Source organism: Carassius carassius, chromosome 45 (genome assembly GCF_963082965.1).
Source record: "Carassius carassius chromosome 45, fCarCar2.1, whole genome shotgun sequence".
Lineage (NCBI taxonomy): Eukaryota > Metazoa > Chordata > Actinopteri > Cypriniformes > Cyprinidae > Carassius > Carassius carassius.
The window spans coordinates 12,732,903-13,014,478 of record NC_081799.1 but is presented as its reverse complement, the minus strand read 5'-3'; the positions used below and the strand labels follow the sequence as shown (position 1 = coordinate 13,014,478).

At 38.8% G+C, this 281,576-nt stretch overlaps 5 protein-coding genes across 6 annotated transcripts in view; 2 read left to right on the top strand and 3 right to left on the bottom strand.

Moving 5' to 3' along the window:
• Window positions 1-7,229, top strand: part of LOC132127359 (phosphatidylinositol transfer protein alpha isoform) — a 19,588-nt gene extending 12,359 nt beyond the window's left edge. Inside the window, exons 4-13 of the mRNA XM_059539188.1 lie at window positions 3-94; window positions 1,588-1,595; window positions 1,838-1,912; window positions 2,021-2,104; window positions 2,178-2,255; window positions 2,401-2,511; window positions 3,423-3,545; window positions 4,140-4,224; window positions 4,701-5,063; window positions 5,098-7,229. Of these exons, the coding sequence (XP_059395171.1) occupies window positions 3-94; window positions 1,588-1,595; window positions 1,838-1,912; window positions 2,021-2,104; window positions 2,178-2,255; window positions 2,401-2,511; window positions 3,423-3,545; window positions 4,140-4,187 (619 nt within the window). The 3' untranslated portion in view covers window positions 4,188-4,224; window positions 4,701-5,063; window positions 5,098-7,229. The remainder of the gene's footprint in view (window positions 1-2; window positions 95-1,587; window positions 1,596-1,837; window positions 1,913-2,020; window positions 2,105-2,177; window positions 2,256-2,400; window positions 2,512-3,422; window positions 3,546-4,139; window positions 4,225-4,700; window positions 5,064-5,097) is intronic.
• A 3,246-nt stretch (window positions 7,230-10,475) lies between these two features.
• On the top strand, window positions 10,476-32,505 carry inpp5kb (inositol polyphosphate-5-phosphatase Kb). Of its 2 annotated transcripts, XM_059539186.1 has the most exons (14): window positions 10,476-10,597; window positions 11,170-11,224; window positions 22,566-22,670; window positions 23,484-23,592; window positions 28,419-28,535; window positions 28,900-29,075; window positions 29,170-29,281; window positions 29,484-29,593; window positions 29,740-29,766; window positions 31,303-31,510; window positions 31,680-31,817; window positions 31,941-32,024; window positions 32,197-32,301; window positions 32,377-32,505. In XM_059539186.1, the coding sequence occupies exons 2-14, from the start codon at window positions 11,178-11,180 to the stop codon at window positions 32,443-32,445; spliced, it is 1,407 nt and encodes a 468-aa protein (XP_059395169.1). In that variant the 5' UTR covers window positions 10,476-10,597; window positions 11,170-11,177; the 3' UTR covers window positions 32,446-32,505. The 2 variants fall into 2 exon arrangements, with proteins under 2 accessions (XP_059395169.1, XP_059395170.1); XM_059539187.1 differs by lacking the exon at window positions 29,740-29,766.
• A 5,682-nt stretch (window positions 32,506-38,187) lies between these two features.
• Window positions 38,188-190,639, bottom strand: gbe1a (glucan (1,4-alpha-), branching enzyme 1a). The gene is made up of 16 exons (XM_059538936.1): window positions 190,497-190,639; window positions 179,517-179,686; window positions 163,809-163,924; window positions 156,270-156,395; window positions 147,253-147,388; window positions 141,900-141,990; window positions 139,031-139,240; window positions 114,085-114,200; window positions 112,953-113,080; window positions 110,967-111,065; window positions 96,928-97,038; window positions 96,643-96,814; window positions 82,757-82,941; window positions 77,887-78,017; window positions 64,572-64,689; window positions 38,188-39,252 (listed from the first exon to the last, which is right to left on the bottom strand). Exons 1-16 carry the CDS (start codon window positions 190,598-190,600, stop codon window positions 39,190-39,192), a joined length of 2,076 nt encoding a protein of 691 aa, XP_059394919.1. The 5' UTR covers window positions 190,601-190,639; the 3' UTR covers window positions 38,188-39,189.
• A 34,200-nt stretch (window positions 190,640-224,839) lies between these two features.
• Window positions 224,840-234,591, bottom strand: LOC132127709 (C-type lectin domain family 17, member A-like). The gene is made up of 4 exons (XM_059539751.1): window positions 234,393-234,591; window positions 234,038-234,307; window positions 225,221-225,348; window positions 224,840-225,014 (listed from the first exon to the last, which is right to left on the bottom strand). Exons 1-4 carry the CDS (start codon window positions 234,535-234,537, stop codon window positions 224,901-224,903), a joined length of 657 nt encoding a protein of 218 aa, XP_059395734.1. The 5' UTR covers window positions 234,538-234,591; the 3' UTR covers window positions 224,840-224,900.
• A 10,098-nt stretch (window positions 234,592-244,689) lies between these two features.
• Window positions 244,690-246,253, bottom strand: LOC132127642 (CD209 antigen-like protein E). Its single transcript, XM_059539620.1, has 5 exons — window positions 245,986-246,253; window positions 245,588-245,902; window positions 245,342-245,469; window positions 245,030-245,139; window positions 244,690-244,919 (listed from the first exon to the last, which is right to left on the bottom strand). Exons 1-5 carry the CDS (start codon window positions 246,128-246,130, stop codon window positions 244,751-244,753), a joined length of 867 nt encoding a protein of 288 aa, XP_059395603.1. The 5' UTR covers window positions 246,131-246,253; the 3' UTR covers window positions 244,690-244,750.
• Between the last annotated feature and the right edge of the window lie 35,323 nt (window positions 246,254-281,576).

Sequence of the window (281,576 nt, the reverse complement as noted above, 5' to 3'; positions counted from 1 at the left end):
AGTAAAGTCCCGTCATTTGTACGGATGCTTGCACCAGCGTCAGCACTGAACATTCATGAGAAAGCTTGGAACGCCTACCCATACTGCCGTACAGGTAACACACACACACACACACACACACACACACACACACACACACACACACACACACACACACACACACACACACACACACACACACACACACACACACAGCAGCTAAATTTCTTCTCATGTGCTCTTTCTTCTACTTGCTTTCATATTATTATGTCTTCCTATCTGTTTCTCCTCTTCTCTTTTCTGTCACTGCATTTGCGGGCACTGAATAATTCACTGTTTGAGCTGAGCAGGAGTGGAGTTACAGCACAGGAAACTGAGATTATATTGACACATTCACTTCACATCATTCTCATAGATGACAGACTCCCCATTCGCTAAAGTCTGCTATCAAGAGATTTCTAAATCTCACTACAGTGCTTAAAACAAACTGAAGTCTACAGTTTTGTTTTTGAATAAGTGTAAAAAGCTGATAAGACAATTATTGAGCTATACTGAATTTGTTGAATGATTTAATAATATAAATACTGTAATAAATTACAATACAATTATTGCAATTAATTACAATTATAGATTTAATAGTATAAATATATAACAAAATTATTTGTCTGAGATTATTGGCCAACTGTTAGCAAAGCTGCTAGAAGAAAGAAATGTGTTTCCCACTAGTTGTTCAAGTCAGGGTGTCTAGATACTGTTACATTGTAGACCATTAGAGGTATTCAATTAAGAGCCAAGAGCTTTACCTTCTACAGTTCCTTCACAGGAAAAGCTCCAAACATCTGTTTTAGGAGTCAATATGGATTTTTTTTTTGTATTCATTACAAATTACAAAAGTCAGCGACCTAATTTTACCTTACCTTGTAAAATTTCAAAATTATAGATCTCAAAGTTGCAATAAAATGGAAGTATAGATAGATTTTTCCGTATTGTGTTGTACATATAAGTGTTACAGATAATTGAAAAATAAAATAATCCATCGGTTGCTGATTTTGTGGAGTTTGTGGGGTTGATTGAGGAGAGACCGGGTTTAGTAAACTTCTAAAGACTGAATCATTGGAGTCGAGATTAAGTTATGACATTTTGATTAAAAATGACACTGTCATATTTAAATAATAAGAATAATAAAGCATGCATAGACTAATCGTTCACAATAAGATAAATAACATGCATTTGAGAAATAGATTAATTCTAATTTTCATTTTATTTCATGCTAATAGCATCAGGTTAAAAAGCATTTAATGTGAAGTTAAGTTGCATGAAGTGAACGGAATTACTGAGCTTTTTGACTGAGACTATGAAACCTACAAAGCTTATCATTGTATTATGAGAATTTATGAGTAATGATTCATGGTCTGAATAGAACTGATGTTGAGTTTGAATATGGATATTATTTCAGTATGTTTACTTCCAGACTAATATGGGCTAAAATGAGATTAAATCAAATTAGAAACGGTCTCAAATGACATTTGGTGTATTCTTAAACATAAATTATCTAATTCATACTTTATTTTCCTTTCCCCCCATTGTCTGTCCTGCATCACCCTTCAGTAATTACTGTAAGTATACAATCTTTGCAAGTACACACATAAGTCATATTCATTTATATGAATGAACAAACTTGTTGAATATACAGATGTACATCACAAGCACATACAAACACTCTGAAAGAGTGACTGAAAGAGGAGACAGCAACTTTAGCTGGACTGAAAGCAGAGAGCACAGATGCCTGTATGTCACTGCAGATTCTGTCCTTCAGGTATGGCTTATCAATTTGTTCATTGATTATCTGTGTTTTTAGAATGAGTATATGAAAGAGAACTTCCTCATCAAGATCGAGACGTGGCACAAACCCGACATGGGACAGCAGGAAAATGTGAGTATAGGTCAAGTAGTAGATTATTTGTGTGTGAACTCCACAATTTTATGCCAAACTTAACAATGATGTTCTCAAGTATGATAGTTCTGTTCTTCTTCTTTACAGGTTCACGGTCTAGACCCAGACACCTGGAAGAAGGTGGAGGTGGTGTACATAGACATCGCAGACCGAAGTCAGGTGGAGCCAAAGGTGAGCTTTACTTAGCTAAAATAGCTACCTTTTCCAGTTAGTTTCTAATCCGATCAGTGCTGTCTCTCTTTAGGACTATAAACCAGATGAAGACCCCACTAAGTTTAAGTCTGTAAAGACTGGAAGAGGGCCGCTCGGTCCGGATTGGAAGGTGATACATTTTAAACCACCTCTAATAGCTGTGTGCTTGTATAAAATTTGTGTAAATGTAGTAAGTGCATGCTTGATGTATGAGTGGGAAGCTTATTAATGGCAAATTATATTCAAATGTTTAAATGGATTTTGGGTGTGTGTAGAAAGAGCTACCTAAAAGGACCGACTGCCCACACATGTGTGCCTACAAACTGGTTACTATCAAGTTCAAGTGGTGGGGCCTGCAAAACAAAGTGGAAAACTTTATTCAAAAGGTCAGTGTGATTTATTAAACTGTTTTTTTTAAAGTTATTATCATATTACATTTTTGGCCATATTTAGTGCATGTTCCTGGACTGATTGTCTGTGATTTATCTGTGCAATATAAAGGTTTACTGAGAGGACTTCTTTTTTTTTTTGGCCACCTGTCATAAAGGCTTTGTTGGGAAAGGTTGCAATTTTTGACTTTTGTGATTCAAACTTTTTTATAGTCAAAAAACTAAATCTATGATTTACCTATGTAAATGAATTCATATTTTTATTTGACAAGGACACAGTAAAAGATTTATATTCATATTTTAAAAAAAGATTTATATTTTAAAACGAGAGATCTTCTTGTGAACTTTATATTTATTAAAGAATAAAATAAAAATAAATTGTAACACGGTTTCCACATAAATATTAAGCAGCCCAACCGTTTTCAACATTGAGAATAATTAAAAATGTTTCTTGAGCACCAAATCAGAAGGATCTTCCTTCAGATATTCTGAAGGATCATGTGACACTGAAGAATGGAGTGATAGCTGCATAAAACTGCGACTTTGCCATCACAGGAATAAATGATACATTTAGACATATTGAAACAGTTATTTGAAATGTTAATATTTCAGAATAGTACTGTTTTTACTGTATTTTAAACAAATAAATGCAGTCTTGAAACTTTAAATTTTATTAACCCCCAAATTTTAAATGGTTTGAAGTCTGACTAAATTCTTTTTTTTTTTTACTTTATTATTTTCTACACATACACAAATGCCATCAGAAAGTTAGTTACCATTAACTGATATAAACTGTATGTCGTCCAATTCCTGATAAAATAAAGATCCATCCTAAGTTTTATGTGAATAAAATCAGTTCAAAATTCACCTTCCCAAACGAATTTTGGACCTCTTTCTCTCTTTAACAGCAAGAGAAGCGCTTGTTCACTAATTTCCACCGGCAGCTGTTCTGTTGGATTGATAAATGGATCGAGCTGAACATGGACGACATCCGCAGAATGGAGGAAGAGACCAGGAGGGAACTGGATGAGGTCAGATGAGATGCCCTCAAATTTACATTTCAGTTATTCCTCAGAACTGTTGTTCAGTTTGAACCAGCCTTTATATGATAATGATACATTTAGTCAGTTAGACAAACAAGCAAACTTCTCTGAGATACTTTCTTGTAGAATTCACAAACAGCTGAATTCATTTGGTGCGAGATTAAGTTGCTGTTTGTGTTTGTCTGGTGTTTTGAGTGTCACCACAAAATGACAAAATTACGCGTATAACACAAAGACAGTTACGCGTATCAAGGCAGATTAATAGTTGAATGTAGCCTATAATGAGGTCCAGTCGCTGCGAACAAAAGGGGCAGCAGAGTGGAGCAGGTCACAGTTCAGCACTCTCAGGTGCTGTTCGGGGAATGAGTGACGTCATGTACTGGCGGGATCCCCAGTTTCACATGCTTTGCAGGACTATCCCAGAAATCAGTGTCTCCTCCTTGACTCCCTCAAATGATATGTAGATGATATGTTTTTCAGATATCCTGAAAAATCAGGATAAGTACTTCTTGAACCACATTTGTAGGCTATTGTTCTTCCACAAGGAGCTATTCACTTTCTGTACGCATGCATGTCTTTCAGATGAGAGTGAAGGATCCAGTGAAAGGCATGGTGGCTCTTGAAGACTGAAGCTGCTGTGTGTTCCTGGATGCTGTGGTTCAGAAAGGTAATTCACAATCTTTAGCTCCCCCTAACGTCATTTATCTAAAACAGCAAATGATAAAAAAAAAAATAAGTATGTGGATGCAATATATGGGCTGTGTTTGGGATAGCATATTCACATTAACAATGTTGGGAGTACAGAATACATAGAATACTAAACTTGAATTTCAGTGCCAGACTGCCAAAAATAAAAATAATTTTAAAAAGAAAATGTGATAAAATTGTATTTTCAAGATGATAACTGTACGCCACGACTGTTTGCAAAATAAGGTAATGCGACAGTTCCTTTCTGACTACAAGTATTAATAATAAAAAATATATAATAATAATAATAACTGACCCCAAACCAATGAATAGCAGTATGTACTGGACAGTATTCAATCAGTAGCATGTTATCATAACTGTGGTGTTTAACCTTTAAAGTAATTGAATATTCTTGTTCTCTCTCTCTGTTATGTCATTTCCTGTGACTCTTCTCAGATCAGACCTGAACTACTGGAGACCGGCAGCATCACTCCCCTCAATCAAATCAAAGCAACATGTCTTTTTAATCGTAATCGAAGTCCTTCATCCAGCTCTTTTGGTGCAGTTTGTCCTGAGCAACCTTCATATCCTCCTTTCAGTCTGACAGTGGAGCACACTGACTAGTTAAATAAGCTATTATTCCAGTTCTAATATCATGCCCAGTTTATGAAGTCTACCTATTTAAACAAATACAGGGACGATCAGCAGTTCGTCATTTATGATGTCAGATCATTACCTTAATAAGTGGAGCTCGGCAGAATTGTGTTTTAAGATGAGTTTAATGTAAAGCAGATGATATTTGTGTGTGTGTGTGTGTGTGTATATATATATATATATATATATATATATTCAGAATATCTACTGGCAGTGGAATTATTGTGACAGATGTATAAACAGGGTTAAGTAATTATTCTCTTTTTTTTTTTTTTGTGGACCAAGCCAGTTTTCCTTGTTTTGCTTCAATCTGTAGTGATTTGTTTTAATTTAATTTTAACCATTTTTTAACCTATTTACCAGCTGATCCAAGGTGTAAGTGTGTCTTTATAGTGTAGTACTGTACAATCACAGTCGTGTCATCCTGGCCATTAATTTATTTGTAACATGGATTATGGACTGCAAGTACAGTTCATATTTAAATGCAAAACACAGTTTATTATAATCAGCTGATCGAACAGTATCACATGCTTGAAATAAGCTGAAGTTAAAAGTATTCTTGTTTGTTAATCAGTCAATATGAATGGTTTCATTGACATTTATTCCAGTTTCCTTGTGTGTGCTATTTTAGTCAAGTTATTATTATTATTTCTTTTTATAAAAAAGACAGGTGTACAGTAGCTGTAGCTCGCCCTCCCTTGGTTGTTTTTGATTGGTTTACAAGATCAGGCCCCTCCCTTTTCTTTAGTCAGCAACTGACTGACTGTCTTTGAAAGAACTTGAAGAGGCGACACTAAACCTTTTTTAGTCTCTTCATAAAAGGTATATTACTAATATAGAAAAGTTTTTTTTTTTCCTGACTATTTTGTCGCTACCAGATTAGGTGCTCAAGGAGGATATTTTACGTTATGCACATATTTTATAAATGTATAATTATTTTCATCTCACCTCCTTTCCATTTTCAGGATCAATTATCGTACTTCCCCTTTTATAACATGTCTTGAGGATAAAGACACATTTATCCAGATATTAGCAATAATACCTCCTTTGAAAAAACCTTCCAATCAACATGATGTGAGATAGTGACTTTATAAGTGTATAATCCATTCCCTCTCCCAATGTTGCGTCATTAGTACTTTAATACAAATATATTCTCACTTCCAAACGCTCCTAGTTTTATTGATTTGGAATCGGGTAAGGAAGGTGAAATGGATGGAGTATGGGTTTTTAAATCAGTCTTTTCTTAGTAAAGTGATGTGTGTATGGATGTATGTTCGTCTGAAGTTCTCAGTGTTTCTTGTTTTCGCGTGAGGGACATTCGACATGTAATTACAATGGAGGTTTACACCCTTGTGTTTCTTTACGCCAATGCTCAGGACCCATTAATGCACACCTAAATTCACTCTGCCGAGAGTTAAATTATTCTTGTAGAATTACATCGAATTCTTTGAAATTCGTAGCAATTCCATTGAATTCTTAAGAGATGAATGCAAGTTTTATGGTGTAGATTGCGCGTGGTAAAACATCTATACCATCATAATACAACCATCGTTACACCAGAATTGTGTTGGTCCTGAGTCTAATCAAAGTGATGTATGGATGTATGTATTGAATTGTATATAGTATATAAATATATGTAGATGAACACATAAATATATATATATAACTATATAAATATAGCTCAGACTATCCTGCCAGGCTATCAGCATAAAGCCTTCCATCAACCCAACCAGAGTAATTATATCTAGTGGTTTAGTAATGGCTGGGTTTTATCTGTGGGGAAAAGTGACCGGATGGTGGTGGATAATGGTGGTTTACGAAATATAAACTAGATTTGAACTATTGATTTGAACAATCCATAAGGGAACCTTCAGATAACTCCGCCCATCTCTGTCACTGGCCCCGCCCCTCATCCCTGGCCGCTCCTCTTTGGCAGGATGGTGTCTAAATATGTTTTCATTCATCGATTGTTGTTGTATTTTTGCTGTGAGCCATAGAAATCTCTCACTTTTAAATTCCTTTCAAAGCTTACACTGTGAACGAAGCCATGACCTTTGAACTTGAGAAAAAGACCCTTTCAGGGGGTTTTGGACTAGGTTGCCATTCTTCTCTCAGGAGACTCGATTGAAACTTGTCCAAGCTGGTGTTTGAATGACAGACAGGTGGCTTATAAAAGGGAACTATACACATGAACTCATCATCCACAGTTTGTGTTACCATTATGTGAGACAGATCATGGTAAACAGGACTTTCTCATAGATATGGTGTTGTTAGATTTCATGATTTGTTGTCAAAATTAAAACCCAATGATTCTAGAAATACATAAAAAAAGGTTTTATGAATTTGTTTCACCCCAACCGGTCATGTCATGGTTTTTTTTTTCTTTCTTTTACTGTGAATTTGTGCCTTTTGTCATCTTATCTTCCAATAAAACTACATTGGAGATGTGAAAAAATAAATAAACTTTTAAAAAGTAGTGTTTTAAATCTTTAAGTTCTAAAAATACTTATTCAGTATTGTTTTTTCAGTAATTTGTACTCCATTTTCTTTTATGATCAAACACATTTTTCAGTTGTAAAGGGATAGTTACTTGCCCTCATGTTGTTTCAAACCCGCAAGACCTTCGTTCATCTTCGGAACACGAATTAAGATATTTTTGATGAAATACGAGAACCCTCCATAGACAACAACGTAACTGACACATTCAAGGACATCGTTAAAATAGTCCATGTGACATCAGTGGATCAACCTTAATGTTATGAAAAAAAAAAAACCTTTACTGTCATCAACACACACCGAAGACTGGCACGAAAGTAACTAAATTGTAGATTAAAGTCCTTATTTTGGTTTTCTTCATGCACAAAAAGTATTTTCATCATTTCATAAAATCAGGACCACTGATGTTACATGAACTATTATAACGATGTCCTTACTACGTTTCTGGGCCTTGATCGTGGTAATTGTGTTGCTGTCTACAGCTGCATCTAAAATAATTCGAATATCATGGAAAAGTTCTTCATTTTTTGTAATTTAATTAAAAAGCTACATTTCTTATATTCTAGATTCATTGCACACAAACTGAAATATTTGTTGGTTTTTTGTTTCAATTCTTATGGTTATGACTTACAGCTTAGGAAAATTAGAAATTCAGTATCTCATAAATGTTTTATATTTTCTCAAAGATCAATCAAAAAAAGATTTACAAGACAGTAATGTTCAAGATCTCCAAAGCAGGTTTAATTATGCACTCAATGGTATTGGTTGGGGCTCCTTTTGCATGAATTACTGTTTTAATGCAGTGTGGCATGGAGATCGCACTGCTGAGGCGTTATTGAAGCCCAGGTTGCTTTGGTAGTGGCCTTCAGTTCCTCTTTGTTTTTTTTCAAATGTTACTTATCTTACTCTTCACAATACCCTGTAGATTCTCTGTGAGGTTCAGGTCAGGTGAGTAAATATCAAGCACAGTAATGTCATGGTCATCAAACCACTTAGAACTGGTTTTAGCAATGTGAGCAGGTGCTTAAGTCTTGCTGCAAAATGAAATCAGTATCTCCATAAAGCTTGTCAGCAGATGGAAGCATAAAGTGCTCCAAAATTTCCTGGTAGATGGCTGCATTGACTTTGAACTTGACAAAACACAATGGACCAACGTCACAGAACCCAAATCATCACTGACTTCAGAAACTTCACACTGGACTTTGGATTCTGTGCCTCCAGACCTTGATTTTCAAACTAAATGCTAAATTTACTTCCATCTGAAAAGAGGACTTTGGAACACAGCAACAATCCAGTTCTTTTTCTCCTTAGCCCAGGAAAGATGCTTTCAGAAGTGGGTTGGTAGTTCTTTTCCTGAAGACGTCTGAGAGTGGTGACTTGATGCACTGACTTGATCCACTCCTTGTGAAGCTCTCCCAAGTTCTTGAATCGGCTTTTCCTGACAATGTTTCCAAGGCTGTGGTCATCCCTGTTGCTTGTGCACCTTTTCCTACCACACTTTTTCCTTCCAGTCAACTTTCTATGAATATATTTTGATACAACACTCTGTGAACAGCCAGCTCTTTCAGTAATGACCTTCTGTGGCTTACCCTCCTTATTGTGGAGGGTGTTGATGATTGTCTTCTGGACAACTGTCAAGTCAGTGGTCTTTCCCATAATTGTGGTTGCATGTTCTAAACAAGCCCAAGAGGTACACATTATTTACACTCAAAATTAATCAAACTAATCAAGCTCAAAATGAGACATTTTTGAGATACTGGATTTTTTATTTTCCTAAGCTGTATGTTGTAACCATCAGAATTAAAACAAACAAACAAACAAAAAAAACTCTTGAAATATTTCAGTTTGTGTGCAATGAATCTAGAATATAAGAAAGTTAGCTTTTTTAATTAAATGACAAAAAATAAAGACCTTTTCCATGATATTATAATTTTTTGAGCTGCACCTGTATGCAGGGTCAAAAAGCTCTTGGATTTCATCAGAAATATCTTAGTTTGTGTTCTGAAGATGAACGCAGATCTTGCTTGTTTGAAATGACATGAGTGTGAGTAATTAATGATAGAATTTTCATTTTTGGGTGAACTATGACTTTAACATCAGAGTTATTCCTCTAGAGGGCAACACTGACATGTTGATTATGGTGCTCATGACAATGAAATATGTTTGAGTCTGGCATGCGACATTTTTAGACCTCTCCTTTTCTCCATTTATTGTTCTCTCTTTATTATGCAAATAAAACCCATTTCTTAATCTAATTTCCACAGTAAACATGTCCTTACTTAAAGCTAACCAATTCAACCCCACACAGGACAAACACACATAAACAAGCATAAATAATCAAGTAAAAGGATCACTGCAACCCCCAGCTCCCCCCCTTCATTAAATGAAACTTTCATCCTAATCAGGATTTGAAGAGATGAAGCCAGATTAAACTAACCCCTTCTTATAAGGCCTTCAGAAAGGGGCATGTGTTTGATTCAGACATTTGGATTTCATTTTCATTTGCAGTTGTATGTGACGTGTTTAATTGTTTATTACATGTATTTATTAATTCAGTAGCAATTATATATATTTATTAATTCCGTAGCAATTATATATATATATATATATATATATATATATATATATATATATATATATATATATATAAGGGTAAGGTAAATTGATTTGAATTGATCTGATTAAAGAAAGCAATACCATGGGTGAATTTTAGCCTTAATCTCTGGTCCTAGAGGTCCTCTTTTAGATCAGCTATAATAGGCTGGCATGTTTACGGCAAAGAAATAGTCAAGATTACTCTTTACTCTAACAAAAAGACCTTATGTGTCCTTTACTAAAATCACTGCATCTGCATAAACCACATTATTGCCATAATGATATAGTGACCAGAAACAAGTTTAAAAATCAAGTCTTTAAATGTAGAGAACTCAGTTTCTTGCCCTAATCAAAATGGTTTGCGACATATAACAAATCGTTTAGACACAGTCAAGTCTTTCATAACTGAGCTAAAGCTTTCAGGCGTTTATGTGATGAAACAATAAAGTAGCCTACTGCGGCTTTAAGAGGTTTCTGAGGATTTGCCGGACATTGAGGAAGTAAAGGGGTGTAAACACAAACCCCAAACTCTCTCACTGCCATACCTGGTAAGTACGGAGTAGATATTCAAGACACCTGCAAAATCTCCACATCACCAAGACTGAAAGGTAAGATTTTTTCTTGTGACTGAGTTTATTTAGCTTGTCTTAGGCTATTCTTCAGATTTAGTAAGGACTTTGATTAGATAAGTCAATTATGCAGTAGAATACATTTAATTTTGCTTTCGTTACGGTAGCTTTAGAGGAGCTTAGTTTAGTTTGGTAATGTTTTAACCTGAACATCTCTAAATATTTGAAGTTTATTCGATGGCTGTTTTTTTTTTCATTTTTGAACGCTGTCACAAACAGCACTCGTTACATAAAACAAAGGATAAATTAGATTAGACTGTTATGCTTTTTGGAAAAACGTTTATACATTTACAACCCCGTCTTGAACAAGTATTTAAGTCAAAACAAAAGTATTTTTAGTATCAAACAACAGAAAAGTTATAGCTAGTCAGAGCACTATACATTGTGAACACAAGTCACTTTCGCCCGTATCCATAGCAACAGAGCGTTTTATTTTATTTCATCATTTTAAAAAGCTTTTCAGATCAAAACGAGATAGGATTAACTCTTTTAGATTAGATTAATGTTTGAATTACCATGCATGCTTGTTGACATGATGTTTGTGTGCACAGGTCTGAGTATGAGCGCACAAAATGTTGGATCCAGGGATGGACATCAGGCTTTCAGGTAACATGCTAAATCACTGAAAGGAACCCCTCTTCACTTCAAAATAACAAGAATGACAAGAGTGTGGTGAAAGAAATAGGACTCAGAGAACTGAGATTTGAGAAGTGAAAGGCGTTCCATGTGTTCAGTTTGGTTTATTGTCCAGCATTACTGAGTTTCTTCTTGCACGGTAACCAAATTGTGAATGTTTGCGTTTCTCTTAAAAGTTGTACAATTTGTCACAAGACCAGCTGCCTGTCTTTATGCACCTGCTCTTTTTCTTTCTCTCTACTGCTGAATGCTTTCTAAGAATTTGCATGTGACTGTATTATTTAGCAACAGGATGGAAAGATAGTTATCCTGCATTTCAGAATTATTGTTATTTTAGACTTATTTATTAGTTTTTGTTTAATTAGTAAACATTTTCTGAATTAAAAGAAAAAAGTAGCACAAATTGGCAAAAAAATACAAATGTTGGTAAATGAACACTGAACAGACTTTTACAAATATTTAGTTTTATAATGAAACATTTTACTTAAAATTAAAGTAATTTGTTAATAAATATATTTAAACAATTCTAAATAACATAAACATTAATACTATGATTAAGAATCTGTTTATTTTGCTATGACAGAGAACGTACTCGGTTACTAACGTAACCTCGGTTCCCTGAGATGAGGGAACGAGTACTGCGTAAGCTAGCTTACGCTATGGGAAAAGGTCCCCTTTTCTCGAGAATTTGAAGCCAAAAATTATCCTTAATTTTTAAATAATGTAAAACGCAGTGCTGCAGCACAGCAGACCTGAGCGAAGCGGCTCGCGCGCTTATTGGCTGTGCTGTGGCAACTGCAGCAACCTATGGTGAGGCGGCGGAGAGGAACGAACCAATGGGGGCGCTTCGCGCCCATTGGACGTCAGAGCGCGCCAAAATAGGCGTGGCTGGAACTATATAAGCCACCGCTTCGCCATAGGGATCAGGTTTTAAATCGACCGAAGCGATCACCCGGTCCGAGCACATAGCATGGCAGGTTACGCAGTACTCGTTCCCTCATCTCAGGGAACCGAGGTTACGTTAGTAACCGAGTACGTTCCCTTTCGAGAGTACTCTCGTACTGCGTAAGCTAGCTTACGCTATGGGAACACAATGTAAAACGCCGTGCGTGCTCGGGAACTTCGACCTGTCACAGCCCGAGGCGAGAGCCCGGGGCTTTATAGCAGGAGAAATCCCAGTCCCAACAGCCAACCTTAGTGAGCTTTATATAGGGAACGAAAAAAGGGGGACGTGATAAGGCTTAGCACGTCTATATAGAAAGTACCCTGGCCTGCAGGGCAGGGACTTGCAGATTATAGAATCTAATAAATGTGGACAGAGAGGCCCAGCCTGCCGCCGCACAGATATCATCCAGTGGTATCCCGCAGGACCACGCCCATGACGAGGCCATACCTCGGGTGGAATGGACTCTGATGCCGAACGGGCAGTGAAGGCCTTTAGATTTGTAAGCCAGCGAGATAGTGTCTACTATCCATCGCGATAGGCTCTGCTTCGTGGTGGCGAGACCTCGGGTGCGCCCACCAAAGCATATGAAGAGCTGGTCCGACCTCCTGAATGAGGCGGAGCGCGCAATATAGGTTTTGAGAGCCCTGACGGGGCAGATGAAGCTCGCGTTGCTTTCGTCGCTTTGCGAGGAAAGGGCTGACAGCGAGATGACCTGTGCTCTGAACGGTGTTGAGAGCACCTTGGGGACATAGCCGTGTCTTGGTCTGAGAATGACTCTGGAGTCATTAGGCCCAAACTCGAGACAGTCAGCGCTTACAGATAGCGCATGTAAATCCCCCACTCGCTTGACTGAGGCCAGAGCCAGTAGAAAAGCGGTTTTGAACGAAAGAAGCTTCATATCGACAGACTGAAGCGGTTCAAAAGGGGGGCCCTTTAAGGCCTCTAGGACCGTAGACAGGTCCCAGGAAGGGATTGAAGGGGGTCGGGGAGGGTTCATCCGACGAGCTCCCTTAAGGAAACGAATGACCAGTTCGTTTTTTCCCAGTGATAGGCCGGCCACCGGAGCATGAGAAGCTGCAATGGCTGCCACATACACTTTGAGCGTAGACGGGGATCTGCCCGCATCTAAACGCTCCTGTAGGAAGGAGAGTATCTCCGTCACGTCACATAAGTGAGGGTCTAGGTTCCGTGTCCCGCACCAGGTGGAGAACTGGGCCAATCGAGGGCCAGCGCGTCCCTGCTCTTTGAAAAATATATTGGGCAATGAGCGTTGTCTTCTGAGGCGAAGAGGTCGACCTCTGCCCTGCCGAAGATGCTCCACATCAACTGAACCGTTTGTGGGTGAAGAGACCACTCCCCAGGGGGAACATTCGCCCTGGAAAGCATGTCCGGGCCCCGGTTCAGGATGCCAGGTACATGCGCTGCCTTTAGCGAGCGCAGATTGTAATGTGCCCATGTCAGAAGACGTTCGGTCAGGGTGTGCAAGGTTTTTGACCTGACACCACCCTGGCGATTTATGTAGGCCACCACTGACATGCTGTCTGATCTGACCAGAATGTGGTGGCCCTTTAAAAATGGGAGGAAAGCTTTCAGGGATAGTTCGACCGCTATCATCTCCAGACAGTTTATGTGTAACAGTCGCTCCGGGCTCGACCAGAGGCCGGAGGCAGACCTGCCCTTGTACAGGGCGCCCCAACCGAGGTTGGATGCATCTGTCGAGACTACTTTCCATTTCGAGACAGCGCCCGTGCTTACGCCTAACTGATACCAGTTGGCTATTTTCCAAGGGGCCAGAGCTGTGATGCAGCCGTGGGTCACCTTGATGCGCGTGCGGCCGGAAATCCAGGCGCGCGCTGGAACACGGTCTCTCAGCCAGCGTTGTAGTCGGCGCATGCGCAGCAGGCCCAGTTTGAGAACCGCAGAGGCTGATGCCATCAGACCTAGCATTTCTTGAAATCGTTTGAGCGGGTAAAGAGACCCGGCTTTGAACGACACGGCTAGATGCTGAATAGTGAGAGCGCGCTGTGACGTCAGACGCGCTGTACACGTCACAGAGTCTATGTCTATCCCCAAAAAGGAAATCCTCTGGCTGGGAGACAGAGCGCTCTTGACAGTGTTGATCGTGAGACCCAGGCATTCTAAATGGCTGAGGATCCAGGATCTGTGTGTCGTCAGTAGTTCCTCGGAATGGGCTAAAACTAGCCAGTCGTCGAGGTAGTTCAATACTCGCACTCCCCGCATTCTCAGGGGTGCGAGAGCGGCATCCATGCACCGTGTAAACGTACGGGGCGCTACGGAGAGGCCGAATGGAAGAACCATGTACTGATAAGTCTGCCCCTCGAAGGCGAATCTCAAGAATGGCCTGTGATGAGGTGCTATTTGAATGTGAAAGTAAGCGTCTTTCAGATCCACTGAGAAAAACCAATCCCTCGGGCGAATTTGCGCGAGTATTTGTTTGGTAGTTAACATTTTGAACGATCGCACCATAAGCGCTTTGTTCAAACGTCTGAGATCTAGGATGGGTCTGAGACCGCCATCCTTTTTTGGTACGAGGAAGTAGCGGCTGTAAAAGCCTGACTCGCGCTGCGCAGGGGGGACAGTTTCTATCGCCCCTTTTGCAAGAAGGTTTATCAGTTCGGCGCGAAGGACGTGTGTCATTTCGCTTTTCACTTTCGTTTCGACCACGGCGCGAAAGCGCGGCGGTCTGCGAGCGAACTGGAGCGAGTAACCTCGTTTTATTATATTCAAAACCCAATTTGATATGCCGGGGATGGCCTGCCATGCAGCGGCTCGTGCGGCTATGGGTTGAATGTGCTTCGGGCACTGGCCGCCTGTTATGAGGGGACCTGTAGCTCGAGTATGCTGTGCTTGGGACACTGTGGTGACAGCGCTTATTTGTAGGGTTGCGCACTGAGAAGTGGGCACGCGCGCTACATTTAGAGCACCTCCGGCGCGAGCAAGAAGGTGGGCATGAAAGGGGACCCGAGTGTGTTTTTGTGACACTTGGGGGAGTGTGTATACATGTAGGGGTGCGTACTGTGTAGTGGGCACACTGCCTACATAGAAAAAGCTCTTTTTGTGCTTTATTGAGGTCGCCGTGAAAACAGCGTTTGTGTGCAGGCGTGCGTGCATTGTAACAGGCTCGTTTACTGCAGTATAGACATCTCCAACCGCCTTTAGTGAGGGGATTGGAGGAAGTATGTGAGGTTTCTTGTGTGGTGGTCCGGCCGCAGCGGGACTTAACCACGGTCTTTTCAGCACGAAGGTCAGGAGGGCTTCGGAGGCTCGAGGTTCAGCACAATCCTGGGCCGAGGTCCCCGTCTCTCTGGCGGTTTGCGGCTCGTAGAGCGAGAGCGGTGCTGGGTTTTGGTCGCTGGGCGAGACTGTAAGTCTGGCTGCGATGGCTTCGAGGTCTGAGGGGGCGGCGCATTTCTACGGCGTCCCGCAGCAGAGCTAGAGCGTTTCGGCAGGAAGTGTCTCATTGCTTGTGACGTCTTCTGAGCCTCTGTGAAGCGTTCAGCGAAACCATTAACCGACTGGCCAAAGAGGCCGGAAGGCGAGATAGGAGAGTCAAGAAAGGCGGATTTGTCGGCGTCTTTCATCTCCGTGAGCGTGAGCCAGAGGTGTCTGCGAGACACCTCTGGCTCGCTGTCTTCTCCGGAGAAGACAGCGAAGTGCAGGTGAGATCGCTGAAGGAGATGAAATCTGATCCCTATGGCGAAGCGGTGGCTTATATAGTTCCAGCCACGCCTATTTTGGCACGCTCTGACGTCCAATGGGCGCGAAGCGCCCCCATTGGTTCGTTCCTCTCCGCCGCCTCACCATAGGTTGCTGCAGTTGCCACAGCACAGCCAATAAGCGCGCGAGCCGCTTCGCTTAGGTCTGCTGTGCTGCAGCACTGCGTTTTACATTATTTAAAAATGAAGGCCACCACTGACATGCTGTCTGATCTGACCAGAATGTGGTGGCCCTTTAAAAATGGGAGGAAAGCTTTCAGGGATAGTTCGACCGCTATCATCTCCAGACAGTTTATGTGTAACAGTCGCTCCGGGCTCGACCAGAGGCCGGAGGCAGACCTGCCCTTGTACAGGGCGCCCCAACCGAGGTTGGATGCATCTGTCGAGACTACTTTCCATTTCGAGACAGCGCCCGTGCTTACGCCTAACTGATACCAGTTGGCTATTTTCCAAGGGGCCAGAGCTGTGATGCAGCCGTGGGTCACCTTGATGCGCGTGCGGCCGGAAATCCAGGCGCGCGCTGGAACACGGTCTCTCAGCCAGCGTTGTAGTCGGCGCATGCGCAGCAGGCCCAGTTTGAGAACCGCAGAGGCTGATGCCATCAGACCTAGCATTTCTTGAAATCGTTTGAGCGGGTAAAGAGACCCGGCTTTGAACGACACGGCTAGATGCTGAATAGTGAGAGCGCGCTGTGACGTCAGACGCGCTGTACACGTCACAGAGTCTATGTCTATCCCCAAAAAGGAAATCCTCTGGCTGGGAGACAGAGCGCTCTTGACAGTGTTGATCGTGAGACCCAGGCATTCTAAATGGCTGAGGATCCAGGATCTGTGTGTCGTCAGTAGTTCCTCGGAATGGGCTAAAACTAGCCAGTCGTCGAGGTAGTTCAATACTCGCACTCCCCGCATTCTCAGGGGTGCGAGAGCGGCATCCATGCACCGTGTAAACGTACGGGGCGCTACGGAGAGGCCGAATGGAAGAACCATGTACTGATAAGTCTGCCCCTCGAAGGCGAATCTCAAGAATGGCCTGTGATGAGGTGCTATTTGAATGTGAAAGTAAGCGTCTTTCAGATCCACTGAGAAAAACCAATCCCTCGGGCGAATTTGCGCGAGTATTTGTTTGGTAGTTAACATTTTGAACGATCGCGCCATAAGCGCTTTGTTCAAACGTCTGAGATCTAGGATGGGTCTGAGACCGCCATCCTTTTTTGGTACGAGGAAGTAGCGGCTGTAAAAGCCTGACTCGCGCTGCGCAGGGGGGACAGTTTCTATCGCCCCTTTTGCAAGAAGGTTTATCAGTTCGGCGCGAAGGACGTGTGTCATTTCGCTTTTCACTTTCGTTTCGACCACGGCGCGAAAGCGCGGCGGTCTGCGAGCGAACTGGAGCGAGTAACCTCGTTTTATTATATTCAAAACCCAATTTGATATGCCGGGGATGGCCTGCCATGCAGCGGCTCGTGCGGCTATGGGTTGAATGTGCTTCGGGCACTGGCCGCCTGTTATGAGGGGACCAGTAGCTCGAGTATGCTGTGCTTGGGACACTGTGGTGACAGCGCTTATTTGTAGGGTTGCGCACTGAGAAGTGGGCACGCGCGCTACATTTAGAGCACCTCCGGCGCGAGCAAGAAGGTGGGCATGAAAGGGGACCCGAGTGTGTTTTTGTGACACTTGGGGGAGTGTGTATACATGTAGGGGTGCGTACTGTGTAGTGGGCACACTGCCTACATAGAAAAAGCTCTTTTTGTGCTTTATTGAGGTCGCCGTGAAAACAGCGTTTGTGTGCAGGCGTGCGTGCATTGTAACAGGCTCGTTTACTGCAGTATAGACATCTCCAACCGCCTTTAGTGAGGGGATTGGAGGAAGTATGTGAGGTTTCTTGTGTGGTGGTCCGGCCGCAGCGGGACTTAACCACGGTCTTTTCAGCACGAAGGTCAGGAGGGCTTCGGAGGCTCGAGGTTCAGCACAATCCTGGGCCGAGGTCCCCGTCTCTCTGGCGGTTTGCGGCTCGTAGAGCGAGAGCGGTGCTGGGTTTTGGTCGCTGGGCGAGACTGTAAGTCTGGCTGCGATGGCTTCGAGGTCTGAGGGGGCGGCGCATTTCTACGGCGTCCCGCAGCAGAGCTAGAGCGTTTCGGCAGGAAGTGTCTCATTGCTTGTGACGTCTTCTGAGCCTCTGTGAAGCGTTCAGCGAAACCATTAACCGACTGGCCAAAGAGGCCGGAAGGCGAGATAGGAGAGTCAAGAAAGGCGGATTTGTCGGCGTCTTTCATCTCCGTGAGCGTGAGCCAGAGGTGTCGCTCTAAAACAGCGAGGCTTGCCATGCTTCGGCCGATCGCTTGTGCTGTGGTCTTTGTCGCACGCAGGGCTAGATCAGTAGCGCTGCGGAGATCTTTAAAGTCATAGGTATCTGGGGCAGACTCGTCCAGGTTACGGAGAAGTCTGGCCTGAAAAACCTGCAGCACAGCCATGGTGTGTAGAGCCGAAGCAGCTTGACCAGCGGAGGTGTATGCTCGGCCAGCGAGAGCTGAGGTGGTGCGGCACGGTTTGGATGGATGCACAGGCTTCGACCGCCATCCTGCGGCTGAGGGCGGGCAGAGGTGTGCAGCAATTGCCTCCTCGAGAGGGGGGAGGCTCTCGTAACCCTGGTCTCGGGCACCGTCGACAGAGGAGAGCGCTGACGAGACAGAAGTTTTCAAGTGTGCGGAGAATGGGGCTTTCCACGACTTCGTGAGTTCATCGTGAACTTCCGGGAAGAAGGGGGCGTTTCTTTGCGGAGGGGCCGAAGGGCGCCCCTGCAAGAACCATTCGTCCAGCCTGCTTTTAGCAGGCTCGTCTGGAGGAGACCAGTCGAGCTGAAGGTCGCTGACAGCCCTTGTAAGCACGCGAGTAAGCTCCGCGTCGATATCAGCGCGTTGTCCGGTGCAGCTGGGGGCTGTAGAGGGGGGGGGGTCCGCAATGGAGCCCGACCATTCCTCACTACTGGACGCGGCGAGAGAAAGGCTGTCGTGTCTGTCCTCTTCCGCCTCAGGCGCTCCGAAGGAGAAGGGGGCGCTGGTGAGCAGAGACTGGCGCTGCTCGTCCACGAAGAGGACAGGCGAAGGAGAGAGAGCGGGCGAGGCACGCGGGGAGTGTTCCGGCGTGAGCTCGCGTGTAGCAGTGTGCTCAGGCATTCTCTGATCGCGGCGTTTCTTACGCGGCACTTGAGAGAGAAGAGGCGGAGCGGGTGGAGCATCGTGGCTGGTTTGAGCTAATCGAGCCCGCAGGGTCGATATAGCCATGTTGTCGCACTCAGGGCAGCCGCCCTTGGAGAGTGCGTTTTCAGCATGCTCGCGGCCCAGGCAGGAGACACAGAGGATGTGGCGGTCCTCGCTGGGCAGAGGGCCTCGGCAGGAAGCGCAGGCCCGAGGCATTTGAAACAACGCCTCGAATTTTGGAGAAAAAAGTGTGATGCAGCGGCAAACACACTAGCTTTATAAAGGATATAGTCACGCCGGATGGCGCAGCAGGAAGCGAGTGCTGAAGGCGGCGTCGAGATGAAGCACGAGCCGACGTCCTCAGATCTGCGTTGCAGTGCTATCCCGCTGAGAGGCTTTTCGACGGCGTGTAGAGGCTTCTCCGGAGAAGACAGCGAAGTGCAGGTGAGATCGCTGAAGGAGATGAAATCTGATCCCTATGGCGAAGCGGTGGCTTATATAGTTCCAGCCACGCCTATTTTGGCACGCTCTGACGTCCAATGGGCGCGAAGCGCCCCCATTGGTTCGTTCCTCTCCGCCGCCTCACCATAGGTTGCTGCAGTTGCCACAGCACAGCCAATAAGCGCGCGAGCCGCTTCGCTTAGGTCTGCTGTGCTGCAGCACTGCGTTTTACATTATTTAAAAATGAAGGATAATTTTTGGCTTCATATTCTCGAGAAAAGGGGACCTTTTCCCATAGCGTAAGCTAGCTTACGCAGTACGAGAGTACTCTCGAAAGGGAACCACAGTTGATAACTCTGTTCAATGGAATGCAACCTCCCACATTGTAGTTTAATTTAAAAATAGGAGGTTAATTCAACTCCGATATAGTTGCATTTGCCTTCAAGGTAGTAAAATTGTACTCTCTTTTAGAGTTAACTTAATGCAAGTTTGTTTTCAAAGTTTGGCATATGCTCTCACATCTTTAAAAAATGATTGACCTTATTGATTGATTGATTTTCGAGTCCAAGAAATATTCAAAGTGTTGAGGCCAGTTCTTACATAAAGCAGATTAACATCGGCCAACATTTACTTGTGTCGCTCAAGACCTGCAACAATACATGCAGTGATTTGGAGATCAGGGCTGATAGTGATTTTTGCATTTTGTATTTCCGGCATCATTCACATGGCTCTGTACTGCTCCAGATTACACTTCATAATCTCCTTAACACATGCTTTTACTCACACATCCATTCAGGCAACAAGATGCAATGAGAACATGTAGATCAACAAAAAGGGAATGATAAACTTCTGTTTCTGAGTAGATCTGAGAAATATGAGTCTTGGAGCATGTAGGCGTGCCTTGAACAAAACCTGGAATATCTGCCTCTGCTGAACCTAAACCAGCTCTTGGACACCTACAGTCATGGCCAAAAGTTTTGAAAATTACATAAATATAAGTTTTCAAAAAGTTTGCTGCTAAACTGCTTTTAGATCTTTGTTTCAGTTGTTTCTGTGATGTACTGAAATATAATTACAAGCACTTCATATGTTTCAAAGGCTTTTATCGACAATTACATGACATTTATGCAAAGAGTCAGTATTTGCAGTGTTGGCCCTTCTTTTTCAGGACCTCTGCAATTCGACTGGGCATGCTCTCAATCAACTTCTGGGCCAAATACTGACTGATAGCAACCCATTCTTTCATAATCCCTTCTTGGAGTTTGTCAGAATTAGTGGGTTTTTGTTTGTCCACCCGCCTCTTGAGGATTGACCGCAAGTTCTCAATGGGATTAAGATCTGGGGAGTTTCCAGGCCATGGACCCAAAATTTCAACATTCTGGTCCCCGAGCCACTTAGTTATCACTTTTGCCTTATGGCACGGTGCTCCATCGTGCTGGAAAATGCATTGTTCTTCACCAAACTGTTGTTGGATTGTTGGAAGAAGTAGCTGTTGGAGGGTGTTTTGGTACCATTCTTTATTCATGGCTGTGTTTTTGGGCAGAATTGTGAGTGAGCCCACTCCTTTGGATGAGAAGCAACCCCACACATGAATGGTGTCAGGATGCTTTACTGTTGGCATGACATGGGACTGATGGTAGCGCTCACCTTTTCTTCTCCGGACAAGCCTTTTTCCAGATGCCCCAAACAATCGGAAAGGGGCTTCACCGGAGAATATGACTTTGCCCCAGTCCTCAGCAGTCCATTCACTATACTCTCTGCAGAAGATCAATCTGTCCCTGATGTTTTTTTTTGGAGAGAACTGGCTTCTTTGCTGCCCTTCTTGACACCAGGCCATCTTCCAAAAGTCTTCGCCTCACTGTGCGTGCAGATGCGCTCACACCTGCCTGCTGCCATTCCTGAGCAAGCTCTGCACTGGTGGCACTCCGATCCCGCAGCTGAATCCTCTTTAGGAGACTATCCTGGCGCTTGCTGGACTTTCTTGGACACCCTGAAGCCTTCTTTACAAGAATTGAACCTCTTTCCTTGAAGTTCTTGATGATCCTATAAATTGTTGATTTAGGTGCAATCTTAGTAGCCACAATATCTTTGCCTGTGAAGCCATTTTTATGCAACGCAATGATGGCTGCACGCGTTTCTTTGCAGGTCACCATGGTTAACAATGGAAGAACAATGATTTCAAGCATCACCCTCATTTTAACATGTCAAGTCTGCCATTCTAACCCATCAGCCTGACATAATGATCTCCAGCCTTGTGCTCGTCAACATTCTCACCTGAGTTAACAAGACGATTACTGAAATTATCTCTTTAATGACAGCAATGAAATGCAGTGGAAAGGTTTTTTTGGGATTAAGTTAATTTTCATGGCAAAGAAGAACTATGCAATTCTTCTGATCACTCTTCATAACATTCTGGAGTATATGCAAATTGCTATTATAAAAACCTAAGCAGCAACTTTTCCAATTTCCAATATTTATGTAATTCTCAAAACTTTTGGCCACGACTGTAGACATCTGAAGCCAATACAATAGAGAATCAAATAATAAATCTACTCACCTCAGCTGATCTCTTGGATGAATCAGGCTTCAGATGATCAGTTGTTTTGGGAGAACAGCAAAAAGATGTCGGACACATTTGATGTTCCATGTGTGCACTCTGACAGTACGTCCACCACGACGTCTTCTTCATCTCGGGTGGTCCTACACCAGAGGCTCGCTCAGTTGCTCGTCTGCTTGGAGGATCTCAGCTCAGATGATGAGGCAAATGAGGAAGTGTCCTGTACGCTAGACGAAGCCTTCTACCTCTGTGGAAAATACACCTGCAGAGAGTCCTTCAGGTGTACCGAGTCATTTAGACTTGTGTTGAAGTGAAAGAAAATGTGGATTTTGTTGGTGGTTTGCCAGCAAGTTCTTTGCATTTTTATCTTTAATTTTATAATTTTCTCAAATGTTTTTCTCAGATATTCAAATCATAGTTTATTCACTCTTGTTCAGGCTGCACATGGTCACATGGAATGTTGGCACAGCAGAGCCACCAGCTGATGTGAGGTCATTACTGCAGCTTGACTTGCAGCCGGCTGTTGACCTCTTTGTGATTGGGTGAGTTAACGTCACCTGAATCACATGATCAGCAGATTTACGCTATAAAAAAAACTAAAAAAACTAAACAATGGGTTGTCAATTTAACATGTAACCTGATACACTACCTTTTAAAAGTTTTGGTTTGGCAAGAGTTTAAAAATGTTTTTGAAAGTAAAAAATACAGTAAAAACAATAATAGGCCTACTTTGAAACATCATTAAGATTTAAAATAACTGTTTTCTATCTTCAGGGTCACATGATCCTTCAGAAACCATTCTAATTGATGATTTGCTGATTTGGTGCTCAAGAAAGATCTTGTTGTTATAAATGTTGTACACAAAAATCTTTTTTTAATGATTTTCTAATGATTAATGGTTTTGATCATTTTAATGTACCCTTACTGAATAAAAATTGAATATTGAAAATATTGAATAACATTTTTTAAAAACATACTGTATGTTCTTTCTAGTAAAAAAAAAAAATCACATTACTTTACTTGTTACCGTACTTCTCGTTATTTTTGTGTGTGACATTTACTAAATTGTATTTATTTCTGAGTGAAAAAAAATACATATACACACATAAATGTGTATATATAAATAAGTATATATGTGTGTGTCATGTTCTTTCTACTTAAACAGTTCACATTACTTATCACTTGTTGTTACTTTTCATTTTATATATTTTTTCTGTGAAATTTACTAGCATTTTCTAAATTAAAATTATTTCAAAGTAAATCCTACACCAAATATTTTTTCAGAATATATATTCTATGTATGAGACGGAATTAATTTATTCAGTTGGTAAGTTTGCATTGTGTTTGTGCTCTAGTCTACAGGAAGTGAATGCCACTCCAGTGCAGTATATCTCTGATCTAATTTATGAGGACTCATGGAGTCACCTTCTCATGGATACTCTGGCACCAATGGGATATATCAAGGTAGAGAATAAAAAAAAACTTCCCTACATATGTTTATATGCAGTTGTAACTGTTACAAAAGAATAGAGAGACAAAATCAGGATGAGCCATCTCCTCATTAAGCTTGTTAAGCTCCATTGTTCGCTGCAGACCATTGAAAACACTAGAGGCATTGTTTGACACCAGCACATTTGTTTACCATAACCACAGATTTGATGTGAGCCCGTCCCATTCTGGCTTTCATGACTAATTAGCTCTGATTAAAAAAAAAAAATGAATTATACTTTGCCAAAAAAACTAAGGAATTTCCAAGACCGATCTCCTTATTTTCTTACATCGACGTACCAAGGACTCTTATCCATTCCAAGCTCAAATAACATGTTCCCTATCAAAAGCTACTCTCGCTGCTGCGCTCAATAGCGCTAATGAGAACATTCTTTGTTCGACCGGTTGTGAAGCATGTGTCAAACACGCCAAGAATTGGCTTAAATAACCTCGGCAGGTGACGTCACTGATAACGTGCACCTGCAGGTTATAAATAGACGTGAAACGGAAACATCCTCAGGTTTCTTTGTCTTTAGAGACCGCATTGTGTGTGTGTGTCACGCTGATGAAAGTATTAGTTTAAAAGGAAGCATGTTGAGAGTAAAAAAAAAAGGGAAAAAGAAAGTTCTACTATTCTTGCTGATTCTATAAGAGATGCGTGCCTCGCTCTCCATGGCCGATCTATGAAGAGAAATCACATGTTTATTGTTTGAAAAAAAAAGAAAAGAAAAAAGGCTGCTTTCGCGTTCTAGAGCAGCAGTTGTAAGCACCGCAGTTCACTTCCTATCCACGCTATGCTCTTTGCTCTCACGAGGAACGAGCTGCTTCTCGCTCATTAAGATCGCGCTCCGATCTGGAAGATTGGACGGTTCTCGCGCCCACCTCCGAAGCTGACCAGGCACTTCTTCGGATTGGGCAGAGGCTGCTGTAGCTCTAGCTTCTGCTGAAATGGACATTGAGAGTGCTCTCTCCTAGCACTCCTCTCGCGATTATAAGCACATGAGGAGTTACTAGGTGGTGACTAGTGCAGTGACCAGATTAAAGCCTTAAAATTAGATTTTGTACATTATGATTTCATAGGTGAGAGAGACACTATCTCTCCCCTATTGGAGCAACATCATTTAAATAAAAAATGAATAAAAATATAAATAAAGAAATTATGATGAAATGATGATGATGAATAAAATAAATATATATAATATATATACGACAACAATTACTCCCTGCCAAGCCACGTACTGTAGCAACATCTACACTTGGATGGAACGCATTTCATGCTGTGGGTCAGACTAGTGCTGCCCTGCACACCATGGGTTCTGCAGGCGTATCAGGCTGATCTAAAAAAAAAAATTTGAGTGCCAGGAGGAGACTTTTAATATGTTTCTCACTCACTGTGCTCAAGTGTCGGTGCTGTCAAAAAATAAATAAATAAAACAGTCCACACCTGATCCAGCTCCTCTGGGGTAGAGAGAGAGAGAGTGTGGCGAGTTGTGCGCCCCCTCATAAGACTGGGGAGCAGCTTGTAGCACTTGGCAGCCGCAGATGGAGCTGGACTAAGGTACGGTCATCACGACCAAAGCAAGGGCCTTAAGCTGTGCCCAGGACAAAGGGTGTGTCCCCTCAGGGAGGGCCCTGGAAAATTCCATCAGAATTGTAAGGCTCCTTCCGGTGGTGGTGGAGGTTGTTCAGTGATCTCCTAAGGGTGCCATTAGGAGATCACTGAACAACCTCCGCCACCACCGGTGTTTCGGAGGGCAGTGGCCTCCAGTGAAATGATATATGCTCTGTTGCTTCCTGCCACGTTTCAGGACACCAGACATCTAACCCCCCCCCCCCCCCCCCCAACAAACAAAGTGTCAAAACTAGTGCCCCTTTCGGAGAAGCTGGCAGCGTGGAAGCTACTGCCAAATATCTCCCCATGAGTCGAAAGAACTGTACTGAAGGGCTACAGGATTCAGTTTGCACATCTTCCTCTGCGTTTCAACAGCGTGGTCTCCACCTCTGTGAAACCAGCATGTGCATATCTGTTGACACAGGAATCACAGACTCTGCTGGTCAAAGGGGCCATAGAATGTGTTCCCCTGCCAGACAGAGAGTCAGGCTATTACAGTCGGTATTTCTTGATTCCCTAGAAAGACGGGGGGGCTGCATCCAATCATAGATCTAATGGACATGTATTTTCATTTTGAAATATTGCCACAACTCAGGAGGTTCCTGAGGTTCGCTTTCGGGGGCGAAGCTCATCAGTATCAGGTTCTTCCATCTGGCCTAGCTTTGTTATCCCGCACTTACACAAAATTCATGGATGCAGCTCTGGCTCCTCTACGACTCCAGGGCATCCACATTTAAAATGTATATAAACGACTGGCTGAATCTGACCCAGTCTCAAGAGCTTGCGCTTCGACATCAACATGTCGTCCTAGCTCATCTCGAATCTCTGGGGTTGAGACTCGACGCCAAGAAAAGCGTTCTCTCTCCTGCTCAGAGGACAATGTATTTGGGTGTGGTATGGGATTCGATCACAATGCGGGCACAGCTGTCTCCTGCATGTGTCGAATCCATTCTAAACACCTTAAAGAACATCAAGCTAGGCCAGAAAGTCACTGTTCATCACTTTCAGAAGGTTTTAGGTCTCATGGCAGCTGCATCCACGGTGATACCTTTGGGCCTCCTGCACATGAGATCGTTTCAGTTGTGGCTCAGAGCCAGGGGATTTCATCCAAGGGCCAATCCCCAGAGGCAAATATGTGCCAGGGGCTTCGTACCCTATCTATGTGGTTCAGACCCCAGTTTCTGACTTTGGGTCCCACTCTAGGTCCGTCTTGTCATCGCAAGATGCTAATGAAATACGCTTCCCTCATGGGCTGGGGAGCGGCCTTAGTTGGCTGTCCAGCCCAAGGGATCTGGAGAGGTCATCTTCTCGAATTGGCACATCATTTGCCTCAATGAAGACTGTATTTCTGGCCCTGAAATACTTCCTCCAGCAGTTGAGAGGCTACCATGTCCCAATGCGGGTGGACAACACATCTGTAGTCTCTAACATAAATCGCCAGGGCGGACTGCAGTCGCGCCGCTCGAACGAGTTAGCACACCAGGTTCTGCTTTGTGCACAGGACAAGTTCCTGTCCCTCAGGGTGATTTACATTCCTGGGCATATGAATGTGGGAGCGGACTTGCTGTCCAGACAAGCTGTGAAACACGGGAAATGGAAACTCCACCCCGAAGTAGTGAGTCAAATCTGGGAAAGATTTTAAGTAGCAGAAGTGGACCTCTGTGCTTCACAGGAGATGGCACAACGTCCTCTCTACATCTCTCTGACTCATTCAGCTCCCCTGGGTCTGGACGCTATGGCCCATGCGTGGCCCAGACTGCATCTTTACGCCTTTCCTCCGATTCCTCTGCTCCCGGGAGTCCTGGCCAAGGTCCGTCAACAGGGGTCTCGCCTCTTACTGATAGCGCCCCGTTGGCCGACCGGAGTTTGGTTCTCAGATCTAATATCCCTCCTCGATGGCTCGCCATGGGCGATTCCAGTCAGGAGAGATCTTCTCTCTCAGGCACAGGGGACATTATTTCATCCCCGGCCTGAGCTCTGGAACCTTCACGTCTGGCCCCTGGCCTCCAGGCAAACAGTTTCACATTGGGTGAGGGATGCTCCTGCTCAAGTGTGTGATGCGGCAGGTTGGTCCTCTCCGCACACATTTGTCAGGTTCTATAGTTTGGATGTCCATACTACTCATTTTCAAATACTTCTGTCCTCCGGCATTTACAACACCGGAGCGGGAAAGACTTCACTTACAGTACGTGCTCTTCTATATTTACTCCCACCGCACTAGCCAGTGGCGTAAGTCAGAGCAGCTTTTCATAAGCCGTGGGGGCCGCAGTCAGGGGTGCGGCTGCCACCAGGCAAACAGTTTTACATTGGGTAAAGGTTGCTATTGCCCTAGCCTATGAGGCGCGTGTTCAAACTTCGCCTCTAGGAGTTAGTGCCCATTCAACCAGTGGGGTTGCATCTTCAATGGCTTGAGCAAGAGGTGCGCCCTTGCAGCAAGTGTGTGTTGCGGCAGGTTGGTCCTCTCCGCACACATTAGTCAGATTCTATAGTTTGGATGTGGATGCTACTCTGGGCCCTTGAGTCCACATCCCAGAGTCATGTCTGAGACCTCTTCGATGTTTGTGCGCACACACTACACAACCTTGGGGGTCCAGACACTTACAGTGCGGCGGCGTTGGTATTCTCGTTCCCATTAGCTCTATTGAGCGCAGCATCGAGAGTAGCTTTTGATAGGGAATGTCTCGGGTTACTTGACTGTAACCCTGTTCCCTGAAAAAGCGGGAACGAGATGCTGCACCTCAATGCCGCACTGTCGACGTGTCTGGACGTCTTTTCCGACAGAGAGGTTACCTGAGGATGTTTCCGTTTCACGTCTATTTATAACCTGCAGGTGCACGTTATCAGTGACGTCACCTGCCGAGGTTATTTAAGCCAATTCTTGGCGTGTTTGACACACATGCTTCACAACCGGTCGAACAAAGAATGTTCTCATTAACGCTATTGAGCGCAGCATCTCGTTCCCACTTTTTCAGGGAACAGGGTTACAGTCAAGTAACCCGAGACATTTCCTCTTGTTTTCTTTCACTGTGTAAGGCCTAATATAGCTCTCTTGCAGAGAAACCTCCTAAAATCCTCTTTCTGTGATGCTGTCGGTTTTGATGTGGAGGTCAGAGCGGCGTGTGACATTTGTTTTGAGAAATGCACTGAAGCTTTGACATATAAAAAAGGCTTTTATTTTTGCTGTCCTCAGGTGACTTCAGTGAGGATGCAGGGTTTGCTGCTGATACTGTTTGCAAAGCAGGTCCACCTGCCTTTCATCAGAGACATCCAAAGTACATACACCCGCACAGGCCTGTTTGGATACTGGGTATGGTATAGCCTTTACATCTTTACATTTACACTTACCGTTATACACTAATTTCATTGAAAGCATTTTCCTGCAAAACTGACATATTTATTCTGCTGTTCAAAGGTTTACATTTTATAATATTTTTTAAGTCTCACACACATATATATATATTCCTGTGATGGCATAATAGCATAGTCTTCAACGTCATATTGATCAGTTTAATGCATTCTAGCTAAATAAAGGTATTAATTTCTTAAAAAAAGGTAAAAATAGGTAAACATAAAACACCTATCCTTGAAGAGGTATGAATATGTGAGTATGACACGGGGGTTTACTGTAAGAAGTTTCAGCTGGACTAATGCATTTTTATTTATTATCACAGGGAAATAAAGGTGGTGTGTCTGTGCGTTTCTCATTCTATGGTCACATGCTGTGTTTTCTGAACTGTCATCTGGCAGCTCATATGAACTACGCCCTGCAACGCATGGACGAATTTGAATATATACTTGACAGACAAGACTTCGATATGTACAACACACCACAAGTGCTTGACCACAAGTGAGTGCTACTGTATGTTGGATGAAGTTTGCTCATGTTCAGGCTTTCTCACATACTTCATGGTTCCCACATTGCTGTTGTTCCCGCATATCAGACTCGTTTTCTGGTTCGGTGATCTGAACTTTCGTATCGCTGACCATGGGATGCACTTTCTCCGCTCCTCAGTCAACAATAGCCGATTTAACCTGCTGTGGAACAGAGATCAGGTCAGACAAACACACAAACAAAGATAGCACATATACTGTACACACTCTTATGAAGACAATGGCTCTTTAGCATGCTGATTATAAATTATATATATTTTATTCCAATAAAGTAAAAAAAGTGCATTAATATTCTATTCTATTCTATTCTATTCTATTCTATTCTATTCTATTCTATTCTATTCCACTGATTTCTGGCTCTTAGTTGACCATGATGAAGAAAAAAGAACCTATTCTGCAGGAGTTTGAGGAGGGACCGTTGTGTTTTAAACCTACGTATAAGTTTGACCGTTTCTCTGAGACTTACGATACAAGGTACATTCGCACACTTTACATGTTATAACACAATAGAAATGCACTATTTTCAATGCATGAAAGTGGAAACAGTCTTAGATCTCAACTTCCTGAAAGTCTATTGTGTTTTCTTAGAAGAAATTCATGGTCGTTCTTTCTGCACACAGAGCACCGAGGACATGGTTTGGCTTTGTGTAAGAAATGCTAAGAAATATTTGTGTTTGTTGCATAACCTTATCTCCACCTTAAGCACTATCACCCAGAATTCTTGTCACTCATCATCACATCCCTGTAAAACACTGCACTCTTCTCACTCAGCTTTCAATCTTTGCATAATCTCCTGTCAGGTGCTCCAGTAAGCATTTCTGTCATGTCTACACAAATGTAATGCTGTGATCTGTGTTTTTTTCTGTGTGCCAGCTGCCATCAGCTTTGAAGACATGTATGTTGTCGTAGTATGTCTGCTTTGAAGATGAGCTGACCATGTAGGATGTTTGTAAGAAGGGAATTGTATTTCCCAACAAACATAAATGGCTGAATATAGGAGGTCTGCCGCACAACAGAGTATTTGAAACTGTGTCTGTGTACTAAAGTGTCTTCAGCACAGATCTTTTTCTCATTTAGCTGTCACCTGTTGTCTGAATTGTTATATGGGTAGTGAAATATGTTTGGGAAATGGTGTTTTGCTGTCTCCAATAGAAAGATCAGCTCAAACTTTGAATTTCATTTCAAGATTACTAATCAAGGTGGAAAAAGTGAAATAGGGATTTTCTGAAAAATGCAGGAAATCATGTATAAACCAATCACTCCATTCGTCCGTCCAGCCCTTCCATCATATTTAATACATGACCACACATCCATGAAATGCTGTCAGTGTGTCATTGGGCTTTTAACAGCTGTCACGGAGAACTGCTTTGCACCTGTCACATAACATGTACCATATCCGAGTGTAGAAAGCATGTTTCACTCTGATATGCTGGTGTTTGATGCATTTGCATGTTTCATATTGTAGAAGTAGATCACAGCATATCAGTTGCATGCCTGCAAGAAAATGGGAATTTCAAATGGAATTCTCATCATACAACTACAGCACATCTATCTATCTATCTATCTATCTATCTATCTATCTATCTATCTATCTATCTATCTATAGAAATATCTAGAAAAGTTGGGGTAGGCAAGGTTTTATATGTTTTTAAAAGAAGACTTTTAAACTTAACAAGGTTGCTTTTATTTAGTAAAAAAAGAAAGTACAAACAGTAAAATTGTTAACAAATATATATTTTCGGTTTTAACATTTTTAAAATGTAATTTATTCCTGTGATGGCTAAGCAGAATTTTCAGCATCATTACTCCAGTCTTCAGTGTCACATGATCCTTCTGAAATCACTCTAGTATGCTGATATGTTGAAACTAATAGACTTTTTATCAGGATTCTTGATGAATAGTGAATTACATCAATAATGAATAGAAATAGCAGCAAAGAAGAACAGCAATTTTAATTTAATTTAACCAATTTAATGCATCCTTGCTGAATAATTAGTATTAAGTTCTTAATAAAAAGTATTAATTTCTTTAAAATAAAATTACCCCTTACTGACCCCAAACTTTTTTAGAGTATATAAACCAATATAATATAATAAGTTTAAGTTCTCCAAGACTACAATCTCACTCTTCAGTATTATTTTACATTGCTTCACTTTTTTTTTTTTCCATGGGTCAATGATTAGTGGTAAAAAGCGGAAGCCTGCTTGGACGGATCGTATCTTGTGGAGGATAAAACCCAAAGCTATAGAGACTGTGGATGAGTATAATTCGACATCATCATCAGCTGACGATGATGAGTATCCTATTAAGGTGACGCAGGACATGTACACTTGCGATGTCTCGTATGGGGTCAGTGACCACAAACCCGTCATTGCAACCTTCGATCTGGAGGTTTGAATTATGTATTCCAAGAACATTTAATCAATCATTTAACAAAGAGCTAATCAAATTGAAGTAAATGTGCTTAAACTATAATCATTAATAATTATAATTTTAAATATATCTACCTTTCAGTCTACATGAAATTTTAGTCCAAATTGGTCTTGAACTCTTCATGCAGATGAGAAAAAAGGTGGAGACGCCTCTAGTCACACTAACCGTGGAGGGACACTGGAGTGCAGATGAAGATGCCACATTCACCTACACCATTCTGGAAAAATTTGAGTCTTCAACCTGGGATTGGATCGGATTGTACAAGGTGAGAGGGAGACAGTCAAAAAAAGAAGTTGATGGATGAACAAAAACACCGAAAGAGACAAAAAGGAGATCTGCATCACAAAGCGGGTCACTAAATAGTGGTGATTTATATCTCTGTGTGCAGATTGGCTTCAGAAGTGCCTCCCATTACTCCACCTTCGCTTGGGTCAAAGATGATGAAGTGGCTGCCAACGGCGAAGTCGTGACGGTATGGCAGACTAAAAGTTTTGGTGCATATAGAGAAAATAATAAATATTAATAGAAATGTATATTCTGTTACATCTAAAATTACATTTGAAACTGTTGTGTGTATTTAAGTTGCATGATGCCAAAAAGTTGCCATACAAGCACTAACATGAGTGATGCACTTCCTGTTCAAGGTCCAGATGAATAAAAATGAGCTCCCCCTGCTGGCTGGGGATTATGTTCTTGGCTATTTCAGCACCAACATGCAAACCCTCATTGCCTTTAGTCCTACTTTCCTGGTGAGCTAATGCAAACTTACCTCTGTGTTAGCATTCGGCTGTACCTCTTTGTTCATCTGGTTTTTCTGGATCCAGATTCTCGAGTCTCGACTAGCTGTAATGGAGGGTCTGCTTCCTGAGAAAATCAACGGACATGAGAAGTAGCTGGATATCTTCTAACCTCGTGTGTAAAAATCACAACAGGATCTGATTTGAGATCATATTACATACATACATACATACATCTTCTTCCGCTTATCCGGGGCCGGGTCGCGGGGGCAGCAGTCTAAGCAGAGAACCCCAGACTTCCCTCTCCCTAGACACTTCCTCCAGCTCTTCTGGGGGGACACCGAGGCGTTCCCAGGCCAGCCGGGAGACATAGTCTCTCCAGCGTGTCCTAGGTCTTCCCCGTGGTCTCCTCCCAGTGGGACGCGCCCGGTACACCTTCCCGGGAAGGCGTCCAGGAGGCATCCGGAACAGATGCCCGAGCCACCTCAGCTGACCCCTCTCGATGTGGAGGAGCAGCGGCTCTACTCTGAGCTCCTCCCGGGTGACTGAGCTTCTCACCCTATCTCTAAGGGATCGCCCAGCCACCCTGCGGAGAAAGCTCATTTCGGCCGCCTGTATCCGGGATCTTGTTCTTTCGGTCATGACCCAAAGCTCATGACCATAGGTGAGAGTAGGAACGTAGATTGACCGGTAAATCGAGAGCTTCGCCTTGCGGCTCAGCTCTTTCTTCACCACGACAGACCGGTACATCGACCGCATTACTGCAGAAGCTGCATCGATCCATCTGTCAATCTCCCGTTCCATCCTTCCCTCACTCGTGAACAAGACCCCAAGATACTTAAACTCCTCCACTTGAGGCAGGAACTCTCCACCAACCTGAAGAGGGCAAGCCACCCTTTTCCGACTGAGGACCATGGCCTCGGATTTGGAGGTGCTGATTCTCATCCCAGCTGCTTCACACTCGGCTGCAAACCGTCCCAGTGCATGCTGAAGGTCCTGGCTTGATGAGGCCAACACGACAACATCGTCCGCAAAGAGCAGAGATGAAATCGTGTTGTCACCAAACCTGACCCCCTCCTGCCCCTGGCTGCGCCTAGAAATTCTGTCCATAGAAATCATGAATCATATTTGCCTGTGTAAACAGACCTTGCTCAGTTTGATTTTAAAAAGTGAAAACTGATTCTGTGAAACAGTCTGATATAATGAGTGTGATTTAAAATCTAAGGCTTTAAAATTTCTGTCTGTTCGCTAAATACGCCATATTTCTCCTTTTCATTCTCTCTTTATCCGTGGTTCTTCTCAAATGGTTGAGTCTGTTGTGAGCTTCTGTAAACACACATTGTACACTGTGCTTTTCTACTGTATTATGTAGTACCTGTATCTTCCTCTAGAGGTTTATGAAGCAATCACTGACTTTATTAGAGACACATCCTAACTCAGAATCTTATCCCATCTGTTTAGTAACCATGGTAATCCGACAGAGAACTGAGATTTTTATTTTTTTTTCTAATAAAATAAGAAGACAGGAAATTTCTGTAATACAGCCCATGGATTCTGTGGCTGCTAACTTCAAAGCTCTTTTGATTTATGTAGAAACTGATTGCACAAAGACCTTTCATGTTTTTGTTTTTGTATCAAATTTAATACTTATTAGACCGTAAAACTTATAAGAGTGTAGAAATCTCAGATTTTTAAAATAGGCCTGTATTTCATGCCAAATCGACACATAAATTGTGATAAAAAAGTGCTCAGTATTATTTTACATTAAGTTCTAAAAAACAATTTTAAATTTTTATTTTTATATGATATATTAAATAAATGATGTTGCATTTATTTTGCCTATTTGAAAGTGATGACATGATCTTTTAATGCACGTTGGTGCTGTGCTTCTTACAGTATTTCACTGTGTGTGTTTTATATGTCAGTGCCTGATACTATATAAAAGTATGCGGCTTTTCATTATTTATAACAATGGTTCGCCATCTGATTGTTAAAATGCCATTTAGTTTACACGCTGTCACTCTTTTTAGTGCTAAATTTATCTTTTATATGAGCAAGAGGCAGTTTTACTTCTTATTGTCTGCATTTGTTCATTGTGACATGCCTGGCCTATCTTTTTCATTGAATATATATATTATACTCTCTTTATCTTAGTTCATGTTAAATTTATCGTAACTGTCTTCTTGGAACAGTTGATTTGATGCTTTATGATTTGTGAGATGTATTAAAATCACGCAGTTGAGCACATTGGGATCGTAAGCAGTTTCATTAAAATATTAACATCTGCACATCTGTTTGTACTGTCAATGCATATTTATCTGTATACTTTCATATATAACTGTGAGATGAGTTGAAATGCTATTTTGAAGTAACTTGTAATTAACCTAAAATATTCCTTTAAGGTCTATCACACACATTTGAAGGTTAATTACATAGCTGGCATTAATTAGTGTGACACGAAGCGTGATTTTTCATCCAACAAAATCCAATCTCCAGAGTGACAATCAAACAAATGTTCTCCTCGATCTTTCTCACCATCATTATTTTCCTTTCCAGCTGTAGGTTTGCATGTTTTCGTAGCTCACTCCAGGGGGCGCTGTTTACTTGCTTATTGCTTGTTCATAACACACTGCTTTTGTGAAATACACGCATGCATACTCACTCACTCACTCACTCACAGAATATTACAGCATTACTATTGTTAGGAACACAGTACTCAGCACTAGATATATATTGTGGTTTTACCTCCAGGAGCATTTTCATGGATAATTACAGCAGCTATAAATCTGTCTGAGGCACCTGCAGAGCTCTTTGAGGAGGAGGTCATCAGCACATCAGAGAGAGAACAAGAACTCGCTAAAAACACACTGTGAGTCAGCCATTGATCATGAGCTATGAGACCGTGACACTAGAACAATTCTTTCTCGGTAAGACAGTAAATCTATATTTGGGACGGCAAACCCAGAAACATATTTTTTTTAAGGCACACAACTCTCTGAGATTAAGAAAAGGTGTAACAGGCCTGTCTAAACTCTGAAGATAACTGACCGATGGAGTTGGCTTTATATCAACTTCAAGTTATAAAAGATGTAGTTATGTATGAGTGTGCAGTTCTTATATCAGTTCAGTAAAAATAAAGACATTTTAGAAACCATATTGCCAGTCTGTTTTTGCACTGAATTTCCTGAACAAATTAGTGTTCAATTCGCTCTGATAAAGATGCGTGCTGATTGCAGTGTCCCTACATACAGGGTGCATCTCAATAAATTAGAATGTTTGAAACTTTAAATTCAATGAACACAGACTGAAGTAGTTTAAGTCTTTGGTTCTTTTAATTGTGATGATTTTGGCTCACATTAAAAAAAGAACACCAATTCACTATCTCAACAAATTAGAATATGGTGACATGCCAATCAGCGAATCAACTCAAAACACCTGCAAAGGTTTCCTGAGCCTTCGAAACGGACCCTCAAGTTTGTTTCACTAGGCTATACAATCATGGGGAAGACTGTTGATCTGACAGTTGTCTATAAGAATCATTGACACCCTTCACAAGGAGGGTAAGCCACAAACATTCATTGCCAAAGAAGCTTGCTGTTCACAGAGTGCTGTATCCAAGCATGTTAACAGAAAGTTGAGTGGAAGGAAAAAGTGTGGAAGAAACTTGTGAACATCACAAGGAATGGACTGAGGCTGGGGTCAAGGCATCAAGAGCCACCACACACAGAAGTGTCAAGGAATTTGGATACAGTTGTCGTACTCCTCTTGTTAAGCCTTTTGATTTATAGGATCATCAAGAACTTCAAGGAAAGAGGTTCAATTCTTGTAAAGAAGGCTTCAGGGCGTTCAAGAAAGTCCAGCAAGCGCCAGGATTGTCTCCTAAAGAGGATTCAGCTGCGGGATCGGAGTGCCACCAGTGCAGAGCTTGCTCAGGAATGGCAGCAGGCAGGTGTGAGCGCATCTGCACGCACAGTGAGGCGAAGACTTTTGGAAGATGGCCTGGTGTCAAGAAGGGCAGCAAAGAAGCCACTTCTCTCCAAAAAAAAAAACATCAGGGACAGATTGATCTTCTGCAGAAAGTATAGTGAATGGACTGCTGAGGACTGGGGCAAAGTCATATTCTCCGGTGAAGCCCCTTTCCGATTGTTTGGGGCATCTGGAAAAAGGCTTGTCCGGAGAAGAAAAGGTGAGCGCTACCATCAGTCCCGTGTCATGCCAACAGTAAAGCATCCTAACACCATTCATGTGTGGGGTTGCTTCTCATCCAAGGGAGTGGGCTCACTCACAATTCTGCCCAAAAACACAGCCATGAATAAAGAATGGTACCAAAACACCCTCCAACAGCAACTTCTTCCAACAATCCAACAACAGTTTGGTGAAGAACAATGCATTTTCCAGCACGATGGAGCACCGTGCCATAAGGCAAAAGTGATAACTAAGTGGCTCAGGGACCAGAATGTTGAAATTTTGGGTCCATGGCCTGGAAACTCCCCAGATCTTAATCCCATTGAGAACTTGTGGTCAATCCTCAAGAGGCGGGTGGACAAACAAAAACCCACTAATTCTGACAAACTCCAAGAAGTGATTTTGAACGAATGGGTTGCTATCAGTCAGGATTTGGCCCAGAAGTTGATTGAGAGCATGCCCAGTCGAATTGCAGAGGTCCTGAAAAAGAAGGGCCAACACTGCCATTACTGACTCTTTGCATAAATGTCATGTAATTGTCGATAAAAGCCTTTGAAACGTATGAAGTGCTTGTAATTATATTTCAGTACATCACAGAAACAAAGATCTAAAAGCAGTTTAGCAGCAAACTTTTTGAAAACTAATATTTATGTAATTCTCAAAACTTTTGGCCATGACTGTACTTGACTGGCCAGCAAACGCACCAGACCTGAACCCCAGAGGGAATCTATGGGGTAGTGTCAAGAGGAAAATGAGAATCACAAAACCAAACAATGCAGATGAGCTAAAGGCCACTGTCAAAAAAACCTGGGCTTCCATATGACCTCAGCAGTGCCACAAACTGATCACCTCTATACCACACCGAATTGAGGAAGTAATTAAAGCAAAAGGAACCCATACCAAGTATTGAGTATATGTACAGTAAATGAACATACTTTCCAGAAGGCCAACAATTCACTAAAAATGTTTTTTTTTTCTTATTAAGTATTCTAATTTGTTGAGATAGTGAATTGGTGGGTTTTTGTGGAATGTGAGCCTAAATCATCACAATTAAAAGAACCAAAGACTTAAACTACTTCAGTCTGTGTGCATTGAATTTATTTAATACACGAGTTTCACAATTTGAGTTGAATTACTGAAATAAATGAACTTTTCCTTTCCATGACATTCTAATTTATTGAGATTCACCTGTAGTGTTCACTGCTACGTATTCTTTGAGCTCTACTCGTTGAAGTTCACATGACAAAATGCGTTTATTTGGAACACACGCAGACAAAACTGAGAAGTTTGAGGTAGGCTACGATGAATACATATACTTCAGTAAATAAATACAATATAAACTAGGCTACCAAGGCCTACATACACCTGTGACTAATTAAACTATTAAACTCAATAAAAACAATAGAGTCTTAATGATTTTACTTTAGCTCTTTAACTTCAATGCTATGTCCTGAATGAACTGAGTGTTTTAAACAAATCAGTTCAGTGAATGATTCAAATGACTCACTCACACAGGCAGTTAACTGTGTCCTTCCACACAATGTTTCTGTAATTTATTTTTGGAACATTACAAGGAAAGGTGACCTTAATCAAAATTTTGATTTTAAGCTAGCTTTATTTCTGAAGGAAAAACTGGACCAGTATTAAAACTGAAAATTAATTACAGCATAAAAAATGAGTGTATACATGCACACAATTGTCCCCCCCCCCCGCCCCCTTATATATTTGACCACTCTGGCTAGTGTTTGCGGTAGCAATAAACTCCACTATAAGAACATGAATGACTTCAATATTGCTATACTGTCTTATTAAAGTTTAAAGGCTTGAGCTGAGTGCTCTGGCAAAATTAAAGTGCTGTGATAGATTAAACCAAAGCAATTTAATTAAATGCATTAAGGCAAAAAAAGTGTTAATTAGAGTAATTAGGTGAGATTTTGGTCTCCTGTTGAGTCAGAACAGCTGCTGAGACCTCACACCCAAGGGAACGGTTACAAGGGAATTATTCGTCTTCCCTGGAGAGGACACTAGATTCTCTGCAAGGCCCAGGAGATTCATATTCCCCAGCACATCCAACTGGCCTATGATGTCACCCAGTGCTATACAACTTTTTAATGGCCCACTAAATCAGAATCATGGATTGGAGGCATTTAAGGCTAAGTGAAGACAGGAAAAGGTTATGGGGTGAAAGAGGGAAAACAGGATGAATAGAGACATGAAGGGAGAGCGAGCGAAATGACCTTGCCGATGTCATAACGAAAGCAATATCCAATCAGAATGCTCCTAGCATGAACGTTCACAACAGCAGACTAAAAGCAATTTTTTGTGCTTTTGTAATGTAAAATTACAATAACCTTCGGTAAATTATCATTTTCCCCTCTTATAACAAATTATAAAAAAAAAAAGAAGCCTTGAACGGAATAAAAAGTAATCATTTACTCATCCTCATGTCATTCCAAACATGCATGTCTTATTCTGGAGAACACAAAACTAGAAAATTTAGCAGACTGCCAATGAAACGTAAGCAGATGGGGACCAGTGACAGCAAACTTTCATTATGTTGAGAAGAGCAGTTTAAATATTCTGTTAAAACTAAAAATGGGAAAACATTGTGAGGCAATAACAGCGTTTGCAAGGGAACATAAGCAAATGTACTGTAAGGTTGCACAGAATTCTGGTATATGATGCAAGAATCAGCTCCATTCATCCGCACGGTCCTCAGTGTCTGAAATCAATGTCCTCATTTGCCAGGATCAGAGCAGTTCTGCAAGGAATGTAGATCTAGAAAGAAGGAGAAAAGATTTCATTCACACTAATTCATATTTATATAAAGAAATATCTTAAAAAACATATCTATCTATCTATCTATCTATCTATCTATCTATCTATCTATTGTATCTTGTTTTGGTTTATTTGTTGATGATAGACTGATGAGAACACCCAAGATGTAACAACCAGGTATAAATGTGTTCTTCAGATTTGAAGTTTCAATTGTAGGTAAGGCCATGAATAAATTAAACCATGTTTTAAAATGTTAAGGATAGTGGCTGCTCTGATAAACGTGCCATATATAAAACAATTCACATGGCTATACACTGACCGAAGCTCAGAGAAGGCAAAACAATATTTCTCTTGGGAGAAAAGCTTGAAAGCAAGTTATTGCGCTGTTAAAAGGAGCTCTAATCTTCGGAGTGAAAACAATTCTTTATGTAACCTGGGAACAACTAGCAATACAGTTTATATTAGTGAAATCACTGTTCTTTGACCTCACTTCACACAGCAGGACATGAGACTACAGGTCTGGGATCAGTCCAGAGGGACCTTAGAAGTGATTGGGTCCGGGCATCTACGTACCGACAAGAAAGACTTGTTTCTCTCAAAGGAAAAAAGGAAATCAGAGACTATATCTAGTGAAAATTCTCATGAATAAAACATTGTGTGTAGGGAGAGAAAACAGTCATTCTTGTAGGTCAGGTTGTGGTTGATTTCCACAGGGAGCAGACGTGCGCTTTATTAACTGGGCCTGCACTCACCTGCTGGAACTGGACCTGAGCGCCAAGAAGATTCTGCTGCGATTACAAATAGAAAACCACTGTTTTAACACTAGAAGCCTCTCTATGTTCCTGTGTGTGGCCTTGCATGAATGGTTTATATATTGTGTTTTCAGTGGGTTTTTATTGTTTAAGAAATAATAAGATTGAACTTGTTGAGCATCACTGACAGCATCTAGCTCAAGTATACAGTATGTTTGGACTTAACCAGGTGCGTTTCCACCAAAGAGGAAACTGAGGCAGTGTCTCGTCAAAATATTGGATGAGAAAAAAAAATTGTTGTACAAAAATAAAGAGCCAAAGGAGTTTTAACAGACCCCCTAAAGTGTGGCATTAGTTTACTAGGGGGTAATTGAGAATGAATGGGGGAAAGTCAAATGAGGGGAGGCAATGATATGGATATGAAAGGATATGATTGGATATGTGTGGTTATGAACAGCTGTTATTGGTTGATGCGATAAATTCCACTTCTTGTGTTTGTGCCAAGCGGCATCCTTCCGCTCTCTCCCATGAAGCCCATACGGAAGTGACTTAAACTGTAATTCATCAACTTGCCGCTAGAGGCCTGCTACAAAACAAAGTCAATCCCATAGACTCCCCGTGTTAAAATGGGCTTCAAAAACGCTCTTCGGAAACCTATGGTTGATGTCACGGACACTAAGGCCCAATCCCAATTCTACCCCTTAGCCCTTCCCCGTACCCCTCCGTTTTGCGCGTTCACGTGAAGGGGTAGGGGTGTCTCGATTCTCTTTTGGTTGGAGGGGTAGGGGTAAGGTTAAGGGCCAGATAGCCCTTCAAACGAAGATTTTTCGGGACCACACTTCAGATGAAGGGTTATGAATTATCTCGGCAAAATGGCTGCTACAGCGAACAAAAAGACACATAAATGTAAGCTTTTTTGGCATAAATAAAGATTTTAACAAAAATGTATCATTTGTTTTATGTTATATTCAATTGTGAGTTCATATTAACGGTCATGTTACTCAAAGAAATGTTTGCAAAAAATCGCTAATATTTGCTAACGTCATTACAGACTCCATGATAGTGCCACAGCATATGTCTGATCAGGGCGATAACTGCCGTAGACATTAATGGGGGCTAATCCCCCCAATAATTAGAAATCGCTAAACCATTTTCTCAAATATTGCCTATTCGAGAGAGAAAGAGAGAGAGAGAGAGAGAGAGAGAGAGAGAGAGAGAGAGAGAGAGAGAGAGAGAGAGAGAGAGAGAGAGAATGGAAGTATCTGTGTGTTTATCTTTTAAGAGTGAGTTTACTTAAAAACAGCGATTTGTATCCTCATGTGACAGCATAGTAGTGGTGTCCCAATCCTTAGGGGAATATTTTCTCCCCTACCCCTTGACACTCTGTTTCAAGGGACAAGGGTAGGGGAAGGGGTATAAAATAGAATTGGGATTGGGCCTAAGCCCATGGTTTTATACAGTCTATGGTTTGTGTGCATTCTGTGTTCGCGAATCAGTCTGAATAAACAATATAATAGTGTTAATGTGAAGACTAATTAAAGTAAAGCCTACTAAAGTAAAGCCTTGTACACACTGCACAATTTTAGCCATCCTATAAGATCATTGCTGATCACAGTGTGTGACATGGATCTAATCAACTTGGGTACGACGTGCATGTAGACTGTACGATAATGACCTATTGACTCGTATGCTTTGACGCATGTTACTATATAGGAATAAAACGTCATCAGCATGTTCTAGTGGTAAAAAAGTGGGTCGTAGCAGCAAACACACTGTGAGAGGATCAAGCTGTATTTCTGACACTGTCAGAAAACTATGGTAGGCGATCTTTCATTGCATGACTGTGACAACAGCTACCTTTGAACCTCTCTCACTGTCTGACATAGGACCACTGATTAAAAACCGTGATCACAGAAATTGCCATGATTGTTTCCCGATATCAGTCTTTTGTCAGAGACAGACAGTCTAAGGCTTATTTAAACAACTCACATACTTAGATATAACCACTTTTTTTTTACATCAAAATAAGACTTCAAATACTGAGCTTTGAAAGAAACAGACTTAAACTACTTCAGTCTGTGTGCATTGAATTTATTTAATACATGAGTTACACAATTTGAGTTGAATTACTGAAATAAATGAGCTTTTCCATGACATTCTAATTTATTGAGATGCACCTGTATATATATATATATATATATATATATATATATATATATATATATATATATATATATATATATATATATATATATATATATATACACACATATATACCTACGGATGAATGAATGATGCATTTATGTAGTGCTTTACTGTGTATTGTTGTACACCTAAAGCACTTTACAATCATGTGTGTGTGTGTGTGTGTGTGTGGGGTGAGGGTGGTCTCCCCTCAACCACCACCAGTGTGCAGCATCCACCTGGGTGATGCAAGGTACCAGTGCGCTCACCATTCACTAGCTACAGGTGGAGAGGAGAGAGAGTCATAGGTTTACACTTGACATTAACATACTTTACCATGATCCGATCAAGCATTTCGGATCATCATCAATCAGAACACATTTACACTTGGCAACATCAGCTGACTCCTTTCTATCTGGATAACCATTTGGATCTGTCTTTCCTGTGAAATATTTAAAATAAGTCTACAGACCTGAAGTCTTGGGTTTTCTGCTGAAAAGCATTTTCAGTCCTGGGACATTTTACAAATCAAAGACAAGTGTAGGAGTGTAACTAGCGCTCCACATGGGTGTTCTACATCTCTCTTCAGACAGTTCACAAGAGAGGGGGCGGGGTTTTGTGTGACGTCCACCTGTGAATGCAGACACGATGGCTGGATCGCATTTACATTACACTGAGATCCGATCACAATGCGTCCTCGACCACCTCTGGACCAGGACATTCTGATCGGATAACATCAGATTGCGCAGGGTTATCCAGATAGAGAAATCCTTTGATGTTGGCAAGTGTAAACGCGCTGTGTTCTGATTGACTGATGATCTGCTTAATCGAATCATGTTGATCTGTATGTGGACAATATCTGGATACAGGTGGCATGTTAATGCCAAGTAAAACACAGCCATAGAGCCAATCAAGTGGTTGAGGATTAATAGGAGGTCATTTTCAAGGGCTAGGGGGGCAATTTGGCCAGGACATGGGATTTCAGTGTAACATCTCATCCAAAAGATGGTGCTTTTTGGCTGTACAGTGTCCCCCATCTCTATACTGGGGTATTAGGACCCAGACAGACTATAGGGTGAAAACCCCTTGCTGGCCTCACTAACACCAGGGGGTCTCCCATCCATGTACTGAGCAGGTTCAACCCTTAGCTTCATTGGAAAACCAGTCTTGGGCTGTATGGTGATATGGCTGAGGCTATATAATACTAACTAAATTTCAACCAATAATAATATCTATAATAATACAGTTATTAAAAATAAATAATTTTAATTGTATTAATAATTAATTGATAAAAGTTAACTTCCACAAAATGCATGTTATTATTGGTCAGGGTTATAACCCAACAACACACAGTTTGATTTAATATGAAACTTGGGGCCCTGTTGCATCTTTACATCCATCAAGGTTGAAGACCCTTGCTTTAGAATAACTTTCTTTTAATATCAGTGATTAACATTACTACATTATCAGTATCTGTGCTGATTCAAATAGTTACTAACTACTAAATAGTTACTAAATAGTTACACTTCTACCACAAAAGACTGCTTTTTAAATTATCTTCCTGATGTATCCAAATTCCTTAGCATATCCAAAACCTCAGAACAACTTGATGATGTAACAAAAACTATGGACTCTCTCTTTTCTAGCACTTTAAATACAGTGGCTCCTTTACGCTTAAGGAAGGTTAAGGAAAACAGTTTGACACCATGGTATAATGAGCATACTCGTACCCTAAAGAGAGCAGCCCGAAAAATGGAGCGCAGCTGGAGGAAAACAAAACTAGAGTTATTTCGTATTGTTTGGCGGGAAAGTAACCTATCCTACAGAAAAGCATTAAAAACTGCTAGATCCGATTACTTTTCTTCTCTTTTAGAAGAAAACAAACATAACCCCAGGTATTTATTCAATACAGTGGCTAAATTAACGAAAAATAAAGCCTCAACAAGTGTTGACATTTCCCAACACCACAGCAGTAATGACTTTATGAACTACTTTACTTCTAAAATCGATACTATTAGAGATAAAATTGCAACCATTCAGCCATCAGCTACAGTATCGCATCAGACAGTGCACTATAAACCCCATGAGGAACAGCTCCACTCATTCTCTACTATAGGAGAGGAAGAATTGTATAAACTTGTTAAATCATCTAAACCAACAACATGTATGTTAGACCCTATACCATCTAAGCTCCTAAAAGAGGTGCTTCCAGAAGTCATAGATCCTCTTCTGACTATTATAAATTCCACATTGTCATTAGGATATGTCCCCAAAACCTTTAAACTGGCTGTTATTAAGCCAAAAACCACAACTTGACCCCAAAGAACTAGTTAATTATAGACAAATCTCGAATCTCCCTTTTCTGTCCAAGATACTAGAAAAGGTGGTATCCTAACAAATTATATTTCTTCTTAGAGAAAAATGGTATATGTGAGGATTTCCAGTCAGGATTTAGACCGTATCATAGTACTGAGTCTGCTCTCCTTAGAGTTACAAATGATCTGCTCTTATCATCTGATCGTGGGTGTATCTCTCTATTAGTTTTATTGGATCTTAGTGCTGCGTTTGACACAATTGACAACAACATTCTTTTGCATAGACTTGAACACTTTGTTGGCATTAATGGAAGTGCATTAGCATGGTTTAAATTGTACTTATATGACCGCCATCAGTTCGTAGCAGTGAATGAAGATGTATCATATTGATCACAAGTGCAGTAAGGTGTACCTCAAGGCTCAGTACTAGGGCCGCTACTCTTCACGCTTTATATGTTACCCTTGGGAGATCTCATCAGGAAACATGGTGTTAGCTTTCACTGTTATGCTGATGATACTCAGCTCTATATTTCTTTGCGGCCCGGTGAAACACACCAATTTGAAAAACTAATGGAATGCATAGTCGATATAAAAAACTGGATGATGAGTAATTTTTTACTGCTAAATTCTGAAAAAAACAGAGGTGTTAATTATAGGACCTAAAAACTCTGCTTGTAATAACCTAGAACACTGTCTAAGACTTGATGGTTGCTCTGTCAATTCTTCGTCATCAGTTAGGAACCTAGGTGTGCTATTTGATCGCAATCTTTCCTTAGAAAGCCACGTATAGCATTTGTAAAACTGAATTTTTCCATCTCAAAAATATATCTAAATTATGGCCTATGCTCTCAATGTCAAATGCAGAAATGTTAATCCATGCATTTATGACCTCAAGGTTAGATTATTGTAATGCTTTATTGGGTGGTTGTTCTGCACGCTTAGTAAACAAATTACAGCTAGTCCAAAATGCAGCAGCAAGAGTCCTTACTAGAACCAGGAAGTATGACCATATTAGCCCGGTCCTGTCAACACTGCACTGGCTCCCTATCAAACATTGTATAGATTTTAAAATATTGCTTATTACTTATAAAGCCCTGAATGGTTTAGCACCTCAGTATTTGAATGAGCTCCTTTTACATTATAATCCTCTATGTCCGCTATGTTCTCAAAACTCAGGCAATTTGATAATACCTAGAATATCAAAATCAACTACGGGCGTCAGATCCTTTTCCTATTTGGCGCCTAAACTCTGGAATAACCTACCTAACATTGTTCGGGAGGCAGACACACTCTTGCAGTTTAAATCTAGATTAAAGACCCATCTCTTTAACCTGGCTTACACATAACATATTAATATCCAAATCCGTTAAAGGGATTTTTAGGCTGCATTAATTAGGTAAACCGGAACTGGGAACACTTCCCATAACACCCTATGTACTTGCTACATCATTAGAAGAATGGCATCTACGCTAATATTTGTCTGTTTCTCTCTTATTCCGAGGTCACCGTAGCCACCAGATCCAGTCTGTATCCAGATCAGAGGGTCACTGCAGTCACCCGGATCCAGTACGTATCCAGACCAGATGGTGGATCAGCACCTAGAAAGGACCTCTACTGCCCTGAAAGACAGCGGAGCCCAGGACAACTAGAGCCCCAGATACAGATCCCCTGTAAAGACCTTGTCTCAGAGGAGCACCAGGACAAGACCACAGGAAACAGATGATTCTTCTGCACAATCTGACTTTGCTGCAGCCTGAAATTGAACTACTGCTTTCGTCTGGTCAGAGGAGAACTGGACCCCCAACTGAACCTGGTTTCTCCCAAGGTTTTTTTCTCCATTCTGTCACCGATGGAGTTTCGGTTCCTTGCCGCTGTCGCCTCTGGCTTGCTTAGTTGGGGTCACTTCATCTACAGCGATATCGTTGACTTGATTGCAAATAAATGCACCGACACTATTTAACTGAACAGAGATGACATTACTGAATTCAATGATGAACTGCCTTTAACTATCATTTAGCATTATTTTTTTATTATGTTTTCCTAATGAATGTTCAGTTGCTTTGACGCAATGTATTTTGTTTAAAGCGCTATATAAATAAAGGTGACTTGACTTGACTTGACTAATGTTTTTAAAAAATCAAGAAAGTTCTTCACTGACCCCCTGCAGCACCATTATGGAGCCCCAGGGGAAACCTTGGATTTATATTATAAGCCTGCTGCAAAGGATTATATTGAGATGCATCTAGTCTCATGACTCTCTGTCTTCTGAGATTTACATCAGATTTCATTATGAAGCAGACACAGCAATAACTATTGATTCATGAGTCACTGAAGTTAATCTCAGAGCACAGCCCTGTGTACGTGCAGTTCTGCACCTGACCACTAGATGTCACTCCTGCAGTCTGGAAACAGGAAATGGGATTCTGGAATTAATGGAGGCTATAGGCAGCTCGAGCTATTCTTCTGGTAAACTGCAAACTCTTAAGTACTGAATTTTGACTAAAGTGTACTCTATAATCTTTCCACAAATAGGTATTAACTTCCAAGCTTGTTTTGGGTGTTTTCTTAAAGCCAGTTTACATTATGCTGTATAAAAATATAACTAGTTAAGAAAAAACTTAAATCCCTCTCTAATGTAAAATGTAAAATGATCTGACTAAGAAAGTCTCAGTCTATGTGACTGAGAAGAAGAATGAGTAAAAAAGAAGCCAATATTGCTTTGTTTGCATTCAGACCTGATGTTAGCAGAACGCCTACGTCTATACAGACACCTGATTTACCTCAAGAGAAGCACTGAACTGAAACTCACCCTTAAGAAAGCTTAGACATGAGAGAAGAGAAGAAAAATTGATAAAATCTCACTTTCTGTCCAAAGTCACAGACAGACAGACGTTTGAATGAATGTTTTTGTGAGAGCTCTGTCTGAGTTACACCGGTATCTTTGCTCAATTAAATTGCCTGCTGCGATTAGCTGGATCTCTTAAAAGGCACTTTGAGCCAAAACGGTATTAACAGGCTCATTGATTCCTGGCATAACCATCTTTCAGTCAACTCATCAGCACCGGTAATCACGCAACTCTGGCCATTACAAACTACATGGCTGCCAGTGACCCCTGACCAGCTGGCTAATCCATCACTGACATTTAAAACAAAAACACTGTCTTCAGGTACAACAGTCCTGGAAAAAGCAGGGCAGGAAAGGGGACATAATGTGATTATCACTCTAGAAAATTTTGTAAGTTTAGATGAATATTGACATGACACACAGCTAAGTATGGTAATCCATACTCAGAATTCATGTTCTGCATTAAACCCATCCAAAGTGCACACACACAGCAGTGAACACACACACACCCAGAGCAGTGGGCAGCCATTTATGCTGCGGTGCCCAGGGAACAGTCAGTGGTTTGGTGCCTTGCCCAAGGCTACCTCAGTCATGGTACCAAAGGTGGAGAGAGCACTGTACATTCACTTCCCCCACCTACAATTCCTGCCAGCCCAAGACTCGAACTCGCAACCTTTGTATTACAAGTCCAGATCTCTAACCATTAGGCTACAACTTCCCTTTAAAGATGTCCTTAAAGGCTCAATTCTGTCAATGCTTACTCACACTTTTTTAATACAAAAAGGATACAAAAGCCCTAGAAGTATCTTTGAGTGAGGAAAAGGTCAAAATTCTAATTTAAGCTAAACTTGAAATCAAGCCTTCCCTGTGCGTTCATAAGAAATGTTCTATAGCAATTTCAGAACCAGTTGTTTTGAGTCAGATCTTTTCATTAAATCAGATGATTCAGTTCACAAAACTGGTGTTTTGTTTCACAGAGTTCAATTCAATGTTAGAATTAATGTTAAATAGGAAATACAAAATAGTGCACAAGGGCTACTTGTATGGTGCTTTTGAATCCTTTTTCAGAATTGACTTAACAGAGAATCTTCAGAATGTGTCTCTTTTGTTCTGTAAAAGTCACTCATATGGTTTTGTAATGACATGAGACTGAGTAAAAGATGACAGACTGTCATTGTGGATAATCCTTTTAATATCCCATTTTTATGTTCCTTTAAAAGATTAATTTCTAGATTATTATAACTTGTTTATGAAGGCGGTAATACTACTTTATTTCATGGTTAATGAAAAAACAGCAACCCCCCCCCCCCCCCCCCCAAAAAAAAAACCTATATCTAAAGCATTTTTTAAGAAGTAGATCAATGTATGCTTTATTCAGAACTTGGTTTGTGCCTCAGGCTAGAATGCAAAGTGAGTCAACGTTAACATTGGAAATGTAAAGGCAGTGATGTGATTCATTAAAGGCTGCTGAATCAGGACTCATGCTAATACAGGAAGACAGAGCAGAAACATGATGAGGTTGAGCTCCAGACTGTCTGCTCTGCATCTGCACACACAGGTAAATCACAGCTGCAATAATCTAAGGCTGATTTATACTTCTGCCTCAGACCTACGGCGTAGCATACACATAGATGCACTACCTTACATCGTAGCCTGACATGCACCTCTCCAAAAATCTAAAAGCGTATCAATTCTACGTGGACCACAAACACTGTGATTGGTCTGCTAGAATCCCCCCCCCCCCCTCCTATACTTGAGTTTTGTGTGTGTTTGTGAAAAAAACTGTGGTGATGTTAGTCGAAAACTAAAGTCTTTCATGATGGATGACTGAGACAGTCTCACTTGCTAAGCTTAACAGCCTGCTGAGGAGCAAAACAGCATACCAGCAACCAAAACACAACATGCTGCTGACTAGCTAAGCTAATCTTTCTAGCAGTGATAAAAGAGCGGTACTTAGAGCGAGGAGAATAAGACCAAACGACGAGAGGTGTCAAGTGTTTCATGCATTAGTTTTTGATTGAAGCCACCTCAGTGAGAGTGAGACTTTGCAGATGTAGCAGCAGCTTTGGGCTTAGTAGGGACAGGATGAACTCCCCGAAACTTGCTGCAAGTGCCCCAGCTGGTTTACTTTGTCACCCACACCGTCTCGACTTCTCACAAATTAGTGCTCTATACTAGTTTGTGCTGAATAGTAATTGCAGGTAGACCTATGAGCTTGTGGATGTTTTAATGTGTTTCTTTAAGCTTCAGTGTCAATCCATGTTTAAAATATAATATGCTCTCATTTTGCCATTTACATATAATTTTAAAGGATTAGTTCACAAAAAAATAAAAATAAAAATCCAGTCAATTACTCACCCTCATGTCATTCCACATAAGATAATTTTTCATTCAATTTTGCTAAATTTTCGAATGACATCTGAGAGCTTTCTGACCCTCTTTTGACAGCAATGTGACTACCACGTTCAAGGACCAGAAAGGTAGAAAGGACATTGTGTGGAATCATGTGAGTAGCTAAATATCACTAGATGATGTTATATGCCATTTAGCATATTCATTACCTGCATTGCATTCAAGCTAGTGTCAGCATTTTATTGTTACTTCTTCTACTACTCTCTGTGCTCACATAGTGGGTTAATACAGCACATTGCATAAACCATTCATATATTCCGTTGCCGTCAGACAGTCTGAAATGGTAACCAAAATGCTCTGTTAAATTCAGATTTATAATCCAGATGTTGTTTGACAAATCTCTATACATAAGTCATTGCTTGTCACTAGGTGCTTGGAAAAGTCGTTAAGGGTCTGAAAGTCGTTATCTAGCAATGAGTTGCATATTTGTTAACACTAATGGGAGGAAGTGCAGCATGCAGAGTGGCCAATAGGTCCCGCCTTCTAAGTTATGAGCCAGTTGTGATGGATTAAGTTGCTTCGGCTGCATTTAGAGGATCCAGTTGCCGTGGAGGCGGTCGGTGCTCTGAGATGCACATTTAGGCCAGCGCATAAGTATTGACTGGTCAACCTGAGAAACGCAAGTTTGTGATCTTGTGTTTAGAAACCACTATGAGACAGTCATTGTCAGATTTATTGGTGATTTTATTGGTGATATTGGAGACTTGGTAATAACCTTTGTGAAGTGGTACATCCCTGTTCATAGATAAAGGAGCTGAGCTGCTTATCTGAGAGGCATTTCAAGGACTGATTTGCGTGAACTTGCCAAGAAGGGACTTTGATGACATGGAAATTTCACTGGCTAAATGTGAATTAATTTCAACTGTGCTATAGTTTGATTCAAGAGGGTTCACATTAACACAGCTATTTAGCCTATTAATTATTAACACTATTTCTCTAGGGCTGCAGGTGGCATAGCTACATTTGTAATTATTCTTTTAACAATAGTGTGATAATGCTATTCATGTTAGCACATAATTTTCAGTCTCTCAATGCTTACGTTTAAGGAGACAATGCTTACCTAGTTCCTGCAAAGCTACTTCATTTTGCTGGGGGGATATTAACTCAAGCATTATTTCTTCCGCTCAAGGAGTTATTCAACGTTTTGTCCGGTATACATCAATTTCTAGTTTTATCCTCACCAGCTGTCTTACCAGAGAACAGCATTCCTCATCATTCTTTAAATATACCATCTCCACCAGCTGAGATGTTCATATTCACTAAAGTGACAATCAGCCTGAATGCAGAGGCTGGGATGTTGATCAGAGAAGACCAATCATTGAGAGTGGGAGGTACACGGACCACGTCCACTGGTGGTTCGAGGTGAGCTGATTGAGGAAGTTTAGCAGTTTATCACCCTTCTGAGCATAGTGGCCACTGATGGAGGGACATAAGCTGAATCAACAACCGAATAAGGAAGATCAATGAAGACATAGCGACAGGCTTTCCAAGAAGACCCGGAAGACATTTGCATCCAATGGGAAGATGTGGATAATGTGGCCATGGAACATATTTTGCCCAACATACCAACACGAGACATGATCTGATAATGGTGAAATCTCTGCAGAGTAAGAAGCTACTCTTTAAATGTTAAGGCATGCAACCTCTTCGAACTATTCAGAGAGTGCACTCCCTGAATGATCTTAGAACTGTACTTAGTATGTCTTTGTGTTGGAGGGGTTCAAACCTCAATGAGGCTTGCCTGAGGAAAGCTCAGAATCTGAACCCTTTAGAGCAAAGCCTGCTGCCAAATATAAAGTTCAGGACCTCTGCAATATTCTAACCCGAACATAGTGGTCCTGAGTGAAATGTAGTTTGAGTGACGAATGGAGCTCAAACATTGTTCAGGCAGACCACGGCATGACTGAAGCATCATCTGACGCTCAGATGATCATAACTCCTCCCACTACAATTAATAAGTATATATAAGATCATCTGTACTCACGCTTGCCATAGTCTGTCGCACAGACACGCACTTACCCTCCTCCATCCCCAACTCCTCCTATGTAGATACATGATCACTTAAAGGGTCGAGAGCTCTCAGTCCCTCCATTGAAACTGTGTGTACGGTATACTGTCCATGTCCAGGAAGGTAAGAAAAACATAATCAAAGTAGTCCATGTGACATCAGAGGGTCAGTTAGAATTTTTTGAAGCATCGAAAATACATTTTGGTCCAAAAATAGCAAAAACTACGACTTTATTCAGCATTGTCTTTTCTTCCGTGTCTGTTGAGAGAGAGAGTTCAAAACAAAGCATTCCGTGTCTGTTGAGAGAGTTCAAAACAAAGCAGTTTGTGATATCCGGTTCGCGAACGAATCATTAATTACAATTCTCAATTACATGAGTTGAAACAAAATGTGATAGAGCCTGCTGCCAATGAAGAAACTGTAAAGAAGAGACGCTGAAGAATGGGAATTTAAATAGACCGCAGGTGATAGGTGTCAAGACTGGATTGGTACACGTCAGGAACAGCTGACTGTCAGCTGATGCAAGCGTGACTAACGTGACCTGACTGAACTAACGCGATGCTCAATTTAAATGCCTGTTACACTTTGTATATTGTAAAAATGGTTATGTTTAAGATTATAGGGTGGAGTAGGGAGATTAAAATGATATTTTTTATACAATAGTATACTGTATTAACTAAGATAATAGTCTCTGTCAATATATCTATAATGCGTTTTTATTTTTGTGAAGTGGCTAAAAAGTTGTGTATAAGGAGAGAGTTAGAGGCTCAAAGATATCTATATAATTGTAAAATATATTTGCATAAAAATATTTATAATTTAAATATAATATAAAGGATTTGTATAGATTTGTATGTCCTGTAACTGAAAGGTATACCAGAACCTTTGCATATGGCAAATACATGGTAAATTTACAAACTGCAGTTTGTACATAATTTATAAAGATCTGCAAATGATATGTAAAATATTTAGAAGTGATGAATAGTTTACACTTTAGATTAGGGGATGCAGAAAGTGTCATAAATGTATTGTGTGCATATACAAATAATTTGAAACGGGTAACAAAGATCTACAAGTGATATGTAACACATTTAGAAGAGATGAAAAGTTTACACTTTAAATTAGGGGATGCAGAAAGTGTTATAAATGACTTGTGTACATATACAAATCATTTGAAACAGGTAAGAAAGGTCTACAAGTGATATGCAACACATTTACAAGTGATGAATAGTTTACACTTTAGATTAGGGGATGCAGAAAGCTTTGTAAATGATTTATTCATGCATTTACACATCTATAACAGGTGTTGAACACTTTGTAGTGTGTACTAAGTACTGACTGGTGAGGATATAGACAGCTGTCTTTTCTGACACACATGGAGTCTTTAACTCTGTGCACCTGATGTGAGCTTCAGTGGAAGGTGAAAGCGGTTGAGAGGTTCACTTCATCACTAGATCCCACACACTCCACACAGAACACAAGTCTGTGCTGATGAGTGAAAGGATTTAACACAAGCCACTGGAATCACTTGAATGGGGTATTTATAAATGTTTATCCACTTCAAAACAAATGAGTTACTCTTAAAAATAGTGCTTTAGCATACCTGCATGTTTGTGCTTTGGAACACAGACCAGCTAACAAATTTGCCAATAAATCATATACTGATCATTTACTAATGGTTTGTTTATCATTTGTTCATGATTCACAATTGTTTATTGAGATAATCATACAAAACGATTTTGACATAAATTCTTCAGTTATTTATAAGGGATAAAAAAATGTTATCAACTAATAAGTTATAAACCATCTACTAATGACCAATTTGATTTATTTCATGATTTCAACTTTAAGATAACTTACAGCACATTTGTAAATCGTTAGCTTACCACTCATTAATCATTTATGAACATATAGTCATGTTTTGTAAATTATTCACTCATCATTAACTAATAACTTATAACTGACTTATAACTGAATTAATAAAACATTACAAAAATGTTAACTTATTACTAATTAATCATTTATAAATGTATAGTCATGTTTTGTAAATGATTAGTTCACCATTAACTAATAATTTATAAATGACTTATAACAGACCGTTAGCATCACCCTAAAAACTGTAGCATCTACTCAGCAATGCAATGCCCTAAGCTTAAGTGTGGGTGGTTTGTATCCCAGGCAAGACTCCAAGAGATGTGGACACAGTGCTTGAGGGCTGCAGGTTCAAAGGTCCCTAGACTTCTTTTGATTACAGCAGCGCCTTACCCCAAAATGCTCCAGGGTGTGCCTGTGTGTAAATATGAACTTGCTCTTCATGCAAAACCATAACTTCAGATACTCTTATGAGATTTTTTCCCCCCAATTCGTGCTTTTGAATAGTAGAGGAACAAAGCTGTCAAATAACTGCAAACCATCAGATATTCGCTTCACGTTCGATGCTCGTATCACCCACAGTGAAGGTTTGTGGCTTGCAGTGCCTTTCTTTTAAAAGGTGTGCAATGCTTTTGGGTAGTTAATATATTTAAACACTATGATCAACATTTTATAAACATATAAAGCAGATAGAATAAGGAGAGTTGTTTCTCCCCTTGAGTGTCCCAGTCTATCCTCTAAGGATCCTGTTTTTCTCTTTGCCTTTTCCTTGTTCTGCTTACCGCTCGATTTATCTTACCCCAGAGTCAATCTTCCTGTTAATAAAGGCTATTTCCTCATGTGGAATGAGAAGTTACTAAGTCACCAGACCCATAAAACTGTGATGCCCTGTAGAGTGTTCAATAGCAAGGTGTCCTTCCAAGAACTGTCACTCACTCAACCTGGTCACTGGGACCTGATGAATGTGGGTCAGAGGAAAGGTTCTAAATTAGTATGAAAACACCCACTGTTCTTCCCGCCTCCATCCCAGTCTGCTTCCTTATCTGTAAAGTGTGTGAACATGGAAGATTCATATTGCTTTAGACAGAGAGTGAAATGTTAGGGAGCTTTTTGGTTCCTTTGATCACAGAGCTTCACACTTCTGTATCTTTCCTCTGTTCTTTTCTTCAGGAATCGTCAGAAGAGCTGCGTGGCCCATCATGAGCTGCAAGGATCTCATCAAGACAACATATAAGGGCTGTAATTATTCAATCCTGATGCTCATTAAGAAACCTTTTATTGCCGTTCTTCAGAGAGACAAAGACGGAAAGAGGGAGAGAAGAAAAGAAGAACAACTGTAAAGTATGGCCTGTGCTCTTTCAGACCTCCTTTAAAATGATGAAAAGCTGGTACAGAGACTATTTAGCCACAGCTTTCTTCACTTTGGAAACACACAATGCACAAAGAACATTGTGAGTGGAAGGTTAACACAATGGCTGATTCAGCACTGAATGAGTCTTAAAATTGTCAGAAACTACTTTGAAATGAAACTAGCTCACCTGCTATCGAGCCGAAATTGGAGGGGAGCAAAAACCTTTTTCCTGATCCGACAAATTGGAGCTTTTTGCAGCGAGCACTACTGTGTATAAAGTACTTCTTCTTGTACCAAAATGAAAACTACGAGGGATAAAGTGAGTAATTCATGCAGAACGACTGTGGAAGGGGCTGTTCAGGGTAATGGGTGATGCTTCCTACAAGCGGGCCTGATGGAAACCAGCGTGATGTTTATTTATGTCCGAGTGCTGAGGGTACCATGTGAAACCTGCAATATTGAACAAACACCCTAGCTGTCCAGCACAGCTCATCCTTTTAAACTGCGATAGCTGTGAGCAAAGAAGTACAAATTCAGAGGGCATTGTTGGCTTGTTTCTGAGAAAGAGAATAGAATGAGCAAAACAACAAGAGTGAGATAAGTCCGAGAGAGATGGGTCCTATTAAAGAGAAATGCAGAGAAAAGACAAACTTTAAACTGACTTTGAAGCAACAGTCCTTTAAATAAAACATGTTGTGAGTCTCCTAAAAATGGAAGCTGCATCCGGCACCTGTGTCTCCTTTTAATAATTCATTTTCTGTCACAATCAGACATTCCTCTAAAGTGTGTGTGTGTGTGGTGTAAACTTGTTTTTTACGAGAGAAGGATGGTGTTTATGTTTTTATATCAGGTCTTTAAAATGTAAACATTAGATGAGAGAGAAAAATACTGCTAGCTAGATTTGCATGGGATAGATAGCTTGCACTTAGTGAAATACTGTGAACTGAAAGAAACGATGAGTTGGGTTCTGCAGTTTAAAGAAATAAAAGAGGAATTAAAAACTGAGAACATATTTAATTTCATTGGTTTAAAAAAATGGCAAGGATTCTTAGCAACATACATTGTGATTGTTACACTAAGAAAAGTACAGAAATAAGAAAGTTAAGATTCAAATAGAACTGAGGGTGAACAAATGATGACAGAATTAAATTCAGTGTTATAAACAAATCTTTTGCATTATGGGTTTATATTACATTGTAGACATATAAAGACAGATTTATGCAAAAAGATGTAGGTACCTGTAGATTTGTAGCATTTTGAAAGTTATGAAGGATTATTGCAGGCTACAGTTGCATCTGCACTGGATGAATCATGTTTCATCCATTCATCCATCTATACAAGCTTTCAATATCTAATATGGCCAAGAATGTGCGGTTACATTGAAAATGTTTGTTTTGCTTTCCACCTATTCATCCATCTTTTTTATTCATCTATATACCTTTAATAAGCTGCCTAGCCAGCCGACCATGAAAAGGAAGGTGAGGCGGACCGTAAAGGATAAAAATGAGGAAGACGTTGTGAAACTAATAGGCTGAGTTTCCTTTCTATAGCACAGACAACAAATGATACATTTATCAGTCTATAAATAAGGGGCAGTCAAAGATCAATAGCAATATGAAACAAGGGGGTGTGTTTATGGACCTGTCCAGAGAGAGTGAGAGGGAGAGCTAAACAAAAAGCTTATGTTATGAACAGAAAGTTACCCAGGCTTCCACAGGCTAACTGATTGGAGACGGCTCTTTCAACTGTTCGTTACAGGCCTACCTTATTCCTTGGCTGGAGTGCTCAATCAGAAAACAGCCTGGGGAAATGACTGAATGGGCAGTTACTAGCAGTAGAGAAAAGGGAGAAAAGAGGGAAAGATAGAGACAGATTGAAAACTCTGAAAATAAATCAGGTATAGGGGAACAGTTTGAAGTTCGGCCTAAAACATCCCCAAGGGTTCATCTCCATCTCCAGAGCTGTGTTTGGAGTCTCCTGCTGTATCCAGGCTAGCGCTGCTCACTCAAAGGACACCATACACATCTTTGTGAGACAAACACATCCTTATCCCTCTATGGGGGTAATTGTGAATTCACAGCCTGAAAAAATAACTGACTTTATATTTTACATATATTTAGGAGAAAAAAATTATTTTCCAAAATTTGTTTTCTACATCTAGCATTTGACCTTTTTTAAGGCTTCTGTCATTTATAAATGACTTTGTCCCATTAGGGTTAATTATTTTAATTTGAATTATCTAAAAAACATTAAAAATCTTTATGAACATTAAATTTCTTCTTGTGATGCTATATTTGATCTAGAACTCACGTGTGAAAATGTCTAAAACCTGAATCAAATGTGGATGCATTTTTACTGCCTGAAAAGCATAACTTTGTGTTTCAAAAAGCATCAAAACAACTTTAAGATTGTATTTAATCTTGAAATTTCAATTGAATTATCATAGCACAAGTGAAAGTCAACAAGACGTCTTTTTCAGTGTACTCAACACATCCCACATTTAAGTAGATGTTGATTTGTGCAGTCATCATTGGAGCATCACTGCCTGTCAGAGTACTAATGCAAATAGACATTGACATCTTTCCTGACCTCTGGTTCTTGTATGGACCACAGCTTTCAAACTGGCATACAATAATGTACCCAAATGCTAGACTTGCACAACCTATTCTTCATCACTGCCCTTACCCTCAATTACTTCTATCCTCCTTGGTCCACAACAACAACTTTTTTCTGATGCACTCCTATCACTGTCATCAATGCCTTCTGAAATAAGTACAGATTTGTCTCTCCATGTCCCAGAAATCTTACAAAAATGAAGCTAAAACACATGCATAAAGGCCATTATACTGCCTGCCGATACTGGTCAAAAGTGCCATCTACACAAAATATGCATCCCATAATAGGACTTTGTCATTTCTGAATGACGCTCAGATTTTTTGGTCTCTGAGTTATTGTTTTTATAAAAGTGCATTAAAAATGAAAAAAAAATGTGGATGTACAATTATATATATTTTTTAATTTGAATGTATATGTATTTTCTAGTCTAAAATTAGCTCACTATGGAGCCTTGAGAATATGTGACCTAACATATGTGACCTAACATGTTACTACTTTGTTACCAAAAATATGAAGCACATGGCAAATACATTTTTATTTTACTGCTTGAAGGGGATGTCATATAACATCACTAAAATTACATTTTGTTGGTTGAACATTAATATTGTATTTTAAATATAATTTTCTTAGCGCTATTTATAAATAATGAGAGTATGTAATATTGACTGCTAGTAGTTGAAATGGGTACTGGAGTCCAGATTCAAAATATTGGAGAGGGTTGTGTTCTCCTCAGACTTGACACTTATGTAGGTTGCCAGATTGAGGATATGCAACAGGAACGAATGCACTTGACAACAGAAGGCGAAGAGACAAGATGATGCAATGATTTATCCACGTAATATGCCACTGGCCATAGAGCATTAGATGGATGCTGAGGCTTCTTAGGTTGGGAAGAATCTGCAATCTCTGACCTAATTCGTTTGCTGGAGTCCATTGCTGCGCTACTCTGTGTTTTCCGACAACTGGCAACCCAGGATGTATTGGGTAAATTGTTAGTGAAGTGAAATGACGTGTGGCCAAGTATGGTGACCCATACTTGGAATTTGTGCTCTGCATTTAACCCATCCAAGTGCACACACAGCAGTGAACTTACACACCTGGAGCAGTGGTCAGACATATTTCTGTGGCACCTGGAAGCAGTTGGGGATTTGGTGACTTGCTTAAAGGTCTCACCTCAGTCATGGTATTGAGGGTGGAACCCCCCACCTACAATCCCTGCCAGACCTGAGACTCGAACCTGCAAACTCTGGTGTTACAAGTCTGACTTTCTAACCATTAGGCAATGATTGCCCCACACAGTCATGTGCAGAATGACAAAGACTAAAACTAAAACAGATATCCCGACAAGGAATGCACACTTTAGTTGAATAACTGGTTGTATCATTGCTTTTTTGGAGAAACAAGTATGCAAACTTAACGTGATTCCTAAATATCTGCAAACACATTAGTAATTTTATGCATTTGCACAGTCAAAAAAATGACATACAGCACATTTAAATCAGCAAAGAGCTCCTATCATAGAAATACATTGCACACATAATACACAGCTTCTTCACTAGATGCAGAAACGTTACACTGTATAAAGAAGCTTAACACTACATGAACTATATTTATACTACATTAGGAAACCTTAAAAAGGCTCAAAACCCTTACACTGTATAAAGATATACTGTATTTAGAACCTTTAAACCTTCCCACTATATAAACAACCTCTGAACCTTCAAACTGCAGAAGTATCCTTTACACTGGACTAAGAAAACAGCACAAAGTTCCTTTACACTGCATGATGAAACTTCACATGGGCACTTGGATCCTTTATACCAGCCGTTCTCAATTCCAGTCCTCGTTGCCCCCATATTTTGCATGTCTCTCTTTGTTAACACACATGATTCATATAATCAGATTGTTAGAAGTGAGCTCCGAGCATGAATTGTGTTATGATTGACATGCTCTATACACAGTGTTCATTGCTCCCTACCCCCGAAGCAGGGGAAATCTGTTGAAGTTTACCTCACTTCGGAACATTTATTCACGGATTTGCACTGCAGATTTGCACTGCAGATTTGCACTGCGTCTTCACACACAGACAAGTGTGACATCATATAACTTAATCTACCAATTTAAATACAATTTAAATTCACTTCAATGCACTTTGAATGGAACATATTCGTTTGCTGCGAACTGGAATCTTGGCAGAATATGCATTGATGTCCACTTCGAAGGGCACTTACGTTCAAATATGACAAATGTCTGAAGCAATAAGAGAAACATACAAAATTTGCAGAGCTGGGGGGCGTGAGGATTGGAATTAAGAACCGCTGCTTTATACTGAGAGGAACCTTTAAAATGCATGCAAAGAATCTTTACGCAAACAACCTTACATTGCACATCAAATTTATATGTTATGTACTCAACAAAGAAACTTTACACTGCAAAAATAAACTATACATTAAAGCAGAAGCTAGAGATGATGGTATATAAAGGTTTTTTTTTTCTTACACAATGCATCGATTGACTTCAGAAGGACATTATTAACCCCCTGGAGCTGTGGGGAGCACTTTTTTATGAAGAGAGAGTCCATAGTTTCTGTTATAGCGATATCAGAAGAAACCAAAACTCCATCTGTGACAGAATGGAGAAAAAACCTTGGGAGAAACCAGGCTCAGTCGGGGGGGCAGTTCTACTTGAAGCCTGCCGTCTAAGAAACACGGAAAATATTTATATTAATTGTAGCAACATTTCACCCTTTACCTCTTGGACACAGCTCATGTTTATAACAGTGATCTTAGGGGAAGACTTATTTAAAATACGTCTATAGGCTATATTGCATCTGAGGATGCTGCAGGTGGCGGATCGTTTATAGCCGTTTCTCACAGCAGCTGGAATAATTACATTTATTATTTTGATGGTGGATTGTAATCCAGAAAGGTCCATATGACAATCATCAGTGACAAACGTATATTTACCGTCAGTCACCAGTAGTTTACAGGTAATGCTAATACAAACTAAATATACAGAGTCACACAATACTTAATGTTGTTAACCTTCACACTTTGAGAACAAAAGTGGCAGACTTGTTACTGACTTGTTCAGTTCTGGTGAAAATTCTTATTTGGGTCATACTTCCAAGATGGTAAAAGTAAAAGTAAAAGTACTTATAGAAATATTTACTCAAGTAAAAGTAAAAGTACTAGTCTGAATAGTTACTTGAGTATGAGTAAAAAAGTATCGGATAAAAAATCTACTCAAGTAGTCAGTTACTAGTTACTTTGGGTCATATATACTGAGTCTATTTTTATTTAGATATATAGATAAAATGTATGTAATGTATGTGTGTGTGTGTGTATATATATATATATATATATATATATATTTCATCAGCCTTTACTCCAGTCTTCAATGTCACATAATCCTTCAGAAATCATTCCAATATGTTGATTTACTATCAATGATGTTCTTTTTATCTTTCTATTCATCAAATAATCCTAAACAAAATCTCACAGGTTCCAAAAAAATATTAAGCAGCAAAACGGTTTCCAGCACTGGTAATAAATCAATATATTAGATTTATATTTTGAAGGAACATAACGCTGAAAACTGGAGTAACAGCTGATAAAAATTCAGATTTGCATCACGAAATAAATTATATAAGTATGTATTATATATGTATAAATAACCTCTGACACAAAGAATAGTGAAAACTCCTAACATAACCGCTAAGTTACTGAACATCTGAACATAACGAACCAAATGCACATTGACGGATCTTCTTTCATCTGTTCTGCAAAATGTAAACAAATGTATATTTCTGCAAGCGTAAATATTGTGGAAAATCATTATTAATTGTGTCTAGGCATAGGCACGTGTCGTCATGTGACACACAGCAGCCACAGCATATTGGCAAATTATTATTAAGCATTATTATTATTATTTTTTTTTTTTTATTAGAAACATTCCCAGAAGCATGAACTATATAATGAAATATCTTGATTCTCACTTTTCATAAATTGTTAATAATGATAATATGTGATGGTCAAAGTAGCCTAATTATGTAATTTATTATAAAAACCTGTCCGTTTACTTAAGTAATATAGGTGTCATGCCATAACATATTTTTAAAACGACTTACTTTATATTAAATGTGAATTAAAAATTTAAAGTCAATGTGATATAAAAACTGTTACTAATCTTTCATTGTTCAGAAAAAGAGCAAATAACATTTACATTATCAAAGATCATTTTCACTGACAGTCTATCAATCACTCTCAGAAACTCCCATTAAAATCACTGAACCTGTTAACACTGTGAAATCAATATCTTATTTACAGATTCGTACACACACATCTGCACTTTGTTGTTTCTGAAGAGAGAATTCGCCAGAAAGAGGTATTCAGTCAGTGAGCGAGTGAAGGAAGCACCGACATTTCAGCGATGACTCATCGGAACACCTCTGATTGGCCAATGCTTTAATAAGCTCAACAGAATCTTGTGTGATTGGTTATAATGCGCACTGCTGTAAAAACGCGTCTGTCTCTGGCTCACCGCCAGATCTGAATTTAGCAGCTAATGATATGACTCGCTGAGTTATAGAAAATATTAATCGGCAATTTTTTATCTTTTGGAAGCTGCATTCAACTTGGTTCCCCTCTGTTATAAGTTACACGTACAACAAACTAATGTCATAGTGGTATCGTGTACTGTAATCGAGTGTAGCCCAAGTTATACCTGTTGAACCGTAGACTGCGCACGTGGTGTTCATCCAATACAGATCTTCATCGCAAGCAAATAATAGCCTTTGCAGATTTGCTTTCAATTCAGTGCAGATCGAACCACGTCTTCAACTCTCTTTCTGTTCTTAAACGTTACAACTCTGAGTGAAGTGAACCGTTTCAATTGCTTAGTGCGCGCGGCAGGATACTGAACAAATCATTCAAACTGATTCACGAACCAATTCACTAGCCAACTGGTTTGAACAATCCTTTGAACAGAATTGACTCAAAAGAATGAATCATTCGCTAATGGGCATCGCTCATTGCCCAGAGAAAAGTAGACGGCGTTTGGATCTAACTGAAGCATTTATAACATTTATTGCATTAAGATAAAGTAACGAGAGGAGCGTAGCCCACAGTAATGAAGTAAAAGTACAGATTTTTCCCCAGAAAATTACTCAAGTAAGAGTAAAATTACCCAGCTTTAAATGTACTCCAAAAAGTATTATTTACCCAAAAAATTTACTCAAGTAAATGTAACGAAGTAAATGTAACTCGTTACTACCCACCTCTGGATGTAGAATCTGTGATTCTGAAGTACAGTGAATATCTACACTGGTGCATTGACTGGCAGCCACACATACACCTCAAAACATTAGATTTTGCCTGAAAGAAGAAAGTCATGTGCATGGTTTGAGGTTGAGTAAATCATGGGGTCATTTATATTATTGGGTGAACTATCCCTTTAACACAGAATTAAGTAAAATTACACAGCACAATCAACTAACAGTGCATAACCAATCTTCACATTACATGAAGAAATGTTATACTGCATAGAAAAAAAAACCTTCACACTGCATTCAAAGAATCTTTACAGTAGACATAGAAACTGTAAATTACACAACACACTTCTAGATCTTCACACTCCACAAAATAACTTTACATAAAATAAAGAACCTTTTACATGGCATTAAGACAAGGAACTGAACAGCATGATATACAATAACTTCATGAAGAACTCTCCAAACCAACCTTAACTAAGCAAAAAGAAGGTTTGCATAACCGAAGAATCCTCACAATGTCTAAAGAGCCTATACACCTCAAACAACAGTTTGGGCTGCTCTGCAAAAAATTACTTAAAAATCTTCAGCTGATTTATGGGAAGGGCAGCAGTGCTCACCTTCAGAGTTCAGACTTCATAGACTATATAAAGTGGATTGTCATAAAATTCAACACGCTGTAATGAGGCCGGAATGAGATCATGATTTATTCAATCTCTTGCTCTACTTTAAAGCTGTATTTTTCAATAAACGCCATACTCTCTGAAGCTTACTATTGCATAATGAAAAACGACTGTGCTAACCTCTTTAAAACCACTGCTGTTTTGAGCTAGTTCGGGTAACATGTTTTTATACAGGTAACTGTAGCATTTTACCGGGGTCAGAATCAAGGTTCTGTTTACAGCGCACCCAGTGTGCTTTAATTCAAAGCTTTGGACACAAGAGACCAAAAGGATCCTTTTTTAGATGCAAGTATATCTCAAACACACACATACTTACACAACCTTGAAGTACTACACATACAGCAATCTAAGCTAAAATGAAATAAGCAAAGATTTCTGTGGCTCATTGCATATTGCAGCACAGCATGGAAAAGATAGATGCTGTACAAGCCAAGGTCAGTTAATGAAAACAATGTGTAGGTAACAAATCTTTTCACAATACAGTGATTAAGGGAAGCAATCAATTCTCAAACGAGTGGATATATGATTTTTCTAATTTCATTTCTACATCTGTTACTTTTGGATAGAGGATAAATGCATTAAACATGTTGAATTATTTGTCTAGCTGTAAATTTTTGCTTCGAGTTACACATTCATGGACACATTTGTTTGCATTTTGTTTTGTGGTTTCACTAGACTAGAAAGAAAAGCAAGTAATTGAACGTGGGTCTGAGATAACAAATTCCAATGTCAGATCGCCACTCATTATAACGAACTAAATAAAGTCTCCTCCTTGAACAATGGAGATCCTTATTCTGCATCAGATACATGCCTGCTACAAGTAATTTCATAAAGTGGTGAAGAAAAAAAATGGGCGATGGAAAAATATTATAATGTGATTTCTATGGATCGAGTGCTTTGTTAAAGGGCAAACTTGAGGTCATGGACCAGCCCATAGTGTTGCCCACTACTACAACATCCAATTTTTGTCAACAGTTTAGGAGTGGAAGGTTGTAATAGGAATGAAACTTACCAGAAATGACTGGGCACGGCCATTGAAAGGCATGGGCTCTGTGAAAAACTCTGTGTCCTGCACAAGCCTCCCATGACCCCCGTACTGAAGCTCGTCCGAGTTCAATTTGATCTTATATCTGATACAAAACATGATCAAGGAACTGTAAAGAGACTCCAGTCAAACGCTCTTTGGTGTGACATTTATCTCTCTCTTATTCTTTCCCTCTATGTTGTCGGGAGTAGCTCAGGGCCAAATGGTTGGTTGGATAATGATAAACGCATGAGATGTGATGGATGGATGGCTGCATGTTGAGTAACAGCTCAAGACAAGAGGGAAGCCACCAGACAAATGACACACAAGACATTGATCTCTATCTACATCTCTGAGGTGAGACACATGCACATTTGCAGTCATAAGAGACTTCTAATCAATGATACTTGTTTGAGTGAGAAATCAAAAGAAAAACGAATTATTTATTTAAAAAAATAAAAAAATGTCTTATTTTAAAAAAATATATATATATATTTAATTAAATAATAATAATAATAATAAACCGCACTGATGCATTAAATCCAAATGAATTTTTTTTTTTTTTTTAACAGATTAAGAATATACTTGCATTTTCAATTTATGAAAATTCACATGAATGCAAAAAAAAATGACACCTGAAGCATATTAGTCATGGTGCGTTATGGAGCAGTTTGGATGATAAATACCAGCTTGTGACCCTGCAGTCATGTTTCAATTGAATCATCAGTTTCCCAATGTTTAGAGGATCAAGACCCCTGCTAGTGCCCAAATTTATGTTCACCACATACTGATTCACATCGCAGGGAAATGGCAGGCAGATGATTGCCAGTAAGTATATGCTATATGTCACAGGGACATTTATAATTATAATGACTAATCCATCTTCTTTAGTCAAGAGTTTGTGTCTAAGGAACATATCTCACCCTTGCCTTCCTGTGGAGGCCCTCAGGCAATCCTCTACGCCCCCCCCCCCGCTAGCAAACGTAATCATTAGTTACAACATAATTTACCCCATCAGAGGCGTGTTAGTGTGTATGTGTGTGTGTGTTCACAGCCAGACGAGTGAACAGGCTCCATGGTGTGGAAATGCATGGTGAGGAAAGAAGCCGGGGAGACCTCAGTTACTCTAAACTATGGCATTATGAAAAAAAAAAACGAATTAAAATACTGGGTTTTTCTATAGGTGGATTCTTTATTATCAAACGTTTCAAATGTAACAGTCACACAAAATGCAGTTAAAACACTGCATCATGAAAACTAAGTAACACTTCAGACTAGTAAGTGCAAAATTTTTGGTGCGAAAAAATTTCACTTAAACATGTGATGAAAATGAATGAATATATTTGAACAGAATAATCCTGGACAAAGTGGAAACAAATTAATTGGCGTTTCTTACATTAATATTATATATCTAATGCTATATCTATATATATATATATATTTTTTTTTTTTCTGCATAATTTCAAATATTTCTGCATATATTTTCATTGCCTTCAAGGGTAATGCATAAAACATATTTTTGCAGCTTTTTGGCTCGCAATTAGCATACAGTCAACTTTTTACGGTCATAAGGTTCCCTGAAGGTCAGCGTCAAAAAAAGAAAGAGAAAATTAATTTCTCGGTCACTAAATGTTAACAATTAGCATGCATAATCTAATCAGAATCGATACTGTGAAATGTGAGTCATTGAATGGCTGCAGTGATCCTGTGAAACACTACAACTGAAAAAATATTTCTGACATTTGCTGCTGAAGAGGTTAAACATCTTTTAACTGTGGAAAATAACTCTTGTTATATAATAAAGAAAACATTTTTACAACTGGATGGAAATATTCTGTCTAGGGCTGTCAAATCGATTAATCAAGATTAATCGCATTCAAAATAAAAGTTTGTGTTTACATATGTGTGTGTACTGTGTATATTTATATGTATATATAAATACACACACAAACACAAACATTTATTTTGGATGCGATTACTCACGATTAATCGATTTGACAGTACTAATTCTCTCCTTTAACAGACTTACATTACCAATGTTTAAATGAGTGGTTCTCAACTGGTGAGTTTCATATGATGATGCTTGTAAAAGCTGCCAGCTGCTGTAGGGATTAGAGAAAGTCAAACATGTTTTTTAATTGTGAGCTGGATAAGAAGGGCAGGTGGCAACCTTATTCTCATTAAACCAGAAAATCTCTACTTCCAAAAATTGTGGAGCTGATCCAGATCCGCCTTCCTGCTTCCCAAGAGGCGTATTCCTTTACTCCTTCATCAAACAAACAAAACCTCACAAAGAAGGGAAAAAAACATCAGGTTAAGGAATTGCCAAGCACATCATTTTGAAGAGAGATTATATCCGCCGACTTGCCGTGATAGTTTTAAAATCGGCAATAAAAACGCCATGGCTCAGTGTAAAATTGGGGATTTGAGAGGGATTGGGGTTGAATCTAGTAAACAGACAACAATGGCGTGTGCACAAGCAGAACCGCAACCTTGATTTCCAGAGAATTTCTGCATCTTAGGGGAGGCTGGTGGGAAAGCAATCTCTTCTTTTTAGATTTCAGTCTTGTTTATTGCATGCCATCATGCATTTCCAAATCCATTCCCATTAAGTCTGTTTTTCCCTTTTTCTTCTTTTCCCCAGGTTGTTTGGAAGGTGGCCGATTTATCTTAGAGCTACTCCCCACTAGCTCTGAACAGAGCAGAACAGTTTCCACCAGGCTCCTCCACTTTTCACAGAAGGGCTGGATGACTCTTGGGGAAGGAATCGGATCTCCGCACTACAGGAATCACTTTGGGAATCAACACCGCTGTGGGTCATTCACCTAAACTTCTTGAACTGTCAAAATCTAATATCCTAAATCTAAAATCTATGCCCGCATGACCTTTCCGCGCTCTCTGTCTTTATCTGCTTTGAAAGTTTTCTCTCATTTCAAACACACGTTATCATTCTCTCTAGCCAATTCGCCCTTTTTATTTCACTTCTAAAAGCTTTTTTTCCCCTACTTTAATGCTGCCCTTAAATTGCCTCTGTTGAAATGCAGGAAAATGTCCAGACTATAACGCATCGCTTTAACAGCCCTAGAAGCTCTCGTTTCAGAAGAATTATGCTTGTTTCTTCTCAGTGTAGATAAACAATTTAGTTACCTTCATTCTTTGGCTACACAAATTATGTCTGTGTGCCCACTGTGTGAATGAGATTAATGTCTGAATCTTATGATGGTAACTACAGCTTTAATCAATCACCATTAAATCAACATTAGACAATCCAGTCGATGTCTCCCATTTGTTTTGAGTCCAATTGTTGTTTATCAAAGGCTATGTTTAGAACGGAATACAAGTTTACTGCTACACACAGTATACTGACTACTGTTAGTATTTGAATTATGTGTTTTAAAACATTACCGATCACCAAAGGGGATATGATGATAGGAAAAATATATGAGATGGGTGGAAAAATTATATTAAAACACTTTTTCATTCACTTGCAAAACTTCTGCATTCCTTCACAAAAACTTGTGTTCCCCAAGAAACTTTGAATTTGCTTGCAAAACATTTGTGTTGTCTCATTATTTTTATTATTAGTAAAACAATTTTTTTTAAACAATCATGTAATATGGTGATAGTAAAAAAAGATAGAAAATATTTTAATATTTCAACGCTTTACTTTTCCTTAAGAAACATTTTTCATATATATTAAAAAATATTCAAAAACACCTCTTATCACCACATATGGGCAAAAAAGTACTTATGAGCATTTTACACTCTGAAATTTATTACATCAACAGAAAAATATTTACGATTTGATTCTCTTAGCATGCCAGGGTCACGGAACATACTCACTTGTCTACTGGCACCATGTTTGACTGTTATTAATTGTAGCCCAAAAACTGAATAATTGTAGAACTGCATGAAATGTAGAAATCTTCCCAATATTTAAAATTAATATTCAGTCTAACTTACATTATTTTGTCTTTTTTTTTTACGTATCATATTAAGAGATAGAAACTTTCTAAATGCTGTGTAAATACAATAGAGGATCTTGGTGGTCAAATATGTTTCATTATTCACAACAGACCTTATTTAGTAAATTTGAAAAAAAGAAAAAGATAACAATGCTAAACGATTCTAAATTAAACGGCTGATTCATGAGTGCTGCTTCGAACTGAACAAACTGAAGTTCCATCCTTTGAAAGAGAGTCAGAGTACTGCTCTGGGATGAATTTAGTCTCAGCTTGCTGGAAAAGAGTCTAAAGAAAGTGAAAACGTGCTCATATACAGTACTAAACTGAATTAAAACTGTATATTTCCAAAATGCATCCCAAAACATAATATAAAAAAAAGAAACACTATTTTCTATATAATTAATTAATATTTAAAACATATGAGCTGGAAAAAAGACAATACCGATGTTTGTGTCTCAAGGGGCTCATCTTATTTTGTGTCTTGTCTTTGTGTTTTATTTCTTGACTTTATAATAAGGAGTTAAAAATACAGACAAAAATACAGCAAGAGAATGAGACTGAGCCCAAGGCACTAAAAAGCAGAGATTACAGCAAGTATTTGTCAAAGTAATTAATGTTATTGTTTCGGCTTACTGCCTGTAAACTGCTTTGAGTGGCAGTCATTAAAAGTCCCTCATGCGTGCCCTAAGAATATGTAACATTATAAAATCAGTAGCCTTTCACCTCAACTTGGTGCATTATTCTTCATGAATAATGCAGAGAAAAGTTTCCAAAGTGTACACTATGTCCCACCATCCTGGATATACAGCTCTCTGAAACTTCGCTGAAGTTGGTCCTTTCTCTCAGCACCCCAGCCGATCTGAAGATAACTTGCCCCCGGACACGTTTTAACTGGGGAACCCTTAAGTCTGATATACTGTAGACCTGACTGCACTCTCTAGACTTCTCGAGGGATAAAGTCTGGAGGACTTCATTTGTTTCTCTGAGAGTGGACACACTCACATAACCAAACAAAGTTTACTAAAAAGTCACAAACAAAGCATGTATGTGAACCCAAAAGGAACACTGCAAAGTATTAAAAGAAATATGAATAAATTAAAAAATTTCTTAACTTTCTTAATTTTTTTTTTTTTTACAATAATATTAATATTAATAAAACATTATTTTAAGTAACTCAATTTCATCTTGGTGTCCAGTAAAAATAAATAAAATAAAAATATATGTAAATAATTAATCAACTAAACAAAAAATAAATAATAAAGAACAAAACAAAAAATAATAAATACAAATTAATTAATTAATAATAAATACATTATTTTTTATTTTAAATTCATTATTTTATTTAAATAACAGTATATTTTCTTGGTGTCCAGTACAATATCAAGTAAATAACAACTAATTTTTTTTTTTTCATAATTAGAATTATGCTTAAAATGTAAAAATATATTAGCCTATGAGTTAAGGGAAAAAAAAAAACAGTTGTAGTAACATGGCCTTAACTAGTGGAATGAGTTGGGGCGATATCTGTCCAAATAATGAAAGATACTTCTTTTTTGAAAACAAATATTATTTTGCCATTCTTTTTGGTGTCACCAGTGGAGCAAAAAAAGTTTATCTCTGGTCTTTCTGAGAGGCTTTGTTGGTTTTATCTCTCCTACGGGAAAACCACCATCCCCACATACCCTTCCAGTTATTGTGACCATTCCGCCCCGTCCAGCATCAGAACGCGTGGCTGTGATCACCTATCAGAAGCCAGGGTGAGCCAGTCACGTTCTTATCGACCTACCCAATCGGCTGAACGTGCCCTCTGCACTTCATGGCCCTGGAGACCGGAAGGATCAATATTCTCCCACGAGGAGAAATGATTGATCGTCCTCCAAGACCCCGTCCCTGCCTCCCCCAAAACAAAACACTCCAGCAGAGGAGAAATCTGGCATAATGATCAGCTTTAAGCGATTAGTAACGGTTCCAGCCAGTCAGCGGCACAGCTATGGGAACGAGGCACGGCAGATATGAAATAATACCAGACCTTCATATCATATCAGGGGTGTGTGTGTGTCGCTGCATTACGCATGAGATATAATGAGGATGTGACTCACAGCGAAATGCATTTTTCAAAGACAGATCAAGCCAATGTCCTGGTGGGATTCACACTTCAACATCTACAGTATCAGCTCTGAGAGGGAAGACACGGGACAGGCCACCGAGAGAAAGAGAACCGTACAAATCTACTGGCAGGGTAAAAAAAGCAAAATGCCACTTGAATATCAACGAGTGTCATTTCAAATTCTACATTTAGGTTTATGGCTTCAGGGTGGGAACGGAGGAAATGTTTTTTTACAAAGCCCACACGGGCTCTGGTTAAAGGCGATGTTTTAATGAGAAGAATAACACTGGCAAACACAAAACGATTAGGTGTTCAGGGAGGCTCAAACGGCCATATTTACTGCTCTATCTGCCGGTCCTGCACTTCTATCAACCTCGCCTGTCATCTTCAAAGCCTGACGGCTGGTGGCATGGGAAGAGGGCTCCCCCCTCGTGAGCAAGACACAGAAAGGGCAGCGGCAGGGGCTGGAGGAAGCCAAAGTGGCCCTGGCTGAAGGGTGTCTTTATTCCCCGCCAAGTGGGCTCGCTGCCTGGGCCGTGATTAAATAGAGGCCCTGGTGGGAGGCCTTCAGCTGGTGGAGCTCATCTCCGGCAGCTCCCCGCAGCCCTGGCTCTCTGAAGAGGAGGCTAGGGGGTTAGAGCGGAGCTGGGGGGTGGGCAAGGGCCATTGCTCTGGGTTTGCTATAATGAGAGGATGATCGCTCGAGCCTGGAGCTGCTGAAGAGTGCATTAGTGACACAGTTCAAACTAGCCGCTCAGTGCGTGTAGCTCTGTCCCTTGCAGAGGTGATTATTACTTGACAGTGGGGGCATTTATAATTGAGTTTGAAAGTTTTCTGGAAGGCGAGTGCAAGGCTGATTATATATATATATATATATATATATATATATATATATATATATATATATATATATATATATATATATATATAGTATATATACACTGTAAACCTGGATAAGTTGAATTTACTTAAAAAAACTGAGGTAACTCGTTGCCTTAAAAATTTTAAGTAATGAAGCATTAGTTGAATAAGTGAAGTGGACTACGTTCAATGTACTTAAGCCCATAATGGAATGGAATAGAACATTTAAGTTTAATGTACTTATAACTGAGTTACAGTAATTGAAGATACTTAGTTTAAACAATCATTCCCCACCCATTTATTTAACTCAGCTTGTTAAGTTAGCATTACTCCATTACCAATTCAGCTAAATTGTATATTGTAACTGACCCAACTTAACTTTTAGTTCCTGAAATTCAAAATATCTTTCAATCAATAGAGCCATGTAAAATATATACATACAACTGCAACATTACACTGATCCAATTTTATTTTTATTGAACATGTTTTTTTTTAGCAACAAAAGAAACAAAGCCATGGCCTAATAGGTTTCTAGTGTGTAGTTTCCTCAGTGATGGCACACTACAAATTTGAAAACGGAAATCTAACACCAATAGTTAAATTTAACACTTTCTCAGTGTATATATGGATACCACCACACGAGTGTTAAATCAACACTTTCAAAAGTGTTGACACTTACAACACCAATACGGTGTTAAAATGTAACACTATTGGAGTTAAATAACAACACTGCAATAAGTAGTTGATATTGCCAACACTATTATGGTGTTAAAATGTAACACTAAATATTAAATAACAACACTGTAATAAGTGTTTTAAACACAACAACAAAAAAACATTGTTTGTGTGTGTATATATATATACAGTACAGATATACTGCGCCAGATGACCTGGCCTCCACAGTCACCGGACCTGAACCCAATCGAGATGGTTTAGGGGTGAGCTGGACCGCAGACTGAAGGCAAAAGGGCCAACAAGTGCTAAGCATCTCTCGGGGAACTCCTTCAAGACTGTTGGAAGACCATTTCAGGTGACTACCTCTTGAAACTAATCAAGAGAATACCAAGAGTGTGCAAAGCAGTAATCAAAGCAAAAGGTGGCTACTTTGAAGAACCTAGAATATGACATATTTTCAGTTGTTTCACAATTTTTTGTTATGTATATAATTCCATATATAATTCCACATGTGTTAATTCATAGTTTTGATGCCTTTAGTGTGAATCTACAATTTTCATAGTCATGAAAATAAAGAAAAATCTTTGAATGAGAAGGACTTAAGTAATACAAACTGAATTTGTTTGAGTAGAAACTACTGATTGGACTATAAGAAAGGTACAATAAGAAAGGACATGAAAAAGTTCAGCTTACTCAGAATTAACAAGTAATGTCAATAAATTAGAAACATTTAAGTAATATGAACTCAATTTCTTGAGTTGAATTAAAATCTGGGTTTACAGTGTATATATATATATATATATATATATATATATATTGGCTAAGATCTGACGAGACAAAAATACCGATTAAGACTTTATGCTCACCATGGCTGGATTAATTGAATAATAATTATAATAATAATAACAAAACAGTAAAAACTGAAATAATAATAATACAAAATATACAAAATAATACAAATTATTTAGTTTGTCTTTTACTACACTTTTTACTATGCATGTATATAAACTACAATATATTGTTTTACATTTTTTGGAATCTCCACTGTATGTTCAATAACATAATTCTGAAAATGTTTTCTAGATTAAAAAACAAAAACAAAAAACAGTAATATTGTAAAATATCATAACAAATTTAAAACAACCGCTGTCAATTTTTATATATTTAACATTTTAATTAATTCCTGTAATGTAAAAGCTGAATTTTCAGCATCATTACTCCAGTCTTCAGTTTCACATGATCCTTCAGAAATCATTCTAATATGCTGATTTTTATTATTATTAATGTTGAACAGTTTTTGAAGCTGAATATTAACACGGAAACCATAAAAATGTACATCAAATACAGTTTAAGTTGATCAAAAGTGACCGTAAACACATTTATTATGTTAGGTTTTCTATTTCAAACAAATGCTGTTCTTACTGAACGTTCTATTTTTGAAAAACCTGAAAGAAAAACATTAACTCTTTCAACAAAAATATTTGCCATTAAAGAAATAAATTATGTTATAATAATACAAATATATTAATAAAAATAATAAAAATGTAAAAATACATAAAATTAGAAAACAGTTGTTTAAAATTGTAATAATATAATATTATAGTGTATTACTGTGAATTAACTTTATGAGCTAATTCATAAATTTACAATAACAACAAAAATACTGATTAAGGTCTTTTTTTACCTTGTTGAATCAAAATTCTTGAAAAAACACAAAAACCACCCACTAAAGAACTTGTTTAACTGATCCAATTCCAAACTTTTCCATTTTGTAAAAATAAATAAATAAATAAATAAAAAATTGTTGGATTTCATCATGTACAAAACTGACAAAGGATATTGTCGTTACCTCTCTCACTTGGCTTTAAGCACCAAGATTCTCTTAGCATCAGCTGCAACCTTGTAATGCACACGTACTGTTTGTCTTTTTAATTATTTATCAAACCCTTGCCTGGCAAAGTGTGCCTCCTAAGCAATTGTTGACTATCACAGACGAGTAGGATCCCTGTCCGCTTCCCTTGACTTCGAAAAGAGGTAAACTACTGTAAGGGCAAAAACACATTGAATGAAATGTAAAAGTGGAAAGAGGTAGGGGGAAAGGTCTGGAGATATACTCCTACTGCACCTTATCGATCTCATTCTATTTCCCTGAAGCATGGAGGCTGCAGAAAACCCCTAGCAGAAACTCAAACCTCCCCCAACATAGAGCTCCGTTCTTGTGGGGCAAAATAAATGGATCCCACCCCATTTGAGGCAGGCTGCCCGGGTCTGTTTGCCACCACAATTTGCTGTTTTATTGATCTGAGGCATAGGCACATCCATTTCGATGGGCTCACAAACAAGATTCTGATGCTTTCAGCGACTCACGCACAAGCACAGACTCATGACAAGACAAAAACAAAAGACTTGAAAATGAATGAAGTGTTGAATTAAACTAATTATGCAGATTTATGCAGTTAAATGGGGTCCATAAGTCTGAGACCATAAGTGAAAATCCATTTGTGCTGCATTTTCATTATGTTTTATATTGTCAGCAACATAATAATCTGAGTGAAAAGATGAACTTCTAAATAAACATGAATTTCACAATATATAATATTTAGTAACAAAACATTTAGTTTGGGCAACATTTCCTTTTATTAATTAGTATTATTAAAGTAAAATGGGGATAAAATAATATACTACTAAGCCAAATACTATATAAAAATGTAAAACAATATTCTATATAATAAGAAGAAGAATAGAAAATACTGTTTTTAATTTTTAAATACTGTTTGGCTTAGTATTTATTTACAGGTGCTGGACATATAATTAGAATATCATCAAAAAGTTGATTTATTTCACTAATTCCATTCAAAAAGTGAAACTTGTATATTATATTCATTCATTACACACAGACTGATATATTTCAAATGTTTATTTCTTTTAATTTTGATGATTATAACTGACAACTAAGGAAAATCCCAAATTCAGTATCTCAGAAAATTAGAATATTACTTAAGACCAATACAAAGAAAGGATTTTTAGAAATCTTGGCCAACTGAAACGTATGAGCATCTACAGCACTCAATACTTAGTTGGGGCTCCTTTTGCCAGAATTACTGCAGCAATGTGGCGTTGCATGGAGTCGATCAGTCTGTGGCACTGCTCTGGTGTTATGAGAGCCCAGGTTGCTCTGATAGTGGCCTTCAGCTCTTCTGCATTCTTGGGTCTGGCATATCGCATCTTCCTCTTCACAATACCCCATAGATTTTCTATGGGGTTAAGGTCAGGTAAGTTTGCTGGCCAATTAAGAACAGGGATACCATGGTCCTTAAACCAGGTACTGGTAGCTTTGGCACTGTGTGCAGGTGCCAAGTTCTGTTGGAAAATGAAATCTGCATCTCCATAAAGTTGGTCAGCAGCAGGAAGCATGAAGAGCTCTAAAACTTCCTGGTATACAGCTGCGTTGACCTTGGACCTCACAGTGGACCAACACCAGTAGATGACATGGCAAACCAAACCATCACTCACTGTGGAAACTTTACACTGGACCTCAAGCAACGTGGATTATGTGCTTCTTCTCTCTTCCTCCAGACTCTGGGAACCTGATTTCCAAAGGAAATGCAAAATTTACTTCCATCAGAGAACATAACTTTGGACCACTCAGCAGCAGTCTAGTCCTTTTTGTCTTTAGACGCTTCTGACGCTGAATGTTGTTCAAGAGTGGCTTGACACAAGGAATGCGACAGCTGAAACCCATGTCTTGTATACGGACCTTTTCACAATATTCTAATTTTCTGAGATAATGAATTTGGGATTTTCCTTAGTTGTCAGTTATAATCATCAAAATTAATAGAAATAAACATTTTAAATATATATTTTAGTCTGTGTGTAATGAATGAATATGATGTACAAGTTTCACATTTTGAACGGAATTAGTGAAATAAACAAACTTTTTGATGATATTCTAATTATATGACCAGCACCTGTAGTTTGTACTATCCCTTTTGATTTAAGTATTGTTATTTTTACTGTTGTTATTATTATTATTATTATTATTTAATATTTTGTAGAATAATAATAAATAAACAACAATACAAAATATTGTTCATTTTTGACTGTATTTGGCTTAGTATTTGGTTTGTCCCCCATTTGCTTTGATTATTAATATTAGTAAAAGTAGTAGTAATTTGTGTATTTTTATCCTTTTAATAATAATAATAATAATAATAATAATAATAATTCAAAATACTGTTTACATTTTAAACAGAATTTGGCTCATTAGTATATAGGGTTATTCCCATTTTACTTTAATAATAATAATAATGGTAACACTTTATTTTAGTGGCCAATTCTCACTATTACCTATTTGCTTATTAGCATGTCTATTATTAACACATAGGTTGTTTATTAGTACTTATAAGTCACTTATTCTGCATGACCATATTCTACATTCCTAATCCTACCCCAAACCTAAATTTAACAACTACCTTACTAACTATTAATAAGCAGCAAATTGGGAGTTTATTGACGCAAAATCATAGTTAATGGTTTGTTAATAGCGAGAATTGGTCCATAAAATAAAATGTGACCATAATGATAATACTGATACAAAATCTTTGTTTACATTTTAAACAGAAGTTGGCTCAGTAGTATATACTGTAGGTTTATTCCCATTTTAATAATAATACAAAATCTTATTGACATTTTAAATTGAATTTGGCTTAGTATTTGGTTTGTCCGTCTGTAACGTTGATTATTACTATTATTATTATTATATTTGTATTATATATTCATAGTATTTTTATATTGATAAACTTCTTTCCTCTAAAACGTCCTTAGCACTTAAAGTTTACATTTAATTAATTAGATTTGGAATCTCAGATTTTGAATCTCCACTGTATGTTCAAATACATAAATCTGAAACATTTTTTACAGTTCTTCTAAGTTTCAACAAACCCTCTGCCTTTAATTGACCTGATTTCTGGCTTAAGGTAATGCTGTCTTCCATATGCTAAAAGCATAATCAGTCAAAAACAACAACGGCACTTGTTTCATCTTTGTGGATTTGAACCGGGCTAAGGCCTTCTCTTTCGATGAGTGTGGATATTTGTGTGCGCAAATATATGCGAGTGGGTGATGTTTGATGAGCCGTAGTTTCACTCGTCGTAGGGTGTCTCGTTCTCTCCTCCTAATTGGAGTCTCCATACAAACACAAATTCCCATTGGTGCAACCCGAATGCCCCAACACAGCATCACATGCACACACCCACGCACAAACACACACATACAAAGGCACGAACAGCTCGTTTTGTGTGATGACAGTCAACTCTAGCATCTCTGCAGCCAATTAAATGTGTTTTCAAGACTTGTCAGATCGTTTTTCCCTCCCCCTTCCTCCCTAGTGTACAAGCTCGTCGTTACACATCAATGGGAATGTGTCACAACCAATGGCAGGCTGGCCTCTAAAGAGTCATGAAGGGTTGAAGGACACACACGGAGGTCTTTAAATTGCAAAACATTGTAAATACACACTCAGTCTCATCATGCGTGTATTATATGTGGATAATGCATTTATAATAAATGACCTAGCCTCTTCCCACATACTTGCTGTAAATTTCACAGCTCATATGCACATCACTCCCACACATATAGAAACACTCTCCATTACTATAATGTGCTAGTCTTCTGGAGATCTCTGGTGAAAGGATACTTCCCAGCATGCTCCACTGCCACCCTGTAGTCGATGTAGCTGTTGCAGGGATGGAAGTTGAATATGAACAGCAGGTTTGAGCGTTCAAACACGATCACCTTGTCAGTTTGATTCAAAGTCGTGACTGCTGCCTGTTAGAAACAAAAGCAAGATGCAAATTAAGTGTATGATTGTCAAACATGAAGGAACCGTCTCTAAATCCAGCACTTTTAGGAAACTACAGACCGGTATCCCTTCTACCAATCATTGCAAAGACACTTTTGCGAGTTGTGTTCAACCAAATCTCTATGTTTCTGGTACAGTACAACCTCCTGGCTTCAAAAGCGGCCACTCAACTGAGACTGGCCTGCTCTCGGGTACTGAAGCCCTGCGACTGGCAAGAGCAGCTTCCAAATCCTCAGTGCTCATCTTGCTGGCTCTGTCTGCTGCTTTTGACACAGTTAACCACCAGCTTCTCCTGTCCACCCTCAGAAATATGGGCATCTCTGGAACCGCACTCTTGTGGTTCAAATTCTACCTCTCAGGTAGGACATCCAGGGTGTTTTGAAGGGGTGAGGTTTCTAAGTCACAACTTTTTTTTTCACTGGGGTTCCTCAAAGCTCAATGCTTGGACCACTTCTCTTCTCCATCTACATGATGTCACTAGGATATGTCATTCAGAAGCATAGCTTTTCTTATCACTACTATGCTGATGACACTCAACTCTCCTTCTCATTCTAACCTGATGATCCGACGGTCCAACCTAATGATCTGCTCGCATCCCAGCCTGTCTGAGACACATTTTTAGCTGGATAAAGGACCATCACCTTCAGCTCAACCTTACTAAGACAGAACTGCTTGTGGTTCCAGCTAACCCATCGTTTCATCACAACTACTCTATACAGCTGGCTTCATCAACCATAACTCCTTCCAAGACAGCCAGAAACCTTGGAGTTTTGATTGATCATCAGTTGAGCTTCACAGACCATACTGCTACAACAACCCGGTCCTGGAGATTTGCCTTACACAACATTAGGAAGATTAGACCCTTCCTGTCAGAGCAAGCCACACAACTTCTTGTACAAGCTCTTGTTATCTCCAGACTGGACTATTGAAATGCTCTCCTGGCGGGCCTTCCTGCATATTCTATCAAGCCTCTGCAACTGATCCAGAATGCAGCAGCGAGAGCTGTCTTCAATGAGCCCCAAAAAAAGCTCACACTACTCCTCTCCTCATCAGGTTACACTGGCTACCAGTAGTTGCGCACATCAAATTCAAGGTACAAATGCTTGTCTGCAAGACGACCACTAGCGCTGCACCAATATACCTAAATTCACTAGTTCAAACTTAAGAATGTGTTCTGCAAGTGAACGGCGCCTTGTGGTGCCGTCTCAAAGAGGTTCAAAATCACTCTCACTGACCTTTTCCTGGACTGTGCCCAGCTGGTGGAATAACCTCCCAATCTCAATTCGAACAACTGAATCTTTGGTCATTTTCAAAAAACATCTAAAGACACATCTTTTTTTGCCAGCACTTGACCAACTGATACTAGCACTTACCTTTTCTTTTCTATTCTATTTTATTATATATATATATCATAGCTATGTGTACTGCCCTAGACTAACTGAGACTTATCATGGCACATGTATAGTGTTGTAGTTCTCTCATTGGTCTGATTGCTTCTATTGTTCTCATTTGTAAGTCGCTTTGGATAAAACGGATGTTAACGGATTCCAGCGTTCACGCGGTTGTGGTCCATCAGTGCATTCCACGAGCGGTCCGTCTGCAGTAGTGCAGCGATCGTTCACGTACCGAGTAGCAGTCTGCAAACGCTTTCTGTGTAAAAGCTCAATGAGTATGAGTCCGTGCTGCTTCAGCACCACATAGGAAATGCACACGGACTGCATACACACTGCAGATGGAGTATGTGTGAAACAGGCATGTGTCTTGTCAAGGTTTCCATTGGGAAGCTTCTTTAAAAAAAATAAAATAATTACCTGAAGCAAACCCGGCGGCATTCAAGCTGCATCCATGTTGGCACGTCAAGTTTGATGTGGTAATTTCACAGTAGGCACAGACACAGGTTTAAAGACTTGTTCTCGCCCCCTACAGATTCGGCTAGGTATACATCCGTGCTAAAATGTCAAGGTGAAAGTCATCATAGCTCGCCTAGTATAGACCCAGCTCCCAACCCAACCCAATATTTTTTTTATCGCCCGATAAGAGTCTCACGTTAACGCAGCACGTTAACGCCAATAACGGCCCACCAATAATATATATACAGTATATATATATATATATATATATATATATATATATATATATATGTTTGTAGTTTATTTAGAATATATTTAACTATCACACAAAATAACTTGAGATTCACCTGCGAGTGCAGTTAAACAGTTTATTGTGAACAATAAAAGCTGAATTTTTAGCATCATTACTCCAGTCACATGTTCCTTCAGAAATCATAATATTATGATTTGCTATTATTATACATATACATTTATAGATATACATTTATTATTATTATTATTATTATTATGGAGTAGAATTTTTCCAGGTTTCTTTCAGGGTCAGACGTGCTCAATCACGGTTAAGATTGCCTAGTGTGATACACCCTTATCCCGCAAAACCTGCTACAGCACTTGCCCATCACGTATTGTCCAGCGCCGCACTGTGCTGTATTGGGCCCAGTGATAGTGCAGGTTTTCTTACTCGGAAGGTGCCTGTTACAATGTTATGATCGAGGCTCTGGACTTTGAGCATAACTTGTTTTTCTATGACAAACTATAAAATATTGTCTATAAAAACGTTAATGCCCTGGCAGTGACAGTAAGTTTTATATCAAATTTGATGACATTAATGTTAAAAGTTGACATAAGAAACATTTTAACAACTACCATGTAAAAGGAATAATGCTGTAAAAAAAGAACCTTATTTGTTTAAAGTGTTTGCAAAACAAATGTTATTGTACTTTTGTTCATATAGCAGTACTTTTAAATGAAAAAGTGCACAATAAACTACTTTTGAATTCATTATTTAATTTTGTACATAATGCGATTAATTTTGATAAAAAATGGAATCATTGATATATACGTGTATATATACACACTGACTCCAAGCTTTTGCATGGGAATTTATATTGTTACACTTGGAGTAATGATGCTGAAAATTTAGCTTTGATCACAGGAACATATTAAATTTTAAAATATATTCAGATAGAAAGCAGTTATTTTAAATAGTAAAAATATTTCACAATATTACTGCTTTTGCTGTATTTCGGTCAAATAAATGCAGGCTTGGTGAGCAGAAGAAAATTCTTTAATCTAATCTAAAACTAGTTCAAATCTTCTTGGCCAATTTTGGTGGACCAGCTAAAACCACTGAACCAGCTTAGTCTGGTCTATGTTCAAAAGAGGAGTAAAAAGTGGTATAAAACAAAACAAAACAAAACAAAACTAAAACGTTTTGATACAAAGAAGTGGCACAAACTTGGTGAAGTTAAATGTAGAAACATTACAAAAAAAAGCAAATAAATAAACAAACAAATAAACTAATAAATCCTACAACTACATATAAGAACAAGAATAATGAAATAAAACTAAAAAACGAAAATAAAAATTATACGTTTTGACACAAAGAATCACTTATACTTGACTGAAGCGGCAGGATTGTGTTGCTGTATCAGTGAGTGAAAGTGACATTCAGCCAAGTATGGTGACCCATACTCAGAATTCGTGCTCTGCTTTTAACCCATCCAAAGTGCACACACAGAGCAGTGAACACACACACACTGTGAACACACACCCGGAGCAGTGGGCAGCCATTTATGCTGCGGCGCCCGGGGAGCAGTTGGGGGTTCGATGCCTTGCTCAAGGGCACCTAAGTCGTGGTATTGAGGGTGGAGAGAGAACTGTACATGCACTCCCCCCACCCACAATTCCTGCCGGCCCAAGAGTCAAACTCACAACCTTTCGATTGAGAGTCCGACTCTCTAACCATTAGACCACGACTTCCCCTAAAATCATTATCATGTAGGAACGTAAAAAAAACAAATAAATGAGCAAATCAATCAATCAATCAATCAATCCTTCTACTATTACATATAAGAATAAGAAAAACAACATTATACATAAAATAATATAAATATATAAATTATTTAAATAAATAAATTTTAACTAAAACAATTATACTTTATATAATGATTATATAATGATTTATATTATTAGATGAATTCTAATAATAACTAAAATGAATACAATAATATTAATATGACTAAATAAATGAATTATAAAACTTTTTGTACAGGTTACGAGACCAGCTTAAACCAACTAAAACAATTGAGCCAGCTGGTTTAAGATTTTTCTTTCTCAAAATGGTATAAAGCTATTTTTGAACGGAGTAGCTTAGATAATTTGCTCTTGGAAGAGTACAATAATATATATTTGAATATATATATATATATATGTGAATATATATTTGAATTCATATTGAGATTTTTGACAATGTCAGACTGCGACATCCATCTCTTTGATTGTTTATTAAATTTAAATCTCTGTCTATATTGGACAGAAACTGTGGTTTGACAGGGTTTTATACAGTTTAATGCAGTTGTAATCTTATTTCTGCTGTCTTCAGTGCAAGGTGTTTGTGTGTGAAATAGACTTCCTGCTATGGAGAGTCATGCCTGGTTGGCTGTATTATGCAATTTCATTATCATATGGCCCATGCATTTCACATCCCATTTATTATGGCAGATAAATAGCTCCCCACAGTTTAACAGATGGCAAGGAGAGATTCAGCAAGGAGATTTACACTGGATTTGTTCTGTAGGTTAAAGCCAGTATGAGACATGCACATTTAGAAAATGTGTGTATGTGCATCTCACCTGACCGGCAGCTAGCCAGCCGTATTTGTCTTCTGTAAGATTCATGTCACGGTCGAAAGCATATAGTTGTCGGTATCGCAAATGCTCAGTGTCCACAAGGTTGAACTGACGACGGGCATAATAGTAGCTCTCATTGTTTCCTTTCCTGGGAAAGTCAAGCCATTCCGGATGGCCAAACTCGTTACCTGGAGAAAGAAAAGTTTGAAAAATGAAGATTGCAAAAGCTGGTGAAAGCTTTTTTCACCAACAAGAAAACCCACCCCAGAGCATTTTAAGGTAATTTTGTGTGTTATGAAAATTTTATAACTTACATCCCCTACGGGTCCCTTTCTCATGAGATTTTCTTACGCTGCACTGTTTTTTAACTAAATAAGATTTATTTTTAATTTTACCACCATTACAATATATGCTTGGCCATCATCAGGCAGAAAATCAGCCTTATCTAAAGATCTCCAAGCAAGGTTCTCTTTCTTTCTTTCTTTCTTTCTTTCTTTCTTTCTTTCTTTCTTTCTTTCTTTGATATAAGTGACAGAAACTGTAGTCTTGTTGATAGATGTATTGTAAGAGTTTATGACAATAAATGATTTTACAGTAAGGAACAAGTAATAATGGTAAGTAAACAAATAAATAAATAATTGGATTTAATACTTTTAGCTATGTAAATATTACTACAAATTACATATAAATAAATAAATAAATTTGCTACGTAAATGCTACTACACATTACACACACACACACACACACACACACACACACACACACACACACACACACACACACACACACACACACACACTAATTAAATAATTATATAATAATATGATAGAATGACAATTATATAAAGTACAAATAATAATAATAAGAATATAAGGGTTACAGAAGGGTTAAAATAATTGTATTTTCAACAAAATAAATATTTTCTTTTTAATTTAGAGCCACAGCTTTCTTCTCTTCTTGATCCAGACGGCATTTCTTTCTCAATTAAAGCATCTAGCAAAATTTCTACTCAGGAGTCCTTTCATAGGCATTCACTGGTTAACAAGAAATGAAAAAGAGCATCAGCAGAAAAGGACACTGAGACAGTGAATGATCCATGGCAGGAAGAAGAAATAAAAAGAGAGAAATAGGGAGAGTATCAGAGCGATCAAACCCCTTAGCATCCACTTGAACTTTACTTAATGTGCACAGGGACCTTCTGCAGCAAATAATTCTGATAGAGTCATATCATGTGTCAACCGGAGAGAGACAGAGCATAGGCAAGCAGTGGTGGACACTTGCACAAAGAACCATGACAGCTCAGACTCCATAATTAAACGAAGAGAGTGAAGATGACGAGACACTTTGTCTCTCTTATGGCCCCTGTCGCCTCTGTCATGCGCCTTATCCTGCCGCCCCATGCGCTGAATACAGACATAGTGATAAGGGACGTCCACTGCTCTCCACCTGCATATATATTAAGATAAACTTAAATTATTCAATGCTTGCACTGACACCGTACTTCTGAAAGTTATGGGACAGCACTGAAAAGAGCAGTTTAAGCCCAACACATCTGCTGTTTTTCGGCAGTATGGTTCTCCTGAGTGAAGGTTTAGCTCGAGTGAACTGCGGATGCTCCATAGATTCAGTGCCTGTGCAAAATCCTGCAGTTGTATGCAAAGCTCACTTCATAACACCGGTTGATTGACAGGTAACAGTGGTCGAACTGTATCTTTCACAGTTTAGATCAATATGGGAGCTATGACTTGGCAGGATATAGAGGAGATGGATTTCATCCAGGCCAGAAGGACTGCTGCTGTCCAGGTGCAGGTTAACAGCTACATTATCTTTTTTCTGACAGCCGGTAGCAGATGCTACAATCTATAGATTGAAAAGTTACAGAAGCAAAAGTAGAATTGTATACTCTCTGAAGAAAACACCCATGCAAAACTCAACCGTGCAGCAGTAAGTTTTTGTGCGACATTGCCAGGTGTTCTGACTATTTTTATGTGTATTGCAATGTGGTTGCCAAGTAGGTTGAAGAATTGAACTGAGAATGTCTTTTAAATTCCAGTTTCAGTTGAGGTGACAAACAGGATGAAGTATTGCAATACAAATTCATATTGCTCAATTTTTACTAAAAGCAAAGACTGTCAGTACAAACATTGAATGTTGGTTTGACAATACCTTGAAAGTTTTGGAAAAGTTTAAAATCCATTAAGTTTGAATGTTTTTACACTACCAATTAAAAGTTTGGGGCTGGTAAGAAGTCTCTCTCTCTCTTACACAAAAATAAAGTAAAAACAGCAATATTGTGTATTAATAAAAAAAATATATATAAATAAATAAATAAATATATATATATATATATATTTTAAATGTAATTTATTCCTGTAACATCTCGGTTACGTACGTAACCCTCGTTCCCTGATGGAGGGAATGGAGACATTATGTCGAACGACATATGGGGTCTCTCTTGGGAGGCCAATCATCTCTGAGTTTAAGAGAAAACGCCAATGAAAATTGGCTTGTGGATTTAACATACTTGAGCCACTTCCCGTGCCAACGGGTATAAAAAGGGCGACAGGTGCATCCACTCATTTTACGCTGAGGAGCCGAGAACGTGTCCCGGCAACAGCGACCGGTTCAAGGTTGTGGCATGGGGACATAACGTCTCTGTTCCCTCCATCAGGGAACGAGGGTTACGTACGTAACTGAGACGTTCCCTATCTGTCGGTCACTACGAGTTATGTCGAACGACATATGGGGTCCTATGGAAAACGCCACAACCTGAACACCGTCACAACCCTGTGGCGCTGCAATTGCCGGCAAGCCGCGGCGTGCCACAAAAGCTACGCTTAAGGTCGTAACCTTCCCAAAGCCCCAGTGCAAATTCACTGACCTTGGTACCGAAGGGGCCAAAGGGTGAGTACATCGCTGCTGGAGAAGGTTCTGTTCCGCCCACATAAAGTTAATGGAAGGGATTTAAACCTTCAGAGAAAGATTGCTTCAAATCTTCCCTATTTGTTCTTTCAGCTTGGCAAGACAATGGGGAAGCAAGCCTTAGGAAAAGGTCGCTTCGGAGACCACATCCTACCCGTAGGGAGGTGACATGTGGAGATACTGATATGGACTGACCCAGGGGGCAGTACTACATATTGAAGGGGTCTTTGAGGCAGGTCCTACCTTAGAGTAGGGATGGAACGACTGCCAGAAGAGACTGACAGAACTGGTCTGTCAAGGGAAGGCACAAGTTTGCCAAGAGGGAAACCTTACCGTGGAAAAATACACATATGGTATTACCTGTAGGTAATCAAGACATATGGACACCTAGCCCAGTACAGGGGCTGACCAGAGCTCCGGGCATGCTAACACCAGTACTGGGCCTGGCGACAGACTGCTCCACCAAGTCTGACTGCCGAGGGTGCTGGAGGATGCTCAACCAGGGTGCGCCAACCGGGGGAACTCTACTGGGAGAAGAATGGCACTTTGCATCCCTGTGTTAGGGGGAATGGCGCAGCAAGCGTGACACCCAGCTAGCCCTTCCCGCCAATTTACCTGTTACCCAACACACGGGAAGAAACTGGCTCTACACGAAGGTTGTAAAACCTCACGAAGGTGTTAGGTGTTGCCCAGCCCACAGCTTGACAGATGTCTGCCAGAGAGGCGCCGTGCGCCAGCGCATAGGAGGAGGCCACACTCCGTGTGGAGTAGGGATGGCCGTTTTCCGCAAATATCACATTCGAATATTTGAGCTCACAAAAAAGACTATTCGAATATTCGTTTATTTAAATTAAGTTTAATGAGACAGACGTTATTTTTCAGCAACATTTATTGTTTCCGTCATTTTGAACAAGCTTACACACAATAAGCTTGAACATTACACATCGTGTTTTGTAGCTGAAAACTTTTAACAATGTGTGCAAACAAACAAAAGTACAGATTAAAAGCAAAAAAAAAAAAAAAAGTGAACCATGACGTAAAACAGCATGCAGCAATTAGGCTATTGTAGAACGTAGCCTACACTTAACTTTGAAACTTTTAAACTGTCAGCAAATCTTTTTTTTTTTTTTTTTTTTTCTATTGTTTTACATGTTCTTGTTAAGAAATACGGGCATGTAAACATGATCGGGGGAAAGTTGGCTTGATCGGCACAGACGTTGGCGGGACTCACAAATAACGGTGTGCTAAGCGAATAAGTTTTGTGAAGCGCTTCGTGTTTTCGTTTCACCACTGATTGGAATCCTCATCTGGTGGAATACATGGCTCCAGTAAGAACTGTTCCCACTCGTCTCGGCTGGACTCTCTGTAATCATCGCTGAAGAACTGGCTCAACCTTTTCTGATGAGTGGGCATTGCATCATCTTCATCGTTGGTGACGCACCACTCGCATCAAGGAAAATGTTCTGATAATTTCCAATGTAGGCGCGTGGTATCCGCGCTCATAATGGAAGCGGCACGGTCGCGATGCGCACGCGGTGCGACGCGCCCGTTTTTTCCAGGTGCGTCCACACTGCATCGAGTTAAAAACATCTCAACTTTTCAGAGAACTGCAAGCGCACCGCAGGTCATGTGACAAGAACTAAACATTCAGCTTCATCCTTTCCCGTAACAACGTTGCTCAGCTAAGATGAAGGAACAGCTGATCATAGCTGTATATGGATTGCCATTTTGAAATAAATGTAATAGCACTGAAAGTAGCTACTGAAAGTGATTTTTTGTGCTGCAAATCCATTTATACTTTGCTGAAATTTCTGCGTCTTCATGGAGAGAGCGCGTCATTGGCAAACGCCTCAGGAGCGCTTCTGCTCGAGCGTTTTTAGGCGCAATATGTGGATGGCCCCTTATGTGGTGCGGTCCACGTATATGCGAAGCGCTCTTACGGGACACAGCAACGCCAAGGCTGGATCTGCCTCCTCCAGGGGCAGCGCTTGCAGGTTCACCACCTGGTCTCGGAAGGGAGTGGTGGGAACCTTGGGCACGTATCCCGGCCGGGGTCTCAGGACAACGTGAGAGTATGCCGGCCCGAACACAAGGCACTCTTCACTTACAAAAAATGCTTGGAGGTCCCCGACCCTCTTGATGGAAGTGAGCGCGATCAGGAGCGCTGTCTTGAGAGACAGAAACTTAAGCTTAACTGAATCCAGCGGCTCAAAGGGACCCCTCTGAAGTCCTGTCAGGAAAATAGAGAGGTCCCAGGAAGGAATCAGGGGTGTCCTAGGAGGATGTAACCTTCTGGCACCCCTCAGGAACCTAACGATCAGGTCATGTCTCCCCAGGGACCGGCCGTCCACTGCATCGTGATGGGCTGAAATGGCACCCACATACACTTTCAGGGTGGAGGGTGACAGCCCACGCTCCAGCCTTTCCTGCAGGAAAGAAAGCACAACTCTGACCGGGCATCTCTGGGGTTCTTTTTGGTGAGAAGAACACCAATTCATGAACAGACTCCACTTCAGAGCATAGGCCTGCCTCGTAGAGGGGGCTCTAGCCTGAGTTATAGTGTCTACCACCGCTGGTGTCAGACCACTTAGGTCTGCTGCGTCCCATCCAGAAGCCATACATGGATGTTCCAAAGATCTGGACGCGGGTGCCAAATGGTGCCAAGCCAGGGGGATGCGCCAGGGAGGGGCTGTCACAAGGAGCATGAGTTCCGAAAACCAGGTCCGTGTGGGCCAGTAAGGCGCAACCAACAGGACCTGTTCCTCGTCCTCCCTGACCTTGCACAGCATCTGTGCGAGCAGGCTCACTGGGGGAAACGCATACTTGCGTAATGCCCGAGGCCAGCTGTGTGCCAGTGTATCCGTGCCCAGGGGGGCCTGGGGCAGGGAATAGTACAGCTGGCAGTGGGAGGACTCGTGGGAAGTGAACAGGTTTACCTGGGCTTCCCCGAATCGACTCCAGATCAGCTGGACCATCTGGGGATGGAGTCACCATTCCCCGGGAAAGGTGAGCTGTCGTGAGAGCCTGTCGGCTGCACGATTGAGCTCCCCCGGGATGTGGGTAGTGCGCAGCAACTTGAGCCAAGTCTGACTCCAGAGGAGGAGATGGCGGGCGAGTTGAGACATGCGACGTGATTGTAGACCGCCCTGTCGGTTGATGTACGAAACAGCCGCAGTGTTGTCCGTGTGGACCAACATGTGCCTGTCTAGCAACAGCGGCCAAAACTGCCATAAGGCTAGATGCACTGCCAGCAACTCCAGACAGTTGATGTGCCAAAGCAGTTGAGGTCCTGTCCAGGACCCTGAAGCTGCCTGCTCGTTGCATGTCGCGCCCCAGCCCATGTTGGAGGCATCTGTTGTGACAACAACATGCCGGGACACTTGTTCTAAGGGCACGCCGGCCCGTAGAAAGGCAAGGTCCGACCAGGGGCTGAATCGGTGGTGACACATCGGTGTGATGGTGACAGGTATGACAGATGGTGGTGGCTCAGGTATGTTAAATCCACTAGCCAATTTTCATTGGTGTTTTCTCTTAAACTCATAGATGATTGGCCTCCCAAGTGAGACCCCATATGTCGTTCGACATAACTGTGACCGACAGATAGGGAACTGAATTTTAGCAGACAATATTACAGTCTTAAGTCTCACAATTCTTCTAGAAATTATACTTATATTGATTTGCAGTTAAAGAAACATTTCTTCTAATTACTTTTATCATTTTTGAAAATGGCTGCTTAATATTTTTGTGGAAACCGTATTACAATTTTTATTTTAAGATTATTTGATGAGTAGAAAGGATTTTATTATTTATTTATTTATTATTTATTAGAAAAGATTTTATTAGGAAAATTAATTGTAAAAAAAAAAAAAAATAGGAATAGGACATTTTGTAACAACGTAAATGAGTATAAATAAATTATTTCCCCAAACTTTTGAACTTTAAGGCCTTATGCACTGAATCAAAGATAAAACAATAGAATATAATTGTACAACAACAACAACAGACAGACAAATAGCAAATCATTACTCTTTTTGGCTGTTTAGGTGAAAAGTATTAGCATTTCCTTAAGAATTCAAACAAATTCAGGTATTATTCATGTTTATAGCACAAACAGTCCAAGAAGTCGAAGTCAAAGTCCTGTAAGTATGAGCGATAGTAAGGTAAGGTAAGGTAAGGTAAGGTAAACTTTTATTGTCCACAGTAGGGAAATTTGTCTTGGGCCATCACCCATGCTGCAACCATACAATACAAACATTAGACAAATACAATTCTCAAAATACAAAAAATATTAATACATGAAATTACAGCTCCATAGTTCCTCTATTTAATAACTTCACAGACACTGGGATAAAAGAGTTTTTAAATCTATTTAATCTGCAGCGAGGAACCCTGAACCTCCTGCCAGAAGGCAACAACTCACACTCTGTATTCAAAACATGGGAAAAATCACAAACAATCCTCTCAGCGTGTTTTACAGTGTCATGTTCGTACATAGTTTGCAGTGGTGTCCATTCATTCACTCCTATAATTTTCCAAGCAGTATGTATCATTCGTATCATCTTTGATCTCGATTGCACAGATAGGTTCCCAAACCATACTGTGATACAGTATCTGATTAAACTCTCAATTACTGCCTGTTAAAAAATTACCATAATGTGTGTTTACCTTAGCAAACACCACAAAAATGCTAATTTTGCCACTTTACAAAATGCTGATGCATATAAAATGCACATTTTGCATTTGTTTGTGTGAGTCACAAGAGTGCATTAAGACAACAAAAGAGCTTGATCAGAAGCATCGGGACCCAACTATGCGGCTTCCCAGTGAGACCTTCTGAACAGGACCAAGTCCGATTTATCAATTAGTGTAAGCATACTATTTTCATTTTTGATTAGGCAGTCCACACTCAAGTAACCACACAAAGAGCATGCATGACACACATACACAGAAACACACACACACACACACACACACACACACACACACACACACACACACACACACACACACACACACACACACACTTCCCTTTTAAGATTTCACTAAGCCCATAATCTGATTTGACGTGCAGTGATGTTTGAAGTCAAGTTTCTCTTTGGTATACTAAAGCATGAGGCCAAAGATCCTGGTGAGCAGCAATGGGATTTAAATAGTTTGCATGAAAAGCCCTCCAAATGAACCCATAAATAAGAAATGGACTTCTTTTTAGCTCTCCATCTCTTTCATGTGTAACAAGCTGCAAGGTGGAGATTAGATGGTCTTTGAGTTCAGTGTCAATTTGAAGTCAAAGAAAGAAGCTCTTTCCTTCACTGTTAAAGATAATGTGACTTGTATGCAGCCTCTGTAGAACCGAGACTAACAGATGAGGCTAGCGGTGGCTCAGTCTGGATTATGGCCAGAGAATAAAAAACACAGGCATATAGTGTTCTAACAGTACAACAAGCTTTTTGAGAATGATGTGCATTTTCAGTGCATAATAGGTGAGGAACATTAAAAGTATGTATTAATAAATTAAGTGTGACTTGATGAGAAATTACATTTTCAGATGTAATTATCCTCATTCAAGGCTACCTGTTACTTTTGAATTACCTTACCAAACAACAGGTAATTAATTGTACGCTTCCAACTTCCTCCACACATCTAATTGGCTTTGTAGGATATTATGATTAATCAAGTGCATCTGGAAACCAAATTCAGATATATACTGTATACTGTATATCTAAAAATTACATTTTATCTATTTAAAAAAAACTGTCACATAAATTTCTATCTCTTAACTCTTACCCTTCTGACTTTTTTATGTTAATGATTTAAAGGGGTTGTTTACAAGAAAGAAATGAATACAGGTTTTCTTTCAGTGCATTATCACAGCAGAAGATTGTCAACCATAGTAAAGTGCTTTAGTTTATGCCACATCGTATTTCAAAAGAGTTCACTCTTCACTGATGCTGGATTTTATGATATTTTTCAGAGAATCTTATCCTCTATCAGGCAAAAATATTACTGTATGTCCAGTTTGAAATGTCATAGCAAAATAATAATAATAATAATCTGAGGTACAATTTAAGACAAATTATGCACTGTAGTCCAAAGCAATAATAAAAGCTTTTGCCTTGGCAAGCACCACTGAATATGCTAATTTCATACATTATACAAAATTTTGCTTGTGCATACAAAAAGTTACTTTTTGCATTATGTTAGTGACAGTCACAAGAGGCACATTTAGACAACAAAACATTAAGATCAAGACTCTTTTGCATCACAAAGGCCACAACCTTGTGGTTTCTCTGCTGGGTATAAGTCTTCTGCCAAAATAACACTCCAAAGTTCTGTCTTAATAACCAGGAGCCAACTGTGGCTGGATGCTTATAAACATAGTCTGTGTGTCTGGATGCTTTTGTTTAGTGTGCAATTTGGCCTGCTGTCTGCTCTTCCTGTCTTAATTAGGGGGAGTAGGAGTCTGTTTAATGGGAGGAATAACTCCCTTTCTATTCCAGTAGGAGCAAACATATGCCTTCACTTCACCACAAAACTAATAACACACACACAAATACACATACACACCAGCCCCAAAATGTATATAGCTACTTAAGCCACCATTAAAAAGCACAAATGTCATTGCAGTAGATAAGATAAAACACAAGTGCCATTTATGTAAGGAACAATTGCAAAGCACACTTTTCAAGCGAAATATTTCACACTGCTTGGAAACTTTCTGCTCAACAGCTAATGTCCAGTTCAGGATCATCTTCAAGTTCATGAATAATACAGCTGGGTTCCATAGTCAGCTCATTCAGAGGTCTGACATTCCTCTGTAGAAACAATACAATTATTATGCAAAGTGACCAACCAGTTTATAAACAAATTGGTCATTGGTCATAGCCTTATAAATGAAAACACCATAAGAAAACTTCCAGAAAAAGAACCAGAATCTAAAAGGATACTGTGATCTTTAATACTTCTTGAGCAAACCTTGGAAGAAAATTATTTTGCCACTCAGACAGGTATGTCCTATGCAAATGTTTTGATATACCTTTCTAATTTCATTTTCTCTTTAGACATTCCTCTTCAAAATAAAGAGGTATGAGCTATATGCAAAACGACCCACATCTATTTTTTTTGTCCACTGAAACTGTGCACAGTTTAACAAATAACTCACAGATTCGTATTGAAAGCATCTCTAAGACTATATCAAATAGGGCCATTAAATGAAGGTGACAAAATAAAAGTTTGTTAAGAACCAGTATGTAAAAGGCTATTAAGATAACATTTATACTTCTTAAGTGACAAGCATGCAAACATTGGGGGTGGTTAACTTTCACCACTGGCACAAGTCAACAGATTTTACTAATATACCTTAAATTATAAATGATGCAGCCATTTTCCTTCCTATCACTTTCCCCCCCTGTAATTTGGCTCCAAATCTCAAGTGAAAATTGTCATTTTGGCTTCCCTTGACAAAATATTGAATTGTTCCCTAAATATGCATCCACGACATGGCTTTTAGCACTATTTATGCTTGTCTTATTTCAGAAAAATTTAAGCAAAAATAATAAAAATAATAAAATTTAACTCCATGTTTCAACTGCAAAAGAACTTCCTAATGAACCAGCAGGAACGGAATGTAATGTTCGTAAAACAAATGGACAACTGCTAGAGCAGTCAGACTAACAAGAGATATCCAAGAACAGAACGGAAACAAAAAGAAGAGGGGAATGGCATGTTTTGTTCCTTGTTTCAGAGTTCTCAACCTTCCCTATGCCACTGAAGAAGACTGGAGAGATACTTAAAACAGAAAGTAAATAAATAGAGGCCAACACTTCCCGCCCACAAACGAAACTCTTTCACTGCATGAAGAAAATGGCACCCCTTTCAAATTCAATTAAAGCCTCTTCAGGCACATTGCCTTCCTGTGTGCTTCTCAGGCCTTGTCTGGCAGCCTCCGCGCTGTCAAGTTAATGCTTCTCTGATCTCCCGCTGAAATTTCTATTAATCAGGACTGGTGTTTTCCTGCTTCCACTTCCACATACTCCAGTGACAGGCTGATTTGTTCTTGTATTTATTTAACCTCCTTTTTATTTGAAACTTTCATAATTTTTTCTTCTTATTTCTCCCACGCTAACCCCGAATCCTTGGATGTGCACAGATAGTGGGTTTAAATTGGTGGATTATTTGCTCTGCTGGCATGTTGGGAAAAAGAAAAAGTTGTTTAAGATTCCTGGAGTCTTTTTGTGTTAATATATTTTTTATTTCAAGAAAAATGTTTATATATCAAACATATTTATTTATAATATATGGATATAAATAAAGACATGTAAATACATTTTTTTAATGTGGATTTAAATATACATAATAAATATACACAGAACACACACATACTGTATATGTTATGCATACAAAAAGTTTTTTTTGGATGCTATTAATTACGATTAATCGTTTGACAGCACTAATATTTACTATTTCTTATTATGCTTTTAAATCTGTATTTAAACTCAATTTCAAAGTAAAAAGAGGTGCTTGATTTTGTGGTGACTTTGCTTTAAAATGAAAAGATTATGAACTTGATTCAAGAGATGAAGAATTTTGAAAGTCAATGACAGTAATTGGTGTCAGGAATCAAATGCGATCCATTACATTACTTTAAAAAGTAGCTGAAATAGTTATTCTACTTATTACATTTAAAACTGATAACTTGTAACCTGCATCTATCCATCCATCCATCCATCCATCCATCAGGAGTCAGGGCACAAGGATCAACATCAGATTTGAATGTTCTCCCATCTTCTGAATACCAATTGAGCCCCTCTATTTACATGCACAGCTTTAATAACAGCAACCTGCGATGATGGTTGTAATAACAAACAGCAGAGGCAGACAGGCATAGCAATTTTTTGATCAGTTCTCTAGTTCCCTTGGAGAGGAGCCAAAGTCAATGAGAGAGAACTACTAATCAGAGGAGGAACACTGCTAACATCAATGTCCAATAGCACAATGATCCGGAGAGAAAGAGGGCAGAGAGGAATGGAAGTGCACCACAACCATCTCATGAAGCAGTGGATGTTAATCTGCCAAGTCTGAACTAGCTCTCACAGTTTAAACAGCGACCTCTGAAATGGGCTGGAATATTTACAGAGCTGTGCTAGCATGTCAGCTGGTGTAGGAGATGATGTAGACGCAGCATGCTAATTAACAGCGTTAGTGGGAAGAGAGATCGATGTGTTTGTGTGGATGGATTTGAGAAAAACTGAGCATTGATTTGAGAAGGAGTGCAGTCTAGTCTTTCACCTGAATAACCAGGATAATTGTTCAGGTGAAAGTATAAAAAGTATAATTTACCATTTTATGCTCTACATCTAATCACTAGAAAATAGTTTGGGAGTCATATTGTATTTGGGGCTCTTGTCACTTTATGATTTAAATCTACAAATAGCCTATTTGTATTTAAGGTTTTTTTTTTTTTTTTTTGAAAAGCCTATATTAGACTGTTTGGCAACTTACCAAATAGTTTGACGACATGCACACAAAAAGATGACCTGTGTTTGTTAAACGGTTTCTTTTTCCTGTACAGCATGGATGGAAATGTCCAATAGCTTTTTTGTAAGACTTCCAGGCTTGCTCCAATATAGAAACTTAGTTAAATAAACAATTTCTCCCTAAAAAATATTCAGTAAAGTGCGTAAAAACTAGCCCCAGGCTTCCATATACTCTAAATTATTTTTGTTTAGCTTACTATCTTACACAACCATGCTTAGTTTTTGTTTTATTTTATTTTATTTTATTTTATTTTATTTTATTTTATTTTATTTTATTTTATTTTATTTTATTTTATTTTATTTTTTAAAAGACCATAAATAAATAAATAGTTCAAGAAGCTTGTTTCTGCCAAATAAATAAATAAAGAAATGACTGAGGTAAAGTGTAAAATAATATAAATATAGACATAAAGTCACAATTATCCCCAAAAAAGGCCGCTTTAAATAGGCTTCTATAAGTAATATATATAAAACAAAAATCAATATGAAGTTGACCCATAACATTAAAATAAATATATACATAACACAGTGATCACACAAAATTCTCTGCCTTCCAAAAAGGAGCAAATTTTTGACGCTTACACAATTACCTTTTAAAATGCATGTATGTCCTTTTCCATGTTCACAAAATGTTTTTTTTTTTTTGGCCTTTCTCTCACTTTGAGTTAAGAGGAATTTTTCTAGGATGAGAAGCTTAAGGCTTGACATGTCAGATTGATTCTTTTGCTCGAACAATTTGTTCTCGCTCAACACGGGCTAAATGACTGCCTTGCCATCGATCTGATGGCACTGCTGTTTGCCGTCTGGCCTTGACTGTTTCGAGTCTCAGGCATACATTCCTTTTTTTCCCTCTCTGAATGTGCTCTGCCACTCGCCTTTGTGTGCAATTATACCAGAGTGCCTTTACTTACTATTTGCAGATAGAGAGATACAAAGCTGGTGACCTTTGGACATATTACTGTTTTCAGTACTGTCGCACAGACATGGATGAGCAGACAAAGTGAAATGCTTTTATGCATTTGATAGAAGAGAAGTGCACTTGTAATGAAAGACATCTTTACCCATCCAGTCAGCAATCTTTGAGTGTAGCTTCTTTCCTGTGTTGTGATGTGTGTGCACACTTACTTAGCTTTCTTTTTGGCCACTTGTCTGAGATAGTCTTATTTTATAGTTTTATAGACGTCTATTTTTTTTTTAACTGTAATGCCTCGCAACCACACCAATATTGGGAACTACTAACCATTGGAATTCTATTCAAAAAATCCTCAAGGGGAAGATCCAGTAGCATATGATCAGCCTTAGATTCAATATGCCTTACAACTTCAAAACTAGTTTACCCCTGCCAAGAATGCCAACAATCCCTCTTCCTTGGTGGAGGCACACTAAAGAAATGCATCAAGTATCCAGCAAAACTGGTTTCCAAGGAGACTCACCCATGAAGTTGAGGTAGCCCTCCCCTCCTAGACTCTGAGTAAGGAGACGGATGAGTTTATGCAGCTGGATGCCACGGTCTATAACAGGCGTCATGGCAGTAAGAGCACTCATGTTGGTGTACATCTCCTTGTCCATCAGCCAGAATGCCAATGATTTGTCCCCAACCAAGGCCTAGAAACAAGTGTAGAGATTTGAGCATGTGTGATCTTATATAAAGAGAATAAAACACCAAATGGTAAATGGTCACCAGCAAAAATTTAGTTTCAAATTGACAAATTGCTAACTTGGTCATGGCTTTCAGCATAGGTAATAGATGCCTCCCCTCTCCTTCTGTTGGTCAGGGTGTGAACAATGTTCTCCAAATCCCAATCTTCATCTCGAACTTCCTTCAGCACCTTTGATAAGCGATTAAGCAACAAAAAGTTAATGAGCAAGTGCTATTACCATTTTTGGTATGACTTCAGAATAATGTCTGTTTTTAGCAAGTAACTATACAGGAAGTATGTAATACATACTACATTAACACTGAACTTAAAGGGATACTCCACCCCATAATGAAAATTTTGTCATAAATCACTTACTCCCATGTAATTCCAAATCCGTAAAGCGTTGTTCGTCTTGGCAACACAATTTATGATATTTTGGATGAAAACCAGAAGGCTTGTGACTGTCCCATTGACTGCCAAGTAAGTTACACTATCAAGGTCCAGAAAAGTATGAAAAGCATTGTCAGTATAGTCCATCTGCCATCAGTGGTTCAACCGTAATGTTATGAAGCGACGAGACTACTGTTTGTAGGTGAAGAAAACAAAAATAATGACTTCAACACTTCCACAAGGATGTGCTGTTTTCTTTCAAATCAAAGCATAAATACACGTAAAAACAGTGCATCCTTGTGGTGCGGCTGACACAGAAGAGCGTAGGCAGTATGAGTGATGTGGAGAGACACAGAGAAGAGTGTTGACAAAGGAATTGATGAATAAAAGGGTTATTTTTGTTATCTTCGCCTACAAACAGTAGTCTCGTCACTTCATAACATTACGGTTGAATCACTGATGGTAGATGGACTATTTTGACGATGCTTTTCATACTTTTCTGGACCTTGACAGTGTAACTTAGCAGTCTATGAGACAGTCACAAGCCTCCCGGTTTTCATCCAAAATATCTTAAAATGTGTTCTGAAGATGAACAAAGCTTTCACAGGTTTGGAACGACATTTAAATTTTGGGGTGGAGTATACCTTTAATACTATTAAGTAATATGAAAGCAAGATTAAACAAGCAGTAAGTAATAGCAAATTTAGAACAAAGGAAGTTCCTTATTAGGTATTTGTTAATTACTAAATAAAAATGGGTTCTTTGTGGAAATTAATTAAGAAATATTATATCCCCCCAAATAAGTTGGCTACAGGTTGAGAATGTGACTACAACACTTATCAAAGGATGAACGTACGTTCTTTGTTTATTTTAATCTTAAACATAGAATGATATTTTTATTTAAACAATTAGGAAGTGATGCTAACATTAGTTTACTATTATGAGCTCTATTCAGTGTCAGTTCAATAAGTCTCTGACTAGAAAACACCAGTTAATATTGGCAGTAGTCTGGAGAAGACTTCTCTTTAGGATATGAATAAAACAATGATGTTCTCTGGTCAAAAACAATTTGCATCCTTAATGAAGACATTAACTGCATTAAGCACCATACCACATTTTCCAGATAACAATGTCTGTCAGCATATTCAAAATCCCACAGAAATATGGCTGTACAATATATGTCAGATATATGATATATTAAATAACTTAATAAATTACTTGTGACATCCATATCAACCCCTCACTTAATTACGCACTACTGATCTCGACCATTATTTTAAATTGAATAACACGGTAACCCCTCGTTAATAAGTCAAGTGTTACCTTGTCAGGCCGGTTCAGTAATTCGTAAAGGATAAGTTGTTATGATATTTTTCACTTTAAAATAATGGTCCAGATTACTAGTAGTTCCCGTGGACTGACAATGTAATGCTTGAGTAATTACTGAAGGGTTAACTTGTTTTTTACATTAAAATAATTGTCTAGATCACTAGTAGTTCCTGCCAGCTGACAAGGTAACACTTGAGTAATTAGTGAGGGGTTGACATCGATTTCACAAGTAATATAATACGTTTTTGTTACTGTTGTAATCAGCAATTAATTGATTATTCTTTATTAATTGGTCACAACTAGCAAGTAGTTGTCAATGAGGATATTTTTTCAGTAATTAATCGAATACCTAATAAGGAATTACCTTTGTTCTAAATGTGCTATGATTAAGTACTTCGTTAATCTTGCCTCTATAGAAGCTAATAAGTTCAGTATTAATGTAGTACTACCTATTTCTTCCTGCATAGTTACTTGTTAACAGAAGACCATTATTCTATAGTGTTACCCAATTTTCTTTAATATCATCAATATTTAGAAGGACAAAACAAAATTTGGATCCAATAACTGGATCAACAGAAATAGGATGCATTGTGAGCAGCTCCAAACTGAAAATGAACCCAAACCGAAGCTTACACATTGACCCCTTACATGAAAGGATGCAAACTGAATTAGTTGAGGTAGGATACATGAGTCTTTGAATAGGAAATGACAAGCAGACCCCGTGGGCGGCTAGATTTTTTCTACCGTGTCAAGCTGAGGTCAGAGCTGCATCTGAAAGTCAACTCGGGACGAAACTTAATGTAGCGAGCTCAATGCCCTGAGAGTTCTCTACAGACCAGGTGTGGGATCCTTCATGTGTGAAATCCCAGATTGCTGCTCCACATTCAGATGTCTGTCCACTGTCTTTCCCATGTCCCGTGTTTTGGAACAGCCATCTTGAAGCTGAATCTGTATTTAGTGGAAGACTGGCTCATTGACCACATTAACGGTTGGAGCTGGTGAATCCCATTGACTTTGCCAATACTGACTGTTGTTCTGGGTCGTTGATATGGTGTGCTTTGTGGGAGCGGGTCGATGGCTATGTTTGGACTCAGTGGAGCAGTGTTCAGGTCATTGACTGGATCACTACTCTATGTTGTCTTCCAATGACTTATTTGAGAATGAGCTCACACTTCGAAAGAGTCGAAACGAAAGATGAAATTTCTGTTTGCAAAAGGTGACCTCCCAAACAGTTTCTAGCTTGCAAGTGCTCTGTGTTGATCTGACACGATTTGAGTGGCCAAGGGTCAACGAGCACAGCTGGATACTATAGCAAGTCTGGCACGCTTCATCAGAACACAGGATTAAAGTATCTGTACTGCTCGAACTCTCTCTAACGAACACAAACACCTGCTTGCTGCGAGACACCTGTTTCTGATTATGAGTATTTACCTCAGGATGTTTTTTCCCTTGGTGAGCATATTAATTTGGCACATCATTTCATTTTATAAACATTTCAGAGCATACTGATAACTAGTCAGGAGGCTGGTGTTTGTTTAGAGTTTGTTTGGAAGTATAAATTGAGGGGGTGAGGAGAAACATACAGAGAGAGAATGTTGTTAATATTTCAAATTATTTTCCCGTGGATGGACCTTGTGAAAAAAAGCTTAAACCAGCCTAAAGAGATTTTGGTCTCTTAGCCTGGACAAAACTGGCTAGGCTGGTGTTCTGGGGGGTGTTTTGACCATTTGTTTGCTGGTCAGCCATTGGTGTCTTGGAAATCATCTAGGCCATTTGAACCTCAGCTTTCCTACTTGGCCATGGTTAGTCTATTTTGCTGGTTTTAGAGGGGTTTGGGATCTTGTCAGCTGGCTAGACCGGGACACCAGCAAAATAGTAAAGCAGACCATCTTTATAAGCTGGGAATCTGGTCTTCAGATGGTCTAACAGGTCTCCCAGCCTGGCCTACCTGGTTAGAATGGTCTGTTTCACCACTTTTAGGGGAGTCTGGCCATTTGCCTGCTGGTGAGTCACTGGTCTCTTGGAAACCCTGCCTGGCCAAGTGGGTTAGATTGGTTTGACCAACCTAATAGGCTTGGCATCTGGTCTTTAGATGGTCTCTCAACCTGGTCAAGCTAGTCAAGTTGATATATTTAGCTGGTTTTAAAATTTTGGTTAGGATTGATTTTGGAAACACCACAGATACAGTTAGGATGCATCTAAGTCATTATCACAAAAAGTAATCCACTAATGGCACATACTGAATTTAACACCAGTAGGATGATAGCATGTTTGTGGAGGGAATAAGCGTAGGGAGCAAAGAGACAGAAAGGAAGTGACTCTGACAGGCCCATCTCTCTCCGCTCCTCCTCTCCTGCTCACCATCATTAGAGCAGAAGGGTGACGGACAGATAAAGGAAACCTTTTAATAACACTGCAACCTTTTAAGAGGGGGCACAATCGACAGAGCCCACGGGCGAGCTGGAGCCAATCAATGCGGCTGTGCCCTGCCATCTACTCTTTCGCCTAGCCTCCCACTCCCTATCTGTTCCATCTCTCTCCCACTTTCTCATTCTGTCAGTGGAAGGGGAGACATCTTCCACCTACATTTTCACAACTGCTCCTTGGAAACTTCTCTGTTTAAACAGTACTTTTCCTCATTATTAGAAGTGTTCCCTGTTCTCCTTGATGGGACTGACTCTCACTCTGTCATTAGCAGCAATGCGTTTTACAGATAGAGGACGAGGTCTGTGATAGAATCGCTCCTCTGAGGAAAGATGCATTTATGCTGTGGTGACATTTTAACAGCTGATCTTTTCCTTTACATTCATATGTTTTTCAAGTTCTCACTAAGATTAGAGAAGTCTCCTCCCACGTAGTCTCTTGCCTGGGGAGTAAACTGGCCTATACCTTCTCTCTTAATTTTCTTATCTCTTAATTTTCCTTCCTGTTGCTCTCACTCTTTCCATAGTAATCTATTATTAAAGTCCAAACTCAGCCATGTTCCATTTATTCAGAATTGACCCGATTAACTCCTGTACACAAGTTTTTATTATCCTTAATTCATCATTGCACATTATTCCAAACACAAAATGTGTCTCCAGAATCTTTCATAAAATGTAATGACTTGCTCTGCAACTTAAATTACTTTCTGTTTTTGCATTTACATGGGCTATTGGTTAATGTTAACCAACAGCCATTTAAGCGCTGTCTGCATACATTCTGATACAGAATGCATATTTTGTTCAAATTCTAATCTTACTTTTTTTTCTTCTCATTGAATCATCCTGGAATAGGTCACATTAGGTAAAACATTCTGGATATCAAATCACTTTTTTAAAATTATTATTACACAGAAGCAACATTCCCAAGATGATTTTAAAGTTCTATCTTTTTTATGTGCATCATATGAATAATTAGTACTTTTGTGACATAACTACTGTTATTGTGAAGCCTAATTAAAGACTAATCTTAAGACTACACAACTTCACATTCAGTGTTCTTTGAACCACATTAACACTTTTTAGCACCAACACAGACGCTGATCAGTATTTGATTATGAGCTGTAAATCCTTACCACTGATCTTCATGTTTAAGAAACAAAAGAAGAATCCTATAAAATGGAAGAACAGCATGAATCAGGAGCTGAAGAGGGACAGCACACTCATTAACGATTTTACTGCCTCGTTGCCCTTGTCCTTATATCATAAAGGAGGGGTGACCATGCATGGAAAACAAAACAAAAATGAATTATACTCACATAAAGTCACTTTCAGATTCGCTTTCATTTTCAAACTGATTTAAACAGTTGCAGAAAGTTGTTTATATATTTATTTAGAACTGCTGTTATGAGGCTTTGGTTTATGATTTGCTATTTTTACAAGCACGATTATTCATGCTTGCATACGTGATGCAGCAGAAGGACAGAGGATAGTCCGACACAGAAAAATATTAAATCAATTGTGAAACAGATTTTCTGCAAATTATTCAAAAACATAACTGAAAATAATTATTTGACAATGCAAGCAAGCTGTCTTCATTATTAGTCTATAATTAGTTTACTTAAACATAAAATTATTTAAAATTTAATGTGACCCCCCCCCCCCCTCCCCCATGGAAATACATAAGGCAGGAACTTAAAACTGTACTCTACATACAAGTAAGTGAATGGGTGGCCATTAAGCTAAATAAACAATAAACCAATAAACAACCAATAAACAAAAACACAAAAAGTGGTCTTTACATATTCCAAGTCTCCTGAAGCTGTACAATAGAGTTACATGAGGGACATAGTAAAAATTAAATCAGTTCACTTCAAATCTTCTTTAATCTTCGCTGTATGGAAATGTGCGGCTTGGACATTTTACTAAATAGCTTAATTTATGTTTGACAGAAGATGAAGTCATACTGGTTTGGAATGACATGATGTAAATGATGACAAAATTGTCATTTCAATTGATCTATCCCATTAAATATGATAACTTTGGGTAACTAAGACTTTGGCTCAGAAAAGTTTCCTTCCCTAGACAGAAGTTTGAATCACATGCATTCAAAGCCAAAGCTAGAAGCTGTGTTTATTTTCCCTCTTTTAAAAAAGATCAAATCAAAAGAACGGAACGGTTTCCTGTGGAGGGAGTGCATCAGGCCAGCGTGTTACATGCCCTGCCAGCACACTTACACTGCTTTACAAAGGCAATCTGTAAAGATCTTTCCGGTCGAAATATGCTGCAGTCTGCCTGTCTGCCGTCTTTGTTGTGTTGTACTGTGTAATTCATTACAGTTCACTGAATGTGACAAGAACTTCTGCTCACATTTCCTCTAAATATAATCTACACAAAGAGAAATTAGGAATAAGCGGAGGGGGTAAAAAACGGTCAGGATTGTTAAATAAAAATTCCTTGTCCAACAAGCACATGTGCAACGAAGCTAAAAAACTGGAAGACACAGATAAGCAACATGAAACACAGAGACGTAAACAACAGAGGAACAGGAATAAAAAGGAACTCCAAATATACTGCGAAACAACAAAAGAAAAAGAGCAGCAGAACTGAAATCTCAAAGCAAAGTGATTTTCCTTTCTGAATCCATTCCCTTTTTTTTACGAGACACTTTTATGTGATAAAAAGCAGGTTTTCCATATTTGAGACAGGGTTAGTACACTAATACAAGGGAAGCAAAGGAGATGGAGGCAGAAACCACAAACTGCTTTTGGAAAGTTTCTCGCTCTTGCAGGCCTTCAGAATGCGAATACAGTCTTCAAATAAATTTGCCACGCTGAACAGCAATGAGAGATGCGCAACGTCAGTCCCTCTGAGCCACGGGTTGTAAGGGAAGGATTAGAAACACGAGTCTCGGTAGGATGGCTTTAACACAGATTCTTAGATGATGTAGAGACGACAGGAGCTTGGGAAGAGTCTTTTGTGAAGCAAGGATGAGATCCGACTGTAATCTGTCTTTACAGTGGGTATCAGCTCTGATTTAGCAGTTCATTTGCTCTTTCAAAAGCAGAGGTCATCTTTTGTTGTAACACATGAACTACCTTGCACACAGCACATTAGCTTGATATTATGCACTTTTGCTAAAGTACATTATAGATTTACATTTATGCCCTTGGATGATGCTTCTATCCAAGAGTGCATTCAATGCTTGCATTTTTATCAGTTAATGCTTTTCCTGGAAACCCCTTGACCTTGCTGTTGCTACTATATACACTTACGCATAAGCAAATGGCATCATTAGCAAATCATTAGCATTTTTTAAATTTAAAATTGTAATGGAAGATTGAAATGCAGAAGCACTTGTGTCTGTGTTTGTGTTTATGAGTAGAAGAAGGGCATAAATAGACAAATCAATAGATGATAAGCTGCTGTGTCATCTCATTGGGACTGGCCAACTCCCAGAGGTCAAAGAGGTCAATACACACATGCTATAAGTCTTTGAACACCTTCGAATCCAATCAATATTCAGAGTTTTCTGAAGATTTTTTTTCTAGAAAACTCTTCTACTTAAAAAAAAAAATCTTGGTGAGTAGGTGCAGGTTTTATTTAGCTACAGTTATGCCTATTAGTGTGATAAATTTGAAAAAACCTCACACACATTTTTACTGTTATTTTTTTTTTCAAGTGTCTGATCATTAAGGCTGCATTTATAAGTAGTAGTAGTAGTAAAACTGTAAAATATTATTATAATTCTAAATAATGGTTTTCTATTTTAATATACTTTCTATGCATTTATTCCTGTAGTGACAAGGCTGAATTTTCATCAGTCATTACTGCAGTCTTCAGTGTCACATAATCATTCATAAATCATTCTAACATGCTGATTTATTATCAGTGTTAAAAAAAGTTGAGCTGCTTGATTTTTTACTTTTATGAATATATTATTTAATAAGAAGTTTGAAAAGAACAGCATGTTTTGATTAATAATAATTGCATGTTCTCATTCTGAAAATGCTGACTATTTTTTTTTTTTACTTTTAGTTAGTGTAGTAATTCTAATTAGATTTAAAGACAACAAAAGTACAGTATATAAATGAAAAAGAAAATCATGATGAGCAATGGAATAACTAAATCAATCACAAATTGACGATGCAAATAAATTAATGAACAGATAAAGAAACAAATGTAAATAAATAAATAACTTGATAAATTGATTAATGAAAAAATAAAATGCTACTGGCTGGACTGCATTGTGTTCATGTAAGGACATCATTCAGACACATCACAAAGAAAACAAACTACTGCCATATGGCTCTGAATGTGACCATGCCATAAAAACCTTATAGAACCTAACTAAGATGTAATTGCTAAAGATACAGCTAAGGAAATTGAGGAGGACAGAGAAGAGAAAAACAAATGTGTTTTTAAGCAAAAGCAAAGTGCCAACTGTGCCTCCCTGCAGTCATATGCAGCTGTAATTCCTCAACTGTTCAGTAGAGGGAGGAATGAGTACATAAACTTCAGACAAAGCTTTAGGACAACTGTTAAGACTTCTCTAAAAACAGTCACAAGTTAAATATTAAGAACTCCCATGCTCCCATGAGGAAAGATGGCAGATTTCAAATTTGGCACTATATGGATCATATTCTCCTCTAAATCTCTCTGCTAACACATTCAATGGCCAATCAAGACTTGAAGCTCGAGAAAACAGTACTGCTGGCACAACATATCATCTTCTCTCTCATCATACGTTTAAAATAATTCCACATCTCCTGAAATCTGCTATTTAACCAAACAAACAGGAAATGCACATGCCTTAACCACAGACTTAATTACTGCAAACACAGCTCCGCCGCAATCACACACAATCAGTGCAGTCTGACGGGAGAGAGAGCCAGTTATCTGCCTTAGCGATCACCATATCTTCTTTTCTCTCCAACCTTCTCTCGCTCCCACATTTCTCCTCCTCAGACCACAGGAAGAGAAATAAAAGTATATCGATACATAATTCATCCACCGGAGGCTGAACTAAAGCTCCAATATGCTCGAATGAGGGAGCCAAAAAGAGTGACTTCCCATTACAATTATGCATTATAAGCTTTAATTGTTCCTCTTGAGAGCAGACGAGCACGAGGGTGGGGTGTTGATGTAGGTGTGGAGGTAATGGAAAATTATTAGATAATTCGATTTAATTTGCTTAAGCAAATTAATCAAATCAACAGCCACATGGAGCTCAGCACCACAATATGAATTAAACAAATAAGGTCTGTGGAGTACTTTTAGCCGGGGAGGCCAGAAGGATATTAATCTGTTTTCTAGTGGCACTGCTGGTAATTACACACAATAGCTTTATTTGCAACCATGACCTCTTTCTCCCAGAGCACACAAGAGATTGCTCGCACATACAGTACACTCAGATGTAAATAAATGCTCATGACTACACACGGATAAAATAAATGATCAAACTCATAACAGACTAAAACTTGCTCCCAAAGATCCATGCCAAGTCCTTTTGTAGTTAACAATATACGTAATACTTGAAATACAATAAGGTACTGTATGAGAGGTTGTGCTGTATTGTTAATATAACCATGTTAGCTATGACATGCACTGGATGTGCTTATTGCTTTAAGGGTTACTATATAAAATAAACATTTTGCATAAGAATAAAAGAACACCAAACAGTTACAGTATGTAACTCTACGGGTGCTTTGAAACCATATAGTGCCATGTGGTGAAGGAATGTTATAGCTGCTACTTAATATTGTAATATTGTGTTGTTTTGAAGTTTTATAAAACAAAACACAATACAAATTAAACAAAAGAAACAAAAACGTAAAAATACAACACAAACAAAACATCAACTACACAAATGAAACAAAAACCTCAAACAACACAAACAAAACAAAAACCTCAAGACAACACAAATGAAACTTCAACACACACAACAAATGAAACAAAAACCCCAAACAACACAAACAAAACAAAAACCTCAAGACAACACCAATAAAACTTCAACACAAAACACAAATTAAACAAAAACCTCAAACAAAACAAACAAAAAAAAACCTTGTCAACACAAACAAAACTTCAACACACAACACAAATGGAACAAAAACCCTAAAACACAAACAAAAAACCTCAAGACAACACAAATTAAACTTCAACACAAAACACAAATGAAACAAAAACCTCAAACACAAACAAAAAACCTCAAGACAACACAAATTAAACTTCAACACAAAACACAAATGAAACAAAAACCTCAAACACAAACAAAAAACCTCAAGACAACAGAAATGAAACTTCAACACAAAACACAAATAAAACAAAAACCGCAAACACAAACTAAACAAAAGCCTCAAGTCAACACAAACAATGCAAAACATCAACACTATCAAAATGAAACAAAACAACAAAACAAAAAAGAACACAACATAACTAAACTTCAGCAAAAACAAAACAAACCTGAATTAAAATAAAAATATTTTATATATGTATATACACACATATATATTGTTTAAAATAAAACTTCAACACAACCAAAACAAAACCTAGACAAGAAAAACCTAAACAAGAAAAATAAATAAAATTAAATATGCCATGATGCTTATGTGAGAATGTGAATTTAAGTGGTAATGCACACAGAAACACATATATGATACTGTACGTGTCAGTTGACCTCTCCACCCAACAGACAGCAGCAGACATTATAACTGCCACCCGCAACAGGCCACCAGAAACTCATTGTGATCTAATCTGCTTTTCAGTTATAACTTCATTTCCATTTCTCTACTTCAGGAAGTATGACTGAACTCACACTCTTCTCAGCCCCGCAAATCAAACAGCATTGTTAATAAACCTATTGATTCCACACATTAATGTATTCATCACCGAATACAGTGAGGGAGAGAGAACAGCTGCTCTCTTTATGGAAATCTCTAAAGATTTCATTAGCTTTTGGGGAGGTTTCATTACGGACCGTGGCCCTCTTCTCCTTCTGTTTCTCTCCAGTCTGTTCATCATCTGCATTATCGATTCGGAGAGGCGGACATTTTAATTTCACAAGTGAGCCACGCTCAGCTGACCTCTGTCACAGCGCAGCGCACAGCTGAGAAGCCCTAACACATTGTGTGTGACATAGGAGGAGAGGACGAGAGACACAGAAAGAGAGAAAGAGGTGGAATTTAGAATTAAATCAGGAGGGAGTTTGCCCTTTTGAACAGCTCATTGTGAAAGAGAGAGTTATGGCACGGAGAGGTGAAGCATGGACAGGAATTTCTTTGTCTGAGGGGGGTCACAGACGCAGGGTTACTATAGTTTGTCAAGGGATTAAAAGAAAAGTTCATCTAAAAATGAAAAATTCATTTACTCACCCCATTCTTGCAAACCCATATGACTTTAATCTAAAAATTCCATAAAACTGGAATATACCTGTAGGAGTTGGGTTGTACTCAAAGTCTTCTGAAGTCTCTTAAGTTCAGCAAAGCTGCATTTATTTGATCTATTCTAATACATTTTAAATTTAAATTTATTCCTGTCATGGGAAAAAAGGTTTCAGTCTCCAGTGTCACTTGATCCTCCAGAAATCATTCTAAAATGCTGATTTGCTGCTTAAAAACATTTCTTATTCTTACTATCAATGTTGAAAACATTGATTATTGGTTTTGTGATTTTTTTTTTGTGTGGAAATCATGATACATTTTTTTTTCAGGTTTCTTTGATGAACAAAAGGTTCAAAAGAATAGCATCTATTTGAAATATAAATCTGTTTTAACATTATAGTTATACAATCATGCAATTTAGCTTCTAAGTGATATTTAGATATGTTACTTAAAATATTACAAAAAACACTCATTAAGAAGATTATTAGTATAACTTTTAGCATGATTTTATTTTTTATTTATGTCTTATTTATGAATTGATAATAAGATATGCAAAACTTTAAAACCATTGTCATTTATACCACAACTGGGGCATAATTTGACCATACAAGCATAAGACGAGATTTCAGAGCTACACTAAAACAAATAATACTAATTTGTTTAAGGTTAGCGGTTGCAAAAATGTATTACAGCTACATTTTACAAGTACACTAAAAAAAAAAATTTGTCAATTCAATGAATATATTTTTCAGTGCATGGCTACAATGCTTATGACACAAATTTTGGTTTGTTCCCACACAAAGCTATCAAATGTCTTTAGAAGACCTGAAAAAGGACACACATTGTACCTGAATGCTTTTGGAAAAGAGCAGCATCACCATTCCACAAACATCATAATGTCACTCGGGTTTGAACCACATGAGAGTGAGTAAAAGATGTACCAAATTTTCATGTTGCGATTAACTGCTAATGCTTTTATCACAGTATACAGTGTTATTATGATATTGAAATTTAGTTTAAAAAAGTGTTGTCGTAGAGTATAACAGGTTTAATAATTTTTTTCTTATAACAAAAATAATTGAACATTTAAATAATACAGTTGTAACTTATGATTTGAACAATGTGTTATTAAATATTGGAATTACCTAAGATTAATGAATGTTTAGAAATAATTTTTAATGGAAGTTTATGTTAAGTAATGAAGCCTTAATGTAAAGTGTAACCGAGCAATAAAGAATCAAAACATTTCCAAACAATATCTAGGGCATGTTTAGTCCAGATTAAAATGTAAAAAAGTTATTTTAATAAATAGCCTATTAAGTCTAAATATTTAAGTATTTGGCACTGTGGATCACACCATAGCGAAAACAAAAATCTGAATGGCTGTTTAAATAATTTAAACATGTTTGGAAACAGAAAGTAGCGCAGCTGTTTGTTTACAGGGTTTACAGGGTGACGGCTGCATTTCTGCTGTTCAGCGCCATCTGCTGTAAGAGAGTACGGTGCGCTTTCATCCAGAGCGTCTCTCACGCATTCCGCCATGAGCTTCTCATCTGTGCTTTGTTTACACACGCATATAGCGGTGTTATGCATTGTGACCATTTGTTGGGAAATGTATTCTTAAAATGCATTTAAAATTCAGAATAATTTGTAATAAATAATTGTTATCTGTATTTTTAAGTGCCCACAATAACAATATTGTGCATAATCATTATCGTGATGTATCGCATTACCAAATACTGCCACATGTCTAAAATGATGACAGGACTGTCATTTTGGGGTTAACTGTTCCTTTAAGATTGTAAACAGGGATACACTTGATATTCTGTGTTCAGCTAAAAGGCAACACAATTTGCAAGTCTGTTTTTTATATGATTGAATACGATTTGTTTCACTTGTTTTCAATTATTTTTCGGGGGTTATGTTCTGGTTTGGTGCCAAGCGTGAAAATTTTGACTTTCCTATACGAGACTTGAAAGTGATTAGAGTTTTGGAAGTCATATTGAATAAGCCTGAAGAACGAGAGAAGTGTGTGTGTGTGTGTGTGTGTGTGAGAGAGACAGAACAAGCACAGAAAATAAATAAATATTAAATCACACAAATGCAAAGGCTTGCTGTAATAGAGAGATAGAGACGGGAATATCAATACACAAACCTTTTAATGGCATTCAAAATGCTGCCAAAGGACGAATGAAAGATGAGTAAAGTGGGACTGAAATAGAAGCCCAACAGAAAAAAAAGTGGGCTGCTATCTGAACTGGCTGTGCCAGATCTCAGATTACACTCTGAACTCACGATGCAAACTCAAATCAATACTCTTCCTTTTGTCATTTTAAAAAGGCATCGTCATGCAAAAACCTGGCTTGAATTAAAGTGGAAATGCCCACGCTGATACATGCGTAGATAGAGCTGGGCCAGCAGGGGATTTGGATGCTCGACAGCCACTGCGCAAAGTCTACAAATACACAGCTTCATAAAGAGAGATGACCTCAAAACAGTGAACTGCAAACATCAAACAACATCATTTGCACAGAACCAAACACAAAGGAGCAACATCTGTGTGGAGAGGGAGAAATCACAGGAGAAGGAAGCTCACCTGAATCCATTTGTCTGGCACGGCCATGGTCAGACGATAATCAAAGCCCAGTCCTCCCTCTTCAATGGACCTGCACAGGCCTGGCATCCCTGATACATCCTACACAAAATCCATGAGGAATGGAGAGCAGTAAAAAGTGTGTAAATGTACATTGCCTCTTGGAAAAATGCAGATTAAGCTGTCTTAAAAAACCAGGCTTCTATCCGGTCCAAGCTAATCATTACAAATATCTAACCATTCTTTAACTAAGATAAATTTAATTGGCAAGCAAAATGACATCAGATATTTAGAGCCAGATTTACTAAATTAGCATTACAGCACAATTCCATAAAAGAGCTGATGGGAGGAGAAAATTCTGTGGGTGATTCACTAACAATTACCAACAATTTAGGTTTTAAATAATGGCACAAATACCAGTTAAAAATACCAATGTCAAACGGTTTGGTACTGTCAGCTGTTAGTAAATCTGGACCTTAGTCTTGTTTTCTTAAAAACAAAACTACATTAATTTTTGCTTAAAACAAGAAAAAATATCAGCAAATGACTAATAAAAATAATCTTATTTCCCTTTGTATTATTTGTTTGTCTTGCCCCACAGACATATTTTTTTTAAACATAAACTTACTTAATATCTTACATCACTTTGCTTCCCTAGTAAATGTACTGTATCTTGAATATTTGTACTGGAAAACAAGACAAAGATATTGAAGAAGATACTCATTTTTTGCAGTTTAATTAAAGTGAATGAGGATTAAAATCCACAAATGACCCTAAAAGCATCATAAAAGTGTTCCAAACTATTTTTCCAAGTGTCCTGAAGTTTTGTATATCTCACCTCCAGAAAGCCATTTCCTCTGGCAACAGGAGCATTGAATCAGTGAGTTGAACGAATGAATCAAATCAGTCCTATTTGTGACTGAATCATTCAGACTGGTTTTGTGAATTGAATCGACTGATTCACTGAAAACATTTGATTTACAACTTTTTTTTTTATATTCACAAATTGGACTACTTTTCTAACAAATGTGCCAAGGATAGCTGTGGTGGATGTCATGATTTTCAGTGGATACTGACTCAGATTCACACAAAGCTATTAACCAGTTAATATACCTTAGACCAGTTTAGACTACTTTAAACTTGAATTGTCAGCAAAGATGAAGCCAAGGTACAGAGAGCACATAATATATAGAGAGAAAATTTTGGATTGAGTCTTGCAGTTCCATTGAGATCTGACTTGTCCAGTCAGTTTCCCACTTTATATGCAACATCAGGGTTAAGAAAATGTAAGGACTGAAAATGGTCATCCAGAACACACTTTAACTGATGGAGTCACTTTCTTTTGCAAATCTTTGATGCTCAAAAGCAAAGTATCAATTGGTTGGACAGTAAGAATGTTAATTTCTAAGAGGTTTTAAACAAAAATATTAATTTCAGATTTGATTTCCCTGCAGTGAGAAGGTTTGGGACTGAGTAAATGTGTGAAACGAATGTTGCCTGGTTTGAGGCAACCCTTGAGATACAGCTTCCGTCCATCTTCAGGGATGCTGTTGTACTCTTCTACTTCCCCATTCATTCTGTACTTTTGATTAATAACATTGGCAGATGGGTGAATTAAAGCAATCTGAAAAATGCCTGCTTGAATTACAACCTGCCTGTGGGTCATACGAGACCAGCGAAGAAGAGAGTGAAACAGATCCATACGGAGCCTGCCCCTGAAAATCTCCCCTGCTCTTTTCTTGAATCTTTTGGCCTTAATCACCCAATTATCACCCTGATCCATTAGCCAAAGCATTCAGCTCCGACCTCACAGGAGCTCAGATTTAAATAAACGCACCGGCACAGAGCAGGAGAATAGAAAAGAATTAAATGAAATTTCCACTTGGGAGTGAAAAAAAAAGGTAATGGGAGCTGTAATTGGTAGGAAAGAGGAAAAATTATACCCCCTGTGAAAAAATAGAAATGCACCCTGTGCAGGTAGACTCTCACCTCTGCTACAGTGATGCATTGTGGGTAGAGCTTGTGGAGGATGTAATTGGCCAGCATTAGATAGACAAGTGCGTCTTCATCCACTTGTATCCCGAAGTACTCACTGTAGTTCCCCGAAAACGACGTGCCTGGGCAAAACCAGATAATTTGACTGTGTGATTCGGAGGAAGTTGTCCGGTGGGATATGGATTAATGGCACTGCAATCTTTTCACAAGTGTAATCATTTTAATGTAATATGTACAGAGCCACCAAGGTCTCCCATAATTTATGATAATGGTTTAAGAAGGCCTTTCAAATCTATTCATGCAGTTTGTACTTTTCCTCCATGTGCGATGATCCAGAGCTTTATTAATACAACATAAATGACATAGTTGACATGCCTCTTACACACTATTCATGAATCAGTGCATCAAAGCCTTCACATTTCATCTAATTGAACTGATTCAGAGATGTACAGAGGCATTTATACAGACTCGCTCTCTCGACCAATACAGACAGTCAAATTTTACATATATGAAGTACACCATTTTCTTCTTGAAGTAAGTAAAACATTACATGGACATAGCGATGTATATGAAATAAATTAAATTAATCCGGAAATCTGTTTCATTTTCAGTAAAAAAATATGTCTTTACATAGGATAAATGTTAGACCTACTTGAGAAGCAAAAGCAAAATTGCATTGCATGTTTCCAGAGAGATGGCTGCATCTGTTATTTCTCGATTAATATTTCTTGGCTATTGCAAAAAAAAAAAAAAAAAAAAAAAAAAAAATTCTTATTTTAAGCATGATTTAAACAATTTAGTGAGTTTAATGGCAGGACTGGAAAGCTTTCAGTTTTCACAGTAAATCAGCATACAGCACAAATAGTATAGACCGATTCCTGAACGAATTAATATGAGCTGATTCTCTCAACTTTTAGTGAATCAACATACAGCACAAACAGTGTAGACTGAACTAATTATTTATTTTATTCATTTTTTTTTACTTTTAATGAATCAGCATACAGCACAAACAGTAAATAAATTTACCTTGATACTTAGATATTTTAGAAAAAGACCAAATATTATAAAGACAATGATTTGTTTTTACAATGAATGATGGCTTGTTTACAGGTGCAGAACAACTAACCAATGCCATGGTGGTGGTACAGCATTGAAGTCACAGCATCAAACCTGAAGCCATCAAAGTGATACTCCTCCATCCACCAGCGCAGGTTGGAGAGGAGAAACCGCACCACCTCCCAGCTGTGGGAAACAGAGAAAGACATTTCCTCCAGAGCTTCCACATAAAATCGACCCTTGTCTGATGAAATAAGAATCCAAAAATCAATCAACTAGAACACACTCTGGTGCATAGAAATACAAAAAAAGAGAAAGAAACATGTCAAGCTGTTCACAAAGGATACATTCTACTTGTAATATCTGTTCAATGATTGACTCATCTGCCTCGATAATGTTTTTGAATTAATTTGGGAATTATCGTCAATATTTAAATGTTCAATTAATGTAATATTTTAAATTGTGTTTAATTTGATTGAGTAATTGCCATTTCATGTAATGATTTAATTTAAGTTGATTTTAAGTTAAATTGATTGACAGTGCTTAAATTGACAGTGCTTAAAACACACAATTGAGAAATGAATTCCTTCTCTGATTAAATAGTAGCTGTTACACAGGGTTGGTTGATTCAGCCCAAAAAGACAGATGGAGAGAGAAAGAGGAGCAGCAGGTTGGGCGGCTGGTGGTGGTGTGATTCCCTGAGGAGAACGATGAACAGTGTGAGGAGATGAAACTAACTCAAGACTGAAACCATTCTTTCATGAGAAATGGCACTCTGAGAACAGCCTCCTGCTCTCCATCTATGACTCTTACTGCTTTCCTTCACCCAGAACCGTTTAAATCCTGCATGAAGAGTATAACCCTAATAATGTCCTAGACCAGGGATGCTATGCTATGGATGCCAAAATATGATAAACCCCTTGAAAGAATTATATGCATTTCATATACTGCCAAGTATTTATTACAATTATTCTGTGCAAGAAAACCACTGTATTACATCTCACAACATGTTATTGTACTACGCACAACCTGCAGTGTAGTTTTGTCGCAGAAGTATAAATCAGCCTTAAAGGGTCTCTGTTCTAAGTATAGATATAGGTATAGATAGGCTACATTCAATTACAGTATGCGATACCACTATGACATTATCAGTTTGTTGTGCATGTAACTTATACATTAAATACAATGTATAATTTTTACATTAAATAAGCTGTCATAGAGTATGAAATAAATACTCTCCAAACCCGCGTTAGCTCTGTTCCTGCAGGAATGCATTTGCATAGACACAATTAATATTGATATTTCCACAGCATTTACGATGCAGAAATATACATTTGTTTATTTTGCAGAACAGATGGAAGAAGATGCGTTGATGTGGATTTGGTTCGTTATGTTCAGATGTTCGGTAACTTAGTGATCATGTGAGGAATTTTCACTCTTTTCCATGTCAGATGTATATACATATATAGGCTAATACATAATTAATACACTTTAAAATATAATTTAATTCAGTGAGGCAAATCGGAAATTTCATGAGTTGTTACTCCAGTTTTCAGAGTCATGATCCTTCAGAAATCATTCTAATATATTGATTTGTTACCAGTGCTGGAAACAGTTTTGATGAGTAATATTTTTTGGAACCTGTGACATTTTGTTTAGGATTATTTGATGAACAGAAAACTAAAAAGAACATCACTGATAGTAAATCAACATATTGCACGGTCTCTCCTCCTTTCTCAATCCTTCATTCCTGCAATTAAACTAAGTACCACGTTTTCAACAGTGGGCCTATGAAGGCATCCCAAAGTAAATCTAACTTTCTCGCCATCCCCCGTCTCGTGTGCATTCAAACATGTGATTAGGTAGAACAGCAGGGGTTCAATCCTTACAACGTTATGCTTTTAATTCTTTGATATTAACAGTGTTGTAAAAGCATTCAGACTCACCGCAGGAGCGTTCAATTCATTAAAAGCGATAAGAACCTCTAGCATGCCATAGTGTTAAGAAGTATTCGACAAACTGAGTTACTTCACTACTTTTTTAAATCCGCTGACCACATTGGTGTCACGTCCACAAATAATATCTACAACCACAGCTATATTTCCAAGCAGGCACTGATGTATTCAGTCCACACTCATAGAGATGTGCTTAAAGTCATAATCGTGTGCTTGCATGCTTGTATGAATACATACGAGAGCGTTCACTGCAGTACATGGCAGCAGGCCTTGGTAAGAGTCACCAGGGGTGGTTAAAAGGAGTTTTGCCTTGGCTTTGTGGAAACCCTGGAGGTGTTTGGTTCAGTCCTGTAAGTTTCAGATGAATAACATTTGGACTGACCCAGGAGTGCATAGCTGTGGGCCTAAAGAATTGTAGCCTCTTCAGAAGACATACAATACAGTAAATAAACAATATCATCAATTTAAGATGAGGGAATCTGCAGGGTTATCAAGGACTCTGGCAAAAGTAAAACTTATATATATATATATATATATATATATATATATATATATATATATATATATGAACATATTCAAACCCACACCTCACAGCCAAACTCTCAAACCCTGGGATCCTGACCTGATCTATCTGAACTGCTAAATTTGGAAGGTCTGCATCTGACCCATTATTATTCTATTCTATTCTATTCTATTCTATTCTATTCTATTCTTAATAAAAGAAAACATTAATTAAACAATAACAGAAAATATTTATATTACATAAATAGATAATAAAATTTATATTTTATATTTTATTTGTTTTTTATTATTATTTTACATTATATTACATTATTTTACATTATATTATATTATATAAACATTTAATACGTGTATAAACTGTTATATATAAATTATATAAAACAATTTATAAAATATTAAAATAAAAATAATTATACAACAACAACAAATATTTATATTTATATTGCATAAATAGTTAATACAATATTTGTATTTATTTTACTACTGCTAAATTTGGAAGGTCTGCATCTGACCCAATATTATTCTATTCTATTCTATTCTATTCTATTCTTAATGAAAGAAAACATTAATTAAACAATAACAGCAAATATTTATATTACATAAATAGATAATAAAATTATTAGTTTATATTTTATTTGTTTTTTATTATTATTTTACATTATATTACATTATTTTACATTATATTATATTATATAAAGATTTAATACATGTATAAACTGTTATATATAAATTATATAAAACAATTTATAAAATATAAAAATAAAAATAATTATACAACAACAACAACAAATATTTATATTTATATTGCATAAATAGTTAATAAAATATTTGTATTTATTTTACTACTGTTTTGTATCAAATAGAAACATTTGATGATGATGATGATGAAGATGATGATAATAATAATAATAATAATAATAAATACTTTTACATAATATTTTATACAATATATAGTATTTTTTCAATATACATTATAATTATTACATAAAAATAAGCAATCATTCATAAAACATTAATTAGAATAAAATAAAAAAAATACTAAAACTAACCATAATAAACACATCAAAAAACTATAATATAAACTGTAGACCTCCATTCCACATAAAAACTTACGTGTGCATAAATTAAAAAAAATGCACAGAAATCCACAACATCTACTGCTGTGCATCTGCGAATACATGAATGGCCATTATTCAGTCTCACAATTCAGTCTCAGCAAATGCACTCTCCGTTGCCACATCTTCCCCTTTCACACACAGTTTTTCAGTGCAGAGATAGTCTTGCCGCACACTGATAAAAAGCCATGCATATTATCCCCATATGAAGCTTTCATAAACAGAGGCAGATTGCATTTGTGCATCTGTGGAATCTAACGGGAAGCTGCTCTGATATGATAAGGTTACAGAACCCACAGGCCTGCCTCCACCCTCACCATAAACAGATTAGGACCATCACCTCAAACTGACAAGAAACGAGAGAGAGAAAAGATGGGAAGCACAATAAGATTCCCACCGAGGCCAAATAGAGATGAGTGATGAATGGTTGTGATAGTTGAAACCCCCACAATCCTTCAACTTCAGACCATTTTTAAACAAATCAGCTCTTTCAAACCTCAAGCACTCCAGCAAAGTAGGGCATTGCTGATGTGTCATGACATCAAAGCATTTAATATGATTTTCTTATTGAAATCTTTTAATACATGCGTGTATTTGTTCTGTAGGACAGAGGTGAGAGCGCAGGGCAGACGCTGGAGCCCGTGAGGGGTAATCATTCAGGAGAGCGCAGGTAGCAGTCAGACGGGCCACTGACCAGGACCATCAGACAAACATCTAACACCATCTGCTCTGTGTGTTCACAATAGACGTGTAACACACAGTTAAACACTTCAATCTGACAGTCAAACTATGAAAGCAGCCTCATTCTGCTCGTATGAATTTGACACACGAGGCTGTTTTTTTTTTCTTCAACAAAATGCTTCTCACAATGAATCATTTAGTAGAAAAATGACATGAAAAATGCATCTCTTTAAAGAAGTTTTAACTAAATGTATGAGAACACATCAGTGTTGCTTTAAATATGAACACTTCTGGCTTTTAATGGATGTTGTTTACTTAACCTTTGCCATTATAATTATACAATTTCCATAACTGGACGTGCATTGCTAATAGATGATAACCATAAAGTCATTTCTATTATAAAACTTATGTGTGTGTGTGTGTATAGTTTTGCATTATAGGAATACAGCTTTGCGTTACAGGAATAAATTATATTTCAAAACATTAAAATACAAATTATTTTAAATTACAATAACATTTCACTATTTTGCTTTTACTGCTAATACTACTACGATGTACTACTTCTACTATGGTTTGAGCCATATTTGATCAATTAAACTATTAATTACATTGATTTTAATCATTTTTATAAATTTAGTCTAATTTAATGTATTACAATTATTATTATTATTATTGTTAAAAATGCTAATTAATGTAATATTACTCAATGTTACTATTAATATATTGCTATAGATATATATTTTTTTATATATCTTGTGTCGTCAATTTCCCTTTACGAATTCACTCTTTATTTTTATCTTTTTACCATTTCATTCTTGATAAATTTGCTGAAAACTTTATGATAAAAAGGCCAACGTTCTCATTCAAGCTAACTCTTATAAATAATATATTTCCATATTTTTTCTGTCATTGTGTATGTTATCAAGTTAGGAATAAAACATGTTGAAGTGTCTGTGTTTGACCTAGCCATATGTTCAACAAAATAACAAAAGCATATTCCTTCAAAAATGTGTAAAATAAATGAATGAATAAACATTCAGGCATTTCTACAAACCAAACAAACATCCACACAAATGGCCCCTTAAAGCCACAGAAAGAGCTCTTGTGCTGGTTATGAGTTTAAAAAAGAAAAAAAGGGCTGATGGATTAGTATAACAAAAAGTTGTTGAGTAAAACAGATATTAATATATTCAGGGCCATAATATTTAGCTACAAAAGTTTCTTTCCGCTCTCTGTGTGTTTATTCTTTGAGCGCTACCGTTCTCTGGCTCTTTCAGTTGAGTCCCAAGGTTAAACACTGGCAGGTTTGCTGAACTCTCATCTGCAGATAAGCCATAATTGTGTTCTTTTGTATGGAGGCCAAATGAATAGTGCAACACAACATGTTTATGGATTCTGATCCTGAAGGTCATGATTAATTAATGTTGTTTTTTGTTTTCAAATGCTCAAAAGTCTTGAACATGAACATTTGCTTGCGAGAAAATATCAAGCTGCATATGCGGTTACATCACTTCTGATTCTGAAAGATTTTGATATTCTGAATGGTAAAGTACAATGGAAACAAACAACTTACAAGAACTTCAAACGACCAAAAAAGAAAAAAAGAGATAAAGAAAACATCAAAACAAGCCTAAGAGCAAAATTGTCAAATCTAGTCCTTCTTTAAACCCCATGCATCTAACACCTCAAAAATCAATCTGGGAATTTCAAGTTTAATGAAAGATGCTAAAAGGTCTTAAATTAATTGCTCTTTTTCTTAATTGAAGTTTACAGCAGTGCAAGTAATTCTGATATTCATCTAGTTAAGATTTTATGGATTCTTTTCTCCTTTTTAATGTACAGTAAATGTTTAAATATGACATTGACAGCTGTGATACTAAAGGTGTGTAAAATAATTTTTCATACAAAGAAAATATTAAGGTAATTATTATTTTTTATAAAACATATAGTCATTTAAATTTAACAGTTATTTATATATATATTTAGACATTAAAGGGTTACTCCACCCCAAAATGAACATTTTGTCATTAATCACTTACCCCCGTGTCGTTCCAAACCCGTAAAAGCTCTGTTCATCTTCGGAACACAATTTAAGTGAGTGTGAGTATTCTGACAACGACTTTTCATATCTTTCCTGGACCTTGACATTGTTATTTACTTGGCAGTCTATGGGACAGTCTCAAGCCTCCAGGTTTTCATCCAAAAATCTTAAATTGTGTTCTGAAGATGAAATGAGCTTTTACGGGTTTGAAACGACATGGGGGTAAGTGATTAATGATAAAATGTTCATTTTGGGGTGGAGTAACCCTTCAATATTTGAAATTATGCAATCATAAACATCTTAATGTGACTTAATATTCGAAAGGATTGCACTTTAAATAATCAGAACAAGTACTGAAATCATAATATATCTGCTACTAAATTAATTTTGAACTGTGTGAAGCTGCTTTTCCAGCAATAAGCTTATTTTTCTTAATTTCCATTGCTTCATTAATCTAGTGAAACATTTAGTTAAATACTGTGGTTTATCACTTTGTTTTATAAATCAGTGTGTTTTCTTGTTTAACTCTGTTTGGTGTAAACGAACTTTCAGCTTTAATGCTGTTCCACTAATTGAGATCCTTATTATTTTTGTGCCAGATTGCTAAATATTAGCCTAACAAACTTCAGTGTAGATAGATGTGCTTTGCAATTACCTTGCTGTGCATCTGACAATTTATTTACTTGACTGTAGTTGAACTACTATGAATAATAAATAGCTTGACTCACTACAGTTTCAAATTATCTTACTCAATTCTGCACAATATCTTGCGCTTTAAGTCTCAGTCCGCACAACAAACACTCACCAAGAAAATCCTTCAACAACAACATACACGAAATGCTTCAATACAATTCCTTGAAAATAAAATGCCTTTCCTCATCTATTAGATCAGCCAAACACGCTGCAGGCCGGCCGAAAGACAGGCGGCTCGGAAAAGACACTGTTTATGCTGTATATGTGCAGTGACTAATGACCTAACTGATTTCAGAGAGAGAGAAACACACACTGGCAACCCGTCTCCTCACCGCCTTTCTGCCAAACACTAAATGCAGGAAAGACTGAAGGCTGAATATGGGCTCATTATGTTTGGGTTCAAAAAAAGATTCTTCTGCGCACAAACAACCCTACTTCTTTACCATCTGTTGCTGTGGGAGACTGGAGGAATCGCTCTCTTCCAGCAGAGTGAATGGAAGTTGCAAAACAGGCCGCTGATTAAAAACGGGCTACGCTAACGTGGCCAATCAATAGCCAGGAAGAGCAGTCAAGGTCAAAAGTATCCTCATTTACAGACAGAGAACAGAGTAAGACGGAGACAGCGATGGAGAATGTTTAGTGGATTCAGTGTTTGTTGCTGAAGGAATTTTTGTACTTTTTTTTTTTTTCAAAGAAAATGATTAAATTAAAATATACAGTTGAAAAAATGATGCCAAGAAATACTAGCAAGATTCAAAATCAAGATCATGGTAAACACAATTATTTTTTGCTAACATAATTAAAGACATATATATAAAACACAAACAAAACACACTTTAATGTAAAAATTATATGGCAGACTAAAATATAAACTAAAAACATTAATATTGTGGAATTATTACTACACTTTAAAACAACTATTTTTATATTTTAAATAATTAAAAAATATGCTGATTTGATGAAACATTTATTATTATCAATAAAAACAATTGTGCAGCTTAATATGTTTGTAGAAACTGCTTTTTATTTTTATTTTTTTGGGATTAATCAAAAGTTCAAAATAAAAGAATAAATAAAATAAATATTTTTAAAGAAAATAATTTATTGTAGCATTTACCATTATTTTAATTTAGATTTTTTTCCCGATTTGCTAATAATAGCAAATAACAAAAGTTGTAGCATTTACTATTATTTTAATTTTGATTTGTAAATTTTGATTTGCACAAAAAACGTTTTTTTTCCCTGTTTTTTATTTTTTATTTGATGATGAATCAAAAGTTCAAAATGCATCCTTGCAAAATTAAAGTATTAATAATAATACAAAATATATAATAATAATAATAATAATAATTGATTGTAGAACAATTTTCATTCAGATTTTTAATTCAGATTTGCTAGCAAATTTCACAAATAATATAAAGTTGAAACAACCCATTATTAATTATTTTAGTTGAATTTTAAGTGATAACAAATAATAAGTGATACCTTGTGATAACTAATCACAGATATAATTTAATACAGTGTATATACATATAAAAACAAAAAACAAAGACAAATGTTTCTGTTTGCAGATCTGGAAATTGACCATAAGAAAATGTATTTAAATTAATTCTGCAAATCATTTAACAAAAGTGATAGAGAGTTATATGGCAGTAAACTTCGCTCCAACCTCCCTCTCAAGTCGATTAACGCGGATACGCGTTTTGAGTCATTTTCTCCTGATAACCCCGAAAAGAACTTAAATTACACTTTCAGTTTTAATCGTACAGATAAGAGCAATATAACAATCGAATCTGTAAAGGGTCTACTTTTTTTTGGATACAGACATAATAACAACACAACTTTGTGCACTTATGAAATAAAGATAACAAACAAGGTGCGCTGTCTGCAGCCTTTGTCTGCGCTGATCTTCTTTTACAAACACGTCATTTAAATGAACTGTAACTCCGTGAATACTCAACGAAAATACATGAGAGAGATATCTATAGAAAGCTTGACATGTCTATTTTTAAACTAAACAAGTGCCGCCGAAAACAGATATTCTGTGATAAAGTAATCCATATGAAAACAACGCGATGTCTGTTTTTCATGTCTCCCTTCATTATATCTAATGTGACCACGCCCCCGCGCCGTACGCGCTATTCAGATTCAAACTGAAGCGTGCGGCTTGAATACGCACGAATTCAAGTTTTTTTATTTTACTGTTTGCTTTGCGATGAGAGGAATAAGACATAAATCACCACAAAAAGATGTAATGTGGTTGAGGATTTGAGAAATGGATTTCCTCAGAAAAAAAGAATGAAGCACTTTATTCAGCAGAGATCATAAACATGAGTAAGTCTCTTTTTATTTATTTATATACTTGTACTAGTTTTCACATAACGTGTAAACGTTTTACTAGTTAGACTTTTTCCAAACTATAATTCCTGACTAAATGTATAATCAAGTGAAACATTATGAAGTTTCAATAACAATATACAACACTATACCCTTCAAAAGCTTGATGTAAATAATATAAATGTAACAAATAGATAACTGTAACAAATGTAAAAACAATGCTTTTCTTTCAATTTATTCCCCCTAAAAACCCAGAAAAATATTCTCAGCTCTTTTCAACATTAATAATAATGATGATAATAATAACAACAAATGTTTTTTTTTTTTTTTTTTTTTTTTGTAGAAAATAAGATTGTTAAAAGGATTTCTGAAGGATTGTGTGACTGGAGTAAGCATGCCAAACAATTTGTTTGAAAGTCAGCTTTGATTGTTTCTAATAAACTGTTCAACTGCTCCCCCAAGTGGATATTAAATTATGTTGTGGGATAATTAAATATATTCTTAATAAACTACAAACATAAAATTATATAGATTTATTTTGTTCTCACATTCTCTCTTGTAACTCCTCACTCTCAGTGGCACAGATGACTGAACGGCTCATTATGCAGCTCATTATGCAGGCCTTTGTCTTCTCAGGTGTAAATCACAATGATATTCATGGTAGTTGACGCCTACTCGCATATGACTTTTACCAACAAAAAGTGTCTTAGAAAATTTAAATCAATATATTGTTTTCTGTGAGTGAGTAAACAAGATGATTTTCACATCATTTAGAAAGAAAAAGTCTAGGCTACAAGCTCCAGTTCTCAAAAATCCCGGGAACCATTGTTCTTTATGTGTTTTTTTGCCTTATTCAAGCGTTTTAACATTTTTAGTTTTTCACTAACCACGCATAATATTTTTTTTCTCAAAAACACAATCATGTACATACATGCATTTCACATATTATTACAGCCCAGTTTGTGCTGATTACAGTGAGATTAGTCTTTACCCATTTAGATATTTATAAGAAACTGAAAAAAGCACAAATGTCAGGGCATGACAAAACTTCTCCAGGCCCCAAAAATACCCTTAGACTCCAGAGGGTTAAATCAGATTACTGACCAGGGCCTGATGGTGACACAATAATTCAGCACTTTTCTATGAGTCACACACAAAAGCCCTGGGTCAGACGTGAAGGCTTAAAATAGCAGCACAACTTTAATTGCAAATTGCAAATGAAGGCCAGGGTGAAAGGTCTAAATACGGCTTTACCACACTGCTATGATTTTCTGAAACTCAGCACAAGGGCACATGGGAATACGAGGAGGAGATCATCTGACTTCTCTACATTTCATCTTCCTGTACATTGATCTCTCGCCCCCCTGACCTGTTTTTCCCTGTTTATCCATCTATTCTCAAGCTCTTTGTAGATGCTTTGTTCACTCAGATGTAAGGGTGGGCGGTACAAACTTTCATATCATGGTAATGGTATGTATTACAACATAGTTATTTTCACAGGACATTCCAGGAAAAAAGAGGTAAATAATTTACCTATCCACGTGTGATAGCTTTATAGATAATCTACTGAATTTTGTCATTTAAAAATACTGAAAACACTGTAAATCTCATTTGAATATTTTTTTCATTTCTCTGTTCATTAGGAATTTAATTGACACAAACCAAAAGACACAGATAAGCTAACAGTTATTTTCATGTTATTGACAGTATTGTAACAACAAATGACATATGTTAAAATTCTATTGTGATTAAATTGATTAAAAATAAATTACAAAAAAAAAAGAACTTAGCCATCACAACACTGTAATGAACAGCATGAGTACAGTATCAGATTTTCTAAAGATTACATTAAATAGTATTATTGAAAATTTGGTTGTTTTTATAGATTAAATTTACACATTGATTAAATTAAAGAGTGAAATGATCTAAATGTACATAGTATAAGCAACAAAAATGTGAGATATGTGACAAATTCCAATTTGATATTTTAAACAACAAACAAAACAAAACAAAACAAAAAAACAAAACAGCAGTACTGGTGGATTCAATTGATTTTCTTTCTTTTTTAATGGTTTATGACCATTTATGAGCTTTTTACAACTGGAAACGCCACAATTATTCCAGTTAAGCACCTTTGAATTTAAATTTATTTAATAGAGTCAAATTAAGCTGAACCAAACCCAATCAAATTAATTATAAAGTGCTACACCAGCCAGAAGAAAGCAAACCTGCCTTAGGAATCATAAAAACAAATCCTCACGAGTGTTACTGTGAGCTTTGATATCCCACATGCCGTGTTATGATGACCCGCGGAGCATTAGGCAGCTCTCTAAGAGTAAACCATACAATCCCTTTAATTAGTTGTGGATCTCAGGCCGGGCTGCGAGTCGTCGTTGATTGTTTTGGTGTCAGTGTTGGTTGTGAGGTTTGATTGGACTCAGTGGAGAGGCTCAATTAATCTGACTGTCAGCTCAGAGAGCAGCCAATCAGCAACCAGACAACAATGTAACACTTCAACAGGCCACTAACAAAGGAAAAAAAGAAGACAGTTGATAAAAGGAAGGGATTAAAGAGACAAACACATGCCCACATGGACACATGCTTGAAACTTGTTGGCCATCTTACACCAGGAGAAATAATGACAGAGTGGAAGAACAAACTTGACAGAATGTAAAAACAACAACAAAAACAACAACAATGGATTATTTTTTTATAATAAAATGACCATTTATAATGTTAGCCAAAAAATAACAATAGTTTAGTTATTCATGACTATTTATCATCATTTCATCACCTTTAATTCATCAGGGGAGCATTTCTTGTGCAACGACGTAACTTAACAAGCTTAACATGGTTGCACCTTCAACGTTTGAATCTTGTTGGTTAAAAAAATATAGGATGTTAATGGCATCAAACATTAGTGGTGGTGTTATGTTTTCTTTTGCAAATTAATTGATTTGATAAAATTCATTATCAGATTATTAGAGTTAATTTACACACACAAGAGAACGTCACGTGGGAAGTCGTGGCCTAATGGTTAGAGAGTTTGACTCCTAACCCGAAGGTTGTGGGTTTCAGTCTCGGACTGGCAATACCACGACTGAGGTGCCCTTGAGAAAGGCACCAAACCCCCAACTGCTCCCTGAGTGCCGCAGCATAAATGGCTGCCCACTGCTCCAGGTGTGTGTTCAGTGTGTTTGTGTTCACTGCTGTGTGTGTGCGCACTTTGGATGGGTTGAATGCAGAGCACAAATTCTGAGTATGGGTTATCATACTTGGCTGTATGTCATGTCACTTTCACTTTCGGAAAGTTGTTAAATCATGTTTACATATGACATATTAATGCCATGCAGTTCAGTCAGTAAACAATTTCTCCTGAAATGCTGGTGTAATGAACAAAACCACTTCACTATTTTTGTTCTCTGACCTTTTCTTTTTTGATGTTTGATTCATTTCAGGTTCCCTCTTACTGTACGTCATTCCTTTATGCATTTATGCATGTGTGCTAAAATGAATAGAATTAAATGTCTATGGGCTAGATTTATAAAAAAAAGCTGTTTTGATGTGTATCACTTTAAATGCAAATGAGCTGCATATTCCCGCCCCCTCTCCAGAATAGGGCGTCATGTATACGTCTCTCCGCATTGAAAATCTACAACAATAAGCAGCCGGTAGAACATGACAGAACAAAAGAACCAGTGTTCAGCTGTACATATGGGAAGCCAAATGCACTGAAAGTTGGATGAAACAGTGCAATGTTACAGAGCTTGCAGCGTAAACTAATCTGACAAATGCTGCCCTGATCAATTAAAATACTTTGATAACCTACACACACAAACATGGCTGAAATTCTATGCCCTATGACGACATAACATTCACAAAGGAGTCTAGAGTGATAAATGTATTTAGGTAGATTTTTTCATTACCTTGAAAAATGAAAGTCATCCACTGCATCCTCAACAGCTCAGATGCTGGGAGAAAATTAAGACTCTTATGTTTAGTCATGCATCCAAACACAGAACACCAGAATTGTTTACGAGTCACTGTTGATGTTACAGCTGCTTGAGAGCGGAGAAAATGGAGGACAGCGTACAACCTCTGAGGGCGGAAACTATAGCAATACAGGGCTGTCAATCAACCAGGCAGGCCTAGTGAAACTGATTTGGTTTAAAGGGGATCAAAAAATAAGGAGTGGGTGGATTTTTATCATTGTAGGTTGGTTGTGTTCACACACTGCCAACACACGTTTATGTCCAAACACCCTGTTAAAGTGGATTTTGCAAAATAGGTGCCCTTTAATTACAGATTTATTTTCTCAGTAACTATAACACATAACAATTTCATTTATTTTGAAATTAAATTATGTAACGCCATAACATTTAACTAGTTTCTCCATAACTCTGGTAAATCACTAATGTGTGATTGTTTATATTGTCGCAAAATGTATTACCACACAGCTGTGTATATTAAACTGGATATATGCTATATCTGATTTTATCAACACACATAAAGTAAACACATGTAAAGAGATAAATACTGTACTGTATATCAAATTTCAACTGCCTTTAACTATATTATGTAACTATATTATTGTCCAGCTCTTTATAAAGATTAAGATGGAGGAATTTGATGGAATGTTTAGCATGCCGAACTTGTGGAGATTCTTCTTGACAAGCTACACTCAGGTTATTACTACACATTTTCTAACATGGTGTTTATGATCAACCCCCAGATGAAACAGTAAGACATTGTAAGGCAGTGTTGAGTACTCGAGACTCGGACTCGGTCTTGAACTCAGTCTCGAGACCTTATTTTAATGGTTTTGGTCTTGTCATGGACTCGTTTGCATTTTTATATTATATTACGAATCGGACTTATTGCCAAGTCCACTCGAGTCCCAATCAAAATATTTCATGATTATTACTGTATGTTAATATTTCTTTAAATTGATATATGATTGTAGGGCCCTATGATTTCTGCAATGCAGAAAACGCGGACGGAATTGCGGAATCCAGTCATAAAAACGGAATTTACAGTTTAACCCGGAATGTCACAGAATTTGTCCAATTTTGAATGAATTAATGAAAAGTAGGTCATTGCACTTACATCAAATCACGATATGGACTAGTGCCTGTAAATATTAAGCCGGAAAAGTATATTTAAATATGAATCCTGCATGTTCTGTGTGTCTGTGTTAATCAATGGCGCAGAAGCGCGACTTCGTTTATTACACACGGATGCGCGTGTGACACTCTGGTGATTTCAGCGTCTGTCGTCTCACTAAATGAGGACATGAATACATGAACAACATCTCCAGAACTGCACTGAGAGTCACTTCATGGGCATTTGGCTGTTTTATTTGAGTCAAACTAGCGTCACATGACATACGCAGAACTGTAAAGGTATTCATGGAAACCCTTCACAATAAAAAATCTGGTTTAATTTAAAGACAAGTGTTTGCCAGAAATGTATTACTATTGTTCAGCAGAATGTACATAGCCTACTACTACTACTACTACTAAAATAAAACATTTTGTTTACCAAAAAATAAAGTTTGCTTAATTTTCAATAATTAAAAGAAAAATTTAATGAATGTTTTGTCTTCATTTGTTAACTAGAAAAATGTAAACACACAACAGAATTTCTGAAGGAAAAAATTTCATAAGGCTATAAAAAAAAAGAATAAATTAAGTTGTTTTATACATTTAAATAATTAGACATGCTAAAACACAGAATTAGGTAACAATAAAACATATGGTGAAGAAAAAATGTAACATTTCATAGGTCCCTAAACATGTAATTTGTGTTCAACTTTTAATAAATTGTTGTGAAAATGTATGTGTTATAATTTTAATTAATTAGACATGCTTTTTGATTAATACAATTCAATTTAACCATTAAAAAGGAGTTGAGAAAAATTAAAACAGAAAAAAAATGTAATCCAGAAAAATTAAAACGGAAAAAACAGAATTTGGAAAAAAAAATACAATGGAATTTTGGAAAAAATTAAACGGATTTCATAGGGCCATATGATTGACATGTTCAATGATTGGTGATTTTCTTGTGATGCGAGATGTTAGTGTAACGTTAGTGTAGAGGTAGCAGGACTCAGGTCAGGATGTCTCATGAACATGAAAGTTAACACATTAACTTTTTAAAACGTCTCTTACATCAACTATTATTCAGTTTGCATATAAGAGCCACAAATAGTTTATTTGCAGTAAGACTCTAAAATAAACATTCTGTGATAGGTGGCCTTTTTACCCTTAACTGATAATATTTTTTAAACCTATATCAAGTAAATAAATTACAGTGTACATGCCATGTTATATTTTATATACTGTTTGAGTATGGTACCAATTTTATTGTTTCCACCAAACATTTTACATACTCTTGAAGGTTTCTTTAGGTCTTGTCTCAGACCCAATCTCTCTGGTCTCGGTCTTGACTCGGACTCAACCCTTTCTGAACTCGGACTTGAATGAGCTGGTCTCGACTACAACACTGTCGTAAGGCTAAGAATGATCGTAAGGATGTGGTAAGTGTAAGAGCCATTTGCAAAGGTTGTTTAAAAACATGCTTTAGTTTCTAAACACTTATCTGACACTAATACCGTATTTTCCGGACTATAAGTCGCACTTTTTTTTCATAGTTTGGCTGGTCCTGCGACTTATAGTCAGGTGCGACTTATTTATCAAAATTAATTTGACATGTACCAAGAGAAATGAACTAAGAGATATGAACCAAGAGAAAACATTACCGTCTACATACTACATACCGTCTTACATAGAGCGCCCTCTCGCGGCTGTAGACTGTAATGTTTTCTCTTGGTTCTAAATAAATGCGACTTATAGTCCAGTGCGACTTATATATGTTTTTTCCTCTTCATGACGTAGTTTTGGACTGATGCGACTTATACTCAGGTGTGACTTATAGTCCGAAAAATACGGTAGTGCTGAAATAACATATATTGCCTGAAGGTGAGTCACTTGTTATATTCTTTTAAGATGAACTATCTCTGTGTGTTTAAAGGAAGAGGAGAAAGTGAAAAAGGCAGAGACGAAGCAAAAGAGGTGAATCTCCTCTCAGCTTGTTTCTAAATCTCAGGCATCACAGTGTCCCCTTGTTCTACATCTCTCTCTTCCCCTTAAAAAGTTCAATTTTCAGCCTGACTGGAAACACAAGCCTTGTCAGACAAAGCAATCTGTTCACCTGTTAGAGTACAAAGTACATTCCAAATACGGCTTTATTTCTCACATCAATAATTGATTAAAGACAAAACCCTGGCACGCTGCCCTTGATGAGAGATAATGTCTGTCTCCAAAGTGGAGGTTTGCAGCAATAGTACGGAGAGTGAATGGGTGACAGAGTCTGAGCTTCCCTCCTGCGAGGCTCCCTGGGTGTTGAAGACATTGAGTAAAAGCCCTTGGTGTGATAAGTGAAGTCCCTGTGGGGCAGAGCAGAGTCGATGAGCTCCTACGGAGTCTTAGCTCACAGCCAGGACTGCTCTGTCATACCGCTAACACCTTCTGCCATCTCTGAGAATCAATAAGCTCCAGAGAAGAGTGACTCGGGGGCTCTGTTCCAAACCTTACAGAGCTGCCTACCTAGGTTACATTTTTAGCCAAATCTAATGCTGTGTTCACTTCAAATTACATTTAAACAAATAAAATGCATAAATGAGTTAAAGTTTCTACATTTCATGAATGGTTAATGCTAATATTGGTTTACATAGTTTCCTTTCAATTCCATTTCTGGTAATAGAGGATATGGAACAACAACAGCAACAACAAAAACAAGAGATACCTGCAACTCCAGTTTAAATGAGATTACAATAGACTAAAGTCTAGTCAAAATATAATTTTTTATTGAGGATAACCTTCTGAGTAAATTACACAACACTTCACCACTAGGAGTAGGGGTGTGTGATAACACAATTTTTTGATAGAGGACAATAAATTTACACTCCCAGGACACTGAACTTATTCACAATCATGAAAATACATTATTTGCATGTGCTTTAAAGTCTTGTAAGTTAAAAATGTCATTTGCGTTCTGTTTTGACATGCACTTTTTCTGAGCATGTACATCTGAAGTGCGTAGACACTAAAAGGTCTGCCAAACAGCGCCTGATTTCTGGATTAAATGATCTTTCACCTCTCATTGTGCTAACACTGAAAAAAAAAAGATTAGTCTATAAACACATCTGGTTATCTAGCATAAAAGCAAACAGCTGGGAGAAAGTGAAAACAGATTTATAGTACTATGATGTTCATTGATCATGTGATAGCTCACCCAAAAATAAAAATTCTGTTATTATTTTGCTCACTCTCATGTTGTCCCAAACCTGTATTACCTCCCATAAGCTAAATACAATATAAACCAGCTTGGCCCAGTTTTAACCAAATAAGAGCTGTAGGGTTTGTATTGTAATTACAGGTTTTGCACTTGTTACGGTGTCAAATTAGCTTAGCAACATGCTAAATTACTTTGTTAAGGACTTTAATGAATCAGAAAACTAATATACCAACAGTTCTCTGTGCTCTCACAGACCATGCATTGGATCTCAGCTTTATTAAAAGCTTCTTTGATTGGCTGTGGGTTAGCAGACAACAGACCAGAAAAAGTCTACACTGTGTGATTCTGACGGATCATATGAGTCTCTTCCAAACTTCCCTTAACTCCCCACCAGTCTCTCTGGCCCCAAAACAACACTTCACAGGCAGAGACGGACCCTTTGGGATTCAATTATAACCAGTTAAGTGAGATGTGCTGACCTGCAACAGCATGTCTAATGGTTTGAACTCTACAACATCAAAATAACTTCCAATTTGACTTCATAAATAAGCACAAATGCACTGCAGCAAATTAGGGATAACACACAAATGCATATGCATAAACGTACACAGAAGCTCAAATTCAGTCCAAACTTGAAGGACTCAAGCCACAGCTGGAAAACATATTTATGAGACAGCACTTATGGATTCCAACCGAGACTCCTTAACAGCTCATAAACATTAAGACTTGAAAGTAAAAATATCCTCATAAACATCAGAAATTCGGTTTGGTCTGCTGAGTGATGGTTTAAATGCAGTAAAGCCCAGGAAAGATTTAAACCAAGATTAAAGCTTAGAATCCTTCCTCCCGCCCTTGTGTTTACTCAGCTGAGAGATGAATGATTACAAGTCATCTAGTTCATCTCAGAAAGACAGAACAGCACTTTTAGTGCTGTGTAATAGATAGACGCTGTGGTGCTGTAAGTTTGTATTTAAAGAGCTGGGCTAGAAACCGAAAGGTTATGGGTTCAAATCTTGCAAGGGCTGATTTATATACAATAATAAACAACACCAAAATTCATTCGTCCTTCCATCTATCTGAATAATTAATTCTGTCAACAAAAAATACAGTTTCCTAATAATACCTAATTAATTAACAGCTTTGAACATAGCTCATCAGTCAAAATTATATTCGCTTAAAATGTAAAACTCTTTTTGTCCGCTTACCACCTGTGCTTATAATAACACAGAGTTAACACAGGGCCTTCTTAAGCAGCTGTGTCTAAATTTGTAATTAAATTTGACCTTCTCATTTAAATTCTTATTTTAAAAAGTAGCCTAAACTGTTCAGCTATTGTAAGGATCAGATGCATGTCCTGGTCTAAGTCCTACGATACTTTTTGAGCCATCCCAGATTGTGAATGTCACATAAATCCACTGCCAAGAACACTGTTTGAACTAATGTGCTTTTGTTAGCTAACACTCCTGCAGAAGCCTGGCCTCCAGGGTCCCATGCGGACCACTATAAGTCTGTTCAGTTTCTGTGAGTTGAGTAAGCCTGCTAAGCTCAGTCAGCTGTTTCTGACTTTGAAGCTAAACTTTTAATGGTGCAGGTGAGTGTTTGTTATGATTTACTGACATTGATTATCTTCTTTTCACAAAAAATAAGATAATGACTTCTTGTTGTCTTTTTCTGGATTTACAAAAGCATTTCTCATGACATCAGCATCACTGAAATTTATCTTTTAGGGTGTCCTATTAATACTATATAACAATAATAACAAACAATAATTAATTGCATTTAGTAGTTTTTGGATTGCATTTATGAGACGTTGATCATCTATACCTTATTTTAAAAGGATTTTTTCATTTTATTTTTTATAAAAAAACAAACAAAAAAAAAACGGTGACTTCTCCAAGATGTGCATGGGCCCATCATTAAGGCAATTAAAATTTCATCAATACAAGACTTTTCGCCAGTGTGCCCTGTGGGATTCTTTCAGATCTTAAAAATTAAATTATAAAAAGTGTCAGACTGAATGCAACAGCCAATCCTTTTGTATATCAAACCTAATGAGGTCTATTTCCATTTGAGCATTTGTGTGCGCGCACACACACACAATGTGCGAGCTGTCTACTGTACTTAAATATCAGCTGCACTGCCATACAGCGTCTTTTGTTTTGCTCCGTTAGCTTTGTCTCTAGATGTTTGTTTTTTTTAGTTCTTTGTACTTTTGTTTCAAATTCAGAATTGCATCGCTCGCACCTACCTAATGATGCCTGCTGCCTACGCATGAAAGGATTGAAAAGGTTTATGCCTTTTTAATTTTCATGGGATGTAATATTTTCGAGGAAAACTCAAAGGGTACAACTAATTCACTTTCATATAAAAAAAAAAAAACAATTCCTTCAGTCACTGTTCCTCACGGTCTGACTCGAGGCTGTTGTGACTGACTGCAAAAGACACAGATACCATCTTTCCGGCCATCACAGAGAGTGTCAGTGGATTAAAAACAGAGCTCATCAAACATGTAATTAGACTGCAAACAACTCCAGACACAGTGTTAATTACAGAGTGAAGTCTACTGCAGGACAGCTGCTAATACACGCTGACGGCCAGCCAGAACTAACAAAGCTGTCGTCTGAGATGAAATAAACAAGTGTGTATTACAGCATCTGTTGCAGAAGGTTTACTCTTTCAGTCTTCAGGCTTTGTTTTTCACGTCTTGTTATGTCTTTTATAGGGGTATAATAGTGCTGTTTCAAAAGAGCTGCTGAAGGGAGAACACTGAACGTTGTCCTGATAGTATAAAGTTAAACATTGTAATTTTGTGAAGTATTTGGAAATAAAGTTGAGAAATTGCATCATGTTGCCAGGCATTTTGAGTTTTCTTAAGTTTCCTCTTTTTTAAGTTCAACCATGTTTTAAAAAAAATAGGGCCTACATAATTATTACTTAGTTTGATCAAAGCCACTTCAACTCACAAAACCAATTAAATTGCATTAAAATTACGATACTACTTTTAATACTGCGCATCTGCAATTAAAAAATTCACAATTCGCCTACAGCTAAATTTTTGAAATGTGATGTCATTTGCAGAAATTCTTGTCAAATAGAATGACAGGAATTAAATTAAGTATAATTCATTATTGATTTTTTTTTTTAACAATTTTCCTTTTTTTACAGTGTACTATAATCATAAATAATACTAACAATAACAATAAGAAGAAGAAAAAGAAAAAGAAGCAGGAAGAAGAAGATTATTACGAACATTTTAAAATAATGGTACAAAATCTTAATTTATAATACTTATTATCAGTGATGGCATGGTTAAGTGTTGTCCAGTGTTTGTCCAGTTTTTTAAAATAAAATAAAATATATACTTATAAACTTAAAATGTAAAAACTTAAACTTAAAAAAATCTAAACAAAATTAGAAATGATTCCTTGGCAACCAACTGTGAGATATATAAATATATTTTTAAATAATTGTACAAAATATTATTCATTAATAATAATAATGTAGCAGAAATGACTCGAACCAGACAAATTAAAGAGTCGATCAGGGCTGTGTTTGAAACACGAGCCGAATTCCTCAGGAAGTCATAAAACATTCTGTGCCACAAGTCCCAAGCAAGATGAGCAACCAACTTGTTCACACAACAGCTTTCAACATTAACACCACTAGAACAATTATTTACAATTTCAATTCGAAGAAGAGAAATTTGGTGTCAAATTTGTTGTTCGTAATGGAAATGCAACGCTGGACATCACATGTAAACCCATGAGAGTTAAAACACTTCCATTGACTTCCCCCCACTTAGCAGAACCAGACTGAAATTCCTAAGGGGGAAGGGGCTTTGAACCTCTGGTCTCCACATACATCTTTGCCAAGAGAATGGCAAAGAACCTGTCTTTTCTACATGTATATGGACCAAAATGAACTCCAAAATGACTTTTGAATGAATATCAATCCATCTCTTAACTTCATATTCATTTATATGTAACCCACACATTTGACTATCATGTTATAATCACTTATTGTGTATGTCTTTTAATAACTATGGGATAACTTAAGGATTCATAATCATGTTTGGTATGTTTGTGATGGAAACTGCTTGCTTGAAATGTCTGCTTTTAGTTCTAGTCTTGCTTTTGCTATCAGTCATGCCAGCTTTTAGCTTTGCTTCTTAGCTTTAGCTTTTAGCCATGCTGTTTGTCATCACTGTTCTTTGAGCGCAGTCCCAGCGTGCTTCAGCCTGCACACCTGTTGCTACTTAGCCACGATGAAAAGGAACACCACCTATAGCCTCGTCAAACTTTACTTCTTTTCTTTTCTTTTCCGTTTGAGAGTTTCGTGTTCTGAGTTAAGTTTTGTAACGTCGAGTCTCCGACGCCTGACCTCGGGTGCCCGTTCAACTTTAACCAGCACACACAACTCTGCACCTTCAGCCAACAACCAACCAGGGCTTCCCAAGACGTCACTTCAACGACTACTGAACTTCCAATCAATCAGCGACAACAAAGCGACACTTTACACAGGCAATGTAACTTCAGACATTTGTGCTGGTGTATCTAATATAATTTTAACGTCATTGAGGAACTCAATTCGAGGGTTAATTAAGTGATTGATGGTTGTTCATGTCTATGCAATTTAACGTATTGCTTTAAACTTGGGATTCCACATTTCCATTCTCTTAAACTCATCTTTCCCTAACTTTCGATCTTCCTGCAACTTGTGTGAATGTGTGCGTGCGTGCGTTTATGTGTTAGATTAGTTTATATGTCTTAGATTTATCTAATAAAGCCTTATTCATATTGAAAAGAGAAGTATCTTGTGTTTTGTGCTTACAAGTTAATGTCTTAAACTGCCGATCTTGTTACTGTGCTAATTGATAGTGTTTTCACTATAGTTTGGATATTAATATCCAGCGCAGATTTGATGTTAAACGGCTCGTTCAGTGAATCGCAGGGCGTCTCAGTGATCAGCCGTGAAACAGTGATTCTGTTCAAATTCCCTTTAAAATCTTAAATGATTCCCTTTGAGCTAAATTGACCTGTTTCCCTTACATAATTATTGTTAGTGTTGGCATGGTTAACTAAAACTATTTAAAGAATTAAAATAAAGCTGGAATAAAATTAAATATATAAATAATAAATGATATGAGAAATTTTAGCAACTAACTGTGATAAAACAAGTTTACACTGAAGAACTAAATCATTCAAACTAAAAGTGAATATAAAATCTATATGAAAACAAAAAACCCAAACTAAAATGAACTGCAAATTCAAAACATTTATATACACTATAATAGTATATAAATAATAGTAAAATAACACTAGTTATTATTATTATTGATATAATTGTTATTTTCCATTTTTATTTTTCAAATTTCTTCTGAGTAATAAGGATTATACTCGGTTACGCACACTGGAATTTGTTCTAGATCTTTAGACGTGACATTATGCTGCTCTGGAAGCCATATAACCATTCTTTCATAGAAACTGCAATACAAAACACTGCTCTGCATTCAGTTTCGGACACAGAGTGTATCTGATCAGGGGACGTCATGGCCATTTACGGACCCACGCAAGTGAGGCGTGTCTCCTGTGATTGGATTTTAATGGAAATCAGGGTGAGAGGGTCATCCTTCGACTATTTCCGATGGGCCATGTCAAATCCATAAGGATAGTCGAAGGAGATGGAGTCGACACAGTTATCATTTACAATCACCTTCAAAAGACACAAACACCCGGGAAGAACGACACTCATCACTGGTGACTCACTTCAAAACAAAAGCAAAAAACTTTTACAGAAGCATTAGACACTTCATTCTCAAGCACTCTGAGTTTATGCATGATGAAGAGATGCAAAGGAAAGAGATTGTTAGAGGGAATTGACAGAGGTAAGGGGCGGATGAGACAGGCTCATTTACACCACAGAGACGCCAACAACTGCAGCAGGCCACAGATGAAAGACTTTAAAGAAGAATCAATATATTACTGCCACTCCACCAATCCCTCATCAGTATCAAAAATAATTGGAGCTGAAAAAAAAAAAAAAACACCAACATCAAAGCCTTCAAACAACAGTCCACAAAATAACAGATTAACAAATAAAACAGAATAAATAAATAAATTATTCACAATACAATGCTTTGAAACTGTACTGTCTATTGTCCCTTTATTCCATCATGAAATGATCCTCGAATTTATCTATGTAAACAAACATGCACATTCTGATCAAGTTGCAAAGTGAAGTAAACTATTATCAAAATTAATATATATTTTTTAAAAAGCATCAAAAACTGCTTTTCAACAGAGTAATTAAACTCAAAAATCAAAGACTAAAGACTAAATGAAGAGCATCAAAACAATGGGTATAAATTAGCAGCTTATCAATTAGCTGCGATGCAAGTTAATTAAAAGCAAGATTAGACTAGACAGGCTATTATTTTTGAGTTTCTTTCAAGAAACACTAAGCAGCCGTTGATTTGTTTTGTCTGAATAAACCATCTGAAACTTAATAAGTATATATAATAACAATGTGCAGGGTATAATGGCATTACGTGATTTGAAAACTCTGAGAAAAGTTACATGTGACTAAACAACTACATACTGCACATAATGCCAACCTTTCTTTCAGTTGTGATAAAAAGCAATAATCTCAACCAGAATGATACATTTTTCACTGCAGTACAGCAGATATTCCATCCCATTTCTATCAAGCTATGTAAAAGCATTAAAATATCACCAGCGGCAAACAGGAACCCAGGAAGAAAAACACAGAAGCAGAGAGGGAACAAAAGGCATACGGCCAGAATCAATAACAAAGATATGACCAAAAATCAATGTTCATTCAGAGGTAACAGTCAGACAGGACTATCATTTTGGTGGGTGATGCATGACTCTTCAGATTCAAACAACAATGATGTGAAATCCCATTACAGAAGAGGGCAACGGAGAGCAGCACTGAGACCTCTAATGGATCAGCGATGAGAGGTGGCATAAGGAGAGCCTGTCATCTCAGAGATGAGGAGAGGGGAGAAGAAAGACGAAGGACAGGAGAAATTTCTCATGGTTTTTATTGTGAGTAAAGGCGACACGGACTGAAGATCTAACAAAAAGCTTGTTTGGAAACTTTGCAAATCATATGCGAGGCATGCCATGCTTGCCCAGTAATCAATGTGGATCACAGGTGAATGGCTGTGATGGTTCAGGAAACACCGTAGTGCCTCTTATACGTCTTAAGATGCCATTAAGATCCATTAGTGGTCCATTAGCATGTGGAAAACTCAAGGGCTGTTTGATATTCACAAATGAGAACTAACTGAAGAGGACAAGAGGTGGGAGAGCAGAATGTATACAGCTTGCATATTTCTTAGCCGTGGTTCACCTGGAGTAATTGAAGAGTCGACTGCCCCAGAGCGAGTGGTTTCCCCTGGAGCCTCCGTGAAAGAAGCAGGAGTCGGTCCCGTCGAAGTAGTTCAGCCCATCTTCTGTGTTGCTGGAGGCGTGACTGTGGACCATGTCCAGAAGAACCATGATGCCCATGGAGTGTGCGGTATCAACCAGATGCTTCAGATCATCAGGAGTGCCAAAGCGGCTGAGGGAAAGAGGATGCATGGTTTGTATTGAATTGGTGTGCTGTTTGTGGAGTTGATGGTTATGAGATATGATAAAGATCTTTAGTGTTAAACCGAAAGGTTCTTGGTTAAAAGCTCACAGATGATCATTACAATCGGCCATTTTTTTCAATATAATATTTTATTCAAATTTGTTAATGTTGTTAACTACTAGTATGCTGTATACTACTTATATTACTTAAATTTAAGGTTGGGCGATGTCTACAAATTTGGCATCGGACGATGTCTACAGTGAAACATCATGATGGAGTTGAATCCTTATGAGGGAAAACAACTAATGATTCCTAACTCTGTGTATACATCGTATGTGAGGGTCACAGCGTGACAAAATACTATAGAACCACTGATCTATAATAGAGATTCATTATATAGATAAGTCAACAGAGCTCAGTATAATCAGTGATGCTGTCTACACTGGATGCAGCGCGGCATGACATGAAACCGCTTATTCCTCACAGTCACCTGTTGTTGCGTTCTGTTAATGATGTCCTGACACAAATTTCTAATGATTTTCAACGGCTGATTTGTCACGTTCAGTGTAGAAGTCTTTAGCTTATACAGCGCGGCGCCATGACAAATGTCACGTCTGGTGTAGACACGGGGTGCTTCTCAATTCTTATTTGTGCATCCTCGTTTCCTTTCCTTGCTTCCTTTCCTCGTGTCTTAGCTCCACCTCTTTAGGATGCGAGGGAAGGACGCAAGGAAAAGACGTGAGGATGCCTTCCTCGATCCTCGCCTCCTCGTGGTGCAATTAGAGAATTGAGATGTCCTTCAAGATGGCTGTGCTCGATCGGTTTCCGGGTCATAGGATGGAGGACGGAGGAGCGAGGAGACAAGGAGGGATATTGAGAAGCATCCACGGTGTAAGGAGAGATGACTAAGGTCAATGGCAAATGATTTGCAGACCCTCAGTTCCACTGACAAACATATAATCTTGTAAAATGTGTGGTAAGTACTGCCACTCCATAGCATAGAGTATGTGTGATTATGAATCTCGAAAATGATAGTGAAACAAAATAGAGATCATGCATTCCATCGATTGCATGCATGCATTCACGAAGCCGGCGCAACAATGTGATGTCTATCAGCCATCGCCGATGGGCGATGGCATCGTCTATCGGCCCAACACTACTTATAATATAACATATACAAACAGTATGTATGGACTGTTGAAAGTTTTTGAAAGAATATTCAAGATTTAAATATTATTACAGTTTAAAATGAGTTAATTTCAATATTAATTGTAATTTATTATTACATTTTATGGCAGATATATCGAATCAGAACCACTCTCTATGTTAAAAAATCTGAAACTTAGTTGCAGAAACATTAGAACCAATCACCTTAAATTACCAGCCGTAAATGCCTGCACTGTTAATGGACACAGGGAAAAACAATGTTGATTATGACCTAATGAAATTTTTATTTATACAGTATGTTGCTTGCAAAATACAAGCATATGTAATTTTAAATGACCACAGCCTCCTACAGAATAAAAAGGCAGTGGATTCTGATGCAATGGTGAAATCGCAAACCAAACACTCACTCCAAACTCCCAGCATGCCTAGAAGCGCTATATCTACTCTGCGGGGTTAAAAGATATCAGGACAAAGAAAAAGTAAAGTGAGAAGAGAGCTAATGACATTCCAAGTCACCTCCCTTGCTCGCTCCCTCCACCCGGCAGAAAGAGGAATAGGTCTTAAATGTGCATGAGTGATCAATCATGAGTGAAATTACTCTGTATACATTGCACTTTATCTGGACTGGTCCACCAGTGCCGACCGCCTCAGCCAGCCAAAGCCAAATAAAGATTCCCAATGACTCTGTCATATCTTATTAGGTTGAGGGAGTTGCTCACTCCCCACATTCAAAGATGCAATTTTCTTTCATGAGAGTTTATTTATTTTGGAGACCCAACTCTTTTTTTTACTATTGTTATTTATCGGGGCTTTCTTCTATTTGGGGATTAGCGGCAAATGTGTTTACAGTAAGATTACTGCCCTTGACAGAGGACCTCATCCTGATTTAAAGACTGGAATTACTGCTGCATGGGCTGAGAGACAACCCCAGCAAACCATGAGCTCTAAAGGAAAATGAAAAGCATTTAGATACTGTCACACGCTGAGTCTACCAGGCCTTGTAGATATAATGCTAATAAATAAAATGTGACCAGGGCACAGCATGCTAATGCGTTTTGGTGAAAGCAAAGTGTATGTTCTTGCCATATCCGGGACAACTAGATCTGAAGTCCTGAGGTGAATATAATTACCTTCGGGACGAAGGTGCTACCCTTCATTCTTAAAAATACAATACATAACCAACCTCCTTTGCAACATTAATTCTTTTAGTGATCTGACAGCTTCATGAGGGAAATGCAAACGTGTCCTGTACAGCAGCAGTTGTGTTTTATTCTATAGTTTTGACTATATTTTGAGGATTATGGCATCAAGAGACAAATTTATTTGCACAAAATACTGAGTTTTAAGTCTGCTTAATAATATAAAATTCAGACCTCTTCATGGGTTCGATTCCCATAGAATGCACAAACTGATCAAATCTATGCATTGAATGCAAGTCGGTTTGGATAAAAGCATCTGCCACATGCATAAGTAAATGTACCTGGAAGCTGCAAAGAAGTTAGTGACCTGATAGCCAAAGCTTGCATAGTAGGCATGTTCCATAATTGCCATGAGCTGGACACAGTTGTATCCTGAAATGAAAATAGTTTAGAAAAGCATTTCAATCAGTTTTACAGTCAAAAGACATTCAACTAAACAAGATCTTCAAAGTGAAACACATCTAAGGTGTAATCTTTGTGTAAGTTGTTATCTTAATATGGATTAATTTCAAGTGCTGCACACTGGAAAATGTAAATGAATTAAAAACATAATTAAAAACGAGTGAAACCAAAGCATAGGATTAAATGTCAACTGCAGCCTGATCTGAATCTTCAATACCAAAACGGCAGCATGATAAATTACAATTAAGTGGATATTTTTTGTGAAAAGAATATGTGAACAGTGTAAACACTTTCTGTGAATGATAAGTCTGTGATACAATTATATCTATAGATTTTGTTAAAGAATGTCAAAGACGCTTTGAAACTCCAGTTTCAGGTGGTTTGGGACTTCTCCATCAAGATCTGTTTCCGAGCCCAAATGTCCATTGTCCTAAGGCTTAGTTTCACATCCGAGTTTCTCCTTTAAACTATTATAACAGCCAATCCTGTGGAAAACTCTGTCAACACACTCTCACACATAAACCTAAAAGTGAACTGACAGAGGACTGACTTGCTGCTCAACAACTAAAATTACACATCTTTTAATATTATATAAATGTAGCTATGCTGGGAGTGAGAAGATTTAGATAAATTGACCATTTCTCGTAAAACACGTAAAACTAAATGTTTATTTAACAGAATTAATACGCTGTTGTTCTATCTGAATTGTGCCATTCTTTTTAATAATTGTGTGTTGCAATTAGTCTTAGACAGAGAACTGAGGTGAAACAGTAATTACTAAAACACTTTTTTCCATTTCAATTCACTCAATCTTTCTCCACGGTGTCCCCAACAGAGGTTATTATGACATTTTATGAGTCCTTTTATGAAAACAATAGCACAAGGCCAATTCCAGGATTCAATAACTTTAAAACAAACTGCTGTGAGTCCAGTCAAACTTAAACGTATTACCCCCTCCTTTAACAAGTATGACTAAAGCATTTGTCAAAGCTGAGATTTAAATAAGTTATCTTTAAATCTTATGCAGGTGCTCTGAGCACCAACATATAAAACGTTATTAATATTTCATGACGTATGTTCATCATATCAAAGAGAAAGGTAGAGAAAGGTAAAAAAGGTAAGAAAAATGGCCGCTCAAAAAATATTTAATGAAAATGGCTGCTTAAAATACATAATAATAAAAAAAGTTTAACTTTAAATTTTAACAATATTTCATACTGTTTTAATTACATTTTCCAAACATCATCTTTTGTGAAAATCATGCAGAGAAACTGTAACAACATGAGGGTGACTAAATAATGACAGAAGTTTCATTCTAGGTTAATCTATTACTTTATAAATGCCAGTGATTGTCAAGAATAACATTTTTTGGATATAGACAGTGTTGGGGAGTAACTAGTTACATGTAACGGCGTTACGTAATTTAATTACAAAATTATTGTAACTGTAATTAGTTACAGTTACTACGAAAAAATGAGTAATTAAATTACAGTTACTTATGAAATTTGTAACGATTACAAAGGGGATTACATTTGAATATTTACACACATCCACATACAGATTTAACTGATTTCTTTCCCAAATTGCACTGGCTATTCTGAGACATACCGCCCTAATCATTTCCGGGATGAGGAAATACAGTCTGGTTCGTAGAATCCAGTCATAAAAACTAAATGCCTAACGCGGACGAATATGCCACATTTTGGATGACTAAATCAAAAGTAGGTCAGTACACTTGAATCAAAACATGACATAGACTAGTGTCTGTGAATATGGAGCCCCAAAAATGCAATATATGACTTGCACATTCTGCGTGTCTGTGGAAATCAGGCGCGGACTGGACACCGGGAGAACCGGGACAATTCCCGGTGTCATGGCAGCCGATTTTGCCCCACTATTTAATATCATTATTGTATAATTGCCTGCCGAATGTACTAAAGCGATCATTTTCGAATCCGCCATTTGATAATTAAATCTCTAATAAGTCATGAAATGTTATTAGGCGCTCTCCGCGCCTCCGCCAAACGGTTTGGATCAGACTCCGAGTAATCAATGCGAGAGAGAGAGAGAGAGAGAGAGAGAGAGAGAGAGAGAGAGAGAATACAGTGGACTGCTGGAGCAGAGAGGCAGAACTCCTGTTCAGGGTTTCAGGTCAGTTTCATCTGTAAAGATGCTTTTTTGTCTTTGTTTTTTTTATTTATTTAATCAAGCAGCAGCACGTTGCTCTTCAGTCATCACTCAAAATACTATATAAAGGACATCATTATTATCAGTTGTAATGTTACAGTAGTAATTTATCTGAAAAAAATTCCGATTTTTTATAGGTTTAGGTGGAGCTACGACAGACAACAACACAACCCTTACGAAAATTTACATTTTAATATTTAACTATAAATCCACTTGGTTACTATTGTTTAAATGTGGTAACCAAAAATGTAAAATTATTTTACAAATGTATTTATTTAAAAATAAATACAAATCCATTTGCAAAAAAACAAAAACAAAACAAGGTTATTTTACTTTTATATAGGCTAATAGAAGCATGGTTAATTTTTGTAAGGGAAAAACATGACTCGTGTACAGTATTAGGATTTTTCTATAAAGATATTGTAGTATTGTAGAGTATTGTATTGTAAAGTATAGTTTTGTTCAATCTTGAGTATTAAAGTCACGAGAGAGATGGATAACAGGGCAAAATAAAGAGACTGAAGAGAAAAAAGGAAGTGAAGGTGCAGTTCAGGAGAGAACTTTTAATTATTTTGCATGTCCCCAAATTAAAGATTAAAACCTTTTTTTATGTCAGGTCCATACAAAAAAATAGTTTTGTCCATGAATTTGTTTGTATGAGTTTGAATTTTTCAGAATTTTTTCCCAGTCCGCCCCTCCTGTAAATTAATGGCAAAGACATGGTTTCATTTTCTACACATAGGCCTACATTTTACATTTACATTTATTCATTTAGCTGACGCTTTTATCCAAAGCGACTTACAATTGCTATATATGTCAGAGGTCGCACGCCTCTGGAGCAACTAGGGGTTAAGTGTCTTGCTCAGGGACACATTGGTGTCACACAGTGGATTAGAACCCGGGTCATTCACACCAAGTGCAACCAAAACCCTACTGAACCTCGCAGTGTTTTCAACCTGTGCCATCTCAATATAGGAGTACACGAGCACATAAACATAATTTCTAGAACTGCTCTGTCACTTCATGTGCATTTTACTTATTTTGAGAAAACTATCATCATATACAAAGAGACAGCAGTTTAAAAAAACACCAATGTTTCAGGAGTTTAGTACACAGAATACGTCACATGCTTATTAGATAACTGTATTGAAGTTGATGCATGCTTTCATTTATTATTCTTTAATTTTCACAAATTTAGAAAAGTAATCAAAAAGTACTCAAAAGTAATTAGTTACATTACTTTAATAAAGTAATTGAAAAAGTTACACTACTATTACATTTTAAACAGGGTAACTTGTAATCTGTAACCTATTACATTTCCAAAGTAACCTTCCCAACACTGGATCTAGATGTGTTGCCACTTACATATCTTGCAGTGATCGTGACTTGTCAATCACTTTTTCATGTGGAAGTTGATTAAATCATTCTACAAAGGATGCTTTTGTGTCCCGATCACCTGACTCAGTTCTTCCTCCATCACAAAGTCTCTTATCAATGGATTTAAACATCAGACCTGACAATTTATCATGCAGTGCGCTACAAAAAGACTCAAGAGAAGGCCATATGTACCGTGTAATATGATGAAAATTGTTTTCCAAATAGATTGTTGCTTTCATTACATTTGCTTTGGTATTCAATGCCATTTTTGATTCAGAGGAATTTGAGTACTGCACTGTGCTTGTGATATTTTACTTTTTATAAAAGAAGTCCATTTCAACATGTATGTCTGTATAACCAGAACTTTTCTTTTAAAAATTCCCTGAATTTAAACTTTTTCTTTTTCTTTTTTTTTTCTGGGGGAAAAATAAGACATGAAAGGATTTGAAAGGCATCACTATTTCTAAAACGAGTGCCAAAAAGCTCTTCCATTTGGAGACAAAGTGTAGCTTTGCTTTTGTTGCCTTCTGGAGGGTTGAGGAGCACATTAACTGAGGCACAGAACCCCGGGGAGAGCGCCGATCATGAGAGAGAGCAGTCAGTGGAGCCACAATGACTCACTATTTTAACATCCATTTAAGGGGTGAAAAATAATTTTACGCTAACTAACTCTCTGCTTACAAACAGATTTGCTCCAGGCAAAGGTTAATGCTTCAGCCCTTGAGAAAACAAACAACAGAAGGTTATGTGTTATGGATCAAACCAATGCAATGAACACTAATGTTTAAGGCACCTTCTGTAATCCCCACAGCTCAAAAACCAAATTTGGAACCTTCTGACATAGTAATTGTAGGCTGGCTTCCTCTCAGGCTTCCATGTCAAAAGCTCTGTAAGGGAACAATCATGGGAAACGGCTCTCTGTGCAGTAATGGAATCACTCGAGGCGGCAGCTGTTCTCACATCTGCTAACTAAACTTAACAGTTCCTCTTGCGACAGTTAGCATGATATTCCATGTGGAACTGCTTGGCGCCTGCCTTTTTTCGCTTAATTTGTGCCACTGTATGCTGTATACATGATAATTTTAGGTTGCTTCTTGAGCTGTGTCTTTCTTTCTTAGAAATACACTCTATAGGATTTTCTTGAGGATGCAAGGAAGGCAGTGCTTTCTCTAAAAAACATGATTACGACTAATTTGACAAAATATGAGATCAAATGGTGTGTCAATTTCTTATGGGGCAATGACACAAGAGTGTCTGTGATATAAAAAAAAAATTGAAGTAAAAAAAACCACTGTAGGATTTATAAAAATTGTAATAAATGGCAAAACACTGTTTTTGGGGAGTCACACTCTCCAACAGCTTTTAGTTCTATTCCTTTGCTGCCTGCTAGTGTAGTGATAAATAAAGAATTAGATCAACACAACCATGCTATGTAACAAAATGTAAACATGCTCAGTCTAAGTGCACTTCTTTCATATCCAATGTAGCAAAAATCACGTTGCTCATATGGATTCTTTGATCAACAATAAGTTTTTTCTTTTAGATTTCTTCTGTCCTGGGAGCTAAGGGGTAGTGACTGGCCCTTAGAAAGGGGTGTGTTCCACTTTGCTTGGTTTGTATCAGTTTGATGTGTGTTTTGGCAGTGTTTCTGTAGATTTCATCACTCACCAAGATCCTTAATGCGAGGAAGCACCTCTCTGGTGAAGTTTTTGTACGAGGCAATCTTTTCCTCAGGCGAACTGATGCCCACATGGGCCTCATAGATACGAAGGCTGCTGGGCCGTGGGGGTCTGGGGTGCTGGAACTGGGGGCGAGAAAGAAGAAATGTTAGAGAGAGAGAGAGAGAAAGGGCCCAGCTATCAATCCACATTCCTTTAGTGAGATTGACGAGAGATTTTGCTAGAAGGTTCTGCTGAGCATCTGGGTTACCTCAAAGATCCTGATGGAACACAACACAAATATTTGACTTGATTGAACGCTTGCAACAATACAACGGAGTCTAAGCCTAGAGTTCAGAGCTTGAAAATGTAGAAATTGCAACTTAGAGTAAACTTTTTTGTTGTTGTTGATTCAAAGTTTTGTCATCTACAATAATACAATGCAATACAATACAATATGTGATTAATTTACTTCATTTATTACAATATTTCATTAATTAAAAAAAAAAAAAAAAAAAAACACAGTTTAGCCTATTTTAAAAGAAAATGTCAGTTCTGAACGCAATATCCTTTTAATATTATATTGGTTTTAGTATGGCAATCTTTCCGGTTTTATTGCCAGGCATAACATAGGCAATTACATATATAGGCACACAGAAGTGAAATGCAAAAAAAGAAACCTAAACCAATTGTGGCTCGTTGAAAAGGGTGCCATTCCAGAGAGCAAAAAGCAATATTTCCTGCCTTTAATCATGCAGCAACCGCGTTAACTGCCAGATGACATTGTGTTACCAATTCATCTCCTGTAAAAAACTGGATCATGAGCATGATGCCATTGACCACAGTCGCTGTATGAATGTCTGATGCCATGAATAGATATCAAAGGGAAATATGCCTTATTGTCGTTGTGGAAGAACCACCCATATCAAAGGCGTTTGCAAATGGTTCTTCGGCGAAACGAAGACATCAACAGGGCGAAAGCAATTGTTGAATCGCCTCTGATTAAATTGCCTGTTTAATGTGGTGAGCCACTTAAGAGGAGGCGGTTTCGAGTGTCATTACTAACACGGAAGAGGGGTCGCCGTAAGAGCGGGGTGCTTCAGAGATGCTAATGGCTACTGATGATAAATGTTCGAGAGCCACAGGAAGGCCTGAACAACATCACGGTCCTGTAAACATTCCCTCCCACTTTGACTTCTATTGTAAACTACGTCCACCCCAAAAACAAATAGTGACTTTTAAAGGAGATTAAAATCAAACGGGTGTTTCATATCCAATGTAGCAAAAACTCCACAAGCTTTTGGTCCTATGAACATTCAATGAAAAGTAGCAATTACTGTATGAATCTTTAATCTTATAAGAATAGTTAAGGTGAAATGATTTGTCTGTGTGTGTGTGTGTGTGTGTGTGTGTGTGTGTGTGTGTGTGTGGTGAAACTAGACTCTTTCAGTCGATGATGACTGGTGTAATGTACAATTCTCCACTGACCCTCTGCAGGGCAAAACCTGACTGTAATAGGTTAAACACAAGAGTCCATAACTCAAACCCTCCCCTCATTGACAGCTCAGAAAGCATCTGACTGAACCCGTAACACTGGAAACCTCTGAGAGCATGAGCTCGTGTGTGATGCTACAACATTTTAGTATTTGAGATCCAAAAACCAAAAACGTATACATATATTATGGGGGGCCAAACAGGAAATAATTCTATGTAAATCTGAATATATAGTTAAAACTCTGAATATATAGTTGTAAATCCTGAATATATAAATGTAAATCTGAATATATAAATGTAACCCTGAATATATAAATGTAAATCCCGAATATATAGTTATAACTCTGAATATATAAATGTAATCCTGAATATATAGTTAAAACTCTGAATATATAAATGTAAAACCTGAATATATAGTTATAACCTTGAATATATAAATGTAAATCCTGAATATATAGTTATAACTCTGAATATATAAATGTAAATCCCGAATATATAGTTATAACTCTGAATATATAAATGTACATCTGAATATATAAATGTAATCCCGAATATATAGTTATAACTCTGAATATATAAATGTAAATCCCGAATATATAGTTATAACTCTGAATATATAAATGTAAATCCCGAATATATAGTTATAACTCTGAATATATAAATGTAAATCCTGAATATATAGTTATAACTCTGAATATATAAATGTAAATCCCGAATATATAGTTATAACTCTGAATCTATAAATGTACATCTGAATATATAAATTTAAATCCCGAATATATAGTTATAACTCTGAATATATAAATGTAAATCCTTCAATACCACGACTTAGGTGCCCTTGAGCAAGGCATCGAACCCCCAACTGCTCCCCGGGCGCCGCAGCATAAATGGCTGCCCACTGCTCCGGGTGTGTGCTCACAGTGTGTGTGTGTGTTCACTGCTCTGTGTGTGTGCATTTCGGATGGGTTAAATGCAGAGCACAAATTCTGAGTATGGGTCACCATACTTGGCTGAATGTCACTTCACTTTCACTAAATCCTGAATATATAGTTATAACTCAGCATGTGAGCTCCGCTCAATATTCCGCTCTATGCCAATGCACTCCACTCAATTGCTCACGGCCCAAGCGGTCAAATCCCGCTCCGACATGAAATCTCAGTGTAACGTAGGCTACTGTATAGCCTTTGTTCATTATTTTTAAGGCATTGTTGGGGGGCATTTTCCACTTTGCATAGGTGGCCTCAGCACATTGTTTGTAAGATAATAGGCCATTCTTTAAACTTTATTAGTTTCAGAAAGATTCTCGCGGATACAGAGACAGTTGAAACAAAGGCAGATCTTTATTTTACAAAAGCACAAGGTTTTGGGGTTATTGTGAAGGTATACAAATAAAAGTAGACCCTTTGTAGTTGTCTTACACACTAATCTGTAAAATTGACGGAGTTTCTTCCACTGTCATTAAAGAAAAATCCATGAATGCGCTGGCGCGTTCGTTGTACAGGGTTAGAGAAAAGCTTATTTAGTTTCATATTTATGTTTAAATAATATGCTGGGCTGCATTTCCCCTGAAAACCTTCTTTACGCTATCATTCTTAAGTTAAAACTCAGGCTTTACCTTAACATTAATTGGTGTTTCCCGAAACGTTAAGAATACCTTCTGTAAGTCATTAGTTCGTATGGTTGGTCTGGAGCACTAGCTATACCTTATGACAGTTCATTACGATAGTGGCCACCACTGTTTCTTTACATCTCAGTCTATATGAATATAATTCTGCTAATTGAAGTGTTTTCATGCAAAGAACATTGTCATTACACTGATGCGATTTTATGTTGTTATTAATGATATTATCCAAAGTTGTATTGGCAAACCTTTAGGCAGTATAGCTATTAGGAGTATGTTTAACCTCTTAAATTCTGAGACCATTTTGAGGGATTTCTGTCTGGATTTGGCCTACCCAAATTGAAAAGCTTCCCATACCCAAAATACACAATTTTGGTGTAATTTTGGTGAAGTTTCATAAACCACTTTTAAAAGTGATAAACATGCAAGCAGGGCCGGCGCGCGGCGTGCCTATAGGCGAACTAGGCAGCCGTCTAGGGCGGCAATTAAGAATACACCCCCCCCCCCATTTAATTTAAAAAAAAAATTTTTTTTGGGGGGACATTCGTTTGAATTATTGCACTTCCATCATCAAGTTATCACTCCATTATTGTTATAACTCTGAATATATAGTAATGAATATAAAGTAGGCTATATATAGTTATATAAATGTAATCCTGAATATATATATATATATATACGTATAACCAAATATATAAATGTAAATCCCGAATATATAGTTATATCTCTGAATATATAAATGTAAATCCCGGATATATATTTATAACTCTGAATATATAAATGTAAATCCTGAATATATAGTTATATCTCTGAATATATAAATGTAAATCCTGAATATATAGTTATATCTCTGAATATATAAATGTAAATCCTGAATATATAAATGTAAATCCCGAATATATAGTTATATCTCTGAATATATAAATGTAAATCCTGAATATATAGTTATATCTCTGAATATATAAATGTAAATCCTGAATATAAATGTAAATCCTGAATATATATTTATAACTCTGAATATATAAATGTAAATCCTGAATATATAGTTATATCTCTGAATATATAAATGTAAATCCCGAATATATATTTATAACTCTGAATATATGAATGTAAATCCTGAATATATAGTTATATCTCTGAATATATAAATGTAATCCTGAATATATAGTTATAACCCTGAATATATAAATGTAAATCCCGAATATATAGTTATAACTCTGAATATATAAATGTAATTCTGAATATATAAATGTAATCTTGAATATATAGTTATAACTCTGATTATATAAATGTAAATCTGAATATATAGTTATAATTGTTATTATATAGATATAAATAGTGAATATATAAATGTAACCCCGTCCAACTGAATGGTCCAACTGAAACCAAGATCTCGCAAATTTTCCAACTGACTCCTTGAAATATGGTACCTAGTAAATGAAGACAATGCTATATGTAAATACGTATACATGATACATTATTAAAAATAAGTTCCAAAAGAGGGGTTTTGTATAGTGATGCCATAGAAGAACCAATTTTTGTTCTCTAAAGAACCGTTCAATGAACAATTTATTTAAAGAACCATTATTTTTCTTTGTGTGAAGAACATTTTTATAATCTAAATAAATATCATAATTTTTATATCAATGATTACATTGTAGTAAAAATGCAAATTCCTGATATCAATAATTAAATTGTTGAAATGTCATTTCTTGATATCAACAATTGAATTGCTACTAGTAAAAATGTTCATTCGTGATATCAGAAACTAACATTGTCATTAGTGACAATCAAATTATTGACATCATAAATTAACATTGTTATAGTAGCAATGTAATTGTTGATATCAAGAATAGATATTTGCTTTTGTAACAAAGTAATTCATGATATCAAAGATTATGATTTTTACAAGTAATTGTATTTCTGATATGTGAAATTGGGATTTCAGCCTATGGTGACATTTCACAAGTGAAAATACAATTACAGATATCAAGAAATATAGTTTTTACAGGCTATAGTGGAAATGTAATTCTGTCATTTTAAAACAAAGCACTTTAAATAGTGAAATGCTGATATTAAGATTTATCATAGTTAAAAGTGGAAATGAAATCCTTTATATCAAGAACTGAATTGTTGATGTCAATAGGCTTAATTAATATCCTGAGCCTCTGTATATTGCCATAAGCCTCATCCCTTACGAAACTTGACCATGGTTTGACAACAAGTAAAACCAAAAGAGCATGGTTATTGTATTTAAAACACGGTTACCACAAATTAACCATGGATTTACAAAAAAAAAAAAAGTAAAAAAAAAAAAAAAAAACATGGGCCATTTTCGTAAGGGAAGCTGTAGCGTCGAAACGCAACGCTACTCTTTCTCGCCTGGCAGAATATTCATACTCAATAATAGAATGCATTACCTTGGTCTTCCTGGATAGCTTGTTCGTACTACTTCAGCTGACATTATGTTGTGATGGGCTTCCTGTGTAGTCTCGATCTGAGATAGCCGGTCGAAAACAGAATTTACCATGTCATTGAGTAATGCACAAAGACTTGATAGGAGATGTAGCACATTTCCATGTGCCGCTGGAAAATCATTTAGAGCTATCATAAAAGCCATAATGATATTGACATGGTCTTCAAGATGTCTTGAGGTGCTTTCGAGAATGCAGAGATTTTGTTGTTCATGTGAAAAACGGTAAAGGAAGCTGTCTAATTCTAAAAAATACTGATAAAAGTCTGCCATTTTGATAAAACTGTGAGGGACCCTTTGGCTTTCAGTGTATGGCCAGCAATAGGCCTAAATTATGTGTAGGCTCACGGATTGTTATATATTCACGGGGGTTACATTTATATATTCACTATTTATATCTATATAATAACAATTATAGCTATATATTCAGATTTACATTTATATAATCAGAGTTATAACTATATATTCAGGATTACATTTATATATTCAGATTTACATTTATATATTCAGTTATAACTATATATTCGGGATTAACATTTATATATTCAGGATTATAACTATATATTCAGGATTACATTTATATATTCAGAGATATAACTATATATTCAGGATTTACATATATATATATTCAGAGTTATAAATATATATTCGGGATTTACATTTATATATTCAGATTTACATTTATATATTCAGAGATATAACTATATATTCAGGATTTACATTTATATATTCAGAGTTATAAATATATATTCAGGATTTACATTTATATTCAGGATTTACATTTATATATTCAGAGATATAACTATATATTCAGGAATTACATTTATATATTCAGAGATATAACTACATATTCAGGATTTACATTTATATATTCAGAGATATAACTATATATTCGGGATTTACATTTATATATTCAGGATTTACATTTATATATTCAGAGATATAACTATATATTCGGGATTTACATTTATATATTTGGTTATACGTATATATATATATATTCAGGATTACATTTATATAACTATATATAGCCTACTTTATATTCATTACTATATATTCAGAGTTATAACAATAATGGAGTGATAACTTGATGATGGAAGTGCAATAATTCAAACGAATGTCCCCAAAAAAAAATTTTTTTTTTTTAAATTAAATGGGGGGGAGGGGGGTGTATTCTTAATTGCCGCCCTAGACGGCTGCCTAGTTCGCCTATAGGCACGCCGCGCGCCGGCCCTGCTTGCATGTTTATCACTTTTAAAAGTGGTTTATGAAACTTCAAAGGGTTTCCTTTAAAATTACACCAAAATTTTGTATTTTGGGTATGGGAAGCTTTTCAATTTGGGTAGGCCAAATCCAGACAGAAATCCCTCAAAATGGTCTCAGAATTTAAGAGGTTAAACATACTCCTAATAGCTATACTGCCTAAAGGTTTGCCAATACAACTTTGGATAATATCATTAATAACAACATAAAATCGCATCAGTGTAATGACAATGTTCTTTGCATGAAAACACTTCAATTAGCAGAATTATATTCGTATAGACTGAGATGTAAAGAAACAGTGGTGGCCACTATCGTAATGAACTGTCATAAGGTATAGCTAGTGCTCCAGACCAACCATACGAACTAATGACTTACAGAAGGTATTCTTAACGTTTTGGGAAACACCAATTAAAGCCTGAGTTATAACTTAAGAATGATAGCGTAAAGAAGGTTTTCAGGGGAAATGCAGCCCAGCATATTATTTAAACATAAATATGAAACTAAATAAGCTTTTCTCTAACCCTGAACAACGAACGCGCCAGCGCGTTCATGGATTTTTCTTTAATGACAGTGGAAGAAACTCCGTCAATTTTACAGATTAGTGTGTAAGACAACTACAAAGGGTCTACTTTTATTTGTATACCTTCACAATAACCCCAAAATCTTGTGCTTTTGTAAAATAAAGATCTGCCTTTGTTTCCACTGTCTCTGTATCCGCGAGAATCTTTCTGAAACTAATAAAGTTTAAAGAATGGCCTATTATCTCACAAACAATGTGCTGAGGCCACCTATGCAAAATGGAAAATGCCCCCCAACAATGCCTTAAAAATAATGAACAAAGGGTATACAGTAGCCTACGTTACACTGAGATTTCATGTCGGAGCGGGATTTGACCGCTTGGGCCGAGAGCAATTGAGTGGAGCGCATTGGCATAGAGCGGAATATTGAGCGGAGCTCACATGCTGAGTTATAACTATATATTCAGGATTTACATTTATATATTCAGAGTTATAACTATATATTCGGGATTTAAATTTATATATTCAGATGTACATTTATATATTCAGAGTTATAACTATATATTCGGGATTTACATTTATATATTCAGAGTTATAACTATATATTCAGGATTTATATTTATATATTCAGAGTTATAACTATATATCCGGGATGTACATTTATATATTCAGAGTTATAACTATATATTCGGGATTTACATTTATATATTCAGAGTTATAACTATATATTCGGGATTTACATTTATATATTCAGAGATATAACTATATATTCGGGATTTACATTTATATATTCAGATGTACATTTATATATTCAGAGTTATAACTATATATTCGGGATTTACATTTATATATTCAGAGTTATAACTATATATTCAGGATTTACATTTATATATTCAAGGTTATAACTATGTATTCAGGTTTTACATTTATATATTCAGAGTTTTAACTATATATTCAGGATTACATTTATATATTCAGAGTTATAACTATATATTCGGGATTTACATTTATATATTCAGGGTTACATTTATATATTCAGATTTACATTTATATATTCAAGGTTATAACTATATATTCAGGTTTTACATTTATATATTCAGAGTTTTAACTATATATTCAGGATTACATTTATATATTCAGAGTTATAACTATATATTCGGGATTTACATTTATATATTCAGGGTTACATTTATATATTCAGATTTACATTTATATATTCAGGATTTACAACTATATATTCAGAGTTTTAACTATATATTCAGATTTACATAGAATTATTTCCTGTTTGGCCCCCCATAATATATATATATATATATATATATATATATATATATATATATATATATATATATATATATATATATATATATATATATATACATAATATGTAATATAATATATTATAATATATTATGTAGATTATAATATATAATCTTTTTTTTTTTTTGATGATTTGAAGAAGATTATTTAACTGATTTAAAAAACAATACTATAATTCAAGAAGAAATAAAGAGTTTACCCAGTGTTTAGTTTGAATATCGAATGAGTGTCAGGTTGACCCCAACACAGTGGAGGGTCCTAAAGTGTCTTGAATAAATGCCCAGAAGAATTATATTATGTGTATTCTACTGTATTTCTATTCAGCTGTGCACACTCACCTGATATGGCTGTGGAGGGTCCCAGTGAGTCCAGTCATAGGTGACGGAATCTAGTGTTTTTGTGACATGTTTGGCCCATGGAGAGATCCGAAACAGATATTCGCCTGTTTTAGTCAAGACCACGAGCTACAGACAGAAACGACAAATGTGACATCTTGAAATTTTCTTGGTTAGGTTTTGGATGCAAAACAGAAACATACAGTACATACATATATGTAAAAGATATATACTTTTATTACAAGGCCATTCAAAAGTTTTTGATCAGTACAATTTTGGAAAGAAATTAAAATATCATTCAACAAATATTATATTGATCAAAAGTGACATTTATAATGTTTTATTTTAAAATATTTTATTTCAAATAAATGCTGTTCTCTTTAACTTTCTATTAATCAAATAATCATAAAATTTCATAAAATATTAAGTAGCTCAACTTTTTTTTCAGCATATTTCACTGTTTTTAATGTATTTTTGATCAAATAAACGCAGCCTTGGCGAGAAGCAGAGACTTTCTTCAAAAACAATGTTTCTTCTGAATGAGAAGTATATATCTATACTAGATGTTTATACGCACACATATATACGTTTTAAAAGCTTGAATGCTGTAAATTATGCAAAATATATTTTCAAGGCAATTACATTGGGGTTCCTGTGTGCTGTGAGTTGTTGTCATGGTTTAAAAGCATTTCTTATTAAAATGGAAATATTGAGAGCTTTTCATCTAGATTCTAAAAACAGCTCTTTGCCATAACCATGCCACATTTGATTAATATTATTACAAAATATCTTCCCCCTAAAATGCTCTTTTCCAAACCCACCTATTTCATAAGCTTACCTGAATACTCACACTCTCACACACACACACACACACACACACACACACACACACAAACACACACACACACACACACACACACACACACACACACACACACACACACACACACCAGCTGGACAGGTGTTTGGTGATGAGAGCTGACAGAGGGGAGGAGAAGAGCAGAAGAAAACAAAACACTTTAAAAAGGTCCATCATTGCTTTCAATCTCTCAGGGGGCAGCTTGGGGATTGTCACAGATCGATAGCCGCTCTGGAGAGACACTGGGGTGGGACAAAACATCCTTAAACAGCTCTGCTTGGCTTTGCACAGACTATTACCAAGCTAACAACAACCTTCGCTTTACTGACAGCAGAAATAACACTGTGAATTTGAGAAAGAATGACAGAGAGAGAGAGAGAGAGAGAGAAAGAGAGAGAGAGAGAGAGAGACTTGGAGAGTGACTTAGTGTGTGACTGTGAAAAGCTAGAGAAACAGCGTTCACCAGTAAGGTTCCGGAAGAAAAAAAGTCATTCATGTCATCAAGGCAAAGAGACTTCTAGTACATTCCCAGAAAAGAAGGTACAAAAGCTGTCACTTGGGTTATACCTTTTTAAAAGCTACACTTTTGCACCTTATTTACACCTATTAGTACCTTAAAGGACACATTTTAGTACATAAATTAGACTAAATTAAATGAAATGAAACTATTTTCTGAGAAGCACCAACATTATCAATTGTGTAACATTAAAATGTCATGGATATTCAAATTATATAGTTAAATTCTAAAGTTAAATAAATAATGAAAAACTACAAACTAAAGTAATTTCAAATGCTTCAAGTGAATTTAGAGATCATATTAAGAAAGCACTTAAAAATTAATTAAAAGTAATCTACAATGTCAAAATAGGGGAAATTAACATACACGATTAAACATAATATTTGCTTGCACACACACACACACACACACACACACACACACACACACACACACACACACACACACACACACACAAATAGTGCATTGAGCCACTTTATAGAAAGACTACCCACAGTGAAACAATATCTACCAGTGACAAGAGTGAACTGAATCATTCTAGTGCATTGATTTTTCCTTGATTGTTCCTCTTTTTTTTGAGTAAACACTCTGCTTAAAAGAAAAGAGTAGTGAACTGGTCTTCCAGTTTGGCTAAAAACTGCTAAAACAGCTTGGTTAAGCTGGAAGAACAGCTAGACCTGAATAAACCATATTGGGTAGGCAAGAAGACAAGCAAAACCAAATGAAACCAGGTAAGACCAGCATCCAACTAAGGCTGATTTATGCAAATATTAATTTATTTATTTTGTTTCAGACCAAGTTCTACAATCAAATTGAGCCAGTTTATTCTGTAGCAAATAGTTTTCTTAAATGCATATAGAAAAACTAGGTTAATATACTGTACTACCGGGTCCAAAGTTGCTGAAAAAAATATTACTGTTGAGTGAATGTGTTGTGTTGGAGCTATACAACTACAGAAGCTGCATCTGGCCGGTACATTTCTCAGCCGTGTAGAGCTAGCCAAAAGGACCATTTATGGATTAGCATGAGTTTAATTTAGAGTGAACGGACAATCTCGTCTGCATTTAGCGCAAGAGTAAAGTTCACCTAGGCACTTTTCATCTTCAAAGCGACATCAGACCTTTAATTATATTTCATTCCTATCAAAGTGTCCTCCCTCTGATCTGCCATAACACTCACCGCCTGAGTCCAGCCTCAAATCTCACATGACAATCAATAAGAAATGGACTTGAAGTGTTAATAGGGCTCCTGAGTAAACATCTGGAAATTTCTGTGTAGACGGAGAGATATGGATGGAGGGTTTAGGTTGCTTAGGCTTTTCTCACTTCATGCACACACTAACACACACACACACACACACTCACACTCACACACACAGAGACGCTATATCTCTTCCCACACACTTTCAGCAAGAAGAAACCCATAGAAAACTCTCCTTTCTCCTCACTTCCTTCAGACTCCAGTTAACAGTGTTGTGATTTCCCTCGAGACGACGACTATACCCATGAACCAGCTGTCTGGAGTCACTGAGGTATCTCTCAACAAACAGAAGCACAACAAAAAGAATGTACCCACATAGAGAATTAAACATGGCCTTGCAGGAGAGCTTTCTTGGAGATCTCTGAGCCACCTGGGAATCTGTATTGATCACCTTCAGCTGCAAAAGTTTTTGAGCATCTAGTGTTCCTGGTGTTTTTTAAAATGCAATATCACAATAAAGCGTACTGAAATATTCATGCCTGAATTAATGAGGTTCGGGCTTGTTGGTCCCAGTGATAAAAAAATAAAATAAAATAAAATAAAAATGAGCTGAGTTGATTTCAACTAACGCTTACAGCAGGTTTCAAATTCATTTGGCACCCAGCAGAAGGCCATGTGTGGGAAATGCATTAGGCAACATTGATTACTGGGACGATGAAAGGGAATCTCATGAAACATTGAGGGCACGTGCATGCACCTGAGAATGTGTGCATGTGTGAAATAACACTGACAAACGCCAGCCCTTCTTCAATCATGTGCTTAGAATTTAACGCTAAATCAGGTCTATTGATCGATACACTCATGATGAATTCATGAGTAATCACTTTTTTTTTTTCTTTTTGTGCATTGGAAAGTAGGAGGTGTTTCTATACATGAAGCTGAAGGTTAAATAATAATCTATATAACTACTATATAACACATATACCTGCTAATTGAAATATCAAATTAATATCAAATAAAATATAATTCAGCTAAAAAATGTATAAAGTGAAACATAAATAGGACATCAAATTATAATTTACAACTTTATATACACTTTAAAAAATATTACATTATAAATAAATTCTAAATAAAGCAAAGATTATAGGAGTTTTCCTACTTCAGAATTAAAATTTTAACTGAATGTGTTACTCGCTGTTTCTATATAATAATTTGTGAAATTTACTAGCTATTACTACTCTGAGTGAATGTTTTTTCTTAAAACATATTCAGTGTATATATGCAAATACCTCATTTTTATTTTTTATTTTTTTTGGTATTGGTATAAAATATTATTGGTTCCGGGGAGACACGGACATCCAACGCAGAAACACACATGAAAGCAAACATCAGACGAAGTACATGAAACAACGCTCTCACAAACACAAGATGCTAGACAGGCCAATATATAGGGATGAGTAATGAGTGGCAGCTGTTACTGATGACAATTAGCGGAGACGCCCACAGACTAATCAGTGCTGACGCGTAACACACAGACTTCACCCACATAGTGCAAAACCCTGAGATCAAGGTTTACCAACCGTGACAAATGGTACATAATTATGTATAAACATTTATATATAAATATCAAATAATCAACGTAAAATATAAATAAATATATATTTAATTGTTTATGCTTACTAAAGCTGCATTTATTTGATCAAAAATACAATAAATCAGTAATATACTGAAATATTATTATAGTTTTTTTAATATATACATTTTAAAGTGCTGTAAAATATTGTTTAATCTTATAATGGCAAAGCTGAATTTTTAGCCGTCATTACTTCTGTCTTTAGTTTTACAAGATCCTTCAGAAATCATTTTAATATGCTGATTTGGCACAAGAAACATCTCTTAGTATAATCAGTGTTGAAGACTGTAGGATTCTTTGATGAACAGAAAGTTACAAAAAATTAATAAAATAAATAAATCTTACTGATTTCCAAACTATAAAGTACGCATATAAATAAAATATAAATAAAATATTACCATGGTAAAAATAACAAATTAAAAGCGCTATATTATATTTTCCATGTTCAGTCAAAATAAAACCAGATGATTATTTTATATAAATAAGGTTAGAAAAGAGGCCAATACACACAGATTACACACCTCCAGCATGCCTAAAGGAAAATTCGAGATAGGGGAAAAAAGACATGGACCTGGGGAGAATAAGAAAAATTTACCGGAGTGAGGGAGATACAATTTAATCAGAGACTCCAATAGGACATTCTGAAGGAAGGAAGGGCAAAAGAGAGAAAAGTGCACTCCTGGCTAAAGTTCAGTAGCCCCAGTTTCCATATGTTAAACCTGGCCGCTCACCCCCCATTAAAATCTCTCCCTGGATCCCCTCTGCAGGCTTAAAGAAGCTGTGTATGACAGCTAATTACCTTATAGAAACCTCCACACAGACCCAGGACTCCATCTGTCCACCTAACACCCAGTGAAAAAGAGAAAATTCAACCACTGACCGCTTTTATGGAAATAAATGGACTTCCCTTCTGCTCTTGTTCACCTCCTCCAAGACTCACTCAACTCACACACCTCTCGTTTTTTCTTTTCAATAATGACAATTCAGTTTCTCAACCCTTTAATTAAAAAAAATAAAATAAAAAATAAAAACATGTAACATGAACACCATTATTATTTAGTTATTTTGTTGTTGCATGCACTAATCAATTTTAAGATTTTAGATTTTTTTGCTTTCAAAACATGTCTTCTTTCAGACTAGTGGAAAGAAATCATCCAAAATACAAAATATATTTAAGCATTTATTACACTTTGTTTTTGTAGTCCAGGGATCTCCAACCCTGCTCCGGGAGAGCTACAATCCAACAGACTTCAGCTCCAACCCTGCTCCAAAACACCTGTCTGTAATTATCAAGAAGCCCTGAACCAAAGCCACTGGACGGCAAGCCTGCAATCTTTAGCCAAAAAAAAAACTAAACATAACGGCTAATGCTAACGTTGAGACTTTGGCAGTACACAGGGAAGGATACCGGAGGTGTTTTTTTTTTTTTGAATGGATGGATGTCAGTGGTGTAGAGGCTTCAATATGCTAAACAAACAGCTTTTGTGAGGACATAGCATATCATTTAATGAATCAACAACCTGTCCGCTAATCTTCAACAAATTTTTACACTAAAAATACTTTCATTGGGAACTATATGCAGATAGTGTTGAAACCGGTATAGGACTCATTAACAGCATTATTACCTGCAAATATATGTCATATTACTATTTCATAATTGATTTTATGTAATATTGTTTGTTTTCTTTCTTTGGTTTTCCAGTTTTACCATAAAAATAGGCTTCATGCTATTGACTATTATGTGACCACGTGTTGATATAATGCATTTTAATGAATAAAGGATATTCATTATTTCAATTATTGTATACAATTTTTGTATTGTTATGTTGTTTAATGAAATTAATAATCTTTCTATGGCTTCCAATTTTCAATAAACAGACTTGCAATGACTTGTGTATGTAGAAATGTAGTAACTTGTGACTGCTGTATGTGCATACCTGTCAACCCTCCCATTTTTTCCTGGGATTCTTGCATATTTTACCATTCTCTCCCACTATCATTCCGTTTTAACATTTCCCATATTTCTGTCATTACAACTCTCGGTGGGATTGGCATGGTAATGTGCATGTCAATGTTAATGTATTTGGTCTTGGCAGAATAGATCTGCTATGCTGCTGCTGCTGCTGCTGTTGTGGCAGAGCAAATACCCTTGACTTGCTACTGACAATACATCCACAACATGCTGCTGTGAGCATGAAAGAATATTGCTGCTGAAAATATAACATACATAAAATAACCCCATAACATATGTGAATCACCTTGTATCAGATCTATACAGGTGGAGCTGGGGAAGGTGGAGGGTCTCTGAAGCAAGCTGCACTGTTATGGCGAGCTCTAGGATTGTATATGACATGGTTGGAACTTAAATCTGCAGTAAAATATCTCTCCAGGAGCTGTAGTCTATTGATTTATGTAGATTTCTATTACAATATATAGATTTCATGGACCATCTTTCAGAATATGTTTTCTTCTCACTTCAGTAGGACTTTTGTACAACAAAACCTTCTATTCTAAAACTTATATTATTTTATTCCTAAAAATAACTTGACATATACTGTTGACAGTATTTTCTGATTTATGGAGTGATAAAGAACATATCTAAAATCCCCTCATAAAAAAATCTTTAACTTTAATATGTTAAATATATATATATATATATATATATATATATATATATATATATATATATATATATATATATATATATATATATATATATATATATATACACCAGACACACACACACACACACACACACACATATATATATATATATATATATATATATAGTGAAAATGAATGAAAATGAACTGTAGTTGATCTGAGCTCAGCTGTAGCAGCACTAATGTGATCCGATCAACCTCCGGTGTCCGGCGGAGTCAAAACCCATAACACGGCACTGCGGCAAACTGTGCTGGACATGTGTACCCCCGCCATCTCTGGCAAATAGGAACTTGTTGGGCACTCAATGTTCCCATCTGCTCCCTCTTCCCATCTACCCCAGATTAACCCTAAGAGCCAAGTCAAGCAGCTTTGCCCCACAAATGCCACCCAGACCTGCCAATGACCACCGGCCTTCTGGGACAGAGAGAGCCAAGATCCCGTTCTGCTTTAGCAGAGCAGCTAACAGCTCCTAATCAGGTTGAAGAGATGCACAACCTTTCACTAATCCAAATGATACCTCACAAGTTGTGAAGAGGAAAACTGTGGCCCATAGAACAGCTTTCAAATCCCATTAATGACCTGCCAATAGCTTTTGAGATGCACTTTAGATGTTTATAGTGACATAAACTGCATATATAATGCCATAAGTTGGTGTGATGTATTTAGTACCTTGAGTTTGGTCAGGTGCTTGATGGCAGGAGATTTGTCCACTTTTGGAGAGAGGTATAGTTCCCATTTTCCAAATTCTTTCTGCGTGAAAGGGTGTGACTCTTTTTCCCAGGAATCTGAAGATAAACATATTTAATTATTCATTGCTTGCCTATTTATGACACACACACAAATTTATAATATCAATAGTATGACTATCCAGTTTGTGCCCGGGTCACTGTAGCAGCAAACTACAGGCATATTTCCACATGGCTCTTTTGAGTGGCTTATTTTGTGGCATCCTATTACACAGGTGTTATGAAGAGCTCTTGATATGTTTGACTCGTGAACATTTACTCTGTTCTTGAACTCTGTAGCCCCTCAAAGTGATTGCCAGTCTTTCTGTGACTACTCTTACATGTTCTTTTCATTGACTCTTTTTCTTAGTTTATTTAGTAGGTCACACTTTATTTTAAGGTCCAATTCTTGACTTGTTTTTAACAAACCATTAACTACGACTTTTAACTCAATAAACTCCTAATTTGCTGCTTGTTAATAGTAAGCTAATTGTTACGTTTAGGTGTTGGGTAGGATTAGGTATGTTGAATATAGTCATGCAGAATATGTGCTTTATAAGTAATAATAAAAAGCCAATATGTTAATAAAAGGCATGCTATTACGCAACTAGTTAATAGTGAGAATTGGTCCCTATACTAAAGTGTTAACATGTATTAGTTTACTGCATTTCCAAGATGCTTTAGGGAAACTCATAGCACCTCATAAAGAGGCCCAAGAACATCTTTTTTTTTTTTTTTTCAAAATGAGGACTCCAGGATGTCTTTATACTAAATTGATAAAAAAAAAAATTAGTGTTATGTATAAGCAATATGACACTCATAACAGTGCAATATGGCTGTATATCGGCATAGCTGTGATTCGGCCATAGGTAATGCTACTTGTGGGATATTGCGTTTATGCAACAGTTTGATGGCACGAGTGTCTTTAAAAGCTCTCTTTTGTGCTGAGCTACTTCCTTCCACCATGGATTCAAATCTTAAATTGGCAGTTTAAGAGCTGAGCCCAAGCCTCCCTAATTCGAAAACTTCACTGTAGAACTAATAATGACGGAACATTGAGTTGCTTCATTGAAATCTTATTGTATTATTGTATTAAAAGCTCACTGTATTATGTAGAGTAGAGTATTGTGAGAGAGAGATGGACTTCGTGAGTGTGATTACCTGCATCTGATACAGCAATAATTCTTCAGATTAATCTCAAATTCACAATAAAACTGTTTCATTGTCTGCTGAGTAAAGATATATCTTTGTCGTACAATCCTTTCATCTACTAAGGGGGATTTCTGATGACAGCGCTGCTCAGTCCATTTTTTGGCTGCAAAAGAATGTAACTTTAATCGTCATGACACACAAACACACACACACACACACGTCTATGTTACTAAGAGAGGACTATCGCTCTACACTGACCAAGAGGGGACCAGTGTTTCTGGTCATTTTTAAGAAACAAAAATGACATACAAAATTTTCACTTAAGGTCTTTTTTCATAATATAACTGAAAAAAAGCATTTTAAATTTTTTTTTAAAACATCCCAAGTGGGGTCCTGAAGCTCTGAGTGACACACACACACACACACACACACACACACCGTTTTTCAATACTAAATACTATAATTAAATATGACTATTATTTATATAAAATATTATTTATTGAATAATAATATTTAATAAAAATACAACAGCCATCCTAAAAGTTGCCAGGCAATTTGCTCTTACATACAGCATTAAAGATACATTAAACAGATTTTGCACTTAGCCAAAACTATTTGCTGTGAAACAAATAATTGATTAAAGAGACCAAAGACTGCCCATTAGATTTACCCAAAACAAATTATATCTCATTTTTAACCACTACAGAGACATCAGAGCCAGCAACAAAATTACAGAAGAGCTGGCGGAGGTGAGACTGCTCTTAGCGGGTTCATGAGCATTGAACGGCTGCTGACGCTTTGAGCTCACATCTCTGAAAACATAGAAGCAAATTTTTTGGATCTCTGTTATCACTAGAATATTGCACTCCTTTCACCCAGTCAGATTCATGGACTAGAAAGAACTGTTATATAAAATGGAACATTTGCTAATCAGACAAACTCTGACCTCTTGATGAACAACCACTTCAAACACGGGAGACCATAATAAATGTAACATTTCAAATGATTGAAATGTCACATGATACAGCCCAGACTTACAAAATAAAAGTCAGATAAATGTTCAGACATGGCGTCTGGAACTGTAATAAGTAAATATTAAATATTTCAATTGTTCACAGATATGTTTATATTGTCATGTTATGTGTACAATTTCCTTTGAGTTTCTGAGTTTTAGGGCCAGATTTACTAACAGCTTGCACCAATTAAATTTTTTGTATCAACTATTACTTTAAAAATAACTTATACTGCTTAGAGAGAGAGAGAGAGATAGAGAAACTGGCTAAGAATCTTCATACTTTTGCACTGCGAACTGTATTTACATAGCCCTTAAAACCAGCTCCATTCATGCATGGCTTTAACAGCTGAATAAATGTAGAGGCAGAGTGTAGTGAAAATGCCGAGCGCCATACAGCAGCTGACTTTACAGACTCCCTCAGACTGTTCATTCAGTTTCTGGGAAAAAAGCCACGCAAGACTGTGTGACCCCCTCTCAAAGCACATAAAAAAAGACTCTGATTTGTTGTGGATAATTTCTGTCGTTCTGCCCTGTACGCCTCTGTGTATCTCTTTTCACATTATATACTCTATTGGAGAGCAGAAAGCGAATATAAATAAATAACTCAATAAAAGACCGGTGCCAGTGCAATATGTCTACCCACCTGCAGCCCCCCGACACAGATCAAGACCGGCTCCCCCAGACCCAAATTTCTCTCTCCCTCTCTTTCAAACCTCTCATTCCTACTGTGAAATTGAAACCATATAATATGAGCCATGTCAAAATGCAATCTCACGCCAAATTGGAAGTTGGGATTTCCTATGACACCGCCTCTGGGTCTCAGAGAGAGATAATTACAAAAAGGCAGAGGGATAAATAGAAAAGGGGAGGATGTGATATAGGTGGGGGATGGTCAGGGAGGAGAGCGGCCTCTGGTCAGACGGATATAAGTAGTGTCACAGCGAGAAGAGAGACAACATTTTGCTGCGATCTAGAATTCTAGTAAACAGCTTCTTTCCCCAGAGGGAACAATGTGCCCTTTTCACCCGACAGTATGAATTCACTAACTCCAAGAAAGGCGTGTTGCATTGATAGCAAACACACGCACACACACACACACACACACACACACACATTCCATATATCGATGATGGGGTACATCTGAACTATGCGTGTGTGTGTTTTTTAAAGCAGTCTTCTCAGTTAACGTGTATTTACTGCGCAAAGTGAATGTTTTTTTTTTTTTTTTTACCATAACCATAGTACTACCATGATATTCTTTGAGGGGCCTTGGATTATTTTATATTTACCATGGTAAGACAATTGTTCAATGTCACGGAACATATCAAAATACCAAGGTATTCCCAAATGATACCACAATACCTCTGCAAACATTTTTTTTAGGGGAATAAGTGTGTAAAATAAAGTCAGATTGTGAGATATTACAGTATGAAAAATAAAGTTGCAATCACAATAAATAAAATTGCAAAAATAAAAAAAATTGTGAGATCTATTTATAATCCATTTATAATATAAAGCCATTCATGATATAAAGTCACAATTATGACAAATAATGTCCCCATTGCGAAAAATATTGTTGCAGCTGCAAGAAATAGAGCTGCAATTGTGAGATATTAAACTGCATTTATGAGAAATAAGAAAAAAATTGAATAAAGGCGAAATAATAATCACTATTAAAAGACAAAAAAATTATTAAATAAATTCAATTCAATTCAAGTTTATTTGCATAGCGCTTTTTACGATACAAATCATTGCAAAGCAACTTTACAGAAAATTAAGTTTCTACAATTTAGTAGTAGCTTATAAGTGGTGATCATTTTATGTGCAAATGACAGGAATTTTCAGAAAAAAAAAAATTATACAAGACATAGTCAACCAGATGATGAACATTATTAACATCAATTATTATGTGATTGCATAGTAAGCAATATTTGTTAGTTCTGTATGTTGTTTCAGGGTTGGCATCATCTCTTCTCAGGTGTTCTGGATCCTGGAGCTTGTGTAAATCGTGTAAATTGTGTAGTTAGGTAAATAAAATTAAATTGTAACTGATACGGAACTTAATAGGTAGCCAGTGCAGAGACTGTAAAATTGAGGTAATATGATCATATTTTCCTGACCTGGTAAGGACTCTAGCCTCTGCATTTTGGACTACCTGTAGCTTGTTTATTGAAGATGCAGGACAACCACCTAAAAGTGCATTACAATAGTCCAGTCTAGAGGTCATGAATGCATGAACTAGCTTTTCTGCATCAGAAAGAGGTAACATATTTCGTAGCTTGGCAATGTTTCTAAGATGGAAGAATCCTGTTTTTGTAACATGGGAAATATGGTTTTCAAAATAAATAAATACAGTACAGACACAATTTTGAGATGAAAAGAAAGTGTAAAATAGAAAGATACAATTACAAATTTGGAACTGTACAATATAATTGTACAATGTAAAGTGGAATTATTAATTAGATTATTATGAGTGATAATTAGATTAAAAAAAAAATCACATTTTATTATGAAAAAAATATATATGTGAGATGTGAGGTCAGAAATAACTTTTTCATTTGTTTTGTTTCAGTGATGGAATCCAGCTTTCATGCAAAGATTTTCTGCAACTAAATAATATCATATCCAAAAGAAGAATTATGTAAAACATAACTATATAACCAGTTTTTCTTTAACCATCTACACAGTTTATTCTTAATAAAATAGGAAAAAATATTTCACTTTCTAAGTGCTAATCTGACCAAAGGACTGCCAAACTATCGATCAGGAATAAGTCAATAACACCAGCTTAATGAGGAAGCTGCTGCGATACAAAGACAACACTATAAGAAGAACAATGAACTAGCTAATCATTCACTCCTTATCATCAATTATCATTTTAAAAGGTGCTTTAGGCTTTGAGATCGATATTCTTTTTAAGGCGTGTAAGCAGTGTATTAAGAGAAGACTTTGAGGGACGATCTGCACCAATATGCATCATGTCTCACAGATATAATCAATAATTGCTGAAACAGCATAAGTGGAGCCCCAGGAATAAGCTCCGTGTTTATGAACATACAGACATGAAGTATAGATATGTACATAGAAAACTGGAGTTGGGAGTTTTCACAGGTCACACTCCCAGGACTCTGTTTCCCCACACGGCCTGCGGATCACAGCACAACTCTCAATTAGAAGAAGTCTGAAGTTGGCCAGAGGCAGTTTGACTGCTTTGCAATAAGACATCTGGTGCATTTTTCTAGTTGCACTCCCATTCCTTGAGGACTTCCGATTAGGTACCAAGGCTGAGATATGAGCAGTTTTGGGAGAGAGGAGTGAGAGGAGCACATTGGGACATGGCCCACTGGTGTTTGGACCACTGAGAGTCAGATCATCAAACACAGATTAGGATAGCTAGCAATAACTGAGCCGGAAGATACTATTTTTGCAATCATCTGTAAAAAATAAAAAAAGTACTCATATGTAAGCCTTTTGCATTTCAGTGTAATGATGTCTTAAAGGGACAGCTCACCCAAAAATTAAGACTGTGCTGGTTGCTCTTTTTTATGCAATTGCATTGAATGGGGACAAAAGGACCATTTGATTATCATAAAATATTCCTGGTCTTCTGAAGTCGTAAGACAGATTTGAGTTGAACTCTGGAAAGCCGATTCAGTCATATTCATAAATCAATCAATTCAGAATCAATTTAGACGGTGAGTTGAACTTGAGAAATGGTCAGTTTGATTTGTAAATGAATCATTCAGACAAGTTTTGTAAACAAAAAGAGACAAACAGAACGAGATTCTCTTAGCGAGTTGAACTGCATCAGTGGTAGCAAGTACCAAATACATGTTTCAAATAAATGTTACACCATACTGTTGCTGCTGCTGCTGTTCTTTCAATAAGTGAATTTAAAGGGTATACAATAAATGAAATGCCAAACGAACATACAATAATAAACAAAAGGAATCGCCGGTGCAGCACAGATGTCTACTGATTAAATTATTTATTAAAGGTGCATAACAAAAAATAAATGACTAACGTTTCGATGTGGTTACATCTTCATCAGAGTCCTTGAGGACTCTAGGACTCTGATGAAGATGTAACCACATCGAAACGTTAGTCATTTATTTTTTGTTATGCACCTTTAATAAATAATTTAATCAGTAGACATCTGTGCTGCACCGGCGATTCCTTTTGTTTGAATTGTTTTGTCCTGCCCTGGTTGCACCAGTTTGTCTGTGGATTACAGAAGCGCAGAGAACTCTCTTTTCTATCGAATACAATAATAAACCTTTGTTTTGATCAAAAGTAAATCAAGACACCACACAATATAAAAGGTGTAACAATTTATCCAGTTTAATATAATAAATTAACACTAATCAAATAAAGTAACAAACTGACTCCAATATATTTTTTTCACATCATGCTAAAGACTATGAGACATTTACACTTCCCATAAATGACTGATTATGGTTCTTTTGTATTGTAAACATTATGCCATGTGCCTTGCACTGCTTAATTTAACTTTATTTTAAATTTTATTATATGTCTTTTTTACATTCCCTTATTGTATAGTTGTATCTACATTTTATATTTGATCTAGATTTTTAGGCTCTACTGTTAATGTTATCTGTATGCACCGGGGGTCCGAGAGTAAGGCAGTTTCGATTCTCTGTATGTATGTACTGTACATGTGGAAGAATTGACAATAAAGCAGACTTGACTTGACTTGACATGATACTTGACTCTGAACTGCTGCGAAACATTATTCTTTTGTCTATAATATTCTGACCATTGGTGCTTGTCTCACACCTAGATTGTCTACACTTCATAATTTCATTGTTGTTGTGTTTAGGGGATACGCGCGAGCGTCGCAAGTCATGTTTACATTAATCTACACCCTGCCTCCAGCAGCGCGGGGGTGTTGGCATGTTTGGAAACAGTATACCGTCGCTCAGTTTTTTCAAACTTTTTTTTTGCCCCCAGACGAAGAACGAAAACGAACTTTGTTTGAAGTATACCGGGGCCTTTATTATTCACTAAGTGAGTTCATCTTGAGAAATAAATGTTGAAAACACTGAAATTCAAGCCATTATTCTCTCTGCACAGTATACTTCAGAACTGAACCAGTATGATTCATGAGTGAATCATTTAGACCAGTTTGGTGAATCGGAACAGACAGTGATGGAAGTGATTCAGTAAATGAGTTGAATCAGTTTGATTTGTGAATGAAAGGTGAACTTGATTTCCTCAAGTACAACATGTGCTTGTTGATCCTGGAACAACATTCCTTTCAATCAGAATTGAGGGATAACTTTTCAGGAAATATCTGTCTTAGGCTTACAATCAAGGTTAGGTGCTTCTACATGTTTGTTAATCAGCTATCATCTAACACTGATTTTAGGAATAAATTATGGGTAGGGTTAGAGATTGGATTAAGTCCATATTTTTAGACATTTATGTTGATCCAAGATCAACAAAAGATGTTGATCCAGGAACATGTCTTACTTGCCAAAATCATGGCGACCGGCCAGCTTTGTGAACCAGGTATATAATGATTACAGATGAGTCAATGTGACTGGCTTTGTGAACATCAACCGATTCAATGAATAGATTAGACTCAAAAGAATGATTCATTCACAAATTGAACATCACTACTTCTCTCATCTATTTGGCTGCCAGCATGATTTACTTTTTGGGTTTAGAACAACATGAGGGTAAATACTGTACATAGAATAAAATATTCACTTTTGGGGCAACTAATCCTTGAAATCTTGCTATATTTTTTTAGTTGCATATACCCAGCACACCCTGAATGGTCTCGGTACATGTGTCCTTATGATTTATGCGTGCGTGCAGAAGCAGGGAACGTGTTTTCTGGCTTTCTCTTTTATTGAAGACACTGTCACACCTTTCCATCAGCCAAAGGAGGTGAGAAGGTCGGAGGGAAGGACGAGACAGGAGAGCAGACACAGTTTTTAAACAGGAACTTTAAGATCTCTTCCTGACAATATTAACTGACACAAAGTGGTCCCTTTCCTATTGGTCGACTCTACACAGGGACTGCAGGCTGACTCCACTGACAGAATATGTGATCCGTGAGCTCAGAACAGGTATCAGATGTTCCCACTCCTGCCTTTGACAGCTAAGAGCTTCACTCTGAGACACAACGACAGCAATGGGTCAAAACAGACGTCGGCTTAGAGGAAAGGAATAAAAAAAGAATGAAAAAAACAACAACTTCAACTTAAATTTTCCAGCAACAACTACTCTCTCGGAGGAAAAAACTGAGCACTGAGGCAGAGCGTGAAGGATACGTTGAGATGCTTTGTTTGTGAGGAACAGAGGCACAAGAGAAAGGTGAAGGAAACACAAACAGTAAAGAAAGAGGTTCTCACCAAAAAGAGAATAAAATATTATGGCAAAAAGCGTGAAACCCGCCAAAATGCTAGCAGTGCTCCCTCAGAGTGGAGTTTGTCTTGGGTTGCTGTTTGTAGAAGCTGGATCAAATAGGAGTTATTATAAAACTCAAAAACTAAATAATTATGGAAAGCATTTTCATTAAAAAAAAAGAAAACTAAAATGACACTAAAGTACAAACAATGGTTAAAACGAAGTGAAATAATGAATTACAACAATCAGAAAGAATCTGATAAATATATTTGGTTTTAAATAACTAAAACTAAACTAAAAAGTAATTGAAAAAACAAAGTTAAATAATAATAATACAAAATGTAAATGTTTTCCTAATCATTTCTAATCACATGGCATGACCTGAAATATGTGCGCTACAATAAATAAATAAATTTAATTGTAACTAGGAAAATAACAACTACATTACCTGTTCATTAAAAAAAACAAAAAAATTTTTTTTAACATTTTTGCTGTAATACCACAACATCAACTGTATAATTTAATTCAGCTACTAACTGGCATCATCATTCTGGTTAGATTACATATTTCGCATTCAATTATTGATCTTTTTTTTCACATAATATTTCTTTTTTGTTGTTCCCTCTTGCTACACATTCTGTCTTTTCTTCTCTCTGTCTGACAGTTATTCAAGTAGCACTGAAGCAGAAAGCTTTGAACATCACATCAAAGTTGTCTCATGCACGTTTCATGCTTAATGCACATATGTGACCAACCATCTGGACATGAAGTTGGAAAAGACATGAACACTGAGAGTGAAATTCACTAAAAATGAATTGTGTTCACTGATAGCACTGTTCATGTGTCAGCCAATATTGAGCCTCTTTTAGGTGTTAGCACTGTAAAAATGACAGTGACATCTAGGGATGCAGTGGCCTTTGGGGAAGGTTTTTCTTTATTATTATAAAAAGAATACTTTAATTTAACACAAATGCATTAAATCGATCAAAAGGGACAGTAAAGGTGTTAAAATTATTTTTAAGAATGCACGAAAAATCATGCTTATACAAAGTAGCGTCTCGGTTACGTATGGTAACCCTCGTTCCCTGAAGGAGGGAACGGAGACGCCACGTCGGTGACCGACGAATATGGGATATCGCTTCGATAGACCAATCTACTTCGAGTGTAAACTAAACGAGCCAATGCACATTGGCATGCAATTATTGCATCCAGCTGCCGCTGATCACTGCGTGAGTATAAGAGGGCAGCAGGTGCAATGCATACCAGTTTTTCGCTGAGGAGCCGAGCCGGGGACCCGGCAGCTCAGCGGCGGTACAGCAACCATGGCGACGGGACGTGGCGTCTCCGTTCCCTCCTTCAGGGAACGAGGGTTACCATACGTAACCGAGACGTTCCCTTTCAGTCGGTCACTCTCAACGCCACGTCGGTGACCGACGAATATGGGATCCCTATCAAAGCGCCATGGGTGCTGCCCCTTCCAGTGCCCTGTGCGAGCCGCCTGCGCCCCTATTAGGTGTAGGCCGGGGCTCAGAACAAGTAGCTCCACTCACCATTGTCAAAGCACTACCTCACTGGGTGAGATTGGATAACACTGGGAAAACGTACCCGGTCCGCTTGGAGCCGGGACGCTGCGGAAGCCCCATCCTTCCTGAAGGAGGTCTCGGAGGCAAATACACATATAGCATCCGTTTAGGAGTATACGGAGAAATTTGAGGTGATTAGAACCCTCTTGGGAAGGCAGAAGTCTGCCGGGGAAACACGGGCTCTAAGGCTATACCGTGGACTATACACATATGAGTACCGCTTAGGTCTCAATATGGAACCCACCCTTCCATGGTTCTCACAGATTCATCATGAAGGTCTGGCGCCGGACGTTCCGCTGCGTCCAGCTGCTTAGGGTGATGGAGGATCTCAACAGGGTCTACAATACGGACACTCTGGAGCGGTTTAAGCAAGCCGACACTAACCGGGGCCTCTCAGTGCCACTACCCGTTTGAGGTGAGAACACAGGAGGATACCGGCTCTACACGAAGGCTATAGAACCTAGCAAACGTGTTAGGGGTCGCCCAGCCCGCAGCTCTACAAATATCTGTCAGCGAGGCGCCACGAGCCAGCGCCCAGGAGGATGCAACACTTCTAGTTGAGTGAGCTCGCAACCTGAACGGGCAGGGCACATCCTGAGCCTGATAAGCCAGGGTTATGGCATCCACAATCCAGTGGGCCATCCTCTGCTTAGAGATGGCACTCCCCTTCTGCCGGCCTCCGTAACAGACAAAGAGCTGGTCTGAGGTCCTGAAGCTTTGTGTCCGGTCTACGTAGCACCTTAATGCTCGGACGGGACAAAGCAAAGCCAGGGCTGGGTCTGCCTCCTCCAGGGGCAGCGCTTGCAGGTTCACCACTTGGTCTTTGAAGGGTGTTGTGGGAACCTTGGGCACGTAGCCAGGCCGGGGCCTCAGGATTACCTGGGAGTCAGCCGGCCCAAACTGTAGGCACGAATCGTCGACCGAAAATGCATGCAGGTCCCCTACCCTCTTGATGGAGGCCAGTGCAAGCAGGAGCAGAGTTTTCAATGAAAGAAACTTTAGCTCAACTGAATGCAAAGGCTCGAAAGGGCCCTGCTGTAGTGATTTAAGCACTAGAGACAGGTCCCAAGAGGGTATACAGGGGGGGCGGGAAGGATTTAACCTCCTGGCCCCTCTAAGGAACCTGACGATGAGGTCATGCTTACCCAGAGACTTCCCATTCACGGGGTCATGGTACGCAGCAATAGCGGCAACCTGGACTTTGAGGGTGGAGGGAGACAGCCTTCGCTCCAACCCTTGCTGCAGAAAGGATAGCACGACCGCAATCGGGCATCTTCGGGGGTCTTCTCGACGAGAAGAACACCACTCAACGAACAGGTTCCACTTCAAGGCGTAAGCGTGTCTCGTAGACGGTGCTCTTGCCGAAGTGATGGTGTTCACTACCTCTTGGGGTAGGTCACCTAGAACCTCTGCGTCCCGTCCAGGGACCAGACATGGAGTTTCCAGAGGTCTGGACGCGGGTGCCAGATGGTGCCCCGTCTCTGAGTCAGTAGATCCTTCGTCAGAGGAATTGGCCAAGGAGGGGCTGTCGCAAGGAGCACTAGTTCGGGGAACGAGGTCCACATGGGCCAATACGGCGCTACTAGCAAGACTTGCTCCTTGTCCTCCCGGACTCTGCACAGTGTCTGTGCGAGAAGGCTCACTGGGGGAAACGCCTACTTGCGTAGGTCCCAAGGCCAGCTGTGTGCCAGAGCGTCCGTGCCGGGAGTTCCCTCGGTCAGGGAGTAGAACAACTGGCAGTGAGAGGTCTCTGGAGAAGAAAACAGGTCTACCTGAGCGGCTCCGAACCATCTCCAAATCAGCTGGACCGTCAGGGGATGGAGTCGCCATTCTCCCGAGAGCATTGCTCGAGACAGCTCGTCGGCTGTACGACTGAGCAGGCCTGGAATGTGAACGGCACGAAGTGACCTCAGAACCTTCTGACTCCAAAGGACGAGGTGGCGAGCGAGTTGCGACATGCGACGGAAGCGCAGACCACCTTGTCGGTTGATGTACGCAACGGTCGCAGTGTTGTCCGTTCGGACCAGCACATGCTTGCCTCACAAGAGACCTTTGAGACGGTTCAAGGCAAGGTGTACTGCTAGCAACTCTAGGCAATTGATGTGCCACTGCAGCTGCGGGCCCGTCCAAACCCCTGAGACTGCATGCCCGTTGTACGTGGCCCCCCAGTCGGTGGTGGAGGCATCCGTGTAAACCACAGCATGCCTGGAGATCTGCTCTAGGGGCACCCCTGCCCGGAGAAATGCAAGATCTGACCACGGAGTGAGGGTTTGGCGACAGGCCGGTGTAACTTGGACCCGGTGAGTGCCGCGCTTCCACGCCCACCTCAGGACTCGGCCATAAAGCCAGTGCTGGAGCGGTCTCATATGTAATAGGCTGAGCGGTGTAAGTGCCGCCATGGCCGCCATATGCCCCAGGAGCCTCTGAAAGAGTTTCAGTGGGACCGCTGTCCTGCTCTTGAACGTATTCAAGCAGGCTAGCACCGACCGCGCACGTTCCTCTGTGAGGCGTGCTGTCTGTTCGACCAAATCCAACTCCATATCGAGAAAAGAGATCCTCCACGGGAGTTTGCTCTTTTCCGAGCTGACCTGAAGGCCCAACAGGCTCAGGTGCCGGAGCACCACATCCCTGTGCTCGCACAACTGATCTCGATACTGTGCTAGTATCAGCCAATCGTCTAAGTAGTCGAGAATGCGAACACCCTGCTCTCTGAGAGGAACGAGAACTGCCTCCGTGACTTTCGTAAAGACACGGGGAGACCGGGACAGCCTGCAGGGCAGGACCTTGTACTGATATGCCAGTCCTTCGAACGCAAACCGCAGAAAAGGTCTGTGGCGCGGAAGGACAGACAAATGAAAGTACACGTCCTTCAGGTCGATCGCTGCAAACCAATCTTGGGGACGGACGCACCCGAAAATGCGTTTCTGTGTCAACATTTTGAATGGTAGCCGATCGAGGGCCCGATTCAAAACTCGCAGATCCAAGATCGGCCGTAACCCACCGCCTTTCTTGGGTACAATGAAGAACGGGCTGTGAAACCCCATCCTCATATCGGCTGGAGGGACCGGCTCTATCGCGTCCTTCGCCAGTAGGACTGCGATCCCTTCCCGCAGGACAGGGGCATCGGACGCTTTCACTGTAGTGGAGCGGACACCGCAGAGCTTGGGGGGGAGCCGGGCGATCTGAATCGCATAGCCGAGGCTGATGGTTCGCAGAAGCCAGCGAGACGGGCTGGGTAGCGCTGACCAGGCGCCTAAAAACCGTACAAGCGGGACCAGCGGAACCACAGTGGGGCAGCGAGGTGGAACACAGGGACCCAACTCGGGCGGCTTGTGAGCAGGCCGGAGTGTGGTGCGAGTGTGGGGTGCAGGGCTCACCTGGTTCCACGGGTTGGCAGAGGGTGCGTGAGTAGGGCCTTTGTTGACGCTCTCGAACCGCCCGCTGCTGCCATCTGGCGAAGGAGGAGGATGAGTGAGGTCCGGAGCTTCGCCGCAAGCCGTATAGGCACTGCCGGTCAGACCAGACGAGTGCCTACAGGCCCGGGAAGGAAGCACCGGGTCTCCACGCCAGGAGGAGGCGGACTTAGGACACAATTGCATCGCTACCGCCCGCTCCACCGACGGGATTCCCGAATACCCCTTCGCTGCACCGCCATCGAGGGTGGTGAGGGAGGAGGAGCCCACCGGCCGGTTTCTGGCAGTAAAAGGTGCCATCCACGACCTGGTGAGCTCGTCATGCACTTCCGGAAAGAAAGGCACTGGGGTGGGGCGCTGAGAACCAGCGTGCGCCACCCCGAGAAACCAATCATCCAGCCGCGAGGGCTCGGGACGCGGTGGCGGATTCCACTCGAGCCCTACCCTCTCAGCGGCCCGGGAAAGCATAGCTGACATTTCGGGGTCCGACTCAGGCCTTGCCACCATCCCATAGGGTGGCAGCGCAGCCGAATCTTCGTCCGACAGCTCTCCCTCCGATGCTGAGATCGACATCTGGTCGGGGGGAGGCCCACTGGATACCACTGGTACACTCGCTGTAGAGGGCCCAGTGCGTTCCGTGGGTTGCTCCACTGGATCGGAGGTGCAAGAGGAGTGGTGGGCCCCAGAGGGTTGGTTCCCTGAAGGTTTTGCCACCACTGTGACCCTCAAACCATCCGCGCTACTGCCGGAAGTGGTTCTCGTCTGTCGGCCGCCAGAACGAGCCCCAGATCGCGGCCGCGGCAGCGGGACTCCGCCCCCCTGAAGGTAGCGGAGCCTGGTTCGCAGCTCCGAGATGGTCATATTCCCGCAGTGAGAACATGACTCATCCACAAAAGCCACCTCAGCGTGCTCGACGCCCAGACACGTGAGGCAGCGATCGTGACCATCACCCGTTGCCAGGTAACGACCGCACCCAGAAACGCACGGGTGAAACGGCATCCTTACAAGGACGATCCGTCGTCTTTACAAAGACGCACCCGTGAAGCTCTTTTAGAGAAATTTGCTCTTTAGGAAATGCTCTTTTAGTGCTGAGGCGCACAGGGGAATTGGCCGTTTGCAACACGACAGGGGTAATGCAGCCTGAAGTGTGCAATCCACTCGACACAGGAACGACCGCCGCTGAAGCGCCGTCTCGCCAACACACGAAGCTTCCGAGAGCGTGCTGAACTCGTAGTTCACAGCAGACACAGTTGAGCAGAGCGATACTAACGCTCGGCTCCGAAGCGAAAAGCTGGTATGCATTGCACCTGCTGCCCTCTTATACTCACGCAGTGATCAGCGGCAGCTGGATGCAATAATTGCATGCCAATGTGCATTGGCTCGTTTAGTTTACACTCGAAGTAGATTGGTCTATCGAAGCGATATCCCATATTCGTCGGTCACCGACGTGGCGTCGAGAGTGACCGACTGAAAGGGAACAACTGTTTACAGTATTGTTAATACTAATTCCTTTGTGACCTTAATTGACAAGCAATGTTAAAGTATAATTGTGACTAGTTTGCATATGACCGAGGACTTTCTTCCATATGTAAGCTTGGATGAAAATCAATCGATCTCTGTCACACTTTACCACCAGGGCATCAGTTTAATTTTCAGACACAGTGGTGAAGCTTGACAGTCGGGACAACGCAAACTGCAGGATGTGTTCCTGTTACTTCAAGATTAGAAGGAATTGAGCCTTATCTTGAACCCTGCTTCTAACAGACTCCAAATCGGCTTTTAATGGAGTAAAACTTAACAACAGAAAATCAGTCCAACTCTCGTCCTCTCTGTCTCTAAAAGAACAATACTGTCAGACTACTTGTAAACAATCCAGACAAGCACACAATTGGCAACACACATCATTACGGCTTAAAAAAATCACTCAATGTAAACTCAGCAGATTCCTCACCCTGCAAACGCAAAGAGAATTTCAAGCAATAGCTGCCTGAAATGAAAGCATGTTTCTTTGGAAACAATAAACCGCTTGTACTTTGCTTCATAAATCTGTCTATTAGGAAGGGTCTGTGTCTGGATGTAACCAACAGAGGTCTCTAAATGTTGACACTTACTGAAATCCCCAGTCAGGAAGACGGCCTCCGCTCCCGGTGCCCATTCCCTAAGGACCAGACTGTTGTCGGATCGCCGCTGAATTCCGAACAACTGGTAGCTCAGTGTGAAGTAATCAAAGGCCCCTTCTGCCTCCTCCAGCTGTGCCAGACGCTCGGAAAACCGCTTGTATCTGAAGTCACGACAGAGATAGAGAGAGCGGGACAGAAATATACAAAGAGAAAATACAAATGAAAGACATTACGGACCCAAGCTTCATAACCCTTCCACGAACCAGAGTTCAGACAGTTGTTCTCCTCAGTTCACACAAAAAGATCACTCATATTCAACTTTCTCTGTCAGCTTTGCATTACAGAAAAAATAACTTTTATTTGAAAGTTATTTTGCACAGAAGATCTGGCTAATGAGTCACAGGAGCAGAAATACACACACGGCTCTTTTCAACAAAGTTTGTCATGTGAAACACAAGCGCTAACACACAGTGATTAAAAAAAGAATTTTTAACCTTTAAAAAGGCTTTTCAAAGGAATTCCTCATTCTTCTGTTCCCTCAATCTTACAGCTTTCACCAAAAAGACATGAAAAATTTGATCTGACGTAAATTAGTGATGACAGTCTAGAAAGTGGATACAATTCAGAGTGTGTGGACATGTGTTCACAATTTTAAAGTGAAAAGAGTAAATGTTGAATAAATTAAACCCACTGAATTAAACTGATTTGTTAAAACATACCATATTTTAAAGTCTCCATGAAATGTGTGAAATACTCAGGAAAAATAAAAACAAAACATCAGCCTGCTGATGAAATCTCATTTGTAGCTTGACATATTTTTAAGTATTCTGCCTTTTTTTTCTTAAGCAAAACACTGTTCACACTGAGAAATGAGCAGGGATCTACGTCTTCAAGGGAAAGTTCACACAAAAACTTACAATTCTGTAATAAATTACTTACCATAATGTCTTACCAAACTTCTTGGGAACTCAAACTAAAATATTTTTTATGAAATCCGAGAGCTTCCTGATCCTGCATAGACAGTAGATTTGTAAAATTAATCTCTAAAAGATTGTGATCAAGATTCAGACACCCATGCGATCTACTTTCTAAATGACAATGATTTACCCGTGTCTTTTAAACTTTAGAAAAAGCATAACTGAAACATTCAAATCTGTGTTCGCGCTGCCGCTGACACATAGAGAGCAGTTACAATGTTTAGGTAACAACTTCACAGTCTATACAACAGTCTATTCAACCACACAGTATCATCTCTGTCTTCCAGTCATTCATATTAACATAGAAATACTGGGATGAAAGTTTATAGTTAGGAGATAAACATTGATGTCTATGGTAGCGATTAAAATCACCTCTAATAGACAGCAATGAAACTGACACGTTCAAAGCCCAGAAAGGTAGTAAGGAAATTGTTAAAATAGTCCATTTGACATCAGTGGTTAAACTGTAATGTTATGAAGCGATTAGAATACTTTTTGTGCACAAAGAAAACAAAAAGAATTACTTTATTCAACAATATCTTCTCTTCCATGCCAGTTTTTGCTGCACTTTTACCACAACTTATGCACGCGCTGCTGCTGATACAGAAGCCAGCGTTCTGATATAGAACGGCCTTCTCTCTTAGTTCATCGTCTGTATACAGAACCACTGATGTCACATGGACTATTTTAACAATGTCCTTACTACCTTTATGGGCTGTGAACGTGTCAGTTATGTTGATGTCTATGCAGCAGCAGATCTTATCAAAAATATCTTAATTTGTGTTCTGGAGATAAATGAAGATTGAGTAATTAATGACTGAATTTTCATTTTTGGGTGAACTATCCCTTTAATGATTTTGGCTTTCTTTTCCCTTGTTAAATAACCAATAGGACAGCAGGATTTCACTTTATACTGTATACTTTAAAAAAATATTTGAAGAAAAATAAATGGCAAAGTGATTAGTGATTAGTCAACATATTGGCTGTGTTTGTCATGCTTGCCCATCCATTTTAAATGGTGTATAACTGAGGTAAAAGCATGCAAGACCTCTGAGCTTGAGCTGGTGTTTGGATGTAAAGAGTGTTGGGCCCAGCTGGGACTTCTGCATGCATATTCATGGCAGTGTTAGGAATAATTACCGATGGGAACCGCTCATTTGGGTTCCTCTGGGAGTTTAAAGTGCTCATTAAAACTTGAGGAACAACAGGGTGATGGGTGCCGTCAAGTGGCCTCTCAAACGCTGCTCTTAATCACACAGAGAGAAAGCGAGAGAGATGGGGAGAGAGCGAACAGATGGACAGACGAAGGGAAAAACAGGCAGAATCTCTTCCTGATGATTCCCAGATAAACACAAATGACCAAACAGCTCGACCGATTACCGTTTTGACAGTTAACAGCCCAGACACAGATTTAAAGTCACAGCCTGTCAGATGAATAAGCAAAACTACTTGCAAAGATTTCCTCAACTGTAACAAACAAAAAACCTGAAGTTTATGGAAGAAGCTGATAAAAGATGTAGAATGAATATTCGACAAACCTGCAGGAAAAAAAAAACAAGAAAAGGAAAAAAAAAACAATTGAGCTTTGGTTATTTCAAGGCCTTAAGCCTTGAGTTAGCTCTGATGGGCCACACACTGAGATCCACAAGGCTTTTTTCAGACGTCTATCAGCACGGCTGGATGTACGAAAGGGAAAAATATGACCCCCGTGGAGCAGATGGAGCAACTTAATCACCCCCTGAACAAATCTTTCAGCAGGCCGTCGCTTATTCAGTCCGGTGGTCAAACGGACTTGAGCTCTGAAAGAATCAGTGCTTAGCTCGCCCTGCTGGAGGCACCGAAGAGAGGGAGGGAATGCAGGAAACGCCACAGCCTGCCATTGCGGATATAATAACAAGCTTTCCTCCATTCTGTAATAACAATGAATCAAGGCGACCAGGAGCGGCCACAAAGTGGTGCGTGCTGCACCTCCGGTCAGTTTTAAAAGAGGCTACACTTGTCCACTCGATCTTGTCCTCTTGAAAGCATGTTTTGGTGAATGGCTGCGCTCTTTGAGGGGGGACGCGTTGGTGGATGAGCATGGGGAGCTCGAGAGAGATTGTTAGAGGAGCGAGGGCACTCACACATGTCTCATCTTCTACGCTAACAGCCCCGGGGTGAGCTGACTCATCATGACACAGCGTTTTTCACACGAATGGCTCACTTACACGCGGATGAAAACACACAGCAGCAAACACCTCCCATTTCTGCCCCTGGCATCCCTGCATGACCATAAAAGAGTCACAGAGGGTCTTTCACTGCTTTAGAGGCTCTCTTGCGTACACCCAGAGGCGTCAAAACCCAAACTCAAAAGCGCAGTTAAGCTTTGGAGTGGAATAAGGTAAAGAGGGACTCCAGAGAAACAGGAAGTGCTGATGGTTTAATATCTGCAGTGTGAGATGGTGAGCTAAGTGGTAAAAGTAGCGGTTTTTGTATCAGGTGTTTATTTGACTTCGGAGTACTTTGTTAAGATTACCAATTTTTTTTTTTTTACTTATTGTTACTCTGCCTTGAAAGCTGTTTATGCATTTCTAATTATTCAAATTGTTGGTAAGATTTTGAATTGTTTTGAGGCTCTTATGCTTATTAACACCGTGTCTTCACCGGTCGCGACAATTGTTGTGTTGTGCCAGAACAGCTAAAGTCTGTCTATGCTAGAGACATCACGACAAAGCAACCAAATAATTTGAACTTTTGTCAGTAAATCATAAATAGAACGAAGCAGCAGTTTACAATCAAAAATGTGTTGTGTTGTAGTGTCGCACCATATCCAGTGAAGACAGCATCACTGATTATAATGGGTTCTATAGCCTAGTATTTTGCTAAAGTATTGTTTACGGTATAGACACAGTGTAAGGCTGCATTTATTTGACCAAAAGTGCCGTAAAAATGAAGATTAGGATATATCTTACAATTTTAAATAAATGTTTTCTATTTTAATATATTTTATGGAAATTATTTCTGAAATGGTAAAGGAGAATCTTTCAACAGTCATTAATCCAGTCTTTAGTGTCACATGATCCTTCAGAAATCAGTCTAATATGCTGATTTAATGTTAAAAATAATTTCTCCTTGTTATTAATTTTGACATTTGTGCTGCTTAATATTTTTGTGGAAACCATGATACATTTTTTTTCCCCAGGATTATTTAATGAATAGAAATAACCATAAACTATTTTTTTTTTACACAAATTACAGCTGTCCAAAATATGAAAGCATTTCTATCATACCAACATTTTTTAATGTTCATAATATTCAACATTTAGCACCATTATTTACCAAGGAGAGACAACAGTAAGAGCAAAGTATTAGATAAGTGAGAAAATAAAAAAAAGGAAAATATAACATATCTTAAAAACTTTTTAAAATATGTTTTTAAATATAACTTCAGAATCAGATTTTTTACTGCATGTAATTTTTAATCAAACTGCAATTGTTGAAATATGCTAAAAAAACAACAACATGAAAATACTATTTAATTTTGTTTTCTCCATATACATAAAATTCTAGTAATGAAATTATTTCTAAATACATTCAAAATTCCATTTCCAGCAAAGAATACAACAAACAAGAAAAAAAAGTTAAAGAAGAACACTATTATGAATGAGAAAGCCAGAGACAGAGAGGGCAAGAAACTTCTTACTGAACTTGAACTGCTGACACAAACCACATCTTAACCGTTAATTTAACCAATTAAAGAAGAAGGATGTGGACACAAGTCCTGTTTTTGTCTCCTAGATATGCCATCAGAGACTAAGCCTTTGCCTGACTCAGTATTGACTGTCTTTTAAAAAATACTGAGGTTCTTTTTTTTAAGGTGATACACCTTGGAATTAAAACTCCTTCTTGAGTTGTGGTTTGGTGGTTATAGCACACATGGTCCAGATGCATTGATCTGGGGTGTTCATGTGGGAGATGAGAGCTCATTTCTTTTGTAAAATTAAGAAAATAAATGAGCCAAACAAACGAGTATAAGCTGTAAAATTGTATGATCTAAAAAGCTGGAAAAACCTTTCCTTTATTATGAGTCAGTTCATAAGAAGTAAGACTTTTTCTCCATTTACGTTCTTCTCAGTTTATGGAAAATAAGCATTACATCACTTTCTCACCAATTCATCTTCTACAGTGAATGGGTGCCATCAGAATGAGAGTCCAAACAGCTGATAAAAACATCACAACAATCCATAAATAACCTTCATAACTCAAGTCCATAAATTAACATCTTGTAAAGCAAAAAGCTGAGTGTTTGAAATAACCATTTTTAAAGACATTTTTAACTTCAAACTGTTGCTTCAGGCCAAAATATGAGTCCTCCATCTGTAATATTGAAAAAGTTATCTACGTAGTCTGAATCGGCAAAGAAACATGCACAGATCAAGCACCATTTACCAAAAAATTAAAAAAGGACTAAACAGTTCTAAAGAAATATGTCTGTGAATTTTAATGTGGGAGGACAACAGGGTATGGACTTTTTCACTGGAGGAAGTGTTATTATGGACTCATATTTTGTCCAGAATCAACTTTTTGAAGTTAAAACACCATAACAATGGATTTATTATAAACACACAGCTTTTCACGTCACAAGATGTTTTTATCAGCTGTTTTAACTCTCATTCTCTGCAGCCATTCACTGTAGAAGTTCCATTCTTAAGCGAGTGATGTAATGCTAAATTTTTTCCAATGGGAAAAAAACAAGCTGATTATATTGGATGATCTGAGGGTGGGTAAATTTCCATTTTTTGGAGAACTATTCTTTTAATAACAGACTACAATAAAAAAAAAAAAAAATCAAATTAAAAATTAAATAAAATAATAAAATTAAATTAAATAAAAAGAACCAAGTACCTTCATCCAGTGTCTTCTAGACTTCTATAATGCTAAAGCAATAAAAAAAAAAAAAAAAAACAATCTCCCCTTGAAATGTCCAAGAGGGATTAAACAGCTGCCAATCAGGATGTAACTGCAGGAAGCTGATGATACAAAATCATTCGCCAAGTTATTATCTTATGACCAAATTCTATTTTCTTCAGCAAACAGTGCAATGGCCCAGGTGAATCTTTACCTGGGGCTTCTTAAAGGCACCGCAAAGACATAGGGAAAATAAGCTCATGAATAATAATGGTGTAGTGCAGTGTGAGAGAGCTCAGCATCCATGACTTGATTATTGGTGTGAAGCGGCATACTGGTGAATGCCAGCATACTACTGAAGGGATGCTGGCTTCCTATAGTGTCTATCCCTGACCAGTGTTGTGAGCCCTTAAGCAAGGAACTCAAGTCCAAAAATTGCTGTGGGTTCCTGCAATGTTATCAACTGTCTCTGTCATCCCTCACCCATGAATCCACCACAGTGGTTTTCCGAATCACAGAGACTGCTCATTGCTCTACTGCATGTTAATAAAGTTTGGTTCCAGAAATTAAAATCGATCTCATGTTGTTCTAAACCTGTATGACTATGTTCTTTCTTATTTGTCTTTGGAATACAAAAAAATTGGAATAAAGTACTGCTCTCTCCAAGCAAATGCATTGAATGAGGACAGCTGAAGTCTCTAAAGGATCATATAGAACTACAATTAAAGTTCCCATTACAGAATGACATTAATAATAAGTGAGTTGACAATAATTTATAATTTAGATCTTGCAATGCACCTTTGATTCTTGTAATTGCAATATTTAAATCTCAAGTGGCTTTACATCTTATAGTGTAAATGCAATTTAACGTTGCAAATTTATCTCTGATAAATGTAACTTTGTTTCGTGTAATTGCAATATTTTAATCTCACAATGCGATCTTGCAAATTTACTATCATAAATATAACTTTTTTCTTGAAAATGCAATATTTAAATATAACTGTAACTTTTGACATTTTGCAATGCAACCATTATTGCATTATATGCATTATTTCTCATATTTGTTATTTTATATGTCTCAATATGACTTTATTCTCATTTTTAATTTTATCTCACAATTAAATTTTTTACAGAAATAGGCTTCCATATGTTATTTATGTTTGTGCGACTCTTGGTATATCATTAAAACTAATATAACACTTACACAAAGCAAGGTTTGTGGTATCATTATTTATGTATAATACATGAATTTATACATGAACCCTACTGTAATTTTTGTTGACCCCTCTAGATGTGTGAGGCTCTAGAATCACCCCTACAGCCCTCCCTATAAACAATGCAACATGCTAACACACAAACCCACCTTGTTTTAATCAAGCTTTCAGAACATTTGAAATATAGAGACTGTAAAATGACGAATAAGCTCACAGATAAACAACCACCACCTGCATTACACAAATGTGTTTCACCAGAGGGAGAAAAACCATGTGCGTGGCTTGACAGAGCTACCATTGCCTACAAACCAAGAGCTGCTCATAAATATCACAGACGGAGATCACCTCATAACCAATTCTGAGTCCCCGCGTGCACCCGCAGAATGCCTGACTGCACGTTTTGAAGTTTAATGAAAAAAAAAAAGTTTTGCATGCGCACAGGATTTCAGGAAGAAACCCGTTTATGCATTCCTCGCGAGTGTCGCAGCACCAGAATGGGCTTAATTGGTGTATGCCATCTTATTCAAATCTTATACTCTAAATAACATTACTTTTGGTTTTTGTTTCCCACCCCATTAAAGCTCTGCGTTTATCCAGTCCCCTGGGTGCACCATTCTGAATAGAAATGAACCTTATCAAAAACATTGTCTGAGAAAGGGAATATTAAGAAGGCAAGAATAAATGAGGCAGCAAAGAAATTAGTGGTTGTTCTCTGTTGGCAGAAGGCAAAGGTGGTATGACATGTTTACTTATGAGAGGAAAAGGGGTGGGGTGGGCACAATTACAAGGTTGGCCCCTAACAAATGGAATTCTGGATCAATTTTGTACAAACGTCAGAGGTGGATTCAGACCTGGCTAATGAATAAAATGTAACTTTGAGTATACGTATAATGATGCCGCTACACCATCTTTTAACTCGATACTTTATGTACAGTGAATATTATGACCGACAGGCTCTTTAAAAGTGCCAACAGCTTCATCTCTGGCTCCCAAGAGGAAAGGGGCCATTATCAGTGATGAAGGCAATCAATCAAATTGATTCATTTCTGAAGCAATAAATACGGCATTGCACACGGGGCTGAAAGAGAGAGATATCAGGATGTAATGACTCACACTAGAAGCGTCATCTGCAGCACCTCGAACTGGTCCTCAGCAAAAAAAACACTTCCATCTTAGCAGGGAAGTGGCTGTCAATCCTTCAGACAGTAAAAATTGCTGTTAATTCTAATGGTTTTCATTACAATTTTTACTTGATCTTTGTAGGTGTTGCATACAGAAAGCATGGTCAGGATCCTTAAAAGGCTCAGAGCCTTTTCATTCAAACAAGAGCAGCTGGGCGTGATATAATGAGTGGCGATGTCACACTGGAATTTGAAGTTTTTAATGTGTTGCTGTGTGCTTGATGCGGTTGTCATCAGTGGCAAATCCTGTTACAGAGCAGAAGTGTTTTCTCCCGCACAGCTCTCATCCACAGTCTGCTTTCCTTTCCAATGATACACAAAATAAAATGCATACAAAAACATCCCTGCTACTGATGCACATCCACTGACATATGGCTGCAGCTTTGTAAAAGAAAAAAAAAACAATAAAGTACAGTATATATATATATATATATATATATATATATATATATATATATATATATATATATATATATATATATATATATATATATATATATAAAACAACAAAACTTTCTTTGGAATTCAAAACCAGAGCTTTTTTTCAATCAAATTGAAAAACTCACTTCCTATTTATAATTTTTACACTACATAAGTATGCATTAATTTTCATTTTACCCACATTAATTTTTAAATATTTTCCTCACAGATTTAAAATATTATTTGACATTTATTTCTTCTCATATTGACTCATTCTCAAATCACATGATAGCAACCTGCTTGCACACCTTGTCACATGAACTAATTATTAGGTCACACTTTATTTTTGGGTCCAATTCTCACTATTAACTAACCATTAACTATGACTTTTGCCTCAATTAATGCCTTATTGCTGCTTATTAATAGTTTATAAGGTAATTGTTAAGGTTAGGGTATTGGGTAGGATTATGGATGTCATGCATTATATGTACTTTATAAGCACTAATAAACAGCCAATATGTTAATAATAGACATGCTAATAAGCAGTTATTAGTGTGAATTGGACCCTATACTAAAGTGTTACCGATTATTATATACAAATGTAATAATCACCATTAAGATAAATGCACACATGACCAATGTGGCAACTAACAATAAGATAAACCAACTTAAAAAAAACAAACAAAAAAAAAAAAAAACATTCATCCATAAACCAGGAAGCTGTAGGAAAAAAAGTGCAATTTTGAGTGAGGATATGGATATTTTGAACCGCAAAGTGCATTTGCATACTTCACACAAGTATTTTTTCCTAAGAAAGTTTACTGTCAAATTGTCATCATGAACTGAACCCCCCCCCCGGGACAATATTCTGCTGACAATGCCTGACTTAATTTTCACTTTCTGTCTCCCAGCCCCACAAAAACCATCCCAGTCTCAGGTGCATGTGCCTAAGCATGCATGAGTGCTAGTGTGTGTGTGTCTGTCTGAGAGGCTCTAGACATTAAAGTGAATTTTAACAAGGTATGACGACTGGCTGGTGGTATAGGGGAAACCTGCCAAGCTCAGACGCTGTCTCTCTGTGTGCCATCTCACCCTGTTTTCACAAGCTCTGGCCAATTAGCTGCTTTTTCTGTCTGCTGGACTAGCTGACAGTCCCATATCTTCCACTATGAGTTCTATATGAACATTAATAATCAAAAAAGTCTGGAATTCATGACTGCCACAGTAAAGCTGCTCATGCTCACAGAATATGGCAAATGCTACTACATCAATCCAAAATTATTATGGAACCGAGAGGAGACAATGAGGTGGTGCCATGAGAATTCTAAGGTGAGGGATAGTCTGTTCAGGAAAGCCAAAGTTACACAATTTCACAACATTTTGGCTCTTATAAGCAATAAACAGGAATACCTCATCCAAAAAGGGTAATTTAATAATGTAGTATCAGCAAAATATGACAACAGACCTTAATCATGGTATGTGCCTTATTGAATTTCACACGGATGAAAACAAGGCTGTGACTTATGGTTCTTAACAATGGTATAAAAGTTCTTAAATTACATCTGATTTTCCCAACTGAAAGTCTTTTTTAAAGTTCTATTAGCTGAACAGTCGGTACTCTGCTGAAAAATAGAGATCATTACTGGTTTCCATTAAAAACATAAAAAAACACCAACTATTAACAATTCCATTTTCCATTAAAACCAATACTATCCCCTTTATAACCAGTAAAGTGATAAAAAATTATGTGAAGGTTTCTTGTTTTTATTAGCATGGTATGCCATTAAACTACAGTACAATCCATTGAACACACTGATGTACTTCTATCCCACACAGCCTGGTTTTCACTCTTGTCAAAAATTACACCTACCCTGACTAAGTTCTGTTCAGGTTTGGAATTAAATGAGAGCAAGTAAATGACAAACTTTACTTTTGGTGAACTATCCACTAAAAATCTTATAATACTTTAATTAATTGATATTTGGAGCATATAGGCGTGGCAGCATTAATAGATAAACGCAGACAGCATAGATTTCTTTATTAGAGGGCGTAATACGTCGGGCCGAACAGGAAGCAGGTGAGAGACACACAGCTTTCTGATTGGATTAGCATAGACCCGCGAGCTCCACCTGAATGACGCACATACTGAAGAACACTACAGTATGAAATTACAGTTATCTAAACGCATAATTTTGATTAAAAAGAAAAAAGAAAAACACAGAGTAAATTATAAAAATGAAGAATAAAACCAAATAAGTATTTGCAGCATCTGTTTAAACAAGGTGTGTTTACCTTCTGCGCAGTTCTCCCTCATATTGTCCTATATACAAATCCGTCTGTAGAAACGCGGTGAGGTTTGGAAAACTCTCATCAGTGCTTGAATCCGACATTGCCATGGCTCTCAGTTTTAATAGAAGCAATATATCATCTCTTGCTCAAAGGGGACTGGTAGTCCGAATTTAAAGGAGGTTGGGAGCTTCTCTGGGAGCTTGGCAAAAACACGACCAATCCACCTTGGCCTGTTGCGCAATCCAGTCCGCGTGCAGAGCAGAACAGAACAGGCCTCCTTTCATATAAAACACATTTCTTGGCTGGCAGGAAACTTGCCCTCATCTCTCAGTGTTTGTGCTGTCTTAAATACTTCTTTCTTATTTTATTGCAATAAAGTTTTCACTGTGAAGTTGGTTGAAAATATTATACAGAAACACTTTGTTTTTTAGCTTTGGAATGCAAAGTAGTTTTGACAATTTTGCCATTTATTTATTTTGTAGGGGGGGAATTAGCATAAGCAGTTTTTGGACTAAAGTTTTATTATTAATCATGTATAAAATATCGTATATGTTATATGTATCATATAAATGGGTTTACTATTATATAAATATAAAATACTTTTTATTTAATATTGATTTCTAAAACATGAAGTTCATGGTTATGTTTACACAGTATGTCAACATCTTACAAACCGATTTCAAAATATGTGTACTTATCCAACTAACCTCCAGAAATGGCAAGGCAACCTACTGTCAGAATGATGTAGTATGTAGTACTGTAAAGCCCCATGGCATGCCAAGATATTTTATTAATATACCAAAAGCTGCACATAGGCTTATCATTTATGCTGTAACTCACTAGGGGAAAAAGTAAGGTAGTTAAGTTACTTTTCTTTCTTTTTTACCTTTTTCTCATCATAATGTTGTGCATGCACGCACAAACTCTGCCACTGGGTTTAGTAATTTACCATAAAGAATTAGACTGCCCTCTTTTATTATTATTGTTATTATTATTTTTTCTTTTTTTAATTAGAAAACATGATATTCCTTTTTTTAAATTACATTTACAGTCATACACCTACACATACTCAAACAGGATCTACATACAGAGAAAATATTCTACTAACTTTCGGTCTTTGTCACACTCTAGACATTCTTCCGTGTGAGAAAACCTCAGTCCGCAGGAGCGTAATGCGGGAAATAAATGCACACAAGTGTACTGTATGGCCAGCTCAACCACAAACTGGATTTGAGCTTATGAGATCATAAAGCCTGGGGTCATAGGTCATCCCACTGTTTATTCAGCCCACACTGGGAATGATGGCAGCATCTAGATGAAAACGGCTTTGGGAGCATAAAGAGTTTTGTAGACATTTCCTCCACATATTCTCAGGAGCACAGAATGGGGTTCAGCTCCATAATGTATCAAGAAGAAAAATTGTTCTGTTAAATGAAAAGGCACATATGTCTTTTGCTACAAGCATTCTGTAATCTTCAGAAGGTATGATCAATGAATGAAGCTATATTGTTGCTCCAGGCTACAGACTCTTCATAGTCCTTAGCCAGGTAAGCCTTTGTTCATGCTGCACGAAGGCCATAAATTAGTCGTATTTGTCTTAAATATTATATATTTGTATAGGGTTGCTATTTGAAATGAAAAGAGAACCTTAAATCGATTTTGCTGTTGTGGCCCAAGACAAATATTATACCATGTCCATATGATTTTCCTAGTTCCCTTCTGCCGTTTTGTATCTGAGGTGGTTCGCTCACTCTCTTTGGCCCCAAAATGAGATGAAAAAAAGAAAGAAAAAGGAAGTGCTCTACACTACTCTACTTCACTTGAGATCTACATTCTTACCTTTATTGTCTGCAATAACTTTGCCTGGAGGAGGCGAGGTATTTCCTGACTGTTTTTCTGAGACTGGGGAAGAAGAGTGAGTTATGATGTTATGAAGAATATGCACACAAAGCACCCCACTCTCCCATTTCTTGCTTTTTCTCTCAGCGGCATAGTTTTCCCTGGTGAAATGCAGCGAGAGGACAAGACGACAGCGCAAATTCCCTGGGTAGGGATGCCGAGGCGACATAAAAGGGCCTTAGATCTGGTAACATGGTTATTTTGGGCTGTGAATCAGAATCAAAAGGCCATTTTAGAGCTGTCCCATGACCCCTGGGGCGATGTCGCCACATCACGTTGAAGACATTTCCTTCCAGCATCTTCCCTAGAGACAAGTCAGACAAGACCTCACCCAGACACACTCACTCAGACAGACAGACTGAAACCCTTAGACATGGAGGACGAGGGATTCAGACAGACAAGCAGAGCTTTTGTGATAGTTTAGTTTAAATTAAAAGAACTCTTAAAATGGCTCCCTCTTGAAGTCGTCTGATGTGACTAGTAATGGAGTAGTTCTCAGATCTCATGACATGTTTTTGCTGGTAATGGACCCATTTTTGTAATCACCACATTAAGTAGCTCAATGGTGCATTTACATGTCAAGATTTGCATACGCATGTTTGGATTTACATACGTAACCGTGGATAAGTGGTCGAGAGTCACTTATAATTTACATCAGGTTCTGACAAGGCCGTTAAACCAACATGTCCCCCTTAATATTAAGGTGTAGATTTACATTGCCATGTTATCATAGACTTGTGTTTGGTGGATGGTAGATTTTAATAAAAACTGAGCACATCATGTTTGTTTTGCTGTCAGCAATAGATATGCAGCTTATATGTTTATATGTGTGTGTGTGTGTGTGTGTGTTTGAGTCTGGTGTTGGTATATGGTGTGTAGATTTCAGAGCAACAATTTTATCTAGCCAAATCGTATTTGGCCTTCAGCTTGTATAGCCAGTATCAGACAAAGTGTGTGATCTGGATATCATTTTATAAATATGGATCTTAGCTCTTCTATTGCATCAGCACTGTTGTTCACTCCTTTGTGATGAATTCAATATCAGCAGGGGCTCGGGTTGAAGGCAAATCCCTCCCGGTCCACAAACACACACTATAATCACTTGTCGGTTTATCCACCAGGGGGAGTATTCCATTCATTTTCATTCTCTACCTAACATTTCACCCCTTTTACTGCATTATTTATTTGTTTACCTTATATATATATTGCAGTAATCAGAAAATATGATCAAACTTGTTTGTATTTATTTCTAGCCTGAAGCTTTTTTTTGCTCTGTTGCAATGCTGCCAAACCAGAGCATCATACGATAGATAGATAGATAGATAGATAGATAGATAGATAGATAGATAGATAGATAGATAGATAGATAGATAGATAGATAGATAGATAGATAGATAGATAGATAGATAGATAGATAGATATTGTTGGTCAATCACTGGATGGGGGTGTCAATTGCAAATTTACACACTTCCCATTTAAACAATGTGAATTTGTTGTTTCACATCTTTCTGTGTGTTCTAAGCAGAAGGTATGTGTGATCACAAGCTCTGATAAGAAATGACAGGAATTTATTGTTTATCTGTGAAGGTGTGCATGGATTTTGTGTTCACTGTTTTCTCTCGGTCACAGTCTGCTAGAGCTGCATGTGTTTGCGGGTGTAAATGTAAGCTGGGATAGATTTATAGAAAGGGATCAAGAGTGAAAAAGATTAAGCAGAATGTTGTATGCTGTTGAATCAGCCCTGTGAGGTAATTGATCTAAATCACCAGTGTCTCCAATTTGGCAACTTTATGTGTTCCCTTTTTCTGTGACTTGTATTTCTTCTGTTTGATTTTAGTGATATGCACTTTATAAACAACTTTACAGGGAACGTTTCTAATAATAGTTTTTGGGCCCTTTTGTGTTGCTCCGCTTAATATTAGGCTGTCTTTGTGTTTTAATGTAAATTTACATGCATAAAAAAATTGGTGTAGAAACCAGTTCTCAATTTCAGTTTCACAAGTTATTAGAAATAAACCAAGTAACACAATGAATTAAACGTAGTTTTGAAATAGGAATAGTGAAATAGTGTTTTCTTACATACTCTAATAATCTTTGTTTTATTTGCAAGTAGTGCTGTTAAATCAATTAATTGTAATTAATAGATGTATATACAAATACAAATACACAAACACACACACACACACACACACACACACACACACACACATTTATGTAAATTAAAACTTTTATCTTGGATGTTAATAATCAATTTGACAGCATTATTTACAAGTTGATAAAAATTATATATATTTTTTCTTCAATAGTGTAAATGTCCATTGAGTCTTTTTAAAGCAGATGCTTCATGACATCTTGAATAAATACAACAGAAAGTCAATACTTCCTTTTCTCTGCATCGTCATCACTGCTGGTTGCTTCATGCATCCATGAGAAGTGTTTGGGTGAGTGATCTGGACATGTTTGCCAGGTTTCTTGTCCAGCATGAGACTTGGAATGAAACAGACAGGATGTGTATGATCAGGGCATATTGATTGATTTAGACCGAGCTCATGACACCTCCCACCCACCGTACTTCAGTCACAGTCACAAATGCTGTGAGTCACTGATCTGATGCATTTCAGGAAGACCAACAGCACAGAAAATCTCCACGTTTGAGTGTGTGTGTGTGGTCACAAAGAAAAGACAGCGAGCTTGTGATATCTATCTATCTATCTATCTATCTATCTATCTATCTATCTATCTATCTATCTATCTATCTATCTATCTATCTATCTATCTATCTATCTATATATATATATATATATATTTTTTTTTTTTACATTTATTCGAATTTAATTGCCAAAAAAATTAATTGTACAATTGATGCCTTTTGTTTTATAATTCATTTTCTGGTTTGAAAGAAGCCAAATAACATTTCCCATTAACTGCAAACACTAAGCTTTCCAATAATACAGCCAGGTTGATCAAAACAAGCAGGTGTTTATCTCAAAGTAGGTAGTTTCATTAATATCTGAAAGAATTTCCTCTTCAAGTTTGGGCAAAATGCTTAATTTTAATTGTGTACAACAAGGAATCTCTGCTACTTGTTGTGTTCATAGAGCTATTTTGTTTAATCTTTCATGGTTTGTTTGGTTTTTTTTTTAACTGAGAAAAGACAAAACTTACAGCTTTCAACTCTGAGTAGACATGCATTAGTATTGAGTCATCAGGCGAAGAGGACCTGTGACACGGATGAGATGAGCAATACATAGTGGAAAATGTTTTTAAAAGCCACCGGGCAGAAGTCTGAAGGCCTTCACATTTCACTGATGCTTTCTAACAAAAATTAAAAGCAAGAAGGTCAGATGGATACTGACACATAATAAAATATCATACATTACAGCAGAAGTTTTCTATATTACTAAACAATCACAAATATCCATATTAAACAAACAACAAATAAAAAAGTACTGAACAATGTGAATGGATGATACTTAAGCCTCAAATCATGCAGCATATTTGGGAGCAGCATGATGTTACTTTCCTATGCAATTGGACTTCCAGTTGCATAAAAAATACATATGGATGGGCAGAAAGCAATACCAGCTACTGTAGAATCACTACAGCAACCTAATCACTATGCACTAACCTCTCCATTAAATATAAGAGCTAGTTATATTTGTAATTTCATCTGGCAATATCAGTAGCACAAATCTGACCCAATTGTTATGCACAGCAATGTTGTTAAGAACCTTGAAATATGTTCAATCAAAAACTGTAAAACTCAAAGTGTTGTCTCATTAAATGTATACACCTGCATCAAATCTAATAAGAGCATGCAGAATTATGATGCCCTTTTGCCTACTCTGAAATAATATGTGTACATTCATAAAGATGGACAGTTACATTGAAATATTAAAATATTTCTTTCACGCACTCTAGCGCTTTAAAAAATTGTTCCTAAGATTGTTTGTTTGACATTAGAGTCCATTGACCATCGTGTTCAGAGTTTTCTGTTAGTCTGCTGTGGTACATTTAAAAGACGTCATCAGCTGTCTGTTTGACCTTTGAATCAAAGACGATTGAAATCAGAAGTAAAAACAAGAACCAGACTTCTCAGTTTAAAGGTGTTGAGGGGGAAATAGAGTTAAAGGGCACTTTCAGGTCTGTGTTTTCTTCAAGAGAAGTTTGAGAGAATTAACTTTCAGCTTAAGGTGAGTTCTGTCTGTTTATGCAGTTTTGTTTCATTTGACTTACATTTATCCATTTGGCAGAGTTATCCAAAGCTAAACAAATTTTTTTACCTCCTGCTAAGCTACCATTATCAGAATACATTACCCTGTAAACAAACCTTGGCTTGCAAGTACTGAAGTTTTTTAATGTTCTCCACAACAGTACAGGTCACATTTGAGTTTTGAACATCTTCTCACTAACGTGATCACACATTTTCACACACGACCTCAGACGCATCACTCATCATGGAACTCTTAAAGCCTCCTTGTGAACTTACTTCATGATGTGTTTAATGGATGTTTTCAGATCCTGTTTTCAGGTCTGGGATTACAAAGATTCAAGCTACATCATAGAGCGAGTGAGGTTTTAATGCATTTATATGAAAGCATTAATGGCCTCATTAAAGCAAGATGTTTCCTGTAATATAAACATTTAAGTTCATTATGTCTGTTCTGTGTACTGTGTATATTGGAATCATAAGTTAATTATAAAATAACTGACATAATTTCTGTTTTCTCAGAGGGTCAGCTCACTAAATTGCTTCACAGATGCCAAAAAATCGAATTGCTTTGAGCGATTCTTTAATGTAAATAGTAAAAATTGATGGTGGTTGGTTGGTGGGGCTTGGCAGTTGGGGGGAAGGTGTTCAGGTGATGGTGGGATGGTACTGGGTTTGTTGGGATGACCATGGAATGGTTGTGGAAGATATAAACAAAGCTACATGTATTGCAAAAATGTGATGTGTGTGTAAAGTAAAATATTTCCCGCAATATATAAACTATGCATGCTATTCAGACAAAATTCAAGTTATGAAAAACAAGTGCGGGCATTAACAAATCTGTATACTAAACATTAGTGGCAAACAATAGCTAACATTAGTCACACAAACTTGCTTAATTCTCTCCATTATAAAAACATATGTATACAAAAAATATACAAAAATGTCTTAATTCAGTTCATTGTGTACTTATTTAGATCAAAAAACCTTGTTCAAGAGCTCTTTACAGACATAATATTCAGTGTTTGTCATTAGTGACTCAGTCTCTCAAGTGTGTATTCTCACTTCATTTTCACAAAATCACTTCAGTTTTAAACGAGGTGGCGGAATGGCCTTTAGCTTACAAATAATTAGCTCACCACCTATTTGCCTCTGAAAAATCGTGGTGACTTGCGGAAGCTGAGGGTGTACTGGTAGAAACACAACACATCCGGAGGAAAATCTTCAAGAAAAGCAATTAAGAGTCTTTTAATATGCTTCAGCTTTCACAGAGCTGAACTATAGATCACATTGACCTTTATCAAGGCACATGGTGTATATTTTACATGACACGGTTTTAACTTCATTTTCAGGCAGTTATCACACAGTTCCGCTACAGAACGAAATTACAAAGGGGTTGATTTGCTGCTCTCGTGTCAGAGACGAGAGATTACCTCAGATTCTCTCACGGATTGCAGGCACACAGAAGCAGACACATTCTGAGAAGGAGTTCTTTGTGAGCTAGATTGATTATGTTTTTATTTCTTTATTTTCTATTTTTTATTTTTCTCTATATTTTTTAGGAGTTTATTTCCTAAAAAAATAAGTCTCATTTTAATATTTACATTTTATCGGAAAAACTGTTGTTGCACAGCACTGTTGTGCCAGAAGTTATCTACTGTTGTTAAAGTAAAGCTGTGTGATTAATCTCAGTTGTCTTAACCTTGTATATTAACTTATATGCATGTACTTTGAAATAAAAAAGAGGTTTTATGAGCACACTCAGTCCCTTTGAGGCAAGTCTGTTCACTTTTTGGTTATGCCTCCAGGCAGCTATTTTTTATGCAGGCAACAAATTCCCAACTATAGTTCTTTTATACTTGAATGTAGAAAGCTTACATTATATTACATGTGGTTCTATCACTGGTTGATAGACAATAAGGTTTTTATGAATCTTGAATCTTATATTTCAATAATATAGTTCAAGTCAACAATAAAATTAGATATTAAATATTCTTTAGTTATTGTTTTTCTTCATTTTTATTTTTTTAGACTTGTTGGCATTCAATCGAGCTTTAACATGTTTGGGGAACACATGTTAGGAGAAATTGTTAGCCTGAATGCAATGTAAGTCACTTTGGATAAAAGTGTCTGTTAAATGCATAAATTTAATTTAATTTGTAATTACAAATTTTGATCCTGTCAATCATGAATTTAATAGCAAACATTTTTTTATTTATAGTTTATGTATATAATTTTGGATTAATCATATAATCCGGTACTTTTTTGAATCGGTTGATGGTTTAAATTCTATAAATCTTCTGTTTTGATAACAACAATGGGTAGTATTTTTTCAACCTTTCTTTTTTTGAAAGTCTTGAGTCCTATCGTGAAATATTTGGCTTTAGAAATAGCTTGCTTAAACAGTTTCACTTAAATTTGGCCTTCCGAGAAGGAGAGTGTAGTATTAAAGCAATTACAACTTAAATAATATGTGTGAATGTTTACCAGGTCTGCTGTTCCTGTATGTGTGTAGCACCTGAAGCTCTGCACATCCTTCCAAGGAATCCATAGACACGTGGTTGACGTTTATTTTTAACAAATTCCCCTTTTCTTATCCTAATGATTTATTTAGCACATTTCACTACAGATTGTTGTGTGATGCTGTCACATATACAAGCTATGCAAAGAAGCAAGGGAGAGTGTTTTTATATTGAATTTGACAACAAGCCATGTGCAAGTGGCTCCAATTACCCATTTTACATACAAACAAGGCATTTCTTAAAGGCACAGCAGTGCGAGAGAGAAAACAAATCTGTTGAGGGTGTCAATGAAGAAAACTCAAATACAACTGTTTTGGCACAAAAAAAAGTTCTGAAAATAATTGTTTTGTAGGTTTTCTTCAATGCACGTTTTTTTCTATCCAACACTACAATGAATGACCCATGACTGGTCTTGACCCATCAGAAAGCACACAAAGTATGGTAACTATATTGCTTTATTCTTCCAAGATATATTCTCTTTCAGATGTAAGAGTGACCCTTTCCACAGATTGACAGGAGTCCAAGTCCCCTTGTTCAGTTGCCATATAGATAAAGGGACTTTCAGCCTGAAGGGGCGAAATTCTTCTCCAGATGCTTAGATCTGAGAGGTGAAAGACAAAGCCAACACTCCAATTCAAAGATTTTAAAGATCATCTTAAATATTTATTAACCCCTTTTGGCTTCCTGACATTTATATGGACATCAAAGAAGTCAGTCTCCAAGCACAAACAGTGGAATAGAATCGCCGCTGATCTACAGTACCAGTGAATTTTCCTTAGGTTATTCTGTCTGATAAAATGAATTCAGTATCTTTGAATGCAATGGCCGCAGTGGTTGTGTCACTCATTGTAGGCTTTGCACTGTACTTGCAGACAACATAGGATCAAGTTTGCCATTTCAGATCTGCAGATCATTTGAAACAGGTGTCCTTTATCAGTTGTGGTCAATGGAATGATGGAAACGTCTCTTGAGAATATCTAGTGTACGTTTTCTTTTTGACAAATTGTAATCAATTTCGCCAGAACTGCGTTTTTCAGACAAGTTCACTCGAGAGGGAGTCAAACAATATCTTTTCACCGGCACTTGCAAAAAGGATAGATGAAAAGTTTCAATGAACTTTTCAGGAGCAAACAGCATCAAACTTATTTGCAACAACCTTGAAAAGTGTTTTTTTTTTCAAAAGGACAAAACGGCTTTTAAATGCAATCATACAACTACCTTAGAAATTCCTATGGAGTACCAGGTTCTATCCAAGAAATGGGTCGTTTTCATTAGATGACTGCAGATGTATTGATTTCTATCTCTGTTTATTGTTCACAAAGACTTCTGTCGAGCAGCTTCCTGTTGTGATGTCTTTCGCCTTGAATGCCCTTGCCTTTCCGTACCTTGTTCTCTATTTTCTTCAGTCCTGTCCCTTTTGAACTTTAAAAAGAACTAGTCTTCTCTACAGCACCCCTTTTACATGCTCTCACAGTATACAGACTCAAAGGAGCTGCTGAATTGGGTTTAAATTGACTTGTGCAGTGATGACTGTGTTAATTAAAAAGAGCTCAGAGACCTGGAAATGAACGACTTGGATTTGAGAGCTCAAATTCACCTTGCTAAAGCTCAAGAGTAACTGAGCACTAAATTTTTATAAATATCTTATTCATTCCAAAGTTAAATTGTTGAACTTTTTTTCCCCCAGCTGAAGGCCCTTCTTCTTGGCAGGAGGTGGCTGTAATGTCTGCTGCCCACAGAGCAGTGCTGAGAGGGCCGTTCTGCCCAGAGCGCTTCGTATTCATAGGTCAAAGGTTGTCATCATTAAAAGTGCCATCACAGAGTTTTGATCTCCTGTGGTCCCCTTTGCCTCGGCTCCTTAATTGAGATTTTTGTCCTCGTTATCCACCCAAGCTGGGCCCTAATGTCTATACGTACATGTCTCTCAAAAGCCGACGAATTACTGTTAATGAATGTGCACTGCGAAAAAGGATAATTTTACTCAAATTTTTTTTATACTCAAAAGCTTTGGCTACAAAGGCAAAGTTTGGATGAAAGAGCTGCAGAGGTCCAGCTTTGTTTTTGGATCTCATTTACTTTCATTGTACACTCTTAAAAATAAAGTTAATTTTTTTGGCTTTGATGGTTTTAAGAAGAACTTTTCCATTTCACAAAAGGTTTGTTATTAATATATTCTTCACACACACAAAAAAAAAGTTATTTGAAGAACTGTTCACTGAAAGGTTCTTTAGGGAACCAAAAATGGTTCTTCTATGGCATCAGTGCGAAAACCCTCTTTTGCAAGATGTATTTTTTTGTATATGTACAAAAACAGGCTTTTTTTAATATCTTCTTTTGTGTTCCATAGAAGAACAAAAAATGCATACATACAATACAAACAGACATACAATTTTGGAACAACATGAGGTTGAGTAAATAATGACAGAATATTCAGTTTTGGGTGAACTGTTGCTTCTTACATTTGATCCTGCAGTCCTGAATATTTGATCACATTCATGATACACCGGTAACAAATAAATGGTTGCAATTATAGTTTAATTTTCATTATTGTTATTATTATCTTAGATTCAGTCTGTGATCATGTAGAATAAAATTTTTGCTCTTGCCAAAACGAGACTATTCAGACTAGGATGTCACAATAATACAACATAATGCCTGTGCGTTTATAGGTATTTGAATTATAGATTTGAGTTCATGCTTGAGAGTATCAATTATAAGAAGATGAAAAGAAAGGTTGTTGATGGACTGGAATATTTCAGACCCCCATTCATTCACTATAATATGGCTATATTGGGTGATATAATGGATGTAATTATCCGTGCGCAATTGAAAATCATTTTTATCTTGAATTTATGTAAATGATTCATTAAGATTTAGCACTAGCAATTATTTGCTCTTCCAAATAGCCTTTGCCTGTTCTGTATTAGTCTGTCTTTGTACTGCCATTGACAGAACTCATCTCTCAAAAGAGCTTTATGAGATCCACTTTATAAGCTTTATCCGGTGTTCTTCAGTTACCTGATACTTTTTCTTCAAAATTCTTCTCTTGCATTTTCCTGTTTATCTATAATTATCTTTAACCTTTCTAACAGACTCTTGGTTTTAATTAGCTTGCTTGGAATTTTGTACAGTACCTTGTCACTTCTCATTAAGACTAAGTTATGTTTGAAAAGTTATCCTCATAGGAATTCATTGTAACTTTGGACAGTAAAAGGAATGTGCTTTTGTTGTAGACCACCACACACTTATTAGGAATCATCCAACCTGTTCAAACAAAAACCAAAAAAAACTTTTTACGTTTATGTATATATTATGTATTTAACGCAGTTACGTATGTCCAACATTTCTCGTTGTAGAATGTCCAAGCTATTTTCCCCCTATAGTTTTTACACCCACCTTGTGCTCTGTGTAGCACATTACAGTATCTAAAGCTTTCAGATACTTTTTATAATTTTGGTGATGTAGGATAAAAGTTGCTTTTCCCTAATGAGACAACATTTCCCTAATGAGACTTCTATGAGTTGACAAGGAAACTGAATAGTTTAGCTTCCACTAACAGCTGTTGGTCGAATAAAAATAATTAATGCAAGTTGTTAAATAGCCTGAATCATCAAGTGAAAGTATTACAAATGTTGCTGTATATTGATAAGTTAACTTGAAAATAGGCATGGTTGATGAGTATTATTTACATGATGGACCCATATCAAAACAAACTTAGTCATTAGCTCACAGACCTGCTTTTATTTTAGAAGATAAATACCTCTATAAATGATAGATAGCGTTAGCTCACATTCTGTTTTGAATAATGAAGTTTTCTGATGTTTCAAATCGTTTTGAATGCTGCACTTTAGTTATTAGATCTAAACTGCTTCTCTTGAATATGTATGACTGGATAAACATTCTATATAATTAAATAACTGCGAATCCATTTTAACTGCAAATTATCATGGGAGAGAAATTTTATTGCCACTCACAACCTGTTAATTACTTTTTTTTTTTTAAAATTGCATTTGTTATGTTAATGCACCAGTTTGCAATAACTACATGCTGATGTAACATGCGTTTTTAGTACTGTTAACAACCAGAGCTGTGTGTGGTACTGTCAGTGCAGTACAGGAGCTCATTAGCTTGATATGTCTGTTTGGGTCACTGACAGTAACCTTTATCAGAAGGAGAGACGAAATCAGAATTTCATGTTTTTCCTCCCACTTAAAGTTCCAGGTTCAGTTGTTTATTAATAACCCTTGTACTATTTTTATTATTTTTTTTTTTATTGAACAGCTCTGGATGTTTTGTGCATTTGCTGAATTTTCAGAACTATCAGAAAACCGACCACTCATACATTATGTTTTGGAAACGGTGGCTTTCCTTTTTCACACTGGAGAATCAAAGATATCATTTGAAAAAAAAAAAAAAAAGTCATAATAATTTACAGTATCACTCTCCTTGACATGTTGCAAAGTAAACACTGCTTGTCAAAATCTTCAACTTTTTTGATTTTATCTTCACATGCTAGGTAAAACTCTATTGGGAGAGTATCATTTGAAAGCAATCCTCTAAGAGATATTTTTTTCCCCATTTTCTGCAAAAACTTCCCACAGACTCAACCATTTCTGCTTGAGAAGAAAACGATCAGGCATAGCGAAATTACATAAAACATGCAAGGAAGTGGGTGTTATTTAAATAACAGGTACTGGCAAGCAATCGGTATCATTAAAGTGATGGTTCAGCCAAAAATAAAAATGTTTTCGTCTAAACAAGTCATACGGTTTTGGCTGACTAAATGAGCATTTTCATTTTGGGCAGAACTGTCACTTTAAGTCCCGTTATATCAGAGTTCCTCTCTCTGGATAAGCACAATGGCATTTGGCTTGAGCCATCTAGTGCAAATGTCAGAATTCTCCATCAAGAACTATCTAATTGATTTGTGTTTGCAGACCCCTTTGTGGCACCTGTTGAAAAGGGCAGAGAAGGGAAGGGACAAGTCTGTGGCCTTTAGCACACAGGCCAAGAGCAGCATCCGCTCACAAATTCAGAAATACAGTGCAGACAGCAATTGGTACTTTCTATGAATGCTGCACACTTTGGTGTCCCATTCCTTTTGTTTTAAGCATTAGAGGAACAAATCCCAATTTTGTTAATTCATTATTATTATTATAAAGAATGTATTTGATAATTTACCCTAGGTCGACTGTTTTATAAAAAAAAAAAACATACATTAATGCTGGAATATATATATAAAGAATTATATGTCGCCAACAGTTACCAAAAAAACAATATATTTAGATGGCTTTGCATTGCATGCAACACTACAAACACACATACATCAAAGCTTAAAAATTCAAAGTCTAGATTGGCTTTAAATGTAAATATAATGTTGGTAGCTTTAGGTAGCCTATAGTTTGCATTATAGTACAGTCATTGTTTTATACGATCCACTATCAGGAAGACATAATAAAGGAAAAAACATGCAGCTGTGTTCAGAATTTAATTATATTATGCAGGGATGCAATTAAGGGATGTAATTATGCAGTTATATGTCGTGATAATATTTTGCTTTATACTTATCCTTGCCGATTAATACTAACTTTGAAAATCTCTGCTAATAAGCCTTCAGTATTCTGCAGAAAGAGTAAAAGTTAAACTGTCTGCATAGTTTGCTACCTGAATAATAATCTGGCAGAATACTTTCAGTATTGCAAGAGGCAATGTTTGTGCCATTAATTAATAATAATAATATATATATATATATATATATATATATATATATATATATATATATATATATATATATATATATATATATCATCTTCTAGAGTACCTCTGTGTAACAGTGTTTTATTTAAGTGTTTCTGCTAAATCAAAATCAAATATTTACTCTGTCGAGCAAGCAAATATTTTTGCCAAAATGTTGATTTTCATAACTTTCTTCATTTCATCATCCCTGTTTAATATTGCACAGCCTGTCATATTTAATGAGCCAAAATAACCAGTACTCTTCCTCTCTACTCTCAGTGTTTATTTATTTGTCTGGCTTTGAATTATTAATCACTCTATGGAGGTTTAGCTTTGAAGTTTGGTAATATTTTCATAGTCATTAAGTAAAGTGTTGCTCCCGCTAGCCATAGAACTTTACAGGGTAAAAACAAACTCTGAGTAACAAAACAACAACCAGTTTAAGATTGAGAAGCTGAGATTTATATGACAATCCATTAGCTGAATTTGCCATTTAGTCCCAATTCATTTTTACTTGGCTTCAGGAATACTTGATTGTAATTCGTTGGCATTCAGTGTTATTTACAATATGTATTTATTTAGTCTTTATTTAGCGACCATGTTACACTTGATGAAGACATTTTAAACGAACAGATTGTATTCTTCAAACCACTTTTATCCTGGTGCATTTTGGCAATGTCGGCGGCTAGCTGCTAGTGGGCTTATTTGTGAGCAGAGGCTGATATCAGTTGATATGAAAAGCTCTTATCTCTTTTTATTCTGCTATTGGCTCTGGATAGAGAGGCTTATTGTGACCACAGACTATATGAAACCTGAACCCAATCGCAGACGTACCAATGAGATCTGCTTTGCTTTCTCCAGGTGAACGTTTGAGTCATTCCTTCTGTGTACGCTTTCGCCCAGTAATCAGTTTTACAAATTGCATTCACTGAGTACATGAGATTTGCAGCTTCTCCGTGAAGTCGAAACCTCAGAGCGGCAGAAGTAATCCCTATTTCTGAGGAAGGGAATAAGCTCTGTTTTCTGAACACCTGCTGCAGCCTTTTGGTTTTAAACACTTTTAATATAAAGGCAACCCTGAACTTTCTAGTTTGATATCAGTACAGAGACACCAGCAAAGTCCCCTAGGGAGCCAAAGATGCCAGTGCTTGCTCAGAAATTCAGATGACATAAGCAAATATTGCTGAATATGAGATCAAATCGTTTATTTTTATAAAGCTACACTGTCATTAATTACTCAACCTCATGTCGTTCCAAACCTGTAAGACCTATTTTTGATGAGATCTGAGAGCTCTCTGACCTTCCATAGACAGCAATGCAACTGACATGTTCAATGCCCAGAAAGGTAGTAAGGACAGTGTTAAAACAGTCCATGTGTCATCGGTGGTTCAACCGTAATTTTGAACAATTTCCTCTCTTCTGTTCCAGAATTTCACATGTTTATGAGAGTACCATGAGACATGCTCAGTGACGACTGAAACGGAAGAGAATAATTGTATATTAAAAAATATTTATTTTTGTTTTCATTGAACCACTGATGTCATGTGTATTATTTTAATAATTTCTTGGACTTGAACGTGTTAGTTGCATTGCTGTCTATGCAAGGTCAGAAAGCTCTTGGATTTCATCAAAAATATATTAATTTGTGTTCTGATTATGAACAAAGGTCTTACAGGTTTGGAATGACATGAGGGTGAGTGATAAATCACACAATTTGTTTTTCTTTTTTGGGAGAACTATCCCTTCAATTATTTTTTTATGAATTTAATCTCATAAAGCTACAATTTTATTCTCATAAAATAGGGACTTTCATAATGCAAGAACTGTATTATAATATTCATATTCATAATGAGAAAAAATTAACGGGAATAAAGTAATAAAATTATGAGATTCATGCTAAAGTAAGGCTATGACTTCATTCTCCTAATCTGTATTTATTCTTGAATGGCATATTATGTAATTATTCTCAAAAATCTTATTCTTGTAACCTTTCTTTAATGTATTGACAGGCACTTTTATCCAAAGCAACAAATGACAGTGTATTTAAGCAATAGATTTAAACAGTAAATGTGTTTCCTGGGAACTAAAACCTGCCTTTGGCATTATGCTCAACAAATTGGGACTACAAGAGGAACTGAATGAGTCAAATTAGCGTAAACTGACAGACTGAAATTACAGATAATAGGACTCACCACTTTAGTTTATGGGCCAATCAGTTGGCAGCAGCTTTAAAAAATATATACATATACATTTTCTAAGTGAAGATTTGTCCCAAACACAGAAGTCCATTATAGAAACTGACATTCAAAAAAAAAATATATATATATATTAACAATAAATCCTTATCCAATAAAACCTTAAATTGAAGGACAGGAGCTGTTTTCTCTCCTTAGTCTAAAAATAAAGTCTGCTCTATTGCTAATATCACTTCTGTGAAATCTACAGTAGCCGTTACACTGCCGATCACATCACTAGCTTCCCACACATCACATCTGTTAGAATGAACCCATTGCAGTGCTTACTTGTAAAAAAAAAAAGAGAAATATATTCTTCATCAGCTCTCCCATCACGTTACTGTATGCCTTCCATAAACCCGTGGAGTGTGGAGGCGTTCGTTGCACTTTACCAAGAGACAGAGACCAGAAATGAGTTGAGAGTTGAAATTAAGTGTTGGTGTTCGCAAGCTGTTTTAAAGTGTAATCTCAGCAGATGAGGACGCAGAGATAGATAAAACTTCTTTTAGAGCTCTCAGCGGTCTAATAGAAGCTTCTCAGATGCTGGGTGAGATATGGTGATAGATATGGTGTTAGTGGACTGTGAAATAGACTGAAATGCATCTAACTCACTCACAGTCTTATTCCTTAGCATCAGTTGAAATATTTTCAGAGGCATTAAAATGTCTCCTGAACATATCATCCATCCATCCATCTATCTATCTAGACAGTAGTTGTATGGTAAATTGCTAATTATTTGATTACATACCTATTGTGTCTTCAAACAGCCATTGTAAGGTCAAGATTTAGAACGTGGTCCACAAAAATTTCATCAGAAATTTGCCTATGTCCTTGTCCTCTTCTATCTCATGTTTTTGACCTTGTTGAACCTGATGCTCGCTCTACATAATTTTCTAAAGAGTGCTAGATCAGCAGTTCTGCTTTATCCAAGACAGAAATCCAGAGAAAAAATGTAGTGTAGGGTTGTTGATCCTTGTGCCAGGGCTGGTGAGGAAAAGCTCTATAAGGTAAAAGGTGGCATCGAGGGCATGGAGAGGGCGAGAGAGAGAGGCAGAGCGGGGTGCCCTCACAGCCATATGGGCCCCGCCACCACCGGACCCGACCTGTGGTCGTCCTCAGGACGGATAGCCAGCCAAAGAGAAGAACCATCTGTGCTCAATGCCCTCCATGCCTGAGGGTCATCATCTCAAACTGAGTGTACAGAAATGCCAAGACTTCCTTGCTCTGTCTGTCTGTCCCTCACTATCGCTGCCTCTGTTTACCCTACATTGTGGCAATGACACAAACTTTCAGCAGAACTTGCAGTCCTTGAAATGGTCTGAACAGAAAGTGGTGTCAGAATCAGATCACTGAGTATGCGGATTATTTAACAATGCCATTGATGGACACGGAGAAAAGTCCTTTGTGGGAAGTCCACACTGATTCAATTCAATGATTCGACAACAGCATCAAAGTCACCAGTCACAAGTTCATTCTCACAAAACCGTGTGCCCTGTTCATTTTCACAGATGGTGTGATGCCAAGCCATCCCTTGGGCCTCTTATTGTGCATCTTTCAATGCAGCTCTGAACATGCGGTGTCCTACAAAGGTCTCAGGGATGAGGCCACTGAGCAGAGTCTGCAAAATCAAAAACTGTTTTACATGCTGAGTGCAAGCGGTCGGGTCTGCAGAAGAGTCACAGAGGAAAGGACACAAGCCGAAAAGGAAATGAAACAACTTGACTCATCTTAAAAGGCATGTAATGGTAGAAACATTGTGTATCGTGTTTGTGATGAAATTTAGGCTTGTTGTTCAATGGAACATTTTAGTTATTAGCAATTAAAGGAAAACAAACACCATAGTCAGTTCCGTCCCTCAGGTCTCTTCACATAATACTTATGGTATGATTGCATCATCATTGTGAGTATGCTCTAATACAGAATTTTTTTTTAACTTTAGCCCATAAACCAAGTGAGTCGGTGAACAAGTGATGTAAGTAACAATATAATAAAGTTTTTAATTTATAAGAATAGTTCACCCAAAATGAAAATTTTGTAATCATTTACTCACCCTCATGCATTTTAAAACCTGTATAAGTTTCGTTCTTATGTTTAACATAAAATATATTCTGAATAATCTTAAAGAACCAAACAGCTGTTGGTCCTCAATGAAATTACATTTTAATTTACATTTTAAATTACATTAAATTACAATTGTCTTCTACTAACAGCAATAATCTTATATTTCAGGTGTATGCATCTAACTGTAGAGATGGTGGATAGGAAAGAAATGATTTTATACTTTTATAATTATTTTTAGACTTACATAATTCATAATTATGTAAGAAAATCTCTAATAGCAGCTCAGCTCATTATTTATAACGGGCTCATTATTGTACAAATTGCAATTTCAAAATTGGAAAACTGCTCAACCAAAGGCTAACACACACACACACACACAAACAGCTTCAAACTGATTCAAACTGGTTGAATCAAATCAGAGCAAATAAATAAATGTATTGTTCTTTAAACTTTTGACAGACAGATAGAGAAAAGTTACCAAAGCATAATTTTTGGTTGTTCAGCAATGAGCTAGCAGTAAGTACTTATTCAAAGATGAAGGTCGAGATCTAATGAAGAGGCTGAAAGAGAAGAGATCCCAGAACTGCTTGTACTCTTATTCTGTCTGTCCATGGCAAGCACACACAAAAAAGAACAGAAGCAAAACAAAGTCTTTTTGTCATCAGATAGATCGCTAACTACAGTAATTGGGTCCCTGGCGGTCTTAAAGATGTCTGATAACAGCTGTCGTGCGAGCGAGACCCGCTGGTCCAGTCTAAATATAACACAGACACAAACACATATTATACATCTATACAAGCATATAGGCTCAGTCATAACTCAAATAATTCAACACGTCCCTCTCATTTCAATCAATGAGCTACGGAAACCACTAAAGACACCCCCTATACCAACCCCATGTCAATTCGCTTTTTAGCGATTCTGATGAAAATAATAGCTACGATTTATTACTTGTCCCCATCAGTCATCAGTTCTTCTTTGTTTAAAGGATCAAGGCCTTTGCTAGTTTTTAAGTTCATGTTTAAATGCTGATTTACATCATAGGGAACTACGCAGTGCACCAGCAAACAACCCAACAGACGTAAAAATGACCATGGACCACAAAACCAGTCTTAAGTGTACATTTTACAAAATTAAGATTAAGATTTATACATCATCCGAAAGTAGAATAAATAAGCTTTTCATTGATGTATATTTTATTAGGATCTGACAATATTTGGCCGATATACAATGAGATACAACACATCTGGGGCCTGTTCCCCAAAACGTTCTTATCGCTAAGTAGTTCTTAACCTATTCCTTAACCTCTCTCTTAACCTTATGGCACAATTCCCAACACGTTCGTACGCTAAGTATATCTTCTGTAAGTCACACTTTCGTAAGGTTGGTCTGGACCATTCGTAAGCTCTCTCTTAGCGTTGTTTGAGCTCAAGACGCTAGTCGCCTCCACTCTACAGCAGTCTTTAGAAATCAGCGCAGCGCAGTTCAAGTCAAAATATGGTATGTTGACAATGTTGTGGCTCAACAATGATTTTATGTTATGGACATTTTAAGACTCATAATAAATTTTGTTCGCAATGAACACAGGCCTATTTATGAAGTTGACTTTATGTGGTATCAGAACTAATATGGTGGTAATTAGCCTAGGCTTTTTCGTAATGTAATTAAAGCGAATTGCTATCACTTTTGATAATTAAAATCTGGCAAACAATTTGGCTCTAAATGGCTAAGATCTATAAATGGTGGTGTCCAGTAAGCGACCAACTATGGCAGCGATCCAACATGTCCTTAATTGAATCAAAGACGGAGCCGGACGCGGAGCCGTTTAGTCCATGTCAATTTTTTTATTTGGCAAAACTTAAGCCCTTTTGACATTTTGCCTGACGTGGCAGCATGCTAAGAAGCTTCCTAAGGGACACTTCGGGGAACACACTTAGGAACATAAACAACTTTGGTAAGATATATCTTTCAAGGTCTTCTTAGTGCGCTAAGAGTGAGCGTTATCGAGGAACCGGGCCCTGGAATCTTAAGGTGCAAAAAATTCTAAATACTGAGTGAAGTGGACGACTTCAAACTAATCAAAAGTTAAGTTTTGATATATTTTCAGTAAGGAATTTACAAAATATCTTCACGGAACATCTTTACTGTGTTTTTTTTTTGGCAATTTCTAAAAATATACCCTAGCAACTTAAGACTGGTTTTGTGGTACAGGGTCACAAATATCCTCTCTCTCAAACTTTTTGCCACATTACAAGATTTTAATAAACACTAGATGTAAGCACAAACTGAAATCATTTTATGAAAGGCATACTGTTCCACAGCTTTGAGATAGACACTGTATTTGCGGTTTCCTACTCAATTTGCTTATGACTGTGGGTGTTTTGTTTTCCACCACGCCACTTAATATGACACTGAAAAGAGAACGTGGGGAGGGAGGGGGGAACTAATATAAATCTTGTGTTTGTTATTTAGGGGACAGAATTATATTTTGATTACAGCTTTTTGCATAGACAAGTCTGAGACAGTGTGCACTAGCAGAATGAAGCATCCAAATGAGGGAATGAGATTAGATGCTAATAAATATGGAAATAATCCTGTCGCCTCACTCTCGGTTGACTTTATCCATGTGTGTAATTCTGTTTGATAATAATGCTGACTCATGAAAATGCCCAGCTCATTCTGAAAATGGACAGATAAGGCCAGCAGAGGGAAGCTTAAAGAGATGGCACCTTTTTTTAATGTTATGTTTATTGCATCCGGCTTCATTTTTATGTTACCAGTGTTGTGAAGAGACTGACTCCTCCATCACACCACGTCCAGAGTCGTGACATTTTTAATATTATTTCTGCACCCTTCCTCTCATGGGTGAAAGTGCAATGTACTTCTAAGAGAAAGTTATTGACAATTTGATCTGGTGGAACGTTTGTTATAAAATCATATATCATATTGCTACCACAAAGAGTTAGACGAGAGTAACTGCTATGACTGTGACTTTCACAAAGACACCCGCCTCAAGAATTAGCTGGCCTCAAATTATTGTGACATCTTGCCCTGTTTTCCTCATATGTATTAAAAATGAAAATACAAAAAAGCAGAAAAGGATTTTGAGTCTAATGTATTAGAGGTGACGGATCACGCAGTTCCTCGCTAAGTTCAACAGTCAGGACAAACAGGGCGAAAGGAGAGGTCAAATTTTTATCTGCCAAACAGCTTAACTGGCTCCAGAGGCTTAAACTGTGATGTTTATCCTAGAGGTCTTGAGGGAAAGGGGAAAAGTATGTGTAATTTCACTGTGTCTTCAGGGAAAATTTGATCCCTGCTGGGTGACAGGCTGATAAATAGCAACGAAGAAAACAGTGCCCTCCCGAAACAGAAAATAAGCTCAGCTTTCTGTTTGTATGAATCCTGAGGAGGATGGGAAGTCACCGCAGTTACAAACCACTGACTCTGTGAGTGCTGTCTTTTCCTTTTGTCTTCTGCACCAGCGCTACGTGAACACAGAGCCTATTCCCAATACTATATAGACCTGATTTCTTGCATAGAAGCTCGTTTTCTTGCTTCTATTTTAGGTTTATGGGCCAAGGTGCCCTCTTGCCTGATTATTGTATTATTACATCATAGCCCCTGGCATGTTAACACTCTTTATGTAAATCTATATGATCTTACCTGCAAGGTCCCCCTAAGAAGAACATATCGCTTAAATGTTCAGGACAATCCGTCTAGAAGAAGACGAGTGCAGCATATCATATACAATAATATTAATTTTCTTCTTTTGAGGTAATTTTAACTGATGCAAAATGGCGTCGATGAGACAACCGAGACAACAGACGTATTCGGATTCAAGAGTTAAATTAAAATAATCTAATAACAAAACCTACTTAAAACAAACTTATTAATTACTTAAAACAAACTTATTATTTTTTCATGCAAAGAGAAGACATTGGGGCTTCCTACTCAATGCTAAACTTTAATGACTGCTCAGCAAAAAAAAAAAAAAAAAAAAAGTCATTTTAATATTTCACACAGAGGATAATTTAATACTTTTTCAGAAAAAAAAAAAAAGAAAGAAAAAGAAACCTTTGGTAAAAAAAAGCACCCTTACTTAAGCAGCTAAATTATTTTAAATAAAAACCATCACAATTAATCTGACAGAGACTTCTATGATTTAATACAATGACCAAACAATTAGATTTTTCTGCCCATCACCTTCATTTTTAATGGGGTTATTCTCACAAAGAGTCGAAGGAGCTTCTTTAAGTACAAGAATATCTCATCTTCTGTGTGAAAAGGCGATTGTTGGCTTCCCTGTTAAAGTGAATTAGCTGAGGGAATTTCATCTTTACAAAGTGAGGTGTAAATCTTTTATGCTCAAACTATGCAAAGAAGAAGCTTTCAGCTTTACACAGTTCCTCTCTTGAGTGTGTGTCAAGTGCAGCACATTAGGGAACGATGTTAGGACTGACTTTATTTAGCCTGGGAGCAAGATGACAAATGTGATACACATGTAATCACTTCAAGGCTTTAATAATAAAATTAGTATTACATTTTGTTGGGTTTCTTGACAGACAAAAATGTTAAATGTCAAAATGGTTCTAAACATCATGGTGAAGAGATATTTGTGTTCAGAATAAACATAGCCTCTTGCTTTTAATAAAATTATTGTACAATTTTCCTCTCACATACACATACATGTGTAGTTCCATGACATAGTCACAGCACAGTTCTCTCTTCTATATCTATTTGGCTCTGTCACGTTCGGTGTTACAAAGAACCACGGGAGAGATCCAAGTGCAGGTATGTGTCTTTATTAAAGGGCAAATCCAAAGGGTAAACAGTCCAGGCAGGGTCAAAACCAGAGAATCCAAAACATAAAAACAAGACAAGAAGACAAGGCAAGGGCACGACTAGATGACGGACATGAATTAACATCACATTAAACAAGGACTCCGTGACTAAGACTCAGACAGACCAGGTATAAATACACAAAAGGATAATGGGGAAACAGGAGACAGGTGGGGAACAATCAATTAACTAAACAAGGAGGAAGGTGACCAAATAAGGAGACAGGAAGTGATAATATGATAAACACCGTGGGAACTGAGGACACCTAGTGGAAACCCAGGGAACACAACCCAGACACTGTGACAGGCTCTCCAGAGCCCCAGATCCTGTTTGTTGCTGCTAGATAATAATCAGTTCAGTTATTTCTCACCCACAGGTCAGTGTGCTGCCATCATTTCCATCTGTCCTCTCCATCACTGACAGTCAGACCAATCCAGACTGCATCATTAGCAGAGATCTTCCTAAAATTCCCACAAGTTGAAAAAATACACCAAATTTATATTTACAAATAATAAGATGCATATATTTATATTCCAATTTAACCTGACATGTTTTTATATAGCTATAAACCACCTCATACTGCATGTCCTATTCACTTGTTCCTCTCTGTTGTTTATGATGATCAGATCTGCTCCTTTCTCCATATAATATCTTCTGCTCTATCTCAGTCCAGCTCTTCTTCACTGAGGAAATAAAGTAGCACCTGGATTGGGAAAATTTCCATTTATCCTTTAATGCAATTGGATCAGTCATTACCTCTTATTTATATTTCACTTATTTTTTATAAGTTGTATTGCAAAAAAAAAAAAATAATAATAATAATAAAAAAATGTTTTATCTTTCTAGCACTAAATATTCATGCCGTTTTTATGTAGATTACAATTACCCATTACATTAAAACATTTTCATAGTTCATGTTTCTCTTGAATTAACTCTCCATTTAGTTGAATTAGAATGGTGATCTTAGTTAGTAGCCAGACTCTTTCTTCTGTAAGGTTGGTAATCCCAGTTAGTTGCTGGTCTCTCTTTTCTGCCAGGTTAGTAATTTTGGTAAGTAGCTCATTTCTCTTCTGAAAGATTGGTATTCCTGGTTAATAGCTGGTGTGTCTCTTCTGGGTAGTTTGTGGGGTTTGTATGGATGTAGACACACATTCACTTCCTGAACAACACAGACATGATGTTAAATGACTGCAAACTCTATGTTTTTCTTCTTATTTTTTCAGAGATGAATGTGATTGCCTGTATGCTGAAGTGTGTTTGTCTCTGCCCTGAAGTCATGATCTTTCACATAATCTGAACTCTCATTGATATCCACTGGCATCTCCACTCTCTGTCTCTTTATTCCCTCAATCTTAGTAATGATCACATTGGCAAAAATATCATCAGACATTTCTGCTCAGTTATAGTCTTACATTAGCTGTGCTAATGTTGAATGATTTTCCTGTTTACTTTTCTGTGCTATTCTTCTCCTGTCTACTTTAATCTCCAGTTAAAATGAAACAATAAAACAGAACTGATTTGAGATCAAAGTTTAAAGTCTAAATAAGGAAAGTTTAGAGTTGTTTATTAAGAATCAGTGAGTGTTGAATGTTTTTCCTGTATACAGGTCCTTCTCAAAAAATTTGCATATTGTGATAAAGTTCATTATTTTCCATAATGTAATGATAAAAATTAAACTTTCATATATTTAAGATTCATTGCACACCAACAGAAATATTTCAGGTCTTTTATTGTTTTAATACTGATGATTTTGGCATACAGCTCATGAAAACCCAAAATGCCTGTCTCAAAAAATTAGCATATTTCATCCGACCAATAAAAGAAAAGTGTTTTTAATACAAAAAAAAGTCAACCTTCAAATAATTATCTTCAGTTATGCACTCAATACTTGGTCGGGAATCCTTTTGCAGAAATGACTGCTTCAATGCGGCGTGGCATGGAGGCAATCAGCCTGTGGCACTGCTGAGGTGTTATGGAGGCCCAGGATGCTTCGATTGCGGCCTTAAGCTCATCCAGAGTGTTGGGTCTTGCGTTTCTCAACTTTCTCTTCACAATATCCCACAGATTCTCTATGGGGTTCAGGTCAGGAGAGTTGGCAGGCCAATTGAGCACAGTAATACCATGGTCAGTAAACCATTTACCAGTGGTTTTGGCACTGTGAGCATGTGCCAGGTCGTGCTGAAAAATTAAATCTTCATCTCCATAAAGCTTTTCAGCAGATGGAAGCATGAAGTGCTCCAAAATCTCCTGATAGCTAGCTGCATTGACCCTGCCCTTGATAAAACACAGTGGACCAACACCAGCAGCTGACATGGCACCCCAGACCATCACTGACTGTGGGTACTTGACACTGGACTTCAGGCATTTTGGCATTTCCTTCTCCCCAGTCTTCCTCCAGACTCTGGCACCTTGATTTCTGAATGACATGCAAAATTTGTCCAAAAGTCCAGTGCTGCTTCTCTGTAGCCCAGGTCAGGCGCTTCTGCCGCTGTTTCTGGTTCAAAAGTGGCTTGACCTGGGGAATGCGGCACCTGTAGCCCATTTCCTGCACACGGTGGCTCTGGATGTTTCTACTCCAGACTCAGTCCACTGCTTCCGCAGGTCCCCCAAGGTCTGGAATCGGTCCTTCTCCACAATCTTCCTCAGGGTCCGGTCACCTCTTCTCGTTGTGCAGCGTTTTTTGCCACAGTTTTTCCTTCCCACAGACTTCCCACTGAGGTGCCTTGATACAGCACTCTGGGAACAGCCTGTTCGTTCAGAAATTTCTTTCTGTGTCTTACCCTCTTGCTTGAGGGTGTCAATGATGGCCTTCTGGACAGCAGTCAGGTCGGCAGTCTTACCCATGATTGCGGTTTTGAGTAATGAACCAGGCTGGGAGTTTTTAAAGGCCTCAGGAATCTTTTGCAGGTGTTTAGAGTTAATTAGTTGATTCAGATGATTAGGTTAATAGCTTGTTTAGAGAACCTTTTCATGATATGCTCATTTTTTTAGATAGGAATTTTGGGTTTTCATGAGCTGTATGCCAAAATCATCAGTATTAAAACAATAAAAGAGCTGAAACATTTCAGTTGGTGTGCAATAAATCAAAAATATATGAAAGTTTAATTTTTATCATTACATTATGGAAAATAATGAACTTCATCACAATATGCAAATTTTTTGAGAAGGACCTGTAGTTTGCTGTCCATTTTTGTGGATTTTATTTTATTTTCAGCTGTGCCGCTGAACGAGCACAACACATAGCTCGAACGCAGCGGAGCTTTTATTATGCCACAGTTGACCACTTCCAATCCTTCTGGTCATGTGCATGTGAAAAAAAAAAAACAGCGCTGTTTTATTTTACTAGATTCATTTGAAAGTTCTGTTATAATGCTACTCTGTGCGGTCGTCATCAGTTTGATGAAACACAAAACAAAAATTTTAGAAATCGAGGGGTTATGATGTCATTGGCAGGTGACACAACGACACTATGGACACAGTCCGTGTCACTAGTAAAAAATTACTTATTTCTCTGAATTTAAACATTCTTCAAAACATAAGGGATAATGAAGTGCACAAGTCAGCACAAGTCAAATGCACAGCTACAGATCATGTGACAGATAATAGAAAAGTTTAGCTGTTATGCAGATATATAAACAGTTTTAAGGATATAGTTAAAGTTCCTTTTTCAGTCAGTCACTCTTGATGTCACATCAGTGACCGACGAATTGAAGATATCGATTAGACAGATCAATCTACTTTGAGTGTAAACTAAACAAGTCAATGCACATTGGCATGCAATTATTGCATCCAGCTGCAGCTGATCACAGCGTGAGTATAAGAAAGCAGTAGGTGCAATGCATACCAGCTTTTCGCGTTGGAGCCAAGCAACAACATCGTTCTGCCCCATCCAAGTGTATTCAATGAGCTACGAGTTCAACACGCACTTTGAAGCTTTTGGTGTTGGCGGTACGGCGCTTCAGTGGTGGTCGTTCTTGTGTCAAGTGGGTTGCGCACTTCAGGATGTATAACCCCCTGTTGTACTGCAAGCAGCCATTCCCCTGTGGACCTTAGCACATAAAAGAGCAATAAATGGGTGCGTCTTTGTAAAGATGACAGATCGTCATTATAAGTATGCCGTTTCCCCTGTGCATTTCAAGATTGGACATTCCTCCTCCCTCACCACCCTCGATGGTGGTGCAGTTGTGTCCTAATACCGCCTACACCTGGCCGGGTGAATCATGCCTCCCCTCCCTGGTCTGTAGGTACTCGTCTGGCCTGTCCGCCGATGCTTATACGGCATGTGGAGAAGCTGGCTCCGCCTTACATGGTACGGCATTACTGCAGGTGCACCAGGACAAGGCACTGAAGGACCTGCACGAGGGTGGTCATCATGACCCAGAAGTTTTCAGAACTCTGTATCACAACTGACCTCATGCTACGAGTGACAGAGGTCACTGTGCAGTCTCTGGGCTGTGCGATGTCCACTGGTCGTACATTTATACATGATAAAACCGTTATGTCTATGGTTTTACAGCCTTTCCTTTTTCATAGTTTTCGCTGAACAAATATATAATGTTTAACCTTTTTTTAATGATTATAAAATGTATTTAAATATCTTCTAACAGTCTGAGCTGATACCCTTGTATAGGCAGTGCTTCAAGATACAGTGCGCTTATGCTTTGGGGAATGCGAGTTCGAGTCCCAGCTTGGGTACCTATCATGATCCGATAAATAAATATTACAATTTCTTCTAATTAAAACAGTAAGGTTCCTATGCAGTTTAGAAATATGGAAATTGATTTAGGTAATTTCCAGGAAATGCATGGCTCACCGGTTTCTGTGCAGTTTAAAAAAGTATTTCACTTAAGTAATTTGCAGGTCTGTAAAAGTAGCTATGAAAAAAAAAAGAGAACGGAGTATGGAAAAATATTTGAGTTTCGACTATTTGCCCTATTCAGTGTTCTAAAACATAAAATGAATCAATTGTAAAAAAATAAATGTATTATACAAGTGGATAATGAGATTTCAGGACAAACGTTTATTGATCTGGGCCCGTATTCACAAAACATTTTATCTTATCGCTAAGAGTTCCCCTAAACAGCAGTAAAAGTTTTTAGCAAACCAAAATAGAACCCGAATTTAAACTAATATGGAAGTTAATAGTTAACAATACCTGGTGGTTGAGTAAGTTTTGTACTTTTAGTCTCAAGAAATACTCAACTTAAAGGGTTCACTTCACATGTAAACATGAAAAAAATCACTTTTACATGTTGCTTGGACATAAAGGTGTGTTGGCAGTGTGTGTACACAACCATCTTATAATGATAAAAATCCACCCACTGCTTTTTTTTAATCCCCATAATTAAAAAACAATGTCTCCCAACTACCTGTTTTCAGCATTGGTGCTAATGTGACATCACATTAGCCACAGGCTCCGCCCATGAATGTTGACAGACATTGATGTTTTAACATAGAACCACCCTGAACGAGTTCACAATGAGTTGTACACAGTTCGCCATTGATGTGCTGACTAGAATGTCTCCCAAGTGTTTCAGGTGTTCCGTAGCTGGATGTATGAATCCAGATTGCGCTCTTCATTTACTCCTGAAATCTGAGCCACTGAAGACGAGGTGGATTCATTTAGTTTTCGAAGAAAAATCTCCCTCAATTCTACTGAAATTTGTTTACTCTGTAAGGCTAATGTTCCTAAAGATACTATTGTCTGTCTGTATTAACTGATGCTGTCTAGGGGGAAATAGTGGCCTAATGGTTAGAGAGTTGGACTTTTAATTAAAAAATGTTGCGAGTTCGAGTCTCGGGCCGGCAGGGATTGTGAGTCGGGGAAGTAAAAATACAGCACTCTCTCCACCTTCAATACCACGAGTGAGGTGATCTTGAGCATGGCACCGAACCCCCAACTGCTCCCCAGGCGCCGCAGCATAAATGGCTGCCCACTGCTCCGGGTGTGTGTTCACGGAGTGTGTGCACTTTGGATGGGTTAAATGCAGAGCACAAATTCTGAGTATGGGTCACCATACTTGGCTGTATGTAACGTCACTTTCACTTTCAAATTTCAGTATTTGGTATCAATACCAGTGAAAATCCACACTGTACCAGTTTCAGGAAACCAAAGTAAAACACGCTTATAAAAAATGTCTTGCACTCTATTTGTGTTGGCATATATGCAAATTCATTCTCTGCTATTAGGAGGCGCATGAAAAGCGGGTGAGAGAGGTTTCTCCGGTAATGGCTGTAATCAAATAAGCGCTGAGCCTGCGCTCACAAACGCTGCTCAGGCATTGCAGGCAAAATAAAAAAAAAAACACGCAGTGCTCATGTCTATTCAATGAAGTCAAAACCTTTTGGAAAATCTATTTGTGACAGTCAGTTTTGATATTGTGGCAGGCTGCCACAAATAAATCAATGTATATATATATATATATATATATATATATATATATATATATATATATATATTAGAGGTGGGCATAGATTATTTTTTTTTTATCTAGATTAATCTCACTGTAATCGTGGAATTATTCTAGATTAATCTTATAATCTACAAGACAAATAATAAAAGACAAGACCGGCAAATCCGTGGCCAGAACATCAGAATATGAACGCTTGCCGTCTCTCGCTAAGCGTTTTCCTCCTGAAGAAAAACATAAACACCTAACATGGGTTAATGTATTAAGATGCTATTAAAATATCAAATTAAATTTACAGTTCATTATTTTAATGAAAATATATATCGTATTTTCCTCACATACTGCAAAATGTGGCATAATGGACTAAGACGATAAAGGCTAAACTCAATATGCTTCTCTACATTATTAAAATACATAATTAATATGTAGAGGCAAGGAGGTGAGCCACTGATCTATCAGTACTGCACTGATATATATTTATATATATATATATATATAGATCAGTGAGGTGAGCCCAGAATAAATGCAAAACGCAAAGTTTCCCGTTAAGCATTTTTCCATATATAATAAACTGTCTACAACTCATTTATATCACTGTATTTGTCCATTAAAATGACGTCACAGGTAGCGGAGAGTGCAAGTGGCGATTGCAAGTGACATTGTAATTTAGTTTCTTTTTTCTTGTCTTCATGACATGGCTACTGTTGTAAAATGTTGAGAGATTCAAACAAAAAGTTATCAATAAATAGAACAAAAAGTGTCTGAGAGTGCAAGTCTGAGAGTGCAAGTCTTAGAATGCAAGTCTGAGAGTGCCAGTGCAAGTCTGCAGCAAGATATGGGAGGCCCCTTTGAGGCGAAACCCACTGAAACACTTGCGATACACACTGAAACACTTGCGATTCAGCGGCGGTCATTCCTGTGTCGAGTGGTTTGCACACTTCAGGCTGCACTACCCCTGTCGTGTTGCAAGTGGCCAATTCCCCTGTGCGCCTCAGCACTAAAAGAGCACTTCCTAAAAAGCAAACTTCTCTAAAAGAGCTTCACAGGTGCGTCTTTGTAAAGACGGCTGATATTCCTTATAAAGATGCCGTTTCACCCGTGCGTTTCTGGGTGCAGTCGTTACCTGGCAACGGGTGATGGTCACTTTCGCTGCCTCACGTGTCTGGCCGTCAAGCACGCTGAGGTGGCTTTTGTGGATGAGTCATGTTCTCACTGCGGGAATATGACCATCTCAGAGCTACGAACCAGGCTCCGCTACCTTCAGGGGGGCGGAGTCCCGTTGCCGTGGCCGCGATCTGGGGCTCGTTCTGGCGAACGACAGACAAGAACCACTATCGGCACTAGCGCGGGTGGTTTGAAGGTCACAGTGGTGGCTAACCCCCGCAGGGAACCAACCCTCTGGGGACCACCACTCCTCTTGCACCTCCGATCCAGTGGAGCAACCCATCGGCTACCGTTCAAAATGTTGACACAGAAACGCATTTTCGGGTGCGTCCGTCCCCAAGATTGGTTTGCAGCGATCGACCTGAAGGACGTGTACTTTCAGGTGTCCATCCTTCTATGCCACAGACCTTTTCTGCGTTTTGCGTTCGAAGGACTGGCATATCAGTACAAGGTCCTGCCCTTCGGGCTGTCCCGGTCTCCCCGTGTCTTAATGAAAGTCACGGAGGGAGCTCTCGTTCCTCTCAGAGAGCAGGGTGTTCGCATTCTCAACTACTCAGACGATTGGCTGATACTAGCACAGTCTCGAGATCAGTTGTGCGAGCACAGGGATGGGGTGCTCCGGCACCTGAGCCTGTTGGGCCTTCAGGTCAGCTGGGAAAAGAGCAAACTCTCGCCGCGGCAGAAGATCTCTTTTCTCGGTATGGAGTTGGATTCGGTCGAACAGACAGCACGCCTCACAGAGGAAGGTGCGAGGTCGGTGCTAGCCTGCTGAAATACGTTCAAGAGCAGGACAGCGGTCCGTTTAGTTTACACTTGAAGTAGATTGGTCTATCGAAGCGATATCCAATATTCGTCGGTCACCGACGTTTCACTGTTTATCGCAAGTTTTCAATGGGTTTCGCCTCAAATGGCCTCCCATAGCCAGACCCCTCTCGCGTGCAAAGTTTAAAGGTGTCTGAACTTAAGGGTTTGTCCCGAATGAGTTCTCTTTTCAAGTTTAGCTGCTCTTCCCTCTGCTATAATAAGTTAGAATGAAACAACAAAATAGACTTGAGCCGAGGTCAGAGTTTGAAGTCTAAAAGGATGTGATCCTCAAGCATCCATGCTAGGCCATACATCTGGGTCGTTGAAAGAGTATATCCAATATTTATTTATTTATTTATTTCACAATTGTACAGAAAAGGTTGATGATGAATATACAAGAGAAATTGAGTATTTCATGTGCATTTCTTTATGGTTTCATTGTTTTAATCACATTTTTACCTTCACTGCATGCATGCATATTCTATGTGTGGTTGATAACTATTGCTATTGGTAGGATGTTGTGTTCTGACTGCTAAGCTTTAATTTGGAGTTCAAACTCTGCTAGCTAGGGTATTTTGGCAAGTTGTTTTTGTGTTTTTTTTTTTTTCATTTTAACAAAATTTAAAACACTAGGCATTATATCATATACTTACCAACTTTGTAAAAGGTTATGGAATACATCTTTCAATTTATTCAAAACACGGCAAACTCACACAGACACATGCACCTCATTGCAATATGTGTTCTATAATCACCTCAAAATATTTTTTTATATTTAATATATGTTTGATATTCTCTGACTGGATGAGATCAAAATCTAAAGAAAAAAAATCATGCCTGTGCATTATAGACACACTACACAATTCTCTGTGAAATTACCATCCAGTGTAAGTCCAAAATTTATGGATGAAATCTTAATAATAATAATAAGAAGAAGATTAATTATATGAGACAATTAAAAAAAAAAAAAAAAATCCATTAATGTATATTTTTCAATGTTAATGGACCTTAAAGTTAACTCATTAACCTTCAAATATATAGTACTTTCTGAGGTGCCCAATTACAATGTACCTTTTCCCACAGCACAGTTTTACTGAACTCACTCTAAAAATTCAGCTGTAGTCTAGAAAATTAAAAATTTAAGGGGGTCACTTCGATTTCATTGCTGAACTTTGTGTGAACAGAACCGTGTTTAGTATGGTTAGTATTATGCTGCTGTGTGAATGCAGCCATCAGATGAAAACACGGCGGCTCCAAAGTCATTTTTGCTTCAGTTAGTCCCAGGGGCGTCGGACTGGGGGTAAAACCAGTACTGATAACCAGGGCCCCAAAGGAAGAGAGGGCCCTTGAAAAGTCTGGAATATATATTTTCAATGGAGGAGGGGGGGTTGGGGGGGTGGCATTAGGACTGCCTATGCATAGGGCCCGGGATCTTGTGCAGCGCCCCTGGTTAGTCCTGTATATTTATTCATATCAAAGCTTCTCTGAAGGACGTCAGTCTTTCTTTTTCTGATGCACAAATCAGAGTTTCACTGTTTATAAGAATGAATCCTCGATGTGTGTATATATTTGACATTAGAAACACTTTTATTTCATTAATGGCAGTTACAGGACTGAGAATAAGATGACAAATATTCATCTTATTCCTTACTAGGTCAAGAAAATATGATCATATTACCCTAATTTTACAGTCTCTGCACTGGCTACCTATTAAGTTCTGTATCAGTTACAAATTATTATTACTTACCTATAAGGCCCTTAATGGTATAGCTCCTGCGCACATAACTAGCCTTCTACCACGATTCAAACTATCACACTCCCTAAGGTCACAAAATGCTGGACTTTTGGTAGTACATATGATAGCAAAGTCCACTAAAGGAGGTAGAGCTTTTTCGCATTTGGCTCCCAAACTCTGGAATAAGATAATGTTCGGGGTTCAGACACACTCGGCTAACCCTGAAAAAATATACAGAACTACCAAATTTTGCTACAAGTGTGAATGCATCATATAATAATTACTGTTAAAAGGGTTCATCGTCTGTTTGACTACGTCTTTAAATAATTTTTCCGAAAATTTCTGCCATATGCACACAAACTGACAGTAACCACTGATAAGCTACTACTAAATATTGTAGAAACAAAATTTTTTTCAATGATTTGTATCGTAAAAAGCGCTATACAAATAAACTTAAATTGAAACTTAAACTTGAAATTTGAAATACAGTACTACAAATGTGTATGTTAACCACTTTAAAGCTTTAATAGTAAAAAAAAAAAAAAAAAAATATATATATATATATATATATATATACACACAATATAATAAATAACTAGTCAAAAATGCTAAATGATAAAAAAATCCTGGTCTTTAAGTGTTCTTTCCAAAATGTTCTTCTCACAGATCCATTTAAAACTGTCATTACATGGACAGATCAGCATTAGATGTTCAGTGCTGCTTTCTGTGTGATATGACACTGACTTGAGAATCATTTATTAGATAATAATCAGTTCAGTTCAGTGATTTCTTACCCAGAGGTCAGTGTGCTGCCATTAACCCATTTCCAGTTGCCCTCTTCTTCACTGTCAGTCAGACCAATCCAGAATCCAGTCTTGCCATCTCGCATTTTATCAACAGTTTTCTGAAAAGCATTTGCTTTTTAAGGTGATCCCTTCTTATTAAAAAAAAAAAAAAAACGGCATGCACACAAATACACTTTCCATATTTTATGCAGACATTCCATAGGTGTAATAATTGTTATACTGTAAAAATGGCATTTTACCTCTTCTCATATATCAGTATACAAGTATTACCAGACACATACACGCACACTCATCTCTCACGTACTTGTTCCTCTCTGTTGTTTATGATGATCAGATCTGCTCCTCTCTCTGTACAGTATCTTCTGCTCTCAGTCCAGTTCTTCATCTCAGAGGAAATGTAGTAAAAACTAAAATTATAGTATAACCATCCATCTGTAAACACAAACAGTTTGAGTATTATCTGTTTATACATATAACAAAATGTAAAAAATATATATATATTATTATTATTTATTATTTTTTTTTTTTACTATTGTACCAATTTAATATATAGTTTATCCGAATATTGAATGTTTGTATATGTAGCAATACGTGGCCGTCTAGTAGTGACTACGCCACCCCGAATTACCGGGGAAATAATCTAATAAATAGGACACAAGTCCGTTTACTCAGGAGAGGCGAGAGACGTGAGTTCACATTGAAACAGGCAATTTTTATTAAAGAAAGCAATTAAACAAATAACACAATCAATTGTGTCATTTCGTAATCAAAAAGGCAACCAAAACAAAAAGAATATGATCACTGCAGGGGCTGAGACCACAGAGAAGCAGGCTAGCTATAGCTGCATATGGCAATCAAACACACTTTGAAGAATCACTCCACTACAAAATAGTGATAAAAAAGTCACACCACACTTATAACCCCTACTTAGGGTGAAGGCCTGCAGCTAAAACCACCAGCCTGCCTCCAGGAAAACCCAGCTCCTGCAGAATACAGAAAAGAAATAAATATAGAAATGATTAGAGATAAACCAAATCACAATGAGACAAATAATGAAAACAAAAATCAAGTTATAAGATAAATAGTCATCTATAATAAAGACAAAGAAAATAAATATAAACCATTCAAACGGTCACAACACAAAAATCACACAATCAGTCCAACCTACACAAATGATGGGACCAGTTTGGTAGGCTAATTATCACTCCATGTAATAAATCACAGGTATTTAACAGTGATGATCATGCGGCTAAGGACTGGTAACAAAACCAGCCACATTCATACAACATAAACAACATATTGCCTGAGCAATAGATAAAGTGGAGTCCAGCAGTGATATTCAGCTTCCACAAAGCAGCAAACGTGGCTCAATGAAGCATGGATTGCTGACAGCAAGTTGCTAAAGTAGCTGCTCAGCCTGGCTTTAACACGGGCAAAAGAGAACTCCTAAACACAAATATTCATTAACTATCTAATTAAAAACAGTTGCAGATTAAAAGAAACGATCGTAAATGTACTCACCCTGATTCAATTTCGGCGCGCGCACACAAACAATCACAGGCACACGGAAATCATATGACAGTCATTTGATGTTAGTGAGTCAATAAACAGCTGATACTCCGACGCAGCTATGAGGAGACGTCACACCAATGGGAGACCGAAGGCACGCCACACTAAAACGCATTGCAGGTCGCTCAAACAAACAAACTACACAAAGTTAAAAACTAACATTAGAACTTACCACAATGTGAGTGTCGCCACGAGAACGTGCACAGCCTCGATGGCCGAGTGTCACACTAAACAGATACAGATGAAGGCACAATGAAACATCACTTAATACTAACATCAAAACAACCGGCTACACGGCTAACACACATACCTCCACGGTCTCTTGGAATGAATGACAAAGGGGCGGGCTTTCAATGACGTATCCCAGGGAGCATCCAAAGAGTCTATATACCCCAAGGGGCAGAACCCTATTGGCCATATATGTAATGAGGGTGACGTGGCAACGAGTCACTCACTTCACCACATTTTACCCACCCTTTTGTGTCGTCGCCCCGACGATAGACTACCAATCACTACGTATTAGTCCCAAGGCCTAAACAACCTAGAAGTTATGCTGGATATAGACCCTGGAACACACGGGACATCCCTCACACTCTCCACTGATCGAGGAAGATGGTAAATATTAGGGTGTTGACCAGCAGTAGCTCGTCTCGTTCGTCGTACTGCTCCAACACCATCTCCCTCTCTTTGAACTGGCTGAGGAATAGACACCCCTGCCTGGCTCGAATCAACATCCGGTGCCAACTCACCAGTTACAGAGGGAGCAGACACTATTGGAGGTGGCCCCACCATTTCCGGCGGCGGTGATGCCGGTGGCTGGCACCTAGATACGGCTGCTGGTTGTAATGCTACGGTTTGGCCTGACCCAGCCTGCCAATTGTCAGAAACGGCCACCCAAAGGTCTACTTCCTCTACATCCCCCAATGACGACGGCGTCCCTACTAAAGGGCTGTCAGAAGATACAACTCTTGGAGATTCTCGTTGGATACGAGTCCTCATTGACGAACGATGAACGTGCCGGATCTTACTCAGGTCGTCCGTAGGTGCCACAGCATATACAGACCCTCCATCTATAGGAGCTCTCACAATCTGATACACCACTGAGCTCCACAGGTCCTGAATTTTATGACGGCCTCTCACGCTGTGATCCCGGAGATAAATCAGCTGACCCTCCCTCAGTGGTGCATCGCGAGCGTGTTGGTCATGCAGTCTCTTACGTCGCTCAGCGGCAACCTTCAAACGCCCTCGTGCCCCTTCAAATGCCACATGCATCCTAGCTTGATGCTCTACCATCCACTCATGGACCCCACCCCCTCCAGATTCCTGGACCCTACCCAACAGAAAATCCACAGGGAGTCTAGGCTCCTGACCAAACATCAGGAGATATGGAGACTCACCTGTACTCTGGTGAGGGGTGGTGTTGTAACAGAACAAGATCTGCGGAAGGCAAGATGCCCAGTCCCGTTTACGGGAGGTCGGCAGAGTGCGAAGAAGGTTATGAAGGGTTCGATTGAACCGTTCACACTGGCCGTTGCCTGCCGGATGATAAGGTGTAGTTCGAGATTTTTCGATCCCATAGAACCTACAGAGTTGTTTCATAAGGGCAGACTCGAAATTCCGGCCCTGGTCGGAGTGAATACGACCTGGAACCCCAAACCTGAAAAACCACTCGGTCACCAAAGCCTGTACTACGGTCTCAGCTCGCTGATCTCTAGTGGGGACAGCCAGAGTAAATTTACTGAACACGTCCGTTAACACCAACACATTCTCATGTCCAGAACTGGAGGGCTCAAGCAGGGTAAAATCGATAGCTAGGATTTCATTTGGCCTAGACGCCAACACATGACCCATAAAACCCCGAGCAGTTGGCTGGACGTCTTTAGCCAGCTGGCATCGTTCGCACTCCCGACACCACTGTGCCACTTCTGCCGACATCCCCGGCCAGTAACACCGCTGACGCACTAATTCAGTAGTGCGTTCAACACCCTGGTGTCCATGATGTTGATGCAACTCAGTCAAAACCTCATGCTTTAAAGCTGCCGGCAAAATCAACTGTAGCACCTCCTCACCCCCATCAGGGCGTGACACACGTCGATAAAGGACCCCATCCTTTTTTAAAAGACGGTCCCACTGCTGAAGCAATGTTAGAACAGACTTTGGGAGCTGCTGGCGCACCGCAGAGCTGGGAAAAGAACCCTGTTCCCAAAATGCCAAAACCTTCTGAATATCCGGATCCGCCTCTTGTAACAAACTCAAATCCTCAAGAGAAAAACTGGGCAATGCTGCAATTACTGCTTGATTCACCTGTACTACCGGTTCGGCCTCTGCCACCTGCCTTACCACAGCTGGAATTATGGTCCCCGGTAAGAAACTCTCCCGAATCTCCTGACAACCCAAATTCTGTCTAGAAAGAGCGTCAGCATTTCGGTTGCTCCTGCCAGAACGATACCGAACCTCAAAGTCAAACGCGGCCAACTGGGCCGCCCAACGTTGTTCGGTAGCTCCCAGTTTAGCAGATGTCAGGTGGCTAAGGGGATTGTTGTCAGTATAGACAAGGCACTTCTGACCCAATAGGTACTCCCTAAACTTCTCGGTCATTGCCCACTTGAGCGCCACAAATTCCAACTTCATGGAACTATAGTTAGTCATGTTGCGCTCAGTGGGCCTCAGGCCGCGGCTGGCATAAGCAATAGGGCGTACCTTACCCCCCTGCTCTTGGGAGAGGACGGCACCAAGCCCACTATGGCTTGCATCCACCTCCAAGATAAAGGGCCGGGAGAAGTCTGCATATGCCAACACGGGGGAAGTGGACAACCTGTTCTTTAACCCTTCAAAGCTTAGCTGACACTGTTCAGTCCAAGCACCAGCAAACCCCTGATCCCCTCTTTTTCTGGATCCCAAACCAGTACACACTGCAACCAGCTTATGTAGGGGTGCTGCCAATTTGGCAAACCCCTCCACAAAACGGCGATAGTAACTGGCGAAACCCAGAAACGAGCGCAACTCTGCCACATTAGATGGAATTCGCCAATCAGCTACCGCATCAATCTTCGCAGGGTCTGTTGATACCCCTTCAGCTGATATAACGTGGCCCAAATACTTCACCTCTCTTTGGAAAAACGCACACTTACCTAGCTTGACCTTAAGTCCTTCACGTTCTAACCTACTCAACACCACCTCCAACCGCTCCAGATGTTGTGCTACAGAGGTGGAAAATACTACCACATCATCCAAGTATAAGAGCAAGGATTGACACTGTTGGTCCCCGAACAGACGCTCCATTAACCTCTGAAAGGTGCCAGGGGCATTACACAAGCCAAATGGCATACGGTTCCACTCAAAGAGTCCAAAGGGTGTACAAAAAGCTGTCTTAAACCGATCTTTCTCTGTGACTGGAACCTGATTATACCCACTGGCCAAATCGAGGGTCGAAAAACATTTAGCACCACTCAGAGAATCAAGGGACTCGTCTATTCGGGGCAAAGGGAACGCGTCTTTCCTAGTCCTGGCGTTAAGCTGACGGTAGTCAACACACATGCGCAGTCCACCATCTTTCTTTTTAACCAGTACGATTGGTGAGGCATATGGACTACAGCTCTCTCGAATTATATCAGCCTCAAGCAACTGATTTATGTGGGCCTTTACCACCTCGTACTCCGATGGGGGTATGCGCCGGAAACGCTGCCGAATTGGAGTCTCATCCACCAAGGGGATATCATGTGAAATTAAATTTGTACAACCTAAATCCGTCTCCTGAGTAGAGAACACTGCCTGAAATCTACGGAGTAAAGACTTCACCTGACTCTGCTCTCCCTCTGACAAAATCGACAAGTCCATGGCCTCCACCTGCTCCTGCACAGTAGGTGCTACTTCTGCGCTTTGCGACCCCACAAGAGCAACCACCGGCTGGACCTCTGTAACACCTGTGGGTAAACTGATCACATAAACACTGCTCAACGTGCCCATAATTGACCGTGGATAGAGCACTACATCAGTCACACCAACGTTAACAACAGGTATATAAGCTGTCCCTTGGCTCACCCGAACTACTGCAGGAGAAGCCAATAACCCAGCGGGCAAACCGGATTCAGGAGGCTCAAAGAGTACGGTTCCCGCAGAGAATTCATCAGAGCAAGTTGCCGGAACAAATTTAAGCATGCCCCCTGGGATACGGCAAGGCCTACGGCCCCGTACACGGACCTTACCTATATGGTTTGTGCCAGATACATTAACACTACAATATTGTAATGCTTGAGATACGAGTTGCGGAGCTTTAGACACATCAGGCAAGTTAAAGAGAGCGGGGCCATGTTGACTAAAGAGATCCTGGTAGCATCGTTTTAAAACATTCATTCCAAGGATCCCTGGAATCCGATCACACAAGCCACCAGGAGGATCTTTAACAACAAGAACCCCACAATTGGAAACGACTTGGCCACAGAGCTCAATATCCAGCTCTATGTAACCAATATAAGGAATGGCAAACCCGTTAGCGGCGCGAAGCTGTAACCACTGACATGACTTAAGTCGCTCCTGTCCCCATGTTGCAAATTGTCGCTGAAAAAAACTTTCCGTAATGGTGGAGACCATTGAGCCGGTGTCAACCAAGCACGGCACCGATACTCCACCTATGGAAACAACAAGATGAGGACAGGACGACATTAAACTAGACGCCGCAACAGAACCCGTCGGTAAAACTGAGCCGGTAATGTCCCCAATCGAGCTGTGACTCCGCAGCTCGATGGGCACTAGTTTTCCGACTGCACGGAAGTAGATAACTGCCTATCTCCAGCAATAGGTACAGTGGAATGAGGAGCACGTTGAAGAACCCGCTCCTCATTACACTCTCGGGCAAAATGGCCTGGTTTTTGACACCTTCTACAGATTATAGGTCCACTACGAGGGACTCGATTACGCATCTCTGGGCCTGACAGTCGAGCGAAACTTTGAGTGAGGCGATTTAACTGCTCTTGCTGTGCTTTCAGCATTTCCCTTAACTCACCCAACTCAGACGTCTGGGGTGAACTACGAGCTACCACCCATGAATCTCCGTGAACGCCATACTGAATTCCATGTGCCACTGGAACGGATAAACTTCGGGCCCTCACACCCCCCGGCATCCCTTCCTGCTCCCATCGTAGGGCTTCACTCCTCACCTCTAATAAAGTAGAATTGGGCTGTCGGCGCACCAGCTGTTTAAGCTCACGTCTCAACATACTGTTATTGACATATTCAACGAACTGATCACGTAACAACATTTCAGCATTTGCCATTACGTTCGGTGACTGTTGCTTAACCTTCTCCAGCAGACTCATCAAGGCGAGGGAAAACTCCAAGAGTGTTTCCCCCTCCTGTTGTCCTCGGGAGAAGAAAGCTTCCTGCAAGGCTACATACGACACTGAACATCCATACAATTCACGCAATGCCTTAATAATTTTCTCAGGGTCCGCTCGCTCTGTCTCTGACCGATATCGGATCTCTTCTCGCGCCTCCCCCTCCAAGTGGTCAAAGAGAAAGAAGGCCTGATCCGCAGGGGATAAATGACGGGTTCTCATACAAGCTTTAGCTTCCTCCACCCATTCATCAATATTTACCCCAGCCCTCCCACTAAATTTTGGACACCTTCTATCTCTAGGTACAAATACCAGCCTATCAGTAACTGGAATATTACCAGTCGCCGCTGGAAGTATAGGGGCAGTAACTGTGGCAGAGGTGCTAGGTCCCGCCACATTGACACCCTGCAATTCAGAGGCCCTCTCTTGTCGCAATTTCTCATTGTCAGCTCTAAGCTGAGCTACAAGCTCTCTTAGTTCTTGTAATTCTCCCTCCATTCTAATAGCACGTACCTACTTAATTTAGCAGAACTCAGCACCCACAACAAATGGAGGTCAAGCCAAAAACTGCAATCGTCTGAGCACACGTCTGCTGCTTTGTTCCCTGAAGGAAAAGAAAAAGAAACACCAAACACACAAAAAAAGAAAATTAAATTATTAGAACAAAATATACAACTCACGTCTCTGCCAGATATTCTGTGCGATCCTGCCGACTACGCCACTTGTAGCAATACGTGGCCGTCTAGTAGTGACTACGCCACCCCGAATTACCGGGGAAATAATCTAATAAATAGGACACAAGTCCGTTTACTCAGGAGAGGCGAGAGACGTGAGTTCACATTGAAACAGGCAATTTTTATTAAAGAAAGCAATTAAACAAATAACACAATCAATTGTGTCATTTCGTAATCAAAAAGGCAACCAAAACAAAAAGAATATGATCACTGCAGGGGCTGAGACCACAGAGAAGCAGGCTAGCTATAGCTGCATATGGCAATCAAACACACTTTGAAGAATCACTCCACTACAAAATAGTGATAAAAAAGTCACACCACACTTATAACCCCTACTTAGGGTGAAGGCCTGCAGCTAAAACCACCAGCCTGCCTCCAGGAAAACCCAGCTCCTGCAGAATACAGAAAAGAAATAAATATAGAAATGATTAGAGATAAACCAAATCACAATGAGACAAATAATGAAAACAAAAATCAAGTTATAAGATAAATAGTCATCTATAATAAAGACAAAGAAAATAAATATAAACCATTCAAACGGTCACAACACAAAAATCACACAATCAGTCCAACCTACACAAATGATGGGACCAGTTTGGTAGGCTAATTATCACTCCATGTAATAAATCACAGGTATTTAACAGTGATGATCATGCGGCTAAGGACTGGTAACAAAACCAGCCACATTCATACAACATAAACAACATATTGCCTGAGCAATAGATAAAGTGGAGTCCAGCAGTGATATTCAGCTTCCACAAAGCAGCAAACGTGGCTCAATGAAGCATGGATTGCTGACAGCAAGTTGCTAAAGTAGCTGCTCAGCCTGGCTTTAACACGGGCAAAAGAGAACTCCTAAACACAAATATTCATTAACTATCTAATTAAAAACAGTTGCAGATTAAAAGAAACGATCGTAAATGTACTCACCCTGATTCAATTTCGGCGCGCGCACACAAACAATCACAGGCACACGGAAATCATATGACAGTCATTTGATGTTAGTGAGTCAATAAACAGCTGATACTCCGACGCAGCTATGAGGAGACGTCACACCAATGGGAGACCGAAGGCACGCCACACTAAAACGCATTGCAGGTCGCTCAAACAAACAAACTACACAAAGTTAAAAACTAACATTAGAACTTACCACAATGTGAGTGTCGCCACGAGAACGTGCACAGCCTCGATGGCCGAGTGTCACACTAAACAGATACAGATGAAGGCACAATGAAACATCACTTAATACTAACATCAAAACAACCGGCTACACGGCTAACACACATACCTCCACGGTCTCTTGGAATGAATGACAAAGGGGCGGGCTTTCAATGACGTATCCCAGGGAGCATCCAAAGAGTCTATATACCCCAAGGGGCAGAACCCTATTGGCCATATATGTAATGAGGGTGACGTGGCAACGAGTCACTCACTTCACCACATATAGTGTAGTCTGAATGTTTGTTTAGTGTATCTCATGATTACCCATTCCATTAAAACACTTAAACGGTTCATTTTTCCCTTGATTTAACTTGTTTAATTGAATATGGTCGCTGTTGTTAGTTAGTAGCTGGTTTCTCTCTTCTGTGAGGCTGTTGATCTTGGTTAGTAGCTGATCTCTCTTTTGTGTGTAGTTTGTGTTGTTTGTATGGATGTGGACACACAGCACTATGACTGCAGTCAGTAGAAGAACACACAGCAGAACCAAACACACTACAGCTGTTCTGGAGCTCCTGCTCTTCACTGAATCACTTCCTGTTCACCACAGACATGATGTTAAATGACTGAACATGCAAACTGCAAAAAAAAATTTTTAAATCAAAGAAATGACTATGTTTACCTGTACACTGTAATGGTTGCTGTGTGTTTGTCTCTGTCCTTAAGTCATGATCTCTCACACAATCTGCACTCTCATAGATAACCACCGTAATCTCCGCTCTCTCAGACTCAGTTCTGATCACATTGTCGTGAATACCATCAGACATTTCTGCTCTTTTAACGTCCAGCAATATTAATTTCTGCTAATTCTAATCAATGTTCTCTTCACATTGACCGTTCTCTGCGTTCAGTTTTCATTCAGGTTTGGCATGAGATGCTAAAAGCTCACATACTTCTCTCTTACTGGAAAGTGGAAAGACCGCCCATTTTTCTGTTCTCTATTTTTTTTGACCAACTCAGTCATCTCTTATTTTATTTCTGTGCTTTTGATTTCTTACTACTGGGATACAGTGAAGAGAGGGCAGGAAAAGAGAAGGGAGTGGGACAAGGAATCTTTTTGTAGTGTCAAATACTAAATACAGCTGATTTGCAGCACATTCATACATTTCCACATAATTTCAGTTCACTGAAGCTGCTGCTTGATTCTATTTGACACCATGTGATGTCCAACTCTTTAGTAAAAAACAAAATAAAACGGTTAGCCAATTATCTGTTCTTGCAAGAAAAATTGGCATTCCTCTGTGATGCTGCATGTGTCACTTCTCACAGGAGCTTCAAAACATGCTTCAAAAGAGCTCTTAAATAATTTTTGAATGTTACATGCAGCTAAAGGTAGCATCCGTTAACTGAAGGCACGCTGTTTGCGTCTGCTGTGATGACAGCTTTAGTTGTGCAGACTATTTAAAAAGGATACATACACAAATAAAATGACAGTGTTTGCTCAAAATGAACTAAAATGAAAAACAGGTTTGAGGTTCAGTCTGTGGTGATTGAATCTAATGAAATATGATTAACGATCAGCCTAATGGCACTTGTGTCACAACATATACTAATGCTGAACGTTTTTCCTGTGTCGTTTCCTGTCCATGTTTGTGGTTTCTTGATTCTATTTTAAACATCAGTTAAAACAGCAACATGAAACTGATGTGAAGGCTAAGCGTTAATCTCAAATAAAGTGATATTTGTGCAACTTTAACACTAGAGAGCATGTATATGGGCACCTGACATATAACATGTTGATAAACCTACTTTAATAAACAAAGATTTTACTATAAATAAAACATAAATGTATAAGAGAAATTGTGTATTACAAGTTCTGTTGAACATTTATAATTTTTTTCACTATTTTTAATCGCCATTATATTATTAGTAGTAGGGGTGTGCAGCAAAGCCAGTATTTGTATCTGTATTTGTTTCTGTAACAATCACAAAATCATTTGCATCTATATCTGTATTCAGATAAAACTTGAAGTAGGCAGAGCTGAAACCAGTTCTTTGTACAATTATACATGATAAGACCATTGTCTATGGTTTAAAGCCCTTTTTTCATAGTTATGACTGAACATATATGTTGTTTAACTAAAATATATATTTTTTTGTACGAGTGTAACATTTATTTAAATATCTTTTAACAGTCTGAGCTGATACCCTTGTATAGGCAGTGTTTCAAGATACAGTCTTTTTTTAAATGCTTTTTTAATGTTTCCTGAGGTGTACTTATATTATTAGTATGATTTTTACATTTACAATTTTTGAAATAAAGCATTTTTATATTCTGATTTTAGTCCTCTGGCTTGAATGCTCTGTTTAAAGGGGCGTGTCTGCTGTGAGACTTAGAGTAAACAACAACTGTTGTGATTGGCTGACATCTTTGCATTTGAATTGTGCATTACACGTGGAACTCCACTAAAATACTTTAACTACGTTTTTTTTACTATTACAACTGCCGAGATTAACGAATCGTGGAAGTGTTGATTATACAATTAGTTTTAGATCTTGTCCCATCAGATGAATAGCTGCAGTGATGAGCATTGAGTAGACAGAGTCTGTTTATCACGTGAATGCAGTGATCTCTGTTTGTGGCGGTGCTGTCGAATGCTGTAAAAGTTAGTTTGTAATACCTGTGCTGGCATTGTGACTGAATTAAATGTAAATGTTTGGGCGGGCAAAGCAGAGAAAGGGGATGTAACCTTTCCCCTTATGTCGTCATTCCAGATGACATAAGGGGAAGATTCCAGATCGGCGTGTCTGAGGTCTCATTTTCTCAAAGGCAGAGCAGGACACCCAGGGCTTGGTTTACACCTATCAAAATTTCTAGCCACTAGGGTACCATAGACAGGCTAGGGAAACTCATATTAATATAAAAAAAAACTCATAAAGTGAAATTTTCATGTCATGGGCCCTTTAAAACCTATTCACAAAACTGCTGAGACAAACTTCTACTAAGCAATAGAGAGAAGTCTTACTGTAAGCTAAGATTAAAGGGGCCAGTGTTGCCAGATCTCGCGAGACAAATAAGCAACCAGGCCTGTGAAAACAAGCCCCAAAACAAGCAACTTTTTCTACGGAACCCCCCCCCCAGGTTCTGGGAAGAGAAAAATAAATAAACTGTGTGCACGGTTTTAAAAAGGTCTTTTCGTGGGGACAGATTTTAAACTGTGGGTACAGATTGTCAATTTACATCCATGTGGACAGATTGGTAAACTGTGAGCAGTTTTACAAAACTACACACGGTACAGTTTATTTATTTTTCTCCCCCTCTGAGCTTCAGGACAATGACTACAAGAGGGAGTTAAACCACCTTTAAACATTATTTAACGTTAGAAAACTGATGGGATATCAAATATAGACTGATGTACCAAGTACATTATATACACAGTAAACATCTGATAATTAAAATTTGCACACACAAATAAATATCATCCTGAATACACAAATTCTTTATTTAATAAAATAATAATAAAAACGTACTCGGTTACTAAACGTAACCTCGGTTCTCTCTAGAAGAGCGAACGAGTACTGCGTCTTAGCTAAGACGCTACGGGAAAAGTCTCTTTTCACGAAATACTGAAGCAAAAAATTATCCTTAATTTGGTATTTTTGTAAAGCGCATTTGCAGCAGTACACAGCCATAGGCGAGACGGCTCGTTCGCTCATTGGCTTGTTCTGCGGCAACTGCACAGCCTATCGAGCGCGGGCTGATGCAACATCAGACCAATGAGGGCGCTTCGCGCCCTTCTTGCCACTTCCCGCCGAAACGGGTGTGGCCCAACCTATAAAAGGAGCTTGAAAAGGCTGACTCACCTGATTTATTTCATCGCCGAAGCGAACCAGAATGAAACGTGCGCACGGCAGAGAACGCAGTATTCGTTCGCTCTTCTAGAGAGAACCGAGGTTACGTTTAGTAACCGAGTACGTTCTCTTACGAGAGCTCTCTCGTACTGCGTCTTAGCTAAGACGCTACGGGAACCCAATGCAAAACGCCGTGCGTGCAGGGATCACACACCAATAAACCTGAAGCAACGCCCAGGATTTACAGTGCACAGTCACCTGAGGGACTCACAGAGAGTCCAGGACAGAAAACGGGTAAAGCCCTCCGTCCCATATCTAGCAGCATCCGTAGATGCGGAAATATGACATCACACAGCCGAGGCAAGCCTGACCAATGTGGCAATGGGGGTCTTACGCAATACTGCCCATATAACAGTCGGCAGCGCATAGCGCTCATGAACTCAGAATTCCCCTCATGGCCCTGATTCGACTATACCGACAGCAGCCTTGCTTTCAAGGCGGGAACCTCCAGGTTATAGAACCTGATAAATGTAGACGGCGAGGCCCAACCTGCCGCCATACATATATCCTGCAAGGAGATCCCAGTAGACCACGCCCACGACGAGGCGACGCCTCTTGTGGAGTGTGCTCTGACGCCCAACGGGCACTGATGGCCCCTGGAAGCATAAGCTAACGCTATGGCGTCAACTATCCATCTGGATAGAGTCTGTCTCGAAACAGACATTCTCTTGGAACGTCCACCAAACGAGACAAACAGCTGCTCCGTCTGCCGAAAGGCAGCAGAGCGAGACACATAAGCTCTTAAAACCCTGACAGGGCAAAGAAGACTCGAGTCTCTATCCTCTCCTGACACCGGCAGGGCTGACAGGGCAATAACCTGAGCCCGAAACGGCGTGTTGAGGGATTTCGGCACATAACCGTGCCTAGGTTTGAGTATGACCCTTGAGTCATTAGGCCCAAACTCCAAGCACGACTGGCTCACCGAGAGCGCGTGCAAATCACCCACACGCTTCACCGAAGCGAGAGCCAACAAGAATACTGTCTTGAACGACAGATGCTGAAGGCTAACCGATTGGATAGGCTCAAAAAGGGGGACCCTTCATGGCCTCCAAAAACCGCCGCGAGGTCCCACATAGGGACTGACGGAGGTCTGGGAGGATTCAGCCTCCTAGCTCCTCTGAGGAACCGGATGACCAAATCATTTCCTTCCTATTGACTGACCGAGCACTGTTTCAGAAAACGCTGCGATGGCCCCCACATAAACTTTGAGCGTGGATGGGGCTCTGCCCTTATCCAACAGCTCCTGTAGGAAGGAGAGAACCTCCGTCACCTCACAACTAAGGGGTGAATATCCTCGAGCTGTGCACAAGCTGGAGAACACCGACCACTTCGAGGCATACAGACGTCGTGTCGACGGAGCTCTAGCCTGAGTGATGGTATTCAGCACTCCCACTGCGAGATCAGCGGGTAACCGTTGAGCGCCCACACATGGAGGGACCACAACTCCGGTTGAGAGGACCCTCCTCAACGGTACTGGCCACGGGGCGACATCTGCTAACTTCATCAAATCTGGGAACCATGGTTGGTTCCTCAAAAGAGGTGCTACAAGCAGTATTGAACATCTCGTTTCTCTCACCCGTTCTATCACCTGCGGAAGGAGGGAGACGGGAGGGAAAGCATAAAACGGGCAGCACGGCCATTCCCATGACAGCGCTCTTTCGTTCTTGGAAAAGAACGCAGGGAAGTGAGCGTTTTCGTGGGACGCGAAGAGGTCCACCTCCGCCCTGCCAAATCTCTCCCACAACAGCCGGACTGTTTGCGGGTGTAGAGACCATTTGCCTTTAGGAACATTGCCTCTGGACAGCCTGTCTGGACCCAGATTCTGTAGCCCAGGCACATGCATTGCCCTCAGCGAACGCATGTCGCGCTGAGCCCAAACCAGGAGGCGTTCCGCTAGCCTGTACAGGTTTCAGGACCCGAGACCGCCCTGGCGATTTATGTAGGACACCACAGACATGTTGCCCGAAAGGACTAAGACGTGGTGATCCTTGATTTGGGGACAAAAGCGCATCAGCGCGTTCTCCACTGCCAGCATTTCCAGACAGTTGATATGATGGAGCTTTTCCCGTTCTGACCATAGGCCAAAGGACGGTCTGCCCTCGAGCAGCGCTCCCCATCTCGAAGTGGAGGCGTCCGCCGACACCATCTTCACATTCGGGGAAGTCCCCAGGCTTACACCTGATCGGTACCAACCGTTCGCAGTCCAAGGTGCCAGAGCTGTGACACAGCCCTGATTAACCTTGAGATGCAGCCGGCCAGACGCCCACGCTCTGCGCGGCACCCGCGTCTTCAGCCAGAACTGCAGGGGGCGCATGCGGAGCAGGCCCAGCTGCAGAGCCGGAGATGCTGAGGCCATGAGGCCCAGCATCCTCTGACAGTGTTTGAGCGACCCGGTTGCGCCGCAGCGGAAAGAGCTCGCTGCGTGCTGAATGCCCATCACGCGCTGTGGTGACAGCCGCGCCATCATGGAACACGAGTTCAGAACTATACCCAGAAACAGAATCGTCTGACCGGGGTTCAGCGAACTCTTCGCCCAATTGACACTGAGGCCGAGCTTCTCGAGGTGATCGAGTAAAACGGCCCTGTGGTCCACGAGCTCCGCTCGTGATCGGGCCAGAACCAGCCAGTCGTCCAAATAATCCAGCACTCGCATGTCTCTGAGTCTGAGAGGAGCGAGCGCTGCATCCTCTGTTGACCGGGCAACGGCGGCGCTCGGGTGTGCTGCGCATTCGAGGCGGGGAGCGCGCTGATCACAGCGGGCAGATCGCTCCTCCTCGACCCCGTCCCGGCGCTTAACCGACTGGGGGAAGGCTGAGCAGGTCCCGTGGGACTCGATATGTCTGCGAGTAACTGTGGGCTGCATATGTGCACATTTACCACTTTCAACTCGCTGTCTGCCTGTGCAGAGTGTACGTGCACGGGCCTCGTTTTTACAGAAGCCACGCGCCGTATGTGACATAGTGTATGTGGGCACTGGGGAGTGGGCACGTTTACTATGCGGCGCGCTCGACCGATCTGTGTCGATCTTATGTGCGCAAGCCCTGTGTGCAGGGCTGTGCTTACATGTGGAGATGGGCACTGAGGAGTGGGCATCGTCACTGCATTTATAGCACCATCGGCCGTGGCCGGACAAGCGGCAACGGGTTTTGTTTTTACAGAAACCACATGACGCGTGTGACATAGTAATTGTGGGCACGCTTACTATGCAGTGTGCGCGATCGACTTGAGTCGCTTTTATGGGCGCAGGCCCTGTGTGCAGGGCTGTGCTTACATGTGGAGATGGGCACTGAGGAGTGGGCATCGTCACTACATTTATAGCACCATCGGCCGTGGCCGGACGGACGTGCACGGGTTTCGTTTTTACAGAAACCACATGACGCGTGTGACATAGTGATTGTGGGCACTGAGGAGTGGGCACGTCTACTATGTAGTGCGCGTGATCGACTTGAGTCACTTTTATGGGCGCGAGCCCTGTGTGAAGGGCTGTGCTTATATGTGGAGATGGGCACTGAGCAGTGGGCATCGTCACTACATTTATAGCACCATCGGCCGTGGCCGGGACACCAGAAATTACACCTTTTTCGGGAAATATCTGGGTAGCCGTGATAACGGCTTTTGTGTGCAGGCAAGCGGGCAACTGTGCAGGCTTGCGCATTGCAGAAAACGCTGAGACAGTCACAATTCCTGGAACTGAAACAGCGGCGCGCTTGGGTGAGAGCTCGGTCACAGCCGAACTTGTAGACCTGCGCTTCGATGAAGCAGCCATCGTTAGTAGTGCCGACGCAGCGTCACACAGCAGGCTTTAGATGGCAACACCGCTTTTGCCGCCGTCCAGCAGAGGGCGGAAAAAGGTGCGTCGCTATCGCCTGTTCCACCGGCGGAAGTGAGTGGTAGTTCCTGTTTTTAGCATCATCAGTGTGGAGAATGCTAGTGAGACAGACGAACGAGTTCGCGCTGAATATGGAGCGTTCCAAGCCTTCGCCACCTCTTCGTGAAGCTCAGGAAGAAATGAGGCGGGCTTTGAGAAGTACGCTCATCCGAAAGGGAAATACCATCCAGCCGGGAACGAGGGGGGGCGGCGCTGGAGCAAACCACTCGCGGCCGAGACTCATCGCGGCCAACACGAGCATTCATCCCGGCTCCTTCTCGATGTCAGCTCGTCTGCTGGGCTTCTGAGCAGAAGGCGCGAGATCCTCGGAGCTCGCCCAGCCCTCACTGCCCGAAGCTAGCAGAGAGCGCGTGTCCTCTTCCCCCGACGCGGCCCTGAGATCGACTTCCTCGGACGACGCGCCGGCAAACAGCGGGCGCTGCCCACCGGGAAGCGATGCAGGGGGGGCCGGTGAAGCAGGGCGAACCGGCGAGCTCGGTTGAGCTGAAGACGGTTCCGGAATCCGCTGGAAGCGATGCTTTTACGGCACCTCAGCGCAGCGGAGAATGCAGGCTCAGACAAAAAGGCCAGGCGAGTCCTCAGAGTCACCATGGCATCAGCTCGCAGTGGGGGCATCCGCCGTCAGCGAGCGCGAGCACTGCATGATCTTCACCCAGGCAGGAGACACAGATGACGTACCAGTCTCCCTCGCTGAGTGGGGCTCTGACGAGCCGTAGGAAGGCATCTTAAAAAAGTTGCGAGCTCTTTTACGAGTGTGTGGCGCAGGGCGAACACACACACACACATAAAGAACAGCTTGGATATAACAGAATTGAAAGGATATAGGCGCCGCATAGCGAGGCAGGAACGGCAGGGGAAGGCGGCGATGCCAGCAGCTTCAGAATGGCTCGTCCTGCTGATGTGCTTTCTCAGACGGCGCTTGCTTCCTCCGTGATCCAGCGATGCGTGAGCTTCGCTGAAGAGATGAAAAATCAGGTGAGTCAGCCTTTTCGAGCTCCTTTTATAGGTTGGGCCACACCCGTTTCGGCGCGAAGCGCCCTTATTGGTCTGATGTTGCATCAGCCCGCGCTCGATAGGCTGTGCAGTTGCCGCAGAACAAGCCAATGAGCGAACGAGCCGTCTCGCCTATGGCTGTGTACTGCTGCAAATGCCCTTTACAAAAATAAAAAAATTAAGGATAATTTTTTGCTTCAGTATTTCGTGAAAAGAGACTTTTCCCGTAGCGTCTTAGCTAAGACGCAGTACGAGAGAGCTCTCGTAAGAGAACTCTCCTACAGTCCAGTCAGTCAACATCAGTCGCAACTCGCGCGCACTTATTTAAAGTTTACGTCACTCACTGACGACTAGTGATGTCCGATTCGCGAACGAATCATTCGATTTAACCGGTTCTTCTTAGTGAACCGGTTGAACCAGTTCACCAAATCGAACTGAATCGCTTGAAAAGGTTTGCGTCTCCAATAACCATTAATCCACAAATGACTTAAGCTGTTAACTTTTTTAACGTGGCTGACACTCATGTTTGTACTGGCTACTGTATGCAGGCCACCAGGGCACCATAAATACTTTATTAAAGAGTTTGCTGATTTTACATCCGAGTTAGTTCTGGCTGCAGATAAAGTTTTAATAGTTGGTAATTTTAATATCCATGTTGATAAGGAAAAAGACATAAGAGTTTCTGTTCCTTCTGTTCCGTTGCCTCTGGCTTGCTTATTTGTGGTCACTTCATCTACAGCGATATCGTTGACTTGATTGCAAATAAATGCACAGACACTATTTAAACTGAACAGAGATGACATCACTGAATTCAATGATGAACTGCCTTTAACTGTCATTTTGCATTATTGACTGTTATCCTGCATTATAAAGTTTTCCTAATGAATGTTGTTCATTTGCTTTTTGACTTGACTTGTGTGTAGTTTGTGTTGTTTGTCTGGATGTGGACACACAGCACTATGACTGCAGTCAGCAGAAGAACACACAGCAGAACTAAACACACTACAGCTGCTCTGGAGCTTCTGACCTTCACTGAATCACTTCCTGAACAACACACAGACATGATCTTAGATGATTGAATACAGGGCCATGCAAATACCTTTGGAAGGGCAGGTGCTCAAAGTACACAAAATAAAATTATAAACACAACACTTTTGTTTTTGCCCCCATTTTTCATGAGCTTGACTCAAATATCTAAGACTTTTTCTTTGTACATAAATGGCATATTTCTCTCAAATATTGTTCACAAATCTGTTCACCAAGGACCAAGAGAAAACATTACCGTCTACAGCCGCGAGAGGGCGCTCTCTGTTTATTAGGGGTAGACTACAGGAGCACTGAGCAGCATAGAGCGCCCTCTCACGGCTGTAGACGGTAATGTTTTCTCTTGGTTCATTTCTCTCGGTTCATGTCAAATTAATTTTGATAAATAAGTCGCAGCTGACTATAAGTCGCAGGACCAGCCAAACAATGAAAAAAAGGATGACTTATAGTCCGGTGTTCTGTCGATTTGTCCTACGCTGTCAGTTTTTACTACCTTCCACTAAAACAGTGGGTAGTACAATTCAACAACAAAAAATGCTACTGTAAAGTTATGGTTCATTAATGTCTACACCTACCACAACCCTAAACCTACCCTTACAGTACTGCAAATACAGTAATTATGTGTTATATTTGCGGTTGTAGCTAGAAGGGATACAGCTACAGGAAACCAACAATAAATATTCTTTTCTATCAATTAGATTGCGTTTTTATTAAAGTTTACACCTAACCCAACCCTAAACCTATTCTTATAGTAATGCAGATACATTAAAAATCATTGTTTAGCATGAGAAAAAGGACGCAATATTGATGTGGGCATTCGCACATGTAAACCCGGGTAGGAAAATCTGACGGGTAAGATAAAATGTCAGGACACCGGAAATTGCATCATATAATAATTTGTTGTTTATAGTGTTCATCGTCTGTTTGACTACGTCCTCTTTAGTTATTATTTTTTAAATAATTTCTGCCATTTGCATATAAACTGCAGTCACCACTGATAAGCTACTACAAAATATTGTAGAAACTTAATTTTCTGTAAAGTTGATTTGCAATGATTTGCATTGTAAAAAACGCTATAGAAATAAACTTGAATTGAAACTGAAACTTGAATTGAAATAAAGTACTACAAATGTGTATGTTAAGCACTTCAAAGCTTTAATAGTAAAAAAAAGTATTATCTACATTATAATTAAAAACTAATGCTAAATGATAAGAAAATCCTGGTCTTTAAGTGTTCTTTCCAAAATGTTCTTCTCACAGATCCATTTAAAACTGTCATTACATGGATAGTCATGAAACACTAACGTCATGAAATAAGACACAGCACAATTCTCGCTTGTTTTTCCACCGGGCTGTCCCAACCTCCAGAACCTGCATCAAAAGATCAGCATTAGATGTTCAGTGCTGTTTTCTGTGTGATATGACACTGACTTGAGAATCATTTATTAGATAATAATCAGTTAAGTTCAGTGATTTCTTACCCAGAGGTCAGTGTGCTGTTATCAACCCATTTCCAGTTGCCCTCTTCTTCACTGTCAGTCAGACCAATCCAGAATCCAGTCTTGCCATCTCGCATTTTATCAACAGTTTTCTGAAAAGCATTTGCTTTTTAAGGTGATCCCTTTTTATATAAAAAAACACCACCATATACACAAACACACTTTCCATATTTTTATGCAGACATTCCATAGGTGTAATTATTGTTACACTGTAAAAATTGAATTTTACCTCTTCTCATATATCAATATACAAGTATTACAAGACACACACATGCACATTCATTTCTCACTCACTTGTTCCTCTCTGTTGTTTATGATGATCAGATCTGCTCCTCTCTCTGTACAGTATCTTCTGCTCTCAGTCCAGTTCTTCATCTCAGAGGAAATGTAGTAAAAACTAAATTTATAGTATAACCATCCATCTGTAAGCACAAACAGTTTGAGTATTAGCAATTTATACATAATATAAATTATTTTACAAAGTGTAAAATAGTGTAGTTTATGTGTAGGTAATGTTTGTTTAGTGTATCTCATGATTACCCATTCCATTAAAACACTTCCATGTTTCATTTTTCTCTTGATTTAACTGTTTGTTTAATTGAATATGGTAGCTGTTGTTAGTTAGTAGCTGTTCTCTCTCATCGCTCAGGTTGGCAATGTTGGTCAACATCTGGTTTCTCTCTTCTGTGAGGCTGTTGATCTTGGTTAGTAGCTGATCTCTCTCTTGTGTGTAGTTTGTGTTGTTTGTATGGATGTGGACACACAGCACTGTGACTGCAGTCAGTAGAAGAACACACAGCAGAACCAAACACACTACAGCTGTTCTGGAGCTTCTGATCTTCACTGAATCACTTCCTGTACACCAAAGACTTGATGTTAAATGACTGAACGTGCAAACTGCAACATTTTTTTTAAATCAAAGAAATGACTATGTTTACCTGTACACTGTAATGGTTGCTGTGTGTTTGTCTCTGTCCTTAAGTCATGATCTCTCACACAATCTGCACTCTCATAGATATCTACCGTAATCTCCGCTCTTTCAGACTCAGTTCTGATCACATCTTCATAAATAGCATCAGACATTTCTGCTCTTTTAACGTCCAGCAAAATTAATTTCTGCTAATTCTAATCATTGTTCTCTTCACATTGACCGTTCTCTGCTTTCAGTTTTCATTCAGGTTTGGCATGAGATGCTAAAAGCTCACATACTTCTCTCTTACTGAAAAGTGGAAAGACCACCCATTTTCTGTTCTCTATTTTTTTGACCAACTCAGTCATCTCTTATTTTATTTCTGTGCTTTTGATTTCTTACTACTGGGATACAGTGAAGAGAGGGCAGGAAATGACTGAAAAGAGAAGGGAGTGGGACAAGGAATCTTTTTGTAGTGTCAAATACTAAATACAGCTGATTTGCAGCACAATCATACATTTCCACATAATTTCAGTTCACTGAAGCTGCTGCTTGATTCTATTTGACACCATGTGATGTCCAACTCTTTAGTAAAAAAAAAAAGCCAATTATCTGTTCTTGCAAGAAAAATTGGCATTCCTCTGTGATGCTGCATGTATCACTTCTCACAGGAGCTTCAGAACATGCTTCAAAAGAGCTCTTAAATTATTTTTGAATGTTACATGCAGCTAAAGGTAGCATCCGTTAACTGAAGGCACGCTGTTTGCATCTGCTGTGATGACAGCTTCAGTTGTGCAGACTATTTAAAAAGGATACATACACAAATAAAATGACAGTGTTTGCTCAAAATGAACTAAAATGAAAAACAGGTTTGAGGTTCAGTCTGTGGTGATTGAATCTAATGAAATATGATTAACGATCAGCCTAATGGCACTTGTGTAGCAACATATACTAATGCTGAACGTTTTTCTTGTGTCGTTTCCTGTCCATGTTTGTGGTTTCTTGATTCTATTTTAAACATCAGTTAAAACAGCAACATGAAACTGATGCGAAGGCTAAGTGTTAATCTCAAATAAAGTGATATTTATACCACCGCATCAGTCAGGTCTTTTGTCTTCAGATCATTCTATGCATGTGTGCGTCAGTAACAGGTAAGTATTGTGTTCCTTTGAAGGATGAGCCAACGAAACAGTAAGTATTGTGCTCCTCCATACTCTACTTATGTATAAGCTGGATGCACATGATTACTGTTCTGTTTGTTTGGGGGAAGAGCACGCGGTTCTGGCTTTAGAGACGGCCGAGTGCGAGCATTGTGAACTGCTCTCAGTGAAGATGCTTCGTGCTCGTCTGAACTATTTCAGACCGCACCCACCTTTTTGAAGGGCTCTTGTACGGATCTGCGTGACAAGCGAGCGATGGGCTCGCCATGAGGAGCCCGTCTATGAGCGTTCCTTTTGCGAGAGGTTACTCGCACGGTGGGGTTGCAGCTTAATTGGCCACACGAACAAAAGACCCCCAAACTTAATAAGCTGGAGGATAGGTTTCTGACCTCCATGATGAGACTGTCGAAGTCATGGAGCAAACCGTATACTTTCCCGCATCTTTGGGCCCTCGACGTTGACTTTTTCAACTATCGTGGATACAAAGTTAAGGGGGTATTTGGAGATGCCTCGGGTTGAAGAGACGCTTGCGAGCTATCTCTCACCCGAATCCGCATCCTCGGTTAAGAAACCTACTCTCCCCAGTTTCAGGGAATCTGTAACATGCATTTCTTTTCAGAAACTAGTGATTCTCTCGGTCACCTCTTGGAAACTAGCGGTGCTGAGAGGCTTGCTACCTCTACGGAGGTCTATAGAGCAGCTAGTACAGTCGTCCCCTGCCGGTCCGCTGCTTCAGGGCACTGAGCTAGTGGCTCTGGGCACACGAGGAAGCAGTCGCTACCTCTACGGAGGTCTCTAGAGCAGCTAGTACGGTCATCCCCTGGTGGTCCGCCGCTTCAGGGCACCGAACTAGTGACTAATATTGACTAATAATAAATACTGCATTTGCTGCTCTCTGTGTCGGAGGCAGTTTTACTTTTTTGATAGATTAAGGAAAACGTTTCATAAAAATTTCAAACTTTTAAAAATATTTTTCATATTTTCATATCTTAGTGTCCTCCTGTGATGATATGCATTAAGCATATGTGTAAACACTGTATGTTTTGTCCTAATATAGTTATAAACATTTATTGAAAAGTTCTCTGTTCAGTTACAGGACCGTTAGTCATTCTGTTTTGATGCTCTTATATCTGGGCTTCTTTTTGCAAATCTTTTGTGTTAGTCTTTTTTGTATCTTTTTTTTTTTTACCTCACACAGGAATTTGGCATCCTGAGTAACGACACCGCTTTTGTAACGGATAATGGCTCAAATGTGGTTGCAGCATTCAAGGATTATGTCCGACTCTCCTGTGCTGGCCATAATATCAACTTAATATTAAAACATGTATTTGACCACTTGGACGAGGACAACCCAGTGCACAGCAACATCATCAAGCTGTTTAAGGACACAAAGACCCTTGTCACACACTTCAAAAGAGCAGGGTAAAATAGCATACAATTTTATGTCTTCCTGGTAAAGCTGCTTATATAATTTGAAAGAAATTAAAGTGAAATAAATAAAAAGAAGCTACTGTAATTTATACCTGCACAGGTCTTTGTTTTTTTTTTACTCAATTTTAAATAAATCTCTTTTTTTAAATAAATGTTGTTTTCCCAAAAGAGAGGCCAATGAATTGGAATTTATGTCACCGTAACATCCATTTTTCTTGTGCAATCTCTTTATATTTTAGGTTGCAAAAAGCACTGGACCAGTCACTGAAGCAATCTGTGGAGACGAGGTGGAATACCAGACTAGCAATGCTCCAATCTGTTAATGATGCTCTGAGATCTGGGAGGCTGCATGACATCCTGCTTCGCCGAAACGAGCTCCGTTACCTCAACAACATAGACTGCGAACTTCTTGAAGACATCATCCAACTCCTGAAACCTTTCGATTAGGCTACCAGGAATCTCTCCACTGATCAGACACCTACCCTTCACCTTGTCCTCCCGACCAAGGCTACTCTACTGAGGGGTATGTCGATCTAGAATGGAGACAGTGTGATTGTAAAAGAGGTAATACAATACATTTCTGATTTTTATTTAGTTGGTGGTCATTCAAGTAGCAAACATAAGCACAGTGCAATGATGTTGCATGTATCGTCATGCTCCTCCTCCCCTAGCTGAAAGGGAAGTTAGCCCAGGCAGTGGAGATGAAATTCAAAGTCCATCTGTACCATAAGGTAGCCACAGCTCTCTCTCCTAGCCTGAGGAGTTTCTTAAGGAAAACTCTCAACGGTCAGGAGTGTGAGGAGGTCATCAGCACCCTGACAGCACTCACAGAAACGGCAGGGACAGAGGAGAGAGTGAGAGGCCTTGTGGAGAAAGAGGGTGAATAACACTAGCATCAACAGCATTTGCAGAGCAAATGACAAAATTTATTTTCATTTATTTAGAGTGAGACACACATACAGGACAGGTGTGAGGATTACCTTATAGGTAATGTTTAATATAGGTGTGTTAGACAATTGAGTATGTTAGACTACAAAAAACTAGATTGTAAATGACAATGTTCTATAAGAATCTGTCTTTTTTCCTGAAGATCCACCCCCAGAGCAAGGAGCTACGGAGGTGCATAACTTCTCTGCAAGTTGTGTAGAAGAGGATGAGAGGAAGGAGGACAGTGGTGATATGGAGTCACATGGTCGCCAGTTGGTGCTGCAATACATGAGTGACACTAAGTTGACACGTTTCCAGTGTCTTCTTGACTTCTGGCGGGAGATGTCAGGTGGGCTCGTACCAGTTGCCAAGAGGCTGCTAGCTATCCCCGCAACAAGTACTCCTTCTGAGCGTAGCTTCAGTGTTGCGGGAAGACTGATAGAGGAGAGGCGTTCTACCCTCAATCCAGAAAATGTAGATGCACTTTTGTTCCTACACAGCAACATATAACTAAGATGGACTCATTATGCAAGAGCATAATTGATGAAAATCGTTAACATGTAATTTAAAAAAAACTATAAATGTAAACTATAAATGTATTGTTTACTCAACAATAAATGAGTAAAATGCAGCTTTGTGTGCTGTTTGGGTTTATTAAACTATTGTAGACATGGTGTGAACTATGTACTGTTTTTCTTTTATTTGCTGTCTTCCATTTTCTGGAGAAAATCTAGAAACAGGGGCTCAGCAGCTGGTCTAAAACAGGATGGAGAGCAGATTAAATCAAATTCTATGTATTAACTAAACACTAATTGAAGAAAAAAATATATGGGAGCGGTACAGGAGCGGGAGTCAGTTTAAACAGGAGTGGGATGGGAGTGGGAGTCAATTTACCAGGAGCGGGATGGGATGGGATTATTTTTTAAACTTTGGTCTGGGAGTGGGATGGGACAAGATTTCTTTCTATGGGAGTGGGACGGGACAGGAGTGAAAATCCACTCCCGTGCCATTCTCTACTCTAGGCGCACTAAGCTTCGTCGAGCCACACCGGCGAGCGATTCTCTCAGTTACCACCTGGAAACTAGCGGTGCTGAGAGGCTCGCTCCCTCTACGGAGGTCTCTAGAGCGGCTAGTATAGTCATCCCCTGCCGTTCCGCCGCTTCAGGGCACTGAGCTATTGGCTCTAGGCACACAAGGAACTCTGGGCACACGAGGAAACGGTCGCTACCTCTACGCAGGTATCTAGAACAGCTAGTACGGTCGTCCCCTGCCAGTCCGCCGCTTCAGGGAACCGAACTAGTGGCTCTAGACGCACTAAGCTTCGTCGAGCCACAGTGGCAAGTGATTCTCTCAGTTACCACCTGAAAACTAGCGGTGCTGAGAGGCTCGCTACCTCTACGGAGTGTCTCTAGAGCGGCTAGTACAGTCCTCCCCTGCCGTTCCGCCGCTTCAGGGCACTGAACTATTGGCTCTAGGCACACAAGGAACTCTGGGCACACGAGGAAGCGGTCGCTACCTCTACGCAGGTATCTAGAACAGCTAGTACGTTCGTCCCCTGCCGGTCCGCCGCTTCAGGGCACCGAACTAGTGGCTATAAGCGCACTAAGCTTCGTCGAGCCACAGCGGCAAGCAATTCTCTCAGTTACCGCCTGGAAACTAGCGGTGCTGAGAGGCTCGCTACCTCTACGGAGGTCTCTAGAGCAGCTAGTATAGTCGTCCCCTGCTGGTCCGCCGCTTCAGGTTACTGAGCTAGTGGCTCTGGGCACATGAGGAAGCGGTCGCTACCTCTACGGAGCTCTCTAGAGCAGCTAGTACGGTCGTCCCCTGCCAGCCCGCCGCTTCAGGGCACCGAACTAGTGGCTCTAGGCGCACTAAGCTTTGTCGAGCCACGTCGGTGAGCGATTCTCTCAGTTACTGCCTGGAAACTAGCGGTGCTGAGAGGCTCGCTACCTCTACGGAGGTCTCTAGAGCAGCTAGTACAGTCATCCCCTGCCGGTACGCCACTTCAGGGCACTGAGCTAGTGGCTCTGGGCACACGAGGAAGCGGTCGCTACCTCTACGGAGGTCTCAGTGCCCTCAGGAGATCATTCTGCCAACCCTGCCGGTGTTTCAGGGCGCAGCAATCTCCAGCGAGTGCTTCTCTTAGTTACGGCCTGGAAACTAGCGGTGCTAAGAGGCTCACTACCTCTACGGAGGTCTCTAGAGCAGCTAGTACGGTCTTCCCCTCCCGGTCCGCCGATTCAGGGCACCGAGCTAGTGGCTCTAGGCACACAAGGGAGCGTTCACCCCTTCTCATTACCCTCACAAAACCCCTCCATCCCCGCCACTTCTTGTGCTTCGGGGGGCGGTGGTTTTCCAGCAAGATGTTAGATGTTCCCGTGTTTCCTGTCGTCGTTCAGGACACGGAACATCCAACATCCCCTTAAAAGGAAGTGTTAAAATTGGTACCACTCTCAGAGAGTCTGGCAGCGTGGAACGTCTGGCGGGCATTTCTGCGGGGGTATTGAGCACAGTACGGATAGGATACAGGATCCAATTTATTGATACAGGTACTGTCTCAATAGCTACAGACTCTTTTGGGAAAAGAGACCATAGAACATGTTCCTTGTCCAAGGAGCGAGTCGGGCTATTACAGCAGATACTTGCTGGTTCCCAAAAAGGGTGGAGGAGTGCACCCAATCTTGGGTCTTCGAGCAGATGCCTCCCTAATGGGCTGGGGAGCGGTCTTGGATGGCCACCCAGCTCAAGGGGAATGGGGTGGTCATCAGCTCGATTGGCACATCAATTGCCTCGAGCTGATGGCCGTATTCCTGGCTCTGAAATAGCTCCTCTATCGTTTGAGGGGCTGTCATGTCCTAGTACGGGTGGAAAACACAGCGACAGTCTCTTATATAAATCACCAGGGGGGTCTGCGCTCACGCAATCTCAACAAGATAGCGAGGCAGATTTTTCTTTGGGCCCAGGACAGGCTCCTGTCACTCAAGGCAGTTGACATTCCAGGACATTTGAATGTGGGAGCAGATTTACTGTCCAGACAGGCATTACCGATGGGGGAATGGTAACTCCACCCGGAGGTAGTGAAACAGATTTGGAGAAAATTTTACGAAGCAGAGGTGGACCTCTTCGCCTCCCATCAGACAGCGCAATGTCCCCTCTACTTCTGGGTCTGGATGCGATGGCGCACTCATGGCCCAAAATGTGCCTGTATGCGTTTCCTCCAGTCTCTCTGCTCCCGGGAGTCCTAGCCAGAGTTCGCCAACAAAGGTCTTGTCTCTTGCTGATAGCGCCACGTTGGCCGAACAGAGTATGGTTGTATGTATGGAGTATGGCCATGGGCGATTCCAGAGAGGAGGGACCTTCTGTCTCAGGCAGGGGGCACTATATTCCATCCCAGGCCCGACCTGTGGGATCTTCACGTTTGGCCCCTGAGGGGTACCAACTGAGGAACACAGGGCTGTCGCCAGAGGTTATGGATACCATTCTTAGTGCTAGGGCTCCCTCCACCAGACAGACTTATGCTGGTAAATGGGGTGTCTTTGACAAATGGTGTGTGGTACACAATGTTGATCCAGTCAACTGCCACATTGCTTCAGTTCTGGACTTCATGCAAGAGAAATTGTCAACAGGCACATGTCCTGCTACTCTTAAGGTTTATGTGGCCGCTATTTCGGCTTGCCACGCCTTGATTGACGGGATGCCACTTGGGAGACACCCTCTGCTCTCTCGCTTCCTTCATGGGGCCAGACGACTGAGTCCTGCACTAAAGACCAGGATGCCTTCTTGGGACTTAGCTATAGTTCTCGAGGGTCTGGTTGAAACCCCCTTTGAACCTTTAGAGTCAGCGTCTGATAAACTTCTGACTTTGAAAATGTTTTTTCTCATGGCAATAACTTCTTTGAAGAAAATTGGGGATATGCAGGCTCTCTCTGTCTCACCATCATGCTTAGACTTTGCCCCAGGTAGGGTAAAAGTGATTTTGCATCCTCATCCTGATTACCTGCCGAAGATTCTGTTTTCGGCTGTACATCCGGTCATTCTAGAGGCCTTCTGCCCTCCACCGTTCACAACGCCGGAGCAGGAGAAATCTTATAGACTCTGTCCAGTCCGTGCTCTTCAGGCTTACGTCCACCGCACTTTCCAGTGGCATAAGTCAGAGCAGCTGTTTGTCTGTTATTGTGGTGGTAACAGAGGAGCAGCTGCCACCAGGCAGACCATGTCTCACTGGGTCAGGGATGCTATTGCTTTGGCTTATGAGGTGCGCGGTCAAGCTTCGCCTATAGGTCTTAGAGCTCACTCCACAAGGGTGTCGGTTCCTCTAGTGCTTTAGCAAGGGGTGCCCCCTTACAACAGGTTTGTGATGCATCTCGTTCCGCTTTCTCAGAGAACAAGGTTACAGTTAAGTAACCGGTACGTTCTGTTGACCATTTATTCTATTTCCCCCCCACCATTTTAATCACCTTTATATTAGTGGTGTCAACTGATTTAAAAAAAAAAATAATAATAATAATAATTAATCACACATTTTTCTGTAACTAATCATTATTAATCTTACCTATACATTTTCTTAAATGTTATATTGCACTAATTTAACAATGAAATTCCAAAATAATGTAGAAACAACAGAGACGTATATTGTTTTATGTCATCTCTTTACAATGTCATCTCTTTACAAATTACTATGGAAGCAATATCAATAATGTTACTGATGTCTCCATTAAATAACTTTTCATTTAACACTTCATAATTTTAACACTTAATAGTCTTTAAAAATCTCATCACTAATGGCATGTGTTTGTCTTTATTTCATGACATCTAAACAGAATTTCACTATCTATAATGATCTATTATATAAACTATTTGAAGCTAGTACACTCTTAGCTCCTTTAGTCTTCTTGTTAATGGCAGTTACAGGACTGAGAACAAGCTAACAAATATGATACATGAATAAGTTAGTCACTTTAAAGCTTTATTAATAACAAAAATTAGCCTATATATATATCTTGATCAAAAAAGTTGTATATTGTAGCAGAAATTACTCGAACCAGACAAATTAAAGAGTCGATCAGGGCTGTGGCTGAAACACGAGCTGAATTCCTCAGTAAGGCAACAGGAAGTCATAAAACATTCTGTGCCACAAGTCCCAAGCAAGATAACCAACCAACCAAAGCTTTCACAGAACAGCTTTCAACATTAACACCACTAGAACAATTATTGACAATTTCAATTCGGAGAAGAGATTTGTCAAATTTGTTGTTCGTAATTAAAATGCAACGCTGGACATCACATGTAAACCCATGAGAGTTAAAACACTTCCATTGACGGGGAAGAACCAGACCAAAAGAACCAGACTGAAATTCCTAAGGGGGAAGGGACTTTGAACCTCTGGTCTCCACAGAAGTCTTTGTCAAGAGAATGGCAAATAAACTGTCTTTTGTACATATATATAGACCACAATGAACTCAAAAGGACTTATAAATGAATCAGTCCATCGCTTAACTCCATATTCATTTATATGTAACCCACACATTTGACTATCATGTTATAATCACTTATTGTGTATGTCTTTTAATAACTATGGGATAACTTAAGGATTCATAATCATGTTTGGTATGTTTGTGATGGAAACTGCTTGCTTGAAATAGTCCTGACAATCAAATATTTCTCAAATGTATCATAAATATGTTATAGGAATCATGTCCAAAATTATACCCTGCAAGAGCGGGAAAATTCTGACCACATGCTTGGTAAGATAAACATATGATTTATGATACCCCCGAGCCAAGACTATATCTGATTGGTCAAGACAACTTTTGAGGTGTGGCCAACAGGCCAGTTTAAATACCCGGGACACCATAAAATCTTGCTTTTAGTCTCTAGCTATGCTTCTGCTATTAGTCATGTCTGCTTTTAGTTTGCTTTTAGCTTTGCTTCTTAGCTTTAGCTTTAAGCCATGCTGTTTGTCATCATTGTTCTTTGAGCGCGGTCCCAGCGTGCTTCAGCCTGCACGCCTGCTGCTACTTAGCCACGATGAGAAGGAACACCACCTAGTCTCGTCAAACTTTATTTCTTTTCTTTTCCGTTTGAGAGTTTCGTGTTCTGAGTTAAGTTTTGTAACGCCGTCTGACCTCGTCTGCGCGTTCAACTTCAACCAGCCCACACAACTCTGCACCTTCAGCCAACCCCCACCACGGACCTTCCCAAGACGTCACTTCAGCGACTACTGAACTTCCAGCCAATCAGCGACAACTTTACACAGGCAATGTACCTTCAGACATTTGTGCTGGTGTATCTAATATAATTTTAACCTCATTGAGGAACTCAATGCGAGGGTTGATTAAGTGATTGATGGCTGTTCATGTCTATGCAATTTAACGTATTGCTGTAAACTTGGGATTCCATATTTCCATTCTCTTAAACTCATCTTTCCCTAACTTTTGATCTTCCTGTAACTTGTGTGAATGTGTGCGTGCGTGCGTGCGTTTATGTGTTAATTTAGTTTATATGTCTTAGATTTATCTAATAAAGCCTTATTAATATTGAAAAGAGAAGTATCTTGTGTTTTGTGCTTATAAGTTAATGTCTTAAACTGCCGATCTTGTTACTGTGCTAATTGATAGTGTTTTCACTATAGTTTGGATATTAATATTCAGCGCAGATTTGATGTTAAACGGCTCGTTCAGTGAATCGCAGGGCGTCTCAGTGATCAGCCGTGAAACAGTGATTCTGTTAAAATTCCCTTTAAAATCTTAAATGATTCCCTTTGAGCTAAATTGACCTGTTTCCCTTACAATATTATAGCTTTATGAGGAACTTTTGTCCCCACAACATAATGAATACCAGAGCACACACACGCACATGGACACACACACTCACATACTTGTTCCTCTCTGTTGTTTATAATGATCAAGGCCCCGTTTACACGATGGGAAAATGCAGATATTTCCCTGCGTTTTGGCCTGTCATTTACACGAAAACGCCGTTTTTATCCCTGAAAACGATTATTTCTAAAAACACCGGCCAAAGTGGAGATTTCTGAAAATGCCGGTTATGTGTTGCCGTGTCAACTGGGAGAAACGGGGTTTTAGGTTCTCAAATGTCACATTATGCGCCAGAAAATGCTTAACGTCATGCGAGCGCCCTATGTTTAGAGTTTGTTTGGGTAATGTTACTGTTTGATCATGGATGCTGTTAAGGTGGTACTCATTTTACGTTTGTGCAAACGCTTTTGGTCTGTTTGCATCTGCAAACACAACTGCTATGTTGTTTTGAAAGGAACAGGAAGTTGCTCGATTTTGAGGATTCTGATTGGCTTGCATGGCTTTATCCTTCTCCCTACACTGCCGCCCATAGGTTTGGCAAAGTTATAATGGCGCTCGACGGCGTATTTATGCGGGTTGATGTAAATGACAACTTTTTTGAAAACGATGTTGTGTGCACGATGTTATTTTTGAAAACGGAGGGGGGGAAATATTCGTTTCTCTAAATACCCGGCTATGTGTAAATGTGGCACAAATCTGCTCCTCTCTCTGTCCAATCTCTGATTGGTGAAATATATCTGTAATATCCTTTAGTGCCAGATTTATGCCTACTTTTTTCTGTGAATATTCAATTCAAGAAATGAGAGCAATGAGAATGAAGGGAGAATATGTGTTAATTATACATTTGTCCAATATTATTTTGATAGTGTGACTTTCTATTGCACTTTGATAGTTTTCTTTGCTGTTTATCCTTTTGTAGGATTGATGTTACCTTAGTAAATGATGGGGCTGTCTGCATATTTCATTGTTTTTAGTTTAAATTTACAGAGATCTGACAGAGATGTTTGAGGACTGACTGCGAATGCTCTGAGGTGAACTCGATCAATGTCTGTGATGAAATAGTTTGTGGACGGTACGATTTTAATAGATTTGATTGAGTCTATGTGTTCTGCTCTGTACCATGCCACTATTCCCCCTGAGTCTCTGACCTGTGTCACCCCTCTTAGTATTTCTCTAAACCCAATTGGGCAGACAATGGACAAATCTCTTGCATTCCATGTGTAACCAGCGGACTCGGAGACAGAAGGTTAGTATGAACTGGTATGATTTATTGAAGCAAGAGAGCGATGAGAATGAAGGGGAGATCAACAGGTGAGCGGATCCATAAAGGTGTTTAAAAATCTCTTATCTCTTACAGGAGAACTGGAAGGCCGACAGATAAGGCGATGGGGTACACACCTCAGTGAAGACGTAGAAGTTATTCTTGGAAGGAGATCAGAGGAGATATTCGCTGGAGATGAGGAGATATTCGCTGGAGAGGAGGTCAACTAGTCGATGCTAGTATCTAGACTAGAGGCAGCTAGTGAGACTGAGGTGCATGCTTATATGGTGGTTGATGGGTGAGTGAATTACCAAAAGGTGCCGATGATTAAAACTCAGGAGATGGGGTGCGCTGTGATTGGCTGGGGAATGAGCCTGACCGATTTGTTACCCCTCATCCACGGCCCGCTCCTGAGGGCTGAATACCTCGACGACGTGGTGGTCCTCCTCTACCCCGTGGCGCTGGGCGATCAGGATGTTTTGTGTGGAATTCCTCCAGAAGTACGGGGTCTAGAATATCGTCTCTAGGGACCCAGGAGTGTTCTTGGGGAGCATAGCCTTTCAAGCTGACTAGGTATTCTAATCTACCACCACATTTAGTGATGGATTTATAGATGGATCCTTCTTCCAGGAATAACAGAAGAGAGGGTTCCTCTGTCTGGTCAGGCTCTGTGGAAACAGGAGAAGGAAAGGGTTTAAGGTGTGAAAGGTGGGGTGAATCTTATATTGTGGTGGAAGTTGTAGTTTGTAGGTGATGGGATTGGTCTGTTCCAAGATGTTGAAGGGGCCGACGAATCTGGGACTTAGCTTCTTGCAGGGCAGCCATAGCCTGATGTCCCGGGTGAACAGCCAGACCTTCTGACCGGGTTGGTAAGTGGGGACTGTAGCTCTGCGAAGGTCGGCTGTCATCTTCTGCCTGGGCAACGGTGGGCCTCAACCCAGACACTCTCTTGCTCTCCTGTAACCAGTAATCAATGGCAGGAACATCTGAGGGCTCTCCTGACCAGGGAAATAGTGGGGGCTGGTAACTGAGCACTCATTGAAAAGGTGTGAGACCTGTTGATGGTTGGTGGAGGGAGTTTAGGGCGTACTCGGCCCAGCCCAGGAACTGGTTCCAGGAGTCCTGGTGGCCATGGCAGAAGGTTCTCAGGAAGCGTCCAACTTCTTGTATCTTACGTTCAGTCTGTCCATTAGACTGGGGGTGATAACCAGAGGAGAGACTTACGGTCACACCTAGTAGCTTGAAGAATGACTTCCATAGATGTGATATAAATTGTGGTCCACAATCAGATGCAATGTCTTCTGGTAAGGCATATTGTCTGAAGACCCATTTGGATAAAAGTTCTGTTGTCTCCAGAGTGGTGGGTAGACCCTTGAGAGGAATGAGGCGACAGAACTTGGAGAATCGATCAATTATAACTAGTATACAGTTCTTACCATTATAAGGGGTTAGGTTGAAGTCAACTCCTAGGTGTGACCAGGGACAGTTGGGTATGGGCAATGGGTACAATTTGCCGGCAGGGAGGTGATGGGAGCTCTTGGAAATGGCACACTCGGAACAACCTTGCACAAACCTTTTCACATCTTTTACCATGTTGGGCAAGGAACTGGTTCCAGGAGTGTTCAACAGATGGAACTGGCAGCAGAGGTTTCCGGAGATGAAGTTTCCTGCTGACCTCAAAGCAGGACCTGTCAGGGTGGATATAATGAAGGGAATCTTTGAGTGTTCAGTAGGATACAGTTGTGATTGCATTTCTAGTGCTAGTGAACAATGCAGCAAGAACCTGTTGCATTCTTCCGCCATGCCAAAGAAGGGCTCTGGTCTGACCACAGGGCGGTGGTGCCGATGGATTGTTGCAGTACCCTCCGAAGTGAGTCAACAAGCTCCTAGAATGGGTCCAGTTTGCTCATCCTGTAGTTCTGTAGCGGTCCGATCTTCTTTAACCAGCAGACTCGGTGACAGAAGGTCAGTATGAACTGGTATGATTTATTGAAACAAGAGAGTGATGATAATGAAGGGGAGATCAACAGGTGAGCAGATCCCTAAAGGAGACAGTTACTTAGAGATTGATTGGGTGTTTGAAGATCTCTTATCTCTTACAGGAGAACTGGAAGGCCGACAGATAGGGCGATGGGGCACACACCTCAGTGAAGACATACTTGTAGGAGTTAGTCTTGGAAGGAGATCAGAGGAGAGGAGGTAGGGAGACAAGTATGAGATGATGTGTCGATGCTAGTAACTAGACTAGAGGCAGATTCCACTGTGTAGTCATGAGACAGCTAGTGAGACTGAGGTGCGTGCTTATAAGTGGTGGTTGATGGATGAGTGAATTACCAACAGTTGCCTGACTGATTTGTGACACCATGTTTCTTGTAGCATTAAAATGTCAGAATTATGAATTTCTCTGTTAAAATCTGAGTGTTGGATCCTAACACCAAAAATGGAGGACCTAAATCTTGAATATTCCAACATAACATTTTTAAGGAATATGAGCCCATTGATCATCTTTGTTATTTATAAAACAAGACAAACATCAGTATGCTGAAATGACTGTTCAAGTAGAATATTTAGAATATTATGATTTATATCTAAAAATGTATTTTAAAATATATATAATATACACATACACACTGTCTAACTCTGTTTCATGTCTGTGTGTGTTTCATTTCGCTCATCTGTTCCATGTTATGTTTATTTCCTTATTTGGTCTTCCTGTTCCTGTCCTGTTTGTTTTATCATTTTGTTCCAGGCATTCCCAATTCTGTTCCTTTGTTCCCAGGTGTGTCCCATTAGTTTCAGTGTATTTGAAGTGTGCTCTGCCTCCCATTTCCCATATGGTACTGTTCGTCTCACCTTAGTGCTACGTGTGCTTTCCTGTTGTTCAATAAAGTTCTATGTTTATTGGAATCTTCAACGAATCCTTGCTCCAGCACAGTAAACACGCATGACAGAATGCCAGACCAGAGACAATAAGAGGCACCCCTTCTCCCCGTGTTTGTTTTTTTAGTTTTGAAAGTGTTTTGTCCGAAAAGAATGCCGGCCGTTCTTGAGTCAATTCGCCGGTTGTGCCGTTGTCAAGCATGAAATGTCTGCTCTATCATGGCCTCTTAAGTTCCCTAGTTCGCCATGGTTCCCCGAGTCCCTTGATCCACCATGGCTTACCGAGCTCCTGGCTCCGCCATGGCTTCCCGAGCTGCCCAATTTGCCATGGCCTCCCTGTTGGATATTATGTGGCATGAGGATGCACCTTCCGGGAGGTGGGAGTAATGCCAGTTCTTCCCTGGTTTCAGCTCTTGTGCTCAACTAAAATGTTAGTGCAACTCTTTGTAATACCACGAGTTGAGTATAGCATGAGGTGGTAAAAGCTGGTTTACTCTCTCTCTAAAAGGTGTGAAAGCCGTCCATTTTTCAAGGACTCTTGATTCTGACTAACCCAAAGACATAACTTCTATTTTTCCATTTTCTTTTTGGGTGTTTGCCTCACTACAAAGATACAGTAAAAATGGGACATGAAATGATTGAAGAGAGAAGGGGGTAGGACAGGGATTCTGTTCCTCATAGTCTCACATACTAAGTACAACAGTGTTGTTGCACAGTCATACATTATCATGTCACTGTGGAAGCTGCTATTTAATTATATTTTTAACACCTTATGCATTAGAGAGACATGAAACTGATGTCGGTTTAAAGTGTGACAACATGTGACATCCAACACGGTGAAAAAAGGTTGTTGTTTTTTCTTAGCACATTTTAATTGTACAAAACAGTAATGATTTTGTATTAATTTACATTGCATCAAATTTACAATGTTTATATTTACTTAATATTTAATGTGTTATATGTATGTATTTTTCTATGTATGTTTTTTTTATTTTTTTTATGGAAGTACATTGAAAGCCAGTGGAGTCCAGTCTTTCTTGGACCCAAATGCTCTCAAAATATATAATTTTTATGTTCCGCATAAGAAAGAAAGCCTTACATTTTTACATGTGGCACATGGGTTTTGAGCAAGTCCAGGCCTCTCAGACTAAGCTTGTGACTGATGGGTTTTGTCCAGATTCAGAGACAACAGAGTTTGAAATTGCTATCAAATCAATAAAAATACAACAAATTGCATTTGTGGTGCAAATTTGTAGAGGCTCAAATGAATCCACAGACAAATTGAAAACATTTCCACTTAAATGTTCACAGAGTGCATACTAGTCCCTTTAAGATCCCTTTCAATAGGTTTTAATATGTAAAAGGTAGTGCCCTAGAGACCTTTATTTTTCCTTCTCAGTTAGTGTACAAGAGATCCGATCAGGACAGTACAACTTTATGCTGGGTGTATTCCTGTCTTGCTTGTTCAGTGTGCCCAGTGTTTTTGAGTGTCCTGGCATGAGTCCCGGGAACGGATAGAGAAAAGCACTGGCTGGCATATGTGAGGAGTTTGGCACCAGGCCACACAGAATCGAGCATGTGAGTTCTAGCACCTCGGACGCTGACCCATTCAGAAGCAGACAGGAAAGTGATGAGGCTGTGAAAGGCACGGGAGCAGTAGTCCTCTGACGGAGCACTCCACAGCAATGTCATTTGTTTCTACATGGCCTCCACAGTCAAAGAGGCAAGGTGCCTCTTGTGTCCTACACTAACTTCGTTTTAATTGCTTGGGAAGTTGAATGCGGAGGATAAACACAGAAGCTTATCTGAGAGGACAGAACACAGGAAGGTCAGACTTTCTTTTTGCCCCTGAAAGTGTCAAGTATTTTGTCTTTGAGACAAAAAGCACAGGACAGTTACTTTATAGCATTTTACAGGAATAGTGTATCTTCCTGTCTCTCCTATTCTCCTCCATGACATCACGGGTGATATATTTCCTGTGCTGTGGTTTCCGGGAGCATTATTAACCTAAAAATATGTTCTCTTCATCATGACTTATTAAATTCAATTTATTCCCTTTTGATGTGTGTTAAGCTTGTAATCAAGGCTTACCTCAGTCATCTTGTTTCCTTGATTAAATTTGTATGGTAGTATAAATTATGCAATCTCATGCATAATGCAGCATTTAAATGCATGGTTTTTAATTTTCTTTTGATCACCCTTTAAAAAAACTAATTTTCTAACTTTATAACCCAGCATTTGTTCCTTTGTTTTGCACATGTACACGTCAGGCTCCTGATTACTTGTTGAAATAAAGGTATAGTTAATATTATATATATATATATATATATATATATATATATATATATATATATTGAACAGTTGTGTTCAAAATTATTCAACCCCCTAGAGACTGCAGTACTTTACAAATACAAGCTTTTCTGAAGATCCAGGATATAATAAAACTTGCATCTATAACAGTTCACTGGCATATTAAAAGTGATATTGTCAATATATATGTCACGTTTATGAACTTTCTGTTTCCTTATTTGGTCACCTTCCTTTTCTTGTTTTAGTTAATTGATTATTCCCCACCTGTCTCCAGTTCCCTCATTACCTTCTGTGTGTATAAATACCCGTTCTGTTCAGTTCCTCCTCGTCCCTGATTGTTGAACGTTGTTGAATGTATTGTGAATGTCTATTGTAACCTATCCTGAATGTAAATGTAACTTAATCTTCTTCGTCATCCAGTAAACTCCTTATTTTGATCACAATCCTTCTCTAGCACTTTTGTCCTTTGTTAGCACACACCATTCTGTAACAGAATCACGGACCGAAACAGTTTAGTTAATTTAGCGGCGATTTTCTTTCTTTTTTTTTTTTTTTTTTTTTTTTTTTTCCTGTCCCGGAATGGCCATTCCAGGGACTTTTTAGATCTGGCGTGCCTTACTCACTTCCCCGACCGCTCGCTCTCTAACTTCTTCTACACCGCCCTGAGCGAGCGGTGTAAGGCACGCCTACCAGCGAACGGTCCCCGAGAGGATTTCGCCGCTTTTGTGGAGTGGGTGCTGGAGAAAAATGGATATTCGTGGACCATCAGCACCGCCGAAGAGGATATCTCCAGCCCCACTCCCTACCCAGAGACCAGCCAGCCACCATCGAGCCACACGGAGCCAGAGCCCACCGCAGCCGCAGAGCCCGTGCCAAAGCAGGACCTCGAGAGCGCGACTGACCAGGTGTGCGAGCCGGCAACACCGTGCATCGTGGGAGTCCTCGTGGAGATCGAGGGCGTGGAGGAAAGCCCTGCCCACACTCCTGCGACTGAGGGTGAGCTGTATCCGGTCTCGGGAAATATGGAGCAACTTATGGATCTAATGGACTGGTCTATGGAGGTAATTCCTGTATCCCCTGTTTTTCCGCTGGTTCCATCCAGCCCTGATCCCCTTGTATACCCTCTCAGTCTCCCACTCCTACCTCCTCCGGTCAGTTCCTATGCTCCATTTCCGCTGGTTCCGCCCAGCTATGAATTTTCTGTTTCTCCGCTGGTTCCGCCCAGCTATGAATTTTCTGTTTCTCCGCTGGTTCCGCCCAGCCCTGAATTTTCTGTTTCTCCGCTGGTTCCGCCCAGCCCTGAATTTTCTGTTTCTCCACTGGTTCCGCCCAGCCCTGAATTTTCTGTTTCTCCGCTGGTTCCGCCCAGCCCTGAATTTTCTGTTTCTCCGCTGGTTCCGCCCAGCCCTGAATTTTCTGGTTCTCCGCTGGTTCCGCCCAGCCCTGAACTTCCTGTGTCCCCGCTGGTTCCGCCCAGCTCTGAACTTCCTGTGTCCCCGCTGGTTCCGCCCAGCTCTGAATTTCCTGTGTCTCCGCTGGTTCCGCCCAGCTCTGAAATTTCTGTGTCTCCTGTATTCCCTCCCAGCCTCCCTCTCCCACCTCCTCCTAAACCTGCCAGTCCCTCTGCTCCACTTCCGCTGGTTCCGTCCAGCCCAGATCCTCCTGTGTTTCCTCCCATCCTTCCTCTCTCTCCTCCTCCTCCTAGACCAGCCCGTTCATCGACCTCATCTCCGCTGGTGCCAGTCAGTCCCGCAGCTCACCCTCAGTCCGCGCAATCTGGGCGCGATGGTTCGCCGCTGGACTGCCAGTCTCCAGCTCCACCTTGGCGAGTTAAGGCCCTGTCTCCGCCTCCAGCCTCAGAGCCCTGGACTCCTCCTCGGTCCTTCGACCCAGCGGCTCTACCTTGGCTCTTAGCTCCCTCGTCTCCACCGTGGCCTGTCATCCCACCTGCTCCACCGGGCTCCCTCGTCCCTCCGGCTCCACCTTGGTCAGTCGTCGACCATCCGCCGCCTCGGGACTCCACTCCTCTGGTTCCACCTCGTCACTCCATCCCTCCGGCTCTGTCAGGCTCCTCCTTCCCTCTGGTTCCACCGTCATCCTCAGTCACTCCGGCTCCACAATGGTCTTCCAGGACCCCGCCTCCGCCTTGGTCGCCAGAGCCTTCGGCTCCACCTAGGCCCTCCGTATCCTCGACGTCACCCTGGCTCTGCGGCTGTGCTGCTCCATCTTGGGCTCCTCACCCACCGGTGCAGTCTCCGCCTGTCGGCCCCCTGGTGTCGTTGGCCCCTTCACCATGGCTCCTCCCGCCGTCGACACCACCATGGATCTCCGTCCTGGCTGGTCCCTGGTGGACCATCTGGCTCCTCCTGCTCCGGGCTCCTCCCTGGCTCCTCCCTCCATCCACTCCGCCCTGGTCCCTACCTCCATGCTCCCTCGTCACCTGCTCCTGGCTTGCTCCTCGCCCGCCTCCAGAACCCCCACCCTCCCTCCGCTGGTATTCCTCTTGCTGTGCGAGGACGCACCGTTCCGGGAGGGGGCGAACTGTCACGTTTATGAACTTTCTGTTTCCTTATTTGGTCACCTTCCTTTTCTTGTTTTAGTTAATTGATTATTCCCACCTGTATCCAGTTCCCTCATTACCTTCTGTGTGTATAAATACCCGTTCTGTTCAGTTCCTCCTCGTCCGTGATTGTTGATCGTTGTTGAATGTATTGTGAATGTCTATTGTAACCTATCCTGAATGTAAATGTAACTTAATCTTCTTCGTCATCCAGTAAACTCCTTATTTTGATCACAATCCTCCTCTAGCACTTTTGTCCTTCGTTAGCACACACCATTCTGTAACAATATAATGTAATATATTTGAGTTATAAGATTTTTTAATAATACTGCTATGTCATAATTATTCAACCCCTATTCAACATTGCTGTTTTTAAATCACTTATTTGCATGGTGGGGAATAAAACAGTCTCAAAACACAATTAAGCCTTTAGAAACTCTATTAAAAACAGAATTAGCTTGAGCTGTTACACATACAGTTTGGCCCATGCATGTATTGAAGTTGAGTAGCAAAAATGTCAACAGAGATCTAAAGCGAATAAATATCGTAGTACTTTAGAAAGGCTAAGGCTATATGAAGATTTCCAAGACATTGAAAGTTCCTAGAGACCCAGCTCTCAGCCTTATTTCTTAGCTTTAAGTGTGTTTTACCAGAAAATCTTTGAGGTTGTGGAAGAAAAAGCACAATATCATAAAATGTTTAATCAGAGCAACTGAGAAAAAACCTGCAATGTACAGCCAAAGACTTGCAAGATGACCCGATGAAAGGAGGAAAACAATTTCAATGCAGTGTACTGATCTTGATAAATACCACTCTTGATCAAGAAGAACAAAAAGCCAACTTGAACTTGATAAAATTCATTTGTGTGGACCTGTGGAGCTCTGGAGGAATGTTTTATGGAGTGATGTGACCAAACTGGAACTTTTTGGACCCATGGATCAGCGGTATGTCTGCTGCAAGAAAAGGCAAAGCTCATAAGCAGAAGAACACCATTTCCATCCTCAAACTTGGAGGTGGATCAGTCCTGTTATGGGGTTTCTTTACTGTAGAAGGAAGTGGAAATCATGACTGTATGAAGGACATAATGGATTCTTTAAAGTGTCAGGCCATTTTGACAAGAATTGTGATGCCTTTGGTGCAAAAACTGAAGCTGATGATCAATGGACTTTCCTGCAGGCCAGTCATACCAAAGTACACATCCAAATCTACTACTGCTTGGTTCAGGGATCAGTCAAAGAATGTACTTGAGTGACCTGTTCAGTCTCCAGGCTTAATTCTCATTTCAAATATCTGGTTGAATTTGAAGAAAGCAGTGGCAATGTGAAAACCAAAGATTATCAGTGATCTGAAAGCTTTTTCAGGTGTGGAATGGGCCAAAACTGTAGTAGAGAGGTGACAGAAGCTTCTAAACACTTACAGACAGCGTTTATAGGTAATTTGTAAAGAATTCTGCACAAAGGGGGTTGAATAATTTTGAACATGAATGTTTAGAGCCAATTCGAATTTTATCATGATTCATCAATGTTCCATTCTCAGAATCACTCAAAAGTGTATTAACAAACTTTCTCTAATACTTTACTGATGCCTTTGTTAAATTGATTTCATAAAATGTTATCCTCCACAGCAAATTGTCTTGCAAGTCAAGGGGGTTGAATAATTTTGAACACAACTGTATATATATATATATATATATATATATATACATATATATTTTAAGGTGTCAAATTAATGTAAGCGCTTTTATTAATCAAAAATAAATGTAAGTGCTGCACATTTTAAGTCAAAACGTGATGCTGTTGAGCATTCTAAAGGCTTACAGTTTCATTGCAGTTTGCAAACAAACAAATGAATAAATGAAAGAATGCATGCATGAATGAATGAATGAATGAATGAATGAATGAATAAATAAATAAATAAATAAATAAATAAATAAATAAATAAATAAATAAATAAAATACTGTGCACTTGTAATAATATACCAGTAAAGCATACACGATTCAAATTAAGAGTCTTGGTTTATTATGGTTACCAAACAGTTTAAAGTAGAACTATAAATGTTTACATTATCATTAAATACAGTTTGAAACTTACAACCCGAATTCCGGAAAAGTTGGGACGTTTTTTAAATTTTAATAAAATGAAAACTAAAGGAATTTCAAATCACATGAGCCAATATTTTATTCACAATAGAACATAGATAACGTAGCAAATGTTTAAACTGAGAAATGTTACACTTTTATCCACTTAATTAGCTCATTTAAAATTTAATGCCTGCTACAGGTCTCAAAAAAGTTGGCACGGGGGCAACAAATGGCTAAAAAAGCAAGCAGTTTTGAAAAGATTCAGCTGGGAGAACATCTAGTGATTAATTAAGTTAATTGATATCAGGTCTGTAACATGATTAGCTATAAAAGCTTTGTCTTAGAGAAGCAGAGTCTCTCAGAAGTAAAGATGGGCAGAGGCTCTCCAATCTGTGAAAGACTGCGTAAAAAAATTGTGGAAAACTTTAAAAACAATGTTCCTCAACGTCAAATTGCAAAGGCTTTGCAAATCTCCTCATCTACAGTGCATAACATCATCAAAAGATTCAGAGAAACTGGAGAAATCTCTGTGCGTAAGGGATAAGGCCGGAGACCTTTATTGGATGCCCGTGGTCTTCGGGCTCTCAGACGACACTGCATCACTCATCGGCATGATTGTGTCAATGAGATTACTAAATCGGCCCAGGAATACTTTCAGAAACCACTGTCGGTAAACACAATCCGCTGTGCCATCAGCAGATGCCAACTAAAGCTATATCATGCAAAAAGGAAGCCATATGTGAACATGGTCCAGAAGCGCCGTCGTGTCCTGTGGGCCAAGGCTCATTTAAAATGGACTATTTCAAAGTGGAATAGTGTTTTATGGTCAGACGAGTCCAAATTTGACATTCTTGTTGGAAATCACGGACGCCGTGTCCTCCGGGCTAAAGAGGAGGGAGACCTTCCAGCATGTTATCAGCGTTCAGTTCAAAAGCCAGCATCTCTGATGGTATGGGGGTGCATAAGTGCATACGGTATGGGCAGCTTGCATGTTTTGGAAGGCTCTGTGAATGCTGAAAGGTATATAAAGGTTTTAGAGCAACATATGCTTCTCTCCAAACAACGTCTATTTCAGGGAAGGCCTTGTTTATTTCAGCAGGACAATGCAAAACCACATACTGCAGCTATAACAACAGCATGGCTTCGTCGTAGAAGAGTCCGGGTGCTAACCTGGCCTGCCTGCAGTCCAGATCTTTCACCTATAGAGAACATTTGGCGCATCATTAAACGAAAAATACGTCAAAGACGACCACGAACTCTTCAGCAGCTGGAAATCTATATAAGGCAAGAATGGGACCAAATTCCAACAGCAAAACTCCAGCAACTCATAGCCTCAATGCCCAGACGTCTTCAAACTGTTTTGAAAAGAAAAGGAGATGCTACACCATGGTAAACATGCCCCGTCCCAACTATTTTGAGACCTGTAGCAGAAATCAAAATTGAAATGAGCTCATTTTGTGCATAAAATTGTAAACTTTCTCAGTTTAAACATTTGCTATGTTATCTATGTTCTATTGTGAATAAATATTGGCTCATATGATTTGAAAGTCTTTTAGTTTTCATTTTATTAAAATTTAAAAAACGTCCCAACTTTTCCGGAATTCGGGTTGTATATACATGCTTAAATAAACTAACAAAATAACATAAAAAGCAGTTTACAAGTGTATTATGTGTATGTGCACACGTATGTGTGTGTGCATACATGTGTGTGTGTGTGTGTGTGTATGTAATCCACACTGAGATAAACATTAACAGGATCACATGCAGAAGAAGACGTGATGTCCATAATATGGTATGTCTATAAGTAATTCATAAGCTGCGTATATCAAACACATTAATAAAGTTGTGAAATCCCATTTAAATCTCTGAAAATGAAATGTACAGTTTTTTCGGCAGAATTTGATCTGAAGTGATCTGTAAGGAAACAAAATGAGACTGAATTTCTCTAGGTAACTATTCAACTTTTACACTACACCTTTTTTCATTATGTACAAACCCTGAAAGTAGCTTGATGGTTCCCTTCCACACCTTTTAAATTTCAAAGACTTCATATAAGGCTTAGCACATCATAACGAATCACAAATATGTACTTTCACATTTAGCATCTGAACTTTTATAAAATAATTGTTTTTATAGTTTCTTCACAAAATAAATAAATAAATAAATAAATAAAATTCCTATGCCATTTGTGAAAAGCAAGTGCGCTGGTGGATGTCATGCAGGCAGACAGAGCAGTTTGTATGGATGACGTGTTGGAACGGAGCAGAAACATGGACAGGCAGCTTGACATTTGTTGCTTGTGAGGAAGCAGTGGTGTGCTGGCCACTCTATGGGCCAGGCCTGGTGGGAGACCAAGCCCTCACGCTGCTCCACTCACCCCCTGCTGTGCCTCCTCCACGAGCCCCTCCATCTGGAGGACCAGAGGGCCTCTGCTGTCTCCTCCCAACACGGACTCATGCTGGCCACCGGTTGGGTGTTTCATTGGGGATTAATTAGGCACAGGGAGGCTTACTGGAACCAGGCCATAAATAATCTGTTTGGTACATTTGTTTTGCGCAAGTTTTCTGTTGCCACTGAGAAATTTTGGCGGTGAAGTGTTGTGATGTTTGTTTTACAAATTTAGAAGAAATATGGTTTCATAAATCTGCTCAGATAGTTCAGAATACTCAGAGTGATGGGGTTGAATTCAGAAATATTGAGAACGGTTCCAGTTCTGCAAATTAAGCCAATGATTGGTGGAAAAAATGTGCACTGCTAGATTATATGGTCTTGTAATTTGTTTTTTTATTTATTTTTATGAATTAAGTGTATTTTACAATCCAGGCTCATTGTAAATATGTGACTCTACATTTCTGAAAAACATTACTCCGGGTATATTTCACTGCAATTTTCAGATGACACATTTGCAAGAGGTGCTAGAAGTGATATATTTTTTCTTTCTTTTCTTTTTTTCCGTTTTGTTTCCCTTTTTTTTTCATTGTTAATGTGGATTTATTAAACAGTAGAATGTAGTTACAAAATACTTGTTATATAATATTGCAGTGCTTGTAACACATTTCACAGGAGTTTTAACAGGAAATGTCAGGTGTCTGGTACTAAATAGCGTGTTTCATTTTGTCCATAAAAGTTTAATGTGCCTGTGGTGATGTTTTATTAAGTTGTGTGTTTCACGCGTCTTACATGTAGCTATACTATATTTATATGTTACTTATTCATGTGATGTCAAAGCTGATTATTCAACAGTCATTATTCCAGTTTTCAGTTTCACTGGATCCTTTAGAAATCATTCTAATACTGTATACTGATTTGCTGCTGAAGAAACATTTCTGATTCTTTTGACCAATGTTGAAAAAAGCTGCACTGCTTAATATTTTGATGTTTAAAATATGAAACATTTTGAAAGTATTCTTTGATGAATAGAAAATACAAAATAATAGCATTTGTATAAAATGAAAATCATTTGTAATATTACAGGTCTTTTTATTTATTTATTCTAACTTTATAACCCAGCATTTGTTCCTTTGTTTTGCACATGCATTATTGCAGTACGCAACATGGTTATACTGATATTTTGACCTGATTGAAACAATGAAAGCAGAACATTAATTAAATATCTTGTAGTTGTTTAAGAAGTGATAACAGCATATGTTATCTGATGATGCATGATTACATATGGGTTTGTTGAAAATACATCTCGAGACATAAGGAAAGAACTGCAATCCCACGCGGTCATCATAAACGATAAGACAAATATTTGCTTGTTTGTGTGGGTGTATATATACAGTACACTTGATCCAAAAAGCTTTTGGCCATTCAATCCACACTCAAAAATATACAAAAGCATTGCATTTTACAAAAACAAGCACATTAAGCAAAATATTTTACACAAAAAGAAAAAGATTGTGCTCAAAATAAAGATGTATTGGACATTTCTGTTTGCTAAGAGTGTACTTTTCATACATCCACTAAAATCACTTTAAAACCAATAGGTTACAAGTAAATGAAAAAATGATTCAAAAGTGACGCTAGGTCTGAGGCTTGCAGATGTAAAATTGGTAAATTATTTTGTTTTGAATTAAACAATTAATATGAATTAACAATTAACAAATAACATTCAGGCATTTTTAAGTGTGGCCAAGTGGCCAAACAGTTTTTGGGGTTGGGTGTATATGTTTGGGTCATTGTGTTGTCATAGATTAGCCCACAGACAGTGGAGGAAGGCAGTCATTTTGCCACAGGGAGTGGGAGACAGCCTCGTCTGGCAGAGGAGCCAAGAGCATCGAGAACAACAACAGATGGCTTGATGTGTTATAGGGGAACTCATCTGCAAGTGGTTCATGGGAGGTCCAACAGAAGCACACACACACACACACACACACACTCATGGAGGCTGGTGGGTGGACAAAGAGGAAAGTAAAGTAAAAGAGGCATAGAAAGGCACAGAACAAGGGAGACTGAAAAGATGGCTTGGGAAGTGGACTAGAAGAACTTGCCTCGGGATATTTCAGTCAGAACTGAATAACGAGGGTAACCACCAAGGGGCTGACAGGGAGAGAGAAAAATGAAGAGCACATAGTGGGAGTGAAGCATCACAATATTCATTCATTTACCTAGCTAGCCTATTTTTTACACACAGTAGGATCTTACAGTGAAGTACTGCATGCGAATCTTTAATCATGTTACAAAGCACCAACCACAAGTGGTGACATCATGCATATTTATATTTATATAGTATAAACCTAACCCAAACTTTTAAATGCTAGTGTATATGTGACTTCTAATAAAGACACACACAGGTTATACAGACATATAAGTATGTACTTATAGTTAGAGAGATCCAGTTTCACAAATTTCCATATAGAATATGAATTTTAAGTATGGAACATTCTCAGATGACTATACAGCAGCAGACATAATGGCAGTCCTTTGATCAGATGTGTTTTACCTACCGCACACCGTTCTGTGAACTCATTCCATATGTGATACATTTTATATGCAAATAACTGTATTATGCTAGATTGCCTGAGGTTCAATGCAAAAACACACATTAGTCTAATGAGACATCATGGTTATGCAGCAGGTGGTAGCAGTACAGACACAGGAGCTCAGATCAAAGAAGGACTGGGGAGGTCAGACAGCTAGAAATGGAGAGAGAGAATTCTTTGCTGGAATGGTGAAGGCAACATCCAAGGGTCAGGACTGATGGCTATTGATAATCATATGAAAACTAAGAGCAACTGAGATTTTTATTTTTTATTATTATTATTATTTTTTCTGATATACACTACAATTCAAAGGTTTGGGGTAAGTTAATAAATACCATTTAAAAGTGTGTGTGTGTGTGTGTGTGTGTGTGTTTATTCAGGAAGAATGCATTAAATTAATCAAAAGTGACGGTAAAGACATTTATAATGTTTTCCAAATGTTTTTATTTAAAGTAAAATTCAGTTCTTTGGAACGGGGGGGGGGGGATATCATGTTTCCACAAAAAAAAAAAATGAAAATATTTGATAAATGTTTCTTAAGAAGCATATCAGCATTTCAACGATTTCTGAAGCATCATGTGACACTGAAGACTGGAGTAATGATGCTAAAAAAAATCAACTTTGAATCATAGGTATAAAGTACATTTTAAAATATTCAAATAAAAAAAAAAGAATAATTATAATTAGCAATGCTATTTCCACAGTTTTACTGTTTTTACTGCATTTTTGAGCAAATCAATGTAGCCTATATTGAACATCAGAGACTTATTTTGAAAACATGAAACAATTTTACTGACCCCAAGCTTTTGAAAGGTAGTGCATCTTCCTTGGAGGTTCTGAAAAATATAAAAATATTTTACATCTCACATTTTTTACTTGGTTTTTAATGTAAAATTTGTGATTGTGATTTCAACGTCACAGTATTTTTTTCATAATTCGATGCATTGCCACAAGCAGTTTGATTTGTATGAGCGATATGCAGATATCTTATCTGTTTTTTTTTGTTTTTTTGTTTTTTAAAATGCATTAAAAAATAATTAAAAACTTTCTTCTTTATGCCCTTGGTCAGCTGTAAAGCATAATCGATTATGCACTGCAAATTTATTTTTATATGTTATAAGGGCTCAAAGAACTCATTTTAATGGCCATTTGATCAGCATGCATGATTATATCATTTCATCAGTGAATTCAGTTGAGCATTGTGGTCAGTTCCCACTCTGAATTTGATATTATAATCACTTTATAAATTGACTGGACTAAAATATTAGTGTAACCCAGTCCCTACAGTACAGTGCAAAACATCTGCAAGAATGAGTCACTCTTAGAGAACGTCTGCCTTCTGTGCTGTTGCCATCTTATTTAATTACTGGCTGAAACAACAGAAACAGGATGTGACAACACGCAAATTGGCTCGCTTGACTGGCCAGCCACCAGTGTCTCATCCAATCTCAAAGGAGGCTCCAATTTCAACTCTGAAGGGCTCCGGCAATAAATAGGTAATTTATATAATAATGTTTATATTTTCAAATCAGTCCCATTACAACAGCTACACTTTCCAGATTAATTCTGATTACATATTTTATTGACCATATTACCATGAGTAGTGAGTGTTTCTCTTCAGCAAGTATTAATGTCAGTAGGCATCACTGAATATGACCTTTGCAAGGCCAGTATACTTGACAGAGCATTTGAAAGACTTTGGTTTAAATAAAAATTTGCTGAAAATGTATCCACCCTCAGGCCATCCGAGATAGAGAAGAATTTGTTTCTTCATTGGAACAGATTTAGAGAAATTTAGCATCACATCGCTTGCTCACCAATGGATCCTCTACAGAATACAGTATAGGTGCCATCAGAATGAGTTTAAACAGCTGATAAAAACATCACAATAATCCACATGATTCCAGTCCATATTTGATGTCTTGTGAAGTGAAAAGCTGCATGTTTGTAACAAACAAATTATTAAGGCATTATAACTTAATTAAATCCATTGCTTCTGGCCAAAATTCAAGTCCATAATAAATAATGACACTTCCTCCAGTGAAAAAGTCCAGCTGTCCTCCTACATCAATATTCCTACATCAAAATCCACCAAGAACTGTTTAGAATTGTTCTCATCTGTTTTAACTTATAAATGATACTTGATCTGTGCATATTTTACTCATAATTCTTTTTTTACGACTTTGGAGAAATATTATGGATACAGTACTCATATTTTAGCTGAAAGCAGAAGTTTGAAGTTTAAAATATCTCAATAATTTATTAGTTTATAATCTAAATGCAGATTTTTGTTTGAACTCTTGTCAAGTGATGTTTTTATCAGATGTTTAGACTCTCATTCTGACGGCACCCATTCACTGCAAAGGTTCCATTGGCGAGCAAGTGATGTAATGCTAAATTTCCAAAAAATTGTTCCGATGAAGAAACAAAGTACATCTTCGATGGCCTGAGTGTGAGTAAATACTCAGCAAATTTTCATTAAACTATTCCTTTAAATAAACACAATCAATAAGCATGTTCAGTCTGAAACCTGGCTAATGTCCTGTAAATTGAATAAGATGATATCTTATAAGAGTGTTTTTCTAGGTAAAATTTACTTAGAGTTTGCTAAGTGGTTGACAGTGGCTGTCAATATATGGCTCTTCAATGTAAGTCTGTAGTATTTTTGCCCGTTTTACTGTCTTCCAGGTTAAAATTACACATCCAATGGCTTATAAAGTATGATCAATAATAATAGTGATGCTTGCCACAAAGAACCACTAATGAACAGTAATTTCATAAAAGATATGGCTCTCAGCTTTTTGTAGAGAGGTCATTGAAAACAGTTAATTACGCAGTCCAATTTGAATATTGAAAATTCAGTGTTTTGTTATTCATTTTGCTGATTATGTAAGAGTGCTTGATCATTTATGAGCTTGACAGCTTTTGTTGCTAATGTACCAAGTCACTGTAAGGATTTTTTATTTTTGCGCTGGATGTGAAATTACTACTTTAAGTCATCTGTGGTATTGAGCGCAATTAGGCCATAAACAATTTGAGTAAACGAGCCTAATCATGTTTTACAGGATGAGAGCATTTGAATGAGAACAAATCAGTCAGCTCAGGCACAGTGTGGCCAAAAAGAAACCTTCAAAACAGGTGCAGTGCATCCTGTATTCTACCTTCTTTCCCACCTACTTTGTCTGTAATAAAGAGCTGATGTGATTGAGTGAGAATCTCACAGGGCTGGTCTTGGCATGCTACACATGCAAACAATAAATGGCCAAAAAGGACCTAAGACAACAATTTCGCTTCTAGTTGTGGTGGTTTACAGAGATGTCTTGCATAAAAAGTATTTAAAAAATGTCTAATGTATTCAAGTTGTATTAAATCCTTAAAAAATAAATAATGTTCTTAGAGATAAAACAAAAGTTCTGAATTAATGTATATATAAATTACAACAATTCTATAAATTATATATAACAAGTAAACTTAAAAAAAAAAATTCTTTAAGACACTAGGCTTTTATTGATATATATATTTTTTTTTTTCGGAATGAGAGCAAGAATAATTTAATTACTTATTGAGGTGGAAAAACACACAAACTAAGTAGGATCGTGAGAAAGAGAGGCCAGCATTGATTTTCCAAGTCCCTCAGTTTCCCTCTGGCGTGTATCACACTCTTGGAGCTTTAGGCACAAAAACACACCCAGAACCCAAAGGATGAAAGCAGGAAAGAGGTTCTCAATCAGGCATGGAACAAACTGCCATGATGTGGAAACAGGGAAAAGGAAAAAGAAAAATGAGTGCTAGAAAGTGAAATAGAACACCTGCTGGGCCATGGTTTTCAATTAATCCTTAGAAGATTTGAATTTAATAAGGTTAATTAGCCACTGTAATTAGTTAAAACGTTTTTAGTGACAGAGGTGGAAAGAGTACAAAAATATTCTACTCAAGTAAAAGTACCATTACATTAATGAAATTTTACTTAAGTACAAGTAAAAGTACCAGTCTAAAAATCTACTCAAGTAAAAGTAAAAAGTAGCTCATTTAAAATTTACTCAGAGTAAAAATTACTTAGTTACATTTTAACAGTGGGAGGGAGTCAAAATGGGACAGGCCAAGGGTGTCAAACTCAGTTCCTGGAGGGCCACAGTCCTGCACAGTTTAGATTTAACCCTAATTAAACACACCTGATCCAGCTAATCTAATCATTTAGGTTTATTTGAAAACTACATGATATGTGTGCTGGAGCAGGGTTAGAACTAAACTCTGCAGGGCTATGGCCCTCCAGGAACTGAGTTTGACACCCCTGTGATAGGTCTATTAATCTCAAACTAGTTGTTTTTAATTAAAGGAATCAGTTATTTAGAATAATAAAACATTTGGGCTGTTACCAGGCAAATCAGTATCAACAAACTCATCTTTTAATGCAGAGGAAATGCAGAAGATTCATTGGAAGTGGCATTTAGATGTATTACACTGTTTAGTGCAGGACAAGAATGCATTTAACCTGCAGTTACAAATGCATGAATAATGTTTTGATATACAAGACATAAAATGTTGAATACTCATTTGAAATGATAAGAAATTAATTATTTTAAAAAATCAAAAGATACTTTAAATGTGAAATTAAAATGGCCAGTATGTGTCAGCAAGTCACTGTTAATAAGTGAGTCATTGCGATTGAACCGAATCATTTAAACGGTTGATTCATTCAGGAACGAAACACTGTCACGTTGCTCAGAGACGCAAAACTGTGCTTTGGTGGCTGTGTTTGGAATTATTTTCTGTTGTAGAAATAGAGCTAAAAAAAGCAATATGGTGTCTAAAACGCAAGTCTCTTAATTAACTTGTTTACTGAACTGTTATATATATGTATGTATATATTCATGATGATTTTTGGAGGAAAAGATGGCATTCTTTGTGTGATTTTGATTTAATATATGAAATTATATTAATATGTTAATTTTCTGCCCCTATATCTTCAATTTTGTGATCATTCTAAATGGATTTTAGGAGACTGAATCACACAGTGAAAGAACGCACTATAAATGCGCGCGCACATCATTAAAACAAAAATAGCACACTCCTCACCACTGTCTTTTTGGCTAATTTGTGCAAAACCTCTTGCTAAAATGTCAAAGCTTCATTTTAACCACCAATGTAACGATGCAATTATTTAGCTTACCTCTACATTCTTGCGAAGGGTTGATGTCTTGTCGAGATTTTATAAGCTGCTAGTTTGGTCTTCCTAGGCAAGTACAGCTTACACTGCATAATAGAGCATACATATGGCCAGGGGTTCACTTCATTTCCTTCGAGTTCAACTTCAGAATATGACGGGGTTTCGTTTTCAGCGGTGTCTGCTCCACTAACGCCTGTTTTGACCGTCTGCATCTTTCTTGTGATTTTAGCGCCAGTTTGCCATCCTGCCCATTATTTACTGCCGTAGTTTCCAAGGAGCGATTTATTTATTATTATTTATTTTTTTTACTCAGTAATTAATGTGTTTTAAAATGTAGCGAAGTACAATACTTCAAACAAAATATACTTAAGTAAAAGTAAAATTACAGATTTAAAAAATTACTTTAAAAAGTATTAGTACACAAAAAAGCTACTCAATTACAGTAACGCGAGTAAATGTAATTCGTTACTTTCCACCTCTGTTTAGTGACAAGTCACAGCTGCTAACTTGTGAAATCCTCCACATTCAATATGCTTTTCTATTTAGCTGTTTTCACTGCTTCTAAGAACTTTGTTTTCTCTCAGTACCTCCTAGTAATTCCCAGAGAGAGATAAACAGTCTGCCATGTTGTAGGAGGTATTTTGTACCTTCGTTAAAGGAACTCACCATATGTACTAGTGATTATGCTATAATATGCTGCAGTCTCTTCAATAATATTACAGTGTTGGATGCAAGTAAAGTATCAGTTCACTCTCACAAGGTGTATGGTGAACGTGTGTAAAACTTGTTGGACAATGAACAGAAATCTAGTATGAATGATATAAGACCATTCAAATTGGTTAAATCAAAATATATTTAAAAAAATGTTGTCTAAAAGACTAATGTGTCTGCTGAAATGTGTTTTTGCTGTCTCTATGTTAGCTGATGCAAACGCTTGTAAATCCAAATTTACCTTAAGGGTCAAAACAGTGTGTTTTTATCTGGTACTTCAAAGTGAGTGGTTTTGACTTATTTGGATTCAGGGACCTCATTGTTAAAAAAAAAATAAACATTACAAAAAAAAAAAAAACTTCTTTGACCAGTCCAGTGTCATGTTGAATGTTACAATCTAAATGAGATCACTTTGACTTTGTGACATTTTGTTTTACAGCTGAATTCATTTCTATATGCGTCTCTTTTAATAAACATATTGCTTCATCTTATAAAAGAATCAAATTAAACTAAAAGAAATGACAAGTTATACATTGCAAAGTTATGGATAGAGTCTATTTTCAGTGGTTTAATTCTACTTATCCCTTTTGATACTACACTCATACTGTATCTTTCTAGATGCATAGGGAAAAAAAAAAATTTCTCCCGAACTGAAGCCTTTTTTATTCACAAATTTGTTTGTGCAGTGTATTAAAAACGAACCAAAGGATAGGCAACGGAGCTGCACGAGCCTATGGAAACGAAGCCCACCAAAGCCTGACAAAGTACGCCAGAATGGGCGGGGCATCTGGCTATATATGCGGCCGTTCGCCAAAGGTTTCTCAGATTTCTTCACCTTCAGTGATGACTCTATGTCTCTACGCTGATCCAAAACCACTCGCCATTGACATGCCTTCGCAGCTGGAATCAGGACCTCTCAGTATGGCTGACCTGCTTTTCCGCCACTTCAGTGACACAGCAGTTTCGGTTGGTTTCCCCTGCCACCATTTGGCAATACTAAAAGAGCTTGGTGTTGTTGCAAATGCTGTGCCGTTGCTGCTGTTCATGCGGATCTCCCCTGCACTCCAATGACAACATCACAGAGTGCATTTCCTGAAAGGGGAAATCGCATGTGGAAGCTGTGCTCATGGGAACTGACTGTACTCACTGCGAGAACTTCAGTCTCACCTCTCTCGATCTCTCGCGGATCTCTTTCTTCTCAAAGGGTGGCTCCCAGTCTGATCAGCGTCCCTCTGCTGGTGCAAGTGACCTGATCTCATTTGGCGGAACTGAGGATGAGCTGCTTGAGGACAGCATGTTATTAATAGCATCAGACGCAGAGGAGCTGTTGGGCTCTGTAACTGACCCCACCCCCTCACCATCATCCGCACCCAGCATGCCAAAGACGGGATTTATGCCAAGCTTGTCCGTATCCTCACGAAAGTGGGTTAAAGAAGAAGACGACACTGAAGAGAAGGGGAACGATGAGCTGCCTCCCCTGGATGAGTCTGTGGCCACAAAACTCTGCCCGCCCATGGCTATTGGCTGGATTGCAAAGGCTGCTCACCCGTCCAAGCCTAGTAGTACCACTTCAGCTTTCGCTGGATGTGCCTACACTTCAGCTGGACAGGCGGCCTCAGCGCTTCATTCAGTGGAGGTACTCCAGGACTTCCAGGCCAAAATCCTCACTTCCTCTGACAAGTCTGGCCTGGACCCTGCAACCTTTAGGGATCTGAGGAGCGTGACTGACCTGGCTCTGTGCGCCATCAATATCACTGCCCTCTTCCTAAGTGTCAGGGGCCGCGACCCAAGATTGCATTGGACCTGCACCTCAGGCGTCATCCTGATCTGGGAGACAGGAAGAGGACGGAGCCAGATTTCGCTACGTCTGGACCGCTGCCCCAGGCAGCCTCTCTTAGATCTCGACACCCCGTTCAACTCTGGGTACAGGGGGAAATGTATTCTGTGCAAACAACAGGTCTGCAGAAAAAATAAAATACAAACATTTTCAAAAAGAGAGCAAACTGGCAGGCCATCCACGAAGTGTTGAGATTGGATCTGGGGATAATAAAATGAGGATATTCAATCCAATTCGATTAAAGAGCCCCATGCTTCAGCGGTGTGGTCCCTTACCTTTGTGCAAAGCAAGGATTGACACGTCCTTTGCTCAGAGATTATGAATATGCTGGCAAAAGGAGCTGTGGAAATAGTACCTTAAGCCTAGAGCGAGTAAGGCTTAGAAAGCTGTTACTTCCTCTTCCCCAAAAAAGATGGTGGCCTCCGGTCTATCCTTGATCTCAGACACCTGAATCACGCCCTCATGAAAAGGTTGTTCAAGATGATAACACTGATCCTTGCGCAAATTCGCTCAGAAGACTGGTTCTTTTCTCTGGACCTGAAGAAGCATACTTTCACATCCAGTTAGCCCCCATCACAGGCAATTCTTGAGATTTGTGTTTGAGGGAGTGGTTTATCAATAAACAGTTCTTCCCTTCAGGCCGTCTGTTACAAAGTTCATTGACATTGCTCTCTCCCCACTGAGACAGATTGGAATCCCATTCTCAGCTACCTCGATGACTGACTCGTTCTGGCCCAGTTGGAGGCAGAATTAACACAGGACACAGGCTCAGTGGTAGAGCATTGTGTTAGCAGCACAGAAGGTCATGGGTTCAATCCCAGGGAACACACATACTGACTTAAAAAAGTATAGACTGAATGCACTTTAAGTCACTTTGGATAAAAGTGTCTGCTAAATGCATAAATGAAATGACCCTCCTCTTCAGCCACCTGAAATGCATGGGACTTGGGGTAAATTTTGACAAGAGCACATTATTTCCCAGCCAATGAATATCGTTCTTTGACTCAGCTCAAATGAGAGCTGTAGTCACGCAGGAACCTAGCTCTGGCCATATGGAGGCTGGCGACCTACTTTAAGATTGGTCGCCCTCTCAAAGGGCCTCATGGCAGCATCATGTCTATTGCTACAGTTGGGGTTGCTTCGTATACACCCCCTTCAGTGCTGGTTGAAACCATGGGTTCCATCCCATGCGTGGCATCACGGACGCCTGCAGATCAGGATGATTCAGGCCTGTGAAACAGCCCTGAGCCCATGGAATAATTAATCAACTGTCTGGCAGCATGCAAGCCTGTCGGTTCTTCCTGCCATTCCTAAAGGGAAACCACATGCTAATCTGATTGGACCACATGTCTGTGGTGTCCTACATAAGTTGCTAATAAGTCTATTTACTCTGGTAGAGCACCTCCTGGAATAGGCTCAGCACAACCTTTCCATTAGCCTTGTCAGCCTGAAATTCAGGCCTAATGGCACAAACAACACATCCTGAAACCA

Bases quoted from the DNA above. Each gene is read 5' to 3' on its own strand.
- inpp5kb (XM_059539186.1), top strand. From the start codon at position 11,178: ATGAGCGCACAAAATGTTGGATCCAGGGATGGACATCAGGCTTTCAG. The intron at 28,536-28,899 runs GTATGGTATAGC...TTATTATCACAG, and splicing joins CAGGCCTGTTTGGATACTGG to GGAAATAAAGGTGGTGTGTC. The intron at 32,025-32,196 runs GTATGGCAGACT...TTCCTGTTCAAG, and splicing joins CCAACGGCGAAGTCGTGACG to GTCCAGATGAATAAAAATGA.
- gbe1a (XM_059538936.1), bottom strand. From the start codon at position 190,600: ATGGCAATGTCGGATTCAAGCACTGATGAGAGTTTTCCAAACCTCACC. The intron at 147,389-156,269 runs GTGAGTGTGCAC...TCTCGCCCCCAG, and splicing joins ACCCTCCACAGCCATATCAG to TTCCAGCACCCCAGACCCCC. The intron at 39,253-64,571 runs GTAAGTTTCATT...CCTTCTTTCTAG, and splicing joins GCCGTGCCCAGTCATTTCTG to ATCTACATTCCTTGCAGAAC.
- LOC132127709 (XM_059539751.1), bottom strand. From the start codon at position 234,537: ATGTCTGATGGTATTCACGACAATGTGATCAGAACTGAGTCTGAGAGA. The intron at 234,308-234,392 runs GTAAACATAGTC...TGTGGTGAACAG, and splicing joins GCAACCATTACAGTGTACAG to GAAGTGATTCAGTGAAGAGC. The intron at 225,349-234,037 runs GTAATCATGAGA...TTGTGTTTACAG, and splicing joins TAAGTGTTTTAATGGAATGG to ATGGATGGTTATACTATAAT.
- LOC132127642 (XM_059539620.1), bottom strand. From the start codon at position 246,130: ATGTCTGATGCTATTTATGAAGATGTGATCAGAACTGAGTCTGAAAGA. The intron at 245,903-245,985 runs GTAAACATAGTC...TTTGGTGTACAG, and splicing joins GCAACCATTACAGTGTACAG to GAAGTGATTCAGTGAAGATC. The intron at 244,920-245,029 runs GTAAGAAATCAC...CTTTTGATGCAG, and splicing joins AACAGCACACTGACCTCTGG to GTTCTGGAGGTTGGGACAGC.